General features: G+C 43.5%; 12 protein-coding genes and 2 non-coding genes across 46 annotated transcripts; 8 read left to right on the top strand and 6 right to left on the bottom strand.

Moving 5' to 3' along the window:
- Positions 1-3,737: 3,737 nt before the first annotated feature.
- Positions 3,738-18,796, bottom strand: LOC139390091 (carnosine N-methyltransferase 1). The gene is made up of 8 exons (XM_071137235.1): positions 18,618-18,796; positions 16,817-17,012; positions 16,164-16,330; positions 15,878-16,018; positions 7,536-7,714; positions 7,078-7,191; positions 4,658-4,761; positions 3,738-4,478 (listed from the first exon to the last, which is right to left on the bottom strand). Exons 1-8 carry the CDS (start codon positions 18,764-18,766, stop codon positions 4,293-4,295), a joined length of 1,236 nt encoding a protein of 411 aa, XP_070993336.1. The 5' UTR covers positions 18,767-18,796; the 3' UTR covers positions 3,738-4,292.
- Positions 18,797-25,783: 6,987 nt separating this feature from the next.
- LOC139389996 (alpha-1-antitrypsin-like) lies at positions 25,784-32,651 on the bottom strand. Of its 3 annotated transcripts, XM_071137062.1 has the most exons (6): positions 32,505-32,559; positions 28,686-28,854; positions 27,266-27,997; positions 26,700-26,967; positions 26,429-26,576; positions 25,784-26,192 (listed from the first exon to the last, which is right to left on the bottom strand). In XM_071137062.1, the coding sequence occupies exons 3-6, from the start codon at positions 27,987-27,989 to the stop codon at positions 25,995-25,997; spliced, it is 1,338 nt and encodes a 445-aa protein (XP_070993163.1). In that variant the 5' UTR covers positions 27,990-27,997; positions 28,686-28,854; positions 32,505-32,559; the 3' UTR covers positions 25,784-25,994. The 3 variants fall into 3 exon arrangements, with proteins under 3 accessions (XP_070993163.1, XP_070993165.1, XP_070993166.1); XM_071137064.1 differs by lacking the exon at positions 28,686-28,854 and having other exon boundaries at positions 32,505-32,651; XM_071137065.1 differs by lacking the exon at positions 32,505-32,559 and having other exon boundaries at positions 28,549-28,699.
- Positions 32,652-32,675: 24 nt separating this feature from the next.
- Positions 32,676-45,242, bottom strand: LOC139389997 (nicotinamide riboside kinase 1). 13 transcript variants are annotated; one of them, XM_071137073.1, is made up of 11 exons: positions 44,646-45,237; positions 42,988-43,084; positions 42,232-42,306; positions 41,357-41,486; positions 34,412-34,664; positions 34,191-34,239; positions 33,799-33,958; positions 33,593-33,664; positions 33,348-33,454; positions 33,099-33,182; positions 32,676-32,916 (listed from the first exon to the last, which is right to left on the bottom strand). In XM_071137073.1, exons 3-11 carry the CDS (start codon positions 42,257-42,259, stop codon positions 32,906-32,908), a joined length of 894 nt encoding a protein of 297 aa, XP_070993174.1. In that variant the 5' UTR covers positions 42,260-42,306; positions 42,988-43,084; positions 44,646-45,237; the 3' UTR covers positions 32,676-32,905. The 13 variants fall into 13 exon arrangements, with proteins under 13 accessions (XP_070993174.1, XP_070993173.1, XP_070993176.1 ...); XM_071137072.1 differs by having other exon boundaries at positions 42,988-43,081; XM_071137075.1 differs by lacking the exon at positions 44,646-45,237 and adding an exon at positions 43,821-44,084 and having other exon boundaries at positions 42,988-43,081.
- A 52-nt stretch (positions 45,243-45,294) lies between these two features.
- On the top strand, positions 45,295-55,023 carry LOC139389998 (osteoclast-stimulating factor 1). Its single transcript, XM_071137081.1, has 10 exons — positions 45,295-45,473; positions 51,200-51,246; positions 51,343-51,393; positions 51,647-51,710; positions 51,961-52,014; positions 52,252-52,359; positions 52,563-52,612; positions 52,944-53,022; positions 53,378-53,476; positions 53,986-55,023. The coding sequence occupies exons 1-10, from the start codon at positions 45,440-45,442 to the stop codon at positions 54,042-54,044; spliced, it is 645 nt and encodes a 214-aa protein (XP_070993182.1). The 5' UTR covers positions 45,295-45,439; the 3' UTR covers positions 54,045-55,023.
- Positions 55,024-67,821: 12,798 nt separating this feature from the next.
- LOC139389312 (uncharacterized) lies at positions 67,822-91,318 on the bottom strand. Of its 8 annotated transcripts, XM_071135950.1 has the most exons (12): positions 91,073-91,295; positions 87,293-87,898; positions 78,408-78,455; positions 78,043-78,297; positions 77,735-77,776; positions 77,329-77,427; positions 70,750-70,854; positions 70,523-70,627; positions 70,327-70,401; positions 69,769-69,939; positions 69,578-69,650; positions 67,822-69,470 (listed from the first exon to the last, which is right to left on the bottom strand). In XM_071135950.1, the coding sequence occupies exons 1-11, from the start codon at positions 91,115-91,117 to the stop codon at positions 69,588-69,590; spliced, it is 1,614 nt and encodes a 537-aa protein (XP_070992051.1). In that variant the 5' UTR covers positions 91,118-91,295; the 3' UTR covers positions 67,822-69,470; positions 69,578-69,587. The 8 variants fall into 8 exon arrangements, with proteins under 8 accessions (XP_070992051.1, XP_070992052.1, XP_070992058.1 ...); XM_071135951.1 differs by lacking the exon at positions 70,327-70,401 and having other exon boundaries at positions 91,073-91,318; XM_071135957.1 differs by lacking the exon at positions 87,293-87,898 and having other exon boundaries at positions 91,073-91,269.
- Positions 91,319-100,401: 9,083 nt separating this feature from the next.
- On the top strand, positions 100,402-116,489 carry LOC139390216 (glutaredoxin-1-like). The gene is made up of 5 exons (XM_071137473.1): positions 100,402-100,405; positions 104,524-104,635; positions 105,226-105,283; positions 116,290-116,350; positions 116,455-116,489. Exons 1-5 carry the CDS (start codon positions 100,402-100,404, stop codon positions 116,487-116,489), a joined length of 270 nt encoding a protein of 89 aa, XP_070993574.1.
- Positions 116,490-116,900: 411 nt separating this feature from the next.
- Positions 116,901-123,471, bottom strand: LOC139389450 (ubiquitin-conjugating enzyme E2 R2). Its single transcript, XM_071136213.1, has 5 exons — positions 122,216-123,471; positions 121,751-121,837; positions 121,558-121,655; positions 119,732-119,866; positions 116,901-119,574 (listed from the first exon to the last, which is right to left on the bottom strand). Exons 1-5 carry the CDS (start codon positions 122,390-122,392, stop codon positions 119,316-119,318), a joined length of 756 nt encoding a protein of 251 aa, XP_070992314.1. The 5' UTR covers positions 122,393-123,471; the 3' UTR covers positions 116,901-119,315.
- Positions 123,472-132,574: 9,103 nt separating this feature from the next.
- On the top strand, positions 132,575-132,646 carry trnah-gug (transfer RNA histidin (anticodon GUG)). Its single transcript has one exon. It is a non-coding gene; the product is annotated as a tRNA-His (tRNA).
- A 999-nt stretch (positions 132,647-133,645) lies between these two features.
- On the top strand, positions 133,646-143,758 carry LOC139390215 (kinesin-like protein KIF24). Its single transcript, XM_071137472.1, has 11 exons — positions 133,646-134,535; positions 134,773-134,935; positions 137,121-137,218; positions 139,840-140,076; positions 141,452-141,539; positions 141,962-142,083; positions 142,472-142,577; positions 142,682-142,753; positions 142,923-143,032; positions 143,156-143,444; positions 143,726-143,758. Exons 1-11 carry the CDS (start codon positions 133,769-133,771, stop codon positions 143,756-143,758), a joined length of 2,085 nt encoding a protein of 694 aa, XP_070993573.1. The 5' UTR covers positions 133,646-133,768.
- Positions 143,759-144,482: 724 nt separating this feature from the next.
- LOC139389985 (uncharacterized) lies at positions 144,483-146,675 on the top strand. The gene is made up of 4 exons (XM_071137052.1): positions 144,483-145,284; positions 145,489-146,029; positions 146,180-146,273; positions 146,476-146,675. Exons 1-2 carry the CDS (start codon positions 144,546-144,548, stop codon positions 145,593-145,595), a joined length of 846 nt encoding a protein of 281 aa, XP_070993153.1. The 5' UTR covers positions 144,483-144,545; the 3' UTR covers positions 145,596-146,029; positions 146,180-146,273; positions 146,476-146,675.
- A 5,314-nt stretch (positions 146,676-151,989) lies between these two features.
- Positions 151,990-177,222, top strand: LOC139389300 (ubiquitin-associated protein 2-like). 12 transcript variants are annotated; one of them, XM_071135908.1, is made up of 27 exons: positions 151,990-152,161; positions 153,820-153,957; positions 154,490-154,567; positions 156,343-156,453; positions 157,150-157,306; positions 159,415-159,501; positions 160,986-161,049; positions 161,229-161,314; positions 161,671-161,726; positions 161,829-161,884; positions 162,296-162,485; positions 162,637-162,898; positions 163,399-163,679; positions 163,929-164,122; positions 164,230-164,458; positions 164,772-164,811; positions 164,954-165,083; positions 168,588-168,645; positions 168,824-169,001; positions 169,336-169,427; positions 169,628-169,675; positions 170,013-170,091; positions 174,380-174,721; positions 175,005-175,109; positions 175,362-175,435; positions 175,672-175,863; positions 176,427-177,179. In XM_071135908.1, the coding sequence occupies exons 2-27, from the start codon at positions 153,862-153,864 to the stop codon at positions 176,517-176,519; spliced, it is 3,378 nt and encodes a 1,125-aa protein (XP_070992009.1). In that variant the 5' UTR covers positions 151,990-152,161; positions 153,820-153,861; the 3' UTR covers positions 176,520-177,179. The 12 variants fall into 12 exon arrangements, with proteins under 12 accessions (XP_070992009.1, XP_070992007.1, XP_070992006.1 ...); XM_071135906.1 differs by having other exon boundaries at positions 169,625-169,675; XM_071135905.1 differs by having other exon boundaries at positions 168,824-169,034.
- LOC139390262 (small nucleolar RNA SNORD121A) lies at positions 164,525-164,600 on the top strand. The gene has a single exon (XR_011629488.1). It is a non-coding gene; the product is annotated as a small nucleolar RNA SNORD121A (small nucleolar RNA).
- Positions 177,223-199,833: 22,611 nt separating the features above from the next.
- Positions 199,834-239,791, top strand: LOC139390003 (proprotein convertase subtilisin/kexin type 5-like). Its single transcript, XM_071137088.1, has 21 exons — positions 199,834-200,407; positions 205,015-205,119; positions 207,253-207,399; positions 210,981-211,124; positions 212,310-212,386; positions 214,428-214,516; positions 214,611-214,783; positions 216,892-217,104; positions 222,967-223,067; positions 226,029-226,132; positions 227,444-227,561; positions 231,108-231,296; positions 231,586-231,722; positions 232,225-232,350; positions 233,647-233,749; positions 234,925-235,118; positions 235,459-235,543; positions 236,325-236,428; positions 236,544-236,682; positions 236,942-237,057; positions 238,175-239,791. Exons 1-21 carry the CDS (start codon positions 200,228-200,230, stop codon positions 238,288-238,290), a joined length of 2,760 nt encoding a protein of 919 aa, XP_070993189.1. The 5' UTR covers positions 199,834-200,227; the 3' UTR covers positions 238,291-239,791.
- A 22,422-nt stretch (positions 239,792-262,213) lies between these two features.
- On the bottom strand, positions 262,214-277,750 carry LOC139390004 (riboflavin kinase-like). The gene is made up of 5 exons (XM_071137089.1): positions 277,287-277,750; positions 270,891-271,042; positions 266,249-266,351; positions 265,943-266,139; positions 262,214-262,476 (listed from the first exon to the last, which is right to left on the bottom strand). The coding sequence occupies exons 1-4, from the start codon at positions 277,366-277,368 to the stop codon at positions 265,988-265,990; spliced, it is 489 nt and encodes a 162-aa protein (XP_070993190.1). The 5' UTR covers positions 277,369-277,750; the 3' UTR covers positions 262,214-262,476; positions 265,943-265,987.
- Between the last annotated feature and the right edge of the window lie 8,501 nt (positions 277,751-286,251).

Here is a 286,251-nt window from a genome sequence, read left to right as displayed (position 1 = left end):
GGTCTCCCAGGTGGCGGCCGGCATGGGTATCAAACCTGCATCTGCAGCAACACATTTTGCACTGCGATGCAGTGTCTTAGACCACTGCGCCAATCGGGAGGGCTATTATAATACTGTACATGGTGTCCAGGTCAGGATAACCAAAACATTTCTTTATTAAATTTCTTTATTAAAGACTATCAGAAAGAATGTTGGTACTTATTTATTTTGATCCAAAGCCATGAATGAGTGAGTCACTCAGGTTTATGTAAGTGCCGGGCTATATGACTGTGCCATCAACTTGATAATATATAACAATATTTTGGAGTGTACTTCGTTTTCAAAAAAACGAGAGTGAGCGATTGTAATCTGAATAAAGACCAAACTAATATTTGTAAAGGCCAAAACATTTATTTCTGGTTTTAGAGGGAGAGAAATGCTGGGCCAATTGTGCACCGCAATAATACTTTATGTTGTATTATTTGTTTTATCTTTTCTGGTGGATTAATCTGAAATTGCAACCAATCACGGCCGGTTGTGATACAGCCAACCTAACTAAGAAATACATTTAACAATAGAATTATCCCCCTACCCTCCACCTAGGCAAGTCCACTGTCCAGCTACCTGCTAATAGCCATAATGGTGCTGTACAATGTGACCGTGTGTGTTTGAAAGAGTATTTTCCAGTAAGCAACAATATGTTTACCTTCATTAGACAACTTTGTTCCAATATTTCTGTAATTCAGGAATATTTATTCCAATAGAAATTCATTATGGATCCATAACTAAATAAACATCTGCATTTTGAAAGAGTATTTTATCATTTTTTTAAATAACGAAAGCATAGAGATGCTGATGAAGAAAGACAGTACTGTACAGTAAATGCTTTTACATTTAGATAATAATGTATTTAAAGCATTTTGAAGATATAAGCCACCTGCATTTGTTTATTAGGCTACTGTGCAGTCTGACAAGTAAACATAGCCTACAGTACATACTGTAGTAAACATGGGAAAGTGCCTAATTCCTTACATAAGGGAGAGCAGGCCATGTCCAGACTTTCTCGGTGACCTAAAGTACTCATTAACTCTGTCTTTAATGCATTTTCGAACATGGGGTGAGAAATTGTTGCTAATTTGTAAATATAGCTAGTTTGTTATTTAGAATTATTTATTTCTGTTTTTAGAGGGAGAGAAAACAGACCCTACAGTCATCTCATGGGTCTCCCAGTCGAGGCCGGCATGGCTATTGAACCAGCATCTGTATCAACACAGCTTGCACTGAGATGCAGTGTCTTGGACTGCTGAGCCACTAAGGCGCTGTACAACGTGACCGGTCGGGAGTAGCCTACAGTACTACAGTAAGAGCAAAATAATCCTAACATTTCCACACCCTAATTGTAGTCTAAGTTTATCTTTGAATAAAAACCTTGTGTATAATTACATATGGGTCTCCCAGGTGGCGGCCGGCATGGGTATCAAACCTGCATCTGCAGCAACACATTTTGCACTGCGATACAGTGTCTTAGACCACTGCGCCAATCGGGGGGGCTATTATAATACTGTACATGGTGTCCAGGTCAGGATAACCAAAACATTTCTTTATTAAAGGTCACTTAGAAATGTCCTTATTTTTGAAAGAAAAGCACATTTTTTGACCATTAAAATAACATCAAATTGATCAGAAATACAGTGTAGACATTGTTTATGTTGTAAATGACTATTGTAGCTGGAAACGGCAGATTTTTTATGGAATATCTACATAGGCGAACAGAGGCCCATTATCAGCAACCTTCACTCCTGTGTTCCAATGGCACGTTGTGTCCCAGATTTGCTGCACCTGTACTGACCTCATGGCTTGGTTTTTGCTCTGACGTCAACTGTGGCACCTTATTTATGTAAACAGTTGTGTGCCTTTCCAAATCATGTCCAATCAATTGAATTTACCACAGGTGGACTCCAATCAAACATCTCAAGGATGATAAATGAAAACAGAATACACCCGAGCTCAATTTCAAGTCTCATAGAAAAGGGTCTGAATACAAACCTGTTTTCGCTTGTCATTATGGGGTAATGTGTTTAGATTGATGAGGAACAAAAATATATTTAATCCACTTTAGAATAAGGCTGTAATGTAACAAAATGTGGAAAAAGTCCATCTCTGAATACTTTCCGATTGCACTGTATGTTGTCCTTGTCTGTTTGTATACTTCTTGTATGTATACTGGTGTTCTCATCCTCAGACTGCCAGGTAAAGACCGTGTAGAGACTTCCAATAATTAACAGGTATCAATGTTTTGACTGAAAGTCACTGTAAATTGTACACACACCCGGTCTGTCCAATGAGAGGATGTATCTGTCCTCTTTTCCCGCCCACCACTATCAAGAATCTTCTCCACCAACAGCGCCACATGTCGGTTGCTTGAGGAAGAGTAATTGAGGTAGCCAGATAGGGCGTTCATTCCAATAGGTAGGGCAATCATAGTCAGTGAATCATTTCATGTATGTACTGGATCTCCCTTACATATGCTGTGTGTTAACTGGTATATGATAAGGGTTCACCACTGATGTCTGTATCCTCTGTGACTCTCAGATGTACCTGGCTGTATGAAGACAGTAATTGACAAAAGGGGAGTTGTTGCATACTTTATAACATTGATCATCATTAGGCATAATGCTCCAACTGATTGCAGTGTATAACTGCAAACAGAGGGAATATGAGATTCATATTTAAGTGTTGTTAGGTTTTGTTAGGCCAGAGGCGCCTTCGAGGGCACTATCACTTTTATACAACAGGTAACCAACATATTCAAATAATGATGGACATATTTTCATAAAAAACGTCATTTTGATTCATTTATTCATACTAGATATAGTCCCGACACAAATCTAGGGTTGCTAGAGACGCGACCCAGTCGTTCAGTCTTTTTGTTCTGTATCTATGGGCGTGGCCCCATGGCTGAAAAACACTGCCTGCCTGCCTGTCTGTCTCGTCACGTTCATTACTATGCGACAGCAGGAGATCAAATTGAAATATTGAAACAATGTTGCAAATGTCGGAGAGACAGACAGCATGGTTTATACAAATCCCCGAAGTTGAAAACGAAATATTAGTCTAAAAGAAATGCGAGAGAATGTCTAGATGCTTTTAATAGAGTTTATAAATTGCCTGGCTGGGCTGATGAGGTGTATATAGAGGTGCATATAATACATTTAAAAAAAACATTGCTTTCACCTAATTTATCATTCTTCCATAAAGGGCACATATTCTACTTAATAAACTAGTTTTCCCGTCTCAAGGTCAAATAAAAAAAAAATGACTAGTAAGTGTCAAATAAAGTAAACAATGGCTTCATCTTAAATCACCCTTTTGACAGAATGGAAGCTTGTGTGCAACTGGGAGTGGCAATTGAATGCAAATGACTGTCAAAGCAACACACTAGCTAGATCTTTACAATGATTGTGAAAGCTTGGAGAAATGTTGGGGTTAAGTGGGTTAAAATCATTCTAGAAGTCACAGAGGGTGTACAGAGGGATTTTTGGCACATGAGTAAGTCTTTTTTCATATAAGAAAAATCGGATTTATTGAATTCTCAATGTGGTCTATATTAAAAGGGCACTTCATTTAAATATCAGGCTTTTAAAAATGCAATATTGGTGCACAATTAATACTTAATATCAAAGGCACTTTTCATGGAATGACCCTAAAGACACTATTGAGTTAGGAAAATTAGACAATCCCTCTCAGTCAATGAAACGTTTTCTTTTTTTTAAAGAATTGTTTTTCTTTATTAAGTGAGACAGTACTAGATCCAGGGTGTAATGCTGAAACTCAATCTGTGTCCAATCATACAATATAGGTTAAAATAACCAACTCCAGCCACTTCAGCAAATGATTTTAAGTGATACTTTTTTTGTTTTACTATAAATAGCCAGAGTTGGTAACTGTATTTTACAAAATAAATACAATGGGAAGACGTAGAGGCGGGTCTCTGACACGCATGCAACTACATCAGGTCACCATGGAGATAGAGGCGTCACTTTGCCTCTTTAACTGAAGACAAACAGTCCTGTGCTGACAGATTTAGTCACTTGAGTTCATAATAGGCATCTGTCTCAATCTCAAAGGCTCAGGGGAGGAAGGAAGGTGATTTGGCAGCTCTGGCGATGAGACAATATAAAGAAGAAGAAACATGAAAGCAAACCTGTCCATTGACTTGTGTTTCTGTCATCTTACAATTTTTTTTATGCTCTTGGTGGTGGCCAATTGCTTTTTTTTCCGGTTGTTGCTCTGCAATGTCATGACAGACGATGTCACGTCAGACTGTCGCAGCTCTCTCGCCGTTGCGACACTTCCGGTCTGTTCTTATGGACCACCTGGTAACCGTTGGCATACAGATGGTCAGGTTTCCTTGCCACAAAGAAAACACAGTCGTACAGGTACTTCAGCATGGACTGATCGTTCTCCGTGTAGGTGGTGGGGACAGACTCTCTCTCCACCTGCAGTGAAAGACAGGGTGTTTTAGGCCCAAGGAGGATAGTCAAAACAACTGAAACTGAAAACAATGTTTATATTTTTCTTTACTGTAAACTGTAGTCGTTGTTCATCTTATTCCTCTAATCTGTACACCTGTTTTATATTTTTTTTTAAATGATTAAACACAAAAAAACAGCTTTACCTCCAAATGGAATCCATATTTTAAAATTGCTGCCCTGACGTCCTCGTAGCTAAGCTCGATGGAGAGCTCGTTGGCCATGTTCTCAAAGTGGTACAGCAGTGGGCCTATAGACAAGGGAGGAATCGCAGCTTTGGTAAAAGTATTCATACAGTAGTGGAGGCTCCTCAGAGGAGGAAGGGGTGGACCATCCTCAGTGAATTTCATAAAAATACAAATAGTGAAACAATAAAAAAAAGTAATACTATTTAGATAAAGCTGTTCTAAATATATTCACATTTTGCCAAATAATTGATTAAAACACACTGTTTTGCAATGAAGGTCTACAGTAGCATCAACAGCACTCTCTGGGGTAGCACCAAGGTGTAGCCAGAGGACAACTCGTTTCTGTCCTCCTCTGGGTACATTGACTTCAATACAAAACCTAGGAGGCTCATGGTTCTCACCCCCTTCCATAGACTTACACAGTAATTATGACAACTTCCGGAGGACGTCCTCCAACCTATCAGAGCTCTTGCAGTATGAACTGACGTTGTCGACCTAATCAAAGGATCAGAGTATTAATCTAGTTCTGAAAGAATGAGCTACAGCTAGCTAGCACTGCAGTGCATAAAATGTGGTGTGTAGTTGACTCAAAGAGAGAGAAAGACAATAGTTGAACAGTTTTGAACAAATTAATTTATTCAAAAATGAAGGAGACGCAAGAGAGAGCTAGCTGTTTCGTTGTTTTTTCACTTCAACTTACCTAGCTAACGAATGCAGCCAGTTAGTTTAGCCTACTCAAACACCCAATGTAACTACTAAACTGCTTGCTGTACACTGTACTACATGATTATAGCGGGTGTGGCAAACCGTGGGGTGTTGGGTTGAGCGTGCAGAGATTAACACAGAGACAGGGAGGTTCTAGTTAGAAAACACAACTCTACTAAGAAACAAAATAAACATAACTAAATAACACGCTCTGTCCTTCACAGGTTTAACTCCGTGTCCGTCTCTCTCCCCTCGCGGCGTGCCACGGTGCTCCCTTTTTGTGGCCTGCACTGCTGGTTGGGACTCTCCCCTAATTACCTCTACTTGGAGCCATCAGCGGCGGGGTGCCTAGCCCGTGTACTCTCAGCAGAGGGAGCCAACGTTGCGGCACGTACCTCCCTTCTATCACCAACCGGGGTAGACCTCCCGGGATACCACAAGTGTTTATTAACAAGTTAGTTCTAGTAGCTAGCTATGTTGACTATGACATTAGTTAAAATGGTGACAAATACGTAGGCTTTGTGTAGCGGTTATGGTATGAAGGTTTGGGTTGGAAAGGTTTTTCTCGTCTGGTCACATACAGCTGTTGTATTGTGCACCGAGGTCCACAAACAAAGGGAAAAGGTGAGAGGAGGACAGCACATAGATGCAAGAAGGAATTATACATGCTTTTTGTATACTGAACAAAAATATAAACGCAACATGCAACAATTTCAAAGATTTTACTGAGTTACAGTTCATATAAGGAAATCAGTCAATTAAATTAATTAATTAGGCCCTAATCTATGGATTTCACATGACTGGGCAGGGGCGCAGCCATGGGTGGGCATAGGCCCACCCACTGGGGAGCCAGGCCCAGCCAATCAGAATTAGATTTTCCCCAAGAAAGAGCTTTTTACAGACAGAAATACTCCCGCAGGTGAAGAAGCCAGATGTGGAGGAATAGCGTGGTTACACGTGGTCTGCGGTTGTGAGGCCTGTTGGACATACTGCCAAATTCTCTAAAACAACATTGAAGGTTGCGTTTATATTTTTGTTTGAGTATATGTGGCTGCTATGAAAGTGAACTGTTTGCGTGTGATCAGGGGTGTATTCGTTCAGCCAATTCTGTTGAAAAACATTTCTTAAACGGAATCAAATGGAACGAAACAGGGATAACATACCTGAATTTGTCCAATAGAAAGTAGAAAGTATAGAAAGTCTAGTTTGCAACTGTTGGACTAACGATTACACCCTAGATCAGCTAGATGCAGTCAAGAGTATGCAAGGCGGTATTAAATGTGTCACTGTCTGTCACCTTGATTACTCAAGTTTTTCTGTCGACGTGTGCACCTATGCTGTAAACTTTCACTCGTAGGCTATGTTGTAGCAACCTCATGATGGGTATAGGGACAATTTATGGATATAGGAAGTATCATGTAGTAGTCTAAACCGATGTTACATTGAGCTGGGTGAATGTAATATTAATGACAGTCTTCCAATAAAAATAAGGCCATGCTCCAAACCCCCAAAAAATACACCCTCCCTTAAACGGCGCCGACCGCCACTGACATACAGCGTATCATACACTACCAGTAAGTTTAAACAGGAACTACACCAACAAAATGCGTAGAGAACCTCTATCACTGGTCAGTAAGGAGCTCCGTTGAACATTAAACAGCTCTGTCGCTCACCAAGATTGATCCACACGCCTCCAGGCTTCAGAATGTTCCAGATGGTCTCCACGTAGTCGATGACATTGTGCGCTGTGTCGATGAAGAAGCAGGTAGCCACGCAGTCCCAGGTGTCTGACAGGGAAGACCACAACGATACTCGTCTAACCAGTCTCACATTATTGCTAAAATCCCAACCAACACAGGTAATAAAACAATGATCTGTGTGTAGGACACAGTGCTCAATACGTGGCCAACTCACATAACAACCTGTCACTCAACAGAGAGACAAGGCCCGTGTCTAAGAGCAGGAGTGCTGATCTAGGATCAGTTTAGTCTTTTAGAACATAATGAATAAGACAAGGTTGGACCTGATTCTAGATAAGCACTCCTACTCTGAGACGCTTTGTGAACACAGGCCCTGATCACTCATTGCTCTTGTTGATCTTCATACAGCTTGTGTGAAGCTCACCACTCACTAGGCTCTGTGTAGACCTCCTGGAAGTCCCCAGCCACCATGGAGAAGTCCGAGTTTGGAGGCAGGCTCTGGGGGTTGACGTCTGGGAAGCTGATTGGCCGCGTCTGGTCAGATGACCTCTTGTTGTTGCTGAACTGGTGGATCCAGGGGTACAGGGTCATGGAGTTAACCTTTTCACACCTCAGGAAGGACAGAACAGAGCCAAGGTAAGTTAAGCTGAACAACAGTGGTCCGAAGAGGATTGCATTGGGATAATTTGATATGCTAGGCAATTGATTTGGCCCGTGTTTTCAGGCAGCTAAACACACCAGACATTTCAACATTGAAATGACACACATATGCAAGGGCTGAATTATTGCATCATACGCAAGACTTGAGTTAGGGCCAGGGGTGAAAGTAAGGCGGTACGGTCCGGTACGGTGTCACGGCAAAACAAATAGTGCGGGTACGCCGTATCGGTAAAACATGAGCCTATCACAATAATGAAAACAAAATGTCAAGAAAAATAAAAGGTGTAGTAGCCTACAGTTATCATTGCTGTATGTTAGAGGCATGCAAAATGAGCGAATGGACTTGAAAACAGGTGCTAGGCCTATAGCCTACGCTCCAAAATACGATCTGGTTCGAGGAGAACACAAACATTTTGCTACGGCAGAGAGACGCGCACGGACAGCAGTGGAGGAATTCATTTTGGCCTAATCACAACCACCAAATGTCATCACACTGTTTTGGTGTTTTGTGTAACGGCTGACTCTTTCCATCCACCACTGTTCGGAGGCTGGAAGAATGTTGTGAGTGGATGAACGTGCACGGGAACCCTTTGAAGTGATGATGAAAACATCATGACTGGTTGTGTTGACGCCACAAGAAAAGTTCAATTACAAATAATTCTGGCTAGTCCCACAGAAAAATATAATTCAATTAATAGGAATTTATTTGCAAATATAATTCTATGATTAGGCCCTACTGGTGGCCCACCCATTAGGCAGGATTTGGCAGCCGCCTAGAGCGGCAGTTTGATGAGGGCAGCATTTTCAGACTTAAACTGACCAAGATGCACCTCCAACAACACCTCACATTATTCTGCCCAAAAACAATAACTTCTCTCACCCAGTGGCATGCGGGCTCTTTAGGTGAGCGCTGATGCCGCCCCAGGATAAGCAGAACCCACTTTGTTACAAGCAGGGGTGCAAAATATTTTGCTTATCCATGCATAGTGCGCCTCTCCAGGGTGCTGTTGGAGAGACTCTACGCTCCACCACGCTCCATCAAATTAATTTAACATAAATGATGTAGCCTACGGGGTAGAAAGAGTAGCAGCCTATGTGGTGTTTCTGTAACCCGTGGACTGGAGACTAAATGTATTACAATGTCATGAGACAGACACCTTTTCAATCATTAACTTATTAATGAGGATCGAGAGTGCAGGAGAAAGTCAACTCAAAAGGCTAGCGGGCAAACATCACCTTCGGTGTTGCTACGGCATACTCAAAACAGAGGTGGACAGCAAATGGTGCTGAAAGTAATTCATTTCAACAATTGTCTTCATTTTAATTTGACTTCACTAACAACAAGAGGGCTTTGTTGGAGGCTATTTCTTCCAATTCCACCCCAAAAAGAGATAGGCCTACATGTTTGACAGACACAATTATGCTAGCCATAGATTTGCAAGTATAGCCAAAGCCTCCAATACTGTCACCGTGCACCTCTTAAATACCTTGGTGTCTGAGAAGGGCTTGCTGTGTTCGGTTTAAACCAGGGCTCAAAATGAGTGAGGGTATGCCAGACCATTTGTTAAAGAAAAGAGCAAAATGTGTACCTATTGTTAAGTTTATATTTAGAAATAAATCATTGAAAAGTATCCAGATAATAAAAAGTGTTCTATAACAGTGCTTAACTCTGTGATGCCTTATTAAATCATCTTAGGGAAAACCCACCCTTTCTCAATTTTCGCCTAAATGACATACCAACATCTAACTGCCTGTACGTAGCTCAGGCCCAGAAGCAAGGATATGCATATTCTTGGTACCATTTGAAAGGAAACACTTTGATGTTTGTGGAAATGTGAATTGAATGTAGGAGAATATAACACAATAGATCTGGTAGAAGAAAATAGAAAAGAAAAAAAACAACAATTTATTTTACTACCACCATCTTTGAAATGCAACAGAAAGGTCCCACTTCCAGCCATCACTCGTTGTTATTCCGATGGTGTCCACAAGATGGCAGCAGTGTATGTGCAAAGTTTCAGACAGGTAACTTGAAGTATGAGCAACCTACATGACATTTAGTGTGAAGTCACCCAGGTACATTTGAAGGAGGCATTTGCATTCATATAACATTTTTCTGCAAGAATATCATCAAATCATATATATATATATATATATATATATATATATATATATATTTTTTTATCATATATGCATAGTCACTTTAACTATACATTCATGTACATACTACCTCAATTGGGCCGACCAACCAGTGCTCCCGCACATTGGCTAACCAGGCTATCTGCATTGTGTCCCACCCACCACCCGCCAACCCCTCTTTTACGCTACTGCTACTCTCTGTTCATCATATATGCATAGTCACTTTAACCATATCTACAGTGGGGCAAAAAAGTATTTAGTCATCCACCAATTGTGCAAGTTCTCCCACTTAAAAAGATGAGAGAGGCCTGTAATTTTCATCACAGGTACACTTCAACTATGACAGACACAATGAGAAAAAAAATCCAGAAAATCACATTGTAGGATTTTTTATGAATGTATTTGCATATTATGGTGGAAAATAAGTATTTGGTCAATAACATTAGTTTATCTCAATACTTTGTTATATACCCTTTGTTGGCAATGACAGAGGTCAAACTATTCTGTAAGTCTTCAAAAGGTTTTCACACACTGTTGCTGGTATTTTGGCCCATTCCTCCATGCAGATCTCTAGAGCAGTGAAGTTTTGGGGCTGTTGCTGGGCAACACGGACTTTCAACTCCCTCCAAAGATTTTCTATGGGGTTAAGATCTGGAGACTGGCTAGGCCACTCCAGGACCTTGAAATGCTTCTTACGAAGCCACTCCTTCGTTGCCCGGGCAGTGTGTTTGGGATCATTGTCATGCTGAAAGACCCAGCCACGTTTCATCTTCAATGCCCTTGCTGACGGAAGGAGGTTTTCACTCAAAATCTCACGATACATGGCCCCATTCATTCTTTCCTTTACACGGATCAGTCGTCCTCGTCCCTTTGCAGAAAAACAGCCCCAAAGCATGATGTTTCCACCCCCATGCTTCACAGTAGGTATGGTGTTCTTTGGATGCAACTCAGCATTCTTTGTCCACCAAACATGACGAGTTGAGTTTTTACCAAAAAGTTATATTTTGGTTTCATCTGACCATATGACATTCTCCCAATCTTTTTCTGGATCATCCAAATGCTTTCTAGCAAACTTCAGACGGGCCTGGACATGTACTGGCTTAAGCAGGGGGACACGTCTGGCACTGCAGGATTTGAGTCTCTGGCGGTGTAGTGTGTTACTGATGGTAGGCTTTGTTACTTTGGTCCCAGCTCTCTGCAGGTCATTCACTAGGTCCCCCCCCGTGTGGTTCTGGGATTTTTGCTCACCGTTCTTGTGATCATTTTGACCCCATGGTGTGAGATCTTGCGTGGAGTCCCAGGTCGAGGGCGATTATCAGTGGTCTTGTATGTCTTCCATTTCCTAATAATTGCTCCCACAGTTGATTTCTTCAAAGCAAGCTGCTTACCTATTGCAGATTCATTCTTCCCAGCCAGGTGCAGGTCTACAATTTTGTTTCTGGTGTCCTTTGACAGCTCTTTGGTCTTGGCCATAGTGGAGTTTGGAGTGTGACTGTTTGAGGTTGTGGACAGGTGTCTTTTATACTGATAACAAGTTCAAACAGGTGCCATTAATACAGGTAACGAGTGGAGGACAGAGGAGCCTCTTAAAGAAGAAGTTACAGGTCTGTGAGAGCCAGAAATCTTGCTTGTTTGTAGGTGATCAAATACTTATTTTCCACCATAATTTGCAAATAAATTCATTAAAAATCCTACAATGTGATTTTCTGGATTTTTTTTCTCATTTTGTCTGTCATAGTTGAAGTGTACCTATGATGAAAATTACAGGCCTCTCTCATCTTTTTAAGTGGGAGAACTTGCACAATTGGTGGCTGACTAAATACTTTTTTGCCCCACTGTATATGTACATACTACCTCAATCAGCCTGACTAACTAGTGTCTGTATGTAGCCTTGCTAATTTTATAGCCTCGCTACTGTATATAGCCTTTCTTTACCTACCTATTGTTCACCTAATACCTTTTTTGCACTATTGGTTAGAGCCTGTAAGTAAGCATTTCACCTGTTGTATTCAGCGCACGTGACAAATAAACTTTGATTTGATTTGATTTTGATTTGAAAGCTGTATACTTGGACTTTGATTTAGCTTTTCCAGTATTAGTAGCCATATTATAGTTCAACATTTGCAAAACAACCAGTTTTTATAACTGAATATTCTTATATTTTTTGTCCAAAATGAAATGGCATGCTGTCGTACAAGGTTAGTAGCTACATTTTACAACAGATACACGGATACTCCCTTAAAGCCCAGCTTATGGGCTATCTAGATAGCTTTGTTTGACCCCGATTGGTGCTTATTTGACAAAGTTAGAGTCGTTCAAGTGAAGACCGCCCGCGTCATCAGTGTGCCATGAAGGCGTCGCTCTCTGACCAAATATGGTGTCCTATAGGATATACGACACCCCTAATGATATAGTGTCTCGTTACGTTCTAGGATCTGACTGCGATTTGACTGGTTGAAACAACGTTTAGGGTGAGATTTTCACAGATTCCTTTCTTTGCAAATTGAACGAGTGGAAATACAAAATCGATTGTGCGTGCTATATGGACCTTTTTAGGATATGAAAAAGGTATGAAAAAGGGACCCTTTGGATGATAAATCAGAACAAGATTTCAGAATGTAAGTACACATTTCCCCTTCAGAGGTGAATTTATCAAACCTATAGTGGTGAAAAGTGTTTTGTTGTTAGGCGCTCCGCTTAAACAATAGCATGGCATTGTTTCGCAGTAATAGCTACTGTAAATTGGACAGGGCAGTTATATTAACAAGAATTTAAGCTTTCAGCCGATATAAGACACTTATATGTACCGACACTTGTTGTTTCTCTAAAATCTGCGATGGTGACACAAGGCACTGCATGATGTACAACTGTCCCGTTGACGGGACACAGATAGCTAAGAAGTTGGGTTTAACATATTCTCTTTTCAGAAAATTAAAAGTTAAATTACTAGGGACAGAATAGGCCGCAGCTGAGCTTCAGAATGTCAACAGTTGAAGCTTACATTACTCTGTGTTGGTTGAGCGTCTGTCTGGGTGGAAAGGTAACTTTTGAAAGTGCCATATTTAGATTAATAAGGATGTCTAATGTTTAATTATTTGCAAACAGCAACCGTTTCGTTGCAAACATTCTCTGGTTTGACATTGGAGAAATACGCCTATTTCACTGTCCATTCTTCCCTGAAACTTCTATTTTCATTATCCACCTATCTTTTGAGACTTTTTCAGAGCAACATTTTCTCTTGATTGCAAATCGTTTTTCCCCAATCAACGCACAAAGAAATATAAAAACTAATTTAATAGAGACATTGGTGATTTATCAGTTTGAAAATATGATATGTTATTGACATTGAACAGACTATATAGCCTAATAACCCAGTGCTTCTCAATTATTTTCTGTTACGCCCCCGCTAGGAAGAAGTAAACATTTCGCGACCCCCAACTCTCCGCCGCGACTTAAATAGTATAATTTGTCTATAAAATTGTTAGAAGTACACCTCTGCATAACATTGTATCCATTGTATTTGATACTGACAAATTAAATGAAATATAATCAATAAATAATACATTCAAATTGATCAGCAACATTAACTCAGGAGCACAATATATGAAACACTTTGACCTATAAAACAAAAATGAATAAAACAATTTGTGATGATTTTTAAAAATAAATCAAAATGAGGAAGTCAGGATTAATGGCTACAATGAGCACGTTTTGCAGAGCACAGCTTTTCGAAGAGGGGTTTGAAGCATGATACTGCAACTTTTAGCTCCTGCTCAATGTTTAGCTGGGACCTGTACTTGGTCTTCAGTGCAGCAACAGCAGAGAAGCCAGTCTCACAAAGATAAGATGTTGCAAAAGGAAGAAGAATGCCCATGGCCCTCTGCCCTAAGAGTGGATACTGCCTCTCTACACTCAGCCAGAATTCACTCAGTGTCTGTGATGTGAACCTCAGTCTCAATGTGGAGTCAGACGTCATATCAATGAACTGGTCCTCCTCTGCAGAGCTGAAACCAGTTGGAGTTGGTGCATTGAAAAGATCTCTCACCCAGTCATATTGGGAACTGTTTTCAGGGAAGTACTTTTATTTTTGCAGCACTTGTGTCATCCAGCATGACAGAGACCATGTCTAATGCTGCAGGCAGTATCAGCTCCTCTGCTATGGAGTGGGGTTGTTGCACTGAGCAATTTGGTTCGCCACCTTATATGATGCTAAAAGTGCTCGCTGGTTTACTGAAGTAGCATTCACAAAGCGGGACGATTGTTGGCAATATTCTGCACGTTTTCGCTGAAAAAACTCAAGCGGCTTATCAGCGTGATTAAGGTGTAATGTCTTTAAATGACGCCTTAATTTATTTGGCTTGATGCTGTCCGCTGCCAACATTTTTAGACACAGTAAACATACCTGTCTTTCCTCGTCCCCCACCGTAGTCACAGTGAAGCCAAGCGCTACATACGCTTCGTCATATTTCCTCGTCTTAGCTTTCGGAGACTTACGTTTGCCTCATTATCTCTGTCTCTCTCCACCTTTCTTTTCATCCCTGTTAAATATTTTTCCATGGTGTCTCTTAAGGGTTTGTTATCTGCACTTCATATCTCCTGCTCTGTGTTCTGTGCTCTGTGCTCTGTGTTCTGTGCTCTGTGCTCTGTGCTCTGTGCTCTTGTTCTGTGCTCTGTGCTCTTGTTCGGTGCACAAAAAAAACTACTCCCTGCGGCAAAAAAAAGCGCGCCCCACTATTTGAGAAGAACTGTATAACCAGATGTAACCAGACTCATGCTGCCAAACATACCCTTGTAAAACTGACCATCCTACCAATCCTCGACTTTGGCGATGTCATTTACAAAATAGCCTCCAATACCCTACTCAACAAAGTCTATCACAGTGCAATCCGTTTTGTCACCAAAGCCCCATATACTACCCACCATTGCGACCTGTACGCTCTCGTTTGCTGGCCCTCGCTTCATACTCGTCGCCAAACCCACTGGCTCCATGCCATCTACAAGACCCTGCTAGGTAAAGTCCCCCCTTATCTCAGCTCGCTGGTCACCATAGCATCACCCACCTGTAGCACGCGCTCCAGCAGGTATATCTCTCTAGTCACCCCCAAAACCAATTCTTTCTTTGGCCGACTCTCCTTCCAGTTCTCTGCTGCCAATGACTGGAACGAACTACAAAAATCTCTGAAACTGGAAACACATCTCCCTCACTAGCTTTAAGCACCAACTGTCAGAGCAGCTCACAGATTACTGCACCTGTACATAGCCCACCTATAATTTAGCTCAAACAACTACCTCTTTCCCTACTGTATTTAATTTATTTATTTATTTTGCTCCTTTGCACCCCATTATTTTTATTTCTACTTTGCACATTCTTCCATTGCAAATCTACCATTCCAGTGTTTTACTTGCTATATTGTATTTACTTTGCCACCATGGCCTTTTTTTGCCTTTACCTCCCTTATCTCACCTAATTTGCTCACATCGTATATAGACTTGTTTATACTGTATTATTGACTGTATGTTTGTTTTACTCCATGTGTAACTCTGTGTCGTTGTATGTGTTGAACTGCTTTGCTTTATCTTGGCCAGGTCGCAATTGTAAATGAGCACTTGTTCTCAACTTGCCTACCTGGTTAAATAAAGGTGAAATAAAATGTTAAAAAATTTAAAAAATGTGTCATGAATAGGCCTATGAATTGGGCTGCATTTATGTTCTGTTCTTATGGTTCTGTTCTGCCGACTATTAGCTGATAAAAAAATTGGCCCAAGGCCAAACCTATTACCGACCCCTACTGTACACCATTCTAGTTTAGAGGGATATGGGGGAGGCAATTTTTTGTCTTCCCTAGGGCGGCAGAACGTCCAGGGCCGGGCCTGTTACACCCATACATTTTTGAGGTGCACACATAGGAGGTCCCGTAATGGGAATAAATTAAATCTACTTGCACCCTTGGTTAGGGCTGAGGGTGAGTGTTACCTGTTGAGGACGAAGTTTGAGGAGAAGAGCATGAAGAAGCTCCATTCGTTGCCTTGGCAGGCATAACCCAGACGAGCGATTTCCCATGCCAGGCGACCAAGCCCTGCCCCCGGAACCAGCACGCTCACCTTGGACACATCACTACAGAAACAACCACGCCATCACTGACAGAATACATGCGTAATTCAAAATACTAAATCACACAACTGAGTTAGAATTCAAGACTGTGTGTGTGTGTGTGTGTGTGTGTGTGTGTGTGTGTGTGTGTGTGTGTGTGTGTGTTCACCACTTGTTGCTGGGAAAGAGTCTCTGGATCTCTTGGATGAGGGGCAGGTAGCAGGAGTCTCTCTCAGCCTGGCCGGCCTCGCTCCAGTCACGCACAAACTGCTTAATGGTGGACTTGAGCTTGTCCATGTCGAACGTGGAAGACGTACCCACCTTCCTCAGGTCATCCTGGACAGAAAACAGATTCACTTCAACTCCTCAAACGTCATCCAATGGTGAAAGGATCATGGAAGCAAATTAATCTAAGATCTATCTTCTAATATGATGTACACTACTACAAGAACTACTGAAATGTGTGCCGGTGTGGTATAGTAGAATAGAAGAACATATGCAGCTCCTCCTACTACTACTGTATTTTTCTTGCACAAAACCACCTAGATGCAGCCTATCCAGCACAGTGTCAAAGCTAGCAAGTAAGGCCCTCCCTACTCTGATTGGTTATCCTGCATTCGCATCACTGACCATTTTGCATAAAGCTGGAATTCTCAACTTTGGTAGCGAGTTCCCTAGTTGCCAGTGGTTAAATTGCTAAATGACTCGTGTCTCCTCTTTCCATTAAAAATAACTGATTTCCAGTAGTTTGAGGGCTACAAGTAGTGCCTGGTGTGACTGCGAGAAAGCATGAGTGTGACCTTTTCTGACCGTTTAGCTCACCTCTTCACCATACTCCATGTTCTCAAACATGTGGATACAGTTGAGCACGATAGCCTGCAGCACCTCCTGGTTGTGGTCCACACTGCGGCGGATACGGGCCAGGTTGGGCAAGACCCCGGGCAGCAGCAGCTGGTGATGCTCCGGAAGACTCTGGAACTGACGCTCTGCTCGATTCACCCGCTCTTGAACATGCATCCTGAGATTAAGGGGAGGTGAATTAGACAAGGATAAAGGGAAGGGTGGTGCCATGGTGAAAAGGAGGAAGAGAAGATGGAGGTCCAGAAACACAGATGGGGGGGGGAATAGAAACTCATATTTTATAGCCTTTTTGAATTATGATAAAGCCTAATCCAATATGCAGACTCCTTGAAATGACTTGACACAAAGATTCACAAAACCTTAGACTAGGCATAATCATGTATGACCTTCTTGTTTGTAAGTAACAAGATTAACTGGATTGAAATGTAAATGTTTGTCAGCCTGGATTTTATAGCTCTTGCTGTTTTTGCATCTTCTTTAAGTTATATTTGTTATTTTCTAGAGCTAGCTCCACTTCCTGTGCTGCTGATATCTAGCTACTAGCTAAATAGCGATGGTATGGGACAATGTAGTTATCCAAAATGGTATAAATCCTGATATAAATACACAATATATCTTAGCTAGCTAGCTATGCAACATAATTAGGGTTGTCACTAGTTACCACAAAGTACAACTTGACTATTGTAAAAAAGGGGGCCTTAACTTAAGGGTTACCCATAAGGTCAGCAGGGAGGTTAAGGTTAGGTTTAAAATCAGATTTGGTCCAATGCAGCTGTCCAATGCACCAATGCAGCTGTTGCGAGTTCAACTCGCATTACGGACAATTTTAGCTAATTTGCTACTTTTCAATTACTTACTACATTTTTAGCTACTTTTCAACTACTTAGCATGTTATCTAACCCTTACCCTAATGCTAACCTTAACCCTTTTAGCTAACCCTTACCCTAACCTTAGCCCTTTAAACTAACTCCTAAACTTAACCTTAATCTTAGCGAGCTAGCTAACTCACCTAGCTAGAATTAGTAACATATCATACGTTTTTCCAAATCATAACATATAGTATGTTTTGCAAATTCATTACATATTGTACGTTTTGCAAATTCATAACAGGAATTGTAAATCGTAACATATCATACGAAATAGTTGACAGACATCCAGCAATTATCACATACCATACGAAAACAAATCGTAACATATCATACTAAATTGAGTGTCTTGGGTTTACGTAGAGAATAATACAAAATGTGCTGAGACCAGGTTGCCTAAAAAGGCTGAATTTTCAGGACTTTTCAAACAGCTCTTACACTAAAGGTCATTAATCATAATTTTCACAATATTATTCTAACCAGTATTATTGACTGCACTGGGCCTTTAAGAAGAGAAATTGTAGAAATAGGCGGGGTTTAGGCATGACTTTGGAGCTGTGAGAACTAGTCAAGACCCCAAAATCAGTCATCCCTCTTCTAAAATCTTCGGACAAAACGTTACTACATCAACATAACACACACATCACAACTGCACAATTTAAACACCCCCGATCCCCCTTCCATGAGTCATTTAACGTTACTTCATGTTTCTATTCTTGTTTTATTATTTCTTATTATTGTTGCATTGTCGAGAAGGAACCTGCACCGTTAGACGGTGTATCCCGTACATACGACTAATTAAAACTTGAACTAACGATAGCCAGACCGTCTGGGTCAAATTACTTTATTGGTAAGCTAGCTACCAAATACTACTGTTGTTTTGAAACAGTTCGTACCTGTAGTATCTAAACGCATCGATCACTTTCCAAAAGTGTTGCCTTTCGAGCCTTGTCTCCTCTTCTGGTGTACATTTAATCCTTTCTCGGTAAAAATATGCTTCTTCTTGCTCTCCATCAGTAACCTGGTCCACCGTTCCTTCCGCCATGTCTGAATGTTGTACTCAGACCCATCCAATCGAACAATGGAGTGAGCCAGGAAAAGTAATAGACCTTTCATCTGGTTGGCAAGTTAACTATGGCAGTGAGCTAACAAGTAGCTACTGATGTATTTTTTGTTCAGAAAATGATTTTACCTGTGTATGTGTGTCTGGTTTATTACAAGTTGCAACAGGAAGACAGCTCCAGCACCAGAGAAAATGTATAACTGGCCTCTTGGAGGCCCTTTATATCCTAATCAGACATCAGACAGCACCATATGTGTAAACACCAACCTGAAAGGCTTGTAGGAAGTCAAAACAGAATCAGTAAGGCCCATCCATACCTGCGAACATAAGCAAACATTGACATGTAATTCTTAAAAGTCTAAGCCGTTGAGGTGGGGGCCTCTAAGCTTACATATGGAATTGTTTTAAGAAGGTCATGTCATGGATCATTAAGCTATTTGATTTTGAATTTTAGGACCACTTTATTTATCAAAAATTATTTTAAAAAATATATTTGATAAAATATTGAGTTTGGCCTTTACAACTATAGCCCATAGAGACACATTGAATAACACATTCATAAATGGCAATAAAGACTGTCAAAAAAATAAATCATAAGGAATAAGATTTTGAAGTGTCTATCCTATATCTAGGAGATATAAGAAAGCTCAGGAAGTGTTTTTTTTTTTTTTACACATTTAACCCCTTATTTTTGTTGCCACAAAACTACCTCCATAGTTCCATTAATTTGTATGTGTTACCTTTTGACGAGTCCCTTGACACTTGTGGGGGTCGTAGAGAAACACTTGTTTGTTTATAGTATTTTATGCCAAACCAGGGGAGGCGGCTGAGAGGAGGACGGCTCATAAGGGCTGGAATAGATTTTATCAAACACATTGAAACCACGTCTTGGATGTGTTTGATACCATTCCATTGACTCCATTCCAGTCCTTATTATGAACCGTCCTCCCCTCAGCAGCCTCTACTGGATGCTACAGACTTCTTCGTGCATGTGAATACCGATTATCAGGATAGCACTCACTTCTGTCATCATGAAGTGCTTTGAGATTCTAGTTAAGGATCATCATATCATATCATCTCTACCCTACCTGACACCCTAAACGCACTTAAATTTACATACCGCCCCAATAGATCTGCAGACGATGCAATCGCCATCGCACTGCCCTATCCCATCTGGACAAGAGGAATACCTATGTAAGAATGCTGTTTATTGATTATAGCTCAGCCTTCAACACCTCGCACGGTGCAACTGGGTCCTGGACTTCCTGGCGGGCTGCTCCCAGGTTGTGAAGGTAGGAAACAACACCTCTGCCGGGCATTGGGATGACAACCCAACTCGGGATGAAGAGGGCTTTTAGTGGGTGGAATAGTGGCAATGCAAATATCATGGTACAGCTATATAGACACTCAATCATCATGTTATTGTTTAATGTTACATTTACAAACATATATTTTGATAAATAAAACTGAAACGTGTGTCTCATTATGGTAAGTGGTGAAATAAGTGTAGCCAGTTATAATTGTAATGGCTTAGCAGAAAATAAGAAAAGACAATCAGTATTTACCAGGCTAAAAGAGTAGGAATGTAATATCTATTGTTTACAGGAAACTCATTCAACAATTTTAGATGAAGTTTTGTGGAAAAAGGACTGGGGGGGACAAAATATATTTCTCCCATGGGCAAAGAAATTCAAAAGTTGTGATGATATTAATTAACAGTAATTTTGATCCAAATATGCAAATTGTCCAAACAGATCATCAAGGTAGATAGATTCTTTTAAATATGTTATTGGACAATAAACAGATATGGCTTATTAACCTATACGGTCCAAATAATGATGATCCAAGCTTCTTTGAAAATATATATAGAATTCTACAAGCAACACTATTATTTGACTTTTAAATACCTCTATGGACCGGAAAGGAAATCACACTACAAACTATCACCCCGGGCACTTAAGGATCTCATGATTGTCATGGATATATTGGAATTAGTGGATATATGGAGGCTTAAATACCCTGACCTAGTGACATATACATGGCGGAGGCTTAAACAAGCTAGTCGTCTTGATTACTTTCTTATGTTGGTCTTGTAATAAAATGTTGTGTGCTAATATTGCGTTGATGCATCCTTGACTATAGGGTACTAGTTACTACTAAGGTTACACAACATTTCCCGCATATGACAAAATCCTACGTTTTTGTTTCTGTTTCACACACACCCATGGGCTTTTATGGAAAAAAATATGGATGAGATCCTTACAACATGTACGTTTATTGTACGTCGCACACAAGTCATGTAGGCTATTATCGTCATTTTTATCATCACTTCTAGGTGGCACACAGCTAATGTGGTTGACTTCAACCGTATAGTGTACTTTAACAATGGGTTCGATCGCATCAGTATCTTTTGTTGAGGAAAAAACGATTCACTGCCGGTCCTTGATGCTCGATTCAAAAGACATGTGACGAAGTAAAGTATTCTAATAATGCATAGTGTATAAAGTGTGGTAAGCCCAGTTGTGGAAAAATAACCTAATTGTCATACTTGAGTAAAAGTAAAGATACCTTAATAAGTAAACGTCACCCAGTAAAATACTACTTGAGTATAAGTCTAAAAGTATTTGGTTTAAAAAATACTTAAGTATATTAAGGATCTCACCTCATTTATTCACATTGTATATAGACTTATTTTTCTACTGTATTACTGACTGTATGTTTTGTTTACTCCATGTGTAACTCTGTGTTGTCTGTTCACACTGCTATGCTTTATCTTGGCCAGGTTGCAGTTGCAAATGAGAACTTGTTCTCAACTAGCCTACCTGGTTAAATAAAAAAATATATATTTTAAAAAGTATCGAAGTAAATGTAATTGCTAAAATACACTTAAGAATCAAAAGTAAAAGTATAAATAATTTCAAATACCTTATATTAAGCAGACCAGATGGCATGTTTTTATTTTTTAAATCATTTATGGATAGCCAGGGGAACACTCCAACACTCAGACATTATTTACAAGTGAAGCATTTGTGTTTAGTGAGTCCGCCAGATCAGATGCAGTAGGGATGACCAGGGATGTTCTCTTGATAAGTGCATTAATTGGCCAACTTTCCTGTCCTGCTAAGCATCCAAAAGGTTACCAAAAGGTAACGAGTACTTTTGGGTGTCATGGAAAATGTATGAAGTAAAACATTCATTATTTTCTTTGTGAAGTAAAAGTTGTCAAATAAAGAGTACAGCATAGATACCCCCCAAAACGAATTTGCTAATACTTTAAAGTATTTTTACTTAAGTACTTAACACCACTGGTTAAGCGTAGTCTACATAATAATATAGCCTACATGAATGTCTCCTCGCCAGGAAAGGGCGTAAATGAATCACTCTGTGGGTAGGCTCCACCAGGCTTTCACCTCACCGTCCTGAAAGCCGAGGCTACATATGGAATATGACCAAGGTGGTTAATGGGGTTCATCATGAATTGAGGTGTACCATACAAAGTCCCATATGCATTAGTAGGTTATAACATAAGCAGGACACTATCTGATATGAATGAATGTAGGTTACAGCTGCAGTACGTTGATTGGAGTTCCTATAGTAATCAGAGCGTTAGATTACTTTGTCAAATAGAAGTACTTCCTCATCTGTTACTTCTACAGCCAAGTGTCTTCCTCCATTAAGACTGTCGTTTCAAGTCTTCTGGACTCACTCTAAAACTTCTTAAGAAGAAAACTGCAATACTGCCATCTGTAGGATGATAACCAGAGCGCAACCTATAATCACTGTACACTTAATTCTCATTCTCATCCTGAATCAAATAACTCAGCAGATGATTATAATCATCCATATAAAATGTTGTAGGTGTACACGTACATGTAATATAGCCTATGCAATATGATTATTAGGCAATAGCAGTGTGTTTGTGTACAAAAGGCTGTGAAGTATTTGTAGTTAATCATATCAGTAATGTTAGTTCATATCAGAGCCCTAGCTCTGCCCACCGGGGAAGTGGAGCAGAGCATGCTGGGTGATCTCCAGCTCTGAGAAGATGATCAGCTCAGAGTAGTCAAGTGAGAGAAAGTTCCACCCATCCTTGTGTTTTCACCAGTTAGCTTTCGTTGTGTTAGCCAAGGCCAGTATGGGTCCTTGTTGATATAACACACACACACACACACTTTAGTTGAAACAAGTTGCCAGACCACTAAGTGCCTTTGCCCATCCATACTACATACGCTGTGCGGTGCTGATCCGTGCCTGTGTATATTCAGCGTTATTAAACCCCCTCAACTGGAATCCTACCTATCTGTCATCTGTGCCCTTACCAGCACAATGGAGCAAACACATGAAGTAAAACCTAACCTAAAGAATATACAGTCCACCAAGTCCTCAATTACATTGTGGTACTTCGAGCCGGATAAAGGTGTTTACTCCCGGGCTCAAGATGCATTGAGTTACCGGTGAAGCCTGGACCTGGTCTGATCATCCAAGGCGCCAAGCCTCACCTTATCCAAGTTAAAGTAGCACAGTATGTACATGGGTAAGAAGACGACCTTCAGCCTCGCATGAAAGAAGCTGCCAAGATGACACCCCTCACTCCACCCAGTCCCTCCCTATCCAGCCAGGCCAGATGGGACACAACTCCAGATGAGTGGGAGACCCTCAGAGAGCACAGGTCCGTCCTAAACCCTCATCTGACCAACGAGAGCAGAAGGATGAGCCACAGTAAGCAGAGGAAGGAGAAACAGAGGTCTGTCCATGGTCTGAAACAGTCACTGGGAACACAGGAAGCCACCTACAGAGCACAAGCTAGAGAGAGAGTACATTGAGCAAGAGAGCCCAGCAGCGGCAGTCCCAGCAAGCTATGCAGGTCAGGCTCACTCAGCTACGTGAGCAACAAGAAAAGATGGTACAGGTAGCCGAGACCCTCCACTCCGTGCTTCCACAGCTCTCATTCCAGTCTATAGCTAATCTCTCTCTCACTAAGCCAGCCCGTACAGAGCCCTCACCCCAAGGTATCGTTCCAGCAGATACAGTTCTGCTGGCACCACCACGGCCCTCATCAGAGCTGGTTGAGCATACGAAGCCATCACCCAACGTAGAAGATACGGCTTGCGATGGACAGTATGAGAAAAGTGAGTGGCCTGACCCCCCAACGTGGCCACCAGCATTTGATGAGTCACTACTGCCGTGTCATCAGAGAGACACTCCAAGCCACAGTGTGGCAACCAAGCGCCTCCTCCGGCAGCTATGAGTTCCCTCAGTCCTGGTGCTCACTCCACCTGTCAGGAGTCTCCTCCTGCACCAGTGGTCCAGCTAAGAGACATACCTACCGGTCAGCTCCTAGACAATCCCAGTGTGGAGTACCAGCCCACTGACGGTGCCAGGGTGTGTCTACTCGTCCCTGCCATTGGTTCTCAGTTTGCCTTCAGTATGGGTATCCATCCTGTTCCTGACAAGGTGTTTCAGCCTGCCGCCTCGAAGGACCTATCAGTCAACATTAGCCTGCAGCCACCCGCTGTTCCAGAGTTGCCACCTGGTCCTGCTAGAGAGCCGAAGTTAATCAACAAGGTGGACTCTTCAGCTGCTCCGGCTACAGAGCATCAGCCAGTAATAGCCACGTGGTGCTACAGCCCTCTCTGGCTCTGCCTACCCCGTCCTGGAACCCATACCAGTTACCACAGATGGTGCCCAGTCTGCCCCTTCCCCAGGGTTACCGCTGATCCCTACAAAGCTAACCCATTCTTCCCACAAGTTCCTGTATGCAACTGATTACAGGGCTGAGCCTACCCCGTGCACTAGGCTCCTGTCTGTTTCTGCTATAGGGGTTCAGCCTACCCCTGTCAAGTCAGACTCACTGTCTGTCAGGCATGAGGAGCAGCCTTCTCCATCCACGAGGGCCCAGCCTGCTTCTGTTATCGTAGACCCTTGTGTTTTCCCACCAGTTAGCTTTCATTGTGTTAGCCAAGGCCAGTGTGGGTCCTTGTTGATATAACACACACACACACTTTGGTTGAAGCAAGTTGCCGGACCACTAAGTGCCTTAGCCCATCCATACTACATACGCTGTGCGGTGCTGATCCGTGCCTGTGTATATTCAGAGTTATTAAACCACCTCAACTGGAATCCTACCTGTCTGTCATCTGTGCCCTTACCAGCAAACAGGAGCGAACACATGAAGTAAAACCTAAAGAATATACAGTCCACCAAGTCCTCACTTACAGTTTGTGATGCAAGGCTGAAAGAGGTAGCTCTTGATTTAATTCATTCCTAATTTCCAAGCTATTGGCTGTAGGCTACGTCCCTTTTCATCACACTGACACAGTCCTTGTGAGATTCGAACCCTTGCCACAATCTGTGACAATTACATGGACTAGGCACTTTAGAGAGCAATTTGAACAGTCAGTCAAATACACGTGAAAGTTGCCTGGATGATCAGAATGTGATGTTGGACTCCGGTATGTTCAGGAGGCTTCCATGAACAAGTGTTGGAACACGCCCAACTATGTCCACGATTTAAATTTGCTGATGCAGAACTTGTTCCAGGATATAATCACTGCCACCTGTTGAGGTTAGCATAAGGCTAACATTTGTCATTTTAATCTGATGGGACCAGCTTCAATTTAGCATTCTGTCACGTGGAAGTAAATTAACGATTTGAATTGGCTGATACACATTTTGAGCCGGAGAAACGGTTTCAATTTAAATGGTTGCTTATGTCCGCAAGTATGGCCCTCCAGTACTCACAGAATGTCTTCAAAACAATACAACAGTACCTCCAGTCTGGTGTCAATCACTATCAACAGATATGAGAATAATCCAGAACATTCAGCATCAAGTCTAGTGACCATCAACTGCACCTCGAGTGTCACAAATAGAGTTATTATGTGTATTACAGAAACTCCAAATATGCTAAACATTGTGTTGATCACTTAGCTAAATATGAACTTTGGTCATCTTAAATGTCCTCATTACAGTATAGATAAAAAGGAAAGACTGGCAGCAAATGGTGATATGCATTTAGTAGTTGTAAAAATATCCAAAGTGAATACAGAGGATTTACACACTTGTTAGTTTTAGCTTCCCCGGCTAGATTGAGCCAGAGAAGTTTGGATGGGTTATGTAACAGCAGCACAGGCGAAGCATGCGCTTACGCTTCAATTTGCGATTATAGACCACAGCTTTTATAGAGCACATGTTTTCTACACCACTGGTTTTATTTGTTGGCTGGGTTGATGATCTTGCCCATGAAGAGAATACTCTTGGTCTCCTGGTCCATCACAATGACCATGAACGGACGGTTGAACTTCAACACAGGGGTGCTTCGGAAGGAGAGGGGCATGAGGACCACACCTGTAGCAGCTGCTGCAGTCGCTCCAGCCTCATCCACATCCAAGGAGGCCTGGTGCGCCACCTGAAAGCAACCACACAATGCAGTCAGATGTACAGTAGATAGGCCTAGTTCACATGGTTCACATACAATATGTTCTAGGGCAGTGATTCTCTTGGGACCCACAGAGAGCTTTCAGAGGCTCCCTGAAAAAGCGAATTAATTGAAAATAACAGCAATATTGAGGCCAAAATGTATCATATTTCATGGAAGAATTGATTGACAGGCATTAAAACATTGAGAGTGAAAATGTTCCATACCTCTGAAACAGCCACCTTCAGATCCTCTGATATTCCACTGAAGTCAGCTCCATTACTGAATATGTCCGGCATTCCCATTCCACTCAGGACGTCCTTGAGGGAGTATGTTGTGGTGACAGACATCTTGGGAACATGCACCTGGTATTCCCTAAAGACAAAATTGGACAGGAAGAAGATTTTACTTGCAATGCTTGTGATATGTGGTTGTTTCACCCACCCAACGTTCATTAGTTCTATGAGAGTGATGCGTCCTGATTGAGACAGGTCATACCTGGCCTTCATCCACCTGTGCCACTTGGTGATGTGGTTCTGACCTATGGCCTCCTCCAGACTGGCGAGTCCCTTCTCTGGTAGCGCCAGCATCATTGACACTGACTCGTTGTAGTGGAGCTGCAGGATACTGGTGGAGATCTCCTGGTCGTAGTAGACGGAGAACCTCTTCTTCACGCTCATCATCTGGACCGGAACAGTGGTGTTGTCATCCACATGGAATGTGTCCTCCTTTGTGTCTTTAGAGTCAAATGGAATCTCCCATTTTCCTTGAGAATTAGAAAATCGTCAAATATTATGATGATGATTAAAGGTTACCAGACTAAAAGCGGTCAATCTGAGGCAAAAAAAATCTAATCTGAGGGAGACCTGGCAAGATTCAGCAGGAAACACAGCCAAAAAGTACAGTGGCATCATTAATACCAACACCCAGAGACAAAAATACATATTGGCAGAGTTAGAAGGAATTACATATGTCCACAAGGTCTGCATCAATCAAATATGTGAACTCCATTACATTTTTTGCTTATTGTTTTTTTGATCTTATAGTTTGCAAAATCCTCTTACCTTTGAAGTATATGTAGCTGAGGAGATACATGACAGTGGTTGGGTCCAGATCTTTGACTAACTTGTCTATCTTGCCTCGAGTCTTTCCCCCCACGTATTTATTGATCGTGTCGATGGCCTCGGCCGTGTTGGTGAAGTCGACAGTGAAACCCTCGGAGAGGTAAAAGCGCTTCATGTCCTTGAGGAACTCAGGGTGTGGTTTGAAGGTGTTGTGCAGGAAAAGTGCACTTCCTATGGACAGGTCCACTCCGTTCTTCTGGTTGAGCTGTGTGAGTATGGTCTGGAAGGCCTGGTCCACCTGTTCTTGTGTCAGTAGGCTGCTGTTGAAGCCCAGACCAGCGAAGAGCTGCTGGTGGGTCTGACCCCTGGCCCCCACGGACAGAGCAGCCAGGGCCAGGGACACACTCAGTGGGGAGAAGAACACATTTTTGCCCTGGTTGTCAGGCTGAACCACCAGCTGCTTGTACAGGCTGAAGGCAAACCCCCCGTTACCTTGTATCACTGGTTTGGTACCATTGTCACCGGGCTCAGGGTGATGATGCCCGTGGTTGTGGTCTCGCCTGTGTTCATGGTCTCGCCTGTGGTCGGGGTCGTGGTTGTTATCGCGCCCGTGATCATGATCCTGGTCAAGCCCCTGACCCTGGTGGTGGTCACCTCCGTGACCTTTGACCTCTCCGGGGCAGAGCACTGCCATGACGATCCACAAACACAAGGCTGTCCTCATCTTGGTAACTATCACAGAGTTCAAAAACGTGGCCTTACTCAATCAATTTTGTTTCGATTACACAATAGTCACCACATTTAAAGGTAGATTCAGCGATATGACAGAGGCACTAAAGAAAGTGTAAGAAAGGTGTAATAACCAGTGGGTGGTAAATTACTGTTGAGAAATACATGATAGTTCAATTACCAGAGAAAAATTATGCTTCCAAACAGATCAAATCAAAATATTTCTTGAAGAATAAGCTTCACAGACACCACACATTATTAACAGTCACACTATTACATCACTCTGTACCCATGAGGTGGACAAGTAAACATGGCAGGGTCTAGAACATTCCAGTGGAGACAAAGTCTTCATTGAATCAAAGAACACTGTATATCTCAAACCTGCCATTGAACTAGACTGTGTTTTTATCTTCCCATATCAGGTCTCCAGCACTGGTCCAACAGAGACTAGCTTTTCAAAGTCTTATCATTTAATGTTTCCTGGAAAATATTTGTCTTGTTTTTATTAATTTTGGAAATCAGACATTTTTACTCCTAGTCAAGGTAAATTATACCTTTAGTTTATCAATTAGTGGGCCTCACACCAGACACATCCAGTGAACCATGTTTGGAGATAACCATTACAGTGCTATAGAGCCAGTGACCAGTAAAAGTCTTGCAGTGTAGAGATAGATAGCAGGACAGTACTCACCCCTATAGACAGCAGCTATGGGCTCTTTGTACCAAAATCTGTCTATATACTGAGGATCGGGTGGTGTCCTTCATTTGGGATTGTCAGTGGTTGAACTTTGACATGTTTGTTTGGTACTGGCATGCCCCCATATTTGAACAGTGTAATGATTGCCTGCATAGAAGGAGTGCTGACCACAACATTGTTCATTTAGAATTGGCACAGGACACAAAATCTTGAAAAACATTTATATTGTAAACTACGGATATTTAGACATCATCAATAATTAGTTGGATGATAACATAGAAAATTATAGCTATTGTGCAATATTGCTCTGTTGTAGGCTCTATGTTGTTCTGTTACATTTAGTTATTTTATAGGACTGTGCAATTCATGTCTGTTGTGGATTTTCTGTTGTGCATGGTAATATACAGTATATGTACCACCTTTCAAAAGTTTGGGGGTCACTTAGAAATGTCCTTGTTTTTGAAAGAAAAGCTACATTTTTGACCATTAAAATAACATCAAATTGATCAGAAATACAGTGTAGACATGGTTAATGTTGTAAATGACTATTGTAGCTGGAAACGGCTGATTTTTAATGGAATATCTACATAGGCGAACAGAGGCCCATTAACAGTAACCTTCACTCCTGTGTTCCAATGGCACGTTCTGTTAGCTAATCCAAGTTTATAATTTTAAAAGGCTAATTGACCATTAGAAACCCCTTTTGCAATTATGTTAACACAGCTGAAAACTGTTGTCCTGATTAAAGAAGAAATAAAACGGGCCTTCTTTAGACTAGTTGAGTATCTGGAGCATCAGCATTTGTGGGTTTGATTACAGGCTCAAAATGGCCAAAAGTCCTTTCTTCTGAAACTCGTCAGTCTATTCTTGTTCTGAGAAATGAAGGCTATTCCATGCGAGAAATTACCAAGAAACTGAAGATCTCGTACAACGCTGTGTACTACTCCATTCACAGAACAGTGCAAACTGGCTCTAACCAGAATAGAAAGAGGATTGGTGCACAACTGAGCAAGAGGACAAGCACATTAGAGTGTCTAGTCTGAGAAACAGATACCTCACAAGTCCTCAACTGGTAGCTTCATTAAATAGTACCCGCAAAACACCCGTCTCAATGTCAACAATGAAGAGGCAACTCCGGGATGCTGGCCTTCTAGGCAAAGATGCAAAGAAAGAGCCGTATCTCAGACTGGCCAATAAAAAGAAAAGCTTAAGATGGGCAAAAGAACACAGACAATGGACGGTGGAACTCTGAAACTCATCAGTCTGTTCTTGTTCGGAGAAATGAAGGCTATTCCATGCGAGATACTGCCAAGAAACTGAAAATCTGTACAACTCTGTGTACTACTCCCTTCACAGAACAGAGCAAACTGGCCCTAACCAGCCATTGAAACACAGGAGTGATGGTTGCTGATAATGGGCTTCTGTTCGCCTATGTAGATATTCTAAAAAAAAAAATCTGCCGTTTCCAGCTACAATAGTCATTTACAACATTAACAATGTCATGGACATTTCTAAGTGACCCCAAACTTTTGAACGGCCATGTATATACACAGTACCTGTCAAAAGTTTGGACACACCTACTCATTCCATGGTTTTCTTTATTTTGACTATTTTCTACATTGTAGAATAATAGTGAAGACATCAAAACTATGAAATAACACATATGGAATAATGTAGTAACCAAAAAAGTGTTAAACAAATCAAAATATAGTTTATACTTTAGATTCTTCGAAGTAGCCACCCTTTGCCTTAATGACTGTATATAAAGTTGAAGTCAGAAGTTTACATACACTTAGGTTGGATTCATTAAATCTCGTTTTTCAACCACTCAACAAATTTCTTGTTAACAAACTATAGTTTTGGCAAGTCGTTTAAGACATCTACTTTGTGCATGACAAAAGTAGTTTCTCCAACAATTGTTTACAGACAGATTACTTCACTTATAATTCACTGTATCACAATTCCAGTGGGTCAGAAGTTTACATACACTAAGTTGACTTTGCCTTTAAACAGCTTGGAAAATTCCAGAAAATTACATCATGGCTTTAGAAGCTTCTGATAGGCTAATTGATGTCATTTGAGTCAATTGGAAGTGTACTTGTGGATGTATTTCAAGGCCTACCTTCAAACTCAGTGCCTCTTTGCTTGAAATCATGGGAAAATCAAAATAAATCAGCCAAGACCTCAGAAAACAAATTGTAGACCTCCACAAGTCTGGTTCATCTTGGGAGCAATTTCCAAATGCCTGAAGGTACCACGTTCATTTGTACAAACAATAGTACGCAAGTATAAACACCATGGGACCACGCAGCCATCATACCGCTCAGGAAGGAGAGGCATTCTGTCTCCTAGAGATGAACGTACTTTGGTGCGAAAAGTGCAAATCAATCCCAGAACAACAGCAAAGGACCTTGTGAAGATGCTGGAGGAAACAGGTATAAAAGTATCTATATCCACAGTAAAACAAGTTCTATATCGACATAACCTGAAAGGCAGCTCAGCAAGGAAGAAGACACTGCTCCAAAACCAAAGCCATACGAAAGCCAGACTACAGTTTGCAACTGCACAAGGGGACAAAGATCATACTTTTTGGAGAAATGTCCTCTGGTCTGAAGAAACAAAAATATAACTGTTTGGCCATAATGACCATCATTATGTTTGAAGGGAAAAGGGGGAGGCTTGCAAGCCAAAGAACACCATCCCAACCGTGAAGCACGGGGGTGGCAGCATCATGTTGTGGGGGTGCTTTGCTGCAGGAGGGACTGGTGCACAAAAGTATGTGGATATATTGAAACAACAACTCAAGACATCAGTCAGGAAGTTAAAGCTTGGTCGCAAATGGGTCTTCCAAATGGACAATGACCCCAAGCATACTTCCAAACAAAGTCTAAGTTTTGGAGTGGCCATCACAAAGCCCTGACCTCAATCCTATAGAAAATGTGAGGGTATAACTGAAAAAGCGTGTGCGAGTAAGGAGGCCTACAAACCTGACTCAGTTACACCTGCTCTGTCAGGAGGAATGGGCCAAAATTCACCACACTTATTTGGGGAAACTTGTGGAAGGCTACCCAAAACGTTTGACCCAAGTTAAACAATTTAAAGGCAATGCTACCAAATACTAATTTAGTGTATGTAAACTTCTGACCCACTAGGAATGTGATGAAAGAAAGAAAAGCTGAAATAAATCATTCTCTCCTATTATTCTGACATTTTACATTCTTAAAACAAAGTGGCGATCCTAACTGACCTAAGACAGGGAATTTTTACAAGGATTAAATGTCAGGAATTGTGAAAAACTGAGTTTAAATGTATTTGGCTTAGGTGTATGTAAACTTCCGACTTCAACTGTATGTATGGTGGTCCTCTGTGGCTCAATTGGTAGAGCATGGCGCTTGCAACGCCAGGATAATGGGTTTGATTCCTGGGACCACCCATACAAAAAACATCTATGCATGACAAAGTTGCGTTTGTGAAATGGCATATTATTTATACCCATGTCTGGTACATTATACTGTTTAACAATGTAATAGTGAGCTACTATTTCATTGGCATGCTAAGAGCCAAACCACACTTCAGCAACCTTTTAATCAATTAATTATCTGCCATGGCACTACTCAGGAACTCAGGAATTTCATAGTGCCCATAATATTTTTGTAACACTGCAGTATAACAGAGAAATATACAGTATATATAAAATGTTTAACCTGTATTTGACTAGGCAAGTCATTTAAGAATGAATTCTTATTTTCAATGAAGGCCTAGGAACAGTGGGTTAACTGCCTTGATCAGTGGCAGAACTAAATAATTTTTTACCTTGTCAGCTCGGGAATTCGATCTTGCAACCTCTCGGTTACTAGTCCAACGCTCTAACCACTAAGCTACCTGCCGCCCATATTAACTTTAGCCAAGAGTCTGCACTGCTTATAGACTTTGCACTCCTTAACTATGTACATAACCATTATAGATTTAACAAAACAAATTGCAAAAATACTTTCTTAGTTAAAAAACTATGTAAACAAGATTTACCTCACTGGAGTAAAAGTAACATGGATTTAACATGAAAGTTTGTTCTGCACTGTGTGTGTGTGTGTGTGTGTGTCCTGTCTTTCTCCTGTGGCTGTAAACATTAGTCTAAGTTTCAACACATCTGTTTCTGAACATATTGTCTCTTTTACTCTTCCAGATTCCAGCAACCGTTTGAGAAATCAAACTGCTTAGTCTTTCCCTGGGAAAACAAGACAACAAAATAAAGTAAGATTTTGGAACATTAGAATACTGAGTGCCCTTTCGTTCAGTTCCCATTGGCCCAATCATTCTGGTGTCTAATCACAAATCACTCTTAAAAAAAAAAAACAGTTTGATTTTGAGTAGATAAGTAACTTCATTTTTTTGTAGGAGCAAACTTACCCATGAGACTCTGTATTTCCATGGTTACATCCCCATACACATGATCCAGCAAGTCCTCCTTTGACTTCAATCCATCCAAAAAGACTGGAAACAAAGCATGAGTGACAAAGAAACAAACCTTATGGTAGCATCAGAAAGAATGATCTAAGGCAATAGCATGTTAACAGCAATGGAGTGAGGAGGAACAACGACTATCAGAAACAAACCTGGCAAAGGAAGATCTTTATATCTTCTAAATGAAAAACTCACCAATATCCGATACCATGTCTTCCATCTCTTGCCGGTTTTTCAGGTACCTTGGCCACACATATCCGTCAAAGTACCCTGGCAGGTCAGGTGGTGTATACACCCTCGAGCTGTCAATCACAGGAAAGGTGGGCCAAAGGCTTGTTCTTTTCATCAGCCACAGGTTATACAGTGGCCTATCTGAACATACCAAAATTATATCCAAGCATTGCAATTATATCGGAGTTTAAAAAAAATATTAGCCCCACCCTCTCCTCTCTTTGCAGACGTCATAAGGAATTTCAAGGAAATATCTCTTGTCCATTAATTCGTTCAAGGGCCTGCCAATCAAAACATGAAACAAAAAGCCAGACAAATAATTATTCTCATCATGCAGACAACAGACAAAGGGCATACCAAGAGAGGGAGAAGGAGAGCGACACATAGGAGGAAAGATCCATTTTCTCTTAGTTACCCGTAGTTGAAGATCAAGAAGCCCTCGACAATGAGCACAAACACCTCCTCTCCTACAGAGCATTGTGTTCTCAGACTTTGAGATGCTAGGAATGAACCGGGGTCCTTCCGCCATGATTCAATCTTGCTCATCATTCTGTCCATGTGGAGCGCATCAAGCACTACAAAAGTATCAAGACAGTCAAGTTAAAAAGTGTTGAGTTCCAAATGAACACTAAGTTTCACTGACTCATGACTTATTTGTAAATGTAAACTTTGGTAATAGGTCACATTATTGTTTACATTTACAAATAAGTAATAACTCGATAAACTTACACTCAATGAGGTTAAACTTTTTTGATCTTCTGATATGTATCTTCTTGCTGATAAAATAGAAAGAAACTCTTCCCCTACCATCATACTGCTTGAACCCATTGCTGTCCACAGCTATCACAGAGTCATCCTAAAGGGAGAGAGAGAAAAAGACATGACCACTGACACTGAGCCTCTTCTTCCCTATACTCCTTAAAAACTGACAGTCAAGAGAAGACCATGAAGAAGTTGAATTGAGGAGACATAGGGGAGAGGACCATGAAGAAGTTGAATTGAGGAGACAGGAGGAGGAGGAAGAGAACCTTGAAGAAGTTGAATTGAGGAGACATGAGGGAGAGGACCATGAAGAAGTTGAATTGAGGAGACATGAGGGAGAGGACCATGAAGAAGTTGAATTGAGGAGACATGAGGGAGAGGACCATGAAGAAGTTGAATTGAGGAGACAGGAGGAGGAGGGAGAGGACCTTGAAGAAAGCATCCTGTGCTATGATGCAGCTGTTGGGGATCCGCAGGTGCAGACTACTGGACATGGTCGACTTCCCCCCATTGGTCATCCTGGAGACATGACAAGGTAAGATTCACAAATGACTGGAATCTTAAAATCAGGTGAAGATTTGAGATTCCAGCCTAACATACCAAGCGCAGGTTTCTCGGACACAGATTAAGCCATTGGCATTCAGTTGGATTTGTATACTAGGACTGGGTTTAATCTGTGTCAGACATACTCCAATTACTTTGAGTGGAGTGATGAGGTGTCGCGCCACAGGACAACCCTTTGGTGTGCAATGTGCATTGCTGAAATGTCCACCTGATTAGGCCATCATTATGCTAATAGTGTCCCTTGGAACAGATCAATGCATATAAGCCAGGGTAATTGTTTAGTTAAATTGTTGTCGAAAGGCTATCTTCTGTACATTTGTAGCATTGCCTTCAATGACTGATTCTCTTTCTATGGGTGTTGCCATATGGCCAAATCAAAAGTGAAAAAAGTATTTATTCTAAAAAAATCTATTGAAATAAAATGTCGAAACAATTCTAAATGTAATGTGGTAACCTTCGATAATTTGAAGAAATTCAATTTAATGAACCATTCATTTCATGCAGGGGGGCCTTGAATTTGTCCTCGGGTGTGTGACATCACAATTAATGCTAAAATAAAAGGTTTAATGATTCTCAAATAGACAAAAATATTTTACTCATTACCAGTAACTTCTAATCATATTCTGGAATTTTAATTTAAAAAACAACTTCTTTGTAGAATGAGGATAAACAAATTGTCTCCCCCATTACATTTTGAGTAAGGTTCACAGTAATTTGACAAAAACCTAGATAATTAGTTTACTTGTGTATTATGATAATGTTACCTGCCTCATGCTTTATAATTATTTTTACATTATGTTCAAGACAACACCTTTTTCCCCCTTTTATTTATTGGTCTCACCCCATAGGACATGATGTCACACCGATGGACAATATACAACAGGCAGTCAAAGGTGATGGTTTAAACATAATTAATAACACTTTCAGAAGTTTCTGACCTCTGTAAAATTCCAACTTCTAAACATCAGTAATGGATCCTCATTAAAAAGGTTTTAAAGTGTACTCATTCCAATTGAAGGGCCTCGAAAGTGTCCTACGTTGTTATTTTTCATCACTACCTCCCCGAATCGGGAGTGGGTCATTTTCTGTTGCCTTCCTTGGATGTGGTAGCTGTTTCTTAGGCTCCCTCCCTGGAATCGAACCCTGATTCCCCGTTACACGTGGTCACCATGGTATGCACAGAAAGTACCATCGAAAGTTGATAGGGCAGACATTCAAATGAGATGTCAGCGCATCACCAGTCGAGGTTATACACTAGAGTCACCAGAAGCGTCTGTGGTGTCCGAGAGAACCCTGCATGGGTTTTGGGTCTGAATAAATGCACGCATCTGTGGTCAGCACTTGTTGGCATGTATTAGATCTATAATTGCTGCAGTCATCCAAGTAACGTTGGAGCAATCAAGAGGAACCATAACTCATTTAATGAGCCCTTCGCAATTTCACTGTACCGGCCGTATGTAAGACTTGCATGGCTTAATCTTTCAGGCAAGACTGGCAGAATCACTCAGGTAGAACCCAACACTGAGGTCTACCTGGCCAAGCAGCCAGGTGCACATCTAGTGATGGAGGAGAGCGAAGCGCACCCGTGCACATGCAGTGGGAGGCCCCGACCTACCAACAGCCGAAGCCGTGGGAGCCGAGATGCTGCTTAATAAGAGGTGTTCTGTTGGAGGGTTGTTGGAGTATAACCCACAATGGAGCCAATGACAATGGGTCTCTGATGCTGGTGGGTAATAGGTTGTGGGAGAATGAAAATGTAAATATTGCACTCAGAACCACATAAAATGATGAAAGTTGCAACAAAAAGGTCTTCCCCCTAAAAAACAACTAATCCCTTTGAAAACAGCCTATGTGGCATCAATATGAGACAAACATTTATTCTAGTGTCAAAATTGACAAAAGTGTAAATAGGATCATTTTGGTCATAGTCTTAACTAAAATGAGTGTGGAACCTCAGTGCATCACAATGAGTAAATTAAGGTTGGGTTTGGATTACAATTATGTCAACAAATCATGCCCCCCCTTTTCCAAGCTCCACTTGCAAATCGCCCCTCCGCTGCATCGCTTCCCTTCACTTAGTGATCCATTGTTTCATCGCCCCCAACTAACGCGTTCAAAGGATCATGGCCATTTGAGACTGAAAAGCCCTATACGGATTGATCTTGCAGTGCATGCTTTCAGCAGGATGCTCAGCCAACAACTATGGTTTGCATGCTCTGCCGAAGGACCCCATCATGCGGAGATAGGTGGTTGGAGTTCGTTGGTCCCCAGTGGTGGGGAGTATACCGGTAGCTAGACCATAGACTGCTGGTTATGTAGCTGGTTATGTACAGAGCCCTCAGAAAGTATTCACACCCCTTGACTATTTCCATATTTTATATGTTACAGCCTGAATTTATAATTGATTAAATTGAGCTTTGTTGTCACTGGCCAACACACACAATACCCCATAATGTCAAAGTCAAATTATGTTTTTCGAAAAGTTTACAAAACCTGAAATGTCTTCAGTCAATAAGTGTTCAACCACTGTTATTGGCAAGCCTAAATAAGTTCAGGAGTAAAAATGTGCTTAACAAGTCACATGATAAGTTGCATGGACTCACTCTAGGTGCAATAATAGGGTAACATGGTTTTTGAATGACTACCTCACCTCTGTACTCTACACAGATTACACCACAATATATACACACACACACACACATATATATACACACACACACACACACACACACACACACACACACACAGTTGAAGTCGGAAGTTTACATACACTTAGGTTGGAGTCATCCAAACTTGTTTTTCAACCACTCCACAAACTTCTTGTTAAACTGCAGCTTTTGCAAGTGCATGACACATGTAATTTTTCCAACAATTGTTTACAGACAGATTATTACTGAGGGCATCAAATAGATGACGTCATGAGGCAGGAAGATTTTGTGGATATATTGATGCAACATCTCAATACATCAGTCAGGAAGTTAAAGCTTGGTGGCAAATGGGTCTTCCAAATGGACAATGACCCCAAGCATACTTCCAAAGTTGTGGCAAAATGGCTTAAGGACAACAAAGTCAAGGTATTGGAGAGGCCAACACAAAGCCCTGACCTCAAGCCTATAAAACGTTTATGGGCAGAACTGAAAAAGCATGTGCAAGCATGGAGGCCTTCAAAACCTTTTTTATGTCGGTTTTGGAGCAGTGGCTTCTTCCTTGCTGTGCGGCCTTTCGGGTTATGTCGATATAGGACTCGTTTTACTGTGGATATAGATACTTGTGTACCCGTTTCCTCCACCATCTTCACAAGGTCCTTTGCTGTTGTTCTGGGATTGATTTGCACTTTTCGCACCAAAGTACGTTCATCTCTAGGAGACAGAACGCATCTCCTTCCTGAGCGGTATGATGGCTGCGCGGCCCCATGGTGTTTATACTTGCGTACTATTGTTTGTACAGATGAACGTGGTACCTTCGGGCATTTGGAAATTGCTTCCAAGGATGAACCAGACTTGAGGAGGTCTACAAATATTTTTTTTAGGTCTTGGCTGATTTCTTTTGATTTTCCCATGATGTCAAGCAAAGAGGCACTGAGTTTGAAGGTAGGCCTTGAAATACTTCCACAGGTACACCTCCAATTGACTCAAACGATATCAATTAGCCAGTTTGGCCAGCTCTAGGAAGGTAGTTCTTGGTAGTTCTAAACCTATTCCATTTAAGAATGATGGCGGCCACGGTGTCCTTGGGATCTTCAATGCTGCAGACATTTTTTTGGTACCGTCTCGGAGCTCTACTGACAATTCCTTAAACCTCATGGATTGTTTTTTTCTCTGATATACACTGTCAAATGTGGGACCTTATATAGACAGGTGCACGCCTTTCCAAATAATGTCCAATCAATTGAATTAACCACAGGTGAACTCCAATCAAGTTGTAGAAACATCTCAAGGATGATCAATGGAAACAAAATTCACCGGAGCTCAATTTCAAGACTCATAGCAAAGGGTCTGATTACTTATGTTATTTACATATGTTTTTATTTTTTTTATTTTAATCTTTAATACATTTGCTAATATTTCATTATGGGATATTATGTGTAGATTGGCATATGGTTCTGCTGTTTTGTGGGATTGGTATAGTTTACCGCACTCACTGCTTGTAGATCATGTTATATATTGACACTTTCTTTGGCAGTGAGCTAACATGAAGGAGCAGAGCCTATATATAGATATATATATATATATATAATAATTAAAAATATATATTTGCCAAGACTTACATTATTCATTCCTTAATAAATGGCAAAACATATATTTCTATGTGGCGTTTCCTTTCTGAAATAAAATGATTCCTGTTCGGAATGGGAATCGATTTCCCACCTCAGCCAATTAGACGATAGTAGCAATCGCGCCTGCCTTATTTGGCGGTCTATTTAAAATGACCGGTTCTGGTCACACATCCTGCTTCTAGATCCCACCATCACCCCAGCCTCCACCTGTTAAGTTGTTTTCCTGTTGGGGGATTGTTCTAGCTTACTGCGCTTGCTGTTTTTATGTAATTTTATACATTTACGCTTTGATTGGGCAGTGAGGTACCCTGAAGGAGCAGAACCTATATTGCCAATACTTGCATTGTTCATTCTTTAATAAATGTTAACATATTTTTACAAGCCGTTTCCTTTCTGAAGAATGGTTAATGGCAGAAAGAGGAAGTCTGTTCTGTATGTTTTATGTGAAGTCTCTCCCTACTCAAGTGCAGCTGGGACATGTATGCTATCTTGTCAGAGCTTTTGTAAGCGGTCTTTACAATGTTCTTGCTGTAAAATGTTTTGACATGTAAGAAGTGTCTACAGACGGGAAAAGCTAAGATGTGGGGGAAAAAAATCACTATGAAAGAGATTTCACATGTTTAGTGTTAGAGAATGACCAGGAAGCAAAATGTTGTAATTATAGTGGTGAACAAAATCAGGGCAATTGAGAGAGTCTCCTATGCGGAGGCTGTCAAAAAGGTAGAACGATCGAGTATCTCTGAAGGTCTGACGGCAGTGAAGACCGGTAGGCCTACACTGCAGCCTGAGTATCACCGGCAGGACCCAGAAATTGTTCATGTGAAGAAAGTAGATTGGTTTTTCACCATTTCTATAAATGACACAAACTGCACTAGTACAAAATAAGTCAAGAAAGCTCAATGATCAACATTGTTTCTGCAGCTGAACTCTGGGATTAAAACTATTTACATCTGAGGAGCTACATGGAGTCTTGTCTCGTGCGGTCACACCCTCTCAGACCCCAGAGCCTGAGCAGGGTATTTGAGTTTCCTAATTACTTAAGGAGTGGGAATGTATATTTTTTGGTTAATACTTTTTTTGTAGTTGTGTGGATTAAAAGGGAACTGCGCACCCGCTGATTTGGCCTGGTCTTTTGGCTTGCTCCTCAAGAAATGCTGACGCCATGACAGAAGCTAAATGTGAGTTGGCTTGGGGGTGTGGTTAGATGTGAGTGTTTCTTGGGTGCGTCCTTGCCATCACCAAAGACACATCCATCTGTCAGCACCTTGCCCACAAAAAGCGGTTTTTCCCCACTCAATAGATGGATTAGCTGACATCACGAAAACGATGCACTCACTTCAATGGGGCAGAAGTCTTGAGTTTTTGTGATTATGGATGGCAAGATGGCTACCAACCATAACAAGAAACTCCCATGTGGGGAATCGTAAATTACTTGTTTCAGCGAGTTTTATCTTGTTCTTGATAACGTCTTGTTGAGGTGTTTTGACAGATTTCATGTCAATGCTAATATGGCAAAAATTTGCTAGCTGTATTAATGTTTTCAATAAACATTGGAGACTAAATAGTTTACATGTGGTAAACAATCTAAAACAAAGCCGTCTGTTTTGCCCAACAGTTGTGCACGCCTCAGTTTTGTTGTTAAACACCCATCCCGTCTATCACAACAAAAAACGTCTCTAGGATGAGTTCAATAACTACAGGCAGATGTATGGTGAGATGCCAGATGAAGCTTTGAATAGGTCAGTAGCCTACAGAGTACTGTGAGAATGCAATTGCTGAATTGATGTAGATATTCAAAAGTAAGTGTTCTGATATCTTTCAAATGTAGTAACAGGTCCATGTATAATAAATAACCCTTCGCATAATACCATAGAAGCCGTGTTCTGCTAATATAATGTGTACCAGTCATCTTTCATTGTCTTTCCCAGCCGATACAGATACTGTGCCTATCGACATTTTGTCCGGTGGTAATGGGGCCATCTTGGCAAAGATATCAGAGTGGTCATACCTTCCTGTGTAGTGTCCTGTATACAACAGGAGTTCCCTGATCCTGGAGAAGAATACAAAGGGTTTCTTCCTACCATTCAATTCAATAATCAAAAAAGACAATACAAGTAAACGATGGTATTATAATTTTACAAGACACGAGTGCCAGTTCTCTCTCTCCATTCAGAGACATCAGTATCAAGCTCATTTGTCCGTCTGGACCTCATCACATCACCTTACAAGTCTCCATGTACTGGTTCCATACATGTTTCTGTGAACACATACACACAGTTACTTTTCTATTACCAGTGGCAGTTAGGATAGGTAATATCTGACAGACAAACATGTACTATGTTGAAGTCTGAACAAGTCAGATAAAACCTACCTAATTCTGACCTCCCCATCGATGACCATTGGTGAGCAGGCAAGAGGTGAGGCTGGAGTTGAGGTCTTTTCCAGAGCCGCATTGATGGGCATAGCAACGTAGATCAGCTCCTGGCCTCTCATCAAAGATACTGGTCGCACGCATGCACGCACACACACACACATAAATTAAATCGAATGGTGAACACAGCAATCAGGCTGGTTCCACCAGGCTAGGTTATGCCCTGGACATTATATGCATCTATGTAAATAAGCCACAAATAATGTCAGTTTACATAAAGTATCTATCAAATGCCAAGTGGTAAATTGAATTTTGTTCTTTAGAAATGGACAAAGCTTTTTTCTAATGCACTTCACAACAGAAATGACTACTAGTTGTATCTGCTTGGCTGGGGTTATTAGCCTACTGTTTATCAAGATGGGTATATTTGAATACAACTTTTCACATAATTCACATTATTTGTCGTTGTTGATGAAGCCGTCAGTATCATCAGGGCAGTAACTCAAGTCACTATCAGAGGCCTCCTGTTCTTTTCATAGGAGTCGAGATAGACTGACAACCGAGGAAAGATCACAGGAATACCTTAAGTTTTTGAAAGTTTTTTTTTTTAACTAGGCAAGTCAGTTAAGAACAAATTCTTATTTACAATGGACAGCCTATCCCGGTCAAACCCAGATGACACTGGGCCAATTGTGCACCGCCCTATGGGACTCCCAATCATAGCCGGATGTGATTCAGCCTACTTGTGTCAAATGACACACTTTTATTCCAAGATCTTGCTGACAAGCTGTGAAAATAGCAAGTGAACAGTGAATGAAATGATTGAGGTTGCTAAACCATTGCAATCACATTGCTGGACATGTTACGATACCCACCTTTGCTCCTTCTGGTAGGTCCCAGCATCCGTTAATGACCAGGGGATCAGTCTGGCACCCAACTGTGCACTTTGTCTAACAGAAAAACAGTGTCAACGATTGTCATCATCCCTCAATTATAAACATAGCTCGAGAAACAACTTAAATCTTGTTTGGAAGCTAATGTTGTGCTTTACAGATGTAGACTGACTGACTCCAGATTAGATTACATTTAGGCCAGTGACACCATTAGACTATGCAACCAACTGTGACCTGTTTTGCTATGGCCTTGGGTTGGTTTGAGTTTGTTGCTGCTAGTTAGTACACTGTTGTAGTCAGACATGAGTATCACCATAACTGCAGCCAATATGTATTTGTGCCCTAGAGTCTAGGCATGGGTTGCACCTCACTTGTGACCATTTCCTCTAAATTACGATGGTTGAAATACGATGAAATTGCTAAAGTAGGCATATAATTTGTAGGAATCAACTTTGCCATATTATGTAGTCGTCAATTTTACCTTAAAGACAAAAATAACTAGCAATGCTAATGTTAGCTAGCTAAAATACAGTGGTCCCCTCAATCTTTGCTAGCTGGCTAAAGTCAATCGGGCGACAACACAATCATTACTTATTTGAAATGTCATCGTTTTTCCATGGCAAATCAAAGTTGCATTGAGGTAGGCTAACGTTAGCCAGCTAGCTAGTTGGTAGCCTGCTGCTAGCTAACTTCAGCTACATAACCAGCAGTCTATGGTCTAGCCACCGGTATACTCACCAACACTTGGGACCAACGAACTCCAACCACATATCCCGCATGATGATAGGGTCCTTCGGCAGGGCATGCAAACAATGGTTGTTGGCTGTGCATCCTGCTGGAATTATGCATTACATGGTCAATCCGTATAGGGCTTTTACATCTCAAACCAAAGGCCGTGATCATTTGAACGCGTTGTTTGGGTGCGATGAAACAACAACAGTGCCCCATTAAATGAAGGGAAGCGAATTGGGCGGAGGGGCGATTTGCACGAGGAGCTTCGCAAAAGGGGGAATGATTTGTTGACATAATTGTAATCCAAACCCAACCTTAATTTACTCATTGTGGTCCACTGAGGATCCAAACTCCGTTTGATACGAGACTGACTATGACCAAAACTATTTACACTTTGGTTTTTAGGGGCAGACGCTCTTTAAATGATAATTTCCTCTTCCTTGTATGGAATTTGTACATTTTTTCACCCCTGTCCAGTTAGTGGTGACAATATACATTTTGCTTGTAGTTCTTCATACAACTGAAAGAAGAATCACATAAGAGACCAAAAGTAATGGCTTCTTCTTGTAGTCACTAATGGTGACTAACTCCACTATGGCTAGTTGGCCAAAGCCTATGGGGAAATTAACGTTAACGGTTTTGTAGTTGTTTTTTTCATAACCCCCGAAAATATGGTATGCATTTAACACACGTTTAGAATATCTTATACATGTTGTTCTATTAGATAACCTTCATGAGTTAACGCCTCTGTGTGCATTTTGAAGCGTTCATGTCATCAAAATAAGCACATAAAGCAAAAAGGCTTCATAATTCAAAACGTAAAACATATCCCCCCAAACCTGTGTTGTGCTGCGTTCAAGTTGTCAGAAACTCCGTGTTAAAACGAACATGAAGTTATTTGCGTAGATAGAACATCCTATTGATTGATTCTGATAACGCCCAAGTGGGAAACTCGGGATCCGACTCTTCCGCCTAAGTTATTAAATCAGAAGTTTCCGAGTTTCCGACATGAACTGAACGCGGCATTTTCAACGTTTATCCCAAAACCCACATAATTTTGACCATAGGAATGGCTGAACGAAGCAGAGGTTTCATGTCCGGTTTTTAGGACTACATTGTGACACACCATGTGGACATTGATTTTGACGATAACATGTAATCAGTCAGAACTATTTGGAAATATCATGAATGGACTAGGCCTACTGTTAGGGACTAGGATTACTGTTTCTTGAAATAGATGTCATAAGTACAAGAGTAGGTGAAGGAAATGTTATTCATGTTTTCCTTAAGTTCCATAACCTTACATGGGACAGTCAAACCATTGCATAATTACCGCGTTGGTTCAAAATAGTAAGAAAATAAATACACTGCATGAAGTGTAATAAACACACAAAGCTTTTAGTAATATGTCACAATTAAAATAAACACACAAAGCTTTTAGTAATATGTCACAATTTTAACCAATTTAAATTGTTTGCCATTATGGACCAAAAAAAGGGGGCGTCACGTCAACTACCCCAATGGCCAAAAGAAAAGCCCAAAAGAATGCAGCTACATTTCAGATGTAATGGTCAGATTGAATGGTCGTGATTCTGAAATAACAAGGTTTCGTCTCACACAATTTCAGATCAGATTCAAATAATAGCACGTACATTAACACTTACCCTCCAATTCCAACGACAAGGGTCCTCATGGCTGAAGCTAGTTGGGAGGTTGTGAAATGGTCCCGTTGAATGCTGACAAATGCGGGTAACATAAACCTCCTCTTGCAGAATTGAGAGAAATTATAAAAACAGGGCTAATGTTAGAGTACTTTTATGAAAGTAGGTCCATTGCCTGATAGTGGTTCCGCTATTCCACAGCAGGACGATGGATTCGCGATCCTGCATTAATACGTCATCATTTAAAGGGCTCCACGATGCACGACCCCTGGCTGCCCTGTCCTGGGACAAAATCTGTAGTGGGTGCAGGGAAATATTAAATGAATTAACATTTCAAAATAAAACATTTGCTAGCTATATGCGATACATTCCTTAGGATCGTTAAATACGCTAAATATAATACATTAACCATGTTTTAAAGTGTGCTGTTTTAGTTCTGTTGTCATCAGTCCATTTCTACTTGTTGATCAAGATACGAGCTAACACATTAGAAGCCATTTTTCAGGGCTGATAACATTTTTGCATTTAGCTGTGAAAAGCTCAAGTTTATTGGTGTCTAGGCTGTAATACAACTCTATCCAATTATATTACCTAGCTACTAGAACATATTTTACCTCAGACTAACCAAAATATTAGTCATTTCTCAGTGGGCATGCGCACTTCTAGTTTTCCGCCTAGCTGGTTCTGTAAGACAGTAGCCTACTTCCTTATTGGAAGTGAGACAGTACCTCTTATTTTAGGACGGTAAGCAACTTTTTCAGAAAAGATACGGCGTAGCTACTCTTTAAAGTCTGAAAATGTCCAAACCGCCTCCCAAGCCAGCCAAACCAGGTAAGTATTCGATTAACTGCGTGATAAATGAGCTAGAAAACGTTAAGCTAACTAACGTTAGCTACTTGAAACTTCCTCTTCCATCCCGGCATCAAGCAAGTGCAACACACCTAACTAGCCAAATGTTTGACCAGTAATCTCCTTGAATAATTGAACATTTCAGTCAGATTTCAGTTGTCTCTGTCCTTTTCCCACTGTCGTCCTTATTGTCTATCTTTACGAACTAGCTAGATACAAAATAATCTAGCTAGCTAGATGTAGATCCCATGGCTATGTCATCATGGCTAACGTGACTTCCCCATTTCACAGTAATGCAAGTTAACTAGCTGACGTTATCAGGCTGGCCACACACAAAATGCACAGTTGCTTGCAATGTGTGCAGTCCCATCCCAAAAACTTCCAGAAAGTTGCTTAAGCCAATGTTAGACATTTTATATGGTTAGCTACATATTGCACTTGTGGTTCAGTACTGGAAACCTGCCCCAGTGTCTGTGCGAAATGCCGCAACTGGTTGAACGCGGCACGTGTATAACTACAAACAGTTAGCAAGTCGGAAATGTCAGATTCCTAGTTCCGATTAGTACGTGAACGCGGCATTAGAGACGTCGACGATGAGCATGACGTGACTCTTATCTAACGTCTAAAGTCCGATATCCCCCAAAATATATTTAGGCTAAGTTAATTGTTTGAACTATGCTCATACACAGGTTCTATCTCCAAGATGTTTCCAAAAACCATCGTTATTAAAGTTGCACTTAAACGCTCGTAATCTAATGTCTGCCTCAGACCAGTCGTAGAACATCAAAGCTCGTCTTTAGATACTTTTTTTGCCCTCCCGCGTCACTTTATACACTGAAGATCTACGCTAAACATATAATCACGTGCTTTAACGCTCTCTCTCTCTCTCTCTGTGACCGCCGATAGAGCAAAGTTGACTACAATTAAAGTTGCCAATGGGCGTGTTCGATTATGCTGAGCCGCGGGGCACCGGTCTATGGCCCGTGACGTGAACGGGCAAAAGCGGTGACTGAGGAGCGCCTGTCTCAAATCAAATACAATTGTATTTGTCACATGCGCTGAATACAACAGGTGTAGGTAGACCTTACCGTGAAATACTTACAAGCCCTTAATTAAGCAAAAATGCAGCTAAGAAAATATTTTATTTTTTTACTTTGGTTTATTTAGTGACACAAAATAACAATAACGAAGCTATATACAGTGGGTTCCAGTACCAAGTCAATGTGCAGGGGTACAGGTTAATCGAGGTAAATAAGGTAATGTAAGGGTAACGTGACTATGCATAGATAAAACAGTATGTCCATTTTTTTTTTATGAAAAGAAGCAAATAGTCCAGTTAGCCATTTGATTAATTGTTCAGCACTCTTATGGCTTGGGTGTAGAATCTTTTAAGTAGCCTTTTCGACCTCGACTTGTCGCTCCGGCACCGCTTGCCATGCGGTGCAGAGAGAACAGTCTGACTTGGGTGACTGGAGTCTTTATAAAAAAATTTTGGGCCTTCCTCTGACACCGCCTAGTATATAGGTCCTGGATGGTAGGAAGCTTGGACCCAGTGATGTACTGGGCCGTACGCACCACCCTCTGTAGCGCCTTAGTCGGATGCCAAGCGGTTGCCATACCAGGCAGTAATGCAACCGGTCAGGATGCTCTTGATGGTGCAGCTGTATAACTTTTTGGTCGATCTGAGGACCCATGCCAAATCTTTTCAGACTCCTGAAGACGTTGTCATGCCCTCTTTACAACTGTCTTGGTGTGTTTGGACCATGATAATTTGTTGGTGATGTGTACACCAAGGAACTTGAAGCTCTCAACCCGCTCCACTACCGCCCCGTCAATGTGAATGGGGGCGTGTTCAGCCCTCCTTTTCCTGTAGTTGAGGGAGAGAGTGTTGTCCTGGCAGTCTCTGACCTCCTCCCTATAGGCTGTCTCTTTGTTGTCGGTGATCAGGCCTACCACCGTTGTGTCGTAAGCAAACGTAATGATGGTGTTGGAGTCGTGGGTGAACTAGGACTACAGGATGTGACTTATGGGAGAGAAATGAATATTCAATTCTCTGGCAACAGCTCTGGTGGACATACCTGCAGTAGGCAGGCCAATTACATGCTCCCTGAACTTGAGACATCTCTGGCATTCTGTTGTGACAACTGCACATTTTAGTTTTTTAGGGCCTTTTGTCCCCTGTGTAAGGTGCATCTGTGTAATGATCATGATGTTAATCAGCTTCTTGATATGCCACACCTGTCAGGTGGATGGATTATCTTGGCAAATGAGAAATGCTTACTAATAGGGTTGTAAACAAATTTGTGCACAAAAATTGAGAAATAAGCTTTCTGTGCATATGGAACGTTTCTGGGATCCTTTATTTCAGCTCATGAAACATGGAACCAACATGTTGCATTTTATATTTTTGTACAGTATAGTTTTCACTGGGAAGGCAGATGAAGCGTTTTTATCAAAAACAATCACTTTTGCATGTGAAAACACACTAAGATATATCCCCATGGGGAAATTTTGGTTGTGGCTCTATGCACACATAACACAAATGACATAATATACAGGTAGAATAAGTGCAATTCGTCATCAATGGTTAACCTGTACACAACACTCTGTCATCCACAATGTTAGCTGTAGGCCAGCCTGCTGGTCCTACTTGTAGTTTTAAACATTCAGGAGCCTTATTGCCGCTGAGACGAAGGATCGTTTGGCCCTATTTCTTTTGTGCCCTGGTACCATGTACACTATGCTAAGGATCCTGGGATTAAACACTTCCCTCTGCAACTGAATCCTGTACTTCCTGACGGGCCGCCCCCAGGTGGTGGGGGTAGGTAACATCACATCCGCCGCGCTGACCTTCATCACAGGGGCACCTTAGGGATGCGTGCTTAGTTCCCTCCTGTACTCCTTGTTCACCCAAGACTGTGGCCGAGCACGACTACAACACCATTAATAAATCGCCTCAATATTTGCAGCTATAGGTGCTAATCTCTCTATAGGAGCTGATCCGTCGTCAGTATTGTGAAATAATTCTAAGGTAAAATTGTAATGGAGAAGCTGATCCGAGAGCAGCGCTCCCTTTCATTCGTTCCTATCGGTATTGACACATTCTCCAACAACACACTCTTAGCGACTGTTCTCTCTGCGTTGTGTTTTGGGAAACGCATGCTACAGCTTCGGTCATTGTAGAAAAGTTGCATAATTAAAACACACGTAAGGCTAAATTCCATCTCTAACGTGAAACCGGGCCCCGGAAGCTCAGATTCAAACTGCAATTACACAGCTCTGCAAGCGTTATGTCATAATATACAATGGGTTCTGACCAGAAGCGGCGCCTCCTCTTGACTGTGCTTCGCTCCAACACCTCGCTTAACATTTGCATAAAGTAGAGCCGAGGTCAACTTTTTCTACCGCTCGGATAGCAGGGTTCTCGCCGCTCAACTCTCTCCACACATTTCTCTGCGTGCCCTCGTTGAAAATGAATGGGGGCGGACCTTCTCATGAATTCGTTGTTAGTGAAAACCCTGCCTTACTCACCAAGTATGGCGTTTCGCTGAGCAATTATCTTCATTTATTCCCGTTACGTCCGGTATGTCAAAATAAAAATGTACAAGCAACTGAAAAAAATGCCTTTTCGGAACATCTGTTATTTTATTTATTATTATTTATTTATGTTTTATGAACGCAACAAATACAAAAAAACAGACAAATACAAACAGGAGTACATAAACCTAACAGACATATCAAGATTCATTTTCAATATGTTAAATACTTTTATGGTGCGTATTGCTTTTTTGTTTTTACATTTACTGATAATTTCAAAATAATATTTCAATTCTATCTTAAATAATGTGAAAGGGGGGGTTCTTCTCTGCCCACTTCATTTTATGGACAAAGAATCTTCCATGAAAGATAAACAAATCAACAATGAAAGTTAAATCAGGGCGGAACATCCAATGTATTGAGCTGTTGGAGACTTCCGACCTGTGCGTGGCACGGATGAGCGATAGAATGGATGTGCCGAATAAGCATTTTTAACGGTGGCCTCTATTTTTATATTTACCTTTTTTTTGGAAGTACATACCGGCCGTAACGGGAATAGTTGAAGATAGTTGAACAGCAACACTCCATATTCGGCGAGCAACGAAAGTATTTTAACATTATAACGTTTGCAGAGCTGTCTAATGGGAGTTTGTATCAGAACATCCTGGGTGTTAGAGAGGAGACACGTGATACTCATCATAGACATGTCTAATTTAGACACTCGGGCACTGGAAATGCCATGGTGGTAACATGCACAAAGTATAAACTCACTCACCAAAGTTTTGCTTTTTGTTTTTCTATTTTTTTCTTTTAACCTTTTTTAATTTGAGATTGTTACTAACATGAAGACTGTCATTCTGATTTAGGCCTACCTTTGGGGTTTTTCCTGAACCAGGAATGAATCATTCCTGAAATACAGAGCCCCACAAGCCTGTGCCTGCCCAAAGCTGCTTAGCCCCCCCCCCCCCCACACACACAGGCATTTAATTATCCAGCTGCTTGCCCTACACAATACTAAAGTTACTTAGAAACATATATTTAAAAAAAAAAATGTAAATAGAGTTGTAGCCTCTCAGCTAGTTCTGTCTGTTGTGAATTACCGCTGCATAGCAAGCTCAGACTGTGAGGCTGAGAGTATTGTGGGCGGGCTAGTCGGCACAGGCCCCAGAGTTTTCACAGGGGCAGGATGGGGCCTGCAGAACCACTCCGGGAACAGAGCTGAATAAAGCAGGGTTTGTCTATGAACTTAACTGCAGCTTCTCTCTGGAACAATGTGTGGCTCAGTCAGGGTGTATACAGAGAGAAAATCTCTGGCACATTTCCATATAAGATTTACCCCAGTGTTTCACCCCAAAAGGCTCAGACTTTTCTGTTTTCACCTACGTGGGTTGGCACCCATGTCTTCCTGGGCCATGGGTCTGGCGGACCTGCTCTCATTTGGGGCCAAAGCCAGGCCACTGGTATTTTTCAGCTTTCATTTACGTAATGGCTAACTGTAAACTATAACGCCTTCTCACAAAGTAACTGTTTTAATTATGCAGAGGTTGTTGATTCTGCTCTTCACAAGTCCTCACTGTTAGCCCTAGCTATGGAAACACAATTTCCCTAGTATAACATAAGGGTGTATACACTAGTGTAAAACAGGTGTTACACTCAGAAAGCAGTATAAAGGCTTGCATACTCCAGTGTTTTCAGTTCGCTAATTGATTCCCATTTTGATCAGTTTCTGCATAAACAGTGTTTCTTTATGCCTGAGTCATGTTCATTTGACGTTTATTTTTGGACAAGAAGGCCTGCAGGTATCCCCTTCACTCAGTTTTGTGCCTAATGAACACCACCCTGGTTTCTCTGTGCCTATGAACTAGTTTAGCTTTCTCTTAACACCAATCTGGTAACATTCTACCCCTGGGATTGAGACAAACTAGTACAGTGTGTCTTCAGAGGCCCTAAGGCCTGTAGCCTTGGAGTGTGTGGATGAGGACCCAATGTCTGTTCACTGTGTAAATGGATCTGATAGAACAAAATCTGAAAAGTCGGAAAATGTGTGTGATAGCATGTCTGGATCTTTTTGTGCTGTGTACTGTCAACTGTGTGTGTGTGTGTGTGAGAGACCTGCTGCACAGTTGTATACATTCAAACTCATGTTCCTTTCCCTCTCTGTTCTCTTATAGGCCAGGTCAAGGTGTTCCGAGCCATGTTCACCTTTGACCCCCGAACGGTTAGTGTTTATTTTCCTAATGGTTGGTCTAGTCCCTTCACTCCACCTCACACCAATCCAAATTAAAGATGGTATTATTTATTTTTTGCTTTTCAGCCAGATGAGCTCTACTTTGAAGAGGGAGACATCTTGTATATCTCTGATACGGTAAGTTACCGTGTCCGCCTGTCCACTTTTCTCCCTTTCACTCATTTATTCTGTCTGTGTGGCACTCTTAAAAAATAAAAAATAAAATGTCCTCAATCTTCCACTCCTTTTTCCCTACATCTCTTGTCTTTCCTGTATCCCATACGCTTTTTCTCTTTCTCTCTTTCTGTCTGTCTTTTCTCTCACCTCTGAGATACTGGATGCAAGCATTCTGTATTGTTATTGGCTCTCACTGCCTGTCTGTCATCCTTAGAGTGACAGCAATTGGTGGAAGGGAACCTGCAGGGGAAGAACTGGCCTCATCCCAAGCAATTATGGTGAGTAAACAACCATTCACTGTATGTAATATGTCGTATGGTAAGGTTGAAGTTGTATCGAAAAGAGGTGCCCATCCATGTCAGTAAATGCATTATTCCATTTAACTTGTCTTTAGATTGAGAAAACCTGTTCTATGTGTTTGATTATTCTAGGCGCCCCTTAATAGATTCGTGCCCTAACTGTGGTTTTCAAAGGAGCATGTTGCTCTGTTGAAATCACACTTTTCTCTTTGACTTCCCCAACCCACAGTGGCCGAGCAGGCAGAGTCCATTGACAACCCAATGCACGAGGCAGCTAAACGAGGTGAGGCACCAAAAAGAGGGACGCTGCATCACTCACTCTTCGCAATTAGCAAATATTGTGCATCGCACCACCAATAATCTAAACCTACTATATAGTTTGATAACAAACTACGTTTTGATTGTTTGTTTGCTATACGCCTTCTATAACCTGTATGAATTTGAATGGTGTGATGCTTGCTTCATTTGCATACCCATGTTTATTTGTGTGTATTTACATTTTTGCGTCTGTGGGACGCAGGCAATCTGAGTTGGCTACGGGAGTGTCTGGAGAACAAAGTGGGAATTAATGGACTGGACAAAGCTGGGAATACTGCCCTCTACTGGGGATGCCACGGAGGACACAAAGGTAACAGATCTGTCTACTACACACACGCCACAACACATGCATCGTTGCACAGACGCATGCACTCACACAAATGCGCCAACGCACACACACACTCAGCTTTTTCTTTTTCTTGAATGACATAGCAAATGCATGTCAGCCTACACACACACACACGCTGTTGTGAGATGTATGACAGTTTTATGTTGTGTTGTAATTTTTGACAGATGTGGTGGAGATCTTGCTGGGGCAGTCTAGCGTTGAGTTGAACCAGCAGGTGAGAAGAACAGTTTACACATTTGGAAAATGCGGTTTCAGGCAAATTCTTATGATTGATCCAAAAAAAATGTACAGCCTGATTGGGCTGTATGCGATTGATGCATACAGTAATAAACTCGAAAGACTCTATTTAGACTCAAGTCCAGGACTAGATTAACTTCTTTTTTTATATATATAAGTATTTCAAAGGTGATTCTTTATTGAGCATGCATTTTAGTCCAGTGCTTGGCTTAATCTGTGTCTGGGAAACTGTCCCTACATGGTGAGAATTATGTAAAAAATGTGATGGCTAAGGTCTTTGACATGTCGGCTGTTCTCTTCCGCTGCAGAATAAACTGGGAGACACTGCTCTGCATGCTGCCGCCTGGAAGGGATACTCCGACATAGTGGAGATGTTACTGAATAAGAGTAAGCCCGTCTACCTTTCGTTTCAAGTTCCATCTTTTTTTGTTTGTTGTCGCTCTCTTTTCCTGTTTAGGTTCCCATCTCTGTGTGTGTATGAGCCAGGGTTTGGGGCTCAGTTCACATCGAAGTCAGTCAATTCAGAAAGTGATATGAATTTGAAATATAAAATTAGACGCATACCTTCTCCTGTTTTAACTGATTAAAAATGTATTCAAAATAAGCCTTTTTATTTATTTTTTACTTCCTGAATTGACTGAGTTCCATTTAGAATTGACCATAACCCTAGTATGAGCATGTCTGGTTGTTTGTATGTTAATCATTTTCTATATTTGTGTTTATTTCTGTATTTGTGTTTCAGATGCCAGGATGGATATTAAAAACAATGAGAAGAAGCTGGCTCTGGAGATGGCCACCAATGCCCAGTGTGCCTCTCTCATCAAGAGGAAACAAGGAGGCAGTGAGTCATTTAGGCCAGAACGTGGAAGCCTTACGCTATTTCGTTTTCCCGGAACCTGATGAAAGCCCTAGTCCCGGGACTCAAAAGTACTTTCAGTGGGGAATCTCTATTGCACATGTTTCTTGGTCCATGACCATGCTTATTCTGTATCTGTGAAACAGGCCCTTATTGTCACACAGTCAATCAGCTTGATTGACTGTTCATGATCATTTCCCATTTAGACACGTTTATTTATATGCTTTAGTGCTTATTTTTCACCATGTTTATTTATAGATTTAACTTGCTTAGTAAGACATTTCATGCATTTCAATAACACTACTAAGAATGCAAGATGGCAAAACGAGGAACCCCCAACAAAGAACTGTCCAGTCCATACTGGAACGTAGTTGTACTTTTGCAATCATGGGTCCCTTAATAGAGGAAATGTTTTCTTAATTCCATTAAATGTAATTGAATCTCCTACCACTGTTACTGGCCTAAGCTCTTCCTTCCGATTTGTTCTGTTACAGATATCACACGTACACACAGCAACGCCGATGAATACCTTGACGACGAAGACTCTGACTGAGCCCACTCCGAAAGGGGGGGAATATCTCAGGCCTGTCTCTCATGGGATGGGGGGAGTTTGCAGTGTGTGGGACATTTATTAGCTGGGTGGGGAGGGAGAAGGAGTTCGGATACCATTCCAATTTTTCCAAATATTTTCTGAACATTTGTTCAACATTCTGAAAAACAATTGTAATTAAAGTAATACAAGACATATAATTAACAATGTGAATGGAACATGGAATTTATAAAACCTTAGGGCCGTGGAGAGGTGACGTCTTTATTATTAAATTCTGGTAGATGATTGGCTGTTCTAAGGGAACTAATAGCATGGATTCCACTGTCGCGCTATCTGCGGGTGAGTCGGTGGTTGTTGACACCAGAGAGATTGACATGCGATTAATTCCTACAAATATCTCCTGGACCAATCATATCTCCCATTGAAGGTGGTCTGAACCTGCATCGCAGGTGTTGCAGGAATTGACCATGTTGAGTCAGATTTATTTCTCTCTGGCACTAGTAAGCACAGAGATGATTTCCAGTATCATGCCATACTTCATCCTGCCTTAACTTAACCTCATTCTAAAACCAACTTCATAGTCATTAGAATGCATGCATTTGTCTGTCAAATAATTGTCTGCATTGTCTAATGTGAACTTTCAAATAACCACGGGCTGGGTTTTACTGTCGCCAATCATGTCATCTCTCATGGAATACTGTAATATTAGGTGTGCTGTGCAAAACATTTTCTTCCCCAATGTCTTCACTTCACTGGGGATTAGTAAATTGCCACTGCATTTTCTATCTATACTGTAGAAAGAAAATGACAGTGCATTTTCTTCATGTACTGTATGTTGTTCACACTGACCCACTGCTCCACTGTTAAAAGATATGTCACTAAAAGTGCCTTATGTGAAGCTGTAAAGATATAATTTGTCTACAGGTGTGTATGTGAATAAGTCACCTGATCTGATGTCTTTCATAAAGATGTGTTCACTGTTGATCTGTTCTGTCTATCTGCTTTGTCTTTCCTGTCAGCTATGCAATAAAATAATTTTATCTAATGATTTGACCTGCCTATGAAAGATGGATAATGGGATTGTTTTAGAGAGATAGAAAGGTGACGTTTGATTTTTGTAACAGAATGCACATTTCAATTGCCATGTCCCAGATCTATGGTCATTGTCATACCAAACATGGTTACAGGCTAAAAGTCGATCACACTAGTGAAACTCCTACATGACGCTGAAGCGCTTTACGTGCCCACAGAGGGACAGACATCATTAGAAGTATCACAAAGTTAAACACACGAGACCTGATATCGATGTATTACACGTCATTTACTAATTGCAGACTATTTAAAGCTAGAATCTGCAGTTGAAACCATGAAGCATTTACCCCCACCCCTTTTGGTAAAAAGCTGAGGATTGGGCCTGGAGAAATGTAACCACTCTCAAATTCATAGAGCTATGGATGTAAAGACTGAACATACAGTGCCTTGCGAAAGTATTCGGCCCCCTTGAACTTTGCGACCTTTTGCCACATTTCAGGCTTCAAACAAAGATATAAAACTGTATTTTTTTGTGAAGAATCAACATCAAGTGGGACACAATCATGAAGTGGAACGACATTTATTGGATATTTCAAACTTTTTTAACAAATCAAAAACTGAAAAATTGGGCGTGCAAAATTATTCAGCCCCCTTAAGTTAATACTTTGTAGCGCCACCTTTTGCTGCGATTACAGCTGTAAGTCGCTTGGGGTATGTCTCTATCAGTTTTGCGCATCGAGAGACTGACATTTTTTCCCATTCCTCCTTGCAAAACAGCTCGAGCTCAGTGAGGTTGGATGGAGAGCATTTGTGAACAGCAGTTTTCAGTTCTTTCCACAGATTCTCGATTGGATTCAGGTCTGGACTTTGACTTGGCCATTCTAACACCTGGATATGTTTATTTTTGAACCATTCCATTGTAGATTTTGCTTTATGTTTTGGATCATTGTCTTGTTGGAAGACAAATCTCCGTCCCAGTCTCAGGTCTTTTGCAGACTCCATCAGGTTTTCTTCCAGAATGGTCCTGTATTTGGCACCATCCATCTTCCCATCCATTTTAACCATCTTCCCTGTCCCTGCTGAAGAAAAGCAGGCCCAAACCATGATGCTGCCACCACCATGTTTGACAGTGGAGATGGTGTGTTCAGGGTGATGAGCTGTGTTGCTTTTACGCCAAACATAACGTTTTGCATTGTTGCCAAAAAGTTCAATTTTGGTTTCATCTGACCAGAGCACCTTCTTCCACATGTTTGGTGTGTCTCCCAGGTGGCTTGTGGCAAACTTTAAACAACACTTTTTATGGATATCTTTAAGAAATGGCTTTCTTCTTGCCACTCTTCCATAAAGGCCAGATTTGTGCAATATACGTCTGATTGTTGTCCTATGGACAGAGTCTCCCACCTCAGCTGTAGATCTCTGCAGTTCATCCAGAGTGATCATGGGCCTCTTGGCTGCATCTCTGATCAGTCTTCTCCTTGTATGAGCTGAAAGTTTAGAGGGACGGACAGGTCTTGGTAGATTTGCAGTGGTCTGATACTCCTTCCATTTCAATATTATCGCTTGCACAGTGCTCCTTGGGATGTTAAAAGCTTGGGAAATCTTTTTGTATCCAAATCCGGCTTTAAACTTCTTCACAACAGTATCTCGGACCTGCCTGGTGTGTTTCTTGTTCTTCATGATGCTCTCTGCGCTTTTAACGGACCTCTGAGACTATCACAGTGCAGGTGCATTTATACGGAGACTTGATTACACACAGGTGGATTGTATTTATCATCATTAGTCATTTAGGTCAACATTGGATCATTCAGAGATCCTCACTGAACTTCTGGAGAGAGTTTGCTGCACTGAAAGTCAAGGGGCTGAATAATTTTGCACGGCCAATTTTTCAGTTTTGATTTGTTAAAAAAGTTTGAAATATCCAATAAATGTCGTTCCACTTCATGATTGTGTCCCACTTGTTGTTGATTCTTCACAAAAAAATACAGTTTTATATCTTTATGTTTGAAGCCTGAAATGTGGCAAAAGGTCGCAAAGTTCAAGGGGGCTGAATACTTTCGCAAGGCACTGTACATGATATCAAAATTATAGCTGAAATTACAGTTTGAGGCCAAACAGATGTGTGGAACTGTTCATGTTTTTTTTGTTTGCAAATGAAACTGGGGCCATGTAAATAGTCTAATTGTTAGGCTGCTCATTTTGAATCAATCGTTTGCACCTTGTGTGACCATAAAAGTCTGTGCAACTGGGCACAGTAAAACAATTTGTTTGCAAATGTCAAATCCAATTTTATTGATCACATACACATGGTTAGCAGATGTTAATGTGAGTGTAGAGAAGTGCTTGTGCTTCTAGTTCCGACCGTGCAGTGATATCTAACAAGTAATCTTAACAATTTCACAACTACCTTATACCTTATACACACATATACCCTTTGTTGGAAATGACAGAGGTCAAACATTTTCTGTAAGTCTTCACAAGGTTTTCACACACTGTTGCTGATATTTTGGCCCATTCCTCCATGCAGATCTCCTCTAGAGCAGTGATGTTTTGGGGCTGTTGCTGGGCAACACGGACTTTCAACTCCCTCCAAAGATTTTCTATGGGGTTGAGATCTGGAGACTGGCTAGGCCACTCCAGGACCTTGAAATGCCTCTTACAAAGCCACTCCTTCGTTGCCCGGGCGGTGTGTTTGGGATCATTGTCATGCTGAAAGACCCAGCCACGTTTCATCTTCAATGCCCTTGCTGATGGAAGGAGGTTTTCACTCAAAATCTCACGATACATGGCCCCATTCATTCTTTCCTTTACACGGATCAGTCGTCCTGGTCCCTTTGCAGAAAAACAGCCCCAAAGCATGATGTTTCCACCCCCATGCTTCACAGTAGGTATGGTGTTCTTTGGATGCAACTCAGCATTCTTTGTCCTCCAAACACGACGAGTTGAGTTTTTACCAAAAAGTTATATTTTGGTTTCATCTGACCATATGACATTCTCCCAATCTTCTTCTGGATCATCCAAATGCTCTCTAGCAAACTTCAGACGGGCCTGGACATGTACTGGCTTAAGCAGGGGGACACGTCTGGCACTGCAGGATTTGAGTTCCTGGCGGCGTAGTGTGTTACTGATGGTAGGCTTTGATACTTTGGTCCCAGCTCTCTGCAGGTCATTCACTAGGTCCCCCCGTGTGGTTCTGGGATTTATGCTCACCGTTCTTGTGATCATTTTGACCCCACGGGGTGAGATCTTGCGTGGAGCCCCAGATCGAGGGAGATTATCAGTGGTCTTGTATGTCTTCCATTTCCTAATAATTGCTCCCACAGTTGATTTCTTCAAACCAAGCTGCTTACCTATTGCAGATTCAGTCTTCCCAGCCTGGAGCAGGTCTACAATTTTGTTTCTGGTGTCCTTTGACAGCTCTTTGGTCTTGGCCATAGTGGAATTTGGAGTGTGACTGTTTGAGGTTGTGGACAGGTGTCTTTTATACTGATAACAAGTTCAAACAGGTGCCATTAATACAGGTAACGAGTGGAGGACAGAGGAGCCTCTTAAAGAAGAAGTTACAGGTCTGTGAGAGCCAGAAATCTTGCTTGTTTGTAGGTGACCAAATACTTATTTTCCACCATAATTTGCAAATAAATTCATTAAAAATCCTACAATGTGATTTTCTGGATTTTTTTCCCTCATTTTGTCTGTCATAGTTGAAGTGTACCTATGATGAAAATTACAGGCCTCTCTCATCTTTTTAAGTGGGAGAACTTGCACCATTTGTGGCTGAGTAAATAGAGATAAGTAATGTAGGGTATGTAAACATATAAAGTGGCATTGTTTAAAGTGACTAGTGATACATTTATTACATAAATTTTTTTATTATTAAAGTGGCTAGAGATTTGAGTCAGTATGTGTCACGAACCTCGCCGAGGATGGTGCCTCTTCCTGTTCGGGCGGTGCTCGGCGGTCGTCGTCGCCGGCCTATTAGCTGCCATCGATTCCCTTTCCGTTTGTTTTGGGTTATTGGTTAATTGGGTACACCTGTTTTGTATTAGGATTTGTTTGTAGGGTATTTAGGGGCACTAGGCCCGCTGGGTATTTGTGCGGGCTTGTTTTTGTTACTCTGTGTTTTGTTGGTGTGATTTATCATTGTATTTATTCTCCGGACTGTTTAGTCCCGTTGTTGTTTTGGACTAGCAACGTATTTACGCCCTGTGTGTTGGCGTGACTGTTTTTGTTGCGCTGGGGAATAAATCTGAGGAAAACGACTGAACCCTGCTCTCTGCGCCTGATTCCACCCACCACACCTAGTAGATCGTAACAGAAGCCCGCACCATTGAAATGGAGTCAGCAGGAGCAGCGACCACTCCTCTCCCCACTACGGAGGAGCGCGTTCATCACCATACAGCTGTCCTCCATCGGATTGGTACCGCGATGGACCAGATGATGGAGAGGATGGAACGATGGGAGAGGAGTGGTCTCCCGACATCTACCCCAGCTCCCCCACTCCCGACACCACCTACTCCACCTACATCGTCCTCTGGGTCCGGCGCACTACGTCTCCCCCCCCCCGAGGGAGTACGATGGAGCGGCTGCTGGGTGCCAGGGATTTTTGCTCCAGCTGGAGCTCTACCTGGCTACCGTGCATCCGGCTCCCTCGGGTGAGGAGAGTGTGAGCCTCCTCGTCTCCTGTTTAACGGGCAGGGCCCTGGACTGGGCTAACGCAGTCTGGAACAGTCCAGACTCAGCTCGGGACAACTACCTGGAGTTCACCCGCCGTTTCCGAGCAGTGTTCGACCATCCACCAGAGGGTAAAGCGGCGGGTGAGCGACTGTTCCACCTCAGACAGGAGACGAGGAGCGCGCAGGACTTCGCGTTGGAGTTTAGGACCCTAGCTGCTGGTGCTGGGTGGAATGACAGGGCCCTGATGGACCATTACCGGTGTAGTCTCCGGGAGGACGTCCGCCGGGAGCTGGCTTGCAGGGACACAACTCTCTCCCTGGATGAACTAATAGACATGTCTATTCGATTGGACAACCTGCTAGCTGCCCGCGGGCGTTCAGAAGGGGTCCTGTTAATTCCACCGTCCAGCTCTCCCACTCCCACTCCGATGGAGTTGGGAGGAGCTGCATCTAGGGGGATCAGAGGGGGCTCCTCCTGCTCCTATTGTGGACGGAGAGGACACACTTCGGACCGGTGTTGGAGGAGTCCCTCTGGGAGTCGAGATGGTCGGCAGAGCGCTCCTCGGCCACCCCAGGTGAGTAAGCACCAAACTCACCCAGAGCTCCCTGTTGGTCACATGTTTTTGTTAATTTTTTTCCCTGCATTTTTCCCCTCTCTTCAGCATAAGGCGCTAGTCGATTCAGGCGCAGCTGTGAGTTTTATGGATCGTGGACTCGCCCGTAAATTGGGTATTCCGTTAGTGCAGATAGACCCACCTGTCCCCGTGCACTCCTTAGATAGCCGACCGCTAGGGTCAGGGCTGGTCAGGGAGGCCACGATTCCGCTGGACATGGTAACGCAGGGGAATCATAGGGAGAGGATTCACCTGGGTTTCCGGTGGTGTTGGGGGTTCCCTGGCTGGCTATTCACAATCCCCTTATTTCCTGGAAACAGGGGGCTCTTAAGGGGTGGTCAGACGAGTGTTCAGAGAGGTGTTTAGGAGTTTCCATCGGTGCCACGACGGTGGAGAGTCCAGACCAGGTTTCCACCGTGCGCATTCCCCCCGAATATGCCGATTTGGCTATCGCTTTTAGTAAGAGGAAAGCGACCAAATTACCACCCCATCGACGGTGGGATTGCGTGATAAACCTCCTGGAGAACGCTGCACTTCCCTGGAGTCATGTGTACCCACTGTCACAGGAGGAGACGCTGGCTATGGAAACATATGTCACGGAAGCTCTGAGACAGGGGTACATTCGGCCCTCCATGTCACCCGTCTCCTCGAGTTTCTTTTTTGTGAGGAAAAAGGAGGGAGGTCTGCGTCCGTGCATTGATTATCGAGGTCTCAATTCGATCACAGTGGGTTTTAGTTATCCGCTACCTCTCATCGCTACGGCGGTGGAATCATTCCACGGAGCGCGTTTCTTCACAAAACTGGACCTCAGGAGCGCGTATAATCTGGTGCGTATTCGGGGAGGAGACGAGTGGAAAACAGCGTTTAGTACCACATCAGGCCACTATGAGTACCTCGTCATGCCGTATGGGTTGAAAAATGCTCCAGCCGTCTTTCAATCCTTTGTAGATGAGATTCTCAGGGACTTGCACGGGCAGGGTGTGGTAGTCTATATTGATGACATCTTGATTTATTCTGCCACACGTGCCGCGCATGTTTCCCTGGTGCGCAAGGTTCTTGGGCGACTGCTGGAGCATGACCTATACGTCAAGGCTGAGAAATGTGTGTTCTCCAAACCAGCCGTTTCCTTCTTGGGTTATCGCATTTCCAGCTCAGGGATGATGATGGAGTGTGACCGCGTTAACGCCGTGCGTAATTGGCCGACTCCGACCACGGTAAAGGAGGTGCAGCGGTTTTTAGGGTTTGCCAATTACTACCGGAGGTTTATCCGGGGTTTTGGCCAAGTAGCGGCGCCCATTACCTCACTGCTGAAGGGAGGGCCGGTGCGTTTGCGGTGGTCAGCAGAGGCTGATGGAGCCTTCAACCAGTTGAAGGCACTGTTCACTGGGGCTCCCGTGTTGGCGCATCCGGACCCTTCGTTAGCATTCATAGTGGAGGTGGATGCGTCCGAGGCTGGGGTTGGAGCCGTGCTGTCTCAGCGCTCGGGTACGCCACCGAAGCTCCGTCCCTGCGCTTTCTTTTCTAAGAAGCTGGGTCCGGCAGAGCGGAACTATGATGTGGGGGACCGGGAGTTACTAGCTATGGTAAAGGCCCTGAAGGTGTGGAGACACTGGCTAGAGGGGGCTAAACACCCTTTTCTCATCTGGACTGATCACCGTAATCTGGAGTATATTCGTGCAGCGAGGAGACTGAATCCGCGCCAGGCTAGGTGGGCCATGTTCTTTACACGTTTTAGATTTACGATCTCTTACAGACCAGGTTCCCTCAACACTAAGGCCGACGCGCTGTCCCGTCTCTATGACACCGAGGACCGGTCTATCGAACCCACTCCCATCCTTCCTGCTTCTCGGCTGGTGGCCCCAGTGGTATGGGAGGTGGACGCGGACATCGAGCGGGCGTTGAAGGTTGAACCTGCGCCTGCACAGTGTCCGACTGGCAGAAGTTACGTACCGCTTGGTGTCCGTGATAAGTTGATTCGGTGGGCTCACACACTACTGTCTGCGGGTCATCCGGGGATCGATAGGACAGTGCGGGGTCTTAGAGGGAAATACTGGTGGCCCACCTTAGTTAGGGATGTGAGGCTCTATGTCTCTTCCTGTTCGGTATGCGCCCAGAGTAAGGCTCCTAGGCACCTTCCTAGAGGGAAGTTACAGCCCCTCCCGATTCCACAACGGCCATGGTCCCATCTCTCGGTAGATTTCCTTACTGATCTTCCCCCTTCTCAGGGGAACACTATCGTTCTGGTCGTTGTGGATCGGTTCTCTAAGTCCTGCCGTCTCCTTCCATTGCCTGGTCTCCCTACGGCCCTACAGACTGCAGAGGCTCTTTTTACCCACGTCTTCCGGCACTATGGGGTCCCAGAGGATATCGTCTCCGATCGGGGTCCCCAGTTCACATCTCGGGTTTGGAAGGCGTTTATGGAGCGTCTGGGGATCTCGGTCAGCCTTACCTCTGGTTATCACCCCGAAAGTAATGGGCAGGTGGAGAGAGTAAACCAGGAAGTGGGCAGGTTTCTGAGGTCGTATTGCCAGGACCGGCCAGGAGAATGGGCAAGGTACGTCCCATGGGCAGAGTTAGCCCAGAATTCTCTTCGGCATTCGTCCACGAATATGTCGCCATTCGAATGTGTACTGGGTTACCAGCCGGTCCTGGCTCCGTGGCATCAGAGTCAGACCGAGGCTCCTGCGGTGGAGGAGTGGGTACAGCGCTCTAGAGAGACCTGGCGGGCAGTCCAGGATTCTCTCAGGCAGGCCAGTGAACGGCAGAAGAGAGACGCTGACCGCCACCGCAGTGAGGCCCCGGTGTTCGCACCAGGGGACAGGGTCTGGCTCTCGACCCGAAACCTGTCCCTCCGCCTGCCCTGCCGGAAGCTGGGGCCGCAGTGTGTGGGGCCATTTAAAGTCCTGAGGAGGATAAACGAGGTGTGTTATAGATTGCTCTTATTATCGTATTAACCCCTCGTTTCATGTGTCTCTCCTCAGGCCGGTGGTAGCTGGTCCCCTACAAGACGGTGAGGTACCGGAGGTCCCTCCACCCCCTCTGGACATCGAGGGGTCCCCGGCGTACACAGTACGAGCTATTCTGGACTCGAGACGCCGGGTGAGGGGCCTGCAGTACCTCGTGGACTGGGAGGGGTACGGTCCGGAGGAGAGGTGCTGGGTACCGGGGAGGGACATTTTAGATCCTTCCCTCTTGAGGGATTTCCATCGCCTCCACCCGGATCGCCCTGCGCCTCGTCCTCCGGGTCGTCGCGCTGCGGGAGCCGCGCGTCAGGGGGGGGGGTACTGTCACGAACCTCGCCGAGGATGGTGCCTCTTCCTGTTCGGGCGGTGCTCGGCGGTCGTCGTCGCCGGCCTATTAGCTGCCATCGATTCCCTTTCCGTTTGTTTTGGGTTATTGGTTAATTGGGTACACCTGTTTTGTATTAGGATTTGTTTGTAGGGTATTTAGGGGCACTAGGCCCGCTGGGTATTTGTGCAGGCTTGTTTTTGTTACTCTGTGTTTTGTTGGTGTGATTTATCATTGTATTTATTCTCCGGACTGTTTAGTCCCGTTGTTGTTTTGGACTAGCAACGTATTTACGCCCTGTGTGTTGGCGTGACTGTTTTTGTTGCGCTGGGGAATAAATCTGAGGAAAACGACTGAACCCTGCTCTCTGCGCCTGATTCCACCCACCACACCTAGTAGATCGTAACGGTATGTTGGCAGCAGCCACTCAATGTTAGTGATGGCTGTTTAACAGTCTGGTGGCCTTGAGATAGAAGTTGTTTTTCATTCTCTCAGTCCTCGCTTTGATGCACCTGCACTGACCTCGCCTTCTGGATGGTAGCGGGGTTAACAGGCAGCGGCTCAGGTGGTTGTTGTCCTTGATGATCTTTTTGGCCTTCCTGTGACATCGGGTGCTGTAAGTGTCCTGAAGGGCAGGTTTTTTGCACCCGGTGATGCATTGTGCAGAACCCTCTGGAGAGCCTTACGGTTGTGGGAGGAGCAGTTGCCGTACCATGCGGTGATACAGCCCGACAGGATGCTCTAGATTGTGCATCTGTAAAAGTTTGTGAGCGTTTTCGGTAACAAGCCAAATTGTGCCTTCTTCGCCACGCTGTCTGTGTGGGTGGACCATTTCAGTTTATACGTGATGTGTACGCCGAGGAACTTAAAACTTTCCACCTTCTCCACTACTGTCCAGTCGATGTGGATAGGGGGGTGCTCCCTCTGCTGTTTCCTGAAGTCCACAATCATCTCCTTTGTTTTGTTGACGTTGAGTGTGAGGTTATTTTCCTGACACCACACTCCGAGGGCCCTCACCTCCTCCCTGTAGGCCGTCTTGTCGATGTTGGTAATCAAGCCTACCACTGTAGAGTCATCTGCAAACTTGATAATTGAGTTGGAGGCATGCATGTGTAACCGATGTGAAATGGCTAGCTAGTTAGTGGGGTGCGCGCTAATAACATTTCAATCGGTGACGTCACTCACTCTGAGACCTGAAGTAGTTGTTCCCCTTACTCTGCAAGGGCCGTGGCTTTTGTGGAGCGATGGGTAACGATGCTTCGTGGGTGTCAGTTGTTGATGTGTGCAGAGGGTCCCTGGTTCAAGCCCGGGTAGGGTCGAGAGGACAGACTAAAGGTATACTGTTACACATGGCCAAGCAGTCATGGGTGAACAGGAAGTACAGGTGAGGGCTGAGAACACACCCTTGTGGGACCCAATTTGTTTGCAAATGTTACTGGCCTGCCCTACATAGAAGGCAAAATTGCCATGGTAATTTGGAATGTCCAATCAATGAGCATTATGGGTAACGTAGTAATTCTACAGATTTGAAAAATGCTTACATAATTTACATTGTGGCAGCATTGTATCCCAAAGATATAAGACATTTCAAAAAACAAAATCGGACACAAATTAAATGCAAAACACAGCGAAATATAAAGTTTACTGTGGCATGTAAGAGGACGACGCACTTCTTTTGAGAATAAAATTAAGAAAATTGGCTCAAAATTTTAAGAGATCCTCCCGCAGTTAGCCCTTGATCATGACTCAGTTCTATTACATTACACGAGTCATTGGACAAAGGTGTCTTCTGTAAAGGGGAGTTTTGTGAAGATCCCCGACACTCGGTCTGAACATTTAACACGCATCACTTGTGGTACAATTTTCGAAGAATAAGGACCTTATCTTTCATATGAGAGAGAGAGATAATTTTCTAAAAACAAAAGGCTAAATTGATACACACCTTGATAGGGTTAGGATTAGTGTTCCCACACGGCCATATCTCCATGATAAAAGCACTTGTTTACGGAAGACAAGAAGCGACCACCTGTGCTAATTAGCTAGCTAGCATGCTCCGAACACCTGTGTAAAAGTGTAGCTCAGGAAGTGTAGTTTCGTCGGATGGAGGCACCCATAGTCGTATGGATGTGTAAAACTGCTACAGTAGGTGTATTTTTTTTATTTGAAGGATTTTTGGCAGATGAAAGATAAAAACCATATGTTTCGAAAGCCGCATCGCAAGCAATGATTATTGATGCTTCTAAACATTCAAAGACCACGTCGGTATTGTAGTTCAAATGAGGCAGTTGTGGGCAAAACCAACGGCTGAGAACTGTAGTGAGAAGGCAGAATGCCATGTAGAGTTTGAGAGCTACCCAACAGTTAGAGGCTTATAGTATTGTAATATAGATATTCAAGAATCAAATGGGTATATATATATATTTTGTTCATTTATAAGTCAAAAAATAGATGTAGCAAGTGCGGATTCTAGCTTTATTTATATTTATTCTACGTTTTATTTTACTCATATGATGCACTTGCTAAAGTAGCAGACATCTTTGGATCTGTGGAGATCTTTCAAATACATTTAGAAATGACTCAACTTGTCAAATGCTACCAGTCTCCTAAATTAACATCCTAGATGCATAGAACTAGAGCATGGTGTTTTTCCTAGGTAGGTTACACCGACAGAACTAGTTGTAATAATGTCCCTTTGCTGCTACCCTTATGTTGTGCCTTGGCATGTAACGTTAACTCTTTTCAACTATTAAATAAATACTTGTGTGGTATTATTAAATTAAACAATTGAAAAGGGATTATGAGCTTATGGAAACTCTGTATTACATGCCACAAAAATGTAGTTTAAAATAATTGATTGGTTCGACTGTCTGAAAGCTTGTATGGTAGTGCAAGAAGTTTCAAATGTTATGCCAATGTTGAAATCAAGCTGAACATTTACACTGAACAAAAATATAAAACGCAACATGTAAAGTGTTGGTCCCATGTTTCATGAGCTCAAATTAAAGATCCCAGATATTTTCCATACACACAAAAAGCTCATTTCTCTCAAATTGTGTGTAAAAATGTGCTTACATTCCTGTTTGTGAGAGGTTCTCCTTTGCCAAGATAATCCGTCCACCTGACAGGTGTGGCATATCAAGAAGCTGATTAACATCATGATCATTACAGTGCACCTGATGCTGGGGATAATATAATATAAAATGTGCCGTTTTGTCACACAACACAATGCCACAGATAACTCAAGTTGAGGGAGGGTGCAATTGTCATGCTGACTGCAGGAATGTCCGTCAGAGCTGTTGCCAGAAAATGTAAATGTTAATTTCTCTACCATAAGCCACCTCCAATGTCATCCAACCGGCCTCACAACCGCAGACCACGTTTAACCATGCAAGCCCAGGACCTCCACATCCGGCTGAGACCAGCCACCCGGACAGCTGATGAAACTGAGGAGTATTTCTTTTTTTTCTTTTTTTTCTTTTTTTTAAATTTTACCCCTTTTTCTCCCCAATTTCGTAGTATCCAATTGTTGTAGTAGCTACTATCTTGTCTCATCGCTACAACTCCCGTACGGGCTCGGGAGAGACGAAGGTTGAAAGTCATGCGTCCTCCGATACACAACCAACCAAGCCGCTGCTTCTTTAACACAGCGCACATCCAACCCGGAAGCCAGCCGCACCAATGCGCCGGAGGAAACACCGTGTACCTGGCCACCTTGGCTAGCGTACACTGCGCCCAGCCCGCCACAGGAGTCGCTGGTGCGCGTTGAGACAAGGACACCCCTACCGACCAAGCCCTCCCTAACCCGGGCGACGCTAGGCCAATTGTGCGTCGCCCCACGGACCTCCCGGTCGCGGCCGGTTACGACAGAGCCTGGGCGGGAACCCAGGACTCTGATGGCACAGCTGGCGCTGCAGTACAGCGCCCTTAACCACTGCGCCACCCGGGAGGCCCACTGAGGAGTATTTCTGTCTGTATCAAAGCACTTTTGTGGGGAAAAACTCTTTCTGATTGGCTGGGCCTATGTCATGGGAAATCAATAGATTAGGGCCGAATGAATTTATTTCAATTGACTAACTCAGTAAAATTGTTGAAATTGTTGCATGTTGTGTTAATATTTTTGTTCAGTATACATCTGATTACTACATTTAATGTAGAATAAACAGGCCAACAACTGGATCACGGTGAGTAACATCTTTATTCAAAAAGGTGAATGAAATCCAACCCAGCATATTCATTACATAACTCCTCATGGTATCTTCCAGAGCACGGAACCGTGTACGCAAACTGTGGTTGTACCACATCTAATGGTCTATACAAAATAAAATGAGAAAATATCATTTTAAAAAACAAACATGATCTACAAGCCCCCATTTTCAGTGGCCAGATTTGAGTGTAGTTAATTGAACGTTAAAGCTGAACTCCAGTCTCCTTTTCACCTCATTTAACACCTGATTTACTTAAAAGGCTTAAAAGGCACATCTCAATAGGTGGTCCAGGCAAGTCATAACGTAGCATAAGTAGGGGGGGGGGGGGGCTTTCCTCTTTTGTGCCTCTATTATTTTGACCCTTTATTGTGTGTACTTTACTGTATACATACTTGGGATATCGCTTTTCAACAGTAAAAGTTAGAAAATCACCAGAGGACGTCTTTAAGATAATCTGGCCAGAGGGCCTGAAAAACTTCACACCCTTTCTCATTGCCCAGGGCAGACTTTCTCCAACAGGACTGTAGACACATTGTCAGTGCACAGTGAAGAGGATGGGTATGCTATTCAATCATCCAAACTGCTCGCAAGCGTCTGCGTAGCCAGGCGCTAAAATAGAACTTGGTTTTATTTTTGGCACGTGACACGCTGTAAGTCCTGCATCTCCCAACTCTTCATTGGTTTTTAGGAGTATAGACCCACGTGGGTGATTGAAAGCAGAACTGAGATCGACACTCTAGTCCAGTTGATAGTGGTAATGCACCTTAAAGTTGGTTACCAACCGCCATATAAAGTCCACAGAAGAAGACTGAAGAATGAGAGATTACTAGAAACTAACTAGGTTTCCACTTTTATCTGTGGATTAATTGTTGGAGTAGAGGACACACTATTTTGTGTTACTCAAAATGGGTCAAAATTCTACAAAGATCCAGGGAATAAAAAGGACCTTGTGCATTTCAGGTAAAGTAACAACCCAATATTTATATCCCAGAACAAATTAGTTTGCAACAGCGAGCTAGCTAGCTAAATGTCCATGAATGTTTCATGTGTTTCAACCTGTCCCCAAATTAATATAGTTGGTTCAGAGTTCGTTTTGATATTTCAACGTGCATGTCCTGATCGCGTCTGGTGTGGATGGACAAAATCAGCATGCATGTGATGGAGCACGCAGACACACGCTCGTGCCCGGTGTAGTCAGCATGTAGAAAATACGTACAAGGAAATACCCCTCCCATCCATACAAACATGGTCCAAATGCGAAGACAAGTCATTTCCACATTCATTAACTTTACAGTATCCATACACAATGTATGGCATTTACAATCGATGGTAATCCACAATACATGCATTACGATACAGAAAATCTATGAAAGAAGCCATAATTTGTTCATTCCAAATATTCACATTCTGATCCAAAGACTCTTATTCCCCCGCCTTGATGCCGCATTAAAATGTGTTTGTTTGATTTTATTTTGGTGAGAACCTAAGCAGGAAAGGCACTGAGTGTTGGATGTTAATAAATTCCCGGCGGTCCCTTGAAGCCCTAAATATTGAAAAGTCAAATTTGCTGGTCGGCTCCCCGTGAGGCTCTCTTCAGTCCTCCATACTGACTGAGGAAATCTATGGGGAGACAGAAACAATAACAGAATGTTAATGCCAATTTTGACCCAACGCAAGTGCGTGTGTTCAAACGAAGCGTTTCGGGAGATTGAACAACAAGTCCTCACCTGCAGAGATCTATCCCTCAATGGCCACCTCAGTTGCAGTATGTCCATTCAATGCTGCCTCTGCTGGGATATCCTAAAGAACACGGGAGGGGTTTAGATGGGAATGTAAGAAAGGAGGTGGTTGATTTACAATACGTGTAAAGACAGATCGTAATTGATTGGGAAAGTTGGATACAGTCGTGTGCTCTTACCACGGAGGCGAGCTCTACGGGCGCAGAGGCGAGCTGCGTGTGACACTGCAGTTCTGAGATGACAGGCTGGGGGGCTGAGAAATGCCCAGAGAGGACATCCAGGGCAGTATTCTCATCCGTGGCGTCCTTTTTGGATTCGATTTCCATCTGGGCTTCAATTCCCTCTTTAGCCTGCAAAGGCAACACACCCAGTCAATGTTGAGCGCACAACTAAAATCAGTAGTCACACCCACTAGATGACATGCCTGATGCAATAAAATGAGCTGGAGGAGCCCACAGCCCAGGAAATGAACAGAATGTAAAAAGGAAGACCACAAGGGGGGAGGATTGATCCAAAGATGGGCGAGAGAAACTCACGAGGAAGCAAGAACTCCTGGATGGGCACATTTCAAAATGTGCGAGAGCATTCAGATGAGAGGATAGCCTGCACCAAAGTATTTGATCATATGTTAGTGCTTAATATACCAAGGTGATTGCGTAAAGAGTTGGTTTGAGTCATTATTATAAATTAGTCTGAGTAGATGAAAAGCTTGTAGGTTATTATGGTTTAACTCTGACCAGCAGGTCCTCCGGAGAGTGCCGGTAATCGGGTGGAAGTGTGTCGTCTCTCTCTCCCCCATCTTTGTCACCTGCCTCCAGAGACCAACCAGACAACGGGGTTACAGGAGTAAGCGTGTCTCATGTCTGCTTTACCAAAACTACATCTGGCATTGGGCACCTCAGTCTCTGCATAGAAAACAGTAGGATGACTCACGGCGATGACTTTATCAGCTGTGACAGGGGCGGGCTCAGATACTGGGGGGACGTTGTTCAGCAACTCCGATAGGGCCTCAAGTGAATCTGTTGGGACTGCGAGCACCTGAACAGAGATGACACGCAGTCAGACTTGACGGGATGTCAGCAGGTGATTAAAGGTGTGCCAAAACGACATCCTTGTGTGTATGTGTTAAGAGTAGGTATGATTTGGAGCCCGAGTCTCACCTGCTCCTCAATGGCGGGCTCAGCCATGGCTGCCTCCAGAGTGGGGACAGATTCTGTGATGATAAAGTTGTCGGCCACTGTATCGATGACAGGGTCTACTGGGGCCTGGAGAGCATAGGACTGTTACACAATGTTCCAATTCTAACTTAACTTCCATTTCTCCTTTCTTACTGAGAAAAGTAAAGGGACTGAGTAGGGATATGACAAATGGGAAAACAAATCTTAGTGTTTAGACGGCCATTTATCGGTTTTCCGTACATATTTCATTAAATTCCATGTGAATTCACAATGCAGAATATGGTCCTATTGCGTATGACCGCTAGGGGGCAATGAAGTTTTATCTACCGCAGTCATAAACTGAATCTCAAACCGAACACTTGGCCCCTAAGCCTTTTGTCGAGGGGCCATTTGTTGTGTTCGATAGTAAACCACTCGAGTCTGCAAGCGTTTTGGCAAAAATTAGCATGCATACATGTTTCATTGGCTGAAATAAAAGTTCATAGAAATGTTCCATACGCACAAAAAGCGTATGTTGTGCACAAATTTGTTTACATTCCTGTTAGTGAGCATTTTTTCCTTTGCCAAGATAATCCATCTATCTGACAGGTGTGGCATCTCAAGATTCTGATTAAACAGCATTATCATTGCACAGGTGCACCTTGTGCTGGGGACAATAAAAGGCCACTCTAAAATGCGCAGTTTTGTCACACAACACAATGCCACAGCTGTCTCAAGTTGAGGGAGCGTGAAATTGGTATGCTGACTGCAGGAATATCCACCAGAGCTTTTGTCAGAGAACTGTACTACCATAACCCTCCTCCAACTTCGTTTTAGACAATTTAGCAGTACGCCCAACTGGCCTCAACCACAGATAACATGTAACCACACCAGCCCAGGACCTCCACATCCGGCTTCTTCACCTGCGGGATCGTCTGAGACCAGCCTCCCAGACAGCTGATAAAACTGTGGGTTTGCACAACTGAAGACTTTCTGCACAAATTATCAAAAACGATTTCAGGGAAGCTCATCTACGTGCTCTCCGTGCAGTTCGGCATTGTAACCGAATTCTGTGGGCAAATGCTAACCTTCGATGGCCACTGGCATGCTGGAGAAGTGTGCTCTTCACAGATTAATCTTGCTACAACCTAGCCTATGAATGAAAGTTTACAACGTAGGTGCACACAGGTCAAGAGAACATTTTATAGGTAACACATGGACAGACAGTGACACATTCAATACCGCCTTGCATATTCTTGCCTGCATCAAGCTGATATAGGGTGTAATCATTAGTCCAACAGTTGCAAACGAGAGTTTCTATTAAACACTCAGGTATGTTTATCCCAGTTTTTTCAGTTTAAGAAACTTTTTTCAACAGAATTGGCGGAATGAATACACTGCTGATCACGCGTCAACACCATTCACTTTAATAACAGCCACGTTGTATTCCTTCTCGCATCTATGCACTCTCCTCCTCTCACCTTTTCCCTTCGTCGCTTGTGGATGTCAATGCACAACACATCAGCTGTATGTGACCAGGCGAAAAAAACCTTTCCAAGCCAAACCATATCATAACTGCTACACACAGCCTACATCGTTGTCACCATATTAGCTAATGTAATGTCATAGTCAACACAGCCAATAGAACTAACGTGATAGTAAACCTGCTACAATCAAGAAGTAACGTTATAGTGTACAGTCAGTAACCAGTTTAGGTCAATAAATTACTAAAACCAAAAGGTACCTTGACTTGGAAGAGTTCCAGTGTTGTGCTAGATAGTCATAGCCAGCTAGCATAGCACCCCTCTTTTTGAGCGGGGTGTTTGAGAAGGCTAAACTAGCTAGCTGCATTTGCTAGCTAAGTAAGTGAAACTGAAAAAGAATGACCCTCTCTCTCTCTCTCTCTCTCTCTCCATTTTGGAAGGAATGTATTTGTTCAAAACTGTTCAACTATTGCCTCTCTTTGAGTAAACTACTCACCATATTTGATGTACTGCAGTGCTAGCTAGCTGTATCTTATACTTTCAGTACTAGATTAATTTTCTGATCCTTTGAGTGGGTGGAGAACATGTCAACTCATGCTGCAAGAGCTCTGATAGGTTGGAGGACGTCCTCCAGAAGTTGTCCTAATTACTGTGTAAGTCTATGAAAGGGGGTGAGAACCATGAGGCTCATAGGTTTTGTATTTGTATTTATTATGGATGCCAAAGCAGCAGCTACTCTTCCCGGGGTCCAGAAAAATTAAGGCAGTTTATACCATTTTAAAAACATTACAATACATTCACAGATTTCACAACACACTGTGTGCCCTCAGGCCCCTACTCCACCACATATCTACAGTAATACATCCATGTGTATGTATAGTGCGTGTGTGTTTGTGTCTGACAATGTTTGTGTTGCTTCACAGTCCCCGCTGTTCCATAAGGTGTTTTTTTTATCTGTTTTTTAAATATAATTTTACTGCTTGTGTCAGTTACCTGATGTGGTCGTTGTCATGCTGGAAGACCCAGCCACGACCCATCTTCAATGCTCTTACTGAGGGAAGGAGGTTGTTGGCCAAGATCTCGCGATACATGGACCCATCCATCCTCCCCTCAATACGGTGCAGTTGTCCTGTCCCCTTTGCAGAAAAGATTCCCCAAAGAATGATGTTTCCACCTCCATGCTTCACGGTTGGGATGGTGTTCTTGGGGTTGTACTCATCCTTCTTCTTCCTCCAAACACGGCGAGTGGAGTTTAAACCAAAAAGCTCTATTTTTGTCTCATCAGACGACATGACCTTCTCTCATTCCTCCTCTGGACCATCCAGATGGTCATTGGCAAACTTCAGACGGGCCTGGACATGCGCTGGCTTGAGCAGGGGGACCTTGCGTGCGCTGCAGGATTTTAATCCATGACGGCGTAGTGTGTTACTAATGGTTTTCTTTGAGACTGTGGTCCCAGCTCTCTTCAGGTCATTGACCAGGTCCTGCCGTTTAATTATGGGCTGATCCCTCACCTTCCTCATGATCATTGATGCCCCACGAGGTGAGATCTTGCACGGAGCCCCAGACCGAGGGTGATTGACCGTCATCTTGAACTTTTTCCATTTTCTAATAATTGCGCCAACAGTTGTTGCCTTCTCACCAAGCTGCTTGCCTATTGTCCTGTGGCCCATCCCAGCCTTGTGCAGGTCTACACTTTTAGCCCTGATGTCCTTACACAGCTCTCTGGTCTTGGCCATTGTGGAGAGGTTGGAGTCTGTTTGATTGAGTGTGTGGACAAGTGTCTTTTATACAGGTAACGAGTTCAAACAGGTGCAGGTAATACAGGTAATGAGTGGAGAACAGGAGGGCTTCTTAAAGATAAACTAACAGGTCTGTGAGAGCCGGAATTCTTACTGGTTGGTAGGTGATCAAATACTTATGTCATGCAATAAAATGCAAATTAATTACTTAAAAATCATACAATGTGATTTTCTGGATTTTTGTTTTAGATTCCGTCTCTCACAGTTGAAGTGTACCTATGATAAAAATTACAGACCTCTACATGCTTTGTAAGTAGGAAAACCTGCAAAATCGGCAGTGTATCAAATACTTGTTCTCCCCACTGTACCTTATCAAGCATTTCATACATATTATCCAGATACTGACTGTTAGCACTTGGTGGTCTACAGCAGCTTCCCACAAGAATGGGCTTTAGCTGAGGCAGATGAACCTGTAGCCATATTACTTCAACAGTATTTAACATTAGACTGTCTCTAAGCTTTAGAGGAATGAGGTTCTGAATATCTGTCTTTTCGGTAGATGGCATAACCATGTATTGCTACCACTGTATCTAAGTGAGTTTCAGAGATAGTCAGAATATGAATGTCATCTGTTACAAGCAAGTTATTAACTTCATGGACCTTGTTTCTTAGGCTACATATGTTAATATGGGCTATTTTTAGCACTTTTCTTGGTTGCTTGATTGTTTTTAATGCTTTATTGGGAAGCTTTTCAGAGGTAGACTTACTCATGTTATTTACATTGGAGCTGATAGTGCATGGTGAGATGCATAAAGTGGTCTTCCTACTATTGCACACCGCCTCAGTGCTAAAAGTGTTACTCTGGTTTATAGGCTCATGATTACTGCTTACAATAGCTGTAGAATAAACAGATGCATTTGGTGCAATTAGGGCTACATACAGTGACTTGCGAAAGTATTCGGCCCCCTTGAACTTTGCGACCTTTTGCCACATTTCAGGCTTCAAACAAAGATATAAAACTGTATTTTTTTGTGAAGAATCAACAACAAGTGGGACACAATCATGAAGTGGAACGACATTTATTGGATATTTCAAACTTTTTTAACAAATCAAAAACTGAAAAATTGGGAGTGCAAAATTATTCAGCCCCTTTACTTTCAGTGCAGCAAACTCTCTCCATAAGTTCAGTGAGGATCTCTGAATGATCCAATGTTGACCTAAATGACTAATGATGATAAATACAATCCGCCTGTGCGTAATCAAGTCTCCGTATAAATGCACCTGCACTGTGATAGTCCCAGAGGTCCGTTAAAGGCGCAGAGAGCATCATGAAGAACAAGGAACACACCAGGCAGGTCCGAGATACTGTTGTGAAGAAGTTTAAAGCCGGATTTGGATACAAAAAGATTTCCCAAGCTTTAAACATCCCAAGGAGCACTGTGCAAGCGATAATATTGAAATGGAAGGAGTATCAGACCACTGCAAATCTACCAAGACCTGGCCGTCCCTCTAAACTTTCAGCTCATACAAGGAGAAGACTGATCAGAGATGCAGCCAAGAGGCCCATGATCACTCTGGATGAACTGCAGAGATCTACAGCTGAGGTGGGAGACTCTGTCCATAGGACAACAATCAGTCGTATATTGCACAAATCTGGCCTTTATGGAAGAGTCGCAAGAAGAAAGCCATTTCTTAAAGATATCCATAAAAAGTGTAGTTTAAAGTTTACCACAAGCCACCTGATAGACACACCAAACATGTGGAAGAAGGTGCTCTGGTCAGATGAAACCAAAATTGAACTTTTTGGCAACAATGCAAAACGTTATGTTTGGCGTAAAAGCAACACAGCTCATCACCCTGAACACACCATCCCCACTGTCAAACATGGTGGTGGCAGCATCATGGTTTGGGCCTGCTTTTCTTCAGCAGGGACAGGGAAGATGGTTAAAATTGATGGGAAGATGGATGGAGCCAAATACAGGACCATTCTGGAAGAAAACCTGATGGAGTCTGCAAAAGACCTGAGACTGGGACGGAGATTTGTCTTCCAACAAGACGATCCAAAACATAAAGCAAAATCTACAATGGAATGGTTCAAAAATAAACATATCCAGGTGTTAGAATGGCCAAGTCAAAGTCCAGACCTGAATCCAATCGAGAATCTGTGGAACGAACTGAAAACTGCTGTTCACAAATGCTCTCCATCCAACCTCACTGAGCTCGAGGTGTTTTGCAAGGAGGAATGGGAAAAAATGTCAGTCTCTCGATGCGCAAAACTGATAGAGACATACCCCAAGCGACTTACAGCTGTAATCGCAGCAAAAGGTGGCGCTACAAAGTATTAACTTAAGGGGGCTGAATAATTTTGCACGCCCAATTTTTCAGTTTTTGATTTGTTAAAAAAGTTTGAAATATCCAATAAATGTCGTTCCACTTCATGATTGTGTCCCACTTGTTGTTGATTCTTCACAAAAAATACAGTTTTATATCTTTATGTTTGAAGCATGAAATGTGGCAAAAGGTCGCAAAGTTCAAGGGGGCCGAATACTTTCGCAAGGCACTGTAAATTAAATGACTTACATTGTGTTTGCCAATGCCCCTAAGATCGTGTACATTTGATGCATCATTATGATGACTCATTGTCACAATGGTAGGGATTAACTGAGCTGGTCTTGGATCATTTACCAGTCATTGTTTCAACGCAGCCTTGAAATGCGTGGATAGAGTCCAGGAGTTCAGCCAATGTACGCAGAGGAGGACAAAAGCTAGCTGTCCTTCGGCTACACCACAGTGCTACACTAGAGAACGGTGTTGAGGCTACTGTAGACCTTCATTGCAAAATAGTATGTATTAATCAATTATTTGGTGACGTGATTATGTTTAGTATAGTTATCTAAAAAGTATAACTTTTAAAATGTTTTAGCATTTTTAATTTTCTGAAAATCACTGAGAATGGTCCTCCCCTTTCTCCTCTAAGGAGCCTCCACTGATCAGACATGTCACACATTGAGCATGTTTGGAATGCTCTGGATTGATGTGTACGACAGCGTGCAGAGCAGGCTGTTCGTTGCTGTTGCTTGCCTTTCTCTGACATTTTTCAAACTTAACGATGACGAGCAAAGTGCTTTATATCTAATAATTTAAAGATGCATCTCTTCAACTAACGTTACATCATTGTTGCATTAGTTTATTATGCAATTTTCCCTTTATGATGATAATTTAGTGATAACTGCACTGTGATTACAATTTTGTGGAAGCTAACTTTTTCGGTTATGTATTTTTTCTTAACGTTAACGTCCCAATTTTGTTTAACATTCACACCCCTAGGACTGAGAAGGCTTAATGCCATGCCTTACCTCTACAAGGGGCTCTGAGGGAGCGACGTTGGCTACGGGGGCTTCATGAACTGGGGCTACCACGGGCTCCGACAGCGTTTCTGGGATAATTTCTGTTTCCTGGAAGAGAGAGGTTGGGGACAGGTCAGTTTGATTCCAAAGCAAAAATTAGGCGACACATAAAAATCAACCATTGGTCAATACAGGCACGACAAGTTGAGCAAACACTGAAGTGTAACATTTGTGAAGTGTTCCAGCTTTCCACTAGGTAGAGCCATAGCCTTACTAATAGGAGCAATCACTAGCTCAAAAGCCCAGGCTGCAATGAGCTGATACGAACGCTTAGGAAATGGATCTAGTGGCATCTAAATATTTCCCATGTAAAATAAGTTGCACAATATTAAAGTAGTGAGAAAGGTCTGCTTACAACTGGAACCTCTTTAGGTGCCTCTGTCGTGACAGGCTCATCCTGGAACGAGGAGAAATTACTCATTAAAGACTCATCCAATCAAACAGAAAATAAATATCAGATGCTTTTTCTGAACGCTGTTTAAGAGAAAGAGGAAGGGTAAGGAACAGAACAAACCACAAATGATCACGCAGTACATGCACCACCACACAAGACAACATCAAGCAAAAGAACAAAGGACTTGAGTTGAGCTTTTTCAGGAAAGGCAGAGGTGTGAAAGCAGAGAAGGGTCGTTAGCGACGTAGCACGTTAGCATGATGTAGCACCTCTGTGACGACTGGGGCCTCCTCTACTTCAACTTCTTCAGGAATGGCATCTGCGTTGACCATAGGAATGACCTCAGCTTCAACCTCGGGACTGTCCGATGTGTCGATTACCACCTTTTCAGTTTCCACTACTGGGGCAGCTACGGCCTCGACCACGGGCCCGGATTCTGGCTCGACTACTGCCTCGACCTCCGCTTGGACCTTGGCAACTATTTCAGCCTCCACTTCGGCCTTCACCAACGGCTCGTCATGTGTCTAAACATGCAGTAGAACACGGTCAAAGACGCCACACACACGCACAAAAAAAAACACCATGCAACAGAACTATGGAACTATGGGTGATATACACTCAGTACTAGGTTTACCTCAAATTGGTCAGGAGCTGACACTGGAGCCTCAGGGATGGACGTGGCCTGCAAGTGGTAGAGAGAAAGAATTTGTTATTAATAAACATATTGACTGACTACTATAAGTAAATAGATAGTAGGTTTGGGACATAATGTTCATTTCGAGTCTAGGATAAAGCAATTCAGACTTGAGTTCTGACAACCACATTATGGCAGTTTATTTTAGAAACAGTGGTGGGTGGGTGGTGCCCAATTGTTGTGTTTTTCAACCCATGTCTAATAATGGGCATGGTTTTGAAAAACACATACATTTCAGAGATCATAAATCTTCCCTTGGAAAACACACTAGAGGTGCAAACACGCAAGGCAAGCTGCCACGCCCTCCCTCTTCTCTCCATGTCAGGCAAGAAGAGAACAAAGTTCAAGAACAAAGTTTCAGTGAGCAATTCAAGGTCATTTATGTGAGCAATCCGGAGTTGTGGGGTCCACACTGTTATTGCATTCCCCTCGTGAACTGCGCCCTAGTCCATGCGTGAGGAGTTGGTCGTCACCACTTTCCTCATTGCCCCTACCCTTAGGGTAGTGCCAAGAATGAAGAATCGAGGAGCTCTTTCAGTGGCAGAGAGCCGAGAGACATGCAGAGGTCGCCTTTATATGACGATTGAAGTGATGCCGTGTACGCAGACTTGCGCAAACCCCCAGTGCTGGAAGTTTCATTCTCAGTAGGCCAAGATGTACTACTGAAATGGAGGCCATCAACCCCAGCACTCAGAGGCATGTCTTGATCATAACCGAGCACTCCCTGTGGAACAGGGAAAGGCACTGTTGGAATTACTCTTTGCCTGATAAGAGAGAGAATCCAGCATTATGCCTATGTATTTTATTCTCTGTGTTGGCACCAAACAACAAATTTTCTGATTGATCTTGAACCCTAGCTCTGAGAGGTGGGTTACAAGGGAAGTCGTGTCTTGAACCCCTGCACCCGGGATGGGGTGCATAGCAGGTTTCCCAGGGGTGTGAGGGCTGTCTCTTACACACTTGCTGAATAATCTACCCTGAATGGGACAGCAAGGCTGTGCCTTGAAAATAAAACCTTCGAAACCTTGTGTGCTGGCAGCATGCTTATGTGAAAATAAGCATTCTGCAGGTCGACTGAGGTGAACCAGTCACCTCTACGAATAGAGCGAGACAGCACGTTGAACATACACTGAGTGTACAAAACATTAAGGACACCTTCCTAATATTGAGCTGCAACTCTTTTGCCCTCAGAACAGCCGCAATTTGTCAGGGAATGGACTCTACAAGGTGTCGAAAACGTTCCACAGGGATGCTGGCCCTCGTTGACTTCAGTGCTTCCCACAGCTGTGTCAAGTTGGCTGGATGTTGTTTCGGTGGTGGACCATTCTTAATACACATGGGAAACTGTTGAATGTGAAGAACGCAGCAGTGTTGCAGGGAACCAGGAAGTACCGGAAGAAAAGCAGAGGTGGCTCTCTGCCGCTAGTATGGCCCTGATAGCCACTTTGCGTAACAGAGATTTCCTCAAGTATGCGTGCCTAGTTGCCAGTCGCTACTGATGCCAAAGTTCTGCACGAACTGCAGTCGTAACGCTTCGTAACCATGGACTAGACCCAGGGCTGGACTGAACATTCACGGCAGTTCCCTGCTCTGGTGATGAGTAGCCAGCAGGTCAGTAGAGTCTCGCTCACCAGTGGTGCCGGAGCACCCTCTGGTCGTGATGGAGCAAGTCTCCTTTTTATTGTATTTTTGCTCTGTCCTTGGCATGATGCCTGGATACAGCAGACTTTTTTTATTGAAAAGGGGAGTGTTAACACACTTAAACTAGGGGACAGTGTTGGTGGCGATGGACAATTAGTCAATACCCGGGTCTACGGGGCAGGCAAAAGTTGAAGGCTTTGCCCTCCTCCTTTCAAAGAGTTGCACTTCTGCCGCATGGCGGAGACAGCCGGCCCAAACAGTTCCCTCTGGTTGACGGGAGCGTCAAGATAATCTGCTTTCTCCTTTTCCGACAGGCTGGACAATTTGAGCCACAAGGCTCTCTCTTCTACCACTGTCTCATGGCGTGGCCACAGCCTTGAATGGCGCTCCTGGAGGCTCGGCGGTTGAGGTCTGTGACGACACAAATCTCATCCCAAAGGTCTGGGTTAGGCTTACCGATAGCTTGGAGATTATGCATTTCTAACATCAAATCAGCCTGCTAAGCCAGTAGTAGGGACATAATGTTCAATGCCAGTACAGAACGTGTGGCAGACAAGTAGAACTTTTGGTAGATGGACACGGAAAAGCGGTCCATCTTACCAAGGAGAGAAGTGTCTGTTAGTGATGAGGCATTGGGGTTGACGGAACATTCATGCTGGCAAAAAGTCTGGTTTGGATCTTGCCGATCAAGAGGCTGTTCCAATTGCGTTTGGCTTCTGCCACGCAAGCTGGGATGGCTGAGAGGAGTTTCTCTCATGGGATGGTGCGATGGGGGAGGTCCCTGCCATCGTACCAGTCCCTCTCTGCGCTGCCATCGCTGCCCGTTTGAAGATATCAATGAGTGAATATCTGTCATCCGCCATCGATGCCCCACTAAGGGCAGAAGAGGACCTAGAAGTAACGGTGTGTGCCTCTTTGTCCTCTTCCTCTATCTGGAGGAGATCATGCCATTGTATTCTTCGATGATGAGGAAAACTAGGTGAAGGTCCTCAGGATAGCCATCCATGGTGTCAGCCCATGAGGTCTGGTTCTGGATGGTTCTCTCCCCGCTCGAAGGCAGTGTGGGAGAGGAATCACATTGGGCTGCTCTGCACACTCTCTGACAGAGGGTGATCGCAGCAAAATCCCCACAATGGATACATGACCGGGCGTCCTCGAATGCTGCATCCTCATGTTCAAGACCCAGGCAGATGACATGCCCTGCATGGGCACGGATGTACCGGCGCTGGAGCCAGGGCCTGGGCCTTGCTCGGTACCCCTTGGGCTGAGCTAACAGGTGCAATGGCTCTAAAAAAAAACAGCTAATCCGAGAACAAAGTGAAATGTAGCTAGAATTCACCACTTGGGCTAGTAGCCTAGCTAGTTAGCACAAAGTTATCCAAAGGAAGCTAGCGCTATGTTGGTCATGCGATGACTAAAAGCGTGGCTCTCGACTGATAAGCTGTGAAGCTAGGACGGTCGGTTTAGTCAATGCAGCACGGTAGTGGGTTGAGCTAAACGAGAGAGCGAGCTAGTAATTCCATCTTTCCAGGTAGAAAAAGTTGGTAGGATAGCTAGCCAGACTAGCTAAGCCGTGTAGCTAAGCTAGCCATGTCCCGTAGCTAACTAGCCAAGTCTCAGCAGCTAGCTACACCAGGAGACAAAAGCAAAAGCTCGTTCTTACCCCAAACAAAAACTTTCCTTTCGGTGAAGTCACCAAACACAAAAGCTGAAAAACCTGCGCTCAGCAGTGTAACTTTAAAGGCACACCTGTGAACAGTTAGGTCCAATGCAGCCATTTTTATTTTAATAACAAATCATTTCTGGGTAACAAGTACCTTACTGTGATCGTTTTCTATTAAAACGGTCAAAAAGAAACAAAAATGTATTCTTAGCAAATAGCAATTTCTCAATAAATTTTTTCGCTAGGACTGTCTGGGAGTGGTCTGAGTGGGGAGAGGAAAACTGAAAATTAGCTGTTATTGGCAGAGGTTTGGAACTCTTTATTGGTCTATAAACAAACGAAAAGCATGGTGATGTCACCATGGAAGGCCAAAACACCATCCCACCAATACAGGTTGACATTTCAGGCGGTCATTTCAAACAGCCTTTTCAATAAAAACAGCATTGTCATAATTTTCACAATATTATTCCATTTAGACATTTATTAAAAATAAATCACATTTACATAAGAATTCAGATCCTTTACTCAGTACTTTGTTGAAGTACATTTGGCAGAGATTACAGCCTCGAATCTTCTTGGGTATGATGCTACAAGCTTGGCACACCTGTATTTAGGGAGTTTCTCCCATTCCTCTCTGCGGATCCTCTCATGCTCCTTGAGGTTGGATGGGGAGCATCGCTGCACAGCTATTTTCAGGTCTCTCCAGAGATGTTCAATCAGGTTCATGCGCAGGCTCTGGCTGGGCCACTCAAGGACATTCAGAGACTTGTCAGAGCTCTGTCAGGGTAACCATCCATCCGGTTCTTGGTCACCTCCCTGACCAAAGCCCTTCTCCCCCGATTGCTCAGTTTGGCCGAGCGGCCAGCTCTAGGAAGAGTCTTGGTGGCTCAAAACTTCTTCCATTTAAGAATGTTGGAGGCTACTGTGTTCTTGGGGCCCTTCAATGCTACATAAAACATTTTTTGGGGTACCCTTCCCCAGATCTGGGTCTCAACACAATCCTGTCTCGGAGCTCTACGGACATTTCCTTCGACCTCATGGCTTGGTTTCTGCTCTGACATGCACGGTCAACTGTGGGACCTTACATGGACAGGTGAGTGCCTTCCCAAATCATGTCCAATCAATTGAATTTACCACAGGTGAACTCAAAATCAAGTTGTAAAAACATCTCAAGGGTGATCAATGGAAACATGATGCACCTAAGCTCCGAATACTCATGTAAAAAAAAAAAATTTTTTTTTTTTTTATATACATTTGCAAAAATGTATGAAAACCTGTTTTGTCATGATGGGGTATTGTGTGTAAATGTTGAAGAGGTCAAGGGGTCTGAATACTTTCAGAATGCACTGTAGCTTGGCTACAGCTGTGTAGGGTGAGGGAGGGGCTATGGGCTACAGGTCTTCCATTTACTCCGAAACAGCAGCCTATATTCACACAGCTACAGCCACAGTAGCCCCCTCATATCCCTAGCTGTGTACCAAAATGGTCGGATCGCAGCTCGTCTCGCAGGCCCCATAAATACTCAAGGAACAAAATGTACTAAACTGATCCAAGTGCAGCCCTTTCTATCTGACAGATTAGTTTAACCTATTCAGAGAATATTATGTACATAAAGTTCCTAGTACACATCCCCTTCCCCCTCCTTCTTCCTAGAAGCCAAGTTCCTGTTTTTACTGTAAAAATGTAATAGGGAACAATATAACGTCAAGGTAAAAAACTAGAAATCACCACAGAAATGCTAACAGAGCTAAATGACACCCAATGCCAATGGAGGGGAACTTCTGGAGAGCTAAACAGAGAAATGATTGGGAGAGATAGCCTGTCCTATTCTGAAGAGGCTTTCCCCATATGTTAAATGCGTCCACATGTAGGAGATGAGAAGAGAGAGACGGCAGTTCTGAAATCATTTTCTAAGATAATCCATCCACCTGACAGGTGTGGCATATCAAGAAACTGATTACACGGCATGATCATTACACAGGTGCACCTGGTGCTGGAGACAATATAGGGCCAATTTTAAATGTGCAGTTTTGTCACACAAAATGCCACGGATGTCTCTAGTTTTGAGGGAGCGTGTAATTGGCATGCTGACTGAAGGAATGTCCACCATAGCAGTTGGCAGAGAATTTAATGTTCATTTCTTTACCATAAGCTGCCTCCAACATTGTTTTTGAGAAATTGGCCGTACGTCCAACCCGGCCTCACAACTGCAGACCATGTGTAACCACGCCAGCCCAGGACTTCCACATCCAGGTAATTCCCCTGCGGGATCGTCTGAGGGGGGTAGAGGGGGTGTATTTCTGTCTGTAATAAAGCCCTTTGTGGAGAAAAACCCATTCTGATTGGCTGGACCTGGCTCCCCAGTGGGTAGACCTGGCTGCCATGTGGGAGGGCCTATGCTCTACAAGGCCCACCCATGGCTGCACCCCTGCCAAGTCATGTGAATTAAGGTTTATCATGTGAATTTAAGATTAGGGCCTAATGAATTTATTGACCGATTTCCTTATATGAACTGTATTTGTATTTAAGGCAGCAGCTACTCTTCCTGGGGTCCGGCAGAATTAAGGCAGTTATACAACATTATAGTACATTCATTACAGAATTCACAGCACACTAAGTGTGTGCCCTCAGGCCCATACTCCACTACCACATATCTACAACACAAAATCCATGTGTACGTGTGTGTATAGTGCGTATGTTATCATGTGTGTGTATGCATGTGTCTGTGCCTATGTTTGCGTTACTTCACAGTCCCCGCTGTTCCATAAGGTGTATTTTTACCTGCTTTTTAAATCTGATTCTACTGCTTGCATAAGTTACCTGATGTGGAATAGAGTTCCATGTAGTCATGTCTCTATGTATTACTGTCTGCCTGTTCTGTTCTAGACTGGGGGACTGTGAAGAGACATCTGGTGGCATGTCTTGTGGGGTATGCATGGGTGTCCGAGCTCTTTGCTAGTATTTTAAAGACAGCTTGGTACCTTCAGATTTTCAACACCTCTTACGAAAACAAGTAATGATGTCAATCTCTCTTCCACTTTAAACCGTGAGAGATTGACATGCATGTCATTAATGTTAGCTCTCTGTGTACTTTTAAGGGCTAGCCGTGCTGCCCTGATCTGAGCCAACTGAAATTTTCTCAAGTCCCTCTTTGTGGTACCTGACCACACTACCTGACAGTAGTCCAGGTGTGACAAAACCAGGGACTGTAGGACCTGCCTTGTTGATAGTGTTGTTAAGAATGAAGAGCAGCGCTTTATTATGGACAGACTTCTCCCCATCTTAGCTACTGTTGTATCAATATGTTTTGACCATGACAGTTTACAAAAAAACTTAGTCAAATCTTTGAAATTGTTGCATGTTGCGTTAATATTTTTGTTCAGGATAATTAAAATACTGAGCTATATTGTATGCACATTTTTTATGGAAATGTATATTATGTCATACTAATACAATTGCTCAGAGAAAGAGATTTTGTTGAAACAAGTAATATCATTTTTTTCTCAAAACGGTAGAGGTCCAAAATGACACGTTTTCAATACCTCACCTTGCGAGAATAACAGCACTGAGCCTTTTCCTAAAATGTTTTATGAGTTGGAGAACACGTTGGGAGGGATCTTAGACCATTCCTCCATACAGAATCCTCCAGAGTTTCTTGATATCCTTTATCTGCACCTCTGGACTGCCTTCTTCAATTCAAACCACAGATTTTCCAATGGGATTCAAGTCTGCAGACATGTTGATTTTGTGGCCAATTAACTATTTCTTTGTGGATTTTGATGTGTGATTGGGGTTATTGCCTTTCTGGAAGATCCACTTGTGTTCAAGTGTCAGCCTCCTGGCAGAGGCAACCAGGTTTTGGGATAAAATATCCTTGTACTGAGTAAAGTTCACGATGTCATTGACCTTAACAAGGGCCCCAGGACCAGTGGAAACAAAATAGCCCCATAACATCAAAGATCCACCACCATATTATACGGTAGGTACGGGGTTCTTTTCTGCTTATGTATTCTCATTTCGACACCAAACCCACCACTGGCTTGGGAGGCCAAAGAGCTCAATTTTCATATCATCTAACCAAAGCACCAGTTCCAATCCAAGTGTCAATGCCGTTTAGAAAACTCTAGGCGTCTGCCTCACGTGCAGAGGCACTAGGTGATCAATCCATCTGCCAGGCAGCAAGAAGGCACCGAGACTTCCATACCCCCACACTCCTTTTGTTTAAATACTCAAGCGCTCTCCATTGGCAGTACCCCTCCCAAAAACTCTGTCTGAATATGAGGCCCATGGTGAAGACACAATGACCGACAGACCAGAGCCACCAACTGTCCACTCTTTATATACCAACGTGTGTGTGTGTGTGTGTGTGTGTGTGTGTGTGTGTGTGTGTGTGTGTGTGTGTGTGTGTGTGTGTGTGTGTGTGTGTGTGTGTGTGTGTGTGTGCACGGTCTCAGCGCTCCTTTGTTAAGAGTGTAAGGATTTGCAATCTCATCAACTCAATAAAACCATCCTGATACGGGTTGTGTATAACACATCCTCTATGCGTGTGGATGCGCCTAAAGTAAAGCTTGTGCCTATAGGTCTAAGGAGCATCTGACATGTCCATGGTATGTCCAGCAGCATGGGGCTGGGGAAAAGAGGCATTTTGACCAAGATCCAACCATCGTGTATAACCACCCCCTCATCCCGTGCTCCACACACATGTCAGCACACACACGTCATATGTGGTCATAGCTTAGCTACAGCGAGGGAGGCACTTTAGAGACACTATAGCAGCTGAACAAATTTCCAACACAGGACACTGAACAAGACAAACAGCTGCATAAACTAAACTATTACGATGACACACTACCAACATTTAACTTTCATAAGATTGAAACTTTCACACACCGAAGGATAAAGCTACTTGCGACCCGCAAGTACAGATGATTGTGTTTATTGCGGGTCGCAAGTAGCTTTATCCTTCATTGGCTAAGATGATTCATCACTAAACCTTAATACAGATGTAGGATCTTAATTTGATCACCTTGTTACAGGAAATGTTAAACACGTTTGTAATTTCCACTTCATTTTCCCATATGAAAAATGGATCAACCCCTACAAAAATGTCCATTAATTATGATCTACATAATAATTCAAATGTCCTCTTGTTGCAGGATTATTTTCCTGCTGTAGCAAACTGGCTCAAATTAAGATCCTAGATCTGTACAGCTCCAGAGAAATGTAATCAATCTCATTTTATACAATTACTCTCACCACAATCTTCTGAAAAACACAAGTGAAATCAGTTTTAAAACAGACACAAATCATTTACACTGTAGACCATGTTAATGTACCCGGCAATATATAGTGACTGCAACAGAGGCCCTGCCCACTCTCTGTGTACATGTACAGCCTCTTAAATAGAACACACTGTTCTCTTACTGCCCCCTCTCAGTCCCTTCCCAACACGCCAGAAACTGCACCTGACCCCATATACTCTCCGTCCGCAAACAAATTCAAAATGGGAGAGGGCCTTTACCTCCATTACTAGCTCCGTCTTTGGAATGAAGCTTTCTTTAACCTCCTGCACTGCTGCAGTTTCTTCTGTAGGTGGCCCCACTGCAGTTTCTTCTGTAGGTGGCCCCACTGCAGTTTCTTCTGTAGGTGGCCCCACTGCAGTTTCGTCTGTAGGTGGCCCCACTGCAGTTTCTTCTGTAGGTGGCCCCACTGCAGTTTTTTCTGTAGGTGGCCCCACTGCAGTTTCTGCTGGGACTTCTACAACTGGGACTTCTTCTGGGGCTTCAACTGGGCCGTCGACCACATCTGGGGTTTCAATTGGGGCTTCGACCTCCAATGTGGCTTCTTCAGCCTCTACTGGAGCTTCGACTGGCGCCTCAACTTCAACCTCTGCTGCCACCACTTCAGCCTCTAACGCCGCCACCATAGGTTTCGGCTCCGGTACCTCGACTGGGGCCAGCAGCGCTACAACGGGGACGTTTACTACTCGAGTCTGTATGGGGACAAGCTTTGGACACTTTGCCACTTCTTTGACTTTAACAGGGGGGGCCGCCACAGCAGCCACTCCTGGGGTCCCTTTGCCAGTGCCAGCAACATGCTGCTCCTCAAGGACTTTCCTCTGGGCCTGCTGCTCAACACACAGAGCGAGCGAGCGAAAGACAGAGAGAGAGAAGGGTGTCAGATTAACTTTACCTTGAATCACTCCACTTTGATTAAACATTGAAAGATGTAGAGAAAAAATTTACGGGGAGAGGACTGCTGAAGGTAATCCAGCCAGAGGGCTGTTAGTTATTGAATTCCTCATCTAGTTTGGGTTTGATGGGGGGGGGGGGGTATTCGATGAAATACCAGGGATGCCAAATTAGGATCAACATGTTTTCCCAAAGGGGACAGAGGACTAAACCTTTGAGCTATGGCGCCGATCAATGGGGCAGGGGGGGGCGGCAAACTAGTTAGATAATGGCAGTAAATTAGCTGAATCGGAGTGATTCTGACAGGTCAAGTCAGGCGGGACCGAAACCTGCGAGTCAGCAGGGCTCAGGGCTCCGGATGGGGCCCCGCGTAGCAGACAGTAAACTAATCGCATTATAATCCGGTTACAATCATACCCTACGCCTCGTTAGCTGCAAGAGACGACCGGCCAGCCAGCAGAGTTTACACAGCCCACCAAGTGCATAAGCCCAGTGAGTGTGCATACAAAAACAGCTCTGCCTTTAGTCTGTCCGTCAGACCAACCCCTCCCTGCCCCTTTTGTAATGGTACGATTTCGAGGTTTTTTGAACCCGTCATCAACAGGACTAGTCTGAAGGACATTTACTAGGCATCATCATCCTTTGGAAATAAACTAGAAAAACTGTTTTGAAAAGGCGGGGGAGCACAAAAAAAGCACATGTTATGAAAGTCAGTAAGCAGAACATGAGCCCTAGTTAGTGCTCGGAGTGTCAATCAGCAAGAGACCTCCCTTCCACGCACCTCCGTAGATATCTAGAGCACGCAGAGGTGATAAGGCTAACTGATTTGGGATACGTTTTTATTTGGGCTTCTGTGAAAGGTTTCACGGCACAGGCCCTAAAAAAGCAGTCTGGTGGAGGGCATGCCTACGATTCATTACCAAATACAGGCTTGGTTTGAGTGGAGTCTTGCCAGAAAACTAGGGGGAAGAGAGTGTTTAGGAGAACTTCTTTCTCACCATATTGAGAAGTATTTGCAAGGGATCGCTAGTGTAGTGCATGTACAATGTTAGGCCTACTGGCTTATTGCTGAGCTATGACAGAGCTCTGGATAACATTACAACGGAAAGTCACAAAGGGAATTGAAATGTTGTGATTTGTAGAATACACATTCAAGTTAGTTTATGTGAAAGGAAGAATACATTGTGAGAAGGGTTACAGAGAACTGTCCTGTTGCTGCGTTACATTATCATGCTGTAAATGGAGGAGGAGCACGTTCTAAAATGGAGGATACATGAAACTCCTAGACTCTCATCACCCCCCCCCCCCACACACACACACACACAAATGAAAGGATCTTCAGCCCCCCCACCCAAGCACAGAGTGTGCAAAGCATTGTGACAGTTATGTGCACGTTTGTAATGCCATCCCACCTCTGATTAGACAATTGCGAAAGATGGTTGAATAATACAACCAGTAGTCCTAAATTAAAATGCTCTAATCCTGTGCACGACAATTAAATGAATAGGTGACAGTTTAGGCCTAAATGACTGGCCAAGCAATTGCCGCAAACATAGAGTGCAACCCACTGTGTTGTTCTGCACAATTTGCGCCAATAATGTGTGCTAGTGATAAACCTTAAAATCAGATTTACAACAAAATCTCAGAACCAGCATGGCCATGTCACAGATTCTTTATAACAATTTATAGATATGGCATCCCGAGTGGTGCAGCGGTCTAAGGCACTGATCAGTGCTAGAGGCGTCACTACAGATCCGGGTTCGATCCCGGGCTGTGTCGCAGCCGGCCACAACCGGGAGATCCATGAGGCGGCGCACAATTGGCCCAGCGTCGTCCGGGTTAGGGGAGGGTTTGGCCAGCTGGGATGTCCTTGTCCCATCGCGCTCTAGCGACTCATTGTGGTGGCCGGGTGCATGCACGCTGGCTTCGGTTGCCAGTTGTACAGTATTTCTTCCAACACATTGGTGCGGCTGGCTTCCGGGTTAAGCGAACAGTGTGTCAAGAAGCAGTGCGGCTTGGCGGGGTTGTGTTTTGGAGGACGCATGGCTCTCGAGATTCGCCTCTCCCGAGTCCGCACGGGAGTTGCAGCGATGGGACAAGACTAACTACCAATTTAATATTACGAAATTGGGGACAAAAATGGGTAAAAAGTACAAAAAAGTTGATAACCTACTTGGCCAAGTACACAGCGAGATCAAACTTTATGCATGGCCCTTAATCATACATTGCCAACTAGGCGCACCGTGCCTGGTACCTTACAGAGCCAGGAGTAGACTAAATAAAACAGTTCGACAAGCAGGGTGCTGGTCATGTAGCCAGACGAGCTACATCCAAAGCCCATCATGTAGCTGGGTGGATTGGGATATATGGATTGTGCAACCTGAACTCAGGGTTAGATGTAACAAAGTAAACAAAAATCAGGGAGTTTAAATTTGGTTGTTACATTTGGTATGGTATTAATTTGTGGATGTCCATCATTCATTTCGTATGATGTTACAAATTACAATTTGTATGATATGTTACGAATTGCAATTTGTTGTGGTTTAGGTAGGTGACTACTAGATGGCTAACGTTTAGGGTTAGGAGTTAGAGTTAGCCAACATGCTAAGAAACCTTTGGATTGCTAGATGTTCGCGTTATACACCCACCCATACACTCCAACATCCAACCAACTCAGACAGCCATAAGTAACCTTCAGTCTTATGTAACCATACCAAACACAACATATCATACTAATTTGATTGTCCCGAATTATCGTTTACCATGTTACGTCTCGCCTATGAGACCAGGCTGATGGATTGGAAATTATATTGGCAGTGGTTTCTTCGCATGCTTCAACCAGTCTTTTAAAAAACTATCCGTAATTTAGAATGTGAAAAACTATTTAGTTTGCCTAAAAAGAGGTTTGCTCGATCATGGTCAGGATCATTCATCCAATGATATATTGTTTAATGTTTGGTGAATTTCAATGGATGAACTGTTCAATGCACGTCGACTACCAGAGTGGAGGGGAACACGTGTAGCATGGATTACAAAAAAATAAAATAATCATCAAATCATAATTAGCTATAATATGGAGGAACTGAAGGAACCCTGGTGTGCGCACTTACCACCCTCCTCATGCGGCGCTTGTTCTTCTTCCTTTTGCTGGGCATGTTCGTGTTTTTGGCTGAAGCTACAAGAAAGAATTAAGAACTTTGATTTCTGTCCTCCCCGGAGATGGAGAAAGTGTGCGTCGGCAAAGCGGAGACTGTCACAGTAGCACCGGTCTGATGACCAGATGTTACTGATGGACGGAACATTGTGCATCTTTTTAAAGCACTCGTTGTTGTTGTTTTTTCCATCTCTGCCTGGACCTATCGGGAGGAGGATGGTGGAGGGGGCGTTAACGATAGAGGGGTGTGTGCGCCCCTTGGTTGATAGGGTCCAGTAGGCTTGCCTTGTCCGCAAACTGGCGTTGTTTTCTGATGTTATGTAACGGTTTTGTCAAGAAGTGATACAGCTTTTGTCAAAATGTACTTTTCGTAGTAAGCTTAGGAGAATTTACGCAGCAGGTATGGATAATGAATGTAGCAAGTTATGATAATAAGGTTAAAGTTAGGAAAAGAGTTAGGGTTAGCTATAAACCCACCAAAATCTAAAACTGTATCCATCTAGGCATACCTCCATCGTTTTGGACGGCTTCCGAAAACGTAGCCTATCCAGACCCCTTTTTCGAGCTCGAATGTGTCGATTCTGTTTGAAAATGTGCGGTCACACTCACGCTTGGTTTGACTGCCTTGATCTCCTCACTGTGCGTGTCCCATTTATGCATCTCCCCATTTAGAACATGCATAAACTAGCCTACTCCTCATGACAGTGTTTTAGCTCGGGACAAACAGAGTTGTCCTAACTTGTCAAGTGTGTTTGTCTCTGTTGCGTTTATGATCTTCACATGCGCTGAAAATAGATTTAAATAATCTGAGCAAATATAGCCTAGGTGGGTCTTCCTAAAAACACGCCACTTCGATACAAGTGACCTTTCGTAGCAGTTTAGGAGAGCGTTTTCGCTAGCTAACCCTAACCATTTTCATAACCTTAACCTAATTCTCCTAACATGCTACGAAAAAGTTTTTAGGGAATCTCGTCCAGGCCTTGCAATAATGTACTGTATTCAGCAGACAGCACATTACACAAGTTGGATACATGGAGGCGTGTCGTATGTCAGTCTGTCAGACTCTTTTTGGGGTTAGTGAGCACTGAGCAGACCCACTTTAATACGATAGAGTAGCCTAGTGGTGTGCCCTAACCCAGGGGTTGTCAAAGTGTGGTCTGTGGAAGAGGTACTGCAGGGGGTCCGCGGCCAGATAAAAAATAAATAAAAAAAGGGATATGTGCAATAATTTTATTGGGTGTAACACAATACAATGTAATAATATGAATCTACAATTTATGTTTTTAAAGATCCAATATCTCAATATCAAATCATTTCGGATTAAACATTAAGTACTTTACTGTGATTTTTTTCAATGAAAATGGTCAGAAACAAACAAAAAAGTAATCTTAGCAGTGAGCAATTTCTCAAGCAAAAATTTTGCAAGGACCGATGCGAAAACTGAAAATTAGCTGTTAATAGCAGAGAGGTTTGGAACTTAAATGGAACTCCCATAAGGCAGCGCACAATTGGACCAGTATTGTCCGGGTTTGGCCAAGGTAGGCCGTCATTGTAAATAAGAATTTGTTCTTAACTGACTAGCCTAGTTAAATAAAGGTTACAATGGTCTATTAACTAATTTCACCAGGTAGGCCAAAACTCCATCCCACCAAAACAAGCTGACATTTCGGGTGGTCTTTTCTACCAGCTCTTACACTAAAAGGGAATTATCCAACCTGGACTCATGTTATGGTATGGTATGTATTCATTTGTGGATGTCCATTAGGGGTGTGCTAACTAGTCAGACAAAACTAGTATCTTTCTCATGTCAATCAGTCATGTGCAAGGTTTTGCATGGTCTAAATTACTCAACTGGCTAGTTTGCGTCACTGTAAAGAGAAAAACGGGCTGTGCGTTGATCCTGCTGCTCTGATTGGAGAGAGTGAAGCTGTATTTCTCCGTCCACAAAATGTCACTTGATCACTTTTCCGTGCATGTTTTCGGTCCAATCGTTTAGATTGCTGCTACCTGCTACTATGGTAAATCACATGGCAAGGACGTTTGCTAACAATGTGTATTATATCTAACAGGTGGGACAAGGGTAGGGGAAAGGGACGAAACGCGAATGCGCAATCTGACTGAGTGACAGCAAATTTGGCTGCCTGCTGCAAATTGAGGAAACACAGACACATACAAACACACCCCTCAGCGCGCTGCTCCTAATCTGCAGTTTTTTTGCAGAGAGAATGTGCAGGGAGGTATTTTGCGAACATTTATTTCGGCATATTAAAACAATTCAGGTTTTTCCGATCACGAGTATCATCCGATCCGATTATCAACTGTCAATGGCCATGTCAGCACACCCCTAATGCCCATCATCCATTTCGTATGATATGTTACAAATGTACAATAGGTATGATGTATTACAAATTCCAATTTGTTGTGGCTAACGCTAATGTGACCTAGCTGGCTAAGGTTAGCTATGTTAGGGGTTGCGGTTGGGGAAGGGTTAGCTTACATGCTAAGTAGTTGCAAAGTTGCTAATTAGCTAAACTGATTAAGTTATCAATGATGAGGTTTGAACACACAACCTTTTGGGTGTATAGTCGTTCACTTCATACGCCCACCCATCGACCCACCCATCCGCACCGACCAACCACCCTCTTTTCGTTTTTGCCTTATTAAGTAACCGTATGTCTTTTGTAAACATACCAAACGTAACATATCATACTAATTTAAGTGTCATGGACTTTCATTTACTATGTTACATCTAGTCTATGACCCAATTTAGGTCCCTACTTGACAAGAAAGAGAATAAGTTTTACAATCATTCTTTATCTCTTTGTTGACATAACACTGGTTCAATTCTAAGTGACTTGCCCATGGTTGTTTCTCACGGAGAGAACGAAGTGAAATCAGATGACACAAGGTACAATGCCGCTCTTAAAACTATGATAAAATGTAACAACATTGCGCACCAGTGGCACAAATATAGCCTCATTTTGTATTTCGATGTAACTACATGGTCAGACTGGGACCTCTGAAATGTGGGTTTCCCTTTGGCATGGCACAGAATGGGGGAGATTGAAGCTTGAAAACTTTTTTTACTCTAAAAACAAATTATGTTACTAATAAATTAAATTATATGTACCCATTGATTCTTGAAGATTACAACTTATAAATGCCTCACGATTTAGTTGAACTGTCGCAACCCAAAATATGAGTTTTTTTTAGGCTATTCCAATGTTTGTGAACAACATAGCCTACGTGTAAACAATGATAGCCTCAAAACATGATAAAACTATCATTTTGATATCATGGATGATCAGTCCTTGTCAATGAATTAGAAAGTGGTTACATTCCTCCAGGCCATCCCTCAGCTTTTCACCGAAACAGAGGCTGGGTGACCACTTTCTTATTGATGACATTTTGTGCCTTCTAGAGTAAGGCAGCTCCAAAATACAGGTGTTTCAGCCTAGCTCAGCAAAATCTATGTGGAGAGCTCGAAAATTCAAGCCCCTTGGGTGCTGCCATAGAGTTACAGCAGAAGTGCCCATCTAAGAAGGCTCAAGGTCATTAGCCCCAGATAAAATGATGTCAAAACACATATCTACTGTAGCTTTGATTGGACTGATCATGTCAACATCTTACTTTCAAAGTCTTAGCTAGCAGTCATCATCATGAATCAAGACAACAATCTACTGGCACATCCTTTTCAAGGCCATTGAACATAAACATTACACAACATTACACAACATTTCCAACAAGTTGGAAATCGCAAATTCAACAATGAGTGTTTTGGAAGGAATCAGTGGCTAACTGCAGGTGTTGCAAAGCAATCACTAACCTACTATTCAGTGGAGTGGGTGTGTGGTCCAAGTCTGGATTTATGGGTATCTTTCCCAAGCTTAAAAGGATAAGCAGTCACATGGAACAAACTTCAGTGAGTTCAAGACAACTGGGAACTCTGGAAAAAACTAGCCCCGACTGGGAAAATGTGTTTTGAACGGTCATCCAATTCGGAATTCCAAGTGGGAACTCGGGCCTCTTTCTTGAGCTCCGACTTGAAGATCACTGACATCATGAGTTGACCTTGTTTTTTTCTAAGTTCCAAGTTGTCTTGAAAGCATCATAAATCCAGAGAATGACAGAATTTTATGACAAAGTTTGATGACAAGGACCACCGCGCCACCTTCCTGTTCAAGTGAGCACAGTCCAAAAATGTATTTTATGCTGCTGCATAAATTATGCAATATGCCAAAGAGATATGTATACTGTAGCTAAGAAAGTAATAGTAAGTGTATGTTGTGTTGTAAGCTGTTTGTTAGTAGCCCATGTGTCTCACCCTAATAATTTGGTCCCTTTCCCCCTCATAACTTAACCTACTGTTCTGACTTGGTGATTCACATGTAGCCTATAGCCTGTTTTAGATAAATGTAATCATCAAATATTGTAAGAACTTTCAGTGTCTGCTTATATTCCCCCTTTATTTATCCTACGGATCTGACTTGGTGTACAGGGAGAATACTGTAAGAATGGCCCATGTTTCTAATTCTGTCTTCATCACTTCATGATTGTGTCCCACTTGTTGTTGATTCTTCACAAAAAAATACAGTTTTATATCTTTATGTTTGAAGCCTGAAATGTGGCAAAAGGTCGCAAAGTTCAAGGGGACCGAATACTTTCGCAAGGCACTGTATGTTTATCCATGTTTCTTTCTGTTTGCTTTTGTTTAAGAAACGTTTTTCAACGGAATTGGCGGAATGAATACACCCCTGATCACGCGCAAACACAGTTCACCTTTAGTCGTTACTCTTTCCCTCTCAACTTCTTCAGTGCACAACACCTCAGCTGTCTGTGTCCAGGCGAAAAACAACTTTCCAAGCCAAACCTTCATATCGAAACAGCTACACACAGCACACACCATTGTCGCCATATTAGATAACGTCATAGTCAACATATCTAGAACTAACGTGTTAGTAAACCCGCTACAATCACAGAGTACAGTGTACAGTCAGCAAGCAGTTTAGTAGTTACTCTGGCGGGCCCAGTGGCAATAAATGAATAAAACCAAAAGCTAAACCTTGACTTAAAAGAGTTCCAGTGTTGGATAGCCATAGCCAGCTAGCTAACATAGTATCCCTCTCTGTTGGGTGTTTGAGTAGGCTAAACTAGCAATCTGCATTCGCTAGCTAAGTGAAATTGGAAAAACAATACAATGAAATATAGCAAACTCTCTTGCTTCTCCTTCACTTTTGGAGAAATTAAGTTGTTTTTCAACTATTGTCTTTCTCTGAGTCAACTACTCACCACATTTTATGCAGTGCTAGCTAGCTGTAGCTTATGCTTTCAGTGCTAGATTAATTCTCTGATCCTTTGATTCGGTGGACAACATGTCAGTGCTGCAAGAGCTCTGATAGGTTGAAAACCCTTTTGCAATTATGTTAGAACAGCTGAAAACTGTTCTGCTGTTTAAAGAAGCAATTAAACTGGCCTTCTTTAGACTAGTTGAGTATCTGGAGCATCCGCATTTGTGGGTGCCCACAAACGGAACTTGTGCCCACAAACAGAACTTGTCATAATTACTATGCAAGTCTATGGAAGGGAGTTGAGAACCACAAGCCTCCTAGGTTTTGTATTGAAGTAAATATACCCAGAGGAGGACAGAATCTAGCTGTCCTCCGGCTACGCCATGGTGCTATCCTACAGAGTGGTGTTGAGGCTACTGTTGACCTTCACTGCAAAACAGTGTGTTTTAATAAATTATTTGGTGACATGAATATATTTAGTGTAGTTTTATCAAAAAAATATTTTTCTGAAATTCACTGAGGAAGATGGTTGTCCTCTTCCTCCTCCGAGAAGCCCCCAATGCTCTAAGTGTTCTACAATATAAAGAATGAGGTGTTTCGCAACCAGACACGACCGGGAGGTCCTTGTCCCCTTTTGCGCTCTAGCGACTCCTGTGGAAGGGCCGAGCACATGCACGCTGACACGTCTGCCAGTTGTACTGTGTTTCCTCCGGCACATTGGTGCTGTTGGCTTCCGGGTTAAGCGAGCAGTGTGTCAAGAAGCAGTGTGGCTTGGCAGGGTCGTGATTTGAAGGACGCATGGCTCTCGACCTTCTTCTCTCCTGAGTCCGTACGGGAGTTATAACATGTAATATGAATATACGATTATTAAACATATCAATAGCAATATGCAAAACGTTACGTTACAGCCTTATTCTAAAATTGATTAAATTGTCTCTCCAGAGATGTTAGATCAGGTTCAAGTTCAGGCTCTGGCTGGGCCACTCAAGGACATTCAGAAATTTGTCCCGAAGCCTTGTCTTGGCTGTGTGCTTAGGGACGTTGTCCTGTTGGAAGGTGAACCTTCGCCCCAGTCTGAGGTCCTGAGTGCTCGGTAGAAGATTTTCATCAAGGATCTCTCTGTACTTTGCTCCGTTCATCTTTCCTCGATCCTGACTAGTCTCCCAGTCCCTGCTGCTGAAAAACATCCTCACAGCATGATGCTGCCACCACCATGCTTCACCGTAGGGATGGTGCCAGATTTCCTCCAGAAGTTGATGCTTGGCATTCAGGCCAAAGAGTTCAATCTTGGTTTCATCAGACCAGAGAATCTTGTTTCTCATGGTCTGAGAGTCCTTTAGGTGCCTTTTGGAAAACTCCAAGCGGGCTGTCATGTGCCTTTAACTGAGGAGTGACATCTGTCTGGCCACTCTACCATAAAGGCCTGATTGGTGGAGTGCTGTAGAGATGGTTGTCCTTCTGGAAGGCTTCCCATCTCCATAGAGGAACTCTGGAGCTCTGTCAGAGTTACCATCAGATTCTTGTTCACCTCCCTGACCAAAGCCCTTCTTCCCTGATTGCTCAGTTTGGCCAGGTGGCCATCTCTAGGAAGAGTCTTGGTGGTTCCAAACTTCTATTTAAGAATGATGGAGGCCACTGTGTTCTTGGGGACCTTCAATGCTGCAGAAATGTTTTGGTACCCTTCCCCAGATATGTGTCTAAACCAAATCCTGTCTCGGAGCTCAATAGACAATTCCTTCGACCTCATGGCATGGTTTTTGTTCTGACATGCACTGTCAAATGTAAATAAGGTATTTCAGTTTTTTTTTAAATACATTTGCAAACATTTCTAAAAACCTGTTTTCGCTATGTCATGGGGTATTGTGTGTAGATTAGGATATATATACATTTGATCCATTTTAGAATATGGCTGTAAAGTAACAAAATGTGGAAAAAGTCAACGGGTATGAATATTTTCAGAAGGCACTACTGTTCAAAAGTGTGGGTCACTTAGAAATGTCCTTGTTTTTGAAAGAATAGCACATTTTTTGTCCATTAAAATAACATTGAATTGATCAGAAATACAATGTAGACATTGTTAATGTTGTAAATTATTATTGTAGATTACTATTTTTTAATATCTACATAGGTATACAGAGGCCCATTATCAGCAACCATCACTCCTGTGTTCCAATGACACGTTGTGTTAGCTAATCCAAGTTTATGGGGGCCTCCCACTCCTCTTTCTATTCTGAATAGAGCCCGTTTGCTCTGTTCTGTGAAGGGAGTAGTACACAGTGTTGTACGAGATCTTCAGTTTCTTGGCAATTTCTTGCATGGAATAGCATTCATTTCTCAGAACAAGAATAGACTGACAAGTTTCAGAAGAAAGTTCTTTATTTCTGGACATTTTGAGCCTGTAATCGAACCCACAAATGCGGATGCTCCAGATACTCAACTAGTCTAAAGAAGGCCAGTTTAATTGCTTCTTTAAACAGCAGAACAGTTTTCAGCTGTTCTAACATAATTGCAAAAGGGTTTTCTAATGATCAATTAGCCTTTTAAAATAATAAACTTGGATTAGCTAACACAACAGGCCTTTGGAAAACAGGTGTGATGGTTGCTGCTAATGGACCTCTGTACGCCTATGTAGATATTCCATAAAAAATCAGCCGCTTCCAGCTACAATAGTAATTTACAACATTAACAATGTCTACACTATATTTCTTATCAATTTGATGTTATTTTAACAGACAACATTTTTCATTTTCTTTCAAAAACAAGGACATTTCTAAGTGACCCCCCACTTTTGAACTGTAGTGTATACATATTGTAACGAACCGTAAGGTCGTCGAAACTTGCACGTTGTTTGTTGACCAGCATAAACAGTCTAGGACACAGATTTTCCATGGAATAATCAGGTTGTATTTTATTTGGATGAACAGACAGTGCACCCCAGCACTGACCAGCCACTCACAAAGCCTTCCCAAAAACTCTCTCTCAGCATGCCTCTCGCATCCTCACATACAGCAACTCATTTGCATAACATTGCGTGATAGGCTGAGAGACTTTCGAATGTGTAAAACATTACAATATGCATTTACCAAAAAAAATGGGGGATTGGAAAGGATGCAGACAGTTACATTGATGGAAGCTGCAATCTATCTGCAGTATTAAAGCTAGTCTACCCCCCCAAAGAAATCTTGAAAAAAATGAATGTATGTCCTGAACACAAAGTGTTAGGTTTGGGTAAAATCCAACACAACATATCACTGAGTACCACTGTTCATATTTTCAAGCATGGTGGTGGCTGCATCATGTTATGGGAATGCTTGTCATCGTCAAGGACTAGGGAGCTTTTTAGGATAGAAAGAAATGGAATAGAGTTAAGCACAGGCAAAATCCTAGAGGAAAACCTGGTTCAGTCTGCTTTCCAACAGACACTGGAAGATGGGTAGCCTAGCGGTTAAGAGTGTTGGGTCAGTAACCGAAAGGTCGCTTGAATGAACCCCGAGCCGACTCTGTGAAAAATCTGTCGATGTGCCCTTGAGCAAGGCCCTTAACCCAAATTGCTCCTGTAACTTGCTCTGGATTAGAGCATCTGCTAAATTACTAAAATGTAAATTTACCTTTCAGCAGGACAAAACCTAAAACACAAGGCCAAATATACACTGGAGTTGCTTACCAAGACAATTAATGTTCCTGAGTGGCCTAGATACAGTTTGGACTTAAATCGTCTTGAAAATCTATGGCAAGACTTTAAAATGGCTGTCTAGCAATGATCAACAACTTGACAAAACTTGAAGATTTTTTTTATAATAATGAGCAAATATTGTGCAATCCAGGTGTACAAATATCTTAGAAACATACCCAGAAAAGCTCACAGCTGTAATCGCTGCCAAATATGATTCTAACATATATTGACTTATACTTATGTAAATGAGATATTTCTGTATTTCATTTTCAATAAATTTGCAAAAAGTCTAAAAACATGTTTTGACTGGGATATTGTGTGAAGATGGGTGAGAGAGAAAAAATCTATTGAATCAATTTTTAAATTCAGGTTGTAACACAACAAAATGTAGAATAAGTCAAGGGGTATGAATACTTTCTGAGGGCACTGTATGTGTGTATGTATGGGGGGGGGGGGGGGGGGGGGTGGTTCCAGTTTTAATGGTGAGAACTACCTGTAGGTCCACATATGCAATGGACGGGAGGAATACTAGAATGTGAAATGCAACATAGATCAACAGGAGTAACCATATCAAGGATCACGGTGGAGAGCTGACTGCTCAGTAGAACACATGATGGACAATGGAGGGGGGGCATGTATAGAGTGTGAGAAGGGCTTTTTGGTAAATACAAGGAGTGAGAAAAGCCTTTGCACGTGTGTGTGTGTGTGTGTGGTGATAGTGTAGATAGTTAGCATGTCTTCTCTGTATTCCTGCCCTGATTTCTACTAACATGAGCCACTTCCACTCACCACACCCTGCTTAGCAGCACAAGGGACCTGAAGAATGTGATCTGTCAAACAAACCTAACCACCGAAACCATGGCTCCCAGCTCACCATCCCTACCACCTGTAAATACCCCACACCTCAATCTCTGTCAAACTCCCTCCTTAGTTTCTCGCCACAGTGATGGTGACCCTTGTCCATAAACCTACCGCGTCAGTGATAATAATGCCCCTCTGTTCCCTTGGGCTGCATGGACAAAGATAGTGCCACCCTGACTCACATGGCTGAGCATGTTCGACATTAATCTGAGTGGCTCCTCTAGGAATTCATATTATGGAGCGGAGCGAGTGATGAGCATACAGCAGTACTTCAGTTGGCCCATCGCTCAATCCCCCCCTATAGGGAGCAGCAACTGCTGTGTCCAGTCATCAGTCAACAGCAAGCATGAAGACACACGTGTACATTTGCTCTCTCTTCCCTTCTTTCCTTCTTCCCCCCAACTTGTTCTGTCTCTGTTTGTCTTTCATTATCTGGGTTTCCTTCTTTTTAGTCGGCCCTCCAGGCATGTGGCTTGAGCTTATTTCCGCCATGCCAAAGTCCCAGATGTGGTGGTCAATGAGAGAGAGGGGGTAGATGGTGACATGTAACAGGAGTTTTTCATTGGAGTGCTATTGGCCTCAATAGCCAGACTCCTTGATCCAAATGTGCCAAATGCATAAGAAGGGAGACCTTTGAAAAAGCCTAACTTGGCAAACTTGTCTTGTTGAGAATTACTATAGCAAATAGCATCATTAGTGTGAGTTTATGAACCTTGGAATCACAAGAGGCTGCTGAGGGGAGGACGGCTCATAATAATGTCTGGAATGAAGTGGGTAGAATGGTATCAAACACATAGAAACCATGTGTTTTATGAGTATGATACCATTCCATTTATTGTTGCAGCCATTACTATGAGCCCGTCCTCCCCAATTAAGGTTCCACCAACCTCCTGTGCTTGGATCCTCTGAATATACACTAAGTTCCAAACTCTATTGATCAACTGTAAAGTCAACAAACCTCCCATGGTCAGCGTATATATATTCTCAGATGGACTGCTATATATCTCACCATGAATCCATAACAATAGTGTAAGTCACAATTGGCAAAAGGCCATATTTGAAGGTTAGATCTAAAGATCTGTGTTAGACAGGTTCATGTGATGGATGATACTTAGCAATGTAATTATTATATGTTTGGAATATGTCGAGGTCAGAGAGAGAATGAGAGAGGGAGTGTCAGGTTCGTTGTAAGGAGGAGACCAAGGCGCAGCGTGGTAAGCGTACATTCTTAATTTATTAAAGAAATGCAACACTGAAAAAACTAACAAAACAACAAAACATGAAGCTAATACGAATAGTGCAGACAGGCAACTAAACATAGAATAAGAACCCACAAAATACCCAAGGGAATATGGCTAGCTAAATAGGGTCCCCAATCAGAGACAACGATAAACAGCTGCCTCTGATTGGGAACCAATTCAGGCCACCATAGACATACAATAAACCTAGACTTACAAAAAACCCTAGATATACAAAACCCCTAGACAAGACAAACTAACATACCCACCCTAGTCACACCCTGACCTACCCAAAATAATAAAGAAAACAGAGATAACTAAGATCAGGGCGTGGCAGGGAGAGGTTCTTCATAAAAACAATACATTTGCACTGTGGCGCTAACACCCTGGTGCTTTGATAGTGTCATGACACTCAATTCACTTACTCATAAAGAAAACCGACTGACAAAAGGGATACGTTTCTTCTCAAATGTTAAACCATTTAAAACCTCTAAAACATTTCTCGGGAAACCTCTCATTAGTGGTACTGGCCTCTACTCCCTTTTCACACACTCACACATGGGGACCAGTTGCTGTCCACACAACTGGCCACTGTCTGAAAGGTGAGCACAGGGGAGATGTGTGAACTCTATTCTGGGCAATGCTATGACACTCGTTGAAAAACACCAAACACCACACCCCTGGTCTAAAAACAGGAAAATAGCCTCTGTCATTATATTGGATTACATGAGTGTGAGAGCCTGCCATGTAGACAACATGGTACATATGTGAATTGTCATATTATCAGTCTCAGATTTCTATTATAGACATAGTTGCAGTGTTTATTAATAGACTACAGTAGGACTTGGGGTTGGTCTGGACACTCCAAAGGTCGTCTCATGTTGGATTGTAGGGGCTCAGGGAAAGGAGGAGGTGTCAAAAAGGCAGCCACACTGCACTGTAACAACAATGATACATGACATAGTACATGACCCTTGACAGCAATAATACATGAAGACTGCCCGTGTCATGATGTGCCACGTTTCATCAGTGAATCAAATACCATCTTGCTAGCTAAAAACACTAACTCAACAGATTATGTGTGAAAAGTGCACCTTTTCAACGTGAATCCACTTGAACGCACTAGACAACACCATGTATTTGGCTACACATGTTATTGTGTGTGGTTATGTAAAGGCAATGCTCTATGATTGCATTACATGGGCTTCCTACTTCATTGAGGATGCATAAACCGTGATAATTTCTTTACATTACAGCATCTGTGCCACAACGTCTTTTAGTAAGGAAAACAACAACGAAGAGGGATAAAGTTCAGTCAGGTTCTGTTCTTACTGGAGATTAGCATTACATTAGCATAGTATGCCTCAAACTTAAATTGCCCGCATTAACGAGGAGGCGGAACACGCCTCAATTTCAAACTAAAACTGTTGTTTGAAAATAATTTCAAATTGACAAGTTGAAACAGCCTATAGATAATTAGCAGGCAGCGTGCCTTGGTTTTGAGGGAGGGGGGAAACGGGTTAATTGTCCTGTTGTGTAACAATCACATTTTGGAACAGTGAGCGCATTCTGACATCATGTGCATAAAAAAACTCCAGCTGGGGGGCACTGTTAAAGATATTTGGAACTGACACATGAGAAGGTTAACAGATGGTGAACAACACAGGGCTGTGAGATTTTTTTCATTTATGAAATCACCAATGTTGTAGTCTTGTACTCGGTCTTGACTCAGTCTTGGAGAATTATAAATGTATATGAAATAGTGCATTATTTCCTGTGATTGCAGACTACTGATGGCAATAAGACATCTAGGCAAATTTGGTGTTAGAAAATCACTTTTTGGAAATCCTTAATACTTCCTGGTCTCACATTTGACTGGGCTTGCTCTCTTGGTCTTGACTTGGTCTCAACCCCCCACTGTCTAGGTTTTGAATCAGACTCGAATAAGGTGGTCTTAGACTAGACTAAGCCTACTATTAGAAAACTTCAACCTTGCTGCTGGGTAGGGGCGGACTCTACTGGACAAAAGTGAAAATATATAATGATGGGGGGGGGGGGGAAATAAACGGATGCAAAACAGTGAGATTATTGATTGATGTTTATAATAATTATATTTATTCAAATGAGTTAACACTTTCTTAAACAAAGAATTGGCCTAACGGTCACTGCACCACTTGCCTCGTGATATATGATATTGTGGTATTTAACACACCTGACCCCATAATATCAAATCAACTGATTGGAAGATGTTTTATAATAAGGCTGAACAGATCTCATGTAAAATATGGATAGATGTTTGAAACTTGAGCTGACACACTTTGCTATTGGTCCATCCCACTCTATTCAGACAGAATTAAAGGGGATATAGACAAAGTAGTTTTGTTTCTAAAACCATCATGCCCATATTGCATAATAGCTAATGATGTTTTGTCAAAGTATGGATTCAAATCTGGACACTTGTAATTTACAGATATTTATTATACTACAGACAAAATTCACAACTTTTACAGCACAACGGCAGAGTCATGTCTTAAATGCAAAACTAACAATGACTCAATAATCCATGCCTTCTGGGAATGCTATGAAGTCCAAAAGTTGTGTGCGGAGTTAGAAAGTTGTCTGTCAGAAGTATTACAATGTCAATTTCCTTTTAATCTATCTTTCTTCATTTTTCAAGACATGGCAAATTAGGGTGCAGTGAAATACCCGATGGGTTGGACAATACTTTTCTTGTCAATCATCTTGAAAAAAACGTATACTTAAACTGGAAATCAACCAATCCTCTATCGTTAACAGATTAGAAAGGTCAAATGCTTTGCTATCTAAATGTTGAAAGTGTGTGTGAGACAGAGAGAAGCAAAATGGTGCAGTTTGAGGCCATGTGGCGGAGAGTAATGCGGGCTCCTGGAGATGGGTGTCTGGGCAGGTGTGATGTCGTTGATGTTTGTGTGTTTGTTTGTATGCTGTTGTTTGTATGCATATTTTAGTATTGTTAACAAAAAAAATTGAAAAGGAATTCCTAGACATTACTGGATGAGATGGCGAATTAAATCCAGGATTACCTCAATAAAGTAACAGGTGCGCGAACGGTGAGTGGACGCATTTTTGTTACACTTTGTCATCCATCAATTACTAGACCTGGAGTAACCTATTTTTGTAATGGTTTTGTACCAGCCAACACTTTTCCCCTCCCAAAACGGGCATTTAAAAATAAAATAAAAATGGTATAGGGCAACCCTTCATAGTACAGAGAAAGTGAATTCATACTTTCATTTTACTCTTCCCAGTAAGAAAAATTATGTTGAAAAGACGTTATGTTGAAACAACTTTTCAAGGCGTCAATGTCAGGTGCATTTTAGGTGAAGACATATTTTCCGGACATTGAAAATACATACATTTGAAGTCGGAAGTTTACATACACCTCAGCCAAATACATTTTTCACAATTCCTGACATTTAATCCTAGTAAAAATGTCCTGGTTTAGGTCAGTTAGGATCACCGCTTTATTTTAAGAATGTGAAATGTCAGAAAAATAGTAGAGAGAATGATTTATTTCAGCTTTTATTGCTTTCATCACATTCCCAGTGGGTCAGAAGTTTGCATACACTCAATTAGTATTTGGTAGCATTGCCGCTAAATTGTTTAACTTGGGTCAAACGTTTCGGGTAGCCTTCCACAAGCTTCCCACAATAAGTTTGGTGAATTTTGGCCCATTCCTCCTGACAGAGCTGGTGTAACGAAGTCATGTTTGTAGGCCTCCTTGCTCGCACACGCTTTTTCAGTTCTGCCCACAAATTTTCTATAGGATTGAGGTCAGGGCTTTGTGATGGCCACTCCAATACCTTGACTTTGTTGTCCGTAAGCCATTTTTCCACAACTTTGGAAGTATGCTTTGGGTCATTGTTTATTTGGAAGACCCATTTGTGACCAAGCTTTAACTTTCTGACTGATGTCTTGAGATGTTGCTCCAATATATCCACATAATGTTCTACCTCATGATGCCATCTATTTTGTGAAGTGCACCATACCCTCCTGCAGCAAAGCACCCCCACAACATGATGCTGCCACCCCCACAACATGATGCTGCCACCCCCATGCTTCACTGTTGGGATGGTGTTCTTCGGCTTGCAAGCCTCCCCCTTTTTCCTCCAAACATAACGATGGGCATTAAGGCCAAACAGTTCTATTTTTGTTTCATCAGACTAGAGGACATTTCTCCAAAAAGTATGATCTTTGTCCCCATGTGGGGTTGCAAACAGTAGTCTGGCTGTTTTATGGCGGCTTTGAAGCAGTGGCTTCTTCCTTGCTGAGCGGCTTTCAAGTTATGTCGATATAGAACTCGTTTTAATGTGGATATAGATACATTTGTACCTGTTTCCTCCAGCATCTTCACAAGGTGCTTTGCTGTTGTTCTGGAATTGATTTTATACTTGCGTACTATTGTTTGTACAGATGAACATGGTACCTTCAGGCGTTTGGAAATTGCTCCCAAGGATGAACCAGACTTGACATAATTTTCTGGAATTTTCCAAGCTGTTTAAAGGCACAGTCAACTTAGTGTATGTATACTTCTGACCCACTGGAATTGTGATAAAGTGAATTATAAGTGAAATAATCTGTCTGTAAACAATTGTTGGAAAAATTACTTGTGTCATGCACAAAGTAGATGTCCTAACCAACTTGCCAAAACTATAGATTGTTAACAAGACATTTGTGTAGTGGTTGAAAAATTAGTTTTAATGACTCCAACCTAAGTGTATTTAAACTTCCGACTTCAACTGTATGTATTACAATTATACACTTCAACAGTGTTTACCAATCCTGGTCCTGGGACGTCAATGGTACACATTGTAACTATGCAATAGACTACAAACATGATTTAACTAGTTAAAGGCGGATTTGTAATTCTTGCACCTGGCACCTACTACCATACCCCGTTCACAGGCACTTAAATATTTTGTCTTGCCCATTCACCCACTCATACACAACCTGTCTCAATTGTCTCGAGGCTTAAACATCTTTCTTTAACCTGTCTCCTCCCCTTCATTCACACTGACTGAAATGGATTTATCATTAAGGAATCATAGCTTTCACCTGGATTCACCTGGTCAGTCTATGTCATGGAAAGAGCAGGTGTCCTTAATGTTTTGTCCCCTCAGTGTATATTCTCAATGAAGTAAGCATTATATCATTTTTCAAGGCTCTTAATAATATAGGAAAGAGGAGCCAACTGAATATTTATTATTGCGCCCATATGTCATATGCACTTACAGTGCCTTCGGAAAGTATTCAGGCCCCATCACTTTTTCCACATTTTGTTGCGTTACAGCCTTATTCTAAAATGTTGAAAGTTCCACACCTGTCTATGTAAGGTCCCACAGTTGACAGCGCATGTCAGAGCAAAAACCAAGCCATGAGGTCAAAGGAATTGTCGGTAGAGCTTGAGACAGGATTGTGTCGAGGCAGAGATCTGGGGAAGGGTACCAAAACAATTCTGCAGCTTTGAATGTCCCCAAGAACACAGTGTCCTCCATCATTCTTAAATGGAAGAAGTTTAGAACCACCAAGACTCTTCCTAGAGCTGGCAGCCCGGCCAAACTGAGCAATCTGGGGAGAAGGGCCTTGGTCAGGGAGGTGACCAAGAACCCGATGATCACTCTGACAGAGCTCTAGAGTTCTTCTGTGGAGATGGGAGAACCTTCCAGAAGGACAACCATCTCCTGCAGCACTCAACCAATCAGGCATATAGTAGTGGCCAGACGGAAGCCACTCCTCAGTAAAAGGCACATGACAGCCCGTTTGGAATTTGCCAAAAGGCACCTAAAGACTCTCAGACCATGGGAAACAAGATTCTCTGGTCTGATGAAACCAAGATTGAACTCTTTGGCCTGAATGCTAAGTGGATGTTTTTCAGCGGCAGGGACTGGGAGACTAGTCAGGATTATGGTAAAGATGAACGGAGCAAGTACAGAGAGATCCTTAATGAAAACCTGCTCAGGACCTCAGACTGGGGTGAAGGTTCACCTTCCAACAGGACAACAACCCTAAGCACACAGCCAAGAAAACGTAGGAGTGGATTCGGGAAAAGTCTCTGAATGTCCTTGAGTGGCCCAGCCAGAGCCCGGACTTGAACCCGATCAAACATCTTCAGAGAGACTTGAAAATAGCTGTGCAGGGACACTCCCCATCCAACCTGACAGAGCTTGAGAGGATCTGCAGAGAAGAATGGGAGAAACTCACCAAATACAGGTGTGCCAAGCTTGAAGTGTCATACCCAATAAGACTCAAAGACTCAAATCTGAATACTTATGTAAATTTCAGTTCTTTATTTTCAATAAATTAGCAACAATTTCTAAAAACCTGTTTTTACTTTGTCATTATGGGGTATTATGTGTAGATTGATGAGGGAAAAATAACCATTTAATCAATTTTATAATAAGGCTGTAACCTAACAACATTTTGAAAAAGTCAAGGGGTTTGAATACTTTCCGAAGACACTGTATATTAACTTTTTCAAAAGCTTCAAAACTGTCAGCAATGATGTTCAAAGTAGTCCAACCTACAGAATAAACCAACAGATCACTTTAACTGCAATAACATTCTCAGTAACGGTTACAGATGAATTTTATTTTATTGCTGTCGCTGTGATATGTTCTTGTGGCAAAATTACAAAATCTGTTATACACATGTGCTGTATAAACCTTAAACCTGTACATTTCCACTCTCTGTTTCTCTCATGTAAGAAGAAGCCAGTGTTTTTCCTCTCTTGTTTCTGAGTAACTGTCACGTGGCCAATGACAAAAGAGCCTCTGAGAGTGACCTGTTTTTTTGGTCAATCCTACTCTTTTCCTATCTTTCAAGGGCACAGCTGTGTAGAGATATTAATAGAAGAGGCTAGCTTGAGCAGCAATGACAATTCTATCAGCAGAAATGAGTAATAACACTGGCATTATCACGTGTTTGTGCGCTATGATCTCACACACCTGCTAAACTGCCACGTAGACAGAGGTTGTATTTCCCTATATAGGCTGAGACCAGAATCTTGTTTGATGGGCTCGTAACTCTGCACTGTTGTTGAGTGGATTGATAACCAGCTCCAGATTTGCAAATCTTATAATAAAGATTGATTGTTTGAAGAAATGACTAAGTCTCTCACTTGGTTAGAATTTCCATGACACTACCTTAGTTGAATGCACTGACTGTAAGATAAGAGTGTCTGCTGAATGATCAAAATGTAAATGTAAAAACAAACACTTGCAAAAGCATACTGGGTATTATTCGAATGAGCTCTGCCCCCAAATAAGTACACATTTGTTCGGTGTGGACCACATCCAAAACTAAAAGAATCATAGACATCTAGGCTCTGTTTCACACGTTTTTAACATCAGAATACACTATGGCAGAGTATAGTACAGAAGAGCCCAGGAGAGTACAGTACAGCACAGGACAGTTTAATTAATTAGAGTAAAGTACAGTAGAGTACAGTATAGTTTACTTCAGTTTAAATACATTTTTATTTTTATAAATTACAGTAGTTTAATTTAGTAGAGTATAGTTTAGTTCAGCAGCATAGAGTACATTACAGTTACGTAGTAGGGGTCTTCTCGGGTCCAGTTGGCTGATGACAACCAAACTGGACCCAACCCAGACCCGAGAGAGAAGCTTGAATTTTAGACCCGGATACACTCCGGACCCGGGTCAAGGCCTCGAGTATTATTCGGGTTCGGGTGGACCGGTGAAGACCTTAGTAAAGTAGGGTACAATACAGTACACTATACTTTTCTATAATGTACTCTACTGTAGTGCACTGTACTATACTTTTCTTTACTGTACTCTGTAGTGCCCTGTACTATACTTTTCTTTACTGTACCCTACTGTAGTGCCCTGTACTATACTTTTCTTTACTGTACTCTACTGTAGTGTACTGTACTATACTTTTCATTACTGTACTCTACTGTAGTGTACTGTACTATACTTTTCTTTACTATACTCTACTATACTCTACTGTAGTGTACTATACTTTTCTTTACTGTACTGTACTCTGCTGTGCTCTACTGTACTGTATACCTTGCTATACTGTGCTGTCCAAACTTGTAAAACATAGGCGTCTATGATTGGTTTAGATTTGGTCTGATCTGGACCGGACTAAATCTGAATCAATTCTAGACGTCTATATGTTTGGGCCAAATATAGGCTGGTCCAGACCGGACAAAATCTAAACTAAACATACAGTGGGGCAAAAAAGTATTTAGTCAGCCACAAATTGTGCAAGTTCTCCCACTTAAAAAGATGAGAGGCCTGTAATTTTCATCATAGGTACACTTCAACTATGACAGACAAAATGAGAAAAAAAATTAGGCAAATTATGGTGGAAAATAAGTATTTGGTCACCTACAAACAAGCAAGATTTCTGGCTCACAGACCTGTAACTTCTTCTTTAAGAGGCTCCTCTGTCCTCCACTCGTTACCTGTATTAATGGCACCTGTTTGAACTTGTTATCAGTATAAAAGACACCTGTCCACAACCTCAAACAGTCACACTCCAAACTCCACTATGGCCAAGACCGAAGATCTGTCAAAGGACACAAGAAACAAAATTGTAGACCTGCACCAGGCTGGGAAGACTGAATCTGCAATAGGTAGGCAGCTTGGTTGGAAGAAATCAACTGTGGGAGCAATTATTAGGAAATGGAAGACATACAAGCCAACTGATAATCTCCCTCGATCTGGGGCTCCACGCAAGATCTCACCCCGTGGGGACAAAATGATCACAAGAACGGTGAGCAAAAATCCCAGAACCACACGGGGGGACCTAGTGAATGACCTGCAGAGAGCTGGGACCAAAGTAACAAAGCCTACCATCAGTAACACACTACGCCGCCAGGAACTCAAATCCTGCAGTGCCAGACGTGTCCCCCTGCTTAAGCCAGTACATGTCCAGGCCCGTCTGAAGTTTGCTAGAGTGCATTTGGATGATCCAGAAGAAGATTGGGAGAATGTCATATGGTCAGATGAAACCAAAATATAACTTTTTGGTAAAAACTCAACTCGTCGTGTTTGGAGGACAAAGAATGCTGAGTTGCATCCAAAGAACACCATACCTACTGTGAAGCATGGGGGTGGAAACATCATGCTTTGGGGCTGTTTTTCTGCAAAGGGACCAGGACAACTGATCTGTGTAAAGGAAAGAATGAATGGGCCATGTATCGTGAGATTTTGAGTGAAAACCTCCTTCCATCAGCAAGGGCATTGAAGATGAAACGTGGCTGGGTCTTTCAGCATGATAATGATCCCAAACACACCGCCCGGGCAACGAAGGAGTGGCTTCGTAAGAAGCATTTCAAGGTCCTGGAGTGGCCTAACAAGTCTCCAGATCTCAACCCCATAGAAAATCTTTGGAGGGAGTTGAAAGTCCATGTTTCCCGGCAACAGCCCCCAAACATCACTGCTCTCGAGGAGATCTGCATGGAGGAATGGGCCAAAATACCAGCAACAGTGTGTGAAAACCTTGTGAAGACTTACAGAAAACGTTTGACCTCTGTCATTGCCAACAAAGGGTATATAACAAAGTATTGAGAAACTTTTGTTATTGACCAAATACTTATTTTTCACCATAATTTGCAAATAAATTCATTAAAAATCCTACAATGTGATTTTCTGGATTTTTTTTCTCATTTTGTCTGTCATAGTTGAAGTGTACCTACGATGAAAATTACAGGCCTCTCATCTTTGTAAGTGGGAGAACTTGCACAATTGGTGGCTGACTAAATACTTTTTTGCCCCACTGTATATGTCTAGGTTTGTGGCAAATAAAGTTCAGAAAGGTGGGTAGAAGTTGTGCAACAGGTGTCTGCTGTGCGCCTAAATCCATACATTTCTGTGGGCTGTCATCCCAGCTAACAACACATGCTCCCACAACTTTAGAGAACAATCCCTTAAGAGTCTCATTAGGTCATTAATATTTCCTATTTTGTTGCCTTATAACCTGGAATTAAAAGAGATTGTTCGGGGTGTTTGTATCATTTGATTTACACAACACGCCCACCACTTTGAAGATGCAAATGTTTTTCTTCTTCTGTGAACCCCCCCCCCCCCAAAAGTCAATACTTTGCAGATCCACCACCTTTTGCAGCAATTACAGCTGCAAGTATCTTGGGGTATGTCTCTATATGCTTGGCATATCTACCCACTGGAATTCCAGCTCCTTCAAGTTGGATGGGTTCTGCTGGTGTACAGCAATCTTGAAGTCATACCACAAATTCTCAATTGGATTGAGGTCTGGGCTTTGACTAGTCCATTCCAATACATTTAAATGTTTCCCCTTAAACCACTCGAGTGTTGCTTCAGCAGTATGCTTAGGGTCATTGTCCTGCTGGAAGGTAAACCTACATCCCAATCTCAAATCTCTGGAAGATAAACAGGTTTCCCTCAATATTTTCCCTGTATTTAGCACCATCCATTATTCTTTCAATTCTGACCAGTTTCCCAGTCCCTGATGATGAAAAACATCCCAACTGCATGATGCTGCCACCACCAAGATTCACTGTGGGGATGGTGTTCTTGGGGTGATGAGGTGTTGGGTTTGCACCAGACATAGCGTTTTCCTTGATTGCCAAAAAGCTCAATTTTAGTTTCATCTGACCAGAGTACATTCTTCCATATGTTTGGGGAGTCTCCCACATGCCTTTTGGCGAACACCAAACATGTTTGCTTATTTATTTTCTTGCTTAAATGGCTTTTTTTCTGGCCACTCTTCCGTAAAGCCCAGCTCTGTGGAGTGTACAGCTTAAAGTGGTCCTATGGACAGATACACCAATATCCACTGTGGAGCTTGGCAGCTCCTTCAGGGTTATCTCTGAGAAATGCCCTCCTTGCCTGGTCTGTGAGTGTTTGTGGGCATCCCTCTCTTGGCAGGTTTGTTGTGGTGCCATATTCTTTCCATAAAAAATAATTGATTTAATGGTGCTCTGTTGGATGTTAAAAGTTTTAGATATTTTTTTCTAACCCAATCCTGATCTGTACTTCTCCACAACTTTGTCCCTGACCTGTTTGGAGAGCTCCTTGGTCTTCATGGTACCGCTTGCTTGGTGGTGCCCCTTGCTTAGTGGTGCCCCTTGCTTAGTGGTGTTGCAGACTCTGGGGTCTTTCAGAACAGGTGTATATTTACTGAGATCATATGACCGATCATTTGACACTTAGATAGCACACAGGTAAACTTTATTTAACTAATTATGTGACTTCTGAAGGTAATTGGTTGCACCAGATCTTATTATGGGCTTCATTGCAAAGGGGATGAATACAGATGCACTCACCATTTTTCATAATTTTTTGAAACAAGCTTCTCAAGGACATTCATAGACTTGTCTCAAAGCCACTCCTGCATTGTCTTGGCTGTGTTCTTAGGGTCGTTGTCCTGTTGGAAGGTGAACCTTAATCCCAGTCTGAGGCCCTAAGCACTCTGGAGCATGTTTTCATCAAGGATCTGTACTTTTCTCCGTTTATCTTTCCCTTGATCTAGTCTCCCAGTCCCTGCCACTGAAAAACATCCCCACAGCATGATGCTACCACCACCATGCTTCACCATAGGGATGGTGCCAGGTTTCCTATAGGCGTGACGCTTGGCATTCAGGCCAAATAGTTCAATCTAGGTTTCATCAGACCGGATACTCTTGTTTCTCATGGTCTGAGAGTCTTTAGGTGCATTTTGGCAAACTCCAAGCGGGCTGTCATGTGCCTTTTACTGAGGAGTGGCTTCTGTCTGGCCACGACCATAAAATCCATATTGGTGGAGTGCTGCAGAGATGGTTGTCCTTCTGGAAGGTTCCCCCATCGCCACAGAGGAACTCTAGAGCTATGTCAGTGTGACCATCGAGTTCTTGGTCACCTCCCTGACCAAAGCCCTTCTACTCCGATTGCTCAGTTTGGCCAGGCGGCCAGCTCTAGGAAGAGTCTTGGTGGTTCCAAACTTCTGCCATTTAAGAATGATGGAGGTCACTGTGTTCTTGGGGACATTCAATGCTGCAAAAATATTTTGGTGCCCTTCCCCAGATCTATGCATCGACACAATCCTGTCTCAGAGGTCAACGGACACTTCCTTCAACCTCATGGCTTGTTTTTGCTCTGTCAACTGTGGGACCTTATATAGACAGGTGTGTACCTTTCCATTTTTTATTTATTTCACCTTTATTTGACTAGGCAAGTCAGTTAAGAACAAATTCTTATTTTCAATGACGGCCTAAGAACCTGCCTTGTTCAGGGGCAGAACGACAGATTTTTACCTTGTCAGCTCTGAGATTCGATATTGCAACCTTTCGGTTACTAGTCCAACGCTCTAACCACTAGGCTACCTGCCGCCCAAATCATGTCCAATTAATTGAATTTACCACAGGTGGACTCCAATCAAGTTGTAGAAACAGCTAAAGGATGATCAATGGAAACAGGATGCACCTGAGCTCAATTTCGAGTCTCATAGCAAAATCTATGAATACTTATGTAAATAAGCCATTTCTAAAACCCTGTTTTCGCATTGTCATTATGGGTTATTGTGCGTAAATTGCTGAGGATTTTTTATTTATTTAATACATTTTAAAATAAGGCTGTAACGTAACAAAATGTGGAAAAATTCAAGGGGTCTGAATACTTTCCGAAGGCACTGTACTTTAGTTTATTTAATAAATATTTTCTTTTCTCAAAAACTTCTAAAAACCTTTGACAAGATAAGCCATCCACCTGACACACCTGAAAGGTATGGCATATCAAGAAGCTGATTAAACAGCATGATCACTACACAAGTGCACCTTGTGCTGGGGACAATAAAAGGCCACTCTAAAAGGTGTAGTTTAGTCATACAACACAATTCCGCAGATGCCTCAAGTTGAGGGAGCGTGCAATTGGTATGCTGGCTGCAGGAATGTCCACCAGAGCTGTTGCCAGATAATTTAATGTTAATTTCTCTACCATAAGCCGCCTACAACGTCATTTTAGAGCATTTGGGAGTACGTCCAACCGGCCTCACAACCGTAGACCACGTGTAACCATGCCAGCCTATAACCTCCACATTCGGCTTCTTCACCTGTGGGATGGTCTTAGATGACTCTCCCGGACAGCTGGTGAAACTGTGGATTTACACAACAGAAGAATTTCTGCACAAACTGTCAGAAAGCGTCTCAGGGAAGCGATCTGCGTGCTCGTCATCCTCACCAGGTTTCTTGACCTGACTGCAGTTCAGCATCATAACCGAATTCAGTGGGCAAATTCTCATGTTCGATGGCCAATGTCATACTGGAGAAGTGTGCTCTTCACGAATGAATCCTGGTTTCAACTGTACCGGGCAGATGGCAGACAGCGTGTATGGAGTCGCGTGGGCAAGTGGTTTGCTGATGTCAATGTTGTGAACATAGTGCCTGGTGGTGGGGTTATGGAATGGGCAGACACATAAGCTACGGACAACAAACACAATTGCATTTTATCAATGGTCATTTGAATCCACAGAGATACCGTGACAAGATCCTGAGACCCGTTGTCGTGCCATTCATCCGCTGCCATCACTTCATGTTTCAGTTTGATAGTGCACAGAACCATGTCAGAAGGATCTGGACACAATTCCAGGAAGCTCAAAATGTCCTAGTTCTTCCAAGCCTGCATACTCATCAGACATGTCACCTATTGAGCATGTTTGGGATGCTCTGGGTCGACGTGTATGACAGCATATTCCAGGTCCCGTCAATGTCCAGCAACTTCGCACAGCCATTGAAGAATTGGACAACATTCTACAGGCCACAATCAACAGCCTGATCAACTCTATGCAAAGGACATGTGCTGATCTACATGAGGCAAATACTGGTCACACCAGATACTGTTTTTCTGATCCACGCCCTTACCTTTTTTTAAAAAGGTATCTGTGACCAACATATGCATATCTGTATTCCCAGTCATGTGAAATCTATAGATTACGGGCCTACTGAATTTCAATTGACTGATTTCCTTATATGAACTGTAACTCATTAAAATCTTTTCAAATTGTTGCATGTTGCGTTTATATTTTTGTTCAGTGTAGTTGATGCTACCAGCCTGGAGCCCTCGCAGACGTTTTCTCTCCCGGTGATCGCCTCAGCATCGCATCTGCAGCAAAGCAGAGGAAGGGAAGCTTCTCATCACTCTGGAGAGCCCTGCGAGTAAAAAATAAGAAGCCTGTTGTTGCACTGTTATACAGTTGAACCTGTTGATACAGGAATATCCAGTGTTTATGGCTCTTAACTCTGTAACTATCTATTTTCAGGCCCATGTGGCTGCAAAGAAAAAGACAGACGCTAAAAGGTTGAGAGCCTCACCTCACACCACAGGAAGCTGCTGGCACCTTCATTGTGGAGGACCGGCTCATTGTTATGGCTGGAACGGAATAAATGGAATGGTATCGAACACATCAAACTAATGGTTTCCATGTGGTAGATACCATTCCATTCCAGCCATTATTTTGAGCCGTCCTCCCCTCAGTAGCCTCCTGTGCTACACAGGGAGATCAGTAGTGGGAGGTGCTCAATGCTAGACACCTGCGATTGAGACTCGATTGCCCTACTTTCATCTTCAGACTTTCTCTCATTCACCCCACCAATTTTTAGGGGGGGGGGGTGGCATTTCATTTGAATGCGTTTTCTTTTTAATTGAAACAAATATCTAACAAGTGGATGTTTTTAATGGTGAAAATAATTCTCACTTTGAAATAGCTTTGACAATTTCCAGTGCTCTCTGTATTTATTTGACTTTGTGCAACAAACAACCCAAATATAAAGCCTTAGATTCACAAAAGAAAGCTTATTTTATCTTCAGTCAACGTTCATGATGTAAGTTCAGTTAGACCATGAAAAACAAGGTGAATTTTCTACTCCGAAAAACAAACACGTAACATTAGCTGAAAGACACCAAGGGCCGGATCCAAGCCACCCTGCCTTAGCAATGTTTATACAATATCTTCGTTTACCCACTATGTTTAGGCCTACATACTACTGCATAAATATTGCCCTGTGCATTTGATTGAATCAAGCCCAAAGTCTCTAAGCGATTATTGAACTTAAATTAAAATTAAACATAATTGAGATATCTAATAAATGATCATAATGGTTATGAAGTGCTCTACGTGTCCCCAAACGGAATGCTTTTCTATGTAATGATTACCCATCTGTGGTCAAGGGCCTGTGACTGGCACTGGGAGATCTCTTTGGCAACAAAAACATCATGAATCACATTTACTTTGGAACCACTTGAGGACTACCAAACTCAAATGAAAAATCAAAGACATTAAGTGGCTTTCAGTTCACTCCATTATACCCAAGCATTTGTAACCTCAATGTCTGGCTCATCAGACCTGCATTCAGATACTATTCGAAATCAAATAGTTTGCTTTCAACAGTCTGGGTTTGCACTTTTGGGACATTTAAAATGATTTCAAATAGTATGTGAACCCAGGTCTGTTGCTTATGCACACCCTTAGTAGAGGAAGGTGACACACCCCAAACTTCAGCTGTAACAAAGTGTTATGGAATGGCCAACACTTCCCATGGTGATCCAGCATTCATTGTCTGTGTTTCTGGGTAAAGAGAGATGTTTTCATCAAACCTTGAATGGGAGATTACTGACTACAGCAAATACTAACAGAACAAATTGTCTCTACTTGAAACAGCAGTGTTGCCTCTCTCAGTGCTGTTTTCTGTGCAGAGCAGTTTGTTGGCTCCAACGCTCTGTGGTGTGGTGGGGGGGTCCACTTGTCTCATTCACCCCTGGTGTTCAAGTCCCCGATAGGCATAGAAAGAATGGGTTGTTACAAATCAGTCACCAAGGAAACAACGCCATGTCGCCAGTCCAGTCCCCATGGAAATTATCCATCGCTGGTACCGTACCAATATTTGGAAGCATCTTGTTTGAAAGCACAAGAGTTTAAGTGACATCAGGCGTGAGACTTTATCAGTTTATCAGTCTCAGAAACCCTTTATCAGTTTCAGGTGCATTTCACCTTAGAAGTTGGAGCAGAGATTGCTTCTCTACGGTCTCTGGTTGAAAATATGCATGTTGAGATGAATCCACTCAAAGAGATGCATGTTGGGAGTAAGTGCCCAACCCGTCCTATCTGCTAGCGATCTTTGAGTGGATGACTCATGAGAAACATGAGGAACCAAGCAAAAATTGTCCTTTTGGTGTTCAGATCCATGCCAGGGCAATACAGAAAGAGTAGGTTTTTTGTTTATTTATTTAACTGAAGGGTCTTCATCTTGTTGACTATGTTTGAGAGAGTAAGAGATGGGTATGTTAGTTGAGTGCATCTTACCACCCTGTTCCACAGCTTAAGAACAAATTAGAGTTAATTTAAATTGTGGTTTTACGTTTGAATACAATTTGGTTTAACGCAACGGAATTAGAACTAGTTTGAGAGTGTATTTTAACCCTGGGAGGGGTAGAAACCAGTGTTGCCAACTTAAAGTTGCTATATTCAGTCAGTTTTCAGACCCACACAGCAACTTTTATTTGTCAAAGTGCCTAGCGACAAATTAAGCTACTTTTCAGGCTTCCTTAGAGATGAGTTTTGATACGCTTTAGTGACTTTTCCCACTAAATAATTCCACAAACAAAAGTGAGAAAAGCTGCCTATGCAAAAGAAGTCACAGCAACACTGCACACACAGGTACAGAAGCATAAGGGGAGGGAGTGTGCAGCGGGAGAAGGGGAGAAAATGCCATGGTTACAGCAAAACGACAAATCAAGCAGCCAATAGGAATTCTCGCAAAAAAATTGTTGGCAACACTGGTAGACAGCATACAAGCCAGATTGGTGTCATTATAAAGCATGTGATTATGTTGAACTGTTTAAAACTGACCCCTCAAATGGCTGAATAAGAAAAATGCCATAATAAAACCATTAAATCTGACCCCCATAAAGCTGTTAAAAATCCCTGCTTCAGGTGTAGAGCGCCTTAATAGAATATGGGCATGTTAAGTGCTATGGGAAGCCGTCAAGAATGGGATGGATCGAGCAAGAGTGTGTGTGTGCACGTGGTAAGGAATCAGAAAGTAAGGATAGGAGGAGGCTGCAGCAGAGTCACTGGTAGGAAGGGTGTGGGGAGGAGCGGGATAAAAAGCGAGAGGAGGAAGGTCATGACTCTTCGTTGCCCGAGTCTTCCTCGTCAATTAAGCAGTTCCCCTCCTCTCCGGCCATCTGGCACCCAGCTTCTGCATCATCTTCGTCTTCCTCGTCATCCTCCTCAATGTCATCATCGTAGAGGTCGTCGTAAAGCAAGTCCGAGCTGCTGTCGTGGGAAGGCACTTTGGTCTGGATGCAGTACTCCGCCAGCGTGGTAGGGACCTTCACCCCATCCCGCTCCGCCTCCACTTTAGTGGACACTACCTGCTTCCTGAGAGAAAGAGAGTAAGATTCCAGGTAGAAAATGAAGTGATTGACTGCACTGAATTTCCATGTTTAGTCATGCGTGTGTGTGTGTGTGTGTGTGTGTGTGTGAAGGAGTATATTGCAGTTTTTCATTGCGTGTTAAAAGAGAGAATTTTAGGTACCTGATGATCTCAGCATACTCTTTGTCCTTGCCCTTGCTGTCTCTCCACTTGCGGAACATAACAGAGGCATCGACATTGGCCGGGGAGAAGGTGTTGGGCTCGTTCAGCAGAGAGATCACACTCAGTAGGATGGTCCTGAATAGACATATTCATATACAAAAAGTACACAGGTAAGGTCACGGGTGAGTACATCTGGGCTGTGTTCACTAGGCATGTCAGGGGTACGTTCAGTTGATTAAACATTTAGCTAAGTTTTACAACAGTACGTACTGAGAGACATTCTCCTGAAATGTTGCGCACCATTCTTCAACTTTTAGGTATACGGTGCATCTGGAAAGTATTCAGACCCATTGACTTTTCCCACTTTGTTACAACCTCATTCTAAAATTGATTAAATAGTCCCCCCCCCCCATCAATATACACACAATGCCCCATAATGACAAAGCAAAAACAGGTTTAGAAATGTTTGTAAAAGTTTAAAAAAATAAACTGAAACATCACATTTACATAAGTATTAAGACACTTCACGCAGTACTTTGAGGCAACTTTGGCAGCCTCAAGTCTTCTCGGGTATGACGCTACAAGCTTGGCACAACTATATTTCTCTCATTCTTCTCCGCAGATCCTCTCAAGCTCTGTCAGGTTGGATGGGGAGTGTCGCTGCACAGCTTCAAGGACATTCAGAGACTTGTCCCAAAGCCACTCCTGCATTGTCTTGGCTGTGTGCTTAGGGTTGTTGTCCTGCTGGAAGGTGAACCTTAACACCAGTCTGAGGTCCTAAGCGCTCTGGAGCATGTTTTCATCAAAGATCTGTACTTTGCTCTGTTCATCTTTCCCTCGATCCGGACTAGTCTCCCAGTCCCTGCCACTGAAAAACATCCCACAGCTTGATGCTGCCACCACCATCCATCACCATAGGGATGGTACCAGGTTCCCTATAGGAGTAACGATTGGATCGTGATTTAAGAATGATGGAGGCCACGGTTCTTTGACCTTCAATGCTGCAGATATTTTTTGGTACCCTTTCCCAGATCTGTGCCTTGACACAATCCGATCTCGAAGCGCTACAGACACTTCCTTTGACCTCATGGCTTGGATTTTGCTCTGACATACACTGTCAACCTTATATAGACAGGTGTGTGCCTTTCCAAATCATGTCCAATCAATTGAATTTACCACCGGAGGACTCAAAGTTATTGAAACATTTCAAGGATGATCAATGGAAACGGGATGCTCCTGAGCTCAATTTCGAGTCTCATAGCAAAAGGTCTGAAAACTTAAGTAAATAAGATATTTCTGTTTTGTATTTTTAATCAATTTGCAAAAGTCTAAAAACCTGTTTTCGCTTTGTCATTATGGGGTATTGTGTGTAGATTGATGAGAACAATTTTAAAATAAGGCTGTAACGTGAAAAAGTCAAGAGCTCTGAATACTTTCCGAATGCACTGTATAAAGAGCAATAGTAATGGGCTCCCGAGTGGCGCAGCGGTCTAAGGCACTGCATCTCATTGCAAGAGGCATTACTATAGTACCTGGTTCGAATCCAGGCTCTCTCAAATCCGGCCATATTTGGGAGTCCCATAGGGCGGCGCACAATTGGCTCAGCGTCATCCGGAATCATTGTAAATAAGAAATTGTTCTAAACTGACTTGCCTAGTTAAATAAAAATCAAATGGTGTATTTTTAAGGCACTAACGGAGGCTAACTCCACCATGGCTTGTTGGCCAAAGCCTATGGGGAAATTGGGTTTGTCAAGGGTTTTTGGATAAATTACATTTTGAAGCATTTACACTGCATTCGGAATGTATTCATACAGAGTATTTTACCTGACATTCTGGGTGGGGTTCCATCTCTCAGAGGGTAGCTCTCCGCTCTGTGGGTCGTCAACAGGGGGGTGAAGGATGGAGATACACACTTCCCCATTCTGTAGACAAACAGCAAGTTACTCTCCACAGCAAGACCAACAATTACCCATAAACTCATAAAATCAAGACAAACATACAATGTGGTATACATCACCTCATATATGTTGGGGTGCCACATCTTTGTGAGGAAACGGAAAGTAGGTGGAGAGTAGGGGTAGTCAACTGGAAACTTCATGTGTGCCTGGGAAATGAAAGTCAGTGATGTGTGCGGGAAGGAATACTTTGGCTTTTTACAAATAGTGTGTCGCATATTGACACCCACTGGAGGGAGGGTTGTGGCAAGTTCTTCCTGGGTGACAGCTTAAGACTCAGTTGTAACATAGAATATTGCAATGTTAATTTATATGGTCAAATAAACTATGGAAAGGCTACAAGCAGTATGCCAAGTTTGGGAAACTCTCTAGGCAGGGGTACAGGGATTGCCTACATATAGTGTTTGTATATACTATAAGTAACGCTACTGTTTGGATTCTTGTTATTTTATTAATACTTTCTATACTCTAGACTAGTTAGCAATAGGTCCCAGATCACGTGTATTGCAGAATAAATTCTCCCTCACCTTGAAGTATCCTCCCTCATAAAGTGTGTTGGGGGGTCCAAATATGGCCACCTCCCAGTTGTACAAGTCAGACTCTTCTACTGGTGTGATGCGGAAACCCTCCACTGGTTCCTCTTGGAGAGACTTCAGTTCAAGCATTAGTGCCTTCTGAGAGCTTGGCATCTGCTGCTGTGCCATGGTGACCCCAGTGGCAATGAAGACTGGCTGAAAACCGGACGACCCCGTTGGCACTCGCTCTTTGGAAGCTTTCCTAACAGCCAGTCAAATAAATCAGGACCAATTCAAATTGCTCGTCCCAACAACCAACAGCTGGTTGTCATACAGAGGGGCTGCAAGCATTACCCACCAGTGGTGGCACCACGTTTAGTTGGTATCTAGGTTAGCTAACGTTATCCATCCAACTGTGCAGCCTGCTCTCAAAACGTTAGCTAGCTAGCTACAGTAGCGAGGTAAACAAAGCGACAAACTGCTGCTAGCTCTGTTGACAGTTCTGTAGATAATGAGGAAGCTGCTTTTGGTAGAGACTAAAATACTCCTATACGGTTTAATGACGTGTCAAATGTTTTTAACGCCGCACATTCCTCAATCTGATCATATATGTTATGGTTTTATCCTGGATGGGAGGGGGTGCCGTTTACAAATGATCTATCGAAACGTTCAAAATATAGCTTGCTAGCGTCTTTGATCTCCAACCAGTTTAACTTGTGTAATAATAAATTAGACGACAAAGGGTGTTTCTAAAATGTTTCCCATGTCATTCGTCCGTTCTCCGTCGATAGGTGTGCACGTTCAGCGGGTTGTTCTCCGTCATTTGTTTGTGTGCGCGAGCATAGCAAGCTTCTCCACTAGTCAAACTCAATGAACGTTTATGATTTAGTTTTAAAGCCGCCCGACAAGCAGAATCTCTTTAAAATAACTACAGTGATATAAATTAATCCACGTGTGTAGGAACTTCATTTTCTCTCTCTCTCGTTTCTCACTTCGCAGTTTGCTTTCAACAGATTCCAGTGCACTTGCTGTCTCGCGCCATACCTGTGTGAAGCTAGCCACTTCTTCTTCTTCGATAGGTTTAAGGGCGGTTGGCGTCCAATAAAATGTTGCATTACCGTCACCTACTAGACTGGAGTATAACTTACTTATTTTGCTTTAAAAAAATAAGAATACAAAAATAAACACCCTACAGTCACTAAAAACCCACCACCCTACTCCACTATTTAAATATATGTAGTCCTACCTCAGACCACTTATCACACCCTGTAGACGTAAAGTCTTGCACACTCAAATACCTCTCTGCAGCTGCCACCACAACCTCAATTGTCTGTGACTTATGTTCCACCCCTGCAGTACAGTTGATAACCATTGCTATAAATGCAAAAAATCTAATCTTACTGAAACATATACTGTATCACTTGTTACTCACACCACTCCACTCCACTCCTCTCCCCCCTACTTTCTGAACTGCCTCAGCATAGGACAACTTGTGCTCTACTCTAACCCTGGAAACCTCAATCTGCCTCTCTCGCATGGGACATTTATGATCCCCAACCCCATGGGCACCCCTACAATTAGCGCATACCACTACTTTCCCCAATGCTACACATTCCTTTGTCTCATGCCCTTCTGCACACTTTCCACACCTCCCTCCCACACACTGCTGCCACATGCCCATACGCTTGACACCTGTAACAACGTAATGCTTTTGGCACAACATCTCGTAAGGGATAGCGTATATCTAACATCACTTTGTCGGGCAAAGACTCAACATCAAAACTCAAAAGGACAGACAACAACTATTCTGTTTCGCCACCCTGTCTGCGTCGCACCAAACGACAAGTATCACAAACACTGTGAATCTTCCCTTTCAGTTGGTCAACTTTCACATTTACCCCTACCCCAGTAATCACTCCTCTCAATGGCACCCTTTCCTTGACAACAAAACAATTCACCTCTCTTGTCCCCATTCATTTAACACTGTGCGCCTGCTCCCTCTGACCAGTAGAAACACAAACAATTATCACAGGACCACTTCCTGGTCACCGATTCCACGAGACTGAACTCTGTTTTCAGCCACCCTGAAACCACAAATGGATCAGCCAAAAGGGTCCACTTTTTAAAAAAATGTCACGCCTACGGTCACAGAGTCATCTTTATCCTGACCCTTGGTGCAAGCATCGAGCTCCGACAACTTCACCACATCTACCACTTTCGATATTTCGCCCTCTTTCACTTCCATTTCTCCTCCAGTCTTCGATCCGGCGTACAGCTCACTCTGCTTACACTTTCTACCATTCTTATTTAACAAAACATCTCCTTACTGTGCTGAAAGTGTGTGGTCAATCACAGTTTACAACATTTCTAAATCTTCCTACCTAACTCAGTACTTCTGAGAAAATAAAAAAGAGCCTTACTAACTTCTAATAGACCCTCCCCCATCCCCCAAATCCCTTCCAAACCTTCCCAACCTCAATGTCTCTACACTTCAATATTTCCCTCTCTAACATACTTACAACAATATAACAACACATGCTCCACTGTTTCATCGACCATACACTCCAGACACAAACCATTCTCATGCTTGCCAACCAGATGTAATGACGAGTTCAATGTACAATGTTCTTAGCGCAATCGAGCAAATACCACCTCTTCCTTCCTAATCTGAACTTTGAATCTTGGTCCACCAACCTTTCTTTGGAGGGCATATAAAGGCTCTGATCTTACATTTGGCCTCACCTCTACCCAGTGGAACATTAATATCAATAATATCTCGTTTCAAAGCTCTTTTGCCTAACTGCTCTACAATTTAATTCCCTTCCACACCCGAATGTGCTGGGACCCAGCAGAATATCACTACTACACCCATTCTCTCAATTCTCCATAATTACATGAATACCTCCAATAGTAGGTCACTCCTATTAGATTTACCAGATTATAAACTATTCCATACAGACAGAGAATCTGAGCATACTATAATTCTAACAGGTTGTATGTCCTTCACCCACTGGAGGGCAACTACTATTGCCAACAGTTCAACTGAGTATACTGACAGTTCATCTAGTCTTCTACATATCTGCACATCAAATTCAGGAACACAAACGCCTGCTCCTCTGCACCCATTATCTGGGTCCTTGGATCCATCTATGAAAAACGGTAAACAAGCATAAATACTTTTACCAATGTAATTGCCAACCAGTTTTCCAAAATATCACTGACTTCTGACCAATCTTTCATTTTCTCTACCAAGGTTAGATCAAGAACCGGATCTGGGAGTAATCACCACAGAAGGTCCAACCTCCAACTCCCTCAAACCACTCATCAGCAAGCTTTCCAACTGTCCAACCAAAATATAGTTCATCAACGATTGTCTATTATCACCCATTCATAACCAGAGACAGAGCACATAAGATTCAACACCTTCTTACACTTGGTTTCAACATTTATGACATGATCTGTCCATGTACAATTGAAGTCGGAAGTGTACATAAACCTTAGCCAAATACATTTAAACTCAGTTTTTCACAATTCCTGACATTTAATCCTAGTAAAAATCCAATGTTTTAGGTCAGGTAGGATCACCACTTTATTTTAAGAATGTGGAATGCCAGAATTACAGCAGAGAGAATGATTTAGTTCAGCTTTTATTTCCTTCATCACATTCCCAGTGGGTCAGAAGTTTACATACACTCAATTAGTATTTGGTAGCATTGCCTTTAAATTGTTTCACTTGGGTCAAACATTTTGGGTAGCCTTCCACAAGCTTCCCACAAAAAGATGGGTGAAATTTGGCCCGTTCCTCCTGACAGAGCTGGTGTAATTGAGTCAGGTTTGTAGGCCTCATTGCTCGCACACGCATTTTCAGTTTTGTGATGGCCACTCCAATACCTTGACTTTGTTGTCCTTAAGCCATTTTGCCACAACTTTGGAAGTGTACTTTGGGTCATTGTCCATTTGGAAGACCCATTTGCGACCAAGCTTTAACTTGTCAATTGTCAACCAGTCTTGAAATGTTGCTTCAATATATCAACATAATTTCCTGCCTCATGATGCCATCTATTTTGTGAAGTGCACCAGTCCCTCATGCAGCAAAGCACCCCCACAACATGATGCTGCCACCCCAGGGCTTCACTGTTGGGATGGTGTTCTTTGGCTTGCAAGCCTCCCCCTTTTTCCTCCTAACATAACAATGATCATTATGGCCAAATAGTTATATTTTTGTTTCATCAGACCAGAGGACATTTCTCCAAAAAGTATGATCTTTGTCCCTATGTGCAGTTGCAAACCGTAGTCTGGCTTTTTTTAATGGCGGTTTTGGATCAGTGGCTTCTTCCTTGCTGAGCGGCCTTTCAGGTTATGTCGATATAGGACTTGTTTTACTGTGGATGTAGATACTTTTGTACCTGTTTCCTCCAGCATCTTCACAAGGTCCTTTGCTGTTGTTCTGGGATTGATTTGCACTTTTCGCATCAAAGTACTTTCATCTCTAGGAGACAGAACGCGTCTCCTTCCTGAGCGGTATGATGGCTGCGTGGTCCCATGGTGTTTATACTTGCGTACTATTGCTTGTACAGATGAACGTGGTACCTTCAGGCATTTGGAAATTGCTCCCAAGATTAACCAGACTTGTGGAGGTCTACAATTTATTATTGGCTGATTTATTTTGATTTTCCCATGATGTCAAGCAAAGAGGCACTGAGTTTGAAGGTAGGCCTTGAAATACATCCACAGGTACACCTCCAATTGACTCAAATTATGTCAATTAGCCTAACAGAAGCTTCCAAAGCCATGACATAATTTTCTGGAATTCTCCAAGCTGTTTAAAGGCACAGTCAACTTAGTGTATGTAAACTTCTGACCCACTGAAATTGTGATGCAGTGAATTAATCTGTCTGTAAACAATTGTTGGAAAAATTACTTGTGTCGTGCACAAAGTAGATGTCCTAACCGACTTGTCAAAACTATTTTTTGCTAACAAGAAATTTGTGGAGTGTTTGAAAAACTAGTTTTAATGACTCCAACCTAACTGTATGTAAACTTCCGACTTCAACTGTATATCACTCATTGAACCATGGACCCAAATATTTATACTTAGAAACCCTCCCTATAGGCTGTCCATACAGAAACAACTGTATATTATCAGAAACTTTCTTCTTCAAGAACAACAAGACTTCACCACTGACAATTTAAACCCCAGTCAATCGACCATCTTTCAACATCCACTATAGCTTGTTGAATAGATTTGATCACAAGATATTCCTTCCCCTCTTCCAAATAGCTCCATTATCAGCATATGGAAGCCCCAATACCCCTACCTACATTTGAAAACCCACTGTTCATCGTAATGTTGAACAAAATAGGACTCCATAGGCATCAGATAAAATGGATCCTATTTTAACTTTGATAGAGGGATTAAATACGGCCAAAACCCAGTTATATAATCTCCCACCAGTACCAAGTCTTTCCATGTTAATCAGTAGGCCTTCTCTCCACTTAGTGTCATAAGCCTTTTCAATGTCAAAAAAGACCGTAGCCATTCCTTCTTTCATGACCACAGTTTTTTCCAACTTCATTGCTCACCTGCTTACATCTGGTTTACTAATGCATCCTTTACGGAATCCACAATTGACATCGACTAACTAAACCTCTATGTTCCAGGGAATATGACAATCTGTTGACTATCCTCTTTTCCATCAGTTTACACAAATTAGAGGTCAGTGCTATTGGTCTACAACTCTCAGCACATGAAGGGTCCTTACCAGGCTTTACATAAGGTAATTTTACTGCACGTTTCCTACCAGAAGGTATAACCCCCTCACTCCAAATCGTATTACATAATCCCAGGAGAACATGTATGACCTCATCAGGTAGATGCTTAAACATTACATAGCACACCTGATCATGACCTGGGGCTGTATATCCACAGTGTCACGCTCGTCGAAATGATCGGACCAAGGTGCAGCGTGGTGAGCGTACATTTTTTCTTTATATCTTTAAATGTCGCCAACAAAAACGACCGTGAAGCTCCGTAAGGCTATACCTGCATCAAACAAAGACAACTACCCACAAATAAAAAAAGGGGGGGGGAAAATGCCTAAGTATGATTCCCAATCAGAGACAACGATAGACAGCTGAGAACCCTACCCAGCCAAAACATAGAAACAAAGAACATAGAGTTTCCCAGCCGAGTCACACCCTGACCAACCAAACATAGAGAATAAAAAGATCTCTACGGTCAGGGCGTGACACACAGCTTATTAAGGTTGAACGCATCTCATCTATGGTGAAAAACAGCATCCAAAGAAGAGTCAAAAGTATCCATTTTCTTATACACATTAAAATGAGCATTTAAAATCTCAAAGTAACCCCTCTATGTACCCTAACAAATGTCTTCCCCAACAAGTCAGATTTTTCTTTATCAGTTTCAGCAATTTTTGGACCAAAACCTGGAATTTGAGTCAAAATATGAACTTGCTTCTTTCAGTTATCTTCTTCAACATAGACTATACATCCCCCAGCTCAGTACCCCTGCCTATTGTAGAGCAGAACTGTCTCCATGCATTTCTCTTGACAGACTTAACGACCCTACGTACTAAAGCCCTCTTCCTTTGGAAATCAAGTAGATTCTCAGGAGTTATATTGCTATGCAACACTCTGTAAGCCCTATTTCTTTCTCAAATAGCTACAGCGCACTCTTCAGTCCACCAAGGAACTACCTTCCTTTTTTTTCCACCCACTTCACTCACTGGCACATATAAATTTGCAGCACACAAAATCAGAGCTGTCACATAGGCCGCACAAAGACAGCTCTCCAACAGACTTTGAGGCAATGATCACCAAACTTTTCCCAGTCTGCTTTATGAAAAGCACCATCTTCTGAACGATACTCTATCTGGAATAGTAACATCAAAGTTAATGAAATCAGGAAATGATCACGTCCAACAGTCGAATCATTCATTACATTACATTCACACAAAGATACAATAGAGTTAGAAGCCAGTGAGAGGTCCAGGCAGGATGTAACCCCTCTAACAACATCGACTCTTGTACCACATCCATCGTTAAGACATACTAATGCTGGTTTCCATCATATCTTCCACAATAGTACTATCAGCATCTGTATGTGTGCTTCCCCATGAACTACTATGTGTATTAAAGTTGCCATACCATATCTCTCTAGAGCCCAATTCTCTGGATATTTCATCAAACATTGCTACAGATAGTTGATGACTAGGGTTGTGAAAATGTTGTAACTTAATATTACTACCTGCACTGAAGATTCCCACCACCACACATTCATATGAGACAGTTATATTATGATATTCAAGACCTTCCCTTAGCACACTCACCACCCTGTCCAATCTATCAGATCTGATTGATCAATAACCAGGAATAATCAAATCAAGATGTGGTCTAAGCCATGCATCTTGAAAACATATCACATCAGGTTTGATCGCTAAATCAATGACATATTTCTTAAAACTCCTGACCGTTAGTAATAAGGCTTCTGGCATTCCACTGAAGGATAACAAAAACCATAACTCTAATTATCATCATACTGAGACATTCCATCATTAGTATTATTATTAGGCGTCAACATGTGAGAACAAGATTTCTGAACAGGTCTAGTATCCGTGTCTGGACCAACATAAGCAACATTTCCTACAGTAGGTCCACTTATTCCAGGAGAAGCCCTATTGTCTCCATCATTCTGCCTAATAGTTCCATCAATCTGCCTTGCAGCCTCTGCATAAGAGTCATTATGAGTGATTTTATATCTTTGGGCCTCTCTAGCCTTTTTCTGTACCTGGCATCCATCAAATGTGGCACTCTGTTCCCACCCCAATTACAACAGTTAAACCTTGACATTGTTCCCACATTCACTATAATCATGTGCACCTGCCCACTTGGCACATCCTTTCTTTCCTTTGCACAGAGCCACTACATGTCCCATTCATTGGCATTTAAAACACCTTAATGGAGGTGGGCCAAACTCTCTTAACAATGAAAACCAGGAAGCCCATCTGTACTTTCTTACATAAAACCTTCTCAAACATTAACAGTACTGACAGGCTTTCTTTCCTACTGAACAGACGTTTGGATTCAACCATTATGCCCCCCTCTACATTTTCTTTAAAATAAACCTATGGACATAGATAGTGGAACCCCAGAAATCCCCCCCCCCCCCCCCCCCCCCCCCCCCCCCCTCCTCAGTTTAGCCGAAGCTCATTGACATGACTTGTGGTTTTCTTCCCTTTGGGAGTTTTCATTTTCAGAATCTTAGGGTTTAGATGAGACAGACCCCCGTGGTCGCATCAAACACGAGTACAACTTGACACACCACTACATTGTTTTTCACTTCACGTTCTCAACACTAGAAGTGCCACTGCTGTTAGCAGCGTTTATAGCAGGGCCATTATTTTTCCTTTTCACTTTCATCCCCACCCACACCATCAGGACTATCATTAATGTCGACCACAGTCCTGCACAGCTGTTGCTAAAACCGCCTACCACAATATAATACGTTGGATTCTATTTCACTTCCTCGTTTGAAGTCGAATCCCTCGAATGCCGATCGCTTTGTCGTGGAACACTCAGGCCTTGTAAAGCAGCTGCTTCGTCTTGATGTTCATCTTTGTTAGTAGTTTACCGAGCTTTTCCTTTTCAAACAAGCGCGCTCTTCCAGCCACCATCCACAGACACTTCCTCACCTGACAGCCTCTCACCCCTCCGAAGCTAGCCAAAACAAGGATTAGCCACAATAGTAGAATTTGCCTTTCCTCTTCAAAGTGATTCAAACGGATACAAAAATAGTGGAATCGTGACATATTTGGACTAGATAATGCTCAACAAGGTCGGAATGTTGTTATATAAATGCAACGAAAGACAATAATTTAAAATGTTGAAATCGCACTGATTATTTATGAGATTATGTATTAGAACTGCATTGGGGGTTATACTTCTATGCACTATACACCCCTATCTCCTGTATATGGATCTCGGATCCATAAATTGGGGTATGAGGCTACTCGATGACACCCACAGATTACGATTCTGAAGAGTTTACACAAATATTAGCATCGTAGTTCATCATATTAGTGAACTCTAACTGTCAGATATCACCCCATTGTGCGTAATGACATTCATATTGCAATGTACAGCCTTACCTATGGCCCTTGGGTACTCGGTTACATACTTTAAGATGGCAGGAGCAGTGGTTCCCTGTATGTCCCTGTCCCTGAACACCTCCAAAATAAAAGTAATGTGGTTTGATAAGAATGACCCTCTGAGGGTTTAGAGCTTGAGGTAGTCACCTCATACAAGCACTTGGGAGTATGGCTAGACGGTACATTGTCCTTCTCAGCAAATATCAAATCTGTAGGCTAAGGTTAAATCTAGACTTGGTTTCCTCTATCGTAATCGCTCCTCTTTCATCCCAGCTGCCAAACTAACCCTGATTCAGATGGCCATCATACCCATGCTAGATTACGGAGACATAATTTATAGATCAGCAGGTAAGGGTGCTCTCGAGCGGCTAGATGTTCTTTACCATTCGGCCATCAGATTTGCCACCAATGCTCCTTATAGGACACATCACTGCACTCTATAGTCCTCTGTAAACTGGTCATCTCTGTATTCCTGTTGCAAGACCCACTGGTTGATGCTTATTTATAAAACCCTCTTAGGCCTCACTCCCCCGTCTCTGAGAGATCTACTGCAGCCCTCATCCTCCACATACAAACACCCGTTCTTCCAGTCACATTCTGTTAAAGGTCCCCAAAGCACACATCCCTGGGTTGCTCCTCTTTTCAGTTCGCTGCAGCTAGCGACTGGAACGAGCTGCAACAAACACTCAAACTGGAGTTTTATCTCAATCTCTTCATTCAAAGACTCAATCCTGGACACTCTTACTGACAGCTGTGGCTGCTTTGCGTGATGTTTTGTTGTCTCTACCTTCCTGCCCTTTGTGCTGTTGTCTGGGCCCAATAATGTACCATGTTTTGTGCTGCTACCATGTTGTTGTCATGTTGTGTTGCTACCATGCTGTGTTGTCATGTGTTGCTGCCTTGCTATGTTGTTTTCTTAGATCTCTCTTTATGTAGTGTTATGTTGTCTCTCTTGTCGTGATGTGTGTTTTGTCCTATATTTATATGTAATTTATTTAATGTCTCCGTCTCCGCAGGAGTTATTTTGCCTTTTGGTAGGCCATCATTGTAAACAAGAATTTGTTCTTAATTGACTTGCCTAGGTAAATAAAGGTAAACATAAAATTAAAAATACGCTGCATAACTCAACAATTAGCAAGTTTATTATCAACGTCACTACAAATCGCAATTTCTCCCATCTAGGGACAAGCCCTGGTAGCTCGCCGTGATCGTATAGTGGTTAGTACTCTGCGTTGTGGCCGCAGCAACCCCGGTTCGAATCCGGGTCACGGCATTGCGATACACAATGTCACGGCAAAAGGGCTCTGTTTTTAGATGTTTTTGAAAGCAACATAGTCTTCCCTACAAAAAAAAGAATCAAGTTATCGCATAGCTTTTGGCCCACAGCTAATGATCAGCAGACAAAACGCGAGGAGCCATGTGAGTGCAGCGCGCCGTGCGTAAATGGAATATTCCGATTCGCCAGCAGCCGGCGCACAAAGCAAACTAATTCTGCCCTTTCTGCCTTTCTCAACTTAATGCACATGCAGCAGCAGAATGCTCATTGGTCTAAGTTTACAGCGGGAAGAAATGCGCTAACTCAAACCGTCGTTATGGAGATGCTTTTTGTGTATGGAAACAGTGGGAAGGAGATTTCCACTGTTTAAAAATGTAGTGCATACCTGTATGTTAGTTTCTTAGCGTTGATACACGAGACAGAGAGCTCGTTTGGTCAGTTAATCTTCCCGAAGAGGAGACTAACTTCGAAGTTCGAACATTGGTGAGTGATGTGGGCACTTTTGGACTAACCTACTTGCTTGGCACCTCACCTTGCTTTGTAAAAACTACAGCCAGCACACTTGCAAGAAGGTGAACTTATATAATGTAGCCAGGTGAGGTGAGAGACAAAATTATTATTTAAATGTTTACAGCATTTTCCTCCCCAGGGTCCTCAACAAGATCCCAGTGAATTCCTATTCCAAATTCAAGAGTTTTCATGACATGGTCTTTCACAACTGCCAGAACACTGCAGCTGTCAACATAACTGTAAAACTATGACAGCTGTTGTTCTGTTGGCTCATCTATATTTATCATATTTGCTACACTGCAATGTGTGACATAGTGCCACCATCAGCAGTGTCAAGTTTCAGCACCAAAGCATGCAGCACACCCAGCCACAAGAGTAGGCTATCGTTCATCAAGAAAAAGCACGGAGGAAGGCAAGGTGTAAGCAAGGGAGTTGTCTTGTAATGTGCCACCGGTTTATACATTTGTAAACAAGGCTACTGAAGGTCTATTTGGTTGCGCTGCCTTGGGGACAGCGCGCTCCAACATTAACCAAATGGAATGACCACCGCTCATTCCCTCACAGGGATTGCGCACACATGCCAGAGGTGAGAAGGAACTAGTTGAGGCGATGACATCATGCCTGTACGAGTGCCTGCGCGAGGTCGGGCTTCAGCGTCACTACCCTTGTTTTACCGCCATGGGACTGAGACGCGCTGGACACCTGTCTTTGCTCACCATGGGCGACTACTCGAGCGTGGGGGTCCACAGCATGGGGGACCGTGCCCGGCTTTTCCATCTGGTACAGCTGGTCAAGTCTCTGGAGGAAGAGGAAGACCATGGGGGCCACGATGACAATAGAGTTGTGATAACAAGAAAGACTTTCACTTCAGGCAGCAAAGTCCCCGCATGCAGGCAGCTAGATTTTGATGGTGATGGTAGGTCGAGCGAGCCCAAACGCGGATGGCTCAGTGACTATGACAGTCACAGGGGGGCTGGTGTCCACCCCTTCCCGAGCCCGAACACAGGGGTTAAACCCCAACCACGCTGCGACCTCAGCAGAGGGTCACCCATACACAAAACCCAGATCAGTGGGACGCCGATGCGTAGCTGTCCTCACAAGCAGACTGTCAGACGGACCACAGTGCACAGGAGCAACAGCAAAGTGACCCAGCGTCAGGGCGTCTGCATTTACAAGGAGGGGACGACCATCGGCAGCGGGCCAAGACCTGAGGTGCGCCGGGAGGCGGATGGGACATCCAGGAGGACGGATGGGACATCCAGGAGGACGGATGGGACATCCAGGAGGACGGATGAGCCCACATACATGTACACATTGAGGAGAACTATAGGCTGCAACTATGGTCTGCCCCTGAGTAGCCCGGTGTCAACCAGAAAGTAAGTTGTATTATGTGTCAATTGTGTATAATGCTGTTGTTGATAGTGTATGGGTCACTAGGCTGGTCGTCTCTGGTCTGCTGCTGTCTCTCCTTTCATCTGTTTTCCTACTTCTTTTCATTCTACAAATAACTGCTCCTCACACTTGGTTAGTTGGAAAAGGAAACTCTCTCTTATTAATTATACTGTTGTTCAAAATACCTGTAATTTGTGCTTGTGTGTGTGTGTGTGTTGTAGGGAGGCAGGTGAGCAGAGGATCAGTGTGTGTGTGAGGAAGAGGCCCCTGACCAATGCTGAGAACAGGAGAGGGGAGGCAGACGTGGTCACAGCCCATGATGGAGATTCTGTGGTGGTCCATGAGAGCAAAGAGGCAGTGGACCTGACCCAGTACATACTCCAAGTAGGTACCAGGTCCAGTAGAGCCCTGCACAGGCTTGAATTTAAAGTCGAGCTTCTACCCATGCTGGTGACGCTCAGGCCCTACCCTACCCAGGCTCGATTGCTTCTGCTAAATTTAAGGCCCGGCCCTTCCCGAAACCAGAAATAACTTCCCCTGTTAGTAAATCCATTAGCTGCTCCTCTTTCTCACTCACTCCCTGCGTGCAGCACACTCTGCATGCACTCTGCTTATGGTGCTCTGACTGTGAGTATCCATAGCAACGGCTCCGCTTGGGCTGCTCTGTTCAATGAAGAGACATGAGAGAGCTGTTAGATACTTTTCGTCACTCTAAACTCCGACAAAACTCAATGAGAATTATAATTTTGGCAAAAGAATCTCTCCAGTCTTAAATTTGACAGGGTTGAAGCACTTCTGACGCCACGTTATGATCTTAGTCAGATATGACTGTACTGCGCAGCAGAGCACGCGCAAATGGCTCATCTTCAACATTTTATTGATCAATTTAGTAATACCGAGCCCTACCCATAACCTGGTTATTGATGAAGAAACAGGCCCTACGTGGCCGTAACCCGATGTATAATGTCGGGCTCGGGTTGGGTAGCAGAACTCTAATTTACAGTACACTCAGGCTACATCACACAGTCACAGAGGACAGAGTCTAGCAAGACTTGAATATAGCAATGTATACAGTACAGACCGTGAATATACAGTATATAGGTACAATAAAGGAGACATTATGTATGTTTGTATATTATACAGATGTAGGATCTTAAATTTGGGCCAGTTTGCTACAGAAGAAAAATTATCCTGCAACAACAGGAAATGTGAATTACTATGTGGATAATAGTTCATTTACATTGATACATTTTTCGTTAGGGTAAGTCAAGTCTGAATTTCAGAAATTACAAACTTTAGAAGCCTTTTTAAAACGCAAATACACTACAAGCTTGCATTTCCTGCCGTGCAGGAAAATTCTCAGCAACAAAAGAGTGATCAAATTAAGATCTTATATCTGTATGTTTGGATGTACTGTGTACAAGGCTAGGGTTGCACATTTTGGGGAATATTCAGAGGTGGAAACTTTCTGTGGGAATATATGGGAATTAACTGGAATATATGGGAATTAAAGGAAATATATGCAAATTAATATGAATACCATTTAAATGTAGATGTATTTTGCATTGGATATATTTACCATATCATATGGAAACAGAAACAGAAACCTTTTACCTTATCATAATTGCAAATTATTAAATCCTTCCAGTAGAAATTTAAAAAACAATTTAGTTACGGATTGAACTTTAATTTAACGAGTTGACTTTTCACATGGGATGATTTCACTGAACAACAAAAGAAAGGGAATATTGAATGATCCCCAATGATCCATTGCATCTCCCAAAAACATTTGCAACATAAATCTGTAAAATAATATTCTAGAAACTAAAGCATTTGGTTGTCTTCGTCTCAGGCTTTCATGTCTTCTCCCTGGACCTCCTCAATGTAAAAAAAAAAGCCTCAGATTTGCCCGGAATGCCACCAATTTTTCAACCCTTGTATTGGTCAGCCTGTTGTGTGCTTTGGTGTGTGTGTTCCCAAACAAGCACCAGTTGAGCTCGGAGGCGGCTGATGTTGGTGGGATTTGGAGGATGATGGAGGCAACAGGGGAAAGAGCCTCAGATCAACAAAGTCCCTTCCACCAGGTGGCTGATGAGATTTGTTGGCACGACTGCCATATTACATCTCCATCCCAAAGCCCTTGCTTGGAAGTGTACTTCGCCAGACTGCCAAGAACCTTGCCCTCATCCAGGCCAAGTGATGACACCATAGGCCTTGTTGATCTCTGCACCAGACAGGATGCTCTTGTCAGCATGCTTGGGGTCCAACATGTACGCTGTGGCGTGTATGGGCTTCAGGCAGAAGTCTTCAGGCTTTTTGATGTATTTCAGTTTTAGTCTACCCTAAACTGTTATAAGCTAACTTTTTTGATGAATTTAAGCAAAATTCCCTAAATTCCAGGGCTTAACTTCAATGGGAAATTTCCGTAAAGTTCCTGTAAAGTTTCCTACCCTTTGCAACCCAAGTTAAGGTACATAAATATAATTCATATAGCTTCAGGCCCCCTGTTCCTTGTAACACAGTGTTGATCTGTGTGTGTGTCTGTACTCTTCTCTGGTCCCCTCCACAGCACAGGTTTAATTATGATGAGGTGTTTGGGGAAGAGAGCTCCAATGTGGACGTGTACCTGAAAACAGCCTTTCCGCTGATACAGCATGTCCTCAACGGGTAAGGAACCTTGTGTTGTGTTCATTGGGTTCTAAACAAAAGAAAACGGGGAGGGACTCCGATAAGAAAAGTCTGTCGGTGTTAGCCATATTCCCTGCGTGTGTAAGACCCCTGCTGTAACACAATGATGTAGCTGCAGAGGAGCAACTAGGTGTTGTTTACCATAATGTATCCTAAAACAGTTGCGCTCAAACAGGTCGAACAGGTCGAGAGCTTCAAGTTCCTCAGTGCCCACATCACTAAAGAACTAGCATGGTCCACACACATTAACACAGTCGTGACGAGGGCATGGCAACGCCTCTTCCCCCTCAGGAGGCAGAAAAGATCTTGACTGGCTGCATCTTGACTGGCTGCATCACCACTTGGTACGGCAACTGCTTGGCATCTGAACGCAAGGCGCTACAAAGAGTAGTGCGTACGCTCAGGACACAGGGTTCTCACAAACTGCTTGATGTTCTTAAAGTACTTGAATTTGGCACTCTGAAATTCAAGTACTGGAATACCTTAAAAAGCAGACATTTTCTCAGGTTGGTACTTGAAAAGTACTTGAATTAAAATGAGAGGAGAACAGATAATGTATTGGTCTTGCAAATTAATTTCCATGCAGACTACTGAGTTTTATTGCCTCACGTGTTTCGTGCTGTGGTTGCCAGGCGAGCTCGCTCATTCCACCCTCACTGCCACTCGGCCAGGTAGGTACAGAACTGACTGATTAGGCGCCGCCAAACATCACATCGATAGCTAAACTGCCGGGAAAATGTAGATTCAAACCTGGCTTTTGTGCATATGGAACACTTATGGGCTCTTTTATTTCAGCTCATGAAACATGGGACCAACACATTACATGTTGCGTTTTATAAAAATTGTCAAAGACTTCAGCCATCCAAGTCACAGACTGTTTTCTCTGCTACCACACGGCAAGTAGTACCTATGACCAAGTCTGGAACCAACAGGACCCTGAACAGCTTCTACTCCCAGGCTATAAGACTGCTAATAGTTAGTTAAATAGTTAAGCAATATCTACCTGTAATATCTGCACTGACCTTTTTTGCAATAATCTCTTTTGACTCATCACATACGCTGAGGTTACTGTTTATTATCGATCCCGTTGCCTAGTCCCTTTATTCTGACCTACGTTTACAGTTGAAGTCGGAAGTTTACATACACGTAGGTTGTTTTTCTTGTTAACAAACTATAGTTTTGTTATAGCAAAAGTAGATATCCTAACCGACTATAGCAAGTCGGTTAGGACATCTACTGTGTGCATGACACAAGTATTTTTTCCGACAATTGTTTACAGACAGATTATTTCACTTATAATTCACTGTATCACAATTCCAGTGGGTCAGAGGTTTACATACACTAAGTTGACTGTGCCTTTAAACAGCTTGCAAAATTCCAGAGTATTATGTCATGGCTTAAGAAGCTTCTGATAGGCTAATTTACATAATTTGAGTCAATTGGAGGTGTACCTGTGGCTGTATATCAAGGCCTACCTTCAAACTCAGTGCCTCTTTGCTTGACATCATGGGAAAATCAAAAGAAATCAGCCAAGACCTCACAAAATAAATTGTAGACCTCCTCAAGTCTGGTTCATACTTGGGAGCAATTTCCAAATGCCTGAAGGTACCACGTTCATCTGTACAAACAATAGTACGCAAGTATGCAAAAGTATGTAAACTTCTGACCCACTGGGAAAGTGATGAAAGAAATACAGTGCCTTGCGAAAGTATTCGGCCCCCTTGAACTTTGCGACCTTTTGCCACATTTCAGGCTTCAAACATAAAGATATAAAACTGTATTTTTTTGTGAAGAATCAACAACAAGTGGGACACAATCATGAAGTGGAACGACATTTATTGGATATTTCAAACTTTTTTAACAAATCAAAAACTGAAAAATTGGGCGTGCAAAATTATTCAGCCCCCTTAAGTTAACACTTTGTAGCGCCACCTTTTGCTGCGATTACAGCTGTAAGTCGCTTGGGGTATGTCTCTATCAGTTTTGCACATCGAGAGACTGAAATTTTTTCCCATTCCTCCTTGCAAAACAGCTCGAGCTCAGTGAGGTTGGATGGAGAGCATTTGTGAACAGCAGTTTTCAGTTCTTTCCACAGATTCTCGATTGGATTCAGGTCGATTCAAAAGGTCGCAAAGTTCAAGGGGGCCGAATACTTTCGCAAGGCACTGTAAAAGCTGAAATAAATCATTCTCTCTAATATTATTCTGACATTTGACATTCTTAAAATAATGTGGTGATCCTAACTGACCTAAGATGGAATTTTTACTAGGACTAAATGTCAGGAATTGTGAAAAACTGAGTTTAAATGTATTTGGCTGAGGTGTATGTAAACTTCAGACTTCAACTGTACATATCTATCTAAATTACCTCGTACCCCTGCGCATCGACTCAGTACTGATTGTGTTATTATTTGTCTATTTTTCTGTTTCTTCGACTATTTCTCTATTTTTTTCTCTCTGCATTGTTGGGAAGGGCCCCGTAAGTAAGAATTTCACTGTTAGTCTACACCTGTTGTTTACGAAGCATGTGACACATAACATTAGATTTGATTTGTAATGGGATATTGTGTGACCTAGTTCTGTCTGTATGTACGTTGGCAGAGGCAAGGCCACTTGTTTTGCATACGGCCAGACGGGAGCAGGGAAGACACACACCATGCTGGGTTGTCCTCCTCAGAGACAGGGGCTATACGCTCTGGCTGCCAGGGACATATTTACCCAGCTGCACTCCACCCAGGACTGTGGCAACTCTGCAGTCACATCCCACGTCTATGTCAATGTCAGCTTCTTTGAGATCTACTGTGGCCAGCTCTACGACTTGTTGGACCGTAGAAAACGGTGCGTGTGTGATTGTGTATGTACTCAAGTTCAGGACTGACTTATCTCGACCAGTAGTTGTGACTTTGTTTTCAGAAAATATTTCATAATGTAACACTCTAACTTGGACTCTGACTCGAACACTAGAGGCTTGGGACTCGACTCGCACTCGAGGTTTAGTAAATTGACTACATCACTGAACATAACCCTGCTCTCTGATTGGTCCATTCTCGAGGTCGACCAATTATGATTTTTCAACCTTATCCCAATTATTGGAGGACCATTTTATATATATATATATATATATATATATATATATATATATATATATATATATATATGTGTAATAATGACAATTACAACAATAATGAATGAACAATGAACACTTATTTTAACTTCATATAATACATAAATAAAATCTATTAAGTCTCAAATAAATAATGAAACATGCTCAATTTGGTTTAAATAATGCAAAAACACAGGGTTGGAGAAGAAAGTAAAAGTAGAATATGTGCCATTTAAAAAAGCTAATGTTTAAGTTCCTTGCTCAGAACATGAGAACATATGAAAAGCTGGTGGTTCAATATTCCCAGTTCTTCAATATTCCCAGTTAAGAAATTTTAGGTTGTAGTTATTATAGGAATTATGATGCATCACTGAACATAAATAACCCTGCTCTCTGATTGGTCCATTCTCGAGGTCGACCGATTATGATTTTTCAACCTGATCCCAATTAGGTTGAAAAAAACAGACAAAACAAATGGAACATGAAAAATAGATCGATGATGGCTAGAAGACCGGTGACGTCGACCGCAGAACACCGACCGAACAAGGAGAGGAGCCGACTTCGGTAGACATTGGCGAAGTAGGCAGTGATTCGATGATAAATTAACAGGCACTGCATTGATTATATGCAACGCAGGACAAGCTAGTTAACCATCAACCATGTGTAGTTAACTAGTGATTATGTTAAGATTGATTGTTTTTTACCTGCTAGCTAGCAACTTACCTTCGCTCCTTGCTGCACTCACGTAACAGGTGGTCAGCCTGCCACGCAGTCTCCTCATGGAGTGCAATGTAATCGGTCATAATCGGCGTCCAAAAATGCAGATTACCGATTGTTATGAAAAATTGAAATCGGACCTAATTAATCGGCCATGCCGATTAATCGATCGACCTCTAGTCCCTTCACAATGACATGGTCATAACCATGCTCTCTGATTGGTTCCTTCATAATAACATTGAGCCAGTGAACCAGTTGAACCACAACCACTCAGTGAACCACTCAGCGAACCACAGAACCAGTGAACTACTCAGTGAACCACTCAGGAAATAAGTGAACCAGTAAACCTCTGATTGGTCTCTTTATAATGACATCTGTGTCTTCTCTATGCAGCTTGTTTGCAAGGGAGGATGGGCACCAAGTGGTTCAGATAGCAGGGCTAAGAGAGGTCAAAGTGGAGTCTGTCAACTCATTGCTAGAGGTGAGACTTGTATTCCTCTCTTCTCATTCTTCCTATTCTCGTCTGTTATACCTCCCTGTCTTGCTGTTTTGATTTATTTCCCTTCTTCATTCCATCCTCCTTTCATCGCTTCTCCTGCCTCCACCCCTCCTCATTCATCCTCCCCACCTTCTCCTGCCTCCACCCTTTCTCATTCATCCTCCCCACCTCATTCATCCTCCCCACCTTCTCCTGCCTCCACCCCTCTTCATTCATCCTCCCCACCTTCTCCTGCCTCCACCCCTCCTCATTCATCCTCCCCACCTTCTCCTGCCTCCACCCCTCCTCATTCATCCTCCCCACCTTCTCCTGCCTCCACACCTCCTCATTCATCGTCCCCACCTTCTCCTGCCTCCACCCCTCCTCATTCATCCTCCCCACCTTTTCCTCTCTCCGCCTTCCAGGTGATCTTGTGGGGTACAGGGGAGCGCACCCAGGGGGTAAGTGGAGTCAACCCAGTGTCATCCCGCTCCCACGCTCTGCTCCAGATACAGCTCAGAGACTCTGGCCATCGGGCCACTGGCAGGTCAGTGTCACGTTATAATAACTTATAGGACAAAGTCGCCAAATTAGTTCCAGGTAGCAAAACTAATTTCCATATTTTTGTTTTGAGAGTGATATATAGAAAATGATCAACCAGGTATATGGAGTTTGCACATTGCAATTCAGACACAGTTTATAATCTCAAATATAACACATATTCAGCAATATACCTGAGATTGAATGTGTTATTTTATGTATGATTAGCTACAGTACACAGTGTGTGTTTGTTTGTGTGTGTGTGTGTGTGCGTGCGTGTGTGTGTGTGTGTGTGCGTGCGTGCGTGCGTGCGCAATTCAGTAGCTTTGTAACATAGTTTATGTGACATTAAATTAAAAGTAATCGGACCAGATGTGTCCCACACTGTTGTGTAGGATGTCATTTGTGGATCTGGCTGGAAGTGAGAGAGCAGCAGACTCCAGAGACCCAGACAGACTGAGTCGCATGGAGGGGGCAGAGATCAACCAGAGTCTACTGGCAGTGAGCGCAAAACACACACAACAGGATACATACAATACTTTATTGTTCATTTTCACACACACATAAAACGGGATTGCTGTTAACATGTAGCCTATTTGTTTCAGCTGAAAGAATGTATCCGTTCTCTGGACCAGGAGCAGTCACACACACCGTTCAGACAGAGCAAGCTCACGCAGGTAAAGAATCTCACACACACATTGCAAACGTTCACGGGTTCAACTCTCAACAACACATCTGAGCAACTCCACACCAGGTTTGTGCTTCGACTGTGTTGTCCACAGGGAATGATATAATTTGGGTCAGTACCACTTTGTTCAAACTCTGTTTACCTTGTTGTCTGTATAGGTTTTGAAGGACTCCTTTGTTGGTGATTCAAAGACATGTATGATTGCAAACGTTTCCCCCAGTCACCTAGCAACCAAACACACACTCAATACGCTGAGATACGCTGACCGGTGAGTGTTGCGTATTACGTAGGTCATATGAGAGCACACATTCCGACTCAACAGTTTTGACGTCATTGATTAATTGGTCAGTGACATTGGCCTGTGATATATCATGTCCTATTGGCTCTACAGGGTGAAGGAGCTGAGGGGGGGAGGGGGGAGAAGACGGCCCACAGTCACCCCGTCCCCATCCCCAGAACATGATCAGACTAGCAGCATTGGTACTAGTGCCAGCAGGGGGAAAAGTCCCCCAAAAGGGGTGAAGTTGGGGGGACACAGGGAGGCCCCAAATGTGACTGGCACCCCTGCAAGGAGGTTAGCCCCAGGGGGAGCTCTGCTCTGCTCCACACCAAAGGGCCAGGGGGCGGGGGAGGGCTTTGGGAGGGGGAGAGAAGACCTCTGTTTGGAGAACACCACACCTGTGAGGGGCTCACTGGGCCGGGGGCTTTGGAGGCGCAGGAGGAGTGAGGGAGTGGGAGAGAGGGAGAGGAATAGCGAGAGGGAGGTGGAAAAGAAAGGGCACAGAAAGGAATGTGAGAAGACAGATGATTCCAACACGGAACAGGACCATGGGGTGGCTTGGGTGACGAGACAGCGAATGGGAGAGGGAAGGACAACCCTTTGGGAAATACCCAGAGAAGGAAGAGCCACTACAAGCCAGATGGCCATAGGTAAGAGGGCAGCTGCTGCTTCCTGCCTCAGAGGAGAAGAGAGGCAGAGTACTACTACGAGTAAAGGAGAGGGAGAGGGCAGGAGATGGATAGAGCAGTACCGAATTGTGGGGGAGAGGGAGAGAGAGAAGACAGCTGAGGGACAGAGAGAGTTGGGAGAGGTCAGGGAGAGAGATAGGAGGACTAGTACAGAATGGGAAAGGGAGAGGGAAACTGAGACGCCAAGGGAGCGGGAGAGCGAGAAGGAAAGAGAGAGGCATTTGAGAAGATACCACCAGCAGCTGCAGCAGATGCAGTGGCTCCAGCAGCCTCTGCCTGCCTCTCCGTTTGTCTGCCACGGTGTGGAGGAGCTTCTGGCTGGGTACAGGGCCACTGCTGGGGCCGGGGGAGACCACCTCCCGCTTTGGGGGGAAGGGACCGCAGGGGTCACAGTGGAGGCAAAGGGGAGGGGACAGAGTCACCTCTCTAACAACACGTCTCAGAGCCACTGCCACAATGGCGATAATGATGATGATAATGAAGGAGATGATGGTAGTGGAGAGCACATCCTCAAGTGTCTCGTCCCCGGGGCTGGATCAGTGCTGTCTACCATCAGCAGGCTGGATGACAGAGGGACAGGAGGAGGAGGAGTGGAGAGAGGGAGTGGGGACGAATGGGGGTCACCCAAGGAGGACGAGAGGAGAGGGAAATGGGCATGGCCAGAGTGTAGAGTGGTCGAGTCAGAAGAGGGCGGCAGGTGGACAGGGGCTGTGTTGCGTCTTGGGGAGGAGGAACAGTTAACATCTAGCCTCCGTGGGGCATTTGAGAGGGGGGGGTGGGCAGGGGAACACAAGGAGAGAGGAGAAGAGGACATGCTGCTGGGGGCTGAATGGAGCACAGAGGAGGAAGGAGAGGTTGCCGTTAATGACTTCACCCGCGGCTCCACAGACAGCAACAGTGACAACGACAGCTTTTACCGACACTGCAGCCACCACGCTCCGGCCGAGAGGCCCCTCTCTCCACCCCCGCCCCCAGCCAAGCTCAACGACCTGTCCCTGGAGTCCAAGCACATCAACCAGAGCTCCAGTGGCCTGTGCCTACACTTCCAAAATGTCCCCATTTGCCCCTGCCAGCAGGGAGTACCACTGAGCCCCAGAAAGAGGACAGCGCTACCAGGTGCTGAGCTGCTACGTCTTATAGACCCTGCCACCCCCCTTCTGTCCTTTGTGCAGACGGGGAGGGGAGCAGCGGTTGGCACCACAAGGCTTCCCCCTGAGAGCCAAAATAATTCTGGAGTTGTGGCTCTAATGCCCCCTTCTTCACCACCACACTGTGAGTCCTCGGGCAATTCATCTAGATGCACCATGGATCCCCTCTCACTTTCCTTGCTTCAGGTAGACAGGCTGGCAGCCACAGACTCCTTCCTCTGCCAGCAGGTACCACACAGCACCTACTCCCCCTCCCTCCTGCCTAGGGAAGGTGGAAAGGGAAAAGGGGTGGTGGACGGTGGCCAGTCTCTAGTACCCACTCTAGTGATAGATGGGAAGAGTGGTGAAGGCCACATGGATCAGAGGAGATCCAAGATGGATGCTGCTCCTCTCTGGAGAATGGGTGAGTCACATACACAAGCTTGTGCAATGCTCCCCCCCCCCGTATTGTTTACTTAATATCTCTGTAAATAATTGCCACCTTCTCATTGACATTGTTCATTTGTGAGAATTGCGGTTTTGTTAGGGGATTGCGTGTAAAAATAAATACATTTTAAAAACAAGTCAAATGTTGCTCTAATTCTCTTGTGTTGTCTGTTCTGTCCAGCTATGACCAAACCATCTGCCCCTGTGGTCTCCTTGGTGTCTGTCCAAGACCAAAGAGGAATCCTGAAAACCCCAGCCCAGTTAGGGAGGGAGGTCCTAGGCTCCTGACTCTACCTGTCCCCCTGGCCCTTCTCCACACTTCCACTCACCACACAACCTCACTGTATCCAATACACACACAACCAAGTGCTCCCAAGGCCCAGTCCAGCCCAACACACAAGCATCACACCCTTTGCCTTCCACCCATGTACCACAACATACACATAAGCCTCCCATCGCGACTAAACACACATTTCAGGATACACCCAACTCCTCCATCCCTAGTGTACAAATTCTCCAACAAATGAACAACCCCGTGCAATTTAACATTTTGCAGGACCAATCTCAGTCGCCCAGTTCAAACAGTCCTCCTAATCTCCACACTCCATGCCGTCTCAGCGGTTCAAGCAGTCCAGTCCAGACGTTCCAAACGGTCTGTTAAAGCACGTTGGACCCCCAGCCACCCTCTCCTTCTCTACTCGGGAAGCCCTGGAGCATGCCCAGTAAGTTCAAGTCTATCTGTTATGTATCATGAACAATGTGTAGGTTTATGGTCCCTTACTCATCCTGGCTCTATCCCTTGCCATCTCTTCCTCTTTCCATCTCTCTCTATCTCTCTCTTTCTCTACATTTCTCCCTTCTGTGTTCGTCAGGTGGTGTGTTGTCCAGACCCATTGGGAGCAGTTGAAGCAGATAGAGTCTATGTGTCGTAGAGAGGGGACATTGCTGTGCCAATAGCCTGACGTGGTGAGAACTCAGCACCTTGTATATACAAGTATTAAATATACTAGCTCGTAAATCATGGATTGGATTCATTAGATTCATTGCAATTACTATTATTGTTGCTGAATAGGACACTTGGTTTGAGAGTAGTGCTCTCCATGACTGTCTACCATTTGTTGATCCAACTTCCTTCCCTGTCTGTCTCACCGGTCCCTCTATTCTTCAGGACTTTAGGGAGTTACGTTCATAAACTGGAGGAGATCATGGAGCAGAAGGCTGTGTGCGTTCGGAGCCTGAGATCTCTGCTACAGCCCTACCTCACCCAACTGAAAAATCCTTGTTGAAAACTATTAGTCATTTTCAATTCATGGAGTGAATTTCAATTCAGTTCTGTTTCTGAATTGATAGCTGAATTGACCCCAAACCTGTCTGACAGTTACAGTTACAGTTAAGTTACACCAGGCAAATAATTTGTGTGGGTGTGGAGTGAACTTGTGTGGAGTGAGCTGTATTTTTTTAAACAGTAGCCTACAGAAACAAACACTTATAGTCAGTACCTTCGTGATTAAGGCACTGTACTACTTTAGCCTGTATCACAAATAATGAGATTCCCATAGAGAATGATAGAGTCCTCTAGTGGCCAAAAGGCCATATTAGCATGGACAGCACCATTGAGGGCTTCCACCATTATAATGTAGTCAACTGGGTGGGACTTCCAACTTCATTGTCTAATGCCTCCTGGTGACCCTGTTGGAGTCATGTCCAACCGGGTAATCAGGAGGGATCAGCCAATTGTGAAGAAGAAAATGTGCTACATCAAAATGGAGATTGCCTCAATGGTGCTGCCCATGCTGTCACAGACGCACAGATACAAAGATGAGTCCTCTATCTCTATGGAGATTCCCAACCTCTGTCATTTCAAGAATTTTGCTACGAGTAACTAACCATAAAAAGGTATGGAATCATTATAATGTTGTACTTTGGTAGTTTAGGTAGTCTATCCACAAGAAATTAATTATACATGGAAGATAAATCACTTTTTTTATGTGGTAGGCCTGTCCTCTGTGGTTGGTCTTTGAAATGCAGGCGCAAAGAAGATGTCTGCCAGTTGTTCGTCTGTCTTGCCAGCAGATGGAGGTACTGTGTGTGAAAATCCAAGTTTTCAGAGTAGAAAATGTATTGCACAATTCACTCAAAAAGAAAAGTCACATTCTTCGTAAAACAACCGGTGTAGTCTAAAAGTGAAATGTTTACTTACATGTCCTTTTCCAACAATGCAGAGTTAAGATAAATATATACAATTGATATGACACAAGGCATAAATACACAGTGAATAACAAAAATCTTGAGTAAAAATAGCACGGCTATATACAGGGAGTACCAGTACTGAGTTGATGTGCAGGGGTATGAGGTAATTGAGATAGCTATGTACTTATAGGTAGGGGTAAAGTGAACTAGTCAACAGGATAGATAATAGACCGTAGAGTATATGTTGAGTGTGAACGTGTGTGTGGTGTCAGTATGTATGTGTGTGTGGGCGTATGTAGTGTGTTGTGGTGTCAGTGTAAGTATGTGTGAGTGTCCAGTGTTTGTGCATAGAGTTAGTGCATAAAAGGATCAATGCAGGTAGTCCGGGTGAGCCATTTTATTAGCTATTTAGCAGTCTTGTTTAGCAATCTTATGGCTTCTGGGTAGAAGCTGTTCAGGGTTCTGTTGGTTCTAGACTTACCACCAATGTTCCCTCTAATTTTTTTCGGCACAGCGAATTTCAAGTCTACTGAGAGCAAACTTTAACATTGTGAAAATTCTGTGCAACTTCCAGCATGCGTTTACTGTGAACACTGTGGCTGTACCCGCTTTATGTTACAGTTTAAACAGTGGCCATGTAGGCTACTTGATCATAATGTAGGCATACCAGAGTGACCTACAATCAAAAGCAATGGCATACCATAACATTTGAACACGGAAATAGCTGTTCTCATTCAGCCTACAGTAGCAGCCAATGTGTGGTGTTCAATGTAGGCCTAAATTCCATGAAACCTTTGAAGAAAATATGCAGGGCTTGACATTAACCTGTTATCCACCTGTCCTTCAGGCAAGGAGTTCATTGGAAATGTTGTTGTGTTGTTTGATGCAAGAAACCACTTTACAAAATAAAATGTATTATTATTTCTATGCCATTATTACAGAGAATCAGACAAATGATGCTATCCTCTGCCTATTGGCTACTTAGTTTGTTCAAGCATGTCTCAAAATACATCACTCCCCTATTGCTGACTAAAATGATCTATAACTGGGCTAATAACTCACTAACTAGCAAAGGACATGAACAGAATGTGCACACTTGGCTACATGAAGCTCTCACTTTGATCTCAAAACAAGCGCATCTATAGTACCAGTCATAAGTTTGGACACACCTACTCATTCAAATGTTTTTCTTTATTTTGACTATTTTCTACATTGTAGAATAATAGTGAAGACATCAAAACTATGAAATAAAACATATGGACCAAACAAATCAAAAATATATGTTATATTTGAGGATTCTTCAAAGTAGCCACCCTTTGCCTTCATGACATCTTTGCACACGCTTGGCATTCTCTCAACCAGCTTCATGAGGTAGTCACCTGGAATGCATTTCAATTAACAGGTGTGCCTTGTTAAAAATTAATTTGTGGAATTTCTTTCCTTCATAATGCGTTTGAGTCAATCAGTTGTGTTGTGACAAGGTAGGGGTGGTACACAGAATATTGCCCTATTTGGTAAAGACCAAGTCCATATTATGGCAAGAACAGCTCAAATAAGCAAAGAGAAACAACAGTCCATCATTCATTTCAGACATGAAGGTCAGTTAATCTGGAACATTTCAAGAACTTTGAAAGTTTCCCCAAGTGCAGTCACAAAAACCATAAAGTGCAATGATGAAACTGGCTCTCATGAGAACTGCCACAGGAAAGGAAGACCCAGAGTTACCTCTGCTGCAGAGGATAAGTTCATTAAAGTTACCAGCCTCAGAAATTGCAGCCCAAATAAATGCTTCACAGAGTTCAAGTAACTGGACACATCTCAACATCAACCCTTCAGAGGAGACTGTGAATCAGGCCTTCGTGGTCGAATTGCTGCAAAGAAACCACTACTAAAGGACACCAATAATAAGAAGAGACTTGCTTGAGCCAAGAAACACGAACAATGGACATTAGACCGGTGGAAATCTGTCCTTTAGTCTGATGAGTCCAGATTTGAGACCCAGAGAAGGTGAACAGATTATTTCAGCATGTGTAGTTCCCACACTATTTTGGTTACTACATGATTCCATTTGTTATTTCATAGTTGTGATGTCTTCACTATTATTCTACAATGTAGAAATAGTAAAAATAAAGAAAAACCCTTCAATGACTAGGTGTGTCCAAACTTTTGACTGGTACTGTACTTGAGACCACTCATGCTGTAAACACAATCCAGTTCCTTGCATTTGACGTAACAAGAGGTGATGCAGCTAGTCAAGATTCTCTCAATGGGCCAGCTTTAAAACCTTTTGAGGATCTGAAGGCCCTTGACAAATCTTTTCAGCCTCCTGAGGGGGAAGAGGCGTTGCCATGCCCTCTTCGTGACTGTGTTAATGTGTGTGGCCTATGATAGTTCTTTAGTGATATTGACACTGAGGAACTTGAAGCTCTCGACCTGTTCGACCCTCCATTTCCTGTAGTCCACAATCAGCTCTTTTATCTTATTGACGTTGAGTGAGACGTTGTTGTCCTGGCACCACAATGCCAGGTCTTTGACCTCCTCCCTAAAGACTGCCTCATTGTCGACGGTGATCAGACCTACCTCTGTCTTGCGGTCAGCAAACTTGATGATGTTGGAGTTGTGCGTGGCCACACAGTCATGGGTGAACAGGGAGTACAGGAGAGGACTAAGCATACACCCCTGAGGGGCTTCATGTTGATGGTAAGTATGGCGGATGTGTTGTTGCCTACCCTCACCGCCAGGGAGTGTCCCGTCAGGAAGTCCAGGATCTAGTTGCAGTGGGAGATGTTCAGTACCAGGGTCCTGAGCTTGGTGATGAGCTTGGAAGGGACTATGGTGTTAAATGCTGAGCTATAGTCAATAAACAGCATTCTTACAAAGGTATTCCTTTTGTCCAGGTGGGTGAGGCCAGTGTGAAGGGTAATAGAGACTGCGTCATCTGTGGATCTGTTGGGGCGGTATGCGAATTGGAGTGGGTCCAGGGTGTCTGGGATGATGGTGTTGTAAATAATTTCTTATTTTTGAACTGCACTGTTGGTTAAGGGCTTGTAAGTATGCATTTCACGTTAAAGTCTACACTTGTTGTATTCAGCATGTGGCAAATAAAGTTTGATTTGATTTGACCAACCTTTCAAAGCATTTCATGGCTATAAATGTGAATGCTACGGGGCAAGTGATTTAGGCAGGTAACCTTGGCGTTATTGGGAGACTATGGTGGTCGGCTTGAAAAAGTTGGGTTTGCAGACCGGGTCGGGGATAGGTTGAAAATATCCGTGAAGACACTTGCCAGCTGGTCAGTGTATGATCTAAGTACATGTCCTGGTATTCTGTCTGGCCCCGCGGCCTTGCGAATGTTATCCTGTTTAAAGGTCTTACTCACATCGGCTATGGAGAGCGAGATCACACATTCGTCTGGAACAGCTGGTGCTCTCATACATGGTTCAGTGTTGCTTGCCTCAAAGCTAGCATAGAAGGTATTTAGCTCATCTGGTAGGCTTGTGTCACTGGGCAGCTCGCGGCTGGGTTTCCCTTTGTAATCCATGATAGTTTGCAAGTACTGCCACATCTGTAGAACGTCAGAGCCGGCGTAGTAGAATTAAATCTTAGTCCTGTATTGACGCCTTGCCTGTAATCCATGGCATCTGGTTGGGGTATGTACAGTGTCTTCATACCCCTTTGCTTTTTCCACATTCTGTTGTGTTACAGCCTGAATTTAAAATGGATCAAATTTAGATTTTGTTGTCCCTGGCGTAACCACAATACCCCATAATGTCAAAGTGGAATTATGTTTTTTTTTTATGTTTACAAATGAATGCAAAAATGAAAACCTGAAATGTCTTGAGGCATTAAGTATTCAACCCCTTTGTTATGGCAAGGCTAAATAAGTTTAGGAGTGAACATGTGCTTAACAAGTCACATAATAACTTCAACAATAGGACAGAGGGCATTGGCGGTCTATTTCCTCGTCGACAAAGGCTCATCGGGATGCCCCCTCCCCTGCCTCTCTATTGCAGCCGCCGCTCAGTAAAGACCATCCGAGCCCCTGATTTTGCATATAGCGGCTATTTAGATTTTTCTTTCAATTATTGTTATACACATGTGTGGTCTACCTTAGTTGAATGCACTGATTGTAAGTTGCTCTGGGTTAGAGCACCTGCTAAATGACTAAATGTTTTATCTAAAATGTACTGCTTCGCTTGTGTCCAGAGAAGATAGTGGGGTTGAAATAAAATGACTTTGTACCATCTGTCTCTTGATTGGTAACTACCATTTGGGGTTTGAGCTCACAAAATAGTTTAATCACATTCTGTTTTTTTTTGCTCTATATCTACATTCTAGACTGTAATACCTTCCCTTTCTTTAGACATTTTGGTAGATAAGGATGAACAGAAGATGATTCCCTTGAGCCGTCATAAGTAGCTTGCAGGTGGCATAATACCAACAAGAGCCATCCATATCAAATGCCAATGAGGCCAACCAACCACTGATTTATCAACAGCGCGTTCCGAGGTGGTGGGAGCGAGCACGTACACCAGCAGAGTGCGTAAAACAACCTGATCTGCTAGACCTGTTATGAGTGGCTGGTTCGGTTATTCGGGGTTGAACGACGGCGCGGTGTGTCACGTGACGGCATCTGCTGCTGGCTGAGTGAAGCGTGTTAGCAGGTAAAGAAAGAAAAAGGTTTGTTATGATAATCATAAACAAAACAAAAAAATACGATGGATCCACTTTACTGTAGTGATACTCCGAAAATAGATAGACCGAGCCATCATTTCACGTTGCCAGTTAGCTTAGCCACTTCAGTGCTAAGTTAGCTCTAGCGTCTCCACATTGTGCTATCGTTTTCAAATGCTAAAAATGTATGCTAACTAGCATGCTAGCCAGATAACTCACGGGTCAAATAGCTAGCTACCTAGCTATGTCCACACTTCCTTTTAGCGGGTTACATTGTAGTATTGTATACAATTTGTAGATATAACGTTGCTAGTTACATGTTATTCTTTAATGTAATGTTATTAGTCCACGTGCGTGGAGTACAGTGTATGGGCGACTGTTCCTCAAAGAGCGACCATTATCATAAATCATTAGCTAGGGGTACTAGCTAACTGGCTAATATTAGCCGTTTACACAAAGAGCTCCGTCCAACATTGTTTATTTTGGTCTCTGACAGTGACTGCAAACCAAGTTATCTGCGGTAGCATACTTAGCTAGCTATCAAACGGGCGTTATGGGCTTAATCATGAGGTTCGCTACTATAGTTACAGTAATTTAGTAAACATTTTAGCTAGCTAATGTTATCTATTTAACGATTAGAGCGAGGCAGACAGTTTGGTCTTTGCTCAAGCTTACTTTAGACATGTGAACAAAGAATATATTGGCAATGTTAACATTATAACTAGCTACGTTAACGCGTCGTTAGCAAGCAAGCCAACGTTAAGTCATCGTCTTTACTGTGAATCATCAAAATAATAAAGCGCTCAACCAATCTAATTTTGGGATGCTCTTATTTCTGGAAATAGCTAGCGAACCTAGCTAACAAATCTATTTTTTTCTCGATTACAGGGACGCTTAGCTATTTAGTTAACCGAATCCGGTTTGTTCATTTGTGTACCCACCCCGATTAGAGAACACAGCTGTCACAACAACAATGGCAGTTGCTTTGTTAGCTAGACGAGAGCTAGCAAACCAGCTACGCACTATCATTAGATTATCAGAATCACACTTCATTTGTAAATTAGTTGGCTAGCTAGGCCATATATCCGCTTGGCATTCCGTTAATAGCGATGCCTAATTTAGCTAGCTGGCAAACGTTAGTAGTTTTTAGTAACTTCACGGGCACATGTCATGAACCATTGGCACGTCTGAACTTTTTTGGGCAATCCCAAATGGCTGCCCATGATTTGGACTAGGCTCTGTGGTTTGAATGCCTTGCTATAATGTTGAACGCTAGCTTCAAATCCACGTTCGCCACTGTCAACAGAGCAACAAAACTATTTATAAATTGCCAGAACTTATAGCTGCCGTTTAATTCAATAAAATTGCTTGTAGCCAGGTGTATGAGTGGTGCTTGTTTGACCATTACATCTGTGTTTGTGAGAATGTTTTTGAATGTGTGCGTGAGAGATGTAAGTTGACACCAGAACAGCCCCCCCCCCCCACGTCTAAATTTAAACATGAGGGGCGATGGACAGGGTTATAGTCTTACATGGCACAGGCAAAGTTGACGACAAAAGCAAGACTCGGCACAAGTAGTCCTGTGAGGTTGAAATGATTATGATGTCCATCTGACTGACTGCCTCCCCCCTCCGTTGATCTGTTTCAGATTTTTCTATTTTGTACATACATTGTTTTGTATATACTGTATATGATGACTTCAGTGGTCAGCAATCCAGCTCGAGGAACTCGAGACAGAGCGCTGCCCACCACCACACAAACCACACAGCCACAAAAACAGATACAGGTGAGTTTTATACACAATTTCAGAGTAGCAACACTGTACAGTGTACTTTTGGTTGCTGGCACAGGTGACTGCTACTGGTACTAAGAAAATGTAGCCGCTTATAGCTCTGATGCAATGGATTTTTTAAAATGTTATTTGATTAACCCCTTGCATTGGGAGCTCTGCAGTGTGCAGATAAATCATTTTTACTAAGTGTTCTGGTATGTCTGCCTGCACTTCGTCAAATCAGTTATGCCCCCCCCCCCCCCCTTCTTCTATGTTACTGGTACCATAAGTGCATCTTTTCACTTGAAAGATTATTTTTAGCTGACATGAAAGATAAAGGCCATATCGGCATATGTTTCAAACCATTTTGAAACAATTTATTATTGCCGTTTCTAAACGTTAAGACACAGCATAAGAATTGTAGTTCACATGGAGCCAGCCGTGGGTGAATGTAACCGCTGGAAACCCTACGTATGGATAATGTTTTTCGAGGGCTACACACAACAAATGGAGGTCACCTGAGTGTAACTACTCTTTTTGAATGCAGGCCACAGCGGAACAGATTCGGCTTGCCCAGATGATCTACGACAAAAATGATGCCGACTTTGAGGATAAGGTCAAACAGGTGAGGACAGTGTGTGAAAGATGTTGTGAACATGGCATTTGTATAGCAGTCTGTATGATTTTTAAGTACAGTACCAATGCACAGTCATCCCACACATGTCTGTTTGTGTCCTCTTTGTATTTGTGAGTGCGTTTGTCGGCACTGCTGAGTTGTTTTATGTGCACACGTGCCGATTAGGGCAGTGAACATTTAAATGAAATTTGGATCCTTAAAGTTAAGAATCTCTCACAAAATGAAAATCACAGTGCAGTTATCACAAAATATATTATTTTCTTGGTTAGTCTAACTACACGATAAAGGCCTGCGCAATGTTTTAATTTGAAATAAAACCAGAAGAGGTGAACTTCAGGATACTTTGGTGAATTTGCAAGGCATGCAAGACATTCCCAGATAGCCCGTGGTGCCCCATCTTTCCCTCGGGCTGGCTCACCTGGGTCGCATTCATTACTCCCATTCTGTATCACGAAGTAAGCAAACTAAACGGCCTAGACCTACCTCACTCTGTCCAATTGAAACTCTCGTTTTAGTTCCAAACTGATGATTACAGCCCACGCTCTTTTAGCTAATGATGCGAGTTTGTTCAGTCTTCGGTTTGTTGCGGCTAGAATATCCTACCCTATTCATTGATTAGGCCCTGCTTTACTGAAGTTGCAAGCCAAGAAATTGAGAGATACGGCTATAGATGAGCCTAGTGCACGGTTCTTGCTCTCTGCCTGGTGGCCGGCCTGCCTATACTGTGCCCCACTTACTCCATCCCTGTCTAATTTGCTATGAAAGATGCAAGTGTTTGTTTGTGTATCTGGAAGTACAGCAACTAATTGGTCTGTCCCAAAAATACAATCTTAGGAGTCGATTCCTAGCAGAATCTAATGTTGACACTCAGAAATGGAGTCCACACCGGGAGTCTCCTCCACTGTCAGGGCTGTTAACGGTTAGGAAAATGTGTCCGAGAAAGGCAAGCGATAGCAGCGAAGTCCTATATGGCAATACTTTGAGAAGGAAATGGCAACTTTTGGAGGTGGAGTTGGGATACAGTAATGGTAGTACATGTGCAACGTTTAATCATCGGAAAGGAACTCCCGTGAGACCCAACCCGTTGCCGACAGCTACGTTGTGAATTCAAGGGGGATTTTATTCATTTTCCTCTTTTGTACTTTTACCCCTTTTTCTTCCCTAATTTCGTGATATCTAATTGGAAGTCGGTCTTGTCCCATCGCTGCAATTCCCCTACGGACTCGGGAGAGGAAAAGGTCAAGAGTCACATGTCCTCGGAAACACGACCCTGCTAAGCCGCACTGCTCCTCCGCAGGCGCCCGAGGTCAGCCCGCAGGCGCCCGAGGTCAGCCACAAGGAGTTGCTGGAGTGCGACGTGACTAGGAAATCCCGGCTGCGATGCAGTGCCTTAAACTGCTGCGCCACTTGGAGGCCCATTTCCCGTAGTTTCAATGGAAACATTTGTAAATAATTATTAAATGGCAGTTTAAATGTAAAAAATTGTCTGCCTGAAGAAAGGGACCTAGTCAGTTGCACAACCTGAATGAATTCAACCAAAATGTGTCTTCCGTGTTTAGCCTCAACCCGTCTTAATCACTGTCCTCTACACCTGGGGAGAAGTTGTTGGGGGATTAACTTCCTTGCTCAAGGGCAGAACGGCAGATTTGTCCACCTTGCTGGCTCAGGGATTTGAACCAGCGACCTTTTAGTTACTGGCCAAATGCTCTTAACCGCTACATTACCTGTCGCCAAGTGCTGATCATATGTGTGTATTCCCACAGTTGATTGAGGTGACTGGGAAGACACAAGATGAGTGTATGGTGGCCCTCCATGACTGCAACGAGGATGTCAACAGAGCCATCAATTTCCTGCTGGAAAGCACCTCTGACACGGTGAGGTTCACCGCAGGCGCTCACATGAATTCACATCCAGTGACACTAACTCTAATTAAAGGGGCAATCTGCAGTTCAAACTTCCACAAAGCAAACACCCTGCTACTGTTTTGGTAAACGGCTGAGTGATGGGGCTGGAGAAGCGTAACCACTCTCAAATTTAGAGGCTGTTATGGATGCTAGTACTGACCATACATTAAATCCAAATGATAGTTGAACTCATGTTTTCAGCCTTTATAGAACAGCTCTCTCCAACCCTGCACTTGGAGAGCTGCTGTCCTGTAGGTCTTTGCTGCAACCCTAATCTAGCCTACCTGATTCTAATAATTAGCTGGTTGAATCAGGTTAGTTACAACTTAAGGTTGGATCGAAAACCTAGGCGAGGGTTGCTCTCCAAGGACAGGTTTGGAGTGCCCTGCTAAACAGTGTTTGATCACAATTACTTAGTTTGTAAACAATGACGTTAAACTAGCTTGTATTTTGGGTTCTTATAGAGTATGATCGTTGAACTATACATCAACTTACCTACAAAAATGATTTCCAATTGCAGGTAGACTCTTTAACAACTTTATTAGTCAGTCCCAAGTTTGCGCTCTCAAAGTATTCTCATAACCAAAATCTACAACCTATTTCTCATGTTTGCTTATTCAGGTTTGAGTGTTCTTATGTTTGCAATACGGTCTCTTTGTCATTCAGACCTCCTGGGAGACAGTTGGGAAAAAGGCGCGAGGCCCCGGGAAGGAGGGAGGACCCTCTGAGACGAAGGACAACCGAGAGAAGAGGGATCGCGAGGCAAGCCGGGGCCGCGGGGGTCCCAACAGGAGGGGCCGTGGAACCAGCCGTAGCCGAGAAGGTGAGAGCCGGACTCCTAGGGCTGTTAGTGACCATATTACCGCCACAACGACGGTCAAGAGTCGCGAATGTGGTCAAATTCAGCGTAATCGTTGAGTCACGGTAACCATTGGTAACCAAACCGTCCTCTGTAAAGGAATGGCGCTGAGTAGCCTAACCAACTTGCTAATAGTAAAAATAGAAACCCTTGAATGAGTAGGTGTCCAAACTTTTGACGGGTACTGTAGATATTTCTGCCGAGGTGCACTTTCAAGTAGATAGTTGTTGGCTCAATGACTGGAAGTCTATGGGAACAGCTAGAGTAAATGAAGCCTTACAGAGTTGGCTGCGACTTCATCTTCCAGGTAAGGCGGATCAAATATTTCAGCAAGTAATATGACTAAACTCAAATGTACTGAGGGGGTCAAACACATTTTCTTCGAAAAAATGGGTATAATATGTATGAAGACATTGTAAACGGTAAAATTGTCACGCGTCACTAAGTGTATGGAGATGTATGCTCAATACAAAATTACAACTGGGAAGGTTCAAGACCCTCGGAGGGATGTATTGCAAAATGGTATACTGTGGACACCGGAGGGTTGGAGTTAAGATCACACTGAATGGTGGATTGGCCGCTGTGGGTGAAAATCTAGCAATTAGGCAATCATTATGCATGTGCTGTAGATGTGAATAAAATAGTTGTAAGTGGAAGTCTTGTTGTCTGACTAATCAGAGGGGTGGTGGAATGAGGGGGATTAGAAATGACGCAAACCATTTTATTTGCTAGAACCCAAAATCTGCCGTATTAAAGTAGCAATCCAATTTTTTTTTACATCGATCTTGTTTCAAACTCTAAGCCAAACGCAACGGTAGCCATTTGGACTAAACTGAATCAGATTATAGACGTCTGAGGTTGTAGTGAACCTTCAGCAGGGTAGCTCTCCAGGAACAGGGTTGGAGAGCCCTGGCATAGAGTTTGAGAGGAATAGGTCTATCGCACAGACAGAGGCAGCTCCTCAAACAGCTGGTTGATGCATAGAGAGACACTTATTTTACTTCAAGTCCAGTCATTGCGCAACATTGCTGTACGGAATCGCGTGCGACAAGTTTTGATGGCGTCTTAAAAGGAGGATCTCAGCTTTCCAGTCATAATATATTTATTTCTCAACTCCTAATGCGCAATGATTCACTTTACATCCGGAGTAGCCTACTGGCAACGCCGGACAGGCATCCTATATGCTATGACCAAGTTGGTGCATACGAATGCCATGCCCTGATAATGGCCCGTTAATAATGTGCGAAATTGTTTTCCATTCATTAGTATAATATGTAAAGACAATATTAAATTGCGACTAGTCTGATGAGCGAGAAGAATATTCCAGGCCAGAAACCGAGCGAATGCCTTGGACTTCTTTTTCAAATCAATCATCAAATTGCATCATGCTGCCCATATTTTGAATTCCAAGACATTCTACGCTTTATCACTAAGGTTGTTAAATAATTCTAAATTAAGCGCTTTAAGACCTGTTTCAAATCACTTTTTACATCGCATGTAATAGCCGCTCAATGTGCACACTCCCATGGCAATCATTTGAGAAATATCCCTTCTATTTTATTCAGCTATATGTTCACTTGTATTCATATAACTAAAATCATATAATGGGAATTATAAGCATATCTTGTCTGCTATAAATGAACTAGACCTCAGCCTAGGCACCAGGTGTATGGATTTAGCTAAACGTGTTTGTTTATTAAAGGTCAATTACTGTGAGACAGGCAGTCCATTTTCATGACCGCCACAGCCCTAGGGACACCTACCATCCCCCTTTCAAAGGTACTTAAGTCTTTTGTCTTGCCCATTCATCCTCTGAATGGCACACATACACAATCTATTGTCTCAAGGTTAAATAATGAGTCTTTAACCCGTCTCCTCCCGTTCATATACACTGATTTCTGAACTGGATTTAACAGGTTTCCTCAATAAAGGAGCACAGCGTTCAGCTAGTCTCTCATGGAAAGAGGTGTTCTTAATGTTCTGGAAACTGTTAAATCGCCTCTTTGTTTTGCGAGTGTGTTGACACACGTCATTTGTTTTTGGTGTGTTTCCCCCCCCCCCTTACCTTTCAGTGCGGTCAGAGGAGAATGTATTTGAAATGGGTCCTGGAGATAGAGGGGCAGACCGTGGTCGCAGGGGTAGAGGCGTTGCTGGCAGAGGTGAGTGTTACTGGTACTAAGAAAATAATGTAGCCACGTTCTCTAGCTTCGATGCAATGGGAACCCTGTGGTATCACGATGTGCTTGGTGTCGTGACACTTGGCCTAGTATCTCATCGTTAGTGAAACGCTGGGCTTGTGATGACCTCACTCTGAAAATAGGCACATTTCTTGCAGTTCTAGCATTGTTTCGGTGTGAAAAATGGCACCTTTGTGCGCCCTCACTAGTTTGTATCCATGCCTTACTTTGAAAATTGAAATCAGTCTGCCTCATTCACTGCTATGGTCATTGATCTCCTGATGAAGATTTCCCTTTTTCCTTTATTTCTGTGCCCTCAAATGTTAGAATATACATACTGGTTAAGTAGCTGGAGAACTGAACAACGTGTAAACAAATTATTAGCAGCTCGCGAGTCGACCTAGTTTTAGAATTGCCCGCGACGTGGATTGAAAAATGTGGCCCGCCAATGTGTGATGGAAAGAGGAAATATGTAGCGCTGGTTATTTGGGACATATCTTGGGCTAGAAAAAAATCTGTTTTCATTGTGGCAATGGTGCAACCAAGACCGGCACCTTTCTTTAGGATACTACAGCGAAGCCTAGTTATTAGAACAATTATTATTATTATTTTTTTAATTCTGTTTATTTATATAAAAATACCCAGAATAAAAAATAAATAAAATAAAAAAATACAATAAAAATAGCTCACACAGCAAAATATTTATACGCATATACATCCAAAATGTTCCCAATGTAGAGTCCTGTGTGCCACACAATAAGATTCCACTACTATGCTGTACGCTACAATAGCCTCCACAATAACCCTCCCTGATCTTCGTTTTGCAAAACCCACTCTCTACTCTACGGGGCCCTTGTCTCCCCAAAATGGCATGTGATGTGGGCATTTTGTACGTCTAGTAGGGTGGGTGTAGAATTTTATTTGGCAATGTGTCTATTTGTGTCGCCCAGCTATTACCACAAGTGCCATACAACGTGTGAAATGTACTGTGTCCTGCAGCTGCTAGGGAGAGGGTGCCGGGGGTTGTTTTGGTTGGGACAGTCAATGACAGACGTGCATACTGTGAGGGTGGGGTCAGGGGTGCCTATGACGGCAGTTGCTGTCTCTAGATGTGTTTCGTCATTCGTTTTAACTTCAGCTGTCTAGGCTAAGCCCGCTCTCGTATACTGATCTGAAGCCTGTCAAATTGTGTCGCTGTTGTCAAGCTAAAGTCTAAACGCAAGTAACGTTAGGCTTTTAGTCTGTTCAAAATTCTCTACCGGTATAGACGTGGAAGTCGCCCGTTATTAACATGCCCCCCTCTAACCTATGCTTGTGTGTTTTTGAAGCAACATGTCAGACGTGGGCGAAAAACGTTTGTCTGTTTTTTATTTATTTTTTAACTCACATGCTTCACGTGTGGTTATTAGACAGAGGTTTGTGTGTCTTGCAGCAGAGGTCAGACGTGTGTCTGTGTGTGTCCTTAGGGTCGGGGGGTCGTGGCAGAGGAAGAGCAGCTGGTGGGAGCCGGTTCTCCTCTCAGGGGATGGGGTGAGTTGGGAAAAAACCTATACAGGAGAGCCCACCCGTTTGTCTCCCGCTGTTCATGTCTATTCAGCCCGGTATCCAGGAGGTCTTTAGCTGTTTCACTGTATCGTAGCATTGCTGAATAATGTCGACTTAATGATAACACACAGACGAACCCCTAAACAACCCCTCTTCGCCTCCAGACTCTTCAACCCTGCTGACTACAATGCCAACTCGGGCGCGTCTCGCCAGGAAACCTGGGAAACTGAGGGGATCGACGATGGAACAGGTGAGACCTTTCTGGCACGCCAGTTGATTTTTAGATGGCCAACTGGGTTTCCCTGAGGTGTGAAATGAAGGCCCACTCCTTTACAAGTTGTTACAAGTTACACGTTTTATAGCTTTAAAGTGTAGTAGTTAACAACAAGGGCTGTGTTCATTCGGGAAGAACACAGGAAGGGACTACCTACGTTTGTCCAATAAGAAACACTTTTATTTTTTTTCGTTGTGATGCGTTTTCTTTAGGAGGCGCCCTATTGAACACAACCCAGATTTTATTGTGCTGATTGAGCTCTGTTAGCCAGAGTAGGCCAGGCATGAAGGCGTGTCTAACTTATGTACCCCTACTGTCCCCTACTCGCGTAGGAGGAACATGGCGAGGCACCTTAGAAGACTGGGCTGCGGAAGACTGGAATGAGGATGTAAGTGTGCCACTTTTGGCTTTCTATTGCAGTGGATACACACACACACACACACACACAAAACAAAGGTTCTCTTCCTGATGTTTCTGTTTTTATCAACAGCTGTCTGAGACCAAAGTGTTCACTGCCTCTGCAAACCACATCACGCCTGGACACAAGTAAGGGCTCCAATCTAATGCTCACCACAGTAAAGCGCACTTTACACCCATGAAATACTCGAGTACCTTTGGCTCTCCCTGCTAGCACGAATTCTCACCATACAAACAAAAAAGTACATTGGCTGGGGTTGGTATGTGTTTCTCTGTACCGGCCTTACAAATGATGGAGATGATAGCTGAATCGTAATATGTAGACTACCTCAATCTCTGAATCTCCTTCTGTCCTATAAGTACATTATTTTTCCATTACATTCTCACTCTGCTCAACTTCTCATTGAGATATAAATGAGACGCATTATAAGTAAATTGAAGTGATATCTAATCGTGACAAAGCAGTATCTGGGTACAACACAACACTTTGCATTCAGTGTCCCATTGTAAACTGCTGGTTGTTTTATCCCCCCTCTGTAGTGTGGACTTAGGCTTGCTGCTGCCCAAGACGGGCGGCGTGGAGGCTGAGCTGGGTGGCATGGAGCCCCCCGCCGCCGAGGGCCTCGGGGGTCAGAGCCTGGTATTCACCAACTCTCATCACAATGGCACTCGCACCGCCACACACAGCTACGCCAGTGCCGCCGCCAACAGCTACGCCCCCGCCGCCCTGGTGAGGCAGCCAGCCGAACGCATGCCCGTAACATGGTTACACGCATTCATATTCTTATACATACACACTAGTATTATGCTCTCAAGTGAATTTAGATGCCTGGAAATGCTTTCAGACTCACATTATCAATTCCCCCCCCCCCCCACGACAGTCCTCAGTCCTAGGCTCTGGTTTTGGGACTCTGAGTGGGCCCAAGCCGGCCCCGGATGAGGTCAGGATACCAGAGCAGCTCAACGGGCCCCGGCTCGCCCCGCGGCCCAATCAGCAGCTGGTCACAGCGGGCAACGGCAGTGTCGCCAAAGAATCCGGTCCACCTGCAGTTGAAGTCCCCTCGCCCATTTCCGCCAGCGAATTCAAGGCCCCAAGAGTGGAGCATGGCCCAGTTCCAACCTCTCAACTTAAGACACACGCAGGTACTATCACACGGAAATCAAGTTTCAAGTGTGGGTACGTCATTTACTGTCTATCGGCTTGTCGAATAGGAGATGGTGGTTACAAGCACATAGCTGAAACTTAATGTGGATTACCGCTGACTGAATCTCCTGTCCTCAAATTGCATTTTTTTCCCCCCCAGTACATTATCACTCTGTTCAACTTCTCTTTCTACCCCCCCCCCCCCCCCTCCCAGTGACACAGTGGGTAGGAGAAGCATCAGGGTACACCAAGAACCTTAAGTCAGAGTTCTGTTGTAAAAGCTGCCGCACATATCCGGGCCCTATTCATTCCTTAGTCCTATCCCCTGGGTCCTAACTCCAGATCTGATAAGTCTGTAAGCAGTGTAGTGGTGGTGGAGCAAACATTGAAGGAGAAGGGAGGCAGTTTCGGACCAGCAGACATACTGGCATAAGTTTTTCATGCATGTATTTACTGTACTCCCAATACCACCATAAACCCTTCTCTCGGTCTTCTCCAGTGGATCTGAAGATGCAGCCGGAACCATCCCCGGTCCTCAGCAAACTGGCCCAGCGGCAGCAGCAGGCCCAGCAGAGCTCTCTGCCCCAGGCAGAGCCTCTGTCTCTTCCCCCCTCAGTCCCCACTCCCCCAGGCCACGGCCACTACGACGCCGGGCCCCCGCCTCCCAGAGACGGGCTTTCCCCCGGGGTCAAGCTGGCTCTCGACCACCAGGCCCCCATGGCTGAACCCCCACAGAGACAGATCAAGACCCAAAGACGCAGAGTACCACCTCCCTCGAAGGTTAGGAAGTGTGTGTGTGTGTGGGAATAGAGGCTGCCTGCTCACTCAGAGGGTACATACAAGGAGTGTTTGTTTCTCTATTTGTAAACATCTACAAGTAGTGAGAAACTTTGCATGCTCTTACACATTGGGCCTGAAATGTCAGTGTGCTCATTAATCACACTGTGAATAGCGTATGTACATTGATGTGATTTCATGTGTGAATGTCCCTCACCCTCTTTCTTTACGTCTCTCGCTTTCTCTCCTCAGATCCCCTCGTCTGCGGTGGAGATGCCAGGCTCGGCAGACGTGTCTGGTCTCAACGTGCAGTTTGGGGCTCTGGACTTTGGCTCGGAGCCCGGTGTGACTGACATGGGCCAACAGGCCGAGCCTGCCAGGGAGCCGGCCTCCACAGCCGTACCTCAACCCCAGATTAGCTTGTTCTCAAAACCTGGACCTGTCAGGTGTGTTTCAAATAAATACAAAATAATTAGCTTAATTAGTCTCACTGTTGTGTGAGCGTAGAGGCCAAGGTGAACTTGTTTCACACTAGCTCTTCCCTCTGTTGCAGTGAGCCCCTGGGCAGCTTGCCATCCATGCCTCCTGTGTCGGACCCCAGTTTCCCCTCCCCGTCTCTGGGCTTGCCCAGTGCCACGCCTTCCCCCTCCCTGGGTCTCCCCAGCGCCGCTCCGGCCTCCTCCAACCCCTCGTCTAGCAGGGTGGACAGTGGCCCTCCGCGGAGCTTGCCCTCGCACCTGGGCTACTCCCAGAGCAAAGACGCCCCCTCCGCCCCCCTCACCGTGAGTAACCCACACTATAGACACGGTCTCCGACTTGATTAAGACAGCTCCTCCTGTCACTCGTAAACCTGGAGATAATGATGGTTACAAGCACATATCTGATTATTATGTGGAATACCTCAATGACTGAATCTCCTATGGTCAATGGACATTTTCAAGACTCTAAGTGTGATTTTAAGATTACTAGAGCTTTAATGTAACAGCACGATATGCCCAAGAACACCCTTTCAAAAGGCTTATGGCCACTGATACAGGACGTATCATTGTTAGTGAAATCAGATGGTCCTCTGAGTGTCAATGTCTTCTTTCACAGAATGGCTATTGTGGCATGAGGACACAGGGCCCACAGGACTGTAAGTACCCATGAGAATTTGTGGTTGACAAAAACAGAAACCCCTTTGAACAAAAGGGTTTTCTTAGTTCATGTTTTAAGACAAAAAAAACAGAGTCTAGCGTGCTTGCTTATCTGTCGGTTTCTCTCCTCTTCTTTCTCAGCAACGACATTGGCCTCTCGTACCCAAAAGCCAGAGTCGCCCCCCATGAGCAGTGAAAGTGGCCCCGTCCACCATGTTCCCTCCCCGGCCCCCATGCCCTCCCACTCCGCCCCCCTGCCATCCCTCAGCAGGTAAGCCCATAACTCACCCCCCTAGTCATTCTCATGATAATATTTACAAGTACATAGCTGAATCTTAATATATGGACTACCTCAATGACTGAATCTCCCGTGTTGACTCGGTAGAATTGAAGTCCTTGTTATCGGTTGGTTCAACCCTTTTTAACCCTCTCAGTCCTGAGACCCCAGGAAACGTTGTCCTTTCATTTATCTGCATGTCCAGCCCTTATATTTAGCCTCACAATTAAGTGTTTTACCCTTTTATTTTCAGGACAACCAGGGCTACAAGTAGACCACACAATTTAACATAAACAGTGGCTTTCATGAGATTTATTGACTAATGGCAATTGGAAAAAATAAGATCCACCAAACCAACCTGATAAAAATGAATTTATATGAATGCTGTAAGTACAGATTGTTTGTTGGGAAATGAATATCCAACTAATCAGTGACAACTGTTTGTGACACCAACTGTGAGCTTATTACAGTGTTATGAACACTGGCCTGGGATTTCCTGTGATCTGTCTAGAAGAAGTCCTTACCTTCTAATGACTCTTGTATAGCTTGTGAGGGTCATCGGGCAAAGCATGTTTGTGAGAGTCTCGGTTTTGAGCTCAAACCATTTGGACTTAACAGCCTTTAAAAAATAATAATAATTATAATTTAACATCCGGGCCCCTCCGGGGTCCACCATTGTCTCAAACAGTGCTCTAGTATTAATCTCACAAACTAATGGTGTCTACGGCTGCTGAAGAAATGGACAAATCCAAACACACAATGTCTAACTGCAGTCTAAGCCTACCAAGCTATATGGAATTGCTTTAAAAAGGTCACACCAAGAATAATTTAACTACTTGATTTTTAATTAAGAAATCTACAAGTATTAAAAATATATAAATATATATTTGATTAACATTTTTGTTTGGACTTACTGCTATTAGCTCATACAAACTCATTGAATAAGATTCACGACGTGGAACAGAGTCGCCCCCCCCACCCTTTACAGTGTCTGTATGAGATTTGAGAGACCAGGAAACTACACATCAAAAGTTTTAGAACACCTACTCATTCAATGGGTTTTCTTTATTTTTACTATTTTCTACATTATAGAATAATAGTGAAGACAAACTATGAAATAAAAAATATGGAATCATGTAGTAACCAAAAAGTGTTAAACAAATCAAAATATATTTCAAATCAAAATCTAATTTTATTGGTCACATACACATGGTTAGCGGATGTTATTGTGAGTGTAGAAAAATATTTGTGCTTCTAGTTCTGACAGTGCAGCAATATCTAACATGTAATCTACCTAATGCACACATATCTAAGTAAAGGAATGGAATAAGAATATATACATAAAAATATATGGATGAGCAATGACAGAGCGGCAGAGGCAAGATGCAATAGATGGTATGAAATACAGTATATATACACGACCGTTCAACAGTTTGGGGTCACTTAGAAATGTCCTTGTTTTTGAAAGACAAGCAACAAATGTGTCAATTTTAAAATAACATCAACTTGATCAGAAATACAGTGTAGACATTAATGTTGTAAATTACTATTGTAGCTGGAAACTGCTTTTTTTTTTACAGTATATCTACAAAGGCGTCCGGAGGCCCATTATCAGCAACCATCACTCCTTTGTCCCAATGGCACATTGTTAGCTAATCCAAGTTTATCATTTTAAAAGGCTAAATGATCATTGGAAAATGCTTTTGCAATTATGTTAGCACAGCTGAAAACTGTTCTGCTGTTTTAAAGAAGCAATAAAACGGTTCTTTATACTAGTTGAGTATCTGGAGCATCAGCATTTGTGGGTTCGATTACAGGCTCAAAATGGCCAGAAACAAAGTCCTTTCTTCTGAAACTTGTCAGTCTATTCTTGTTCTCAGAAATGAAGGCTATTCCATGCGAGAAATTGCCAAGAAACTGAAGATCTTGTATAACGCTGGGTACTACTCCCTTTACAGAACAGCACAAACTGGCTCTAACCAGAATAGAAAGAGTGGGAGCGCAACTGAGCAAGAGGACATTAGTGTCTAGTTTGAGAAACCGACGTGTCACAAGTCTCAACTGGTGGCTTCATTAAATAGTACCTGCAAAACACCATTCTCAACGTAAACAGGGGACTCCGGGATGCTGGCTTTCTAGGCAGAGTTGCAAAGAAAAAGCCACATCTCAGACTGGCAGGCAAAAGAACAATCTTAATCTTTTATTTTTATTTGCCAGTCTGAGATGTCATTTGGTCAAATTTGAGATTTTTGGTTCTGACCTGCGTGTGGTGAAGTGGTGATCTCTGCATGTGTAAATCCCACCGTACAGCATGGAGGTGTGGGGGTGTTTTGCTGGTGACACTCCAAGACACACTTAACCAGCATGGCTACCACAGCATTCTGCAGCGATACGCCATCCCATCTGGTTTGGGTTTAGTGGGGCTATCATTTGTTTTTCAAAAGGACAATGGCCCAACACATTGTCCAGGCTGTGTAAGGGCTATTTTACCATGAAGGAGAGTTGCATCAGATGACCTGGCCTCCACAATCCTCTGACATCAACCAAATTGGGATGAGTCGGGCCGCAGAGTGAAGGAAAAAGCAGCCAACAAGTGCTCAGCATATGTAGGAACTTCTTCAAGACTGTTGGAAAAGCATTCCAGGTGAAGCTGGTTGAGAGAATGCAGAGAGTGTGCACAGCTGTCATCAAGGCAAAGGGTGTCTATTTTGAAGAATCTCAAATATAAAATCTATTTTGATTTGTTTAACACTTTTTTGGGGGGGGGGGGGGGGGGGGGTTACTATGATTCCATGTGTTATTTCATAGTTTTGATGTCTTCACTATTATTAGTAAAGAAAAAATAGTAAAAATAAAGAAAAGCCCTTATGAGTAGGTGTGTCAAAGCTTTTGACCGGTGGTTTATGTGGATTTTTTAATTTTATTTTTTTATGGGTGTAACCTTTCTTCTTTTGGCACTAAACAGTCTCCATTATACTTCAATTCATATATGTTTTTTAAACTGGTACCGGGGGACCTTCAGATGAGGCCTATGGGTTCCTAAAACAAAACCAACATGCGTGAGTCACCTTTCCACAAAGTGGTCATATTAGTGTGCAGCCCAAACTGTTCGGACGCTACAGACAAGTTGGCAGGTCGGCTGTGCCGACTTCAGACGAGTCCCAAGACGCTTGTGTGGGTCGTAGAGCAAAACGAATAACACGTGTTCGTGAGAATCATCTTTACATAGAGGGGGTCATAGGTTTGTAGAACAAACCGTTCGGACACTACAGATTTTGTGAGGAGGCCGATTTTTCGTTATATCTCATAGTCAAACACCGCTCTAGCTCTGCCACAGTGCGACGTCGGCGGATGCGGTGGATTGAGACGTATCTCTAGCTTAAATTTTTGGGGGGAGATTCTAGGGGGTTAAAAGGGGTTTAGAGGTCAAATGCACTTGCTTTACGGTGGGACTCATTGGGTTAACGTTACCTGTTTTCTCTGCTGCTCTCTCTCCAGTCATGTGACCAGTACATACTCATCAGGATCTGCCCTCTCCACTAGCTCCTCCCTCACGGTAAGCACCACTTCTTCTTGGGCTAACGTAAAACACTTCCTAGACGGTGTGTGTCTATGGTTGTTGATCGCCGAGGGACTGATCTTAAATAAGCACAGACGCTGGAGAGGAAAAGGGCAACCGATTTTAAAGCTAAGCTTCTGTCAGGCTAACTCTCTTCCCCCACCCTACCATACAGATGACCAGTGAGGAGAACAGCAGTCTCCACGCCTTCTCCTCCTCGGGCCCTTCGATCAACGCCGCTGTTAGCAGCTCCAATGGCATGATGCACGGCCCCGGAGGACTTGGTCTGACTGGCAACGCCGCCCTCTCACCCGCTGGGCGCACCGCCCAACCTCTGCTGACCACCACCTCGGGTGAGTCCAGGAGAACCCTGCCGTCACACATAGGTTTGTTACGGTCACTTAATGGTTCTCCTCCAGGGTTTCCCAAACTCTGTCCCTGGAACCCCAAGGTGTGCACATTTAGTTTTTGGCCCTAGCACTACTCAGCTGATTATAATAACCAACTAATCAAGTGTGGATCATTTGAATTGGCTGTGTGGTGTTAGATAAAAAAACAAACTGGGCACCCTTTGGGATCCCGGGGACAGAGTTTGGGGAGACCCTGTCCTACTCCCTCTGCTTATTTGACCGTTGTGACCAGTGTAATTTTTGACTCCTCTTCCTCTCTCATTCTGATGTTCCACAGGCAAACCCCCCCCTAACCTGGCCCAAGGAGTGCCCCCTCTGTTGGCCAATCAGTACATTATGGGCCCTGGAGGCCTGCTTCCTGCATACCCGGTAACTACGCTACCACTCTTTTTCCTCTTGTGCGCCTTTGCGCTGTTTTTTTTTTTTTTTCATGAATTCCCATCTATTTCGCTCTCGTCTTTCTCTCTAGCCCGCCATTGGTTCTTGCTTAGCGAGTTGTGGTTGACTATTTCAGTTGAGATGTATCAACGGACCTGTTTTCATTTGGTCTTTGTCCTGCTCTAAAGCAGATCTATGGCTATGAGGACCTGCAGATGCTTCAGTCTCGTCTGCCTATGGTGAGTGACCTTTCACACATGGAACATCCCTTGTGTCGATGAAGAGCAATGCAGCACACATTTCTGTTTGCCCAGATGGACTCTCGTATGGTCTCTGGTTTAGATGTAGTTTTAATAGACCAGGCATAAATAAATGTTAATGATCAATATTATCTGTTGTGCCCGTCTTAATATGGAGATGATGATGGTTGTTACAAGCACATAGCTGAATCCTAATTGTGGACCACCTCAATGACAATCTCCCATCTCCTGTGTGGAATCTGATTTATTTGGTGATATTAGTTTTCTCTCCTTCCGTCTCTCGTTTAAGCTAGTGTGTTTCTCCTTCCCTCTGTAGGACTACTATGGAGTCACATTCCCTGGTACAACGGCAACAATGCCTGGCAGAGATGGGCTAGCCAACAATCCATACTCAGGTAACGCTTGTTGCACACTCGTTTACAAATGCACGAATCTCTTGAGGCCAGAACCATTTCTTGTATGGTCACCATAATATGGAGATGATGATGGTTACAAGCACATAGCTGAATGTTAATATGTGGACCACCTCAATGACTGAATCTCCCATCTCCTCTGACTAATGAATTGAACAAATGGCTGATTCAGCCCCATCCCGCGATGGAACGATTCATACTTCCTATTTAATTTACATTTAATTTGTATATCGCTTTTCGTGAGTTATCTCAACTCTACTGTGGGGGAAAAACGTTAGACAATAAAAATAACATGCATTTGGAATGAAGGCAGGTGAAATGGCAGAAGTGGGATGGGTGCTAAATACACTGGGGCTAGGACTGTGAAAAATAGTCTGTAGAGGTGATTTTTATGGCCAGTATTTTTTAAAGTTCCCAATGATGGAGGTGCATGGTCAGGGAGAGCGTTCCATAAGCGAGAGGCAAGGTCGCAGGTTTGGAGGTGACTGGAGCCAGAAGCGTGTCTGTTCTACGAAGTGAATATGTTCCCAAATGAATGTGCACTGAACTGACACGCGTGATTGGTTAATGACCATCCGATGTTAAGATGGGAGTTAAATGTTATAATGCGCTCACCTCGGACAGCGGTGTGTACCCTCCTGTAGCGGCTGGCGAAGTCATTCAAAGCCTGTGCTTTATCGCTCAGGGTGGCACTTTCCAGTGCTACTGTTTTTGCAATGTAATGTTATTAAAACAAAATCAGACAACCCCATAGTAGAATAGTTGACCTATTTACCTAGTCGGCTTGTGTCCTAGCTAAATATTCCTTGCGACAGCCATTGGACAAGTGGTCAAGTCAACCATTCTTAATGGGATCATGGGAAAACAGTTTTGAGAGCAACGTTGCTTAAAAACAATATAAACAAAAAATATATGTATATTAAAGTGAATAATGATTTATGTTTATAATAACAATCAGGATGTAGTGTCCAATGGGGTAAATACAGATGGTCGAACCCCATGCTTCAGCCTATGTACATTTTTATAGCCATGATGCTACAGGTGATAATGCTTATTGCTCATAGCACATTTGATATTACAGATCACGCATAGGCTATGTGCACATGGTCCAATATGTTACAATGAATTAACAAGTTTTACATGTTATTGGGCACATTTCTAGAGGTGGAAATTATATTTTAGGTGGTGTCGGCATTAATTTATTTTCATTTTTGGAGTAGAATGTCCCTTTATAAAACATTTTTAAAATGTCACCAGAACTGAGCTGCTCAGTCCTACATAAAAATGATCCTGGGGATCCCCTAACCAAGGGATTGGTTAAACTCGCAGTACATGTACAAAATGATCCTCTTTCCCTAATATGATGCTCATGACGTTATTACATGAAAGTTGAGGTTTACTTAGCCCCAGACAATAGATTTGGGATCTGGGATTTTCAGTCGGGAGGGGGGGGGGGACTGTGAACCAAGGAGGCGAGCGTTGGAACGTTACTTCACAAGGATGTTCCGGGTATAAGTGAGTGCGCTGTTATACAGATTGACCATGTCATCAAGGGCCCGCTCACTACAGTCAGACTCAAAGGTGGGCTGGATGTGTTCCTGAAAGAGGAATGGGTTGAGTTTCCTCAGGTCGCGGAATTGAATGGTGCCCTTTAGTTGGTGGAGAGGAGTTGGAGCGGTCAGTGTGTCGCCAACCTTGCGGTCAGAGACGCCTCGCTCGATGACAGCCAAGTCAGTGACATCGCCAGTGATAATAAGGTCTGTTTTGTGTGTTGTCCACGGTTGTGGGTGGGAGCATTTACCTGTTGCACAAAGTTCAGCCAGTCCAGCAGGTTAAGTCAGCAGCCACATCGTGGATGTTAGTCTTCCAGATGTGTGTTGGCGAGGGTGTGGCATAGAGGTTAATCTATTGAACAAAATCACAAATGCAACGTGCACCAAGTGTTGGGCCAATGTTTCATGAGCTGAAATGTCCTTACATACACACATTTTATTTTGCTCATTGTGCACGCATTTGTTTGTGCACACATACATCCCTGTTAGTGAGCATTTATCCGTTGTCATGATAATCCATCCACCTGACAGGTGTGGCGTATCAAGAAGTTGATTAAACAGCATGATCGTTACACAGGTGCTGGAGACGATGCATTTTTTTTATTAAGGCCACTCTAAAATGTGCATAGTTTTGTCACACAACACAATGCCACAGATGTCTCAAGTTGTGAGGGAGTGTGCAATTTGCATGCTGACTACAGGATTGTCCAACAGAGCTGTTGCCAGAGAATTTTAATGTTCATTTCTCTACCAATAGCTGCCTCCGCTATTTTAGAGAATTTGTCAGTACATCAACTAATCAAATCTTATTGATCACAAACACATGGTTAACAGATGTTAATGCGAGTGTAGCGAAATACTTCTGCTTCTAGTTCTGACTGTGCAGTAATATCTAACAATTCCCAACAACTACACACATCTAAAGAGATATATATGCAAGAACAAAGTCTTATTTTCAATGACGGCCAGGAACAGTGGGTTAAATTGTCAGCTCGGGGATTCGAACTTGCAACCTTTCGGTTACTCGTCCAACGCTCTAACCACTAAGCTACCCTGCTGTGTGTGTGCCTGTGGAGGGAAGGGATTATGTGTGAGAGAGAGATGGCCCAGCAGCGTAGGCAAGGTGCAATAGATGGTATAAGGCACAGTATATACATATGAGATGAGTAATGTAAGATACTTTAAACAATGCCACTTTAATAATGTTAGTGACTAGGGTTCCATTTATTAAAGTGGTCAAGTCTATGTAGGCAGCAGCCTCTCTGTGCTAGTGATGGCTGTTTAACAGTCTGATGGCTTTGAGATTGAAAAACAGCTTCTATCTCTCGGTCCCAGCTTTGATGCACCTGTACTGACCTCGCCTTCTGGATGGTAGTGGAGTGAACAGGCCGTGGCTTGGGTGGTTGTTGTCCTTGATTATCTTTTTGGCCTTCCTGTGACATTGGGTGCTGCAGGTGTCTTGGAGGCCAGGTAGTTTGCCCCCTGTGATGCGTTGTGCAAACCGCACCATCTCCGGCCTCACAACCGCAGACCGTCTGTAACCACGCCAGCCCAGGACCTCCACATCCAGCTTCTTTGCCTGCAGGATCATCTGAGGGGTGCTGAGGAGTATTTATGTCTGTAATAAAGACTTTTGATTGGCTGGTCTTGGATTCTCAGTTGGTGGGCTTAGCTTCCAAGTATGTCCACCCATGGCTGTGCCCCTGCACAGTAAGGTGAAATCTATAGATTAGAGCCTAATGAATTTATTTCAATTGACTGATTTCCTTCTATGAACTAACTCTGTAAAATCTTTGAAATTGTTGCATGTTGCGTTTTATATTTTTGATTATAGTTAAGAAAACTGAGGTAGGAGGTGCTTGTCTTGGAGGCAGTAAACAAGAATAGGATTGTGGTTGTTTACATTTTAAAACCAAGGCACTCAATAGCCTGAATGAGCAGCAATCTGTGGGTTTAAAATATGGCTGTGCACTTTTTTCAATGCATTTGTATCCAGGTGGAGTTGCTACATTCTTTCAGTGAGGCAAATCATATCATTGTCATGTACTCATACAGAAGAGGAGACTTGTTTTATGTATTGTAGAGTGTAAAACGTGTTGAGGCGTTGGTGGAAATGGAGTCATTGCATTTTGGTTGATCCGCTGTGCTCTGTATGGACTGGAGTGGGTGACGTCAATAGCCTGCAGAACTGGCAAGTAAAATGTATTGTCCAACTCCGTTGTGCTTGTACTGCTCGCATTGCGAGTGCACACACTAGACTTTTAATTTGCTGATCAGTTTCCTGCCGCCTCGTTGTCTTTGCGGTCTGCATGTTTTCCGGAAGATCTGGCTGTTGAGCTACTTGCACAGGGTTGTTTATAAAATAATAAAAAATCTGAAACTTCTGAGGAATGTGGAGGAAAGTCGCTGCCATTTCTTAGTCTTTGGTCCGGCCTTCTATCCAGGAGATAAGAGAAGTGGCTAGTATCATTTAGCTAGTTGATTGGATACGAAGGCTAGTTTTTAATGTTTTCGGTTTAGAAAACAACTAGATTTTTGTATTCCGTACTCGATTAGCTTTCAAATAAAGTCAAAGTTAAAAATAATACTACACATAAAAATTGTTAAAAAATTATAGATAAATTCCCAGGAACATAAACCCATTTTGGCTCTCATTCCCCTTCTATGCATTTGCCTTTTTTTCATATCGATCACCATCTCTCCTCTCTCTTGTTTAGGTGAAGCGACCAAGTTTGGCCGAGGGGATTCGTCATCCCCGGCTCCCCCCACCAGCCTTTCACAGGGCCCATCCTCGCAGCCCCCCCAAGCTCAGAGCCAAGGCCAGGGCCAGCAGAACCAGAACCAGGCCTTCCTCAACCCCCCTCTGCCCCCGGGCTACGGCTACACCGGCCTGCCCTACTACGCTGGCATGCCCGGGGTGCCCAACGCCTTCCAGTACGGCCCCACCGTCTTTGTGCCTCCGGCCTCGGCCAAGCAGCCCAACATGGGCCTGGGGAACCCCTCCAGCCAGTACCACCAACAGCATCAGCCCAGCTACGGCCAGCACACGTATGGAACAGGTATGTATGAGAGGATGACCTGAAATCAGACCGTGTGTGTCTGTTGTGTGCGTGGCTGAGAGGGAGATCTTGCTTAGCGAGCATGCCGTCCCCCCCGCCCCCCCCTCTCTGCCGGATATAGTCGCTGTTCACATGCTATTCTAGCCAGTTACCTTATTGCTTCTCTCTCTCGGTTCTTCTCCCCCTTCCTCCTCTGCTGTCTTTTTTTATTTATTTATTTATTTTTTACTCTCCCCCCTCCACTTCACTCGGTCCTCCTGGTCCTCTTCCATTCCTCTCTCAGCTTTTGACGACCTGTCTCAGGGCCACGCGGGGGAGTACAGTAAGGGAGGGTACGGAGGCTCTGCCCAGTCACAGGCCAAATCAGCTGGCAGCGGCCCAGGGAAAGGTACACTCAATGAACTCGGCTGCCCCAGGACGCACCCCCTCCCCCTCCCCGCCTCCTTCACTGTTATCCGCCGTGATTTACTACTACTGTTCTGAAACACCTTCCTCACTACTAAGAAATACTACCTCACTCACTACTAACTCTTGAAATGGTGAACCCCCTCACTATGTTGAACTGTTGAACATTGCCTACTGGCGCCGTGCCACCTCACAGGGTCAAACTGACATGTTTGATGTGTCCTCTTGCTCACAGCTCCAGGTTTGTCTGGCTCGGGCAGCAGTGGAGGGGTGCCTGAAATGGGTGCTTCAATGTACAGCAAGACACAGGTGAGTCAGTCCCCACCTGGTGTTTAGTTGTTGGGCGTTTCAGCTAAGTCATGTCTGAGGATAACGAATAGACTTGAATTTAAACGGCTGGTTGGATTAATTGTGGTTAATGACAAAGCTGTCTGATCGATGTGCACACAACCTAAGTACCACAGGATTGAAACATAAGGATAGGTTCAGGATTATACTCAGTCATGACATAATATAATGTTCTTCTGCCCCCTCACACCCCCCAGGCTTTTGATAAGCAGGGCTTCCACACGGGAACCCCCCCTCCCTTCAGCCTGCCGTCTGCCCTGGGGGGCACAGGCCCCCTGAACCCCGGCGGTGCCCCCGGTTACGCCCCAGCCCCCTTCCTCCACATCCTGCCTGCCCACCAGCAGCCCCACTCCCAGATGCTGCACCATCACCTCGCCCAAGATGGACAGGTAACACTGTAGACTTGTATTCTCCACTTGCTGTTAATGAACACCATATGCATGGTCTCCTGGGGAGCTGTACCACGCCTCCATGGCTCAACTAGCACTCCTGTAGACTAGTCTTTAAATAATTGGATGGTGAAACTTGCATCCAGCCAACCAGAAAAGCAAGCTCGACACAATTCAGGCATTCTTGAAAGTCAAGATAATCCTTGTCCTGCAAGGAGCACTATTTTTATCGTTGTAAAATTGATTTAGCAAGCAGTAGGCATTTAGAATTGAATGTGGAGTGGAGCTTTATAGTTACATGATGACATCACGTGCCCCACATATATTTGTGCCCCACAACTATTTGTCAATCATTTACTCAAAACAGTTCCCAGCATTTTCTCGCATTGAAGTTGGACCAAATGAAACATCCACCTGTCCGGCGGATTAAAAGGTTCATCTTGTAGAATGTTTCTCCTATAGCTGCCGTTAACTTTACACATGTTTTAGCCGAATAAACGTGGGTCAATTGAAACCCGCCCTATTGACGGGTGTATGTGTGCGCCCTCTCGCCCCCCCTGCAGGGTGGTCCGGGTCAGCGCAACCAGTCCAGCAGCATGCAGCAGAAGAGCCAGGGCAACAAGTCCAGCTATGGCAGCCCTTACTGGGCCAACTGAAGGGCACTGTGGTGGCACCTAGGGGAGCCTGTCCTACTCATCCTTAAGGCTCTGTGTGTGAAGCTAAACACAAACACACTGCCCAAACATAACCCTCCTTCTCCAACTTCCCTCACCCCCAAAAGTCCTTACATTTTCTTTATTTTCCCTTTTTCAAATTGGTTGTACATGTAAGATATTTATGTATGTATTTATATATATAAATATATATACTGTATATGTAATAGTAGAACAAGAAATGTGGTGGCTGCATTTTTATTTTTGAAGGACGTTTTTGTTCACTTTTTCAAAACTGCAGGAAGACGTTACAGCAAAATCTGAACTCCTATAGAGAAATGGAAAGAGCTTTACCACTGATGAAATGAGGACATCTCAGATGGAGGGTTTTCACATTAACAAACTGCATTTGTCTCCTTTTTTATACACATCTGAGTGACCCAGCTAATCCCACTTATTTTGACGCTCTTTTAAAACCATTTCAATTTTGTAGCTGTAGATCTCTTCCCTGTTTTCTGTTTCTGGTGGGGGGGGCTCTGGGGAGGGGGGGCGCCTCTGTGCCCTCCCAGCATCGATCCCCCTCAAAGACTTGCCCATTCAAATTTTATATTTTAATGTAATTTTAACCATCGTTTACCTCTAAATAAAAGTTCTGCGCTGTAACTTTGTCTTGCGCAGAAGTTCTTTGTCTGTAAGGGACTATTGTCAAGGCAGGCTGGTCTTGGATGTTGTCATAGATGTGTGTGTGTGTGTGTGTCGTGTTGTCCCTTTTTTTTTTTTTTTAACCAGAGCTCGAATTGACCAGATATACCACGACACCTTACTCAAGCATCGTCCATACCACTGAACCAGCACAGATGTCACTTGCAGAAGGGCGGACACTAGTGAGCGCACCGCTAACTTGGCAGCCATTTAATTTCACATTGGCTTAACATGCACAATACGCATCCTCAGAAACCCTAGCAAGATCTTTGGAGATGCTCAAGTTGTACCCTTTACAGCTGCATCTCTAATCGCAAAATAATATCAACTCAGCAATTTCAACCATTTCACGGAGTCCATAGAAGGAAATCAGTCAATTTTAAATACATTAATTGGGCTCTAATCTATGGATTTCACATACTAGGCAGGGGTGCAACTGTGCCCCTTGCCTGAGAGGGCATAAGCCCACCCACTGGCTAGGCCTGGCTCCCCAATCAGAATTTTTCTCCACAAAAGGGCCTTTAGGTAGCCTAGTGGTTAGAACATTGGGCCAGTACACCGAAAGGTTGCTGGATCGAATCCCCGAGCTGACAAGGTAAAAAATCTGTCGTTCTGCCCCTGAACAAGGCAGTTAACCCACTGTTCCCCGGTAGGCCGTCATTGTCAATAAGAATTTGTTATTAACTGACTTGCCTAGTTAAATAAAGGTTAAACAAAAAAATGTATAGTAATATTAGACATACTACTCAGTTTCATCAGCTGTCTGGGTGGCTGGTCACAGACGATCCCGCAGGTGAAGAAGCCGGATCCATTATAAATTGTCAAGCAAAACTCTGAGCATTCCTGTAGTCAGCATGACAATTGCACGCTCCCTCAATTTGAGACCTCTGTGGTGTGACAAAACGACACATTTTAGTGGCCTTTTATTGTACCCAACACAAGGTGCACCTGTGTAATGATAATGCTGTTTAATCAGCTTCTTGACATGCCACACCTGTCAGGTAGGTGGATGGATTATCTTGGCGAATGCGAAATGCTCGCTAACGGATGTAAACACATTTGAGAGAGATCAGCTTTTTGTGCGTATGGAACATTTCTGGGATCTTTTATTTCAGCTCATGAAACATGGGACCAACACTTTACATGTTTTTATTATCTTTTTTTAGTCAGTGTAGAAAGAACGGTCAACTGCGTACGCAACCTTAATCTTAACAATTGCTGCTTGAACGTTGGCTGCTATGTTTATATTATACATAATGCCAGTAATATAGGTTTGTACTTTACAAACTACGTTAGCTTGTAGACTTTGATACATTGTGTGTAAGCATATGCCTATAATCCCTTCAAAATATTCATGCCCCTTGACTTAATACACATTTTGGTACAGCATGAATTCAAAATGGATTAAATATTACATTCTCAGCCATCTACACACTATCCCATAATGAAAACAATAAATGGAAATGTATTGTAAATGAAATACAGCGAAATTCACACCCCCGAGTCAACACTTTGTAGAAGCATCTTTGGCAGCGATTACAGCTGAGTCTTTCTGGGTAAATCGCTAAGAGCTTTACACACCTGGATTGTGCAACATTTTGCAATTTTTCTTTTCAAAATTCTTCAAGCGCTGTCAAATTGGATATTAGTCATTACTAGACAACCATTTTAAGGTCTTGACATTAGATTTTTAAGTAGATTTAAATCGAGACTAACTTGGCCACTCAGGAACATTCACTGTCTTGATAAGCAATTTGGGTGTAGATTTGGCCTTGTTTATGGTTATGTCCTGCTGAAAGGTGAATTAATCTAAGTGTCTGGTGTAAAGCAGACAACCAGGTTTTCCTCCTAGAATTTTGTCTGTGCTTTGCTCCATTCCATTTTCTTTTGTCTTAACTCCCTAGTCCTTAGCGATTATAAGCATACCAATAACATACTGTCCACAATGTCTATACATCTTATATATATATATATTTATATATATATATATATTACACACAACTTTCAGAATGCACTGTTTCAGACCACTTTACTTTTTCCACATTGTAAATTACAGCCTTATTCTAAAATTATTTGTAAAAAATGTCTTCATTAATCTACACACAATACCCCACAATGACAAATAATTATTTATTTTTTAAAGTTATGTTTGCAAATGTATATATTTTTTTTACCTTAAACATCACATTTACATAAGTGTTCAGACCCTGTACTCAGAATTTTGTTGAAGCACCTTTGGCAGCGATTACAGCCTAGAGTCTTCTTAGGTATGACGCTACATGCTTGGCACACCTGTATTCAGGGAGTTTCTCCCATTCTCTGCAGATCCTCTCAAGCTCAGTCAGCTTGGATGGGGATCGTCACTGCGCAGCTATTTTCAGGTCTCTCCGGTGATGCGTGTTTAGGTCAGGGCTCCGTCCTGTAGCCACTTCTGCGTTGTCTTGGCTGTGCGCTTAGGGTCGTTCTCCTGTTGGAAGGTGAACCTTCTCCCCAGCCTGAGGTCCTGAGCACTCTGGAGCAGATTTTCATAATGGATCTCTCTGTGCTTTGCTCTGTTCATCTTTCCCTTGATCTAAACTAGTCTCGCAGTCCCTGCCGCTGAAAAACATACCCACAGCCTCATGATGCTGCCACCACCATGTTTCACCGTAGGGAGGGTGCCAGGTTTACTCAAGACATGATGCTTCACATTCAGGCCAAAGAGTTCAATCTTGGGTTCATCAGACCAGAGAATCTTGTTTGTCATGGTCTGAGAGGACTTTAGGTACATATGGCAAACTCCAAGCGGGCTGTCGTGCTTTTTACTGAGGAGTGGCTTCAGTCTGGTCACTATACCATAAAGGCCTGATTGGTGAAGTGCTGCAGAGATGGTTGTCCTTCTGGAAGATTGCCCAATATCCACAGAGGAACTCTGGAGCTCTGTCAGAGTGACCATCGTGTTCTTGGTCACCTCCCTGACCAAGGCCCGTCTCCCCCGATTACTCAGTTTGGCCTGGCGACCAGCTCTAGGAAGAGTCTTGGTGGTTCCAAACTTCTTCCATTTAAGAATGATGGAGGACACTGTGTTCTTGGAACTTCAATGCTGCAGAAATGTTTTGGTACTCTTCCCCAGATCTGTGCCTCGACACAATCCTGTCTCAGAGCTCTACGGACAATTCCTTCGACCTCATGGCTTGGTTTTTGCTCTGACATGCACTCTCGTGTGGGACATTCTATATAGATAGGTGTGTTCTTTTCCAAGTCATGTCAAAACAATTGAATTTACCACAGGTGGACTCCAAGTTGTAGAAACATCTCAAGGATGAGCAATGGAAACCAGATGCACCTGAGCTCAATTTCGAGTCTCATAGCAAAGGGTCTGAGTACTTATTTACATAAGATTATTTCTGTTTTTAAGAAACAGCTTTCACTTTGTCATTATGGGGTATGGTGTGTGTAGATTGATGACAAAATAATTTTATCCATTTTAGAATAAGGCTGTAACGTAACAATGTGGAAAGAGTCAAGGGGTCTGAACACTTTCCAAATGCACTGTGTATACAGTTGAAGTCGGAAGTTTACATACACTTAGGTTGGAGTCATTAAAGCTTGTTTTTCAACCACTCCACAAATTTCTTGTTAATTATCAAACTATAGTTTTGGCAAGTCGGTTAGGACATCTACTTTGTGCATGACAAGTGCTTTTTTCCAACAATTGTTTATAGACAGTGAATTATATGTGAAATAATCTATCACAATTCCAGTGGGTCAGAAGTTTACATACACTAAGTTGACTGTGCCTTTAAACAGCTTGGAAAATTCCAGAAAATTATGTCATGGCTTTAGAAGCTTCTGATAGGCTAATTGACATCATTTGAGTCAATTGGAGGTGTACCTGTGGGTGTATTTCAAGGCCTACTTTCAAACTCAGTGCCTCTTTGCTTGAAATCACGGGAAAATCAAAAGAAATCAACCAAGACTTAAGACATTTTCTTTTAGATCTCAACTCTGGTACATCCTTGGGAGCAATTTCCAAACGCCTGAAGGTACCACGTACATCTGTACAAACAATAGCACACAAGTATAAACACCATGGGACCACGCAGCTGTCATACCGCTCAGGAAGGAGACGCATTCTGTCTCCTTGAGATGAACGTACTTTGGTGCCAAAAATGCAAATCAATCCCAGAGCAACAGCTAAAGGACAGTGTGAAGATGCTGGAGGAAACAGGTACAAAAGTATCTATATCCACAGTAAAACGAGTCAGATCTCGACATAACCTGAAAGGCCGCTCGGCAAGGACTGCTCCAAAACCGCCATAAAAAAGCCAGACTAAGGTATGCAACTGCACATGGGGACAAAATTGTACTTTTTGGAAAAATGTCCTCTGGTCTGATGAAACAAAAATATAACTGTTTGGCCATAATGACCATTGTCACGTTTGGAGGAGAAAGGGAAGGCTTGCAAGCCTAAGAACACCATCCCAACTGTGAAGCATGGGGGTGGCAGCATCATGTTGTGGGGGTGCTTTGCTGCAGGAGGGTCTGGTGCACTTCACAAAATAGATTGCATCATGAGGAGGACAATTATGTGGATATATTAGTCTGGCTTTTTTATGGCGGTTTTGGAGTAGTGGGTTCTTCCTTGCTGAGCGGCCATTCAGGTTATGTCGATATAGGACTCGTTTTACCATGGATATGGATACTTGTTTCCTCCAGCATCTTCACTAGGTCCTTTGCTGTTGTTCTGGGATTGATTTGCACTTTTCGCACCAAAGTACGTTCATCTCTAGGAGACAGAACGCGTCTCCCTGAGCAGGTATGACGGCTGCGTGGTCCCATGGTGTTTATACTTGCGTGCTATTGTTTGTACAGATGAACATGGTACCTTCAGGTGTTTGGAAATTGCTCCCAAGGATGAACTAGACTTGTGGTCTACAATTGTTTTTTCTTTGGTCTTGGCTGATTTCTTTGGACTTTCCCGTGATGTCAAACGAAGAGGCACTGAGTTTGAAGGTAGGCCTTGAAATACATCCACAGGTACACCTCCAATTGACTATAATGATGTCAATTAGCCTATCAGAAGCTTCTAAAGCCATGACATTTTCTGGAATTGTCCAAATTGTTTAAAGGCACAGTCAACTTAGTGTATGTAAACTTCTGACCCACTGAAATTGTGATACAGTGAATTATATGTGAAATAATCTGTCTGTAAACAATTGTTGGAAAAAATCACTTGTGTCGTGCACAAAGTAGATGTCCTAACCGACTTGCCAAAACTGTAGTTTGTTAACAAGAATTGTGTGAAGTGGTTGAAAAACGAGTGTTAATGACTTCAACCTAAGTGTACTTAAACTTCCAACTTCAACTGTATGTACTCCGGACTCTGACATTGCTTGTCCTAATATTTCTGTTTTTCTAAATTTAATTATTTTACTTTTAGATTTGTATGTATTATTAGATATTACTGCACTGTTGGAGCGACAGTATTTCGCCACACCAGCAATAACATCTGCTAAATATGTGTATGTGACCAATAACATCTGCTAAATATGTGTATGCGACCAATAACATCTGTTAAATATGTGTATGTGACCAATAACATCTGCTAAATATGTGTATGTGACCAATAACATCTGCTAAATATGTGTATGTGACCAATAACATCTGCTAAATATGTGTATGTGACCAATAACATCTGTTAAATATGTGTATGTGACCAATAACATCTGCTAAATATGTGTATGTGACCAATAACATCTGCTAAATATGTGTATGTGACCAATAACATCTGCTAAATATGTGTATGTGACCAATAACATCTGCTAAATATGTGTATGTGACCAATAACATCTGCTAAATATGTGTATGTGACCAATAACATCTGCTAAATATGTGTATGTGACCAATAACATCTGTTAAATATGTGTATGTGACCAATAACATCTGCTAAATATGTGTATGTGACCAATAACATCTGCTAAATATGTGTATGTGACCAATAACATCTGTTAAATATGTGTATGGACCAATAACATCTGCTAAATATGTGTATGTGACCAATAACATCTGTTAAATATGTGTATGGACCAATAACATCTGCTAAATATGTGTATGTGACCAATAACATCTGCTAAATATGTGTATGTGACCAATAACATCTGCTAAATATGTGTATGTGACCAATAACATCTGCTAAATATGTGTATGTGACCAATAACATCTGCTAAATATGTGTATGTGACCAATAACATCTGCTAAATATGTGTATGTGACCAATAACATCTGCTAAATATGTGTATGTGACCAATAACATCTGCTAAATATGTGTATGGACCAATAACATCTGTTAAATATGTGTATGTGACCAATAACATCTGTTAAATATGTGTATGTGACCAATAACATCTGTTAAATATGTGTATGTGACCAATAACATCTGTTAAATATGTGTATGTGACCAATAACATCTGCTAAATATGTGTATGGACCAATAACATCTGCTAAATATGTGTATGTGACCAATAACATCTGTTAAATATGTGTATGTGACCAATAACATCTGCTAAATATGTGTATGTGACCAATAACATCTGCTAAATATGTGTATGTGACCAATAACATCTGTTAAATATGTGTATGGACCAATAACATCTGCTAAATATGTGTATGTGACCAATAACATCTGCTAAATATGTGTATGGACCAATAACATCTGCTAAATATGTGTATGGACCAATAACATCTGCTAAATATGTGTATGTGACCAATAACATCTGCTAAATATGTGTATGTGACCAATAACATCTGCTAAATATGTGTATGTGACCAATAACATCTGTTAAATATGTGTATGGACCAATAACATCTGCTAAATATGTGTATGTGACCAATAAAATTTGATTTGATGCAGCCACCACTATGCTTGAAAATATGGAGAGTGGTACTCAGTAAAGTGATGTATTTGATTTGCCCCAAACATAACACTTTGTATTCAGGACAAAAAGTGGATGGCTTTGGCACTTTTTTTTGCAGTGTGTGTGTGTGTGTGTATATGTGTATGTGTGTATGTGTATATATATATGTGTATGTGTATGTATATGTGTATATATATATATACACACTTTAGTGCCTTTTGTGCAGGCTTCCTTTTTTTAATGTTGTTGATCCATCCTCAGTTTTCTCATATCACAGCCGTTGAACTCTGTAAATGTTTTCAAGTCACCATTGGCCTCATGGTGAAATCCCTGAGCGGTTTCCTTCCTCTCCGGCAACTGGGTTAGGAAGGATGCCTGTATCTTTGTGTAACTGGGTGTATTGATACCCCATCCAGTGTAAGTGTAAGAACTGCCCTTCTTTTTGAGGCATTGGAAAACCTCCCTGGTCTTTGTGGTTGAATCTGTGTTTGAAATTCAACACTGGGCTGAGGAACCTTACAGAGAATTGTATATGTAGGTTACAGAGATGAGGTAGTCATTCAGAAATCATGTTAAACACTTATTGCACACGGTGAGTCCATGCAACTTATTCTACATCCTTGTTAAGCAAATGTTTACTTCTGAATTTATTTAGGCTTGCCATAACAAAGGGGTTGAATATGTATAGACTCAAGTCATTTCAGCTTTTCATTTGTATTTAATTTGTCATTTAATTATTATATATATTTTTTTAACAATTCCACTTTGACATTATGGGGTATTGTGTGTGTGTGTGTGTGTGTGTGTGGGCCAGTGACAATTTTTTTAAATTGCATTTTAAATTCAGGCTGGAGCAAAATGTGGAAAAAGTCAAGGGTGTAAATATTTCTGAAGGCACTGTATTCAGGCTTACTGTAGTTTCCAGCTAGTGGTTTGTTCCCATGCCATATGGCAGCTCAGCATGAGAGAGAGAGAAGCACACACAGGTCTATGGAGCATCACTCATGATGAGAATACACAGGTGGTATACTTCATGGGCTTTTAACAGCAGAATCCTACCCCAGACTACCAAAAATACCTTCTCTGTAATGTGGTTGTTCTCCACTGGAGGGCGCAAAGTGGTCTTGGAATTAGGACTTCTATTAGGCGCTTGTATTAGGCAAGATCCTGATTCTGTACGCTTACAATAAAATGTGCACTTGAACCCTTCTAGTCATAAAGCATTAGAATGGTGTAATTATTGGTATGACTAGAGGGAGTATCCACCTGATATTCACCATAGTCAACTTAAAATTGCTCAACAAAATTGGAACATTAAACATGCTGATTCTAATGCTACTGCTAATCTGTTGTACTCATTATAAAGATAAAGCTGAGCTTCTATAAGATACAGTATCATTACCTTTGAGATAACATCTATTATAACCACGTAGCATTTCCTGCTGTTGGATATACCCATTGAATATAACTCAATGTCTTATGGAATGTATATGGGTCATTCCACCAATCCGGTGCCTTTTGAGATGTGGAACAGAACTTAATATCACCCAATTGTAACATTGTCATCAACTTAATAAAAAACATGTTTTCCCTTCTCAAGAGGTTGAATTAATATAATATATTTTTGAAGTGCCAAATAAAGTTACAGGCACTCTAACAGGGTGCTTGATGCTATCTGGGATCTCTGGGACGCCGCCACCCTAACACTAACCCTTACCTTAACCATGTTACATTTCAACTTCAGTGGGGTAGGGACGTCCCAAAGATTACGGATAACAAGGACAGTGACAGGATTGATGATTTCATCTTAAATCAGCTATAAATCCCTTTGTGACAAAGGAAATGGATACTTACAGTGCATTTGGAAAGTATTCAGACCCCTGGACCTTTTCCACAGTTTGTTACGTTTCAGCCTTATTCTAAAATGCATACACTTTTTTTTAATCAATCTACACACAATACCCCATAATGACAAAGTGAAAACAGGTTTTTAGAAATGTTTTGCTAATTTATTAAAAATAAAAAACAGAAATACCTTTATTTACATAAGTATTCAGACCCTTTACTCAGTACTTTGTTGAAGCATCTTTGACAGCAATTACAGCCTCGTCTTCTTGAGTATGACGCTACATGCTTGGCACACCTATATTTGGGGAGTTTCTATCGTTCTTCTCTGCAGATCCTCTCAAGCTCTGTCAGGTTGGATAGGGAGCGTCGCTGCACAGCTGATTGGGTTCAAGTCCGGGCTCTGGCTGGGCCACTCAAAGACATTCAGAGAAAATGGATAAAAACAATTACATCCATTTTAGAATAAGGCTGTAACGTAACAAACTGTGGAAAAAGTCAAGGGGTCTGAATACATTCCGAATGCACTGCATGTGTGCAACAGGGAGGGGGAACATTTCTAGCCTGTCTATCTATGGGTAACAGGGATGATGTGTTATGTTCGATCAGTTCTCCACCAGAAAATGTCCAACGAGTAGAACCAGCTCACCTGCTTTTACATTGATTTGACTATTAGATGTTCAATGTTTATTTTTGAACATTGAATACACTGCTCAAAAAAATAAAGGGAACACTAAAATAACACATCCTAGATCTGAATGAATGAAATAATTCTTATTAAATACTTTTTTCTTTACATAGTTGAATGTGCTGACAACAAAATCACACAAAAACTATAAATGGAAATCAAATTTATCAACCCATGGAGGTCTGGATTTGGAGTCACACTCAAAATTAAAGTGGAAAACCAAACTACAGGCTGATCCAACTTTGATGTAATGTCCTTAAAACAAGTCAAAATGAGGCTCAGTAGTGTGTGTGGCCTCCACGTGCCTGTTTGACCTCCCTACAAGCCTGGGCATGCTCCTGATGAGGTGGCGGATGGTCTCCTGAGGGATCTCCTCCCAGATCTGGACTAAAGAATCCGCCAACTCCTGGACAGTCTGTGGTGCAACGTGGCGTTGGTGGATGGAGCAAGACATGATGTCCCAGATGTGCTCAATTGGATTCAGGTCTGGGGAACGGGCGGGCCAGTCCATAGCATCAATGCCTTCCTCTTGCAGGAACTGCTGACACACTTCTGCCACATGAGGTCTAGCATGGTCTTGCATTAGGAGGAACCCAGGGCCAACCGCACCAGCATATGGTCTCACAAGGGGTCTGAGGATCTCATCTCGGTACCTAATGGCAGTGAGGCTACCTCTGGCGAGCACATGGAGGGCTGTGCGGCCCCCCAAATAAATGCCACCCCACACCATGACTGACCCACCGCCAAACCGGTCATGCTGAAGGATGTTGCAGGCAGCAGAACGTTCTCCACTGCGTCTCCAGACTCTGTCAGGTCTGTCACATGTGCTCAGTGTGAACCTGCTTTCATCTGTGAAGAGCACAGGGCGTCAGTGGCGAATTTGCCAATCTTGGTGTTCTCTGGCAAATGTCAAACGTCCTGCACTGTGTTGGGCTGTAAGCACAACCCCCACCTGTGGACGTCGGGCCCTCATACCACCCCTTGGAGTCTGTTTCTGACCGTTTGAGCAGACACATGCACATTTGTGGCCTGCTGGAGGTAATTTTGCATGGCTCTGGCAGTGCTCCTCCTGCTCCTCCTTGCACAAAGGTGGAGGTAGCTGTCCTGCTGCTGGGTTGTTGCCCTCCTACGGCCTCCTCCACGTCTCCTGATGTACTGGCCTGTCTCCTGGTAGCACCTCCAAGCTCTGGACACTACGCTGACAGACACAGCAAACCTTCTTGCCACAGCTCGCATTGATGTGCCATCCTGGATGAGCTGCACTACCTGAGCCACTTGTGTGGGTTGTAGACTCCGTCTCATGCTACCACTAGAGTGAAAGCACCCCCAGCATTCAAAAGTGACCAAAACATCAGCCAGGAAGCATAGGAACTGAGAAGTGGTCTGTGGTCACCACCTGCAGAACCACTCCTTTATTGGGGGTGTCTTGCTAATTTTCTATAATTTCCACCTGTTGTCCATTCCATTTGCACAACAGCATGTGAAATGTATTGTCAATCAGTGTTGCTTCCTAAGTGGACAGTTTGATTTCACAGAAGTGTGATTGACTTGGAGTTACATTGCGTTGTTTAAGTGTTCCGTTTATTTATTTTTTTATATTTTTTGAGCAGTGTATAAAATATATATAAAAAATATTTAAACAAGAGTTCAGTTCACGTAACACTGTCAGATTTTGTATTTAAATTAATCACTAATCACATTAAATAAATAATCTTCAGAACTGACTTTGTCAAAGCAACGAAATAACTAGGGCTTTAAAAAACGGATTTATTGAATTCTCCATGACTGTGTTTACACAGGCAGCACAATTCAGATGTTTTTACACTAATTGGGATTTTGACTAATCAGATCTTTTCACATCAGATATTTTTCAGAGCTGATCTGATTGGCCAAAAGACCAATTAGTGAAACAAATATCAGAATTAGGCTGCCTGTGTAAACGCAGCCCATGTGGTCTATAATAAGGGCACCTCATTGAATATAACAGAGTCTTAAAATTCTATATTGGTGCACAATTTCTACCTAAAGTATTAAATGGACGCAAAAGACACTCATTTCGTGGAATGACCCCTACTATTGTCTTACCATGTACAAGTACCCTAATTATGTGTAGGTGCAGACAGTGTTCTCTAAACTATATGATAGAAAGTAGTAGTACTGTATGTATCCATATATACAGTGGGGCAAAAAAGTATTTAGTCAAATCAAATCAAATCAAATTTTATTTGTCACATACACATGGTTAGCAGATGTTAATGCGAGTGTAGCGAAATGCTTGTGCTTCTAGTTCCGACAATGCAGTAATAACCAACAAGTAATCTAACTAACAATTCCAAAACTACTGTCTTGTACACAGTGTAAGGGGATAAAGAATATGTACATAAGGATATATGAATGAGTGATGGTACAGAGCAGCATAGGCAAGATACAGTAGATGGTATCGAGTACAGTATATACATATGAGATGAGTATGTAAACAAAGTGGCATAGTTAAAGTGGCTAGTGATACATGTATTACATAAGGATACAGTCGATGATATAGAGTACAGTATATACGTATGCATATGAGATGAATAATGTAGGGTAAGTAACATTATATAAGGTAGCATTGTTTAAAGTGGCTAGTGATATATTTACATAATTTCCCATCAATTCCCATTATTAAAGTGGCTGGAGTTGAGTCAGTGTCAGTGTGTTGGCAGCAGCCACTCAATGTTAGTGGTGGCTGTTTAACAGTCTGATGGCCTTGAGATAGAAGCTGTTTTTCAGTCTCTCGGTCCCAGCTTTGATGCACCTGTACTGACCTCGCCTTCTGGATGATAGCGGGGTGAACAGGCAGTGGCTCGGGTGGTTGATGTCCTTGATGATCTTTATGGCCTTCCTGTGACATCGGGTGGTGTAGGTGTCCTGGAGGGCAGGTAGTTTGCCCCCGGTGATGCGTTGTGCAGACCTCACTACCCTCTGGAGAGCCTTACGGTTGAGGGCGGAGCAGTTGCCGTACCAGGCGGTGATACAGCCCGCCAGGATGCTCTCGATTGTGCATCTGTAGAAGTTTGTGAGTGCTTTTGGTGACAAGCCAAATTTCTTCAGCCTCCTGAGGTTGAAGAGGCTCTGCTGCGCCTTCTTCACAATGCTGTCTGTGTGAGTGGACCAATTCAGTTTGTCTGTGATGTGTATGCCGAGGAACTTAAACCTTGCTACCCTCTCCACTACTGTTCCATCGATGTGGATAGGGGGGTGTTCCCTCTGCTGTTTCCTGAAGTCCACAATCATCTCCTTAGTTTTGTTGACGTTGAGTGTGAGGTTATTTTCCTGTCACCACACTCCGAGGGTCCTCACCTCCTCCCTGTAGGCCGTCTCGTCGTTGTTGGTAATCAAGCCTACCACTGTTGTGTCGTCCGCTAACTTGATGATTGAGTTGGAGGCGTGCGTGGCCACGCAGTCGTGGGTGAACAGGGAGTACAGGAGAGGGCTCAGAACGCACCCTTGTGGGGCCCCAGTGTTGAGGATCAGCGGGGAGGAGATGTTGTTGCCTACCCTCACCACCTGGGGGCGGCCCGTCAGGAAGTCCAGTACCCAGTTGCACAGGGCGGGGTCGAGACCCAGGGTCTCGAGCTTGATGACGAGCTTGGAGGGTACTATGGTGTTGAATGCCGAGCTGTAGTCAATGAACAGCATTCTCACATAGGTATTCCTCTTGTCCAGATGGGTTAGGGCGGTGTGCAGTGTGGTTGAGATTGCATCGTCTGTGGACCTATTTGGGCGGTAAGCAAATTGGAGTGGGTCTAGGGTGTCAGGTAGGGTGGAGGTGATATGGACCTTGACTAGTCTCTCAAAGCACTTCATGATGACGGAAGTGAGTGCTACGGGGCGGTAGTCGTTTAGCTCAGTTACCTTAGCTTTCTTGGGAACAGGAACAATGGTGGCCCTCTTGAAGCATGTGGGAACAGCAGACTGGTATAGGGATTGATTGAATATGTCCGTAAACACACCGGCCAGCTGGTGTGCGCATGCTCTGAGGGCGCGGCTGGGGATGCCGTCTGGGCCTGCAGCCTTGTGAGTGTTAACATGTTTAAATGTCTTACTCACCTCGGCTGCAGTGAAGGAGAGACCGCATGTTTTCGTTGCAGGCCGTGTCAGTGGCACTGTATTGTCCTCAAAGCCGGCAAAAAAGTTATTTAGTCTACCTGGGAGCAGGACATCCTGGTCCGTGACTGGGCTGGATTTCTTCCTGTAGTCCGTGATTGACTGTAGACTCTGCCACATGCCTCTTGTGTCTGAGCCGTTGAATTGAGATTCTACTTTGTCTCTGTACTGACGCTTAGCTTGTTTGATAGCCTTGCGGAGGGAATAGCTGCACTGTTTGTATTCGGTCATGTTACCAGACACCTTGCCCTGATTAAAAGCAGTGGTTCGCGCTTTCAGTTTCACGCGAATGCTGCCATCAATCCACGGTTTCTGGTTAGGGAATGTTTTAATCGTTGCTATGGGAACGACATCTTCAACGCACGTTCTAATGAACTCGCACACCGAATCAGCGTATTCGTCAATGTTGTTGTCTGACGCAATACGAAACATGTCCCAGTCCACGTGATGGAAGCAGTCTTGGAGTGTGGAGTCAGCTTGGTCGGACCAGCGTTGGACAGACCTCAGCGTGGGAGCCTCTTGTTTTAGTTTCTGTCTGTAGGCAGGGATCAACAAAATGGAGTCGTGGTCAGCTTTTCCGAAAGGGGGGCGGGGCAGGGCCTTATATGCGTCGCGGAAGTTAGAGTAACAATGGTCCAAGGTCTTTCCACCCCTGGTTGCGCAATCGATATGCTGATAAAATTTAGGGAGTCTTGTTTTCAGATTAGCCTTGTTAAAATCCCCAGCTACAATGAATGCAGCCTCCGGATAAATGGTTTCCAGTTTGCAAAGAGTCAAATAAAGTTAATTCAGAGCCATCGATGTGTCTGCTTGGGGGGGATATATACAGCTGTGATTATAATCGAAGAGAATTCTCTTGGTTGATAATGCGGTCTACATTTGATTGTGAGGAATTCTAAATCAGGTGAACAGAAGGATTTGAGTTCCTGTATGTTTCTTTCATCACACCATGTCACGTTAGTCATAAGGCATACGCCCCCGCCCCTCTTCTTACCAGAAAGATGTTTGCTTCTGTCTGCGCGATGCGTGGAGAAACCCGTTGGCTGCACCACCTCGGATAGCGTCTCTCCAGTGAGCCACGTTTCCGTGAAGCAAAGAACGTTACAGTCTCTGATGTCCCTCTGGAATGCTACCCTTGCTCGGATTTCATCAACCTTGTTGTCAAGAGACTGGACATTGGCAAGAAGAATGCTAGGGAGTGGTGCACGGTGTGCCCGTCTCCGGAGTCTGACCAGAAGACCGCCTCGTTTCCCTCTTTTTCTGAGTTTTTTTTTTTGGGGGTCGCTGCATGGAATCCACTCCGTTGTCCTGTTTGTAAGGCAGAACACAGGATCCGCGTCGCGAAAAACATATTCTTGGTCGTACTGATGGTGAGTTGATGCTGATCTCATATTCAGTAGTTCTTCTCGACTGTATGTAATGAAACCTAAGATGACCTGGGGTACTAATGTAAGAAATAACACGTAAAAAAACAAAAAACTGCATAGTTTCCTAGGAACGCGAAGCGAGGCGGCCATCTCTGTCGGCGCCGGAAGTGTGTGTCAGCCACCAATTGTGCAAGTTCTCCCACTTAAAAAGATGAGAGAGGCCTGTAATTTTCATCATAGGTACGCTTCAACTTTGACAGAAAAAATGAGAAAAAAAATCCAGAAAATCACATTGTAGGATTTTTAATGAATTTATTTGCAAATTATGGTGGAAAATAAGTATTTGGTCAATAACAAAACTTTATCTCAATACTTTGTTATATACCCTTTGTTGGCAATGACAGAGGTCAAACGTTTTCTGTAAGTCTTCACAAGGTTTTCACACATTGTTGCTGGTATTTTGTCCCATTCCTCCATGCAGATCTCCTCTAGAGCAGTGATGTTTTGGGGCTGTTGCTGGGCAACATGGACTTTCAACTCCCTCCAAAGATTTTCTATGGGGTTGAGATCTGGAGACTGGCTAGGCCATTCCAGGACCTTGAAATGCTTCTTACGAAGCCACTCCTTCGTTGCCCGGGCGGTGTGTTTGGGATCATTGTCATGCTGAAAGACCCAGCCACGTTTCATCTTCAATGCCCTTGCTGATGGAAGGAGGTTTTCACTCAAAATCTCACGATACATGGCCCCATTCATTCTTTCCTTTACGCGGATCAGTCGTCCTGGTCCCTTTGCAGAAAAACAGCCCCAAAGCATGTTTCCACCCCCATGCTTCACAGTAGGTATGGTGTTCTTTGGATGCAATTCAGCATTCTTTGTTCTCCAAACACGACGAGTTGAGTTTTTACCAAAAAGTTATATTTTGGTTTCATCTGACCATATGACATTCTCCCAATCTTCTTCTGGATCATCCAAATGCTCTCTAGCAAACTTCAGACGGGCCTGGACATGTACTGGCTTAAGCAGGGGGACACGTCTGGCACTGCAGGATTTGAGTCCCTGGTGGCGTAGTGTGTTACTGATGGTAGGCTTTGTTACTTTGGTCCCAGCTCAGAGCAGTGATGTTTTGGGGCTGTTGCCAGCATTACTTCCGGCGCCGACAGAGATGGCCGCCTCGCTTCGCGTTCCTAGGAAACTATGCAGTGTTTTGTTTTTTTACGTGTTATTTCTTACATTAGTACCCCAGGTCATCTTAGGTTTCATTACATACAGTCGAGAAGAACTACTGAATATAAGATCAGCGTCAACTCACCATCAGTACGACCAAGAATATGTTTTTCGCGATGCGGATCCTGTGTTCTGCCTTTCACCCAGGACAACGGAATGGATCCCATGCAGCGACCCCAAAAAACGACTCCGAAAAAGAGAGAAACGAGGCGGTCTTCTGGTCAGACTCCGGAGACGGGCACATCGTGCACCACTCCCTAGCATTCTTCTCGCCAATGTCCAGTCTCTTGACAACAAGGTTGATGAAATCCGAGCAAGGGTAGCATTCCAGAGGGACATCAGAGACTGTAACGTTTTTTGCTTCACGGAAACATGGCTCACTGGAGAGACGCTATCTGAGGCGGTGCAGCCAGCGCGTTTCTCCACGCATCGCGCCGACAGAAACAAACATCTTTCTGGTAAGAAGAGGGGCGGGGGCGTATGCCTTATGGCTAACGAGACATGGTGTGATGAAAGAAACATACAGGAACTCAAATCCTTCTGTTCACCTGATTTAGAATTCCTCACAATCAAATGTAGACCGCATTATCTACCAAGAGAATTCTCTTCGATTATAATCACAGCCGTATATATCCCCCCCCAAGCAGACACATCGATGGCTCTGAACAAACTTTATTTGACTCTTTGCAAACTGGAATCCATTTATCCGGAGGCTGCATTCATTGTAGCTGGGGATTTTAACAAAGCTAATCTGAAAACAAGACTCCCTAAATTTTATCAGCATATCGATTGCGCAACCAGGGGTGGAAAAACCTTGGATCATTGTTACTCTAACTTCCGCGACGCATATAAGGCCCTGCCCCGCCCTCCTTTCGGAAAAGCTGACCACGACTCCATTTTGTTGATCCCTGCCTACAGACAGAAACTAAAACAAGAGGCTCCCACGCTGAGGTCTGTCCAACGCTGGTCCGACCAAGCTGACTCCACACTCCAAGACTGCTTCCATCACGTGGACTGGGACATGTTTCGTATTGCGTCAGATAACAATATTGACCAATACGCTGATTCAGTGTGCGAGTTCATTAGAACGTGCGTTGAAGATGTCGTTCCCATAGCAACGATTAAAACATTCCCTAACCAGAAACCGTGGATTGATGGCAGCATTCGCGTGAAACTGAAAGCGCGAACCACTGCTTTTAATCAGGGCAAGGTGACTGGTAACATGACCGAATACAAACAGTGCAGCTATTCCCTCCGCAAGGCTATCAAACAAGCTAAGCGTCAGTACAGAGACAAAGTAGAATCTCAATTCAACGGCTCAGACACAAGAGGCATGTGGCAGGGTCTACAGTCAATCACGGACTACAAGAAGAAATCCAGCCCAGTCACAGACCAGGATGTCTTGCTCCCAGGCAGACTAAATAACTTTTTTGCCCGCTTTGAGGACAATACAGTGCCACTGACACGGCCTGCAACGAAAACATGCGGACTCTCCTTCACTGCAGCTGAGGTGAGTAAGACATTTAAACGTGTTAACCCTCGCAAGGCTGCAGGCCCAGACGGCATCCCCAGCCGCGCCCTCAGAGCATGCGCAGACCAGCTGGCCGGTGTGTTTACGGACATATTCAATCAATCCCTATACCAGTCTGCTGTTCCCACATGCTTCAAGAGGGCCACCATTGTTCCTGTTCCCAAGAAAGCTAAGGTAACTGAGCAAAACGACTACCGCCCCGTAGCACTCACTTCCGTCATCATGAAGTGCTTTGAGAGACTAGTCAAGGACCATATCACCTCCACCCTACCCGACACCCTAGACCCACTCCAATTTGCTTACCGCCCAAATAGGTCCACAGACGATGCAATCTCAACCACACTGCACACTGCCCTAACCCATCTGGACAAGAGGAATACCTATGTGAGAATGCTGTTCATCGACTACAGCTCGGCATTCAACACCATAGTACCCTCCAAGCTCGTCATCAAGCTCGAGACCCTGGGTCTCGACCCCGCCCTGTGCAACTGGGTACTGGACTTCCTGACGGGCCGCCCCCAGGTGGTGAGGGTAGGCAACAACATCTCCACCCCGCTGATCCTCAACACTGGGGCCCCACAAGGGTGCGTTCTGAGCCCTCTCCTGTACTCCCTGTTCACCCACGACTGCGTGGCCACGCACGTCTCCAACTCAATCATCAAGTTTGCGGACGACACAACAGTGGTAGGCTTGATTACCAACAACGACGAGACGGCCTACAGGGAGGAGGTGAGGGCCCTCGGAGTGTGGTGTCAGGAAAATAACCTCACACTCAACGTCAACAAAACTAAGGAGATGATTGTGGACTTCAGGAAACAGCAGAGGGAACACCCCCCTATCCACATCGATGGAACAGTAGTGGAGAGGGTAGCAAGTTTTAAGTTCCTCGGCATACACATCACAGACAAACTGAATTGGTCCACTCACACAGACAGCATCGTGAAGAAGGCGCAGCAGCGCCTCTTCAACCTCAGGAGGCTGAAGAAATTTGGTTTGTCACCAAAAGCACTCACAAACTTCTACAGATGCACAATCGAGAGCATCCTGTCGGGCTGTATCACCGCCTGGTACGGCAACTGCTCCGCCCACAACCGTAAGGCTCTCCAGAGGGTAGTGAGGTCTGCACAACGCATCACCAGGGGCAAACTACCTACCCTCCAGGACACCTACACCACCCGATGTCACAGGAAGGCCATAAAGATCATCAAGGACATCAACCACCCGAGCCACTGCCTGTTCACCCCGCTATCATCCAGAAGGCGAGGTCAGTACAGGTGCATCAAAGCTGGGACCGAGAGACTGAAAAACAGCTTCTATCTCAAGGCCATCAGACTGTTAAACAGCCACCACTAACATTGAGTGGCTGCTGCCAACACACTGACACTGACTCAACTCCAGCCACTTTAATAATGGGAATTGATGGGAAATGATGTAAATATATCACTAGCCACTTTAAACAATGCTACCTTATATAATGTTACTTACCCTACATGATTCATCTCATATGCATACGTATATACTGTACTCTATATCATCGACTGCATCCTTATGTAATACATGTATCACTAGCCACTTTAACTATGCCACTTTGTTTACATACTCACCTCATGCATATACTGTACTCGATACCATCTACTGTATCCTGCCTATGCTGCTCTGTACCATCACTCATTCATATATCCTTATGTACATATTCTTTATCCCCTTACACTGTGTATAAGACAGTAGTTTTGGTATTGTTAGTTAGATTACTTGTTGGTTATTACTGCATTGTCGGAACTAGAAGCACAAGCATTTCGCTACACTCGCATTAACATCTGCTAACCATGTGTATGTGACAAATAAAATTTGATTTGATTTGAGCTCTCTGCAGGTCATTCACTAGGTCCCCCCATGTGGTTCTGGGATTTTTGCTCACCGTTCTTGTGATCATTTTGACCCCACAGGGTGAGATCTTGCGTGGATCCCCAGATCGAGGGAGATTATCAGTGGTCTTGTATGTCTTCCATTTCCTAATAATTGCTCCCACAGTTGATTTCGTCAAACCAAGTTGCTTACCTATTGCAGATTCAGTCTTCCCAGCCTGGTGCAGGTCTACAATTTTGTTTCTGGTGTCCTTTGACAGCTGGTGTCCCTTGGTCTTGGCCATAGTGGAGTTTGGAGTGTGACTGTTTGAGGTTGTGGACAGGTGTCATTTATACTGATAACAAGTTCAAACAGGTGCCATTAATACAGGTAACGAGTGGAGGACTGAGGAGCCTCTTAAATAAGTTACAGGTCTGTGAGAGCCAGAAATCTTGCTTGTTTGTAGGTGACCAAATACTTATTTTCCACCATAATTTGCAAATAAATTCATAAAAAATCCTACAATGTGTTTTTCTGGATTTTCTTTCTCATTTTGTCTGTCATAGTTGAAGTGTACCTATGATGAAAATTACAGGCCTCTCTCATCTTTTTAAGTGGGAGAACATGCACAATTTGTGGCTGACTAAATACTTTTTTGCCCCACTGTATATATTATATTTCAACAAAACAAAGAAGAATCTTGTGGCCCACAATGTAGAGCTCCGTATTCCGAGACAGGGCGAGGGAGGGTGAGTGGCTGGTTCCATTGTGCTCAACTACAGAAGTCTACACAGCTCTTGGGTCAGAGGTCAAAGTCAAATCTCGCTTTCTGGAAGCCAACCCAGAGAGAGAGAGAGTGGGGAAGGAGAGTGCAAGCAAGAGGAAAGAAGAAAGAAAGGTCCGGATGGAGAGAGAGAGGTAGCGTGAGACGGACCGTTTTAATAGTCCTTTCTATTAAAACGCTATCTCCATCCCTGATTTGTCTTGGTCATTATGAATGTGTATAATCTTGGCCACTTGGTAATTAACTCATGCTTCTGGTTTCCAGCAGAACTCTGCTTCTCTAGTCTGATCCACTACCAACCTCACTGCTGCACTCTCGTTTCACGTCACCAATCAATCACTGAATCTGTGTAGCGAAACAGAAAGTCATGGTAATACGAGGCTACTGCCTCTCAGGAATGACTCACTCTGGCCCTGTATGCTGCTGTAGTAGGAGGACCAATGTTTGATCTGTTGTGCAATAGATAGCCCCTGCATAGCAATACGATTGGCCCTCACCCGCCTTTGTATTTTTGAGGTGGCACTTTAAAAAAAAATCTTCACAATTGTACAGGTGGATAAAGCTGAGGAGGCCTATTCCCGACAGGGAAAGCCAAATAATGGGCCCCAACTAAAGACCCCCAAGCCTCCCTTATGTGAAGATAATATATTTAGGTTATATAGGCTGTTATAACTCCCTTGCCTCATACTTCATGTTTCTATCCAGCTCAACTAGTACCGTGTCACACAATGGTTCAAAATAGGCTAATAGTGGCGTCTCAATGGTGGACGTAGGCTCGAGCTTGAACATTTCAATGAACTCGAGCAGGAATGTACGCAGGAATGCCGATGTTTGTTGTCACTCGCTACTGCTCTCTCAGATGCTGTCGACAAAGATGTTTTGTGGGGTTCACACGGTTCATTCCCAAATAGGGGGCTGGATTTGGCCCCACAGCAGTGAGGCCGCACAGAGAATGGGTGGGGGGGGGGGGGGGGGGTCGTGAGCTGGGTAGTTGATTTCGTTCTCAAATCATTGCTTGTTTTTTCTCCTTTCAATGCTTTAGATTACAAGTCCGTCTCTGCACTGAATGCTCGTGGTCATGGGGTGTTTTTGGTTCCTTTCATCTCATTTTGGAGGACCGTGAGATATTCTTGTCCCCCGCTTGTTGTTAGATTTGACAGCGGGGTCCATTCACCAAGAAATTGGCCGCAATTAGAGCAATTATGCTGATTTGCTACTTGTGTTTGAGGCGGAACACAGATTTTCTGTGTGCACTGTCCCTGGCTTGCTGCGGAGTTACTCCAAGCCACTGCTATGAAAACAAAAAACCTAGCAATCAGTAGGCCTCAAATTGGCCTACAAATAACGCCAACCTCAATAATGACACCATTAGCCTAGTACCATGACAAATGTTGGTGGATTGTAGTCTACTGTGCAACATCTTTAACAAAGCGGAACACTGATGAGAGAGGTGGCAGCAATAATTAGTTATTACTTGCTTGGGATATTCATGATAACAATCTACACTGGGGATTTTCACCATTTCCATCTTGTCTTTTAAGCTATAGGCCTAATAATCCCAGCCCAGTGCGTAAAATGTTGTTTTCCCTATTTTGTGCGCAGAAATCATTTGTAACAATTTAAATAGTTAGGCCTACAAAGTAACAAAGTCTGTCACATTGTTCCAAATCACACTAAACCCGCCTGCAATATTCTGACATATCAAGCATTTAGCAAATAACAACAGCCTTTAGAGGGCCCATTCAAACAGGCAAATACTGTCTCTCAGTCATAGATACAGTATCTGATAGACCATCTTGAGATCTAATTGGGTGTGCCTTTAAGACCCAGCAGAGCTCTGGTAGCACCAAGGGTTATGCTGCATTTGTAACCAAGTGGAAAGTGGGATTTACAACATATGACTCGAATACGTTCATTTGAACGGCCCTCCAATTGGTTATTACTAGTGGGGAAACTCGTATATCATCCCTGAGCTCAGACTTCTCCCACACATGCTGACCTCACCTACTAAGGAAATGACCTCGATAACAGCATTTTCGGCAGTTAAACGTAACAAAACATTATTTATACAAAGCAATCTAGTAATATGGTTTGTTAACTATATAATGTGTTACTACCCAGAGCACTGTATATAAGCATGGTAATTGTACTTTTAGTTCATAGTTGACGCAGTTTGCTGGCCATAGCCCATCGGCGTTTCTCAACGAGTTCAAAACACATGAAAGTATCCAACTGGTTTTTACGATTTCAATTGGTACATTTCCATCTCCCACTTGGTTACGAACGCAGCATTAGCCGTTCTTACTCTTCAGAGTGTCGCTCGTTTTTTTTCGCCACTGTAAAGGGAGAATGAGAACCAACATCCGAGGTCTGGGTGAAAGGAATTAACCAAGGGCACTGTATTCAGACCATAGATTCAGCCATATTATCCTCACTGCTGCTACGGAGAAATACGCAAACTTCGAACTCTCCATGCACGCGGAGAACTCAGAACAGGACCGTCTAACGGGCTTTTGAGGCATTTTCGGTTTCCGTTTTTTTCTTTCCTTGCGTGTAGTCTATGTGGAGCGAACAGTTATACGATAATCTTGCTTGCACTGCCTGCGGCGAGAAGATAAGTTTGGTTGTTTGCCTAGTCGGAAGGAGGACACACGGGTGGCTCTGGGGGGGAAAGTAGTGGAAGATGGTTTGGAACGCCGCTTTGAGAATAGTCTTGATGTGCATCCTGGCGCTCTTGCTCGGTTTTACGTCTGTCCGGTGCAAAGCTCGGATTTACACCAACCATTGGGCTGTAAGGATAAACGGGGGACACGACATCGCTGATCGGATAGCGGGCAAATATGGCTATAAGAATATGGGACAGGTATGTTTGTGGTTCTTCTCAAAAAGTTGTATATATTTTTCAAATAACTTTCAAAATGACTTTCAAAATCAAATCCTGCACTAGTGTTTTTGTTTGATAAATGAAACGTATTTTGATATTGATATTGAACCGTGGTGTTTCGTCACTCGGATTGAAGTTCAATTGTCAAGGTTAGCCACCGGGCCCGGGGACACAGTGGAGAGTCCTCCCACAGGGCCAGTCCGAACGCGCTACCTTCATTCTTATGTGCCTTGATTAAAACTTGAAACTTGAACCCCGGATAGTATCTGGTGTGTGGTTGTGGTTGTGTGTGGCGGGGATCAGCCTATCACAACCGGGACAGACAATGACTGAATGAAGGGGGAGTGTAGTCATTAGGCTCCACAGCGGTGGAATAACAGGTGCCTCCCCCCACACGCAACAGTTACTGCCGAGTATTTCATGGTTCAAAGTAAAAAGGGTCTGCCTGATAAAATCACATTTCAAATCAAATGTTTGGAATTGTATTCGTCACATGCTTCGTAAACAACATGTGTGGACTAGCAGTGAAATGCTTATGGCCCTTCCCAACAATGCAGAGAGAAAGAAAATCGGGATAAACAAGAAAATGTTAAACGCTTCGTAATAGATACGCAATGAGTAACGATAACTTCGCTATACACTAGGTACCCGTACTGAGTTGATGTGCAGGGATACGAGATAGGTAGATATACTACATGACCAAAAGTATGTGGACAGTCCTTCACATGAGTGTATTCTGCTATTTCAGCCAAACCCGTTGCTGATAGGTGTATAAAATCTAGCACACAGCCATGCACACTCCATAGACAATCATTGGCAGTAGAATGGTCTGTGTACTGAAGAGCTCAGTGACTTTCAACGTGGCACCGTCATAGGATGCCTCCTGTCCAACCGTGTGTCTGTCCTCAGTTGCAACACTATGGAAGCAACGTCAGAGCAATAACTGTTTGTCGGGAGCTTAATGAAATGGGTTTCCATGACCAAGCAGCCGCACACAAGCCTAACATCACCATGCACAATGCCAAGCATCAGCTGGAGTGGTGTAAAGCTCGCCGCCATTGGACTCTGGAGCGGTGGAAACGTGTTCTCTGGAGTGATGAATCAACACTTCCTCATCTGGCAGTCCGATGGACGAATCTGGGTTTGGCGGATGCCAGGAGAACTCTACCTGCCCCAATGCATAGGGGCAACTGTAAAGGTTGGTGGAGGAGGAATAATGCTCTGGGTCTGGTTCGGGCTAGGCCACTTAGTTCCAGTGAAGGGAAATATTAAGGCTACAGCACATTCTAGATTATTCTGTGCTTCCAACTTTGTGGCAACAGTTTGGGGAAGGCTCTTTCCTGTTTCAGCATGTCAATGCCCCGTGCACAAAGCGAGGTCCATACTGAAATGGATGGTGAGATTGGTGTGAAAGAACTTGACTGGTCTGCAAAGAGCCCTGACCTCAACCCCATCGAACACCTTTGGGATGAATTGGAACGCTGACTGCGAGCCAGGCCTAATCGCCCAACATCAATGCCCGATCTCACTAATGCTCTTATGGCTGAATGGAAGCAAGTCCCAGCAGCAATGTTCCAACATCTAGTAGAAAGCCTTCCCAGAAGAGTGGAGGCTGTTATCGCAGTAAGGGCAGGAACCTACTCCATATTAATGCCCATGTTTTTGGAATGACATGTTCAACGAGCATGTGTCCGTATACTTATGGTCATGTTGTGTATGTAAATATAACTAGGAATAAAACTGACAGATAGTAAACCTTATCATCAGTACATCGCCTGGTATAGAGTTCCTGGGTGGCAGAGAGCCCGGCTGTACGCACTACCCACTTTAGTGCCTTGCGGTCGGTCGGATGCCAAGCAGTTGCCATACCAAGCCAGTCAAGATGCTCTCGATGGTGCAGCTGTAGAAATTTCAGGATCTGAGGGCCCATGCCAAGCCTTTTCAGCCTCCCGAGGGGGAAGAGGTGTTGCTGTGCCTTCACCACTCTGTTGGTGTGTTTTAGACCATGATAGATCCTTAGTGACGTGGAACACTGAGGAACTGGAAGCTCTCAACCCGCTCCGCTATAGCCCCGTCCATGTGAATGGGGGTGTGCTCTGCTCTCCGTTTCCTGTAGTCCACCATCAGCTCCTTTGTCTTGCTGATGTTGAGGGAGAGGTTGTTGTCCTGGCACCACTCTGCCAGGTCTCTGACCTCCCTATAGGCTGTGTCATCAGTGATCAGGCCTACCACCGTTGTGTCATCTGCGAACTTAACGAGGCTGTTGGAGTCGTGCACGGCCGTGCAGCCGTGGGTGGACAGGGAGTAAAGGAGAGGACTAAGCAAGCACCCCTGAGGGGTCGTATGCGAATCGGGGTGGGTCCAGGGTGTCTGGGATGATGCTGTTGTGAGCCATGACCAGCCTTTCAAAGCATTTCATGGTTACAGATGTGCTACTGATGTGCAGATGTGCAGGTTACAGATGTGATAGTCATTTATACAGGTCGCCTTGGCGTTCTTGGGCAAAGGGACTATGCTGGTCTGCTTGAAACATAATGATATTACAGACTGGGTCAGGGATAGGTTGAAAATGTCAGTGAAGACACTTACCAGCTGGTCAGCGTCAGCGCGTGCTCTATCCACGATGAAAGCCATACTATGTATTCTGACAGGTTGAAAAGGAGTATCGTAGACCAGTAGGGTCATCCAGCTCTCAAACCCCCGCCACCCTTTCTCCCTAGTTATATAGTGGCAATTTACCCCCCCCCCCCTCCCCCTCTCCTTTACGAGAATTGCAATGGGTACAGGTATTTTTATTTGATGAATTTGACAAAAAAATGCTAAACAGTTTTTGCTTTGTCATTCTGGGATATTGTGTGTAGGTCGATGAGGGGAAAAATAAACAATTGAATCCATTTTAGAATAAGGCTTTAATGTAACAATGTGGGGAAAGTCAAGCGGTCTGACTACTTTCCGGATGCACTGTATGCTACCTGCTGTTGCCTTGTGTCTTCCACGTTCTGACAGTGACGCGGTCAAAGCCTGACCTCTGGGTCTATGAGAAATTCCACTGTAACACTTTGTAAAAGTTACCTTTTTTTTTTGTTTTCACTTTCAAATGTATGCCAAGCAAAAATGATTGTTTAACAAACCATACAACTACACTGCTCTTTCCATGACATGGGCTGACCAGGTGAATCCAGGTGAAAGCTATGATCCATTGAGGATGTGACCTGTTAAATCCACTTCAATCAGTGTAGATGAATGGGAGGAGACATGTTAAAGAAGGATTTTTAAACCTTGAGCCATTTGAGACATGGGTTGTATTTGAGTGTTTTGGGCAAGACAAAAGATTGAAGTGCCTTTGTACAGGGTATGGTAGTAGGTGCCAGGCGCATCGGTTTGTGTAAAGAACTGCAACGCTGCTGTGTGTATCGAGTGGTCCACCACCCAAAGGACATCCAGCCAACTTGACTCAACTGTGGGAAGCATTGGACTCAATATCGGCCAGCATCCCTGTGGAATGCTTTCAACACCTTGTAGAGTCCATGCCCTGACGATTTGAGGCTGTTCTGAGGGCAAAAGTGTTGGTATAACTCAATATTAGGAAGGTGTTCTTAATGTTTGGTATATTCTGTGTATATGCAGAAGTCTACTTTTAACAATTGCCACAGAGCATTTTACTAAAACACATTTACATTAGGAACAGTGCCGATGTCAAGTTCGGAAACAGAATGACAGTAAAAATCTCCCTCAGTATTTTGTGAACACGTTTTCTGAAAAACTTTTAAATATCTACTACAAAATTACGTTTCAAAGATGTCTGCTGAAAGAATGGGGTGTCAGCGATGATACCTTGAGTTTGAAAAATCTATTTTGGGGTATTGAACTACAGTAAGCGAAGTGGATCAACACCTGGTAACAGAATTGCATCATGGGTCCTTGATCTGCATTAAACAGAAATGCATATGAATGTCATTCTCTTCATGGTGATGTGTCTGAAGAGGTACACAAAACACCCTCCATTGCAGTTGGCTATATTCTATCAAGCTCCGCCCCCAAGCAAGACCAAATTTGTTTGGTCCAGACCGGACCAAATCTGTACCAATTGTAGACGTCTATGTTTCACATGTTTGGACAGCCCAGTCCGGTAGAGTATATTACATCATACTGTACTCTACTTTACTAAACTCTACTGTGCTGTATTTAACAATACTTTACTGTTCTCTACTGACTATGATTTCACATTGTGGCCAATTCAATTGCAGTCATCCTGTTACAGATTTTTGGATTTGGTAACAGAGTGATGCGTTTTTAATCACTTAATAATTCCTAAACAAAATGATCAGTAAAAACACAGACTTTGTCTCTGTCTGTCTTGTTTAGGAGGTTTGTGTTTCCCGTCAAACTCGGTTGCCGTTTTTGACTTAAGGGACAAATAAATAAATGTTTGATATTTCTGTCTCATTTACATTCATGATGCCACCTCCTGATGTCTTTTTGGCACATAACCCGTGAACGCATCTGAAATTCCAACCTAATTCACACCAGTTCGGATGCAACCAGTGTGTTTACTGTAGACTGATGGCTTGTGTTTTCCTCGGCAGATTGGCGACCTGAAGGACCACTATCACTTCTTTCACAGCAGGACCATCAAAAGGTCGACGCTGTCCAGTCGCGGTGGCCACAGCTTCATCTCGATGGAGCCCAAGGTAAGCCTGTCACCGTCGCCGCCTCAGTGTTCGTGGGCCCCCCAGACGGGTCATTGACACCCGCCTGCATTATTGACAAGTCTCAGAACACCGGCGTTGGTCTTGCCCTGATGATGCGTACAGTCCAGGGCACAATTGTAGCTCAGCACACCGAGCTACACAAAAGTCGACCAACCATAGCGCCACTGAGCATAGTTGTCTTCAACGTGAGATGTATTATACTCGCTTGAAACATTGGCCGTTTTGAACATATTCCACAATACTCCCCTCGGGGCAGGAGGCAGTTTGGCATTGACAGGCGTCACAGAGGGGGAGAGAGAGAGAGCAGTGTTCTCTTTGCCTGTCTTCTTCCTTTGGTTTCTCTTCTGTGTGAGGGGTTGACAGGAAGGAGATGTGTAAATGATGTCAGCTGGCCCTGCAGTCTGAGCTGGGAGTCTGTCTGTTCAGGGATCAGTGTCCTATCATTCTGATGCCAGTCTCATTTTGGGCAGGACTCTATCACGGGTGCTCTGGACTCAGTCTGTGTAGTCGGTTATTTAACTAATCACATTGTTCTGCTTAGTTGTGTAATGCCAGTCATCTCTGTGTTTGTGTGAGAGTCCGATGGGTGTAGCAGGCACGCCTTGTTTGTGTGTGTGTGTGTGTGTGTGCGTGGTCTACCTGTTGGCACGCATGTCTCCGTGGCTTGGAGAAGAGGTCCTTGAGTGTGACCTCACCCTGGGGACCTTTTACCCCATTGAAAAAAATATATATAATATCAGCTTTTATTTAGCAGACGCTCTTATCCAAAGCGACTTACAGTAGTGAGTGGATGCATTTTCGAACCCACAACCCTGGCATTGCACGCGCCATGCTCTAACAACTGAGAAATACGAGACTTCCTCAAAGTAATCACTGATTTATAACAGATTTGGATAGGCAAGGACCTCATCACTTCTACCTATACGTTCATGTCAGATCAGTGATCCCTTCAAGGAAGCGAGAAACGAAGGAAGTATGCATTACAAACCTCTGACTTCAACTGGCACTCCTGCTGTACGGCTGGCCCTTTTGGATCCTGGTTGCCCTTGGTTACTGACCCAGTCAGTGAGAGAGGCAGAGACTGCGATAGAGAGAGAGCCACCTGCAAACCCTTAAGGGGCAAAGCAGAAGCAGTCGTATTTCAAAAGCCCCCAGTCCAGTTCACCATCTGAAGGAAGAGGGAGAGTTCAGATCCGGTTCCTCTCCCTCTTAGTGCACTCTCAAGTCAGTGGCGGAGCTAATGGATGAATGTCTGCTGGGGTCAGACCTCCTGTCCAGGTGACTGTCTGAGGACCGTTGCATAAGGCTTACCACTCGTCATGCACGAACACACGGACGTAGGCAGGCAGACGGAGAGACAGACACACACACTGATGGCTCTGCTGTTCTGAGCTCAGTGAGGTGTGGAAACAGTTACTTTGAACCTGATGTTAATGACAGAGTAAAATGAGCAGAGACTTGTGCCTGCTGTCTTCGCACCAGTCTGATCGCCCCGCCATCACTGTTACACTTGTATATATATTTTTTCTTTCCTTTTTAGACTTCACAACTACATCCTAGGTGTCCCCCACCCCCCCTGTCTTTATGCCTGTGTTTTTCTTGGTCTACCCCATCGCTCACTTTTCTCCATTTTTATTTTATTTTTCCCCTCCGCTCTCTGGAGAGACTGACAGATATTTCCCTCTGATATGAGTGTCTACTTCACTTCCATTGTGCAAAGGTGAGATGCAGCAGTCAGTTATGTAGCTACATATCAAGTATAGGGCTCTAATCTGGCCAGGTTTGAGATTTCCTTGTCCATTTTCTTCTAGAAATAGAAAAAAAATCCTACCCAATGCTCCCAAACTTCTGAGATGAGCCAAGGAATTCTGTGAAATAAATCCACTAGATTTGAGAGATTTGATGTGACCTGTGATGTGTGTGTGTGTGTGTGTGCGCACTTGTCTGTCTGCCAGTGTTTTACTTTGTTCATGTATTTCTCCACACATATTCCTCCATCTCCCATTGTCCACTCAAAACATGCTTGCCCGTAATCCCTTCGTGTTCCTGTTCAGTGATTTGTTGTTTGATATTGTTTTTACTCACTGTCCAATGGTATGCCCTCTTCTTTAGGTGGAGTGGATTCAGCAGCAGGTGGTGAAGAGGCGGATCAAGAGGGATTACAAGGCGGCCCCTCGCCCTCTCTCCAGCCCCGCCCAGACTAGCCCCGCCCAGTCCATCTTCTTCAACGACGCCAAGTGGAACAGTATGTGGTACATCGTGAGTATGCAGATCAGGCCAAACCCCAGGACTCCGGGTCAAGGGTCACCGGACTCACCATCACCCTGACCCACTTAATGGAGGCTTCACAGGCTGTGTGTGAGAGTGAATCTTGGGTGTAGCGTGGCTAATGTCTAGACATCTTCTCACACCTTTTCTAATGACACAGAGAGGATTTAAATGCATACAGCAGTGTGAGATGACTCCGTCTAGGACTGCACAAGCTATGCAGCTCTACACAGACAGAATACTTCACTCACTCGTGGCTGCTAGTCACATCCACGTACAAATCATGGCTCCCTTACGTTTTGTGCAGTTGGTCAGCACTCCGGTCTTTTTCTCTTCTTCTGGGTTCTGTCAATGGTTAACTTGGCAAAGATAATGCCAGTACTTTGACTTTAGAGCTTCCACTTATCTGTTCAGTTTCATAATCGGTTATAGTCAGTCATGAGTGTTCCCTGTTTAGGTATGAGATTTACTAGTCTTTTGTCCATGTTCACGTCTGTTGACGTTTGTTCACCTGGACTTTAGTCTACAACTGACTTTCTCCATCCATCTCTGGACCTATTTAAAAACGGTTGAAACGCTTCCATTCCTTCCTCTCCTCCTTGGACTAATAACTGATCTAGCATGATTGGACAGGTTAAAGCAAGAATTCCAGTTCATAGCTTTCACCAGTCCAGAAAATGTCAGATCAATAACTACTTCAAAGAACGGCGGAGGGAAAGTTGCATTTTCAAAGGATTCGAACAGGGCCCATGTCTATGGAATCAATCAACCAATCAAATGTATTTATAAGGCCCTGTTTACATCAGCAGGGGTCACAAAGTGCCATACAGAAACTCAGTCTAAAACCCCAAACGGCAAGCAATGCAGAAACCTAGAGGGGAACCAGGCTCTGAGATACATACCTACACGTATGTATGGCAGGACCAAATCGGAGCGATGGGTAGGAGCAAGCCCATGTAGTGCTTTGTAGGTTAGCAGTCAAACCTAGAAATCAGCCCTACTCTTAACAGGAAGCCAGTGTAGGGAGGCTAGCACTGGAGTAATATGATCAAATATGAGGATTGTAACACAGGATTGTAAGTGAATGTTATAGCTCCTTCATTACTTTAGTTGGAATAGGGTCCAGTATGCAGCTTGAGAGTTTAGAGGCCATGACTGTTTTCATGTATGTGTCAAGAGATACAGGATGAAATAACTTGTCTCCATTGATCCTAGGTCCTGGCAGTTCTGTGCAGACTCAGGACCACTGAGCTTTGGAGAAATACGCAGATTCAAAGAGGAGTCCGTAATGAGCTTTTTAACGATCATGAACTTTTCATTGAAGAGGTTCATGAATGTATTACTGCTGAAGTGAATGCCATCCTCTCTTGTCTAATGCTGCTTTTTAGTTAGATGTGGACAGTATCAAAAATAAATGTTGGATTGTTCTTATTCTCCTCAATTAGGTTGGAAAAATAGGATGATGGAGCAGCAGTGAGGGCTCTTCGATACTGCACGGTCCTGTCTTTCCAAGCTAGTTGGAAGACTTCCTGTTTGGTGGAGCGTCATTTCCGTTCCAATTTTCTGGAAGCTTGCTTCAGGGCTTGGGTATTTTCTGTGTACCAGGGAGCTAGTTTCTTGTGACAAATGTTTTTTGTTTTTAGGGGTGCGACTGCATCTACGGTATTATGCAGTTAGGTGGTTAACCGATTTGTCTACCCCAACGTCCTTGGGTAGGTGGAGTCTGGAAGGGAATCTCTGGGTTGTCCGAGAATTTTATAGCACGTATGACTATGGCAATGAATAGGTCCGGAGACATGTTGGACAAACCCCACTGAGTTGATAATGGCTCCGAAAGCCTTTGAGAGTGGGTCTGTGGACTTTTCCATGTGAATGTTATGGTCACCAAAAATGTGAAAATGATCTGGCATGACTACAAGGTCCGATAGGAATTCAGGGAACTCATTGAGGAACGCTGTGTATGGCCCAGGAGGCCTGTAAAACAGTATCTATAAGAAGTGATTGAGTTGGCTGCATAGATTTCATGACTCGAAGCTCAAAAGACAAAAACGCAGTAATATGTTTTGTTTAAGTTGAAATTTGCTGTCGTAAATGTTAGCAACTCCTCTGCCGTTGCGAGATTTGCCGGGGATATGGTCACTAGTGTAACCAGGAGGAGAGACTTCATTTAACACAGTAAATTCGTCACTCTTGAGCCATGTTTCAGTCATGCCAATCACATCAAGATTACAAATTAGTTAATTGACTATAACTGCCTTGGAAGTGAGGGATCTAACATTAAGTAACCCTATTTTAAGATGTGAGATATCGCAATCTCTTTCAATGATGACGGGAATGGAGGAGGTCTTTATTCCAGAGAGATTGCTAAGGCGAACACTGCCATGTTTTGTTTTGCTCAACCTAGATTGAGGCACAGACACTGTCTCAATGGGGATAGCTGAGCTGACTGTGCTAGTGGCAGACTCCACTAACCTGGCAGGCTGGCTATCTCATTGTGGAGCTAGAGGAGTTAGAGCCTTGTCTAGATTGTCATAGATAAGAGCACCCCTCCAGCTAGGATGGAGTCCGTCACTCCTCAGCATTCCAGTTGTGAGACTCTGCTGTAGAGCTCATCACTCCCCCTTAACTGGGAGGAAGCCAAAGACAATGACTTGATGCCGACACATCTTTCTAGCTAATTTACACGCTGAAGCTATGTTGCGCTTGGTGACCTCTGACTGTTTCATCCTAACATCGTTGGTGCTGACATGGATAACAATATCCCTATACTCTCTATACTCGCCAGTTTTATCCTTAGGCAGCACCATATTCAGATTTGCCTTTACGTCGAGAGATGATTCTTTTTTAGTCTAATATTGTGGGTAATGGAGTCGCCAATGACTAGGGTTTTCAATTTGTCAGAGCTAATAGTGGAATGCTTCGGCAGCTCAGACCCCATAACAGGTGGAGGAGAGGCCGGTTGAAAGATTCTGTCGGCTGAATGAGCGACACCGGTTGAGAATACCGGCAGCATTTCCTTCCAGAAACCGTGAGAAAATTGTCTGGCTGCGGGGACCGTGCGAGGGGATTTGTACTATCTGTACTTACTGGTGGCACAGACGCAGTTTCATCCTTCCCTACACTGAAATGACCCTTGCTCAACGATTGCATCTGAAACTGTGCTTGCAACACGGCTATCCTCACCGTAAGGCGATCCTTCGACCGGTAGATTATGAGTACAGCAACTGCAATTGGAAGGCATCATGTTAATGTTACTACTTAGCTTCGGCTGGTGGAGGTCCTGACGAACCATGTCCAGGTAAAGCTTTCCGGGGTGAAAAAGGTTGAATGAAAAAAGTAGAGCGAGGAGAAAAGTTAGACGTTGGTAAATCTATCTAGTAAAACGTTAAATGTTTGGCAGATAGCCAATTAGCAACAAGCAGCACAACAGCACGGAGACACACTGTTGCCACAACACAGATGTGGCTCTTTGTTCTAGAATTATAATGACCACATAAGTGGGTTGCTAGTTTTGTTTCAGCACTATTCCAGTGACGTGTGCGTGTGTGTGTGTGTGTGTGTGTGCGTTCCAGCACTGTAACGATGACATCCATAACTGCCAGTCAGACATGAACATAGTGGGGGCGTGGAAGAGGGGCTACACCGGGAAAGACGTGGTGGTCACCATCCTGGATGACGGCATAGAGAGGAACCACCCCGACCTCATTCAGAACTACGTGAGTGTGTACTGTATGTTTGTGGGTGCATGTACAGCGAGTGTACAGAACATTAGGAGCGCCTGCTCTTTCCCAGACATAGACCAGGTGATTCCAGGTGACAGCTATGATCCGTTATTGATTTCAACTGTTAAATCCAAATCAGTGTAGACAAAAGGGAGGAGACCTGTTAAAGAATCATTTTTAAGCCTCGAGACAATTGAGTCATGGATTGTGTGTGTGCCATTCAGAAGACGTGTTAACTGCAACGCAGCTGGCATTTTCACGCTCAACATTTCCCAGTGTTTCAAGAATGGTCCACCACCCAAAGGACATCCATTCAACTTGACTGTGGGAAGCTTTGGCGTCAACACAGGCCAGCATCCCTGTGGAATGCTTTCGTCACCTTGTAGTGAAGGTGTTCCTAATGTTTTTACACTCAGTGTATGTGTGTGTGAGGGTTTTGGAATGGGGTGTGTGTGTGGGGGTGTTAGAATGGGGTGGGGGTTTTGGAATGGGGTGTGTGTGTGGGGGTTTTAGAATGGGTTGGGGGTTTTGTAATGGGGTGTGTGTGTGGGGGGTTTGGAATGGGGTGGGGTTTTTGGAATGGGGTGTGTGTGGGGGGGTTTGGAATGGGGTGGGGTTTTTGGAATGGGTGTGTGTGTGTGGGGGTTTTGGAATGGGGGGTGTGTGTGTGGGGGTTTTGGAATGGGGGGTGTGTGTGTGGGGGTTTTGGAATGGGGGGTGTGTGTGTGGGGGTTTTGGAATGGGGGTGTGTGCGTGGGGGTTTTGGAATGGGGGTGTGTGCGTGGGGGTTTTGGAATGGGGGGTGTGTGTGTGGGGGTTTTGGAATGGGGGGTGTGTGTGTGGGGGTTTTGGAATGGGGGTGTGTGTGTGGGGGTTTTGGAATGGGGGTGTGTGCGTGGGGGTTTTGGAATGGGGGGTGTGTGCGTGGGGGTTTTGGAATGGGGTTTGGAATGGGATGGGGGTTTTGGAATGGGGTGTGTGGGGGGATTTTGGAATGGGGGGTGTATGTGTGTGTGGGGGGGGGGGGGGGGGGTTGGAATGGGGTGGGGGTTTTGGAATAGGGTGTGTGGGGGGGGTTTGGAATGGGGTGTGTGCGTTTTGCATATTCAGCCATTGGCTGATTTCTGCTGCTCGGCCATAAGAACACCATGATGGTGAAGGTATTTCCTCTGTTTCCAGGACAATCAGGCCAGTTATGATGTCAACGGGAATGACATGGACCCCATGCCCCGTTACGATGCCAGCAACGAGAACAAGTAAGATACCGTGTCACAGCATCGCTCTCCACTGTGTGTGTGTGTGTGTGCGCTCGCTATCTGTATAGTTCTGTAGTGGTGTGTTTATGGTGTGTGTGGAGAACTCTCCTCTGCCTGGGAGCCCTGTGTCCTGCGCCAGTTTGGCTGTCAGAGTGTTTTTGGACCCTCTAGCCAAAATGCCTTGGCAAACCCTCAGTGCTCTGTTGTAGATTGTTTTCTTAAAGAGACAGGAGGTTTAATAGCCCACTGCTTTCTAGACAGATCAGGGCCTGCAATGGCTCACTCCCTCGCTCTCTCTGTCCCCCTCTGACTGGGGTTTGTTGAGAAGTCTGTCACAATAATGGGTACGTTCCAATGTCCATACTAGCATACCGCTTAGAATGCAGGGCCCAACTCATTGCTTTATTCTAGGCAGTATGCTGCTCGAGGGGATACTGGAACACAGCCGTTAGTGTGTACCTGCTACCTAAAGCTTACACACTACACGCTTTTCAGACAGATTCTGTATCTTTGCACTGTCCCAATTTGTCCTGTCTCCGATATCATACGAACATAGAGGGGAACATGGAGGGGAACACCATTTTGTAAGAGGTTTTATGAAAGCTCCCCACTATCTGCTGATGCACTCCAGACGTCCCTCTCCGATACGTTTGTGAGTACACTATTGTGGTGGTAGGAGTTCCAATTTGCCCCAGCTTTATTTTATGACATGGTACTGATTTGAAGAACGAGGACTCGCCACTTCTGATCCAGACCAACCAAAGAGACCAGAATGGATTGGTTACAGTCCACCCTACCATCCCTTTCTTTTAAACCAGCAGTTTCACAGATGTTCAAAGTAAACGGACACTAAACTTGCATCCGCTGTGTGGTGTGTTACCTTTGTGTGTGTGTGTGTGTGTGTGTGTGTGTGTATTTTTTTTCTCCAGAGGAGAACAAGCTGTTCTTTCCGCTTATTTCCTGTGTGAGGAACGTATCCGCTACTGAGTTTGAACATTTCCATGTGATAGAATTTCTGCTATAATGTAGAAGTCCACTTCTGTGGGCTGAACCAAGGAATCACCTTCAGGATTGACCCAGTCAGTGTGTTATTCACATTGAACTTTAGTCATCCTACAGACGGTGTGGTTCAGAGTGATGCGGAGCAGGCATGGAACAGAGATGGGCTGAGAGCAGACGACACGAGCACACACTCCACGCACGTACGCAGAGGAGACGCAGGCAACAGGCAGAACATGGAGCCGTGGGATGCCAAACGGAGCTGAAGGATTTGAATGTTCCCTACTATTTGTCTGCTATAGGGGAAGAGCTGTGTTGTGGAGGGAGGTTCTAGCCAGGTGATGGAATACAGTACAGTGGAAACCATAAGCTAGCGAGGGTGTGCGTCTGCCTGCCACGGGTTAGATGCTGGGGTTGCCATGACAGCAGTCAGTGGCGACTCTGGGCCGCTCGATCCAGATGTTCTCGGCATGAGGGCTGGTCGTGCCAAGCGAGAGAGTTTGCCTCTTCCTCCTCCTAAAATACACTCTTGTTTGTTTGCTCTGGTCACTGACCCTGGCCGATTGTCGCTTACAGCCTGTGGCGGAATGTTACCCTTGTTTGTTGAGGGCTCGGGGACATGCAAAACATTTGTCTCGTTCACATTGTGAAAATATTTGAGGGCTGTATGTAACCCAGTGCAGCTGCTGCTGCCTCTGACAGCAGGGCCATGTTCGTTACGCACCAAACTGAGGAAAACTGACTATAATACGCTTTCCATTGCATGCCCTTCTGGACAAGACTCAGCCCCTGCTACTGGCCATGAGTAGGCCTGTTCCTCCAGGCCGTAGTTTGAACTAAGTCTAACTCCACTTAGTTCTCTAGCCATGCGTCTTTTACCGGGAACGTGCAGGGTGTCCGATGCTATCCCGACTGTTTGTGCGTTCTTCAGTGTATCTGTTTACATATTTGTGTGAGTTTTATAAATGTGCGCTTGTGGGAGTGTGGAAATGTGTTTCTGTGTTTATGTGCGTAAAGTAAAGTGTCCCTGCTCTCTCTCCAGGCATGGAACACGCTGTGCTGGAGAAGTTGCTGCATCTGCTAACAACTCCCATTGCACTGTGGGAATAGCCTACAACGCACGGATAGGGGGTGAGCATTGGGTTTACGCTATGTATCTGTGCTTGAGTGTGTGATGTAAACTGTGTGCGCCAAATGTACTGTTTTTTCATTTTGTGTGTGTCAGGGGTGCGGATGCTGGACGGTGATGTGACAGACATGGTGGAGGCCAAGTCTCTGAGTCTGCAGCCGCAGCACATTGACATCTACAGCGCCAGTTGGGGTCCTGATGACGACGGCAAGACCGTGGACGGCCCCGCCTCGCTGGCAAGGCAGGCCTTCGAGAACGGCATCCGCATGGTGCATCTCACACACACAGTAGACATGCACATTAAGTATACACACTTATACCCATGATCAAAACACCAATTTGCTCTCAGAAGAAGACTGGTGCAAAGAATACACATTGACTTGGACAAACGCACGCTGTAACTCGGCGGCCAGAGTAATCAATGCCTCGGGGGCACTTCTCGACATTTGTATTAAAGCGCTTGGTCTGATTAGCGTATTCATGTGCTGTATCCATATTCATGAGTGTTTTTGTGGAGGTGGCTCAAAGGAAGAGCTTAGCCCAGGGGTTAAGTGGAGGGGAGTTGACTTCACAAGGTCGCTTGTGATGATGTCAGAGTGCCCTCTCCATGCGGAGTCAGACGTGCTGCTTACATTTTGATTCTAGAGAAAGTCAAACGATGGTTAGATTTTGGTGGTGGGTTACGTTCACTGAGTATTCAAAACATTAGGAACACCCCCTTTGCCCTCAGAACAGCGTCGATTCGTCGGGGACAAGGTGACGAAAGCGTTCCACAGGGATGCTGGCCCATATTGAGTCCAATGCTTTCCTATAGTTGTCAAGTTGGCTGGATGTCCTTTGGGTGAGGGACCATTCTTGATACACAGGGGGAAACTGTTGAAGTGTGGAAAAACCCAGCGGTTCTTGACACTCAAACCGGTGTGCCTGGCACCTACTACCATACCCCCGCTCAAAGGCACTTACATTTTGTATCTAGCCCAGTCACCCTCTGAATGGCACACATACACAATCCATGTTTCAATTGTCTCAAGGCTTAAAAATCTTTCTTTACTCTGTCTCCTCCCTTTCATCTACACTGATTTGAAGTGGATTTAACAAAGTGACATCAATAAGGGCGGCAGGTAGCCTAGCGGTTAAGAGTGTTGGGCCGATGACCGAAAGGTCGCTGGTTTGAATCCCAGAGCCGACTGGAAAAATCTGTCTGTGCCCTTGAGCAAGGCACTTAAACCCTAATTGATCCTGTAAATCGCTCTGGATAAGAGCGTCTGTTAAAATGTAATAAATGTAAAGAGATCATAGCACTCACCTGGTCAGTTTAAGTCATGGAAAGAGCAGGCGTTCTTAATGTTTTGTATTCTCAGTGTATGTCTTTGTTGTGCGTGGAAGCTACAAAGTCTATTGGACTATTATGACAGATGGTTGGAGGTGTGTGTGTGGCAGCACCGTGGCAGGTTGGCCTACAGAAAAGGGGATGTGACAGGCTAGTGAGCAGGGAGACTGTGTAACCAATTGGAAGGGTGGAGAAAATGTTAGCCCCCGTATGTTTGAGATATTACTGACCGGTTAGGGAGAGGTGTGTGTTGCTGTTGTTAGGTTAGGGTGCAGGTCCTCCAGACCCAGCCCCCACGTTTTTTGGTTGTCTTTTTATTTTTTTGTTCTGTCTTTGTCGGTCTCCCTCTTGCTTCAATAAGTCATCATCTCCCTACCTGCTCTTTCACTCTCTCGCTCTCTTTGTCACACACCCTCTGTATCTCTCCCCTCCTTTCTCGCACAGCTTCTCTTTCTCGCTCTCTCCTTTTTTCCCCTCCCTCCCTCCCTCCCTCCCTCCCTCCCACCCTCCCTCCCTCCCACCCTCCCTCTCTTCAAAGCTGGTCCCAGTTTTCCATCAGCATTTCGTTCTGTCTGATTCTCTCTTCACTCAGAGGGGCTTCTATCTCTTATCACAGGCTGACAGAGGCCTGTGAAGTGCTTTCCTCCACCTTTTATCCCCTCTGTGTGTGTGGATGTGTTTGAGTGACAGTCAGAGCTCGCAGAGCAGTAGGCTCCCTCCAGTTTCTCTGCCAATCATACACCAATAAAAACCCCATATAAATAGAATTTTGGCATTTTGGCATTTTGGCATCATTGACTTTATTTGATTGGGGATGCCCGCTCAAGTAATTGTATTTCTATGTAAATATCTCTGTTTACTGAAGCTGTGTGATAGTGCTGCTCCATTAAGTAATTTGGGCTAATGTAATTAATGTGCTCATTCCCCTGCCACTGCTGTGTGCACCTGCTATTACCATTACAGCATCAATGGGCGGAAGAACCGTTGTTCCCACGGGCAGGAAATCCCGCCTCTGATCTAATTGACAATGGTTTGATTTCCTGCCAGGGAAGGAAGGGGCGTGGCTCCATCTTTGTGTGGGCATCAGGGAACGGCGGGCGGAGCCGGGACCACTGCTCCTGTGACGGCTACACCAACAGCATCTACACTATCTCTATCTCCAGCACCGCCGAGAGCGGACGCAAGCCCTGGTACCTGGAGGAGTGCTCCTCCACCCTAACCACCACCTACAGTAGCGGAGAGAACTACGACCGCAAGATAGTAAGTGTGTGTGTGTGTGTGTGTGAGACTGACCCTCCATTCTTACCACAACATACAGCAGCAGAGGGATGAGCAAACTACGACTGTCTGATAGTTGAGGTGTGTGTGTGTGTGTGTGTGTGTGAGAGAGCTCTTGTGGCCCACACTCTGGAAGACCTTCAGTCCGTCCTTGTATCGGCTGTGAGGGTCTATAGCAGGATGGGATTGTATCAACACCACCAAGACAGAGCTAGCTCTCCACCCACCATGCCTGTCTTCACCAGTGAACACAAATCACTGGAGATAGTCCCGTCATTCAAATACCTGGGCAGCAGCGTCGACCTCTATTCTAAACAGGATCAAGCATCAGCTGCCTTCGGGAAAATCAGATGCAGGGTCTTCCAAAACGGGGATCTCCACCTCCACACAAGTCGCTGTCTAGCAAGCCGTCTGCATCCCCACTCTTCTTTACAGCTGTGAAGTCTGAGTCACTTAGTCGCCACAACAAGCGGCTCGAGCGATTCCACATAAGATGCCTGCAGCGCATCCTGGGAATCACCTGGCTTAAACCAACTGCAAAAGTATGGAGGCCACGGTCACTCAAACACCGACTGCTGGCTTGGGCATGTCATTAGAATGTCTTGTGGAGCGCTTGTTTGCGGAAGATCCTGTACGGCCGGCGGTCTGTAGGGGGGCAGATGCAGCGCTACAAGGACCAGCTGAAGAAGTGCACCATCAAACCCACAGACCTGGAGGATGCTGCTGCCCACCGTTCCACCTGGCGGCAGCTCTGCGGTGTTCAGAGGAGGAGAGGAGCACAAAGAAACAGTCAAAACAGCTCAGGAGACATAACCATTACCTGCCCTCGCCAACACGGACTGCGCATGCCCTGCCTGCGATAAAGTTTGTGGATCTCGGATTGGACTCGCCCGGCACCCAAAAACTTCACTGTGAACTCAGAAGTGGAAGTTGTCATGGGATATGATGGACTAACGTAACGTGTGTGAGAGCGAGAGAGAGCACTAATGTGCTAATGCTGCTTTGTCATTTAGGCCGACTAGATGGTTGTTTTTAAAGCACATGGCTTTTGAACCCAAGGCTGGGTGAATGAGGTCAGTGTGTCGGGGTCAAGCTGTGTGTCCTGGGCTAACCCCCTCCTACTCTCCACCGCTGGCATTGGGGCAGACAGTCAGACAGACAGTGACTGTTGTCCCAGCTTGTCTGGCAGTGTTTTGCCACATTCCAAATAGAGGTTCTAGAGACCAAGCAGAGAAAGAGGGAGAGAGAGCAGTCCCTAAGAACCAGCCAGGCCAGCGCTGCCCTCCAGACTCACGCAGAATAATGACCAGCACCTCAACACACACGGTCATGCACACAACGTCCTACTCCAGGGCCCGTATTTGTAAAGCATATCAGGGTAGGAGTGCTGATCTAGGATCAGGTCCCCCCCCTGTGCATATACATCTTATTTATTATGATCTAAAAGGCAAATCGATCCTAGATCAGCACTCCTACTCAGACGCTTAATGAATACAGTCCCAGATCCTCTACCAGCAGGACCCAGCTTTCTCAATCAGGCCTCCCTCCATCACTGTGACCCAGATACAAGCTGGTTTCCCCTAAGCCCTTTGATGTCTTCAGTCCAACAACCAGGATATGTTGGCGTCTATAGCTGGTCTTCCAGCTCTGAAGTGACCGGACGGTTGGTCAGCAAGGGATCCCTTTGATGGCTTTTATTGTGACTGACTGGATTTGGTGCAAAACGCTAAGCTCTCTCCCGCCCTTGATATACTAAGTCCATGCAATGGGAACAGATGTTTTTTTTGTTTTTTTGCACCTGCAATTTTTATTTGTTTTATTTGATTACTGTTATATTATAATAATTACCTCCTTTTTTTCTCCCCAATTTCGGGATTATGATGTCTCATCGATGTGACTCCCGAACGGGCTCGGAAGAGGCGAAAGTAGAGTCATGTGTCATACATCGTTTTGCCAAATCGCACGTCTTAACACCCGCCCGCTTACCTTTGTCTGTACACTATGCCTCGAATCTATGCTATCGTGCCCAGAAACCTGCTCCTTTTACTCTCTGTTCCGAATGTGCTAGATGGCCAGTTCGTATAGCATTTAGCCGTACCCTTATCCTACTTCTCCTCTGTTCCTCTGGTGATGTAGAGGTTAATCCAGGTCCTGCAGTGCCTAGCTCCACTCCCACCCTCAGGTGCTCTCATTTGTTGACTTCCGTAACCGTAAAAGCCTTGGTTTCATGCATGTTAACATTAGAAGCCTACTCCCTAAGTTTTTTTTACTCACTGCTTTAGCACACTCTGCCAACCCAGATGTCTGAATCCTGGCTTAGGAAAACCACCATAAACCCTGAAATCACCATTGCTAACTTTAACATTTACTGCCAAGATAGAACTGCCAAAGGGGGTGGTGTTGCAATCTACTGCAAAGAGAGCCTGCAGAGATGTGTATTACTATACAATTCTGTACCCAAAGAATTCAAGCTTCTACTAAAAATTCACCTTTCCAGAAACAAGTCTCTCACTGTTGCCGCTTGCTATAGACCTCCTTCTGCCCCCAGCTGTGCTCTCGATACCATATGTGAATTGTTTTCCCCCCCCCCCCCCCCCCATCTATCCTCTGAGCTCATGCTACTAAGTGACCTAAACTGGGACATGCTTAACACCCCGGTCATCCTAAGCTTGATGGTCTCAATCTCACACAAATTATCAATTAACCTACCAGGTACTACTCCAAATCTGTAAACACAGGCACCCTCATAGATGTCATCCTAACTAACTCGCCCTCCAAATAAACCTCTGTTGTTTTCAATCAAGATCTCAGCGATCACTGCCTCATTGCCTGCATCTGTGATGGGTCTACGACCACCACTGTCAAACGCTCCCTAAAACATTTTTAAGAGCAGGCCTTTCTAATCGACCTGGCCCGGGATATCCTGGAATGACATTGACCTCATCCCGTCAGTAGATGATGCTTGGCTATTCTTTAAAAGTGCCTTCCTCACCATCTTAAATAAGCATGCACCATTCAAAAAATTTAGAACTAGGAATAGATATAGTCCTTGGTTCACTCCAGACCTATCTGCCCTTGACCAGCACAAAAACATCCTGTGGCGTTCTGTATTAGCATCGAACAGCCCCCGTGATATGCAACTTTTCAGGGAAGTTAGGAACAAATATACACAGGCAGTTGGAAAAGCTAAGGCTAGCTTTTTCAAACAGAAATGTGCATCCTGTAGTACTAACTCAAAAAAGTTCAGGGACACTGTAAGGTCCATGGAGAATAAGAGAACCTCCTCCCAGCTGCCCACTGCTCTGTGGCTAGGAAACTCTGTCACCACTGATAAATCCACTATAATTGAGAATTTCAATAAGCATTTCTCTACGGCTGGCCATGCTTTCCACCTGGCTACCCCTACCCCGGTCAACTGCCCGGCACCCTCCACAGCAATCCGCCAAAGTCCCCACCATTTCTGCTTCATCCAAATCCAGATAGCTGTTGTTCTGAAAGAGCTGCAAAATCTGGACCCCTAGAAATCAACCTGGCTAGACAATCTGGACCCTCTTTCTAAAATGATCTGCCGAAATTGTTGCAACCCCTATTACTAGCCTGTTCAACCTCTTTCGTATCGTCTGAGATTCTCAAAGATTGGAAAGCTGCCGCGGTCATCCCCCTCTTCAAAGGGGGCGACACTCTAGACCCAAACTGCTACAGACCTATATCTATCCTACCCTGTCTTTCTAAGGTCTTCGAAAGCAGAGTTAACAAACAGATTACCGACCATTTTGAATCCCACCGTACCTTCTCCGCTATGCAATCTAGTTTCAGAGCTAGTCATGGGTGCACCTCAGCCACGCTCAAGGTTCTAAACGACATCATAACCGCCATCGATAATAGACCAAGTAAAGCCCCCCTTGTGCAGCCGTATTCATCGACCTGGCCAAGGCTTTCGACTCTGTCAATCACCACATTCTTATTGGCTGACTCGACAGCCTTGGTTTCTCAAACGATTGCCTCGCCTGGTTTTCCAACTACTTCTCAGACATAGTTCAGTATGTCAAATCGGAGGGCCTATTGTCCAGACCTCTGGCAGTCTATGGGGGTGCCACAGGGTTCAATCCTCAGGCCCAACTCTCTTCTCTGTATACATCAATGATGTTGCTCTTGCTGCTGGTGATTCTCTGATACACCTCTAAGCAGACGACACCATTCTGTATACTTCTGGCCCCTCTTTGGACACTGTGTCAACTAACCTCCAGACGAGCTTCAATGCCTTACAACTCTCCTTCCGTGGCCTCCAACTGCTCTTAAATGCAAGTAAAACTAAATGCATGCTATTCAACCGATCACTGCCCGCACCTGCTCGCCCGTCCAGCATCACTACTCTGGATGGTTCTGACTTAGAATACGTGGACAACTACAAATACCTAGGTGTCTGGTTAGACTGTAAACTCTCCTTCCAGACTAATTTTAAGCATCTCCAATCCAAAATTAAATCTAGAATCGGTTTCCTATATCGTAACAAAGCACCCTTCACTCATGCTGCCAAACATACCCTCGTAAAACTGACCAGCCTACCGATCCTCGACTTCGGTGATGTCATCTATAAATTAGCCTCCAACACTCTACTCAACAGACTGGATGCAGTCTATCACAGTGCCATCCGTTTTTTTCACCAAAGCCCCATACACTACCCACCATTGCGGCCTGTACGCTCTCGTTGGTTGGCCCTCGCTTCATACTCGTTGCCAAACCCACTGGCTACAGGTTATCTACAAGTCTCTGCTAGGTAAAGCCCCGCCTTATCTCAGCTCACTGGTCACCATAGCAGCCATAGCAGCACACACTCGTAGCACACACTCGTAGCACGCGCTCCAGCAGGTATATCTCACTGGTCAAGCTAATTCCTCCTTTGGTCGTCTTTCCTTCCAGTTCTCTGCTGCCAATGACTGGAACAAACAGCAAAATTCTCTGAAGCTGGAGACTCATATCTCCCTCACTAGCTGTAATACTGTATTTATTTATTTATTTATTTATCTTGCTCCTTTGCACCCCAGTATCTCTACTTGCACATTCATCTTCTGCACATCTACCATTCCAGTGTTTAATTGCTATATTGTAATTACTGCGCCACCATGGCCTATTTATTGCCCTAACTCCCTTATCTTACCTCATTTGCACTTTGTTTTCTTTTGTTCTGCTGTATATTTTACTATGTTTTTTATTTATTCCATGTGTAACTATTGTTGTATGTGTCGAATTGCTATGCTTTATCTTGGCCAGGTCGCAGTTGCAAATGAGAACTTGTTCTCAACTGGCCTACCTGGTTAAATAAAGGTGAAATTAAAAATGACCCAGAAGCCAGCTGCACCAATGTGTTGGAAGAAACACTGTTCAACTGACAACCGAAGTCAGCCTGCAGGCGCCTGGCCTGCCACAAGGAGTCGCTAGAACTCGACGAGCCAAGTAAAGCCCCTCCCCCAGCCAAACCCTCCCATAACCTGTACGACGCTGGGCCAATTCTGTGATAACCCAATGAGACTCCCGGTCACGGCCGGTAATGACACCCCAGGCTGTAGTGACGCCGCAACACACTTAGATTGCTGCGCCATTCAGGAGGCACCTGCAAAAAAAAAATTCCCTGCTTTCCACTCCCTGTGGTCCTCTGGCTGGTAAATTATTTCCTGGGTACCTTCGGTAACAGCAGGGTAGTGCGTGTGTGTGTCATCTCTAGCATGGCAGAGTATCAAAGCTGGAATGTGTGCAGTCTCAGGTGTTCCTCAACCTCCCCCTGATCCACAGGACTTAACCCTGCCTCCCCTCTCTTTCCATCCCCTCTTCTCCCTCCCACTGTAGATCACCACAGATCTGCGGCAGCGCTGCACAGACAGCCACACAGGGACCTCAGCGTCTGCTCCTATGGCAGCTGGGATCATCGCACTGGCCCTGGAGGCTAAGTAAGCTCATTAACCTTAACTCAGGGGTTCACACGACTCTGCCTGTGCACTGCAGTTAGTTCAGTTCACCCAGCCAGTCAGTCAATCAATCCCACTGCTCACATTGCTTATCACAATTCTCTCCCGTTTTTTTCCCGCTCTTTCTTTCTCTGCTGCAACCCCTCCACCCTCTCGCTCTCCCACTCACTCGCTCACCCGCACACACACACTCGTCAAGCGGATCAGATTGGCCACAACTCTTTGAGCGCGGCTGATGGTATCAGCGGTTATCTGGTATAGGAAAGCGAGCTGGCCGACTTTGATAAACATATTTTCGAGAGGGGCTGAGAGCAGGTCTGCTCTGTCATTTGAAAGCCAGCTTATCTTCCCCCCTCCGCCTCATATGTTTATACCATAATTACACTTCAGTCAGAACATGAGAGGAGACTCTCCGACATCAGCAGGGTTTGATGTCGGATCTGTGGGGACCAAACCAGCTGTGGGAACAGTGTGTGTGTGTGTGTGCGTTAGTTATCCGGCAGCGTTCAAATGATTTTAGATGGCCTAGTTATTGCACAACATTAATGACAATGAAACATTTATAGAATGTGAATTATGGATGGAGTGGTGAACATTGGTTGGTTTTAATTGTCAATAAATCAGAGTTTTCACGGATGGTAATTGGAGTTGGGACCTTTGACTAGATGCATAACTTGCTTTCATTTCTAAACGGTAAAACGGATATGTATGAAAATATCCTCAATACATTCTGTACTGTTGTTGCCACATATGAAACATTGATCTCAAGTCCAAAATGCTGGAATATAAAGCCACATTTAAAATGTTAGCTTTACTGTCAAAATACATATGGAGGGGAGCGTATGTACAGTGGGGTCTGAAATTGACACCTTATTGGCAGGTGCAGCAGCGTAGCCTAGTGGTTAGAGCGTTAGACTAGTAACCGGAAGGTTGCAAGTTCAAATCCCTGAGCTGACACGGTACAAATTTGTCGTTCTGCCCCTGAACACACTGTTCCTAGTCCGTCATTGAAAATAAGAATTTGTTCTTAACTGACTTGCCTAGTCAAATAAAGGTGGGAGAAAAAAAATTCATGTCACCCAACAAATGTAAATGCCTGGAGTTAGTGACACAGCATGTCAGATGACATGAAAAATAGAGCTCTCACACCAGTGAGTTTGGCATCAAAATGACAATTCCTATACAGAAAATAATCCCATACCTACTGTAAAATAAGGTGGTGGATTTTTGATGTTGTGGGGCTATTTTGTTTCCACTGGTCCTGGTGCCTCATGAACTTTCATGAACTGCAGTACAAGGACATTTTATCCAAAAACCTGGTTGCTTCTGCCAGGAGGCTGAAACTTGAGCACAACTGGATCTTCCAGGAACTTTTATTATTATTTAACTAGGCAAGTCAATTAAGAACAAATTCTTATTTACAATGCCTACCAAAAGGCCTCCTGCGGGGACGGGGGCTGGGATAAAAACTATATATATATATATATATATATATATATATGACAAAACACACATCACGACAAGAGACACCACACCACTACATAAAGTGAGACCTAAGACAACAACATAGCATGGTAGCAACCCAACATGACAACAACATGGTAGCAACACAACATGGTAGCAGCACAAAACACATGGTAGCAGTGCAAACATAACTGGGCACAGACAACAGCACAAAGGGCAAGAAGGTAGAGACAGCAATACATCACACAAAGCAGCCACAACTGTCAGTAAAAGTGTCCATGATTGAGTCTTTGAATCAAGAGATTGAGATAAACTGTCCAGTTTGAGTGTTTGTTGCAGCTTGTTTCAGTCGTTAGCTGCAGCGAACTGAAAAGAGGAGCGACCCAGGGATGTGTGTGCTTTCGGGACCTTTAACAGAATGTAACTGGAACAACGGGTGTTGTATGTGGAGGATGAGGGCTGCAGTAACCCTAGACACACATCAAAATCCACAAAGAAATGGTTAATTGGCCACAAAATCAACATTTTGCAGTGGCCATCTCAGTCTCCAGACTTGAAACCCTGTGGTTTTTAACAAGGCAAGTCAGTTGAGAACAAATTCTCATTTACAATGACGGCCTACACCGGACGACGCTGGGCCAATTGTGCTCCGCCCTGTGGGACTCCCAATTACGTCCGGTTGTGAGGGCCGTCCATAAGCATGGACGAAGGATATCAACAATCTGGAAGGATTCTGTATGGAGGAATGGTCTAAGATCCCAATGTGTTCTCCAACTCATCAAATATTTTAGTTAAAGGCCCAGTGTCTATCTTCACAAGGTGAGGTATCGGAAGGGGGTGTCAATAATTTTGACCCCTACCTTTTTTGAGATTATTTTTTTGTATTACTTGTTAAACAAAATATCTTTCTCTGAGCAATTGTATTGGTATAATATAATGTCCCAAACATGTTAAACTTTTATAATATACCGTAGTATTTGAATTATTTATTCTATACAGTCATTTTCGCTCATCTTTTATCAAGGGTGTCAATAATTTCAGACCCCACTCTATATCCTTGCTGAGTAGTTTCTTGTCTAGGAAAACCTTCAGCCTCGGAATGTTCCGAAATGCTGTGCTCAGCGGATGAGGGAGAGATGAGAGCGGGAGAAAATAATGGAGCATCTGGACAGCATATGAAGGGATTCCCAAGAAACTTGGTGACCTACTTATATATATTTTTTTTAAAGCACCATTTTTACATCAAAGGACACATGGATGCCATCTTGTAATGGTTATCACGTGAGATTGGAGCTGGGAGGGAGGTGGATGGATGGGCATACTGTATCTGCTATACCTAACTCTCCCGCTCTCTTTCTGTTACACGCAAACACCCATGCACCATATGTACGTTACATGCACACCCACACACAATATTAAGTCTGTGCATATTGTTGGTTACCTGTATGTTTCTGTGGGGTTTTGTGATTTCTCCTCCAGTCCTCTGTTGTCGTGGAGGGATGTTCAGCACATCATTGTCAAGACGTCTCGAGCTGGCCACCTCAACGCCCCTGACTGGAAGACCAACGCTGCTGGATACAACGGTGCTTAACACTGCTCGCCTCCTCTCCTTCCTCAGCTACTCACCCCATTTTCCGCTCTCTCTTTCGTACCCTTCACTTTACTCTGAGCCCATTCACTCACCATAAACCATCCCACCGCTTGCCAACTACCTGTCAGGGATTCCATGCGGAGTACTTCGTTTCATAAGTGTGTGTGTGTTTGTGGAGTGTGAGTGTGTGAGATTGAGACTGCAGTCCTGGAGTTTCTCCAACCGGCTGTTTCAAAGAGGATTGTGAAAACGAGTGAGAGAGAAAAGGGAGGATGTGGGGAGTTCACCCAGAGGAAATGGAGAGCGGAGGTTTAAAGAGAGGGAGGGATGGGGAAATACTATTTGATTGGCTGTGTGGATTGGGTTAACTGACTGATGTTTTGCTGTGATACTGCTTTGGTTGGAAATCTGTTTTGATTGGTTGTTCTAAGGCGGTGGTCACCAACCGGTCGATCGTGAAGGCATTCCTAGTCGATCACCAAATATTTCTGTTAAAAAAAAAACTATGATAAAGCCTTGCGTTCCTATGTTTTTATTTGATTTGTGCTGTTGGTGGTAGGTGCAGTTGATTCAGCAGCCCTGGAACCAGGAAGGCAAAGTGTTTCCATTTTTAAGCATTTCATGTGTCTAAAGGTAGAACTCTGCCTACCCAGCAGGGCCAGAGAGCAAATCAAGTGCACCTATAGGACTTCTGCTGGCCAATCCGAAACCTCATTGCTACAGAACTGTTTTTAATTGGTTAATGTTGCGTAGGCTTACGTTTTTTAAGTCATGTAAAAAACATATATTTGTGTGTGTGTGTGTGTGTGTGTGTGTATTTATTTCTGAGCGGTAGATCTTGGCTTGCATTTTGACTCAAAGTGATCTTGACTCAGACAAGGTTAGTGACCACTGTTCTAAGGCATGAATAAAAATTGGCGGAGAAAGTATCCACGCCCTTGCACAATTATTACTTAACACATTTTTTGCCGGAAGTATATATCCATTCCTCTGGGACAAATGACTCAAGCTCTGTCATAAAAAAAGCGGTGGATACTTATCTCATGAAAACTTTTCAGGTTGTTATACATTTTTGTAAACTGTCTCGATTTTGTTTTTGGTGGGATAGGATGTTTAGATCAGGGATTTATTTTTATTTTTTTAACTATTCAGACTAAGGCAACACATTTGTGCTTTTCGGGGCAGATCCTTCTTACAGACACTAGAAATGTATATGGTTCTGTGAAATGTATTGAAGCGATGTGTGGTTTTGAACAATTATGATTGGCTGTGAGGATTGACTGACGGTAGGCGTGTCTTGCAGTCAGCCACCTGTATGGCTTTGGCCTGATGGACGCAGAGGCTATGGTGAAGGAGGCGGAGAGATGGAAGCAGGTCCCCGCCCAGCACATCTGTGTGGAGAGTGCCGACCGCCAGATCAGGTACGACACAGCCAACACCTCCCTAGTGTACCTGTCCTTACCCAATCAACCAACCAATCAAATGTAATCTGTTCAGAGCTATTGAGAAATACATTATATTTAACAGCAACCAAGGGTTGTGTTCATGTGTGTGTTTCTGTCCAAAAGCTCTTCATGCACCCACATGTATGGGATTTCTGAAAGCTCCTCCTGCACACTGAGCGGAGCCAGCCAAGTATTAAAACGCATGCATGAACACACATACAAAACGCATGCATGAACACACACTAGGGCTGTGACGTTTCAATTAATTTGGGATCGTTAACGTTTAGAAAGAATCCCTAGCCGAAAACATTTTTTTTAAAACATTTTTACAATTAAAATCACCGTGCAGTTACCACAAAACTACCAACCGCTCCCGATCATCCATCATCATCATCAAGACAAAAAAAAATAATAATTAACTAATGCAACAATGCGGTAGTAGGAGGCAATATGTATCTTTCAAATTATTATTGTCGTTAACAGTTGGAAAAATGGCAGAGTGAGACAGGGAAGCGACAGCAGCAACGTCCTGTATGGCAATACTTTAAGTTAAATGAGAAGGTGGTGAAATGCAAACTTTGAGAGGTGGAAGTGAGCTACAGTGACAGAACAAGTGCAACGCTGAAAGGGAGGCACCTTGAGACCCAACCAGTTGCTGGCAGCAGTGTAATGAGGGACGGGGTGAGAATCACAGCGCTGATTACTGATTGCTGTTGATATGCAGCCATTGTCAATGGTAAAGGATGTATGCCTCAATTACCTAATGGCATATCTAGAACCAGACTACAAGATGCCATGTCAAAAAACCGTGATGGCCCTGATGGACAAATTGTACAATCAATGATTGATTGCTCTGCAAGTACAAAGCAAGAGCTCTCCAACACTGTATGTGGCGTTAACAACGGTTGTTTAACATCTATGAACATGCTGGAATACATCACTGCAACGAACCATCACATTGATGAGGAGTGGGACATGTAGTCACATATATTGAGAACTGAGAACATGGAGGAGAGGCCCTCTAAAAACTACCCCCTAGTGGTCATATGTGGGACCATATCTGAATTGTGAATCATGTCATTTTATGCTTTTTTTTTTTAGAGAGAAAATTATTGTTTAAAAGTTTAGACATTTTTTACATTTGTCACATCCCTAAAATGCACACACAACACACACACAATCATCGAAGGGCTTGGAATCGGTTCAGCGAGAAGAACATAAAACTGGAGAACACAATTATTTGAGGAACAGAACCTGAACCGAAAACTAAAGTGATCTATACTCTTCCGGAACAGAACCGTTATTTTAAAAGGATGGGAACAGGTTAATAACTTTCTTTTACATTCCGGGAATTTTTTGTTCCAGTCCCACAAAAATCACAACAAAAAGCCTATGCAAAGCTCTCACTCAGAAACGTAGTCTAGCATCTGCCTGCTCGCTGGAAATCTTAGCCAGTGAGTGTGTGCGAGGGCTACCTGCCCCTCCCCTCTGAAGCATAGGTTACAAGAGTAATTCAGAAATTAGGGAGAGATGTTTAATTAGAGAAGAGTGGATTTACTTTTTCAATGCTAGTTAAGGATACTATAGTTGGATTTTTTGGGATTCACGTTGGATTTATTAACTATAAAAAGGTAAGACGTGTTTTTAATTCTAGGTCTGCTCAGCACACACAGTGAACCTTTGCTCTGGTCCAACTTTAAACCAACTCGGAAGTTCAAAGACATTCAAAGTTCCTCTATAGAAGCCGCTCCTCCATATGTATAATTCTGTGGGCCTAATTCAGATAATGCATGTCATAACAAGATGACCAGCGCTTCAAGGCAAGCTTCCTCCAGCCTCTCTCCTCACCCTCAAAATGTCAGTTGCATCTTGCGCCTTGCACTTTGACTGGCAGCACAGTGTGTGTTTTTGTCTTTCATTAGGATTAAACCATGCTGTTATGGCAAAATACTATTTTCTCTTAACGACTTTACTATACAGATTAAATCGTTTACCCGCTCCACAGCAAACTGCTCTATCCGCACTGATTGGTGAACTTAATGTCAAGCAATTTATTTTTGTATTTTTTTATTTTTTTTAAACGATTTTAAGTTTTAAAAAGGAACAGAAAGGAACGATATAAACCGGTACTTTTTCTTGGTTTGAGCCGGTTCAGAACTTTAATTTGCTGGTCGTAACAAAAAAAATGATTTTTTTTATAAAGGTTTTGAATTAGATAAACCCTGCAATCATCCTTACATTCCCTTACAATTTGATCTGCTTGTTTTTTTTTGTTGTGCTTTTTTTTTTCTCCCTTTGCAGCTGGATGTTTAATTGGGCTCCTGTTGAACACATTAAAGAGCCAATCACAGTTTAGTTTACTGGCTTTGAATGGAACCAATCTGCCTCATGCTAGTTCCCCAGTCGAGCTCCCTATCTCTCAGCCCCATGCTGGCCAGACCATAGGAATCTTATGGGAAGCCCATTTTGGCTATGTGTGTTTGAGAGAGAGAGTGTGTGTGTAGTATGTATGTGAGTTGAGGACCGCCGGCTGTGGCCCCTCAGGTTTTTCGGGAAGAACGGAGGGTGCTTTTGGCAGTGCAGTTTGTTTTTGCTCTGGAGCTGTTCTCCTGTCGTCATCTTCCAGCCACAGGTCTCTGCACTGAGACACCCCTTGGCTGGCCCCTCCATTGCGTTTGGTAATGTCTGGGCCTTCTCCTCCTTAGAGCATTGGAGAAAAAAACATGTAGAATCTGTAGCCCGCCAGAGAAGTCGTAATCTGGATTTGTCTCCTCCTCCCAGCCCCCCCACCCAAGCCACTAGCGTACCTCATGCCCCCGCAATTACAGTTTTAAAGCATAAGATTGGCTATAAAACTGTTTTTTCTCTCCCTCTCTGCCCCATGGCAATCTGTGTAGAATTACAGGAAATTATATTTAAAATGCAACATTTTCTCTCGGCGTCATGGCAAAATGTGTAGAATAGCAAGAGATTTAGCTATTAAACGGTTCATTTGTCTCTCAGCCCCATGGCAATATGTGTAGAATTGTAGAAGGTTACCTTGCTCAGGCCCCCTTGAAACTGCGGTACACCACTGCCCCAAGCACGCTTGCATGCAGAGCTACACCCCAACACATTTACTCACACACACACACTAGCGTGGATTCTGGTGTAGTGTTTAGCAGCAAACACGGGGTGTCACCCATCCCCACTGCCATCCTCTGGCTTGGTCATCTGACCACTGCTGTCTGTTCTTTAATGGCCCATATGCTGTGGACCCAGCTGTGAATTCTATTAAAATCAGACCAATTAAATGAAGTAATATTAACTAGACTAGAGCCTCCTGAAAGTAAATATTTGAACATTGATTGATTGTGTGCGCTCAATAACCCAGTGTTGAGATGAATCAATACTCCATGACAGCTGGGTAGCACCGGGCTCGTTTACTCTGTGAGTTCCACTTCCTATCTTGTCAGATTTAGATTCTGATTGGGTGACTGCTCTGACACTGACATCTGATTGGTTGCTTCCCTCTGCCTACAGGACGATCCGCCCAGAGCACCTAGTGCGCTCCGTGTACAAGGCCACCGGCTGCATCGACAACTTCAACCACCATGTCATCTACCTGGAGCATGTGGTCGTACGCATCACCATCACCCACCCACGCCGTGGCGACCTGTCTATCAACCTCACGTCGCCCTCGGGAACCAAGTCCCAGCTGCTCGCCAACAGGTGAACCTCCCCTTCAGTACTATTCCGCTCCCTCTCGCCCTCTACACAACCGGGGTTTCTTCCTGGCACTAACACAACTGATTCGACCAATCATTAAGCCGCTGATTAGTTGAAGCCGTTGATTAGTTGAACCAGGTGTGTTCGTACTGGACCGGAAATTTAAAAAAAAGCCTGCCTGCTCCTGTGGCTTCCCAGGACCAGGAAGGAAGAAACATTTCTACTTCTGTGTCTTTCCAGTGTGTTGTCTGAATGTGGTCGAACCGTGTGGTCCCTGTGTGCTTTCCTCTAGGTTGTTTGACCACTCCATGGAGGGTTTTAAGAACTGGGAGTTTATGACCACTCACTGCTGGGGGGAGAAGGCGTCTGGGGACTGGATCCTGGAGATCCATGACTCCCCCTCGCAGCTCCGCAGCCAGAAAGTCCCAGGTACAGTAGACTAGAGAAGCCACCCTGTCTAAAGGAGTGACCGTACCAATGGAAAATATGCTTTAAAAAAGGGTCAATCTGCTGTTGTTGCATCCATTTTTAGACTTAGAAATTAATGAAATGTGCCCATTGATTTGTGAAGAATATAACATAATTGCCTCATGAGCTTAGTTCAACTGTCGTACCACATCAGAACCCCAAATATGAGCTTGTTTCCCTCCAATGTTTGTAAACAATGTAAATGTAAACAAACACTGTATGGTTAAAACTATCATTTTTGATGTCATGGATGGTCAGGCCTTGCATCCATAGCTCTGTCTTTAGAATTTGAGAGTGGTTACATTTTCTCCAGCCCCATCCCTAAGCTTTTTACCGGAACAGGGGCGGGGAGACCACTTTATTGTTTTTGAGGATACTCGAGATAACCGCAGTATACTGATGTGTCCTTTCTCTCTCTCTTTGTCTGTCTGTCTGCTGTGCTGGCTGACACAACCCCCCCCAGGCAAGCTGAAGGAGTGGTCCCTGGTGCTTTATGGCACCTCTGTGCACCCGTACTCCTCCATGCGCAGCGACAAGCCCCGCTCGGCCGAGCCCCCTGCAGACGAAGAGTTCACTGAGGAGTACAACGGTGAGTGGGGAAGATGGCGTAGGGAGGAACTGTAAGGAAAAAGAGATGGAGGACAGAATACCAGAATCCTGTTATAAGGGAGACTTAGTAGGATAAGGGGGGAGCAAACGGAGGAGAGACTAAGTGGGAAGGAAAAAGGATCCAGGGCCAGGCACTTACACCAAATGAACCTATGCAGAATGTGTGAGAGAGTGTTCTCTGACTCTCTGTTTGCTACCTCTTTATTGTTCATCTCTCGCACTACCTTGAGCCGCTTCCCTTTGCAGATCTCTGTACGTTTTTCTGTTTTCTCCCTACCTCTCGCTCTGCTCTCTCCTTTACTTTCTACCCATCTGTTCTTTCTGTCTCTGCTCTCTCCTTCACTTGCTACCCCTTTCTGTTATCTCCCTCTTCTCTGTTCTCTTTCTCTCTCTCTCTCTTGCTGTTCTCTTTACCTCTGTGGGTTCCCTCTCTCGTAAAATACTAATAATAATTTGGTGGGTGCTTATACACTGAGTACAAAACCTGCTCTTTCCATGACTTAGACTGACCAGGTGAATCCAGGTGAGAGCTATGATCCCTTATTGATGTCACTTGTTAAATCCACTTCAGTCAGTGTAGATGAAGGGGAGGAGACGACCGGTTAGAGAATGATGTTTAAGCCTTGAGACAATTGACACATGGATTGTGTATGTGTGCCGTTCAGAGGGTGAATGGGCAAGACAAAAGATTGAAGTGCCTTTGAACGGGGGTATGGTAGTAAGTGCCACCGGTTTGTGTCAAGAACTGCAATGCTGCTGGGTTTTCACGCTCAACAGTTGTGTGTGTGTGTGTCAAGAATGGTCCACCCCCCCCAAAGGACATCCAGCCAGCTTGACACAACTGTGGGAAGCATTGGAGAAACCTCCGGAGAGTGGGGTCACAGCCAGGCTCCGCTATCGTCAACGGCGACTCTGGAGCAGTTAGGGATGCACAACCTTTCGGTTACTGACCCCACACTCTAACCTCTAGGCTACCTGCTGCCCAATGTGAGCATATTTGAGGTTACAGTGAGGCAGCTGATACTCATTAGCCTGTTTGATAAGCCACAGCACACAGCCATGGCAACAGAACATAAACGCCCCCAACTTTTATGCGCTCGTTAGACATAACATTCTCCTGCCTTCAGCACAACAAGGAACACCATACACACTCACTGGATGGAATACCAGTCACCTCCCTTTAGTCTGTTTTTGTCTCATTCATAAAGTCTCCACCCTTGTAACATGAGAAACTACAGTACCCATAATGCTCTGTTTAACAAATCCTCTTTACCAGGGCTCTGTGACAGTGAGTGCAACGAGAACGGCTGTGAAGGTCCCGGACCTCACCAGTGCATCAACTGCCTACATTACTTCCTCAAGTTCAAGAACAACACCAGGTTAGCATATCCGTGTTCTGGCTTCCTCCTGCAGGCCAACAGCTGGGTCATGTTCATTAGACACCAACTGAAGAAAACAGACTGAAACGGGGAGGGACTTCCGCTCTTGTCCCCATTTAAAAACAGCTTTAAAACATTTTTGGGGGGGCCCTCTGAATTCACCAACATCGGAGAACATGTTCATGATTTAGGCGATAGTCATTGGTCGGACTGCAGTATTCCGAATGTTTCACCTCCCTTCTCTCACTCATTTGCACTGATTTGAAGTGGGTGGTTACCCCGATCATTGACACACAGTGAGAACTGTCGTGACGAGGGTGGTGTTCAGTACGGCGTACCGTAAACGCAGCGTTTTGTGAAACTAACATCTATGTGAGGAGGAGGGAGGTTGAGTGGTGTGATCGTGGGAGGTGGGGATTGAAGTCCACTGTAATTACCTGTTGTCGTCTTTGCGAGCAGCCGAACACTGTGCACTAATAAACAAGAAGCCTGCAGGTACCTGGAAGACAGCCTGTGAGGGCTTGGCTGCTCTGTTTTGTTCTGTAAAACGCCATCATTAGCCCTCCTAAGAACACAGTGTTTCCCCACTACTTCCAACCCCGGAGTGCTGGAGTGGGGGTTTGGGAACGGAGGGGGTGGGGTCGTTTTAATGCTCATAATTATATCCCTATGTTTCTCTTTGATGACCTCGCCAAACTGGTGTGGGTGGGGCTGGCGGGGGAGGGTAAGCCAACGTGGGAGAGAAATTTTGGAGCACATGGTTTCACCTTTTTGTTTTTTTTGTTTTAACAGTGTGAGAGCGAAGGCTGCAAAGGAGGTTTATGGAGTCATCTCTGCAGATGTGCGTTAAAAGAATGCACCTGTTCACCGTACTGAAACACACACTCGCACTCTCAAATCCAGCCATATAAGCCGATACGCGCACAAACGTATGATGTGTTGAACTTCAGGCCGTGAACTTTGTCTGCTCCCCCAGGGGGAGAGGGGTTGTTATTCTGGAATCGTGTGGATTGAGGATTTATCACAGTGGTCAGAGTGCAAAAATCCAGCCACGCACTCAGTTTATTTTCTCCAGCCTGTTCCCGTAAGCCGATAACCGCAATGATAACGACGCATATTTCTCCTCTATCTGTCCTCCCCTCCCTCCATCCGTATCTTCCCTCTCTCCGCCGCAGGACGTGCGTGTCGGAGTGCCCCTCCGGGTTTTTCCGCGACGACAGGAAGCGCTGTAAGAAGTGTTCGTCTCTGTGTGAGACATGTGTTGGTAGTCGTAGCGACCAGTGCTCCACCTGCAGGCCGGGCTTCCACCTTAACGAGGGTTCCAACACCTGCGTGGCCAGCTGTGTGGACGGCTTCTATCTGGACCACGGCAAGTCCAGGTCTCCACACACACACACACACACACACACACACACACACACACACACACACACACACACACACACACACACACACACACAATTCTAATATAGGCCTCGAAGTCTGAAGAACTTCCAGTTTTCTTTTCTCCCTGGTAGGCGGTTGATTGATTTGATTGAACCAGCCCCAGAGAAGAGGGGAAGTATGAAAACCAGCAGAGCTGAAAACTGAGGCCCAGATTTGAACTCCCTCACTCACCTCTGACCCCCACACCAATCCTCCTAACACTCCCAATGCCTCTTTGGTCCCTATCCCTATGTGACTAGACGTTGTCTTCTCTCGTGTTACAGATTCCAACATGTGCAGGAGATGCAACGAAATCTGCAAGAAGTGCATCACGTCTAATATCTGCACAGAATGCAAACCAGGGATGAGGTACGCCAAGCCAAACCCACTTTCCAACATCCCCTCCCTCACCCACTGCTGGTTTCTAGTAGTAGTCGAATCACCAAACAGTCCAGTGATCCATTTTGACGTGTCTCGTAGAGTTTTTGGTGGCTTTTGATCATCTTGATTACCGTTCCAGTTAGATCGAGGGCAAAACACTTTGAAGCCTCTCAGAACGTTGTGGTCTTTGAACCCAGCCTGACTCGGGTTGCTTCTGCTAGTGTTCAGTGCTGTCTGAGACAGAGGTGGTAACGTGTGCAGTAATCCTTCCGAATGCCGCAAGACCACAGACAGTCACTCCTCTTCACCATTCATAGGAAAGAGGGAGGACAGAAACCCAAATCCTTTCTGGGAAATGGAACTAATATAACCCAGTCCAGCTGTTTTTCAGCTCAGTGCACCACAGAAACATGTCCTCACAGCAACTTCTCAGAATGAGGTTTAGAACCTGCTGTTCTTGAACAGACTTTTCTGAACAATCCTCTCTAGCCGTTCCAAGTATTTTAACTGTTCCACAGCTAGCACACCTGATTCAACTTGTCAACTAATCATCAAGCCCTTGAAAAGGCGAATCAGGTGAGTTAGTTCAGGGCTACAACAAAATGTTTTGAAACGTGTGGGGGGTCCCAGAGGAGGGATTTAAAAACAACTGGACTATGTATAGTGTCTGATTTTGTTTATCATGTCAGACTAATGTAGGAGAAAGAGAGACTGGTTGCTAGAGCGGTGCGTTGTGTGATTGTGTAATTCAGTGTATTGCTCTCTCCAGTCTTCAGGGGAATAGATGTCAGATGACCTGTGACCCTGGGACCTACTATAATGGCCACAGGAGGACCTGCGTGCCGTGCCACCAAGTGTGTGCCACCTGTGCAGGTGACGCTCCTTTCACAAAGTAAAGATGGGGCCTACTACTACTCAGTTGCCCAAAGTAAATTTCTATATTTTTCCCCAAAGTGAAGTCTCTGCACTGCTCACCGTCTCTCTGCAGGCACGGGGATGGAGGCGTGTATCAAGTGTGCAGAGAGCTACTTAATGGAGGAGTGGCGTTGTGTGTCCACCTGCAGCGTGGGATACTACATGGCCGAGCAGACCTTGGACAATGGCGACGTCAACAAGTCCTGCAGGAAGTGAGTCGGATTGATGCGCACAAATTCCACACCTTCCACTTCCTCCTCTCTTTTGACACCACCTCCCTACAAACCTGGCATGTTTATCCTGGCATGTTTAACTGACTCAAACCGGCCTCTAATCTTCCAAACATCTGTCCTATATCTATGGTCCCTTAAACCGGCTGTTTCCTCCTTTAATCCTCTACCTCTACTCACAGGCTTTGTGGAAAGTGTGCCTTCTATTGCCCAAACTTTAGCTCTAGCCCCCCTCCCCCAGGTGTGACCACAGCTGCTACTCCTGCACAGGGCCCGGCGAGACGAACTGCAGCACCTGTGTGAACGGCTATAACCTAGAGGCAGGAGTGTGTGTGGTCAGCACCATCTGCAAAGATGGTGAGTACTAGAAACCCCTCTAATGTATGTCATAGACTCTCTTATTTCAGGAGCTCCTTCTAGCGGTGGCTGGTCACTGCGCAGGTCGCAGCTTCCTTAGACTTCCGTAGACTTTCTTAGCTCTCCCCTCTTATCTAGGTTTCTTCCTATCTGCCCCTCTCCCCCTCATCTGTCACATTCTCTCCTTATCGCTCTTTTCCATATTCTCTCCTCCTTTTTTAGTAGGCCCTTTTTTTTTCCGCCATCTTTTGCTCGTGTATTCACTCCTACCTAATCTATCCCAATCTCCCTTCTTTTTTTTTTTTGTCTAAATTGTGCACGTTTTAAAATGTTTTTGGCATCCCGGTGACGCAGCTAACCTTTTCAGCCCTAACCTAACAGGGCCCATTTGCCTGCGAGACATGATGGTGTTTGTGAGTCGTGACCCTATAGTTGAAAAGAAAGCCCCGCCCCTATTTTTTGTACCATTATTGCGTCTGAACGCGTGGGCAACGGCGTTAAGGCCAATCCATTTCTTTGCCTTCCGCTTTTATGGGTTTATTGGTGGTTCGTAAAACGACTCTACCGACTGTACTGGAGTGTTTTTGTACTGTAGTTGATAAAACAGGATGTGTGGCATCTCGATGGTCAAGAACTTTCTTAAGATGTTCTGATTTGTATTCAAAGTGTCATCCCCAGTCTGTCCATGACCCACTGAGACCAAGAGAAAGTGTTTTATTGACTATCTGGTAATGAACCACTTCAGCTTGTAACCAACTCAAGACTCTCTTTGTTTTTGAGCGCACTAAAAGTTTAAATGTCCATTATTTCAAATTGAGGTTACAACAGACTGGCGACCCACTTTTTGTGTGCAAAGTCATCTCTGATGAAAAATCACTTGAAATTGTCCCTGTTTGAAACTGATTGAAATGTTTTTCTATTTTTCCCAAAATGTCTTTTTTTTTTTTTTTTTAACTTTCTGACATGGATCCAATCATTGACGCTGGACTGCAATCTTTCCCCTCCAATGAACATCACATCTCTGATGGATCAAAATCTGTCACCTGACCCCTCTCCTGACCAATCCCACGGTTCTGCGTGTCGTCATCCCCATCTCTTCTTCCTGGTCTGTGGAAAGCAAATGAAGAGTCTTGGGCGGAAGGCAGTTTCTGCGTGCTCGTAAAAAAGAACAATCTGTGCCAGAGGAAAGTGCTGCAGCAACTGTGCTGTAGAACATGCTCGCTAAAAGGGTGACTGGACATCCCGCGAAGGGGATGTGGGGGGGGGGGGGTGGGGGGGGGGAGGGCGGCACCCCTCTGCCCCAGCCTGCTCACTCAGTTACATAATTTATAAGAAAATATGTGCCTCTTAAGGGACTACGTTGGAGGTGTGATGACAGAACTACAACAAACCTACCTTTTTCCTGTTCTGGGACATGTGGCCAGGGCGACAGTAGCAACTGGGCCTTACTAAAAAAAAAAAATGAAAACAAATAATGTGTCGGTATTTTGTGACCAAAGCATCGATGCCAAAATAATTGTACCCTTTTCCAGTGTAGGTTGCAGGAGGAACCTTGTGAATCTGTTTCCCTTCGTGTTCCCCTCCTCGTCAAGATTAACGATGCACAGGTGAAAGCTGATGAACGTACCAACCTTCGGCTGTGTGTTTGTAAATAAACTTAAAAGCTCACTCAATAATGTGAAAACTGTCTGGGTTAAGTTTGCTATCTGCCAAGTGAGGATAGATGCGCACATGAACGCACGCGCACGCACACAGCAGGATTGTGCAAACACTTGAATTGATAGTTGCGAAAGTCATGTCCCCATTCTACATGCAGCCATTGTGTGCCACAGGAAATAGAGGTTGCTAAACTGTCATCTATGTTTCAGGTAGTGTGTGCGTGTGAGATATATTTTTTTTTACAGGTACCTTTGACTCACTTAGGTTCAGACAAATCATTCCACACTACATTACATAAAATCGGGGTCATGTTTATTAGGCACAAAACGTAAGAAAACTGACTTAAACAGGTAGGGACTACCTGATCTCGTCCAATAGGAAACAATTGGTTTTTTTGGTACACTTTGTTTTCATTGCGTGCCCTAATGAACAAGACCCATATCTTACTGCTACATGAGACTATGGGGCCATTGCACTTTCACAAACAGCAGCACTATCAGGGCTTTATTCCACAACATTGCACGGTTATGTCATTGCATTCAAGCAGAGTTGGTACTGTATTGACCTTGATCATGTAACAATTTTGATATGATAGATGTTTTCGGTGGACTTCATTTAAATGTTATTGTATCCTTGCGAGCTGCCACACATTCAAGACATGTCCATGACACTTTAGCAAACGGCATGCATTTCATCAAGGTCATGCTCATTAGGCACCAAACGGAAGAGAACAGATTGCATGACGTATTGAAATGTTTTCTGTTGCGTGCTCTGATGAACACGACTCAGGTTGTAAGCGCCCTCTGAGAGTCCATGACAATGGTTGGTGCTGCAAAATGTAACCACGGTCTGTCTCTGTCACAAACAGGCTATGGGACTCAACTTTGTAGTGGTTGAGAAAGACCTGTTGATACATCCTGTTCTAGAATGAATACTGAGGTGGATACAGCACTGTATTCCAATAAAGATTCTTAATGTGGGTTTGTACCTTTTTGAACAATTTACTGTAGTTGTATTGATGATTTATCTTTTGATTTGAAATAAAAATTGATTGATCCCTTTGGATGAACAAAAATGTATTCTTGGTCATTGTTGAAGATTACTTAGATTTGATTAGTTGATATCAGAGTACTAGGTTGTTTTTATTGGACACCAGTGTCAATGTTATTTATATTTTAATGGAATTACTCCAAGACCTAGTCCGATATTTTTTTTTTTAATGTTATTTTTTTATTCAAATGGTTAATCTGTTAATCTTTTGTCGTTTTTTTCTGCTAGGCTCCGTTGGTCATTTATGGTCGTTGTGAACGTAATCATTTCCCCACTTCATTTAGGTCATGTTAGACACAAAATGGAAAAATAACTAGCTGAAACAGATAGGGTCAACCTGGACTTGTTTTTATAAGAAATGCACATTTGAGTTTTACATGATGAAAAGTTCTAAAACGTTTTCTGTCGTGAGCCCTAATGAACACAACACTGGTTGTATAATAAACCTCCCAGCCTTTTCCTTACTCAACATTATGTTCCTGTAAGTTACAGGGTGTATCTAATATAATTGTATTTGGTCCCATTAGCAGACATTTTTATCCGAAGAGACTTTTGTCCAACACGGAATAAAAATCTACACTTAAATTTTTTTTTTTTTTTAAATTTTACCCCTTTTTCTCCCCAATTTCGTAGTATCCAATTGTTGTAGTAGCTATTATCTTGTCTCGGCCGGTTACGACAGAGCCTGGGCGCGAACCCAGGACTCTGATGGCAGTACAGCGCCCTTAACCACTGCGCCACCCGGGAGGCCAAAATCTACACTTTTTAATAGTTAATTTTTTTTGTTGCCATGCAGCAGGGTAGCTAACTACTGGAACTACACAAAACATTTTTTGCAAAAAGAAAATGGGTGAAGTAGGCAAATTATTACATTTTTCGGCATCAGCTAATGGCTGTTACGTAGACCGATCACTGCCCACACCTGCTCGCCCGTCCAGCATCACTACTCTGGGCGGCTCCGACTTAGAATATGTGTACAACTATAAATACCAAGGTGTCTGATTAGACTGTAAACTATGCTTCCAGACTCACAGTAAGCATCTCCAATCCAAAATTAAATCTAGAATCGGCTTCCTATATCGCAACCAAGCACCCTTCACTCATGCTGCCAAACATACCCCCGTAAAACAAGCCATCCTACCGATCCTCGACTTTGGTGATGTCATTATAAAATAGCCTCCAACACTCTACTCAACAAACTGGATGCAGTCTATCACAGTGCCATCCGTTTTGTCACCAAAACCCCATACACTACCCACCATTGCGCCCTGTACGCTCTCGTTGGTTGGCCCTCGCTTCATACTCGTCGCCAAACCCACTGGCTACAGGTTATCTACAAGTCTCTGTTAAGTAAAGCCTCGCCTTATCTCCGCTCACTGGTCACCATAGCAGCACCCACTCGTAGCACGAGCTCCAGCAGGTATATCTCACTGGTCACCCCCAAAGCCATTTCCTCCTTTGCTCGTCTTTCCTTCCAGTTCTCTGCTGCCAATGACTGGAACGAACTGCAAAAATCTCTGAAGCTGGAGACTCGGATCTCCCTCACTAGCTTTAAGCACCAGCTGTCAGAGCAGCTCACAGATCACTGCACCTGTACATAGCCCATCTTTAAACAGCCCATTTATCTACCTACCTCATCCCCATACAGTATGTATTTATTTATCTTGCTCCTTTGCACCCCAGTATCTCTACTTGCACATTCATCTTCTGCACATCTACCATTCCAGTGTTTAATTGCTATATTGTAATTACTTCGCCACCATGGCCTATTTATTGCCTTAACTCCCTTATCTTACCTCATTTGCACACACTGTATATAGACTTTTTGTTTTCTTTTGTTCTACTGTATTATTGACTACAATTTGTTGTTGTATGTGTCGAATTGCTAAGCTTTATCTTGGTCAGGTTGCAAGTCAGAACTTGTTCTCAACTAGCCTACCTGGTTAAATAAAGGTGAAATAAATAAAAAATTAAATACAACTCCGACATCAATGGTAAATCTAGTCAAACACTTCATGGCCTCTATTAAAAAGAGGATCCCATTAGCTTTCTATAGGCTAGGCCTACTATATTTATTTCTCTACTTTCCTAATATTAAGCACATTGCTTCTCTTTACAACAGGAGTATAGCCTACTTGACTGGCATGAAAGTGAACCACGTGAAAAGCATCCTTCGTTCCCTCTTTAAGTACATAGATGACGTATCTTTTTCCGCTGCCCCTGTTTCAAGACAGGTGCATGATTATGGCCCATTCTAAATCAAAACACATTTCACACATACAGTACCAGTCAAAAGTTCGGACACAACTACTCATTCAAGGGTTTACATTTTTTTCTACATTTGTAGAATATTAGCGAAAGCATCAAAACTATGAAATAACACATGGAATCATGTAGTAACCAAAAAAAGTGTTAAACAAATCAAAATATATTTGAGATTTGAGATTGTTCAAAGTAGCCACCCTTTGCCTTGATGACAGCTTTGCACACTCTTGGCATTCTCTCAACCAGCTTCATTTCAATTAGCAGGTGTGCCTTGTTAAAAGTTAATTTGTCGAATTTCGTTAATGCATTTGAGCCAATCAATTGTGTTGTGACAAGGTAGAGGTGGTATACAGAAGATTAGAATGGACTTGGTCTTTTACCAAATAGTGCTATGGCAAGAACAGCTCAAATAATTAATTTGGAAAGTATTCAGACCCCTTTACTTTGTTTTCATCAAGTATCTATCTGTACTTTGCTCCGTTCATCTTTTCCTCCGTCCTGACTAGTCTCCCAGTCCCTGCCCCTGAAAAACATCCCAACAGCATGATGCTGCCACCACCATGCTTCGCCATAGGGATGGTACCAGGTTTCCTCCAGACGTGACGCTTGGCATTCAGGCCAAAGATTTAAATCTTGATTTCATCAGACCAGAGAATTGTTTTTCATGGTCTGAGAGTCCTTTAGGTGCCTGTTTGCAAACTCCAAGCGGGCTGTTATGTGCCTTTTACTGAGCAGTGGCTTCCGTCTGGCCACACTACCATAAAAGCCTGATTGGTGGAGGGCTGCTGAGATGTTTGTCCTTCTAGGAGGTTCTCCCATCTCCACAAAGGAACTCTGTAGCTCTGTCAGAGTGACCATTGGGGTCTTGGTCACCTCCCTGACCAAGGTCCTGCTCCCCTGATTGCTCAGTGTTAGTTTTAGGAAGATTCTTGGTAGTTCTAATGGAGGCCACTGTGTTCGTGGAGACCTTCAATGCTGCAGAAATTGTTTTTTTGTACAATTCCTCAGATCTCTGCCCCGACACAATCCTGTCTCTGTGCTCTACAGACAATTCCTCAGATCTCTGCCCCGACATAATCCTGTCTCTGTGCTCTACAGACAATTCCTCAGATCTGTGCCCCGACACAATCCTGTCTCTGTGCTCTACAGACAATTCCTCAGATCTGTGCCCCGACATAATCCTGTCTCTGTGCTCTACAGACAATTCCTCAGATCTCTGCCCCGACATAATCCTGTCTCTGTGCTCTACAGACAATTCCTCAGATCTCTGCCCCGACATAATCCTGTCTCTGTGCTCTACAGACAATTCCTCAGATCTCTGCCCCGACACAATCCTGTCTCTGTGCTCTACAGACAATTCCTCAGATCTCTGCCCCGACATAATCCTGTCTCTGTGCTCTACAGACAATTCCTCAGATCTCTGCCCCGACATAATCCTGTCTCTGTGCTCTACAGACAATTCCTCAGATCTATGCCCCGACATAATCCTGTCTCTGTGCTCTACAGACAATTCCTCAGATCTCTGCCCCGACATAATCCTGTCTCTGTGCTCTACAGACAATTCCTCAGATCTCTGCCCCGACATAATCCTGTCTCTGTGCTCTACAGACAATTCCTCAGATCTATGCCCCGACATAATCCTGTCTCTGTGCTCTACAGACAATTCCTCAGATCTATGCCCCGACATAATCCTGTCTCTGTGCTCTACAGACAATTCCTCAGATCTATGCCCCGACATAATCCTGTCTCTGTGCTCTACAGACAATTCCTCAGATCTCTGCCCCGACATAATCCTGTCTCTGTGCTCTACAGACAATTCCTCAGATCTATGCCCCGACATAATCCTGTCTCTGTGCTCTACAGACAATTCCTCAGATCTATGCCCCGACATAATCCTGTCTCTGTGCTCTACAGACAATTCCTCAGATCTATGCCCCGACATAATCCTGTCTCTGTGCTCTACAGACAATTCCTTTGACCACCTCATGGCTTGGTTTTTGCTCTGACATGCACTGTTAACTGTCAGACCTTTATATAGACAGGTGTGTGCCTTTCCAAATCATGTCCAATCAATTGAATTTACCACAGATAGACTCCAATCAAGTTGTAGAAACATCTCAAGGATAATCAATGTAAACAGGATGCATCTGAGCTCAATTTCGAGTCTCATAGCAAAGGGTCTGAATATATGTAAATTAGGCATTTCTGTTTTTAAATTTTTTATAAATGTGCAATAATTTCTAAAAACCTGTTTGCTTTGTCATTAACATGTATTGTGTTTTAGATAATTGTTATTTAATCCATTTTAGAATGAGGCTGTAACGTAACAAAAAAGTCAAAGGGTCTGAATACTTTCCAAATGCAGTGTAAATAGGAAACCAGGTCTGGTATAAAGGGTCCATAACAGGCAGCGCAAAATGCTTTTTCTGCTGTCAGAGATTGACCTCTGAAGGTCAGCCAACTTAATCACTCCCAACAACTCCGGTTCTCCAAAGTGACTCTTTCTTTTTTTCTTTCTTTGAGCGGGTATATTCTGAGTCGTTTGCGTTTGTCGAGTTTAGTTTCTCTCCCGGAGTTTTGTTCCACCCCTCCCGTGTGTGTGTGTGTGTGTTGGGGAGAGGGGTTATTTGTATGGCAGTAGCCCAGGCTCATCTGAACGGGAGCTTCTGCCCACTGTATTTACAGCACAAAGAGATGCTTTTGTTTTGCCCCTGAAAACAATTCAGCTTTTCTCAGAAAGCCAGAGCACACAGTCAGCGACCTCGCACTGCTACCCTCGGAGGGCTATTCATGTTACCTGATACAATTGCTGTACAATATGATCTTGTTGCCATCTGATGCACATTCAGATGTCATAAATCAGCACTGCAGAGCTCTCCCTGTCCTCTGCCGTGCCTTGATTGTATTACTGCTGATGGTATCTGGATATGTGCATGTCCACCCTAGCCCATCTACTGTTGCTATCCCCAATTCTGATATCTGCTTCACTGATTTCTGCTCTCGTAAAATCCTGGGTTTTCTGCACATTAACACTAGACGCTTATTACCTAAAATGGATCAATTGAAAGTGTGGGTTCACAGCTCCAATCCAGATGTGTTGGTCATTACTGAGACGTAGTTAAGGAAGAGTGTTTTGAATATGGATGTTAACCTTTCTGGTTATAACCTTTTTCGGCAAGACAGATCTTTCAAAGGTTGGGGAGTGGTAAACTTTATCAAGGATCACCTTCAGTGCTCAGTTGTCTCCACCAAGTCTATCCCCAAACAATTTGATTTGCTGGTTTTAAGCATTAACCTTAAATAGGTCTTAGTTGACTGTTGCTGCGTGCTATCATCCTCCATCAGCCTGCCATAGGTCTGTACCCTACCTGCCCTAAGCTCTCTCCTGGCCCCTTACACTAAGTCTGAATTTGTCCAGCTAGGTGACCTAAACTGGGACATGCTTAAACCACCTGACCAAGTCCTAAAGCAATGGGACTCCCTAAATCTTTCTCAGATTATCACCAATCCCACAAGGTATGACTCCAAACACCCAGAAAAGGCTATTTTCGACCCAGGAAGCACACATTCCTGGGTCGCTCCTCTTTTCACTTCGCTGCAGCTAACGACTGGAACGAGCTGCAACAAACACTCAAACTGGACAGTTTATCTCAATCTCTTCATTGAAATGCTCCATCATGGACACTCTTACTGACAGTTGTGGCTGCTTTGCGTGATGTATTGTTGTCTCTATGTTCTTGCCCTTTGTGCTGTTGTCTGTGCCCAATAATGTTTGGACCCTGTTTTGTGCTGCTACCATGTTGTGCTGCTACCATGCTGTGTTGTCATGTGCTGCTGCCTTGCTATGTTGTTGTCTTAGGTCTCTCATTATGTAGTGTTGTCTCTCTTTATGTAGTGTTGTCTCTCTTGTCGTGATGTGTGTTTTGTCCTATATTTCTATCTATTATATTTTTATCCCAGCCCTTGTCCCCGCAGGGGGCCTTTTGCATTTTAGTAGGCCGTCATTGTAAGTAAGAATTTGTTCTTAACTGACTTGCCAAGTTAAATAAAGGTTAAATAAAAATAAATAAATAACCAGGCCATGACACTGTTGAGCTCAGTAGTATAAAAAGGGTATTTGTCATACCACAGATGTGGAGTAGGTGTCAGGGTTGTGTAAGTATATTCTCCCTCTCTGTTTTCAGGTGAGTAACTGAGCAGGTATTGGAAATGCCACCTGCTATAAGTCCACAGGTCCTGAGAAGGAGGCCCATCCAGCAGGTGAGATGGACACACTGCAGTGGATTAGAGAATGGGTCAAATTCATTGGTGCACACGTCACAAAATTGCAACTGAAACTGAAAACAAGGGTCTTGTATTGGACAAGTTTAGACCTTGGAGCACCTTTTGATACACCGGATGTCTGTGAGATGACAAAGCATCATGTTATTTCGTTAAACATCAGTTTGGAAGTTCAGCCTTAACAACAACGAATGTTTTGATGAATGACGATCATGTCTGGTAGACACAAAACCAAACATACTTTTCATGTTGATATTATTATTGGAATTCTATATCAGGTAACGATTTCACGTTAACTGTGTATTATGAAGCATACATTAAAGCAATTTGATATGAGAGGGCGTGGCACAATTGCTTCTCTACAACAGAGTTACCAATTGAATGAAAACGTTATTTTGAAAAATGTATTCATATGCTACTATTTCATCCCTCCGCGAGATTATACTGTAGTGGGCCAGTGGAGATCGCATTTGAAAATTGAAACAAATGTTGCAAAGGTCTGAGAGGCAGAATCCTAGTGATGCACGGTTTGACTTTTTAACCAGAAGTCCCCGTGGTTATATTTGCGGGGTGGGCGGGTTTAGGGTCATGAAATACTGTGTGAATGGAAGGCTGGTGGGTGACGGGGCGTGTTGAATAAAGAGAAAACAATACCTTAAAATACCTCCATACATGTGTCATTCTTGTGCAATTTATATCTATAGCTTACACTGAGTTTTTTACAATTTTTATCTCATTATTTTAGGCTATCTGGCCTTAGTGCGTAGGCTAAACCTAAACGCCAATCTCCAAATGCTTTCAGAAATGGGCAGAAAAAAAGTTGAACCATGAATTTAATTGGTATTCACACATTTTGTTTTTAAGGTAGAATTACTGTCATGTTATTGATGCCAAAAGGAAAACCTTATTTGCACCTTCTCTATTCCAGAACCAATGGGTGCGCCTGAGTCTTATCATCTCTCAACTAGGTCAGCTGTTTCAACCTGGAACACTATTCTCCTGCTTTGGTCTTTTTCAGTCATTGCAGGAAGTCCTGAAGAGCAGGAGTGTGTGAAGCGTTTTGTCCCAGCGCAGCTCTCACACCAGATTTAAATTATCAACATACCGAATCACGGAGATAGGCTATGATTTGAAATTTGGTATGGCCTGGAACATAAGCTTACACACACTCCTGTCATTCAGATCTGGAGCTGCCTCCCATATAAGTCATTATTATGTACTTTGGATACAACTGGGGGGAGTATTGATATAACGCATTCTCCACTCTCAAGTTGAAGTTGAACTTGTTGCCATGGAGGCGGATGCTAAGAAGACGGAAGCAGCTGCGAACCAGAAGCCTGCAGACGGGACAGGACTGGTCCACACCTGCCCTTTCTGTGGAGTGAGTAGTATTGGTTGATACTGAATGTGCCTTTTAGGTTTCTCTCTATGTGTAGGCTGTTGTACTGGCTTGTGTGGTACAGTCTTTCATAAGTGCAGTAGTTTTCTGCATCGTATTGCTTAGTTTATCATTTGTCAACTTTTAATTCAATCTAAGCCACAGATGAACTTCCTCCATTTTGTACTTGACCTTTTATAGAGGCAGACCTGAAGACATTCAAGCAGTGCTTTGAGCATGCATCCCGAATCTCCAATGGTCCTAGTACTGGTTGATGTGCAGGCCTAAGTGACCCTACACACTCAAATGGACCTACAGCTGGGGTTAAGATTCTTCCATCATTCACACACAGTAGACAGTCTAAAACTCCTCAATGCTGACGTCATCTTGTCTATGGCTCAATTTGTGGAAATGCTGTGATCACTCATCCTCTTTAAAGCTCCAATCTGTAACTTTTTGGGCGACCCAACCAAATTCACATAGAAATGTTAGTTATAGATATTTCATTATCATTGAAAGCGAGTCTAAGAAGCGGGTAGATCTGTTTTATGCGTGTTATTTCTATGCTCCCTGTTCTTGAGTTTCATTTCTGCTCATTTCATTTCGGTTTTGTACACCAGCTTCAAACAGCTGAAAATACAATATTTTTGGTTATGGAAAGTATATTTCAAAGCGGTGGTACAATGATGGTACAATGATTTTCTACATTATACCTGCTTGTTTTGTCACATAAACTGAAATTAGGCAAACTAACTATTTTAGCAACCAGAAAATGGCAGAGTGTTTTCTGCACAGTGCACCTTTAATATTGGGATTCACATACACACTATGACCCCGAGTTGAATGCTGCAACTGTAGACCTCGACTATGACTGGCCAGGGTTTGGATATTTGTGATAATGACCTAAAAGGGTTGCAGAAGAACACCAACACCCCATTTTATGTTTGTTCCATGGCAAACCATCTCTCTAGCTACCACTAATTCCACACAATGCCTTTTTTGGCCCATGGTCCCTCAACTTCAGACATTTTGGAACTCTCCATCTTATCTCTATAAACCCACCCCACCTTCACCCATTTCCCCTCCGCTGCTTCCTTTCACTTGTTCTTCTCCTGATTGGATGACATCTAGACCCAGTAACACGTTTAAATGTGTTGTGGTGTACTGTTTTTTAAAACTTTTTTTCACCTGTATAATGCTGTCATATTTTGCGGTACAGACTGAAAATGCAGTGCTCACAATTGACATCAGCAATATGGACCTAAATTGACAAGACGGCTGTTGATATAGCTACACTTAGTCTGGGCATCCTTGTGGTGAGTCTGTTAAGTGTTTCTCATTCTGCTGGAGTTGACCTAGTATTTTATATAAAACCTACCTAACGCATCCAGTTCTTCCATTTGTAACTCACCCACCAAAATCTCAATGTGCTGTTTTACATTTTGTGTTATTAGTGCTGGTCTAATTCCTAAAATGGAAAAGCAGAAGAATCTGTGCACTCTTGGATAGTAATAATCATTCATAAGGGGGCTCTTCGATGTCCCAGGTTTGTGGCATTGTTGAATAAATCCTTTAATGTTGACTCAAATTCAGGTATTTATACGTTATGTATAAAAGGCATAAGTATAATTTGTTTACTATTTTGATTTCTTTAAAACAATGTAATTGTTGGAGTTAAGGTGTTTGATGGGTGACCAGGTGGATTCTTGTCAAATAAATATGCTTACTCATTCATGATTATGGATACATTCAGCAATGAGTTAATCTGGCTTTGAATCTGCAACAGAACATGTTTATTTTAACGAGCCGCACAGCGCTGGCCTGGTTATTTATTTATTTATTTTTAACCTTTATTTAGCTAGACAAGTCAGTTAAAGAACAAATTCTTATTTACAATGACGGCCTACCAAAAGGCAAAATGCCTCCTAAAAATATAGGACAAAACTCACATCACGACAAGAGAGACCTAAGACAACAACATAGCATGGCAGCAACACATGACAATACAGCATGGCAGCAACACATCATGACAACAACATGGCAGCAACACATGACAATACAGCATGGCAGCAACACATCATGACAACAACATGGCAGCACCACAACATGGTAGCAGAACAAAACATTATTATGCACAGACAACAGCACAAAGGGCAAGAAGGTAGAGACAACAATACATCAGACATTCAATTAATTCTGAATTGCTTTAATACAGCAGTGAATTCTGACACCATGACTGAAATATATTTCACCTTGTTCATATACACTGATCAAAAATATAAGCACAACATGTAAAGTGTTGGTCCCATGTTTCATGATCAGAAATAAAATATCCAAGAAATGTTCCATACGCACAAAAAGCTTATTTCTCTCAACTTTTGAGAACAAATTTGTTTACAACCCTGTTAGTGAGCATTTCTCGTTTGCCAATATAATCCATCCACCTGACAGGTGTGGCATATCAAACATCATGATCATTACACAGGTGCTGGGGACAGTAAAAGGCCACTCTAAAATGTGAAGTTTTGTCACACAACACAATGACACAGATGTCTCAAGTTTTGAGGGAGCGTACAACTGTCATGCTGACTGCAGGACTGTCCACAGAGCTGTTGCCAGATAATTTAATGTTAATATCTCTACCATAAGCTGCCTCCAACTTCGTTTTAGAGAATTTGGCAGTATATCCAAATGGAATCACAAACGCAGACCACCTGTAACCGTGCCAGCCCAGGACCTCCACATCCGGCTTCTAAACCTGCGGGATCGTATGAGACAAGCTACCTGGACAGCTGGTGAAACTGTGGGTTTGCACAACTGAAGAATTTCTGCACAAACTGTCAGAAACCGTCTCAGGGAAGCTCATCTGCGTGCTTGTCGTCCTCACCAGGGTCTTGACCTGACTGCAGTTCGGTGTCATAACCGACTTCAGTTGGCAAATGCTCACCTTCGATGGCCACTGGCACGCTAGAGAAGTGTGCTCTTCACAGATGAATCCTGGTTTCAACTCTACCTGGTAGATGTCAGTATGCCGTTGTGTGGGCAAGTGATTTGCTGTCCACGTTGTGAACAGAGAGCCTCATGGTGGCGGTGGGGTTGTAGTATGGGGAAGCATACGGACAACGAACACAATTGCATTTAATCGATGTAATTTGAATGCACAGAGATACTGTGACAAGATCCTGAGACTCATTGTCGTGCCATTTATCCCCTGCCCTCACCTCATGTTTCAGCATGATAATGCACAGCCCCATGTCGCAAGGATTATTTTATTAGTGACCTGTGATAGAGACATTGTCCTACATGTCACAGTTATTCTTGTCCTTAGAGTTCAAGAAACGTGTTACACTTTACACAAAGTGTTTAACTAGGTTTCCTTGATAATGGTATCTAACATATGATGGGCAAAACTTCACTGTAATTCTAAACTCAGCAAAAAAAAGAAACGTCCCTTTTTCAGGACCCCGTCTTTCAAAGATAATTCGTAAAAATCCCAAAATCCAGATCTTCATTGTTTCCCATGCTTGTTCAATGAACCATAAACAATGAATGAACATGCACCTGTGGAACGGTCGTTAAGACACTAACAGCTTACAGACGGCAGGCAATTAAGGTCACAGTTATGAAAACTCAGGACACTAAAGAGGCCTTTCTACTGACTCTGAAAAACACCAAAAGAAAGATGCCCAGGGTCCCTGCTCATCTACGTGAACGTGCCTTAGGCATGCTGCAAGGAGGCATGAGGACTGCAGATGTGGCCAGGGCAATAAATTGCAATGTCCGTACTGTGAGACACCTAAGACAACGCTACAGAGAGACAGGACGGACAGCTGATCGTCCTCGCTGTGGCAGACCACGTGTAACAACACCTGCACAGGATCGGTACATCTGAACATCACACCTGCGGGACAGGTACAGGATGGCAACAACAACTGCCCGAGTTACACCAGAAACGCACAATCCCTCCATCAGTGCTCAGCAATAGGCTGAGAGAGTCTGGATTGAGGGCTTGTAGGCCTGTTGTAAGGAAGGTCCTCACCAGACTTCACCGGCAACAACGTTGCCTATGGACACAAACCCACCGTTGCTGGACCAGACAGGACTGGCAAAAAGTGCTCTTCACGGACGAGTCATGGTTTTGTCTCACCAGGGGTCATGGTCTGATTTGCGTTTATCGTTGAAGGAATAAGTATTACACCGAGGTCTGTACTCTGGAGCGGGATCGATTTGGAGGTGGAGGGTCCGTCATGGTCTGGGGCGGTGTGTCACAGCATCATCGGACTGAGCTTGTTGTCATTGCAGGAAATCTCAATGCTGTGCGTTACAGGGAATACATTCTCCTCCCTCATGTGGTAACCTTCCTGCAGGCTCATCCTGACATGACCCTCCAGCATGACAATGCCACCAGCCATACTGCTCGTTCTGTGCGTGATTTCCTGCAAGACAGTAATGTCAGTGTTCTGCCATGGTCAGGGAAGCACCCGGACCTGTTGGATCGGAGGGTGAGGGCTAGGGCCATTCCCCCCAGAAATGTCCTGGAACTTGCAGGTGCCTTGGTGGAAGAGTGGTGTAACATCTCACAGCAAGAACTGGCATATCTGGTGCAGTCCACGAGGAGGAGATGCACTGCAGTACTTATTGCAGCTGGTGGCCACACCTGTTACTTTTGATTTTGACCCCCCTTTTTTCAGGGACACATTATTCAATTTATGTTAGACACATGTCTGTGGAACTTGTTCCGTTTATGTCTCAGTTGTTGAATCTTGTTATGTTCATACAAATATTTACACGTGTTAAGTCTGCTGAAAATAAACGCAGTTGACAGCGAGAGGACGTTTCTTTTCATTTCCTGAGTTTATTTGCACAATACCTTTTGAACATATGACTAGTTTCTGGTAACAAAGTGGCACTGTAAATTTGACTGAACACAGTATAGCAACAATTGATAAGTCCGGACTCATCTTCCTCATCAATACAGTTTGAAACATTAGTGGTAGTATTGTAAACAAAGTCATATTCCTCATTTTCTCTCAGCTTTGGAGACGGGTCATCAGCCAGAACTACCTGTGAAAAAGGAGTACAAATTATGCAACGGTTAGCATGTGTGGAAACTTAAAACAGATCATCAATGTACAATTCATGGCAATTGCACTAGTCACAATTCAAATGCCCTACGTTTTTATTGTTCACGATAACTGTACGCTCCAACCATTAATTCACTAAATTTACCCAAGTATGGTCTTGAGTAGTTAGTTATATAGTGCAGGTAGGGATGACAATTAATACACTGTTGCCCATTAGGACCAAGAATAACACTGAACTAGACTAAATACTATTGCCACAGCTATTCCGGGCAAATGAAGGGTGAATGAGTTTCAAGTTTTATTAGCCGAATATACGGATTATTCCCCACCATAGATTTACAAACACTGGATTGGTATAGTCATTGACTATAAAGTTTCCATTGTTGTAAAATCCATGACAATGCACACTTTGGAAGAAGGGTTGACAATCAGTACACAAATGTACCCTTTACCCTTAAGAGACAATTTATGCTTGATCTGAAAATGTGGTTGGAGACGCTGTATTGATGGTGTTACGCAATTTCGGGGCCTCCGGGGGCAAGCAGAGGCCAAATTGAACGCATAACCTTGTGCCTCTCAAATTTTGTAACAGTGCAGAGGGCTCCATATAGCTAGCTCCTCATTGACATAATTGGTTGACCGTAGGTGGGGACGGGAGGTCCTTGTATGAACACAAACTCACTTCCTTGACAACTTCCTTCACAACAGATCTGCGCTGCTTGGCCTGACTAATGCTGCACGGCCAATGCAGCCGTCCGACTGACCATGCAGCACCTTTAAGTCAAAGTAAGCACTCGCACAACCACAAAATAGATTAGTTGAAAAGCACACTGTGTGGTCTTGAGCAAATTAACTTATATAGAAAGGCTTCTCTTCCAAAAAAGTATTTTGTAGCCTTCAAATCACAACAGGAAAATGAGACTGAATCACACATTCCAGTCCAAACCATATATCAGCCCCATTCATAGTATCGGTTATTGTCCCCACTGTTGGACAATTTACAATATTCACTGGAATGTAAACAAAAGCTCAATGGGGTAGGATGGGACTACAATAGGAATATAATTCCATTTCAATCAATGCCGTAGTGTAACCCTTACGTTGAAATATCGCTGTAGCCTGCAGTACAGGGCGTAGAGGTGGCTGCGAGAGCACATGAGGGCTATGCCCAATGCTCCACCCTTCTCGCACACATCGCACAAAACGTGGCCCTAGCGTTTGTCAGCGATTGTTCAGCGCACTGTGGTTTAAGGGACTACCCGCTGTAGATGTCTGACATGATTCGACATGTAAAATCGGTGCGCACTCGGTTCGCACATTACGTTCAGAGGTGCTAAGTACTCTCGGCCAGCAAACGCTATTGATGTGTCTGAGCCCTAAGTGAGCGCTTGCAAACTCCTTGTTATGAATTTAAAAGCATAGGATTGGTGTAAGCATTAGAAGGAGGGAGTTTGCGTGGCTAAATCCATGCAAAAAAAGTAGAAAAGTGCACAGAGAAGGGAAGATAATAGGGACGCACACTCAACAACATGACTTATTGCTTAAATAGACACTGGCTGGATCGTGGTTTTAACCAATCTGCATCCAGGATTAGATCCACCCATTGTATAAAGCTACATGGAGCATTATTAAAATGTATTATTAAAGTTTATTATGACTGTTGGAACAGATTGGATTGCAGATGTTAGAGAGCTAACTGGACTTTAATGTAAAGCCCGTGTTGACTTTATGCAATCGCCTTATCAAGCCCGACTAACTGCAGTAGAGAGAGTCACGAGTTTTAAGTTCCTCGGTGTCCACATCACCGAGGACTTGTCATGGACCAACAACACCACCACTCTTGTTAGGAAGTAAACGCTGTTGTGCCCTCTTAAGGCGGCTGAAGAAGGCACCCCGGGTCCTCTCCAAACACTAATGTCGCACCATCGAGCGACCGCAAGGCCCTCCCGCAGGTGGTGAAGACGTCCCAGTACATCTCCCACCCATTCAGGACATCTACTCGAAACAGTGCCTGAGGAAGGCACACAGCATCATCAAGGACCCCACACACCCCAGCCATGAGCTGTTCTTTCCCTTACTGTGGGCAGACGGTATCGGAGCATGTTTTTTGATACCAACAGGCTCAGAGACCATTTCTGTCTACAAGCCATCAGACTGCTGAACACTTGAAAGGACTGACCACCTGCTCTGATTCTCCACACCTTAGCACACATGCACTTACTCATGCACACACCACACAGACGTGCACACATACACTGAGTGTACAAACTACTCTTTCCATGACATAGACTGACCAGGTGAAAGCTAGGATCCCTTATTGATTTCACCTGTTAAATACACTTCAATCAGTGTGGATGAATGGGAGGAGACAGGTTAAAGAAGGATTTTGAAGCCTTGAGACAATTGAGACATGGGCTGCGTTTCAAACTCAAAGTAGACAGCCCTCGGCTTTAAACCCTTAGCCCTTGAATGGCGTTTTACACTGTCATTCGAGTGTACCTTTAATGTCCCTTGCCCAATCGAGGGAGAGTGATGATCGTAGAGGCAACGCCCTTGGTGGAAATCTTGAGGTTGAGCTTAAAAACAACCAACCTAAAGCTATTAATGTACCTAGTAAGCTAACGTATCTAGCTAGCACTCCTGTCCGGAAGCTAGCTACAGTTACCCATAGCTGGCTAGCTAATTCCAATAAATTTCAGAATTGCAAAAAATATGTTTGTGAATCTAGCTATGCATTATACGCTACGAGCCTAAGCCAATTTGCCAATGCTAAAATCAATGTATACATATATTTTTAGCAAGCTAGCTTCATAATTTTTCAAATCAAATGTAATCAAATTTTATTAGTCACATACACATGGTTAGCAGATGTTATTGCGAGTGTAGCGAAATGCTTGTGCTTCTAGTTCCGACAGTGCAGCAATATCTAACAAGTAATATCTAACAATTCCACAACAAATACCTAATACAAACAAATCTAAGTAACGTATGGAATAAGAATATATAAATATATGGATGAGCAATGACAGAGCGGCATAGGCTAAAATGCAATAGATAGTATAGAATACCTATACATATGAGATGAGTAATGCAAGATATGTAAACATTATTAAAGTGGCATTATTAAAGTGACTGGTGTTCCATTTATTAAAGTGGCCAATGATTTTAAGTCTGTATGTAGGCAGCAGCCTCTCTGTGCTAGTGATGACTGTTTATCAGTCTGATGGCCTTGAGATAGAAGCTGTTTTTCAGTCTCTCGGTCCCAGCTTTGATGCACCTGTACTGACCTCGCCTTCTGGGTGGTAGCGGAGTGAACAGGCAGTGGCTTGGGTGGTTGTTTTCCTTGATCTTTTTGGCCTTCCAGTGACATCGGGTGATGCGTTGTACAGACTGCATCACCCTCTGGAGAGCCCTGCGGTTGTGGGAAGTGCAGTTGCCATACCAGGCGGTGATACAGCCCGGCAGGATGCTCTCAATTGTGCATCTGTAAAAGTTTGTGAGGGTTTTAGGTGACAAGCCAAATTTCTTCAGCCTCCTGAGGTTGAAGAGGCGCTGTTGCGCTTTCTTCACCACACTGTCTGTGTGGGTGGACCATTTCAGTTTGTCAGTGATATGTACACAGAGGAACTTAAAACTTTCCACCTTTCCACTGTTATCCCATCGATGTGGATAGGGGGGTGCTCCCTCTGCTGTTTCCTGAAGTCCACGATCATCTCCTTAGTTTTGTTGACGTTGAGTGAGAGGTTATTTTCCTGACACCACACTCCGAGGGCCCTCACCTCCTCCCTGTAGGCTGTCTCGTTGTTGGTAATCAAGTCTACCACTGTTATGTCATCTGCAAACTTGATGATTGAGTTGGATGCGTGCATGGCCACGCAGTCGTGGGTGAACAGGGAGTACAGGAGCACGCAACCTTGTGGGGCCCCAGTGTTTAAGATCAGCGAAGTGGAGATGTTGTTTCCTACCTTCACCACCTGGGGGGGCAGCCCATCAGGGAGTCCAGGGCCCAATTACACCGGGCGGGGTTGAGACCCAGGGCCTCAAGCTTAATGATGAGCTTGTAGGGTACTATGGTGTTGAAGGCTGAGCTGTAGTCAATGAACAGCATTCTTACATAGGTATTCTTCTTGTCCAGATGGGACAGGGCAATGTGCAGTGTGATGGTGATTGCATCGTCTGTGGACCTATTGGGGCAGTAAGCAAATTGAAGTGGGTCTAGGGTGACCGGTAAGGTGGAGGTGATATGATCCTTGACTAGTCTCTCAAAGCACTTCAGGACGACAGAAGTGAGTGCTACGGGGCGATAGTAATTTAGTTCAGTTACCTTTGCATTCTAGGGTACAGGAACAATAGTGGCCTTCTTGAAGCATGTGCGGACAGCAGACTGGGATAGGGAGAGACTGAATATGTCGGTAAACACACCAGCCAGTTGGTCTGCGCATGCTCTGAAGCTAGGCTAGGGATGCTGTCTGGGCAGGCAGGCTTGCGAGGGTTAACACGTATAAATGTCTTACTCACGTCGGCCACGGAAAAGGAGAGCCCACAGTCCTTGGTAGGGTGGCATTGTATTATCCTCAAAGCGGGCAAAGAAGGTGTTTAGTTTGTTTGGAAGCAAGACACAGGTGTTCGTGACGTGGCTTATTTTCCTTTGATAGTCCGTGGATGTCTGTAGACCCTGCCACATACGTCTCGTGTCTGAGCCGTTGATTTGTGACTCCACTTTGTCTCTATACTGACATTTTACTTGTTTGATTGCCTTGCGGATGGAATGACTACTGTGTTTGTATTCTGCCACATTCCCAGTCACCTTGCCATGGTTAAATGCGGTGGTAGGCGGTTTCAGTTTTGCGCGAATGCTGCCATCTATCCACAGTTTCTGGTTAGGGTAGGATTTAAAAGTCACAGTGGATACAACATCTCCTATAATTAGTGTATACGTCAATATTATTCTCTGAGGCGACCCGGAACATGAAATGTGGTTCTGTTTAACATTTGTCTATCTGGAATATGAGGAGGCAAGACAATAACACCATGCCCTCTATTTCATGTGCTTTCCAAAGCTGTTCTCTCATATTCATAGAACCTCAGAATACTGATAGATCTCACGCAGCTAACTCACTCCTGATGGAAAAATGAATGTTTTTGAATGTGAATGTTTTTAATCCAGAGATGGAACAAAAAAATGTGGGGAGAGAAGAGGGGAATAGAGTGTAAACAGGAATTTTTCCTGTCTGAAACATTGGAAGAATATGGAATGGACAGCGTTCATGCACCAACATTACAACCTTAGTAGGTAACGGTCTGTCAGTCTATCTCTCTGACCCTTTGACTCACTGTCTGTCAGTGTGTTTGTGTTAATGAAACTGCCTGTGCGTCTCTTCGGGCTGGCCTTAGATAAGTTCCAGACAGACGGGTGTCTTTACGGAGGGGAGTGTTGTGACGCATGTCCAGAGGGCTTCTTTCACTCCTGGTGGAGGCAATGTGATGCTTGCTCCGTAGCCCCACTACCTCAGAGACGTGTATTCCGCTGGAGTGTGGCGAAGGTGAAACACCCCACCAAGCACACACCATTTCTTCTCTTATGTCTCTCTCTCTCTCCCCTTATCACTTTTAATCTACTTTCGTCTTCTCTGTTCTACGACTCTGTATTTACATTTTTGGGGGATTACGTCACAGCAACTTTACTCCACTGTTGTAATCCACTCTATCTTCTACTCTGTTTATATTTGTCTGTTGGCCTTATTACTCCCAGGAGAGATTGACTCTCTGTGAGACTGAGACAGAGAGAATGTTTGAGAGGGAGACATATTGAAAACCACAGAGAAACAGCTATAACAAGTCAATGAGAGAGAGAGAGAGAGAACAGAAAGACAGAAAGAGGGGTAGAACGTGAAGGAGAGAACACACAGAGAGAGGGAGAGAGAGAGCACAGAGAGATAGGGAGAAAGCAGAAAGAGGTAGAGAAATCTGCAAGGAAAGCAGCTCATTCTTATCATATGTGGCAGACATGTCCAAACTGATCCCTTGCATGGGCCCTGAAACCTGCCACAGCTCACGCCCCATCACTTGCACTTAACACCTTTCCCGCTCTGCTGTAAAGCCACCCCTATCTCACCTCAGTCTCAGCGTTGGTCATAGATAGCCTTAGTATATTACTGTGCGCCTGATAGTTCAATGAGTATGTATGACTCCAATATCTACGCCAGCATACTACTTAGTATAAAGCAATGTATTGGACATTTGAGTGGCTCCGGTGGTGCCAGTGTTGATAGATCCATATGTTTTTGATGTAAATATCCTACAGGTAAGTACACCTTTGCGAGTCTACGGAACTCTACTTTAGGCCCCCACTTCAGACTACTATAGATCACAATAGATTGCCTCAACCCCCCCCCCCCCCCCCCCCCCCCTTTCAGACCCCCTAAACCTTCCTGTGGGATCCATTTCCGTTTCCTGCACCCTAGCTGAATACCAGGCCTGCGTCTTCTGCCATTTCGGGCGAAGCCCGTCACCATACTAGAAAGCCATTATTCTGTGTTATTCATTCAGAATTAAGAAATGCACATGCAAGATGTTATTCATAGTGGGTGTTATTCACCCACCCTCCTCCCCACTTTTGGTAATTATAAACCTCTGAAATAAAAGACAAGCCACAGATGAAGACTTAGAGATTATTGTTCCGGCGACTTGATTCCACCGGCTGAAATGTCAGAGATGAAGTGAGCAATTAGTGTGTTGATAAAAACCCAAGTGTGTGTGGACCCCTTTCATAGAGATAACAGACCCCCGTGTCTATAGCCTCCCTCCCTCTCTGCCACATGCAGGTTTTTGATTACGTGCGTATCTAAACTGAAACTTCTCCAAACTGTAAGGATGCTAAGAAGGCTGTATCACATCAGTGATTGGGAGTCCCACAGGGCGGTGCACAATTGGCCCAGCATCGTCCGGATTTGGCCGGAGTAGGCCGTCATTGTAAATAAGAATTTGTTCTTAACTGACTTGCCTAGTTAAATAAAGGTTAAATTAAATATGAGTAAGATGAGGGGGAGTGAAAGAGCCTGTAATTTGATGAACGAGATTTCTATTGAATGTGATCTGTCTCGCTCTCTATTTCTCTCTCTCTCCAGTTGTCTTGATGTCTTCATAAACTCTCCATATACCTCGTAGAGCATAGCGCACACAGTACTGTAGTTGTGTTCTGATCCCCAGCTCGCTCTGTAGCGAGTGATAGCACCTGAACCAGGAGTCACTTAATGACGGGTCTCTTGTAACCTTCATCTCCCTTGTTCCCCAGGAGGGTTGAGTAACCCAACAAAGACTTTGCTTATACAGCTTGTGCGTGTGAATTTGACTGGATGTGTGTGTGCTTGTAACGTCTATGCCTCAGTTTGTGTGTGTTTTGAAAAGCTGTAGAAGTTTTCTTATTGCCATGCTCCATTAATATTGATGTGAGGCGTTTTCAGAAATGAACAGTAAACATTAGACAAAAGAATGGAGATTTGTTGTGTTATATGCCGTGTTAACAATGCCGTGTTAACAATGTGCGAATAGTTGAAGTACAAAATATGGGTTCTATTTACAAGTGTTTCTCCTTCACTGGTTGACCTTTTCTTGTGGCAACAGGTCACAAATCTTGCTGCTGTGATGGAACACTGCGGCAGGGTAGCCTAGTGGTTAGAGTGTTGGACTAGTAACCGGAAGGTTGCCCCAAGCTGACAAGGTACAAATCTGTCATTCTGCCCCTGAACAGGCAGTTAACCCACTGTTCCTAGGCCGTCATTGAAAATAAGAATTTGTTCTTAACTGACTTGCCTAGTAAAATAAATAAAATATTTCACCTGATATGGGAGTTTATCAAAATTTGATTTGTTTTCAAATTCTTTGTGTGCCTGTGGTATCTGAAGGAAATCTCTCTCTCTCTATCTGAATAATTGCTCTCCCAGGTAGAGGCTTGTTCCCCCCCTGCAGTGTCGTCTAATGCCGTGTTGGCTTTTGGGTGCTGGGAGGGCTAGCCGCTTAGCTGTGTAGTGCTGCGTTGGGGGAAAGCAGCCCCGTCTCCCAGGAATGCCCTATTGGGCACGGCTGAAGAATGAGCTTTTGTTGCTCCTGTTGTTCCTCCCGGGATGTTTTGGCTGCCGAGAGCTGACGTGATGACAGGAATAGTATAAGGCGTATCCCAGGCAACTCTCTGATGGTTGGGAGGGGAATTAGGCCGGAGCGTTTTGGTTAGCGGCTTACTGTTATTTACAGGCCTGGTTACTGTAAGTCATGCTCAAGGTTATAATTAAGTCTGGGTTAGGGTTAGCAAATATGAATGTACACCCTCTTCTTGTAAGCAACACCTATTCACACTTTTTAATTGTGACAGTCCTGAGACAGATGAACTCACCCAGTGGTCTCTGTTTTTGTGATATCTGTGGGCTGAGCTGGTTGTGATTAGTTTGAATTTGTTGAACTTCGCATGTGGAGAGGATAGTTTGGATTGGATTAGGCTGCATTGGTATGTTCAAATAGATCATATTCATCCCCCACAGTGGGCAGATAGTGTAGGAGAGGCGACTGCCTGGTTTTGTGTGATGCTATGCTGTCGCCTGCTGGCATGAAAAGGGAGTGCTTCAAAATGAGAGCTCTTGGGTGCATCTCAACAGTGTAAGGTGGCTTCCTCTCCTCATTCCCCTGCCTTCACATTCACTGATGTGATGGAGCAATTTAGAGAAAATTCACAGTGAATATCTTATCCACCATATTGCCTTCACCTAGCGTAGTGTTTTTGGATCAGTGCAGACGATGAAGAGGAGACTGTTAGAGGAAGCCACGTGGCAGAATTGTGATGCACCCAGTAACTGCCGAGGTGAAGGAGATGAACAATGAAAGTGACTTTTAGATTAATGATGGACATCCCAAGCAAGGTGTCCAGAGGTGGAAAAAAAGTCCTCAAATGTCATACCTGAGTAAAAGTAAAGATACCTTAATATAAAAACGACTCAAGTAAAAGTGAAAGTAACCCAGTAAAATACTACTTGAGTAAAAGTCAAAGTATCCGATGTTAAATGTACTCAAGTACAGTGGTGGAAAAAGTAATACATTTTCATACTTGAGTAAAAGTACAAAGTTAAAGTAAATGCTATACATAAAATTTATTATATTCAGCAAACCAGATGGCACATTTTCCTTTATTTTGACAGCTAGGGGCAACTCCAACACATCATTTACAAAGAAAGCATTTATGTTTAGTGAGTTCATCAGATGTGAGGCAGTAGGGATGACCAGGGATGTTCTCTTGATTGTGTGAATTGGACTTTTCTGTCCTGCTAAGCATATAAAACATAACGAGTACTTTTGGGTGTCAGGCAAAATGCATGGAGTAAAAGTACATAATTTTCTTTAGGAATGTAGTGAAGTAAAAGTTGTCAAAAAAATAAATAAAGTAAAGCACAGATTTCCCAAAAAACAAAAGTAGTACTTTATTTTTACTTAAGTACTTTACACCACTGAAAGCATCACCTGTGCAAAGGAGTACTAGCAGTAAATAAATGATTGTTGAATCATCTTTGACAGTTACACTGCAGCCTACGAGAGATGCATCTTCGAACATGTTTAATAAGAGTACAACGTCAGGCAGGACCATACAGCAGCAGGACAGAAGGATTTTGAACGAGCCCAACACGTACGACTGGTCCCTGAACACAGACCCATGGTTAACTGGGAAAAGACAAAACAAAAATCCAAAGCTATGACATGATGCTTCAATAACTACAGAACTCCATGATTTCTTACAAAAGTCAAACGTATGCAATCACAGCTGTAAGGACTAGAAAATAACATTGTATTGGAGGTTGGGTAAACTCTTGGAAAGCATATCAATTATTTACAAGGATGTGGCTTATCCAGCTAAAGCACATTTTGGGAACAGGCCATTCTGCCATCCTACACTGTGTTTCTTTATAAAGGCAGAATACAAGTGAAAGAAGAGTGGGAGAAGAAGCAGATGACCCTGGTTAATGGCATTGGTCTGATTCTACTGAGCACGGTCTCGACTGAGCTAGATGATCTCATATTAAAACAAAGGAAACATGTTGGCTCAGGGTTGTGGTTTGGTGCCAAACTGGAGAGCAAGCCTACTAGTATTACGAACAGATGCCTCAGAGTACAGTTGCCTAATCCAACACTAGTGCCTAGTACTTGATCAAATATAAGCCATGTTGTTTTGACAGTTTAATGAGCACTTCTAGCTGCACTGATTTATAGAACATCTGACAGTTAGGTACAGAGGACAAACACACCCAGACAGCTGTAGTCCTAACAAAACTTGAAATCACGGGGAAACATTTCAATAGGGGTCTGACCAGATGATAAACATTAATAAACCAGCTACTGACCTGATGAACACAACCCTGGCCTTCAGAGTAATACCATTAAAAAAACAGAACACTGGAGCTAGGGTAAACAGAGAAATATTAGAATGGCCCATGTCGAGTCATGTTCTCTTACTGTATATTGTCGGTTTAACTAGTCAGTGGTGGCACCAACAATTTTTCACGGTCATTGTGTAGTGCTGCCTGTAATAATACAATATTTCTTGGGGATGCTAGGCTCTCGAGTGGGCTTCAGCACATTTCTTACCCCTCCCAGGAGACACCCATGACTACACTACTGAGGAGATAACTAGCATTGCATGATAAGTGTACCAGGGGGGGGCCCAGGACCGAGTTTGGGAAACCCTGCACAGGCTAATGACAGGGGAAGTCAGATAAGACCGACAGTGAGCACACTGGGTTTACATTAACACAGATTCTGCTGTGTATAAGTTTGAGAAACCGTATGTATATGTTGGTCTGTGTCCTTCTGTGGTACTAAGGTATAGTACTGCTAACCACTCAGGCATATAGGTCTGGGGAACACAGAAATCCCTCGACAACTGGTGCCAAGTCCGTGCTCTAACCAAACAGTAACCATAAATTAACCAAGAGAACTTTCCCTCTGGCCTTTTAAAATGGTAGAGACCGATCCCCATCCCACATTGCATAGCTTTCAATACGCCATTGTTGGATACCATTTACTTATGCATATCAATTGCTTACCCCAGTACATTTTCTGGATATGGGTGGAGGGGAATTTAAGGTATCCTGCAATAATAAAAAGGTCATGACGTATTTTTTAAAGGAACAAAGCTCAAAATCTGAAGAGGAACATGGGGGGGGGGGGGGGGGGATATATTAACACCAGCCATATTGTTTCCTCTGCCAAGAGTATGGCAGAGGAACAGTCTCAAGTATATTAAAATCTCAAATCACATTAGCTCAACTCATTTTGAACAACTTATTATAAAGCGTTACGTACGCATGCTCAACACTGTCCACTTTGTCCTCTGACGAAATGACAAAGAAAAACACACACATGCCCACCACATCCATCTGCAGAGAATCAGAGCCTTGGACTTGAGCCTTGTTCATAATGGCAGTTTGAAGTGACTCAAATCCATTTTGTTTTTTGCATATCTGATTTGAAAAGTTTTTTTTCTAAAGTTTGAACAGCCCAAAAGCACAGGGAATCAGATATTTAAAGCCACATTTCATACCACCTTCATAGGTGGTTTGAAATCAACTACCAATCTGATTCCGGGCCATGCGACTTGTCTGAATGGTCAAATCTGATGTACTTGCCCTCGTTTTTATTATTATTATTTTTAACACTTATTTGGTATGTCTTGTTGCTTGCCAACTTTGACAAGAACATGTAGCTAACTAGCTTATTGGTTTACAAACAAATTAGTAAAATGTGCTAGAACGCTAAAGAGCTACCTAGCTAGCTAGTTGACTGCTGGGGCTAGCCAAAAAGGATTAGTTTTGAAAGTTGGGTCATCTTATCCTTTGAGCTTTTAAAAAAAGTGTTCATGCACTGATTTTGAACATTCAAAGCAACTGGGAAATGTTCATGGCAGGCATGGGTGTCACCTTAGCTTGCTACACAACTTCTGAGTGACAGGAAGCAGGAGCACCACCAACAAAATCAGCCTACCCCACTGCTCACGCACCCGTTGTCATAGTAACAAATGACTGGGTCTGAACTTGGACAGTCCGTACTCCAAAACGGATTTGCGCACTAAGGCCTGCAGTGTGAACAAGGCTTCATTCTTCTCTTATCTCAGTGGAATGAGGGTCCAAACAAGGTTAAGTCAGTAAAAACGAAATTCTGGAAACTTCAACATACAGTGGACCCATTTAAAAAATGTCAGACAAATCTTTAGTGTTAAATAAAAATGGCCCTCATTGCTGGGGTGGGAGAATGCTGGATTTGACCAATGAGGAACCATACAAATTAAGGAAATCAGAGAACTGGAAGCTGCATTCAAGCATGTTTTTAGCTAATCATGCAGTTTGTGTCAAATAAGAACATCAGTTTCTCAAATAAAATAATGCGGATGAATTCAGTGCTGTGTATAATGCAACTATTTAGCCAAATGCCAGATAGAGGACTTCTCTGCTTCAAGGCAGACATTTTGAATACACCTGGAAATTAAAAGGAGGAAAAACTAAGTGCAAAGCCATGAGACTGAACCACAATTCTAAACAATACAAAATTGCCATTCATTTCAAAAGGACTTTTTGTCACATATGCTGGATAGGTGCAGGGAACAGTGTTGACCAGGGGCAGCCATATTAGTACTGCGTCCCTGGAGCAAGTGGGGGTTAAGTGCCTTGCTTAAGGGCACCGACAGATTTTTCACCTCATGTGCTCAGTTATTTGAACCAGCAACCTTTCAGTTACTTGACCAACGCTCTAACCACTAGGCAACCTTTAGCAGTGGATTTGGTGGTACCGGGCTCCTCTCAACAGACATTCAATTCCTGGAGTTGCACATTACCAGGATCATGTCATTTGGCACCAAACTTTTTCAAACCTCTAGAATTGGACAAGTAACATATTGGCAGTATATTTTATATATCAGACAGGAGAGCCACCCAGTCATTCAAACTGCAATGGAAAACACCCAAAGCAGTGTTTGGAAAAATCACTTGGCTCTTTTTGATGAAGTAATCGTGGCACTCCTTAACGTCAGTGGTTCATGTTTGCTCCACACTAAAATACAAGCAAGGCCTCTGCCGGCCAGGTCACTAGTCCTAGTGAAAAATTACATTTGGATGGATACTTGCGACAGCGACTTTACCGAGTGATGAGCAATGCGAGTGTGAACGTGTTGTGTGATTAGAGGTCAGTGGCCCTTCGTGATCTTGTTGGACAACGTCATGGACGAGCTGGCAGAGGCTATGAAGAAGTTGTCCTTTTTGAGTTTGAGGTGTTCAGGGAGGTCCAGCTTTCTTTTGGCCTCCTCAATGTCATGGTTGATCGCTGCTATAAGGGCATCTGCAAACACAGAGAAGGGGTGAGAATGTGTGGCCTTAAGTCTGAGGATGGCTGTGTGTGTACAAGGATGGAGGAGCGTGCATGTGTGTACACCAGTACTCACTCTTACCAAGTGAGTCATAGCTCCTCTCTGGACGGATGTATCCCACCAGGACTACACTGAGGATCTGGCCATAGAAATCTTCTTTAAACGTGTGGATCACATGAGTCTCCTGTAATACACGTCAATCAATAAAATGTCAACAATCAACCACAAGACACAAACATAGGTAACACCTTATCCAAACCAGGGTGAAGTCTGGTTGATAGTGGTCGAGGGTCTAAAATGAAATATCCCAAATTTCAAATCAAAGTGTATTAGTCACATGCGCCAACTACAATAGGTGAAATGCTTACTTACAAGCCCGTAAACCAACAATGTAGTTAAAAAAAAGAAAGAAATAGTAAGTAATTAAAGAACAGCAGTAAAATAACAATAGCGAGACTATAGACAGGAGGGTACCGGTACAGAGTCAATGTGTGGGGACACCGGTTAGTTGAGATTATATGTACATGTAGGTAGAGTTATTAAAGTGACTATGCATAGTCACTTTAATAAACAGAGTAGCAGTAGTGTAAAAGAGGGGAGGGGGGGGCAATGCAAATAGTCTGGGTAGCCATTTGATTAGATGTTCAGGAGTCTTACGGCTTGGGGATAGAAGCCTCTTGGACCTAGACTTGGCGATCCGGTACCGCTTGCCGTGCAGTAGCAGAGAGAACAGTCTATGACTACGGTGGCTGGAGTCTTTGACAATTTTTAGGGCCTTCCTCTGACACCGCCTTGTACGGAGTTCCTGCATGGCAGGAAGCATGGCCCCAGTGATGTACTGGGCCGTACGCACTACCCTCTGTAGTGCCTTGCGGTCGGTGGCCGAGCAGTTGCCATACCAGGCAGTGATGCAACCAGCTCTCAATGGTGCAGCTGTATTCAAATACTGTTAGTATAACATGATCTGTTAGACACACTACAACAAAATGCACATAGCAAAATTTCTCATTTGAGAATTTCTCAATTCTATGGACATGCAACACCTCAATAAATAGACATTCAATAGCAGTTAAACATAAAATCAGTATGGCACCAAGACAATCAAATATAATTAAAAACCGACGTCATTCACCACACAGTCAATAACAAATCAGTCGCAACCTTTGAAACAGGGTACACACTTTTTTTTTTAACAGTTCAGACCTCTGGTAGTTAGGCCCTGCAATGTAGTAAGACGTATGCTTCTTACCTCAACGGAACTAGATGAACAAGCACAATCCTTGCGCTTGCCCTGAGTGCGTGCGCTTTTGGAGAGGGAGTTCCAATGCTAGAGTGGTCGGTATTTAGTGCAGTGGTGGGCAACGGAAAGCAAGCTTTGCCAGATGACGTTTCTTCACAAGAGGACTCAGAGGAAACCCTAGAATTTTCTTATACAGTGACTTCGGAAAGTATTCAAACCCCTTGACTTTATCCACATTTTGTTATGTTAGTCTTATTTTAAAATGTAGTAAATATTATACCCCATAATGACAATTGATTTAAAAATACAATAATATCACATTTACATAAGTATTTTGACTCTTTCCTCAGTACTTTGTTGAATCACCATCGCCAGCAAGTACAGCATCAAGTCTTCTTGGGTATGACAAGCTTGGCACATCTGTATTTGAGGAGTTTCTCCCATTCTTCTCTGCAGATCCTCTCAAGCTATCAGGTTGGATGGGTAGTGTTTTTGCACAGTGAATCTGGTCTCTCCAGAGATGTTCGATCGGGTTAAAGTCAAGGCTCTGGCTGGGCCACGCAAGGACAGTGCCTTTTTAGGTGCCTTTTGGCAAACTCCAACCGAGCTGTCCTGTGCCTTTTACTGAGGACTTGCTTCCGTCTGGCTACTCTGCCATAAAGGCCTGAATGGTGGAGTGTTGCAGAGGTGGTTGTCCTCCTGGAAGGTTCTCCAATCTCCACAGAGGAACTCTGGAGCGCTGTCAGAGTGACCATCGGCGCTGCAGACATTTTTTGGTTCCCATCTCCAGATCTGTGCCTCGACACAATCCTGTCTCAGAGCGCTACAGAAATTTCCTTTGACTTCATTGCTTGGTTTATTCTGATATTCACTGAACTGTGGGACCGTTATATAGACAGGTGTGCCTTTCCAAATCATGTCAAATCAATTGAATTTACCACAGGTGGACTCCAACCAAGTTGTCGAAACATCAAGGATGATCAATGGAAACAGGATGCACCGGAGCTCAATTTCAAGTCTCATAGCAAAGGGTCTGAGTAAGATATATATATTTTTATTTTTAAATGTGCAAAAGTTTCTAAAAACCTGTTTTTTCTCTGTCATTATGGGGTATTGTGTGTAGATGATGAATTTTATTTAAATATACTTTAGAATAAGGCTGTAACGTAACAAAATGTGGAAAAATACATCCCGAATGCACTGTATTTTGGGTAGTTATCCAAGGTCGCCCTCTAAACTACTTTGACACAATGTACCTGCCGCTTACGGAGGCGACTTGCTAGTATAAGGTTAGCTAGCTAGTAGTGTTGAATCTTCAGACAGGACCTAGAGAACTAGAATTGCCGGTATCTAGAGTCGCTCTCTGGTCTCAACAAATTTATACAATTAATATGCTACACACAAAAGACATTTGCATTACAGAAAACAGCTATTCCCACCCCACAGCTGGGTTTCTCTTGGTGGCAGACACCGAAGCAGAGGTCAATGAGCAGCTTTGCTTCATTTCCTGTACAATTGTAGGCGTGCACCAAAGACTTGATATGCTAACTCCAACCGTCTGTCTCGCTCAAGAGTCCAACACGTTCAGGAGTTCGGTTGAACCTCTCAGGTTGAGGGTCTTCTTAGGGGTGATGTGGTTCGAGACGTCTTGATTCCCAACCCAAACAAACTGAGTTTACTTTCAAAAGTCTCTTCCTTGGTCAAAATGCACCCTGGACAGAAAACCAGTGGTCTATGAAGAGTTCTTGAGAAAACCTGACCATAATGGGTGACGTGGTCAGTGTCACCTCTAACAGGTTACCTATACCTTGTTGGTCAGGGGCCAGGGAACGGAAGTCTATTCAGATCAGATCCCATGGAACGTTGCTAGACATCGACCCAGTTGTTGTTGCCATCCTGTACCATCCTGTACCTGTCTCGCAGGTGTGATGTTCGGATGTACGATCCTGTGCAGGTGTTGTTACACGTGGTCTGCCACTGCGAGTACGATCAGCTGTCTGTCCTGTCTCCCTGTAGCGCGGTCTTAGGCGTCTCATAGTATGGACATTGCAATGTATTGCCCTGGCCACATCTGCAGTCCTCATGCCTCCATACAGCATGCCTAAGGCATGTTCACACAGATGAGCAGGGACCCTGGTCATCTTTCTGTTGGTGTTTTTCCAGTCAGTAGAAAGGCCTCTTTAGTGTCCTAAGTTTTCATAACTGACGTTAATTGCCTGCCGTCTGTCTGTAAGTGGTTAGTGTCTTGTTCATTAATTGTTCATGGTTCATTGAACAAGCTTGGGAAACAGTGTTTAAACCCTTTATAATGAAGATCTGTAGGTGTGTACTCATTCCCAATTCAAATACCTTTAGAATAACCTAACCCATTATCAGACACACTACAACAAAATGAACACAGCAATAGACATTAAACATAATCCTATCAGTATGGCACTAAGTCAACCAATAGACTTAGAGCTCACCCCAAACTACTTCGACACACGGTACTCACAATACAAATGTCTCTGCCGCTTACGGAGTTGACTTGCTAGTATAAGGTTATCTGGCTTGGGTTAACTAGTTAGAAGCCAATATTAGCTAGTAGCGTCGCATCTTCATACAGGACCCAGAGGAAACTCTAGAATTGCTAGAGTCGCTATCTGGAAGAGGGGATGTGATGGTATGGGGGTGCTTTGATGGTGATACTGATTTACTTCGAATTCAAGGCACAATAAACCTACGTGGCTACCACAGCATTCTGCAGCCATTCGCCATCCCATCTGGTTTGTGCTTAGTGGGACTATCATTTGTTTTTCAATAGGACAATGAACCAAAACACACTTCCAGGCTGTGTAAGGGCTTTTTGACAAAGGAGGAGAGCGGTAAAGTACTGCATCAGATGATCTTGCCTCCACAATCACCCAACCTCAACCCAAATGAGATGGTTAGGAATGAGTTGGACCGCAGAGTGAAGGAAAAGCAGCTAACAAGTGCTCAGCATGTGGGAACTCCTTCAAGACTGTTGGAAAAGCTTTTCTCGTGAAGTTGGCAGAGAATGCCAAGAGATTGCAAAGCTGTTATCAAGGTAAAGGGTGGCTACTTTGAAGAATCTCAAATATATTTTGATTTGCTTAAAACTTGTTCGCTTACTACATGATTCAATATGTGTTATTTCATAGTTTGTGTCTTCACTATTACTCTACAATGTAGAAAATAGTAAAAGAAAACCCCTTGCATGAGTACCTGTGTCCAAACATGACTGGTACTGTAAATACAAATATATATATTCTAAACTTAAGCTCAAAAAATACAATTTGTTCTGCAATTTTGAGAGTCCAAAAAGGTGTGGAGACCAACATTTATTTTTTTATTCATTTTTCAAACTTATTTTGGAAGAAATAGGGAATTATTTGAGAAGTGCAGGGGTGCCAATATATTTTGCCAAAACTATATTGGCCTATATACCTTTATAACCTAAATGGGTGGGCGAGCTGGACTTGCCATGGATTTCTTGGTGTTGTTGTAGTAAGGGTTACAGCCGATGCTCATCACCATCTTGTGGATGTCTCCGTTGTCCACGCACGCCCAGCCATAGTAGATTCCTGTGCTGATGTCGCCAGGCAGGAGCTCCACCACAGAGTCTGTGAAGTTGGCTGATCAGAAGAGACATTCAAATGACATTACAGGGCTTGACATTAATTTTTTCAGCCACTTGTCCTTCAGACAAAGTCAGTAACACCATGAGCCAAAATGGTGAAGTACATAGGAGGGATGTGAAATTATTTTCGGTCCCGTTCTGTGAGCTTGTGTGGCTATCACTTCGCAGCGTAGCCGTTGTTTCACCTAGACGTTTCCACTTCACATTAACAGCACTTACCTCAGCACTTTGACTGAGGCAGCTCTAGCACAGCAGAAATTTGACTGACTTGTTGCAAAGGTGGCATCCTATGACGGTGCCACGTTCAATAGGATGCCATGTTCAAAGTCACTTAGCTCTTCAGTACGACCATTCTACTGCCAATGTCTGTCTATGGAGATTGCACAGCGGTGTGCAAGATTTTATACACCTGTCAACAACAGGTGCAGCTGAAATAGCAGAATCCCCTAATTTGAAGGTGTCCTCCTCCTCTTGGTCATGTAGTGAACCTTTAACATCATGTCAAATGTTTCAGGCATATCCACTAGCTAGCTAGTAAAATAGTACAACTTGGCTAGGCAAGGTAACTTATCTAGTTCGTTCATTAAGTGTGAATGCCCCAGAAGCCGGTGTTGAGGATATATTGGCACGTTTGCCATGATGGCTTCTCGGGAATTATCCCTTTTATAATACGGGTTAGCAACATATTCAAATATGATTGACGTATTGTCATCAAAAGCTACATTTTGGTTATTTTATTCATACGTCATCCTTCCACAATATATAGCCGACACAAATCTAGGGTTGTCCCAAGCCGGCTGGTCGTTCGTTCTGTCGGTTGAGAGACGCGACCCAGTCGTCCAGTCTGTTTTTCCATTGCCATATTGTCTGGAAACGTTCTTATCCCTTGCTTGCTAGCTATACACTACAGTAGTAGCTGCATTTGTTAAAACGGGTTTCTAGTGACATTTACTAACGAGGCACGATTTCGGCAGGCATAGAAGAAAAATGCTCTCTCGTTAGGACGCTGTTGTTTAGAAGAGCTAGCTAGCTATAGGGTGACCAGACGCCCCCGTTTTTGGTGGCCTGTCCCCGGAAATGTCCCCGTTTTTAACTGTGCGTTAAAAACAGACCGCAAAGTGAAATATTTTACTTGGCAAGAAAGACCGGGCAGCAGAGCCTACGGGTTGATGTCTCAATCGCGTTGTGCTTGTTTAGGCCAACAGAGGGGGCTGCTCGCTATAGCAACTTAATTCACTCTTCTTCTACTAACTACTTGCTCGCGATAGTTTTAGAGAAAACTGCTGTGGAAAACTCAGCCAGAAGCTAGCAAGTATCAAGTGAATCCACAACATCACCACTAACGTTTTTTCAAGCCAGGTACGTTACAATCGTTTGGGATACTAGCTAGTGATGTTATGTTACAATTTATTATCTAGATAGATGATCTGCTCTATAAGGTTATGCTAGCTAACGTTAGCTATGTAGACTAAGTTGGTTAGCTAGCTACTGTTATGGTAGCTAGGTTAAAAAACATTCACATGTAAACATGCAGTGGACGGGCTATTTTGAAAATATGATTATATTAAATGAATGCACAATTATGATAATATTTTTGTAGATTACAATTTTAATGGTTTGGTATTATGTGAACATATACGAAGAAGAGTGAAGGAGACAGGAGGAAAGGTATGATTACAGAGCCTGCCAATTTATCATTCCAAACAATGTTTTTCAGATAAAATACAAAAATGAGGCAAGCAATGGGAATCTGTTAACCAAAGTATTTTATCTAATAGTATGCTATTTATTAATACAGATTTGAGAGGAAGGAGAAGGAAAAATGTATGGAGTAAAAAGAGTGAAGCAAGGAGAGTGTAGAAGAGTGAGGTGGAAAGGTGAAGAGAAGGAAAGGAAGGAAGACGAGTGAAGAAAAGAGGAGAATTACTCAACGTAAGAAGAGTGACAAAAGGAGAGTGAAGAGCAGACAGAGGAGATACAATGACTCTTTCCAAGAAACGGAAATGCACTCTTATGAAAAACAGAGAGAATTTCCATCTATAAACTCAGGTCAAGACAATTGAATGGTTCACTGCACCCTTTGTAATTCCTCTCTTTCAATTGGCAGCCGGAGAAGAACGGCAGTGGTAGAACATCAGCAGACGAAAAAGCATAAAGCCTCTGAGGGCCTGTGTTAGTATTCCCTCTGGCTGAGACGCAAAGAAAGTTCAAGGAGAGGGGCTACAAGAATGATCAGATTAATATTGCCATTGAGAAAATTCAAAACAAAACATTACCGTTTTCAAGGTCAGTCTCGCAAAAAGACGCATTCTTGCATTCTAACTACCCGCTATTCAAAGTGCTCTGAACAAATTAAGGGAATTGTTCAAACATTGGCACATCCTAAAATCTGATGATAGTCTCGGTAATGTGTTTTCGGACCTTCCCTTGGTCGTATTCTCGCGGGGCAGAAATCTCAGAGACCAATTGGTAAACTCTGATTTACCACCCCAAGATATTCCTGAACAACGTCTATTTGCGCCCCTACTGGATGGAAATTACAACTGTAATGGCTGTGCTCAATGCAATGGCACTTATACATGTAGATCCTTCAAACACCCACAAACAGGGAAATCGATCCCAATAAAAGGTGTTATTACGTGCTCCACTAAGGCAGTTTTTTATCTTATAACTTGTCCTTGTGGTAAAAATTATGTAGGTAAAACAAAGCGCGAATTAAAAGTATGTATCTCAGAGCATCGTAGCACCATTAAGTGTCAAAACTTTACTTATCCAGTTGCGGCCCACTTCTTGGAGGCAGGCCACTCGATTTCGTCTCTGCGTTATATCGGCATCGAACATGTCACCCTCCCTAGGAGACGGGGTGACCTTGATAATTTATTGTTAAAACGAGAGGCTGCCTGGATCTTTAATTTAAAGACCCTTGCGCCCTTCGGTCTCAACGTAGACTTTGATCTGAAGCCATTCTTGTGATTGTGACTTTGCCATTGTAATTGTTTGTAAACTTGTGTAGTCAAATTAATCTATGATCGTATGCTATCCATTTGTTGTTTGTATGCTGTTCTTTGTATGACATTTTAATATTTGATTATTAACCAATGATATTAGGCCACTCTTGGCCATGATTAGACACCTTTGTCTTTTGACACTATATAAACGAGTCATCCCGCAGTGTTTGTGATTATACCCTGATGAAGACAGCTTGGCTGTCGAAACGTTGGTAATTAAATTTTTTCATCTGAGCTCCTAGATTGTTCGGCTCTCTTTTATTTAAGTTTTCTACTCCGCTAGCCAGCACCTCGTCTTAATAGGTGTGCGTTTCTTTTTCTTCTAGTATGCCCTCTGTCACCACATTCTTCAAGAAGGTAGAGCCTTCCCAAGAAGAATACGGTTTAGCTGTGCAGTAGGGTGTCTTTGCATACCACACTATGCGACACAATCATAGTTACAGATCTATGGACTGCACAACACAACTGACACAAAAGCTTTATGAGCCAAAGTTTACATGTGCTAGGACAAAATGTGACACCAGTGACACAGGACCTAGACCAGGTTGAATTTGTGTCCCTGTCCATTGATGCGCCAATCATGAACATGTTAAGCTGCTGCCTATAGTAGTCAGATATTGTAAGATATGATGGCAGCACATCTGTGGAAACAAAACTGCTTGATTTTGTTGAATTGAAAGGAGAAACAGCAGAGGAGATTGCAGCTGAGGTCCTGGCTGTCATCCAAAAATTTAACCCGGAAAACAGTCGTGGCATTCTCTGCCGACAACAAATACCAACTTTGGAGGACTGAATAGGCTGGGGAGGGTCAATGTCCATACCAAAGTTAAAAATGCTCTGCAGTGGGAGGTGGCTTAGGTTGTCCTGCCCACATTCATATCACAGTCAGAACAGCTTTGGATATTATGTTGAGTACCTGTTCACAATGATATTTGGATATGTTCATATTTTCATCATCAGAGTAGAAAGACTGAAGGACCTTTGTGAGTTTTTTTGGCCAGGAGTACCATGACATTTTAGGACACAGCAATGTTCGCTGGCTGTCCATGCTCCCTGCTCTAGAAAGAGTGCTGAAAATGTATGTGCCATTGAAATCCTTTTTTATTTCTGTATACAAATGCCCTGTTGTCCTGCGAACAATGTTCGAAGATCCACTGACTGAACTTTGGCTGGCCTTTGTCAATGGAAACCTGACCGTATTCAGTGACACGATCAAGATGCCTAAAGGCCAGGACCGCTGTGCTGTGGAGTCCGCTGCAATTCTGAGAAACTGAGGCAAAGTTGACTGCAAGACGTGACGACAACTTCATTACAGTTTTGGTCAGAGGACTTCTGAGAGAGCTAGAGGAAAATGGAGCCATGTCTAAAGAGAGCTTTCTCAAAACATCCCAATCATTCTTCACTATGGCTGTGAACTACTTGCAAGCATGGGGAAAGCACACAGATAATCTAAAAGATTTACATTGTCTCCTTTTAAAAAGTCAACCTCTGCGTTAAGAGATCCAGAAGGTACACTGCAGGAAAAATATCCCAATGTGACCATCAATGAGGATGCATTGTGTGACGAGGTTACTGGTCTACAAGAGTTCCTAAAGGGGGGAATCGCTTGAAGAATGGAAAACATCCGAGACACTGCTTAGTCAGAGAGGGAGTACGGTGGTTACCCACTTCAAAGCGAGTGACATCCCACACACTAACCTAGCTAGATTAGCGTCTGTTGTCATGTGCTTACCTGGAAGTAATGCACCAATCGAGAGAGTTCTCCCAAATGAATGATATGGACAGCAGCAAGAAATAGGTTCACTGTTCCTACCATCAAGGCCATGCTTATTGTGAAGACAAACTTCAACCTCCCCTGCCAGAAGTCCATGGAGAAGCTGGCCAAAGACAGAGCAATCCTGAAGATAATACATTCTTCTGAGAAATAGAGATCAGGTTGGTATAAGTATATTATGTAGTTACCAATCTCATCAGCATCTTATTTCTTTATTAAGTATTTCACATACTCGTGTGTTTTTTCAATTTTGCTCATGTTCTATTCTGCTCTTATTCTAGCAGGACCACTGAATGGCTGTCCAGATCAGACAGTTCTGTCTTGTCTGTAGTGTTTCTGTAATATAGTTGTCTTCCCTGTCTGTCACAGTGTGCCTGTTAGACTAAATACATAAAACCGTAATTTGACCCCTTTTTTATGTCATAGATAATAACATTGGATATTTTAATTATATATTGACTACCAAACCGGAAATGTCGCGGGTTTTCATTTCATTTCAGAAATCTGTCCACATGGCTAACACAAACGTCTAACTGAAGCTGGAAATCATGCAAACTAGCTGCACTTTGTTTTTTTTTTTAATGAAATTTTGTATATAGATCCATAAAAATGAACTGATTCGTGATTTCGACTGACTGAGAAATGCAGCCTGACTCGCTCGTCCCGATCCCATACACATTCATTACTATGGGACAGTTGGAGACCGAATTTGAATATTGAAACAATGTTGCAAATGTCAGAGACAGTAAGGTTGATACAAATCGCCGCTGTTGAAAACTAAATGCTAGTCTAAAAGAAATGTGATAATGTCTAGATGTGCTTTCTATAGTGGAGACCAAGTTTATAACTTCCCTGCATGGGTCGATAATCCAGGCTGTATCACAACTGGCCGTGATTGGGAGTCCACAGGGCGGCGCACAATTTGCCCAGCGTCGTCTGGGTTTGGCTGGTGAAGGCGTCGTTGTTAATAAGTAGTAGTTCTTAAAACACTTACCTAGTTAAAATGTTATATTAAATAAATATTTAAAAAATAAAAGGACAGTGGATTGCGCAGTCAGATGGAACAGAGTAAATAGGCATTTTAACGTCATAGATTTAGCCAGTGGTCATTTGTGGAACAGACACCGGCTGGAACGCGCTTTTAACCAATCAGCATTCAGGATTAGATCCACCCGTTGTATAGCTGTAGTTATGTTTCGCGCATGGATTTGTTTTACTGTTTCCTTTAAATTATTTTCAGTCATAACAAAGATAGCCAGCTAAAATACTAAATTAACTAGCTAGCTAAAGTGTTAGCGCGATACAAGGCCTATATAATCTCTAACTAGCTGCCAACAGCAGTAACGTTAGCTATCTAAGCAGTGAAGTCAAATCATAATTATCAAACCACATGCCGGTGAAGCATACCGTTAACACAAACATATCTAGATGATACCGTTAGCTACGTTTAACATTACCTGTGAGAATTCCTAGTTCTTTGCTTCCTCGTCCGAATCCTCGAACGACTTCCCCCCGGCAGAAATACGGAAGATTCTTCATGGTCTGCTCTTTTCCAACTGGAGACGACTTTCAACAAACGTTAGCTAAATTGTTAACGAGCTGTGTAGTTAGTTACCTAATCAAGCCTAGTCTCTAAAAAGCGTGCTGTAACGTTAGCTAACTCGACACACACTGGTGAGGATGACCTCGAAACGAAAGACAACTAGCTAGCGAACCACTGACAACCGCAGGAAGAGATTATTCCCACAAGGACCACAGTTCGTATTTTATTGCTTATTGACCGGCGAAAATTACAGAACAATTCATTTATCTAAACTAGCTAGGTAACGTTAGTTTGAGATGCTTTGGTCAAGTACCTAGCTAAGTGGGCCTATTTCAATTTGTAATTGAGGTCGACGCTGCTCAGTGTTTTTCTAAATTAACCTATGTGAATGAAGTCGACGATGCTCAGTGGTTTGCTGCAATCTGGTCTCAGAGCATCTAGTATTATTCTGTACGTACTTCTTGTTCGTTGGAATTTATCAGCAATGGGCGTCCAACGTTTTGGTGCATTACCGCCACCTACTGTACTGGAGTGTGAGTCAGAGACAGGGAGAAACTAAAATCTACCTGCCAGCCCTGTTGCCATAACAAAATACCTTTATTTAAAAAAGTGTTAATATCTACTCAATATATTTGTTAAAATCATTTCCTGTAGCCCCTTCTCCCTCATACTAGATTTCAGTCTCTCGTACACTGTGATACTACCCACACTGTAGCAATACATGCTCCATGGTCTCTGTTTCCTGGCAATAATCATGCTTTCCTATCACATTTAAAGTCTTATTCAAGCGGCTTTGTCTCACCCGTAATCTTGTAAAATAGCCCACTCTCTACTATCCCTTCCTGCCATCCTCCCCTCTGTACTTAAATAAATGCCTGCCCTTAGTATCTCAATTCTACTGTATGTAAATCCGAGACACTCCATTTATGTTATGTTTCATATGGTATGTATTAATGGCCACCACTAACTTTGTTTGTTACAGTTCTTAATTAATATATATTACAAATCGCAAAATGTACAATATGCTACTAATTTGCCAAACATACAATATGCTATGAATTTGCAAAACGTATAGTATGTTACAAATTATAGCTAGGTCACTAACATTAGTTAGTTGGCTAACTTTGGCTATGGGTTAAGGTTAGAGTTAAGTAACCATCTGGCTATGTAACCATACCAAACATAACATATTAAACTAATGTAGAGGTCCGGAATTATATTTACTATGTTACGTCTGGTCTATGAGACCAGGCTATTTATTTAGGCTATCCATTAGCATTTGCGCTGGAGAGCTGCGTGTTACCACAGTCAAAGATAGCGTTTTGGTCTTACTTTAAGGTTAGCAGTGTGGTTAGGTTTAAAATCACAATTTAAGAAGATCAATTGTAGATATACCGGGATTTACGACTTTATGGCTGGGGTAACTAGTGACGACCTGTACTTAGTAGCTAACTGACCTCGTACCCACCCCAAGGCTCTCATCCAATGACTGCTCTCATCCATTACGTAGCCTCCGCCTCTTTACCTCTATGCAACTCCACAAGTGCTTGGTCTCAAAGGTCGACAATGTTATTGAGGCACAGTATGACGAAGGCGTATAATACATCAGAATTTAAGTTGAAATTATTTTATGTCCAGGAGTTCTCCTACTTGGAGAGGACTCTGTTACCTTCAGTTTACAAAAAAAAAAAAAAAACGTATTCAGGACAATAGGATTAGCAATCTTACGTCCATTTTCTACATCAATTATTCACTGAGTAATAAACTACAAGGTCCTACATATATGCCACTAGATGACGCTGTAAAACGAATGAATGCACCTAATCCTCTGAATGAAATTGTGTAGACCAGGGGTAGGCAACCCAGTTCCCGGAGAGCTGCAGGGTATGCCTGATTTTGCTTCAACCGACCTGGAAGACCAGGTGTGTTGAATTTAGTCACTGAACTGATCAATTAGCTCAGGTGGTCAGTTCAATGATTGACTAAACTCAACACACCTGGTCTTGGTCCATTAAAGCAAAATCCTGCATTCCCTGTGGCTCTCCAGGAACAGGGTTTCCTATCACTGGCATAGGCCTATTTCTATTTATATAGAGCATCTATTCACTGAGTGTACAAAACATTATGAACACCTGCTCTTTCCATGACAGACTGACCAGGGCCCTGTTTCAGAAAGTGGGTTTGGTGAAAACTCAAGTCAGTTGACTCAGAGTTGAAGGAAACTCAGGGTTTTTGGTTTCACAAAGCCAGTTCAGCTTAACTCGGAGTCAGTTACTATGGCAACATACTCCATGAAGTTAACCTGCTCCCTGGCAGGTTTTCAACTAACCCTGAGTTTCTCCTCTTTAGTTGAAGCCTGAAGGTGTCAGGCATGGCATGTCCTTTTCTTGAAGAGCCAGTTGACATAGAAGCACAAATACTTCACAGAAATCTCCTTCAGGAGAGGATGATCAGACCCCGCTTGGATGTTTTATCATTCTCTGATTCTGTTTCTGCACAATCGATCATTCATCTGAACTATATTCTCAGCCCTCATATCATTCACATGAAACGTCGTGGACATGCTCCCAGTTCGGAACAAATTCTTTGTGTTGCACTTTGTTTTTATTTGCCAACGGGAGTTTTCTATATAACGTCGGTGACGCTGAGCATATTTCCAAGGCAACAGTCTGTCGCGCTGTCAGAAATGTCTCTTGCGCTGAAACGTTCACTGTACACTTTTGTGGAGTCCAAGTCACAGACCCACAAGACTCAAAGAATTCCACATAATTGCAGATATCAGTCAAAGCAACACTTAATTTAGTATAAAGCTTTGAGTACCCCTGCCAGCCCTATTTGCTGACCTCTTACCCTGAGCCCGGCCCACAGCAACTTTATAACTTGGCTCACTGCAGGACACGAGCCAGGGTAGAGATGACCATTGGGATGCTCAAGGCCCGGTTCCAGTGCCTTCATAGGCTCAGGGCTACCCCAGAATGAGCATTTGACATTATCGTGGAATGTGTGATTCTCCCACAACATTGCCACAATTGGAGCAGAACAATGTCATACTCAACCAGTGAATGAGCCTGACCACCCTGCTGATGCACGAGATGGAAGAGACAACATGCTACCATTTCTGATTGAACCATCACCTCCGCAGTGTCAAAGACAATATGCCTTTCTTATTATGAAATATTCTTTTTTTCCTGCACGTACAAATGCAGTAGTTCATATTTTTTTATGTTGTTCAAACAAGTAAAGTCACCCACCTGTGGACACCTCATCCACCTGTGGACACCTCACCCACCTGTGGACACCTCACCCACCTGTGGACACCTCACCCACCTGTGGACACCTCACCCACCTGTGGACACCTCACCCACCTGTGGACACCTCACCCACCTGTGGACACCTCACCCACCTGTGGACACCTCATCCACCTGTGGACACCTCATCCACCTGTGGACACCTCATCCACCTGTGGACACCTCATCCACCTGTGGACACCTCATCCACCTGTGGACACCTCATCCACCTGTGGACACCTCATCCACCTGTGGACACCTCATCCACCTGTGGACACCTCATCCACCTGTGGACACCTCATCCACCTGTGGACACCTCACCCACCTTTAACTGATGTCCCAGCAGTTGTATTTTTAGCATCTGCAGCTTTGTGGTTAATTTCTAAATTACATTTTTCAATTTGTTTCTTTAAGTACACCTTTTTCACAGAGAGATATAGGAAAACAAATGACATTGAATTTCACAGTGCCAGGTCTACTTAGTATCATTGTAAGTCATGGGCCAATGCTGAACATCTTAGGTAAGTTGTGCTGTCGGTGGATGGACCCTCTTCCTCACTGTAATTTCCAGGCATTGCTCTGTTAGAGAAAAAGGTGCACGTTTTATTATGGTACAACACTAATATCAACTGTTAGATGTTATTTAAGGTGTGAACCTCAATAGGCCTCTGTATCTTCCCTCTCTGTGGCCGCTGACAAGCTGTCTTCATCATCCTCCTATAATGAAAAATAACAATTTGTGTTCTACTCTAACCCATTATGAAAAATCTGTGGACTATTAAGAGTACTTACAACTGCATGGAGGTCTGTTATGACAGAAGGCTCCAGACAGATTACACCATCAGTAACCGATGAAGATTAGACAGTTAAATTAGAATTAGAATTTTGTTTTTACAACGGTGTGCAGGCCACGTCACAATTCTTCAAATATATGACTGAGTCACCTTAAAATAGATTGTGATGTCTGAAGGACAACTAAGAATCTGAAAAAGTAACATTCAATTATAAAGAATTGTACCACTACAAGAAAATCAGTGTGCCAAGTCGTCTAAGATAGTGATGCCCACCCACCCGAGGTAACACTGGCAAAAGGAAGAACGTACATATGTCATTCATTTGAATAACTGAACTGTTATGTAAGCCCTTCTGTCTTGGGGGGGTGATTGGGTCAGATGAGCTTCCTCCCGAGATGCCTTCAGTAATAGGTCGCCCACTGGGGGCCATCTCTTCAGCCTCTGAGTGGTGGATATACCACTCACTGGATATACTCACCTGTTTTTCAGCTCTCTGCCTTTTTTCTATTGGCTATCATGGAGGTCAAATTTGAACATGTCCAGTAAACACAAATTTGGATGCTTGTATGTATAAAGGCATTTAGGTGTTACTTTCAAATAGACAATATTCAATACTGGCAGCGTTGGGATGGTTGAAAAAGTAACTTCTTGGTTTAGAAAATTTCACTAACTACTTAAATATATCACATGTTGAATGTAGCCACTGAATGCTGTTTAATTAGGTAAGCTAGGCTAAACATCACAATTGCTTGTAATTAAATTATACCTTCTGTTGAAGTATATTTTAATCTTCATTTGCTGCCAAGTACATTTTGTGCCTGTTGGGTTGCACCTGCGTAAATAAACACACACACTCAAAATGTGTGTATAACACTTCAGAAAACGTATTTTCAGTTAATACTCACACATGGACTAGGTCAGGAATTTCCTGCAATTCCAGCTCACATTCTTTTGCTGCTAGTACTGTATTGCTTTTTTCTTAAATATATACTCATATTCTGCATACTCTTTCATAAATATTTCTAACGCCACTGGGGCGAAGTAAGAGGTTTGAGCCCTTTTTTTATCCTGTTGCCATGAAGAATCATGCTATCTGCATTCCATTGATGAGGGCGTTTTATCTCATGCACACGCTTTACTCAGGGTTAATTTAACTCAGAGTTGATTGAACTAATTGTTATCACCTGTTCTGAAACCCGAAAACTCTTGAGTTTGACAGCTCAGAGTTAGTCATCCCAGAGTTCAGGTTTCAACTCAGAGTTTGTTAAACCTGCTTTCTGAAACAGGGCTCAGGTGAAAGCTATGATCCCTTATTGATGTCACTTGTTAAATCCACTTCAATCTGTGTAGATGAAGGGGAGGAGACCGGTTAAAGAAGGATTTTTAAGCCTTGAGTCAACTGTCATGGATTGTGTATGTGTACCGTTCAGAGGGTGAATGGGCAACAACACAAAATATTTAAGTGCCTTCGAACGGGGTATGGTAGTAGGTGCCAGGCGCACCGGTTTGTGTCAAGAACTCTAATGCTTCTGGGTTTTTCACGCTCAACAGTTTTCTGTATGTGAACACCAAGTTATTTTAGAAGAAATACTGAATCATACAAGGGTGCCAATCTATTTGACCGCAACTGTAATTTCTAATTTGTGTAATTGTAAAAAATAAAGTATATTATATTTGACAAATTGCTTCATTGTTGAATATGTTGTGAAATACTTTATGTGCACAACTAGTTAACAACATAACTTGCAACCAGACCTTTAGACGTAGTTAGGTACTGTATGTGTTTAGTTCACAGCAGAACAAAATAAAGATTATCCCTTTAAACAAGTTTTGACAGTGAATTTAGAAATGAATATGAACAAAAGAAATACACTTAAACTTGATTGGTTCATCTTCCCCAGGCCTCCTGCATCAATTTACATAATTTGTATCCTTTTGGGTTGCTGCAGTTCAGTGTTATGGCTCTCTTATGCCCATTCAGAGAGCGGTAAGAAAACTCAAAACCAGTCACCAAAGGAGATATGGGATAAAAAGGCAGGAATTCACTTGATCATGGATAAATATTGCACAATTCCTGTTAGCAGAGACCTTGAAGAGTAGGTGGGAGTGGTAGTAAATTAAAATGTTTAAAGGCTAAAAAGCAATCATTTTGTAAAAATGTCTTCAACCAGGCAGTTATTGTTAATGTTAATATAAGTATTCTTTTTTTTATAAACAATCCTTATTTTGGTGACAAATGTGATTGCATTGTTGACAGCACACAACAATGCATCATAAATGCCTCTTGGGATCAATTAATTGGTATTCAGACAAAATATCGTCAATAAAATAATGCCTATAATGGTTATTATTTTTTTTGTTTTGTCATATGTTGTGTCAAAAGGTAGTCGGAATTTTAGAAAACTATTTTGTGTTATGTTGTACTACACACCGCCTGGAAACATTCATTTCAATGTATTTAAATATTCATGTTTGGACAAACAATTACCATAATTTGTTCAACTTTGACACCCCATCCCCATTTAGCAAGAGTTACAAAAGCCATTGAAGCAGACCTAAACTAATTCATGCACTATTGTTGAAATGAGTAAAAATGCTATGCAAATTGTCATTATAACATGCCATTGCTGGTATGACCCTCTTGACTTTTCTTTAAAAAAATATATATTTTTATGAATTTTACCCCTTTTTCCTCCCCAATTTCGTGGTATCCAATTGTTTAGTATCTTGTCTCATCGCTACAACTCCTGTACGGGCTCGGGAGAGACGAAGGTTGAAAGTCATGCGTCCTCCGATACACAACCCAACCAAGCCGCACTGCTTCTTAACACAGCGCCATCCAACCCGGAAGCCAGCCGCACCAATATGTTGGGGGAAACACCATGCACCTGGCAACCTTGGTTGACTATAGTATGGGCATAGTGTTTTGTGAAAGTGTGAGAATGTTACTCTATGAAGAAAGATTTAGAAATGTCAAGAGGGATATGTCGTCATTGGTTATAAGAGGGAGCTTCAAGGGGATCCGTGTGAGAGAGTCAGAGACTATGCCTTCAAGGAATTCCTCACACGCAAATGATTTAGCTTGTAGCTTGTTCCTTGTTCCAGTTGAGCCTTTAGTGTTAGATAACATTGACATTAGGGCTCAAGTCTCGTGAGCTGGCTGAGGGGATACTATATTAGTGCTCTAACCTTAGATGGAAAAAGGCATAGACCTAAATACATTTACTGTTAATGTATGATACATACAACAGAAATTCTTCATCCTGTCTTGATCAGTGTCAAAGGTTAAGGGTTAAGGGTTAGTAAAGGATGAGAAACACACCAAGGGGTAAAGCGCACTGTCAGTACGCATGCAGCTAGTTCAGCTCATCCTGGGCTACAAGGGGTTAAGAGGGTTAGGAAGGGAACAGAGAATGCTAAAAAGATACAGTTGTGCCCGCTGAAAAGTGTTTGGGCACCTGTGCCGGGATGAAGGCGAGTTCCTTGTGGCAGCAAGTACAATTGCATGTTTGTCGAGTAAGTTTGATAAAAGTTGCATTAAATGAATTCATCTTAAAACATTGTTGAGTATTTATTGAATTCACATTGGGATATTAAAACATAACATGTTCCCACACTTAGAAAACACCACCGATGCAGTTACCCACGCTTTGAGACAACACACTGCTGATACCTAACTTTTCAACGCACCGAACTGTAGGCAGGGGTCTACGGTCAGTTGGGGTGGATTATGGGTGAAGGAGTCCCGAAGAGGTCAAACAAGTTGATCATCAAATAGAGAAAAAAAAAATACCTCATGCAGAGATCAGAAACAACCAATCACAGGACAGGACAGACAGGACACATTCTTACATATCACACAGACCGTGGGTGAGGTCATCAGATTAAATCAGCCTGGGGGGGAGGGGTGTTAGTGCCAGGAGGTAAGGCCAGTCTGAAAATACACGGGGGGTAAGGGAACTCAACCAACACAGGCAGACCTTTTGAGTTTACCTCATACATGCAAATGTCTGTATACCCCTCTCCTCTTCGTACCTTAGACGGGAGTAGAGAAAGGCAGGAGGGGTACAGTTAGTGAGTGGACACAACACAGAGGATTCATCCTCCCTCCCAACCAATCACTATGGCTCGGTTTCCCTCAACTCAGCACAGGAACATCCGCAGGGTTATTATGTCTCAGCTCTATTCTGTCTTTCACATGTCTCCAATGACAGTGTCCAGGTTACAGAGGATACAGCAGGTCTCCTTTGACTCTCTACACGTCAATGAGAAATCATCCAAAGACCTTTGTAGTCTATACATGCATTCTTGTTGCTCTCTTGTTGCTCTCATTGAAGGAAGTTAGAGGTAGCTTTGTGAGCCAGTGCTAACTAGCGTTAGCGCAATGACTGGAGGTCTATGGTATATACTAGTTAGCAACTTCCTTCAAACTGGGCACAGAAGTATAAAAATGGTATCCACCAGTCCATATGACTCTGGGAAATTAGATAAAATGCTTCATTGCCAAAATACTGAAATATTCCTTTAAGGACAAATTCTTAGTTACAATGACAACATGGCAAGTTGATCTAAAACAGGGATAAGCAAATTGGAAGACGATGTCATGCTGGATTTAGTTATTTTCCTTTCAAATCAGCATCTGTCCCCTGGCATGGGCCGGAGTTGGCTATCCATGATCTGGAATGAATGTCCCCTCAGTCTATCCCCCTCAATAACAGCCAGTAGTGCAACATTTTACAGTCATTTTATGGTTCCCCCCAAAAAGGCCCACACCACACTATTATGCTCCTCATACCAC

The sequence above is a fragment of the Oncorhynchus clarkii genome, chromosome 30, assembly GCF_045791955.1.
Source record: "Oncorhynchus clarkii lewisi isolate Uvic-CL-2024 chromosome 30, UVic_Ocla_1.0, whole genome shotgun sequence".
Lineage (NCBI taxonomy): Eukaryota > Metazoa > Chordata > Actinopteri > Salmoniformes > Salmonidae > Oncorhynchus > Oncorhynchus clarkii.
Note: the sequence above shows the minus strand (reverse complement) of the source record. Positions and strands in the feature narration are given on the sequence as shown.

Excerpts from the sequence above, each read along its gene's own strand:
- LOC139390091 (XM_071137235.1), bottom strand. The coding sequence starts at position 18,766 with ATGGCGGAAGGAACGGTGGACCAGGTTACTGATGGAGAGCAAGAAGAA. Across the intron at positions 16,331-16,816 it reads ACATGGAGTATGGTGAAGAG|GATGACCTGAGGAAGGTGGG; the intron begins GTGAGCTAAACG and ends TTTTCTGTCCAG. Across the intron at positions 16,019-16,163 it reads CTCTTTCCCAGCAACAAGTG|TGATGTGTCCAAGGTGAGCG; the intron begins GTGAACACACAC and ends TTGTTTCTGTAG.
- LOC139389998 (XM_071137081.1), top strand. The coding sequence starts at position 45,440 with ATGTCCAAACCGCCTCCCAAGCCAGCCAAACCAG. Across the intron at positions 51,247-51,342 it reads TCACCTTTGACCCCCGAACG|CCAGATGAGCTCTACTTTGA; the intron begins GTTAGTGTTTAT and ends TTTGCTTTTCAG. Across the intron at positions 52,360-52,562 it reads ATGCCACGGAGGACACAAAG|ATGTGGTGGAGATCTTGCTG; the intron begins GTAACAGATCTG and ends AATTTTTGACAG.
- LOC139389300 (XM_071135902.1), top strand. The coding sequence starts at position 153,862 with ATGATGACTTCAGTGGTCAGCAATCCAGCTCGAGGAACTCGAGACAGA. Across the intron at positions 170,092-174,379 it reads AGCCAACAATCCATACTCAG|GTGAAGCGACCAAGTTTGGC; the intron begins GTAACGCTTGTT and ends TCTCTTGTTTAG. Across the intron at positions 174,722-175,004 it reads CCAGCACACGTATGGAACAG|CTTTTGACGACCTGTCTCAG; the intron begins GTATGTATGAGA and ends TTCCTCTCTCAG.
- LOC139389312 (XM_071135950.1), bottom strand. The coding sequence starts at position 91,117 with ATGCCCAGCAAAAGGAAGAAGAACAAGCGCCGCATGAGGAGGGTG. Across the intron at positions 78,298-78,407 it reads CAGCTCCTGACCAATTTGAG|ACACATGACGAGCCGTTGGT; the intron begins GTAAACCTAGTA and ends CTGCATGTTTAG. Across the intron at positions 77,777-78,042 it reads AGGCCCCAGTCGTCACAGAG|GATGAGCCTGTCACGACAGA; the intron begins GTGCTACATCAT and ends TCCTCGTTCCAG.
- LOC139389996 (XM_071137064.1), bottom strand. The coding sequence starts at position 27,989 with ATGAGGACAGCCTTGTGTTTGTGGATCGTCATGGCAGTGCTCTGCCCC. Across the intron at positions 26,968-27,265 it reads CAGCTACATATACTTCAAAG|GAAAATGGGAGATTCCATTT; the intron begins GTAAGAGGATTT and ends CTAATTCTCAAG. Across the intron at positions 26,193-26,428 it reads TGAAGGTGGCTGTTTCAGAG|GTGGCGCACCAGGCCTCCTT; the intron begins GTATGGAACATT and ends GGTTGCTTTCAG.
- LOC139390215 (XM_071137472.1), top strand. The coding sequence starts at position 133,769 with ATGACATCATGCCTGTACGAGTGCCTGCGCGAGGTCGGGCTTCAGCGT. Across the intron at positions 140,077-141,451 it reads TTGTTGGACCGTAGAAAACG|CTTGTTTGCAAGGGAGGATG; the intron begins GTGCGTGTGTGA and ends TTCTCTATGCAG. Across the intron at positions 142,084-142,471 it reads GGCCATCGGGCCACTGGCAG|GATGTCATTTGTGGATCTGG; the intron begins GTCAGTGTCACG and ends ACTGTTGTGTAG.
- LOC139390004 (XM_071137089.1), bottom strand. The coding sequence starts at position 277,368 with ATGAAGAATCTTCCGTATTTCTGCCGGGGGGAAGTCGTTCGAGGATTC. Across the intron at positions 271,043-277,286 it reads AGAACTAGGAATTCTCACAG|CCAACTTCACAGACTCTGTG; the intron begins GTAATGTTAAAC and ends TCTTCTGATCAG. Across the intron at positions 266,140-266,248 it reads GAGGAGCTATGACTCACTTG|ATGCCCTTATAGCAGCGATC; the intron begins GTAAGAGTGAGT and ends CTGTGTTTGCAG.
- LOC139389997 (XM_071137070.1), bottom strand. The coding sequence starts at position 41,520 with ATGTGTGTGTGTGTGCGTGCATGCGTGCGACCAGTATCTTTGATGAGA. Across the intron at positions 34,665-41,356 it reads GATGGGGAGGTCAGAATTAG|GATGACCAATGGGGGGAAGT; the intron begins GTAGGTTTTATC and ends TCATGTCTCCAG. Across the intron at positions 33,455-33,592 it reads GTCTGCAAAGAGAGGAGAGG|CTCGAGGGTGTATACACCAC; the intron begins GTGGGGCTAATA and ends TGTGATTGACAG.
- LOC139390003 (XM_071137088.1), top strand. The coding sequence starts at position 200,228 with ATGGTTTGGAACGCCGCTTTGAGAATAGTCTTGATGTGCATCCTGGCG. Across the intron at positions 200,408-205,014 it reads GCTATAAGAATATGGGACAG|ATTGGCGACCTGAAGGACCA; the intron begins GTATGTTTGTGG and ends TTTCCTCGGCAG. Across the intron at positions 236,429-236,543 it reads AGTGTGTGCCACCTGTGCAG|GCACGGGGATGGAGGCGTGT; the intron begins GTGACGCTCCTT and ends GTCTCTCTGCAG.
- LOC139390216 (XM_071137473.1), top strand. Across the intron at positions 105,284-116,289 it reads CGGTGAGTGGACGCATTTTT|CATCGCATCTGCAGCAAAGC; the intron begins GTTACACTTTGT and ends TGATCGCCTCAG. Across the intron at positions 116,351-116,454 it reads CACTCTGGAGAGCCCTGCGA|GCCCATGTGGCTGCAAAGAA; the intron begins GTAAAAAATAAG and ends ATCTATTTTCAG.
- LOC139389450 (XM_071136213.1), bottom strand. The coding sequence starts at position 122,392 with ATGGCACAGCAGCAGATGCCAAGCTCTCAGAAGGCACTAATGCTTGAA. Across the intron at positions 119,867-121,557 it reads AACCCCACCCAGAATGTCAG|GACCATCCTACTGAGTGTGA; the intron begins GTAAAATACTCT and ends ATGTCTATTCAG. Across the intron at positions 119,575-119,731 it reads GAGTATGCTGAGATCATCAG|GAAGCAGGTAGTGTCCACTA; the intron begins GTACCTAAAATT and ends TCTTTCTCTCAG.
- LOC139389985 (XM_071137052.1), top strand. The coding sequence starts at position 144,546 with ATGCTGCTGGGGGCTGAATGGAGCACAGAGGAGGAAGGAGAGGTTGCC. Across the intron at positions 145,285-145,488 it reads TGCTCCTCTCTGGAGAATGG|CTATGACCAAACCATCTGCC; the intron begins GTGAGTCACATA and ends TGTTCTGTCCAG.